We start from the raw sequence: 275,785 nt of genomic DNA on the forward strand, positions 1-275,785 counted from the left end.
AACTTACAACACATTGATGAGTCAAACAAGTTCTGTAGCTTTACAAAAGGAATATGCTACAACTTCTGTAAATATGAATAAATAAAATCTAAAAAAATAAAATGTGTGCTTCCTGTTTTACAGAGGTAGCTGTACAAAACAGACATCTGTTAAGATAAGTTCTTCCAATGCACAAAGTGCAATCTCTACTGTAACGTAAATTTACATACTACTAATATACTTACAACTGTAACGTTTTTTAAACTAGTATGATTTATGTTGGCAAATGAGACTGATTTGCGGGCTTCATCACGGGGTTTGCAGCTTTTCGACGATGTTCACGTCGTGTAATTATGTCACTTCATAATGTTCCCATGACAACAGGGGAAAATGGCTGCTCTTGTGTGAAGTAAACGCAGCATTTTTCAACTTTCTGCTAAGATATATGTGACTTTGCTTGCTTGATTATGAAATCATGCAAGCCCCGCATATTTTGTGTGGAAATCAGCAATTTATGCGGCGAAAGTGCGGCATATTTGAAAAAAATGCAGCCCCCACATAAATATGCGGACTTTGCCTGATTATGCATTGAATTATGCGATCTTATAATCGTGTTTTTCTGGAGGGACTGATAAACCATTAACATAACTTCCTTGTGGGGGCTAACAAGTCGCCTTCCACTTGTTCAACGTGCTTAAATATTTGTCATATTACAGAAAAGCGCCCATTTGTCCTTGTTAAGCTAACCACTTGTTAATGAGAGTTAAGAATAATCTGACAGCTGTCTGTGTCAGCTGTTTACCTTGCCACAAATCTTAAACTCTTTCAGATATTGAGTTTATTGCGACTTTGCTGTTGTAAACATTGCTGTTCCTACTAACAGTCAAAGTCACAGTATTCATTTCTTGGTTTTGTCACATTTTTAGATATGTAGCATGTATTTCTAGTTTGCACTTGCCCTCCAATAAATAGCCTTATAATAAACCAGTGTTTTATTGCTTTTTAAGAACCACAGCTGAATTGCATGTCTTCCGAACCTCAGTATTATGATAATGTGAATAAACTCATGTTGACAATAATTTGTTGACACAAATGAAATGGCAGTTACATATCAGTCACAGCTACACGGGATACACAGCTGGGAGTTTAGCTTTCTATAAGTACTTTGTTTATTAATTTTACATTAATCAATCTACATATTGTGCTATTAAGGGCTGAATATTTTTTTCCGAGCACACATACTGCCCTTTTCTGACTTTGAGCCCCTGCCCCTCTATAATCATGTGCACGTCCCTGGTTCTAAATGTACCTTAATGTATTTTTTTCATGTTCTTAATACTTTTAACAACATAAGAAAGGGCAAATATGGGGATGCTGCAAGGGGGGTGGGAGGTGGGTGGGGGGGTATTATGTTTAAAAAATTGTACGGATGTTGCTATAATCGCTGTGCTTCAATAAAAAGTGAATGAAAAAAAAAAAGAAGAAGAAAGGGCAAATATGCTTGCTTTATGAAAATGTGTATTCAACACTTCAAATCATGCACTTCAAATAAAAGGCTCTCTGCGTCTGCCATGTGTTTGGCTTGCAAATGATATCTGAGACTCGACGTACTTCAATGGTACTCAATTCATGTCGACAGTACGTACAGATAACTTTTGTCCTATCGACCAAACCAATTGGTAGTGTTTTGAAAGTAGATTTGCCGCTCGTAAGTCCTTTCTCCATTTCTTTTCACTTTCGCTTTTCAGTCCACCGTGTTTTTCCCGAACGCTAACCCTGCTTCTTCTTCTTCTGACTCCCTTTCTTATTCTTCTGCCATCCTCTGGATCAAGACTACAGATGCCATCGACAGCCATAAATCAAACAATGCGCATTTCTTTTTTTTAAAAATACAGAGCGTTAATGGCACGTTACAAAAAATTAATGGCGTTAAGAGGATGTTGCGTTAACGAGTTATTAACGCGTTAACTTTGACAGCCCTACTTATAATGCAAATATAAATTGTTGTTTGCTAAATTCGTGCATATGTTTTTGAAATTCACAAAGTTATATATGTAACTATTTATATTTAAATGCAGGCGATGCCTCAGCTCCTTCCAGCTGCACTGCCTGCTCCACATTCAGCAGTCTCCTCATTGTTTTGACTCACAACCAGGGTTCGGAATTTCATCATTTTAGGGGCAAGGCCATTTGGCCTTAAGTTTTCTTGTTTTTTTTACGGGCACCAAGGCCATTGAGTAAAATTCAGATGATTTACCTTTCAGATTGATACCATAACATCCTTATTTATAATAAGACATGGATTATGTTATGTTATGTATTTAATGCCAATATCAAGTTAATGTTACATTAGAAAACAGTTTTTTGAAGTAGGGTTAGGTGATTTTGGTGACACTACACTGAATATTAGCGTTATTGAATATTTCTCCCAATAGAAATTCCCCAAAATTATGGCAAAGAACATTTTTTCAAAACAAACAGGTGTAGAATAACCAGCAGGAGACCATTGATGTTTGCAGTCTACCTTACTACGGTAGGAAAGAGGCATCGTTTGTGTTTTAACAATGTTTCACTTATAAGTTATTGATCCGGGAATTTCGAATCTGTGAATATATTTTCAACTTTACCGAACTAAACCTACCACATAAGTCAGTTAACGTTACGTATCATGTCAAAACCGGCTGAGTTCGCTTGCGCACCTGTGCTGTAAGTGTCGTTCGTCTGTGTTGATATGCTGCTGCTGTTTGAGAGGCTTTCACGTGAGATCATCGATGTGAGGATGAGACTCCACCTTCGCGAACTGCGAACTCACTGAAGTTACTGTGAGTGGCTACTGTGCAAGGCAAGCCCACTATGTTGACCGGGACAGGGGCACAAAGGCCACTGTGGCCGTACAATGTTTTTTTTTCATGGGGCATCAAGGCCAAAGTGCGGGGCAACGGCACGTGGCTGCCGTGAAATTCCCACGCTGCATGTTACATTAGAAAACTTCTTTTTTTTTTTAAGTAGGGTTCGGGTTAGGTGATTTTTTGTGACATTACACTGAATATTAGGGAAGGTATTGAATATTTCTCCCAATAGAAATTCCCCCAAATTATGGCAAAGCACATTGCTGTGTGGTGTGATTTTGGTGTCGCAACACTGAATAATAGTGAAGTTATTGAATTTTTTTTGTAGTAACTCTTTTCGGTGTTGCACTTTGTAGACGGTCCCTGCGCCCTCTTCTCACAGACGGCTGACCATAGAGACCAGTGTTAATGTCCAGCCCGCTCGTTTTGATGAAAATACAGTTGTAGCTCGTTGTCTACCTTACTACAGTAGTTAAGAGTCGTCGTTTGTGTTTTAACAATGTTTCGCTTATGAGTGATTGATTCGGGAAGTTCGAATCTGTTTCCAAATACCGAACTAAATCCTACCACATAAGTCATAATACCTATCATATCAAAACTGGTTGAGCTCGCGTGCACACCTGTGCTGTAAGTGTCGTTCTTCCATTTTGAGATGCTGCTGCTGTTGGAGAGGCTTTCACGTGAGATCATCGTGATGATGAGACTCCACCTGCGCGAACCGCAAACTCACTGAAGTTACTGTGAGTGAATACTGTGCACTGGGTGGCTGTAATTCAAGGCAAGCCCAGTACGCTGACCGGGCCAGGGGCACAAAGGCCACTGTGGCCTACGATGATTATTTTTCACAGAGCATCAAGGCCAAAGTGCGGCCACCGTTGCCACCGTGAAGTTCCCACCCTGCTCACAACTAGAGATGCACCGATCGATCGGCAACCGATCGCAATCGGCCGATAATGCCCCTATCGGTTTTGATCGGAGTTCTCAAAATAGATCACATCAGGCCGATCAGATGACGTTTAAGTATAAAGGCAGTGCATTAACTGCATGCAGGGAGGGAATTTCATGGCCGCCGTTGCCCCGCACTTTGGCCTTGATGCCCCGTGAAAAAAAAACTCATCATACGGCCACAGTGGCCTCTGTGCCCCTAGCCCGGTCAGCGTAGCGGGCTTGCCTTTAATTACAGCCACCTGAGTGCACAGTAGTCTCTCACAGTAACTTCAGTGAGTTCGCGGTTCGTGCAGGTGGAGTCTCATCATCACGATCTCACGTGAAAGCCTCTCACACAGCAGCAGCGTCTCAAAACAAAAGAACGAAACTTACAGCACAGGTGCGAAAGCGAGCGCAGCCGGTTTTGACATGATACGTAACTGACGTATGTGGTAGGATTTAGTCCGGTAAAGTTGGAAATATATTCACAGATTCGAACTTCCCGGATCAATAACTCATAAGAGAAACCTTGTTAAAACACCACTGACGGCTCTTTCCTACCGTAGTAAGGAAGACAACGAGCTACAACCGTATGTTAATCAAAACGAGCGTCTGGACATTAACTCTGGTCTGTATGATCAGCCGTCTGTGAGACGAGGGCGCAGGGACCGTCTACAAAGTGCAACACCGAAAAGAGAAACTACAAAAAATTCAATAACTTCACTATTATTCAGAGTGTAGTGTCACCAAAATCACTCCACACATCAGTGTTCTCCTGCTGGTTATTCTACAATTTTTTTTGTTTGGAAAAAATGTGCTTTGCCATAATTTTGGGGAATTTCTACTGGGAGAAATATTCAATAACACTAATATTCAGTGTGGTGTCACAAAAATCACCTCACCCTAACCCTACTTAACAAAAACTACTTTCTAATGTAACTTTAACTTGATTTTGGTATTAGAAAATGTGTTAATACACAATCCATGTCTTATTATGAATTAGGATGTTATGGTATCAGTCTGAAAGGTAAATCAACACATTTTACTCAGTGGCCTTTGTGCCCTGTCATGTGGCCTTGGTGCCCCTGAAAAAAAAACTGAAGGCCAAATGGACTTGCCCCTAAAATGACAAAATTCCCACCCTGACTGCATGCATTCCCACTAGTAATCTACAGTTACTCTATGTAAGCTGAGTCCAAGTTGTCTCTAAGAGAGTCTCTAGAGTGTGAAATATTGCACATTGCCTCAGCCTGCAATAAAACGGTGGTCAATTCATGATACTTTCTCATCTCCTAATTTTTATACTTAATAATACAATGTCAATGTTGTGTAAGAAGAATCATTAATTAAATATATGAAAGTTATACAAGACAACAATATAGAAGAATTTATGGATTTGACGCTGTGATCGGTGATCGGCAATATCGGGATCGGCAGATACTGCTTTTGGTGATCGGTGATCGGCCCCAAAATCCTGATTGGTGCATCTCTACTCACAACACAAAAAAACGATTACACTACACACTAAGCACACTACACACTAAACATAACACACCAAACGTTGCATAACACACTAACTATACACTGCTATATGTCACAAATGCTATATGTCACAAATCTCTCAACTCTCAAAACTCGCTATCTCTATCGCAGTCACAGCTGCTGTCACTCATTCGCCACCATCCCTCTCACAACTTCCCCCTGTTCCTCAGCAACCAAATCACGTGTTTTGTCATACAAGTTTGTGATTGGTTGGTGTGGTGCCTTTTTCCACCAATAGGAACGTGTTTTTTGGCTTCCAAACACTTCCTGCTTGCTGACACTTTTGTGAAAAAAGTCTGTTTTTATCGTTTCTTCCTGCACCAGACACAAAGCAAACATGACAGTAATGTTCGCGAAAAAGCATGGTGGACATTATTTATCGTAAATCCTGTTTCGGACGTGCTGGCGTGTCCGGCGACTCAGGAGGTGGGCGTGGGGGTGGGCTAGCAGCTAGCTACACACGAATATCCACAGATTCTGATTCCAGTTTGTTGTCCTCGCGTATCCGGATCTCCTCAGATCGGAACAGACTCAGTCCGGACTTGTTCAGTCTCAATAATAATAATAATAATAATAATAATAATAATAATAATAATAATACATGTTATTTGAAGGCGCCTTTCAAAGCACTCAAGGACACCGCACATAACAACAAAAGACAGCACAAGTACAGGACAATTTAGTGCAAATAATAGATAAGTAAGAGGATGCAATTACATGGTGCAGTCTCGGCACAGAATTCAGACTCTGCAGTCCTCACCAAACAGGAAGTCGGCCGGGCCGGGTTAGGCAGGGCTGAGCTTCCGGGGTGAGAATAGTGCAATAGAGTGGAATAGAAAGTGGGAAGAGTGTGTACAGGTTTCAGACTCTGCAGTCCTCACCATACAAGAAGTCAACCGGGCCGGGTTAGGCAGGGTTGAGCTTCCAGGGTGAGAATAGTGCCATAGAGTGGAATGGAGAATAGGCAGGAGTGTGATTATATGATTAGGCTGATACAGAGTAAGCTATGCGGAATAAGTGTGTTTTCAGGCGAGATTTCAAAAGTGGAGACAGTGTCAGAAGTGCGAATGTCTAGTGGGAGAGAGTTCCAGAGGCTGGGGGCGGATCGGCTGAAAATCCTGGTCCAGGTCGTGCCGCTGCAGGTATAAATCTGCTTGTTTCTTAAGGTGTGTCGTGGGGGTGGGCTCTGCAGCGTTTGGCTCTGGCGCGCACATGGCTATGGTGTGCAGTGCTTGGCTCTGGTGCGCACGTGGCTATGGTGGCTATGGTTGACAATGCTAGCGGATTTTGTAAAGCATTTATTGAATAATTTATTAACGGTATCATTTTAGTCCAAACAAATCTGACGTTGCACACCCTTAAACCACGCAGCAGCCATGTTGAAAATCTCAGGTCAGTCTGATCCTGATCTGCAGAGATATTTGAGGAACACACAGACAGACAGACGAGATTTCTTGCTTTTATAGAGAGATGTTGTTCTGTCATCACAGAGGGAATGGAATTTGGGAAAACATGAAGGGCAAAACTCCCTTTTGCATAATTCTAAAAGACGTTAACTGGTATAGAAAATATCCATGTCAATTGAAAGAATGCAAATATATTATCAGTGTACTGATGGCAGAGTGGGGAGGGCAGACAAAGAGGCCAGGTCAGAGGAAAGAGCCTCCATCTTTAGCTAAGCTGGGACCTAAGTTATCATAGTGTAGTGCTGCAGCACTTATTAAGAATCTTCAGGTTTCACTGCCCAGTAGTAGAATCTGAAACAAGGAAGTGTTACACCTACGTGTGAGCTTGGCTTCTGTAGAAACCAATGATGTCATAGTGACCTTCCTATTCCATAGAAAGGCTTGCATTAAACTGGTATATCTCAGTTGAAAAATATGCAAAGCAAAAGGAAGAAATTAACATTAAAATAATATAAACATTTTAGAAAGTATGTTCATGTTAATGAATACATTCATGCAACAAAAACAAGGTGTTTGAATGAGCCATGATAAATGCTAATCTTGATGGCACTTTTGTTTGAGTAATAAACGACTCTGACTCTTAACTAAAATAAAGCTATATCCCTTCAGATTTAATTTGCTAAATCTGTGATCAATCTCTTATCACTTATTATTGAAACAAACCTGTGATCTAATTAGAGCACATTTGAGATTTGAAAGAATCTCAGGGGGAAATTACTGTTTTGTTTTCTCAGTTTGCTGTACCCTGGTTAAAACAAATGTTGATTTTTCTTTTTTACTCCTACTGTGTAATATGTATTTTACAACTTTCTTATCATACTCAGGTCCAACTTTGGTGTATGCAGCATTTGGAGAATAATGAACCACTTGAGGGCGACTGTTGAATAGCCAAGAATGGACTGACAAAGGACCAGGGGGATTGAAGTGAAGCAAATCATCATGGCAGTTATCAAACCTGAAAATGTTGAAGACTTCTATGATATTGGAGAAGATCTGGGAAGGTATGGATATGGCTGACTGGGTTTAAGATCCACCAGGATCATTAAGTGTTAACCACCTTGCAGTCAAGTATTTGGACATTTGTAGACTTTGTTGTCATCTGTTCTCCAGCACCTTGGATGTGAAATTTTACAATGACTGTGACTGTAAAGTGCTGATTTTGAGATTTAATTTGAGGGCATTCCCATCTCCTAACAAGCCTGTAAGATGTATCATAAAAAATGGATAACTGTGCATGGTTAATACACTTCATTTGGAAAAAAATGGTTGCAAAAGCAGCCCTCACTTTAAAAGTATTTTGAAGCCAGCAAAGTTGCCGACAGAGAGGTTGATTAGACATATAAAGTCCCTGGATGTTAACTGGGGTGCTTCCCTAGAAAAGTCTATCACCATCTCCTTTGTCTTACTGCTGCTGATGTGAAGTCCTTGAGGACCCAGTTAGTCGCCTTAGATGTACACATTCTCTCTGCTTATTTAATAGTTTATGTGAGGTGAAATAGTGCCTGCATTGTTTTGTTTTTTGTGCACACTACTTGGTTCCAAACGTGTATTCTGGAAATCTTACTGTTGCCAGAGGAACTCGTACATTTTTCTAGTGACTGTAACATGAAATTTAGTAGTATGATTGTACAAATCCTTTTCATTGTCTTCTGCACTGTCAAAACATTGATAGACTGTATGAGAGATGTATCAAAAGGCATGATTTCTTCATCTTCACTAATGTGGATAGGAATACAGCTAAACAGGACTAAAGCTGAAATTGAGAACATATCCAAGAGGCGAGAGCACAGAGGCAAACAATGGTGTCAATATTCAAATATATGCATGGACAGAACTGTGTGCGATTTTGTTGGTGGTGGCTTACCAAACAATCTTTAAAAAACATTTTTAAATGTGAGAAGATGTTAAAGGAGCCTGCCGTTCTTGGACTGTGCAGTACACGTTAAGGAAGACAGAGGCCTCAACATTGAGGTGAACAGAAAACCTACACGCATAGGTCAATGCTTGCTGTTCAACTGTCATCACTCAATGGAGCACAGACTGGGGGTCATTAGAACCCTAAACCATCGGGCTGAGACTGTGCCTAAAAAGACAGAGGGGAAGGAGAAGGAACAGAAGCAAATCAGGGAAGCAAACCTGTGGCTACCCAAACTGGACCTTCGTCAAAACCTATAAAACATCCAGAGCAGACAGAGAGGAGGAGACAGGAAAACGTAACAACATCGTCATTGCCTATGTCGCTGGAACATCTGAGATGCTCAGGAGGATCTTTATTAAATATCATCCCACTTCACTTCAAACCTACCAACACACTGAGGCAGCTGTGATGTTGCATATTGCAACAGACTGAATACCCCTCATCCCACAATGGTGGCTGGCTGGCTGCTAAAAATGTGAAAAGGCCCACTTGAGAAGTCAGTGTTTGGTTTGTCCATCTTGGGCCACTGTAGAAAAATAGCAGACTGTTGAAAAGGTCCTGCTCCTTTGCAGATATAAGGGGTACATTCTAACAAAAACACATAGATTTTTATTTGGAGGTGATTATACACTAACCTAAACCTAAATGCCTCACACTGGACTTATAAGACTTGTGTAGTGTTGTTTTGCAGAGTTTCTGCAGTTTTGCCTCGTGTAAAAAAAATTTAAGACATTTTACTAGGGCTGTCAAACGATTAATCCATAGTTAACTCGTGATTAATCGCAAATTAATCGCAATTTTTTTGGCACATTTCTTTCTGTTCTAAATGTACCTTAATGTATTTTTTTCATGTTCTTAATACTTTTAACAACATAAGAAAGGGCAAATATGCTTGCTTTATGAAAATGTGTATTCAACACTTCAAATCATGCACTTCAAATAAAAGGCTCAAAAAATATCCCCTTAACAAACAAAACAAAACATGGTGATGTCTGCTTTTGGCGAGGGGGGGGGCGGCGGGCTCTCTGCATCTGCCATGTGTTTGGCTTGCAAATGATATCTGAGACTCAACGTACTTCAATGGTACTCATTTCATGTCGACAGTACGTGCAGATAACTTTTGTCCTATTGACCGAACCATCTGGCAGTGTTTTGAAAGTAAATTTGCCGTTCATAAGTCCTTTCTCCATTTCCTTTCACTTTCGCTTTTAAGTCCACCGTGTTTTTCCCGAACGCCAACCCTGCTTCTTCTTCTTCTGACTCCCTTTCTTATTCTTCGGCCATCCTCTGGATCAAGACTACAGATTAGTGATGGGAACAGCAGTTCTTTTTACTGTACTGAATCTCTAGAATCTATTCATTGAAATGATTTGTTCAAAAGATTCGTTCACCGAATCTTTCAGTGCTCTCCAACTCCCTGAAATGATAAGCAGCCAAACGATCCGTCATTCAGTTCATGATTCAGCCCTGAGGTTCACGTTCACTTACTGAGGGACGGTGCGTTCACGGACTATAGTACACAATCATTTGTGGGAGACGCAGCGCTGCTTTGAGTGGTATACATGCACTAAAATTATTACACGGTGAAAGTGTCCTCTGTGCACAGTAAAATCACTTAACATGATGCTACACGGATGTTAGCAACACAGCGCTAATTTAAGCAGTACGGTTACTGAACGTGAATCAACTCCTCTGCCCTGAGTGAGTGAGTGACACAGCGCCACTTTCAGCACAGTATGTGAACGAGAATCACACCCTAAGCGACAGTTCTCTGTGTGCAGTAGGTTCGTGAATCATGAACGAATCACAGCGCGAACGTGAATCACGTCCTCACAGTTCTCTGTGTGCCGGCGAGTCGCGGCAGTTCCACTCCCGCCCGGCATGCTCGCGGCTGAGCTCAACTGAACTGAGAAAGGAACAAATCAGTTCATGAAGTGATTCCGTTCAGTTCGTTCACTCAAAAGATTTGTTCGTTCGAACGACACGTTCGCGACCAACACGTTCGCGACTGACACAACACTACTACAGATGCCATCGACGGCCATAAATCAAACAATGCGCGTTCCCTTTTTTTGAAATACCAAGCAGTAATCGCACGGTAAAAAAAATTAATGGCGTTAGGAGGATGTTGCGTTAACGAGTTATTAACGCGTTAACTTTGACAGCCCTACATTTTACCAATCTCCAAAATAATACATTCATGCTATATTGAAAGCTTGGTGTTCACTGAGATTTACATTTTTGCTCCTTTCAGGGGGCATTTTGGTCAGGTTAGACAGGTGTGTGAGCGGGCCACTGGGACTGTTTGGGCAGCCAAGTTCCTGAAGATTCGTAAGACGGCGTGCAGTCGTCTGGGCCTGGACCGGAGCAGTGTGGAGCGGGAGGTAGAGGTCCTACAGGCTCTCCAACATCCCAACATTGTGATTCTCAAAGATGTTTTTGAGAGCCGAGCTGAGGTGGTGCTTATTCTGGAGCTGTGAGTTTACAAAATACTGTGTGTGTGTGTGTGTGTGTTTGTGTGTTTTCAAGGACTGCTCTTGTGTGCATCAGTGTTTGTCATTTTTCACAGCAGTGGTCAGTGCTAGTGTTGGAAGCCAAAAGAATCAGATCTTTCTCACAACAGACATTTTTAATTGTTATTGCAGGAAAAGAGAGTTATGTTATGAGTGTTACTCATAGCGTAATATGATAGCTTTGTCACATTTAGTTGTCATGAAATCTTGGGGTTGGCACACATTCTTAAAGATTAAACTGCACTTCCCTCCATTACAAGCCCTTTAATGTACCACAGTGTAGAGTCAGTAAGTCTTGCCAGTGGATTTGGCCACCATTCAAAGAGACACTTGTTCCTCATAGAAACTGTTCAGAAATGATGGGATGTGGAGAGAGGCTGAAACTTATTTTTTCACTTTTTAAAAAAGTAAAATGGTATTGTAAAATCTTGTAAATGCTGAATGACCTGCATTAATATAGAGCTTTTCTAGTGCTTTACAATACAAGTCATCATTCTTGCAGGAGAAATAACCATTCGTACTCAGTCACACACTAATGGAAGAGACACTGGGATAAATTTAGGGTTCAGTGTCACTTTGAAATGTAGACAGCAGGAGGCCGGGATTTAATCTGCAATCTTCACTACCTCCAGAGTCAACCACTTGAAGCTGGAGAAGATAACAAGAAAAGAGTAGTAGAACAATTGGAAATATGTATGTAATGACAAATACACAAAATCAATGTATCTGGCTGAGTTTACAGAGGAGCAGAGTGTGCAAACCTAGCAGCAATGCTGTCAGTCCAGTTAAGATACTGTGTAAATATTTATTGTGTACCGCCTTATTTGAGTAAAATATGTATAATGAGAAATTAACGAGAATGGAGGTGATCAGTGAACTGAGATGGGCGATGCTGTCAGTCTGTGTAGTGATGAGGGCAGCTCTGTCAGAGTGATTAACTAACGTCACACTGTACAATGAACTCTAGTCTCTGTTCAGAGTGTGGCAGTGCAGAGCCATAGCAAACTTGTAGAGGTGATGATGGATTCCTTATAGCAGTCTCAAACTTTACCAGCAGTGCTTGCTTCAGCATACAATCATTGGTGGAGAGTTTGTACAGCAGCGGAGACAGACCCCTGAGAAGCCCTGGTACAGATCTATTTGCCATGTGTGAATAGATAGAGTATGTGTAATTAGTTTGTGTAAATATGTTTGCACATTTGAATGAGAAGCAGTGACATTCAGTGATGTCCAGGTTGGTATGTTTGGCAGGTGTGTGAGTGAGGAGTGAGGTGTGCTGTAAGAGCGGCAGAGGTTGGAATTTAGAAGGAGGGAAAAAAAGTGACCTAGATTTCTCTTCTCTCATAACAGTCAGGAAATGGGCTACATAATGTGGATTGATTGAGTCTTAAAATTGATACTACTGTAAAATCCATGCTTACATGCACAGTATTTCCAACAGAATCAGAGCAGTCCAGCTGGGGTGCCATAGAGCGTGCACACTTGAGACTTCCGCCGACCAAACCAGCTAACTCCCAGTTTAGTGCCGAGCTAACTTGGATGGGAATAAAATGTGATCAAGCAGCTCTTCTAGAATATTTTTGGACTGATTTGCCCAAATTTGGTCATTAAAACAAGTCATTTGGCGGGGGTTGTGAGGCTTTTACTACTGTTTTACAGATGCGTCTTTCACAATGTTAGTCCCCAGTGTATCACATGACGATGTAATTACACGGCTTGGCCTCCACAAAAACTTCAAGGTTTGAACGAAGGTTTGACAAAAAAGCCTAGATTGCATTTTGGCGAGAGTTTTGCTTTAAAATATCCAAAGTACAAAATGGCTCCTTTTTAAAATGTTTAAATTATGGAGCCCCAAAGAGCTCGAAACATTTTTCTCAAAATCTATGCACACGTTATTACTGTGTACAGCGAGTTAGGACAGTTACTATCCAGTACTGGGTGATCACTCTGAATGAAATGAGCACTAACATAGTGGTTTGCTATTTCATCTAGAGCAAATGTTTGTACTGACAGAACCGGCAGGTAAAGGCTGAAAGTTTCACAGCTGTGGAGGTCTTGCCGAGTCAGATACATTTCTCACACTGCTGTGTGCTTATCACAGATTACCAATGAATAACTGAAACATTTTACTGTTGTATTATCCTGTAAGATATTTGCTACCTTGGACAAACAAGCAACACTTCACTGTAACACACACTTCTGTTTGACGTTTCAGTGTTAGTGGAGGGGAGTTGTTTGACTTCATTGCTGAGAAGGAGAACCTGCTGGAGAGTGAGGCCATTGAGTTCATGAAGCAGATCCTGGAAGGACTGGGATTCATGCACAGCAAGAACATCGCCCACTTTGACCTCAAGGTACCAGAAAACTGACGTGAATGAAAATATACTCTATACTTCCATCATAACATCATTGTTCTCTCTATTCAGCCAGAAAACATCATGCTGTCAGATAAAGTGTCACCACACCCCAATATCAAACTCATCGACTTTGGTCTGGCCCATCATTTTCATCAGGGGGTGGAGTACAAGAGCACAAGTGGCACCCCGCAATACATTGGTGAGGAGCATGGTGCTTTTGTTTGGGATATTTGTTTTTAGATATCTTTATGTGAGACTTCTTCTATAGTATATGAAATCATTCACAGTGCTTGAAGTGGGCCAGTACTCAGCAGTACACAGTACCGGCACTTTTACATTTTAGTTTTTGGTGTACAGTGACTTTTTATTCTGCACAGGAACTTTTATTTAGCTCCCTGTACTCTTTTCTGCTCTTCATATCAAGTTCTCTGGTTGATTCATATCGCCCCTAAACAGCACACACTTAGTGACATTTACTTCCCCCTCTTGTCTGCCTGCTTTTTTTTTGTTGATGCTTGAAGAAAAATAAATGAATAAAAACATTTGAGTATGAGCAAAAGTAGCAAAGAGACATACTCCCCACAATAGTGCACCCAGACCAAGTTGGATTAATCAGGAGCCAAACATCCAATTTCTAAAAGACTTCTTCCATAGAAAGGTGGTTAACTGGGGTGTGGTTGTTTGACTGACTGTGTTGATTTGTGTCCTTTTTGATTTTTGTCTGTTCTCAGCCCCTGAGGTGATCAACAGTGAACCTCTGAGCACAGCAGCTGATATGTGGTGAGCATTCTGTATGAGACAGAGTAAAAATCTGTGCGTTCGTGACATGTTCAGGCCTGTTCTGTGCCCAACTCACTGCACAAGATCAGAGGTGTCAGGACTCTTCTCTGCTTACATACTTAAACTGTAAATGAATAGCACAGTGTACAGTATGATACTAAGGGATTAAGGCAATGTCCAAACTGTATTTGTAAAACTTTTGTCATACACAAGTGAAAAGGTTTAAACCACACCACCTGACTGCCTGTGCCTTGTGTTTCTTTCTCCTCCAGGAGCATCGGCGTTATAACATACATATTGTAAGTTGTAAGTGTTGGATGGCATTGTGCTTTTGTTGTGTTTCACATGTAATACTCATCAGACTTTTATAGAAATATCTGCTATCTGACACTGCTTGATACTATGTGAATCCCAGCAGTGTGCACTCACTGGTTTATATATCTGTTGACATTGTCTGATACATGGCTGTCAGCTTTAAAATAATCTTCTCCTTTGATTTCTATGAAGAGAGCTCTTATCCTAGGTGTTACCAGTTAAAGTTTCCTATGTATGGATGGCTTGAGATGTGGACATGCTCTTGTCACTTTCACTGTCTACTCTGCCCTCAGATTGAGTGGTTTGTCACCATTCCAAGGAAATACTGATGAAGAGACTCTGAGGAACGTCATTGCCATGAGCTATGAGTTTGATTCACGGTATTTCAGCATGACCAGCTCCATGGCCAAAGACTTCATTGAGAAACTCTTGGTGAAAGATCCCACGTACGTAGTAATGTTACATAATTTGTAGTGGATAATTTAACATAAGCTTTATTTTCCTATTAGCTCATTGGGAATTCTGGAATTACAAATAGCAAAGTTATCCACTGGTATCCATGGCTGTGACAGTGATGGTGCCTGTCTGTGCTTGCAAAATGCAATAAGACTCAATGTGTCTGAAGTGAAGAAAACAATGCTGCTATTGTACTGCTGTTGTATACCTTGTATGTTGTAACCTGAGGCTTGATTGAATGATTTGATTGAGCCTATTTGGGCATTCAAGGCACGAAACAAAAACAACAATCATGATGGTCACATAATGTATAGTTCCACCAATTCAAAACGGGAACATTCAGAAAGTTACTTAACATGTGGAATAGTGTGTACTCCAGGGTGGGAAATTCACGGCGGCCATGGTCGCGTTGCCCCGCACTTTGGCCTTGATGCCCCGTGAGAAAAAAAAAATCATTGTACGGCCACAGTGGCCTTTGTGCCCCTGGCCCGGTCAGCGTAGTGTGCTTGCTTTGAATTATAGCCACCTGAATGCACAGTGGCTACTCACAGTAACTTCAATGAGTTCGCGGTTCGTGCAGGTGGAGTCTCATCATCACGATGATCTCACTTGAAAGCCTATCAAACAGCAGCAGCATCTCGAAACGGAAGAACGACACTTACTGCACAGCAAGCGAGCTCAGCTGGTTTCGATATGATACGTAACTGACTATGTGGTAGGATTTAGTTTGATAAAGTTGGAAATATATTCACAGATTCGAACTTCCCGGATCAATAACTCATGAGCGAAACATTGTTAAAACACAAACACCCACACTTTACCTGGTTAGAGGGTTCAACACCCACACTTTTTCTGCCGTTTTTCCGCAGTTTTGCACAGACGCCTCACTACAGCCGCTCAGTTTCTCTGGCCAATCAGTAGCCGTTTTTAAACAGCCTCTCCGCATTATCTCCGGAGCGGTGGTTCGGCAATTCTCCACCGATGGTGATTCACACAGAGCGAAGCATCTCCGCCTTCACGTGTGTAATTCACACAGAAAGCCGGCGCTGCGGCTCCTAAAGAGGTGTGACGGTACACGTCATGTTGATGACGTTGGTGTTTCCCCAGGTGTTCCCCTGTTAATCCAAACCCGCGGACAGTTTATAATCATATGGATGCTGTTATAATGTGTAGTGATTGAGATCCTGACCCACGAAACATCCTGGAAAGTGACAGAGTTAAGTTTTTCGCGCTAAATTACATAATTAAAGATAATCACCATCAGTAAACAGGACGCTGTCTGACTCTGTCACTCGCGGGGACGGAGGCTGTTTTCTGGGGTAAAGTTCGGTGAAGTCTCGGTCCGGAGAGCTGACGGTCGCGGTGATTTATTTTCATCACAAACACTCGGTGAGTTAAAGTTTTTTGCCGGTGACAGACGCTGTTTTTTTTAGCAGAAATGTGACGAAGAGTCGGTAGGACAGACAGGAGGACAGACGCTCCTCCACATACAGCTGTGGTAGCTATTTGTTTTCCTCATATAAGTTGCCAAAGACGGTTACAGTTACTACGTTACTTTTGTTCGGTCTTGTAACGTTGCTTTGTGGGACATTTCTCTGTATTTAGTTGAGTGAAGGACCTGTGCAGTTATCAGACTGCACGACCGACACGCCCCCGCTCCGCGCCTCCGGCTTATCCGTTCACACTGGGACGGCTCACCAATAATGCGGCTCTGATACTACCTCCAGAGGCGGATCAGCGCCGGAGCGAAATTTCCCCCCTCTCCGCATCTAAAACTTTCACACAGAGGCGGGTGCGGAGAATTGGCGCAGAATCCCCGCATGCAAACAGCAGTGTGAAAGAGGCTTGTGTCTGCGCTCGCTGCGGCTGCCTCCTCTCCCCTCCCTCTCCTGTTGCTGCTTCAAACATGACACCGGCTTTGGGTCTGACCGGTTGATGATTGGCTGTTCTGCCTAAAGTCCCGCCTCTCTTGCTGTGTTAGATTTATTGTTCAGCTCGTGCTGATGAGGCGGGAACTTGCTAAGTGTGTCTACATGTGTAATGAGAAATTAATTATCCACATAGACATATATACATAGACGCCTCACCTAGCGGGTTGGTCCGCGGCTGCGATACGTCGCCGGCATCTCAGCCCCATGAACTAATACAGGTCAATTGAGTGAGGTTTATTAAACTCCTTCTACAAAGTGCTATAAGTTAATGCTTCATTTACACATTCACACACGTGCCGATATATTCAGGAAACAGAGAGGAACCAAAAACAACGTCTGAAACATTCTCTGATGATTATAAAAGTACTGATAATCTATTAATAATAACAATCATGACAAAAAATTAACAAAGACTGCGGATCAAGATATTACGGAGCCCCTTAAGGGACATGGGGGAAAAAAAAAATTATTGGTGAAAAAAAAAAAAAGATGTCATTTTTGCGGGATCTCGCAAAACCTTAGCGAGATCTCGCAAAGACAATTCTCATCTTTAGCTGACAGGAACTCAAAATAATGACTATATTTCCAGCTAGAAAACACGCATCTCTCTCCTCCCTCCATTGTTGTTTGTGTTTGTGTCGCTGCGTGGTGTTACACGTGAGTTGTGCTCATGCTGAAAACGTGACTTGTGGCACACGTGACATCACTCCCCGAGTCAGGAAGAAAGCAGAACTATATATTTTTACTAAGGAAAATGACAAAAATAATGATAAGTAACTTTAATCTGATTACTGGTTTGTAAATGTTGACGCGTTAGATTATACTCGTTAATGAAAAAAGTGGTCAGATACCGGCATCACTGCGCAGATAGTCTTTTTTAACGGGTCCGGGGAAATTTCGAAAATTTTAAAAATTGGGTTGTTTAAAGATGCAATTTCAACATAGTTTGAGAAGGAAAGGAAGGCCAATCGTTATTGGCTTCATTGACTATCTGCATCAGGCCTGCAGGAGGCTTTGTAGGTATTAAGAGACAAATATCGTCATTTAACATCGTCAATAAACCCACAAACGTGATAAAAATCTGCAGCATTTAATGTTATAAACCCACAAATGTAATAATACAATGAATAATGGTCAGGGTCGTTGTTGTTTGTTTGTTTGCCTACTAATACTAATACTAATACTACTGACCGTGGGCGCAAAATCCAGCTGCTGACTCTCCGCTGTCACACAGCGGATCCCCTGTGACCAAAGTGTCAGCTGGACTTCAGAAGGGCCAGAATTCAAAACTACTAGAACGGCCGTAAGCGGTCATTTGGACCGCTAGATTTAAACTCTATAATCTGTCATGTAAATACCCAACTGAGTGATGAATGCATTCATGTGTCATGATATTTAAAAAAACAAAAAAACAAAAACGAAATAACCCCAAAATGAACATGTTCAGAAGTTTAATTATACATTTATCAATATTCACATCATCGCACATACTAAACTGTAATCATTGCATATTTACACAAGATTTTGATAGAGAAAACTCATAGAAAATTAACAACTAAAAGTAACTTACTTGACTATGAAACATTTTATTTTAACACTTAATATATAATAAAACATTAATAGTAAAATAATTATCGAAAAAGCTGGAAACGAGCTGATCTAAAACAAACAAAGAGCCGTTGTGATCACTGGTCACATCTCCGCACATTACCTCCGCTCTCGTACAGTTACCACACACGGGCTTGTGGCATTTCAAGTGTCCGGTGTTTGGTTCCGTTTGCAGCGGACCGGCACTGCCTCCGTGTCCGTGTCAGCGAAGATGACCAGTAGCGGTCTTCTATAACATCCTCGACCTGGCTGGGATCAATGCCCGCATCTTGTTCAAGGAGTGCTCAAAGTGATCGAAACGGCTCTTTTTTTTGTTTGTTTGTTGTAGATCAGCTCGTTTCCAGCTTTTTCGATTATCATTATTTCTTTTATTATATATTAAGTGTTAAAATAAAATGCTTCATAATCAAATAAGTTACTTTTAATTGTTTTTTCTTGTTCTGGGTTTTCTCTATTAAAACCTTGTGCAATAATTACAGTTTACTATGATATCGATAATTAAACTTGTTAAAATGTACACTTTGGTGTTATTTCGTTTTTAAAAAAAAATGTCATGACACAATGAATGCATTCATCACTCAGTTGGGTATTTATATGAGACATTATAGGGTTTAAATCCAGAGGTCCAAATGACCGCTTACGGCCGTTCCCTGCGCACTCGCCCGGCTGCCGGCTGCGCATAGAGATCGATGTTGTCCGTCGAGCTCGGAGGACGGATTATTTTAGTACAAAATTGGGTTTTGGTCCTTGTAGCTCATAGTCTATGCTATTATGGTGGGACAGAGGCATCATTTGTGTTTGAAAAACGTTTCACTTCAGATTTATTGATCCCGGAAGTTCGAATCTGTGAATATCTTTCGAACTTTACCGAACGACCAGCAAAGTGTTGCAGCTTTTGCGAGATCTCGCAAAACGTTTGCGAGATCCCGCAAAAATGACATCTTTTTTTTTTTTTTTTCACCCATCATTTTTTTTTTCCCCCATATCCCTTAAGGGGCTCCGTAAGATATGAAGCTGCAACTGGCATTGAGCTGCTTTCTTTTCTGTTAGCAGTTAAGTGATATACTCCATGACAGAACATTATAAATTATGATAACTAGTGCAGTGCCCGTAAGAAAAATGTATTCCTATAAAAAAGTGGGAGGTTAAGTAGCTTTTTCATGGATGGCCAAATGAGGCTGTGTTTGAAGGTGGGACGTCAGGGATATTTAGGTTTGTTGTGAAATCCAATATTCCAGGGTATAATTGGCCGTTTTTGACTATTTTTGATTTTGCCATTATATTTCACCTTAAAAACTATTTACTTGGTGTCATTATTTTCAGCACAACCTCACATGTGTGACTGTACAGTTATTTCTTTATTTTGACATACTGTATTAACACAATGGACCTAAAATCACAAAAAAACATAAAATCCGAGTAGAAAAAGTTAGATTTTTTTACTTTAAACCACAAATATGTTTAACAAACCATTTTTTATTACTTATAATGCAAATATAAATTGTTGTTTGCTAAATATGTGCATACATTTTAAAAAATTACAAAGTTATATGTAACTATTTACATTTAAATGCAGGCAATGCTCATTCAGCCGTCTCCTCATTGTTTTGACTCATTAAACAAAAAACCGACTCCACTACACACTAAATACACCACACCAAACACTACATAACACACTAACTAAACACTCCAAACACGCTAAATGTCACAAATCTCTCAACCCTCAATATCGCTGTCTATACACCGACCGTCCTTGCCTGTCATTCATCTGCCTACGTCCCTCCCACAACTTCCTGTTCCTCAACAACCAAACTTGCTGCTTGGACAGTTTCGTGACAAAAGCCCGTTTTTACCGTTTCTTCCTGCACCAGACACAAAGCAAACGTGATGGACATTATTTACCCTAAGTCCGGTTTTGGACGTACCGGTGCGTGTGTGGGCTAGCGGCTAGCAGCTAGCTACACACAAACATCCACAGATTCCGATTCCACTTTGTTGTCCGCGTGTCTCCGGATCTCCTCAGACCCGGACAGACTCGGTCCGGACTCTTTTAGTCTCATTAATACACAACAGTCAGTTTAGATGCACAGAACAGAACCGGACCGAACCGCCGGCAAAATCCCGGTCCAGCTCGCGCCACTGCAGGTATAAATCTGCTTGTTTCTTAAGGTGGGGGGGTCGCTGTGGGCTCTGGTGGACAATGCTCGCGAAATGTAAAGCATTTATGAAATAATTTATTAACGGTATCATTGCAGTCCAAACAAATGCGACATTGCACACCTTTGAACCACGCAGCAGCCATGTTGAAACTCTCAGGTCAGTCTGATCCTGATCCGCAGAGATATTTGAGGCATACACACACACACACACACACACACACACACACACACACACACACACACACACACACACAGACAGACAGACACAGACACAGACAGACAGACAGAGATTCCTTGCTTTTATAGAGATGTTTACAATGACTGCAGTTGCAGTAGGCTTCTATTATAAAAATGCACCATATATATAGTTTATCATGATTATTATGATCATGATTATGATTATTATTAGGGGGCCAAGCCCGAGGGGCCAAGGGAACGTGTATGCAAGCATACGCCATGACACTGGAAAGGGATGAGCCCAATTTGGCGAATTTTGGCCACCAGGGGGCGCAAAAACTATGGGAAGTTTATATCTCTTGAAACATGTAAACTGTTTGATATCTCGGTCAAACTACATGCTATTAACACCAAATTTCAGTTCCTTGGTTGCCATGACACTGGGAAAGGATGAGCCGAATTTGGCGAATTTTGGCCACTAGGGGGCGCTAAAAAGATGGGAACTTTATATCTCTTGAACGGCTACACTGATTATTACGAAATTTGATCGGTATGATGTAGGGCCAATCCTGAGGCCATATCTTGAAGGTGGTCATTACTGGTCAATGTGGGCATGGCTTAGTACAACAAATCCAAATCAGCACACATTCAGCCTTTTGCACTTCCAGTGCACTTCCCATTACAGCGAATACCACGGCTCAGACGTTGGCCTGTGGCTTCACTTTTGCCCAGAGCCCGTCATCGTTTGGGCAAACTTCTGTGGGCTCTGCGGTGCGCGGGGTCCGAGTCGCGCAGGGGGCCTTGGCCCCCGTTCATAACTGCTTGCAGTTCTAGTTGTAATGATTTTTATTTTTATTTTTCTCCGGCTAAAAGTGGTGCTGCAGGCTAAACCGTGCAAGGGAGGCCAGTGCAATTTTGAGGGTTGGTCCAGACTCCTGCGAATATCTCAGACACAAAAAACTACATATATCCGCCTGCAGGTGGCGCTATAACCTAGGTAAACACGTTCTTGCCTATAACTCCCAAACCGTATGTCGTACATTCAAAAACCTTGTATCCCCTTCAAAGCTGAATCACTTTGCGATTGGCCACGCCCACTTCCGGTTAGAAAGTTTTTTCGCAAAATCGCAAAAACTGGAAAACCTACTTTTTCGAACTTCTCCTTGGGATTTTGTCCGATCTGTGTGAAACTTGGCACGTACACCCTTCAGCTTGATCTGATCTAAAGTTATCAAAAGAATTTTGCTCGGTCAAAAAATGCGCAAATTATTCACGAACACATTTCTGTAGCTAGCTATAAAAATGTAAACTGTTTGATATCTCAGTCAAACTAAATTCTGTTAACACCAATTTTAAGATCCTTGGTTGCCATAACACTGGGAAGGGATGAGCCCAATTTAGAGAATTTTGGCCACTAGGGGGTGCTAAAAATATGGGAAGTTTATATCTCTTGAACGGCTGCACCAATTTTTACGAAATTTGGTCGGTATGATTTAGGGCCAATCCTGAGGCCATAACTTGAAGGTGGTCATGACTGCTCAATGTGGGCGTGGCTTATTACAAGATAAACAACAAACATTAATTTCAGCCAAACTATTATGCTGAGAGCTTTGAAATTTATATGGTACAGATAGAATAGGACACAGTTCTTCCATACCAAAAATTGCACATGTACTCCAGTAGGTGGTGCTATAATGGATGTAATCGCGTTTTTGCCTGTAACTTCCACATTTTAAATAACACATTCACAAACCTTATATCCATATGTTCCCTGAATAGAGCTGGGTTTTCTGACATAGGACTCGCCCACTTCTGCTGCACATTTTGTTTGCTAAATTGCCACATATGCAAAACCTACTTTTTCGAACTCCTCCTTGGGATTTTGTCCGATCTGCATGAAACTTGGCACGTACACTCTTCAGCTGGACTTGATCTAAGGTTATCAAAAGAATTTTGCTCGGTCAAAAAATGCGCAAATTATTAACAAACAAATTTCTGTAGCTAGCTATAAAAATGTAAACTGTTTGATATCTCCGTCAAACTACATGCGATTAACACCAAATTTGAGTTCCTTGGTTGCCATGACACTGGGAAGAGATGAGCCGAATTTGGCGAATTTTGGCCACTAGGGGGCGCTAAAAAGATGGGAAGTTTTTGTCTCTGGAACGGCTTCACCGATTTTTACGAAATTTGGTCGGTATGATGTAGGGCCAATCCTGAGGCCATATCTTGAAGGTGGTCATGACTGGTCAATGTAGGCGTGCCTTATTACAACAAATCCAAATCGGCACACATTCAGCCTTTTGCACTTCCGGTGCACTTCCCATTACAGCGAATACCACGGCTCAGACGTTGGCCTGTGTCCTCACTTTTGCCCCGAGCCGTCATCCTTTTGGGCCAACTTCCGTGGGCTCTGCGGTGCGTGGGGTCCGAGTTGCGCGGGGGGCTTGGCCCCCGTTCATAACTGCTTGCAGTTCTAGTTATTATTATTACTATTTTTCTGCATAGTCTTGAATTTGAATGGGAGCAGCTGTAACGCCACAATTTCTCATCAGGGATCAATAAAGTGTTTCTGATTCCGATTCATATATTATGCAGTCAGTTGTCCATATTTAAAGTTGAATTAAATGAACCAAGACAGATGTCACATTTACATGTCAGGGTGTGGTTATTATAGACACAGATTCAATATTTAAGTGTCATTTATCATCACAGTAACAGCGTTACATAACCGCCCCCCCAAAAAAAAACCCACCATCACATCCATCCCCCTCACTTTTGAAAAGCTTGTTACACCCCTGGTAGTAAGGTAGACAACGAGCTACAACCGTATTTTCATCAAAACGAGCGCACCTCTGGGCTGGACATTAACACTGGTCTCTATGGTCAGCCGTCTGTGAGCCGAGGGTGCAGGGACCGTCTACAGTGCACCACTGAAAATAGATACTACAAAAGATAATCAATAACTTCACTATTATTCAGTGTAGTGTCACCAAAATCACTCCACACATCAGTGGTCTCCTGCTGGTTATTATACAATTTCTTGTTTGGGAAAAATGTGCTTCGGCATAATTTGGGGGAATTTCTATTGGGAGAAATATTCAATACCTTCACTAATATTCAGTGTAGTGTCACCAAAATTACCTTACCCTAACCCTACTTCAAAAAAATTTTTTCTAATGTAACATGAACTTGATATTGTTATTATAAAATGTTTTAATACATAATCCATGTCTTATTAGAAAGGATGTTATGGTATCAATCTGAAAGGTAAATCATCAAATTTTACTCAGTGGCCTTTGTGCCCTGTCATGTGACCTTGGTGCCAGTGGCGTCCCTATGCTGTTTTATTCGGGGCTAAAGCCCGGATGTTTTTTAATTAGCCCCGAATATTAATTTTCCCAAAAAAAGAAAAAGTTTTGCACAAACGGCTCACTACAGTCACTCAGTTTCTCTGGCCCCTCTGTGTCTGCGCTCGCTGCAGCTGCCTCCTCTCCCCCTCCCTCTCCTGTTGCTGCTTCAAACATGACACCGGCTTTGGGACTGACCGGCTAATGATTGGCTGTTCTGCCTTAAGTCCCGCCTCTCTTGCTGTGTTAGATTTATTGTTCAGCTCGTGCTGATGAGGCGGGAACTACCGTAAAATACCAAATAATAGTCGGGGCGTTTATTTGTTTCAATCACTTAACAGACCAGGCGTTTATTTGGGACAGGTGTTTAATTCCCTCCTCACAAAAATCAGGGATGAAAATGTAACAAACTTCACCAGCTTCTCTGTGAATTCTCTGGCATCCCTCTGGACAATAGTTGTCTTCTGCAAGTGAAGTTGTTGGGGTGTAGGAAACGATTCAGCCAACCAGCACTCGCTGCAAACTCCTCATCTCTGCTGTCACTCACGGTGGCGCACATTTGTTTCTCCATCGCCCTGGTCATTTTGCGGGACACTCTCTCGTGGCGTGCCTGTTTGCTGATAACCCATCCCCGCATGTTTATCTCAGGCTCCTCGCTAGCCTTCTTCCTCCCTCCACCAGGCAGCCTGGCCCTCTTTGGGTCGACAGAGAAACGTCTAGCGTCTGCTTCTCCCGAGTTTTCCTCTGTATATTTTACGACAGAAAGTTTGAATTTCAAGTCGTTCTTTTTATTGTTTTGCTGCATCGGAGCCATGGTGATCATCAGTGTGTTATTGACTGACTGAAAGCAAGCATATGTGAAAAAGGCGAAGAGGAAAAACGTGCAGTGTCAGAGGTCACGTCTTCTTCCTTGACTTTTTAGAAAAATAAATAAATTAGACTTGACATTTATTTGGAACAGGTGTTATGCCGAGAAGTGCCTGCACGCCGGGATCTGCATGCTCGCAGCATGAGGGCCCCTCATGCTGCGAGCATGCAGATCCCGGCGTGCAGGCACTTCTCAGCATAACACCGGCGGTTATTAACCGAAATATACACCTGTACCCGGAGTTTAAAGGTGACCCTGAAGTTAACTGAAACCCGGCTATTATTTGGTAATTTACGGTAGCTAGGTTCATAGTTGGCACTGGCACATATCCACCTGGACATATAGACGCCTCACTGAGCGGGCTGTGTTCAGTATACAGGTCGACACCAAACCACAGGATGTGTTTGATAATGTTTTTATGAGTGTTTACAGCTGCTAATGTATGTAACGCTGTTACTGTGATGATGAATGACAGTTAAATATTGAATCTATCTATAATAACCAGATCCTGACATGTAGCCTAACTGTGATTTTGGATAATCTAAGTACTAATAATAACAATAATGACAAAAAATTAACAAAGACTGCAGATCAAGATAAGAAGCTGCAACTGGCAGTGAGCTGCTTTCTTTTCTTTCAGCAGTGAAGTGATATACTCCATGACAGAACATTATAAAATATGATAATGTATAAAATAACATTTAATGGTAAAAAAGTACAGTTGCAGTAGGCTTCTATTATAAATATGCAGCAAATATATAGTTTCTAATAATAATAATAATAATAATAATAATAATAATAATAATAATAATAATAATAATAATGATGATGATGATTATTGTTATTGTTATGTTTCTGCATATTCTTGACTTTGAATGGAAGCTGCTGTAAAGTATTTATGTTTCTGTTTTATATATTATGCAGTCAGTTGTCCATATTTTAAGTTAGATTAAATGAACCAAGACAGATGTCACATTTACATGTCAGGGTGTGGTTATTAGAGACACAGATTCAATATTTAAGTGTCATTTATCATCACAGTAACAGCGTTACATACCACCCCCCCCCCCCCCCGCCCGCCCCAAAATTGTTTTAAAAAAAACACCACCACCACATCCATCCCCCGCACTTTTGAAAAGCTTGCTACACCCCTGCCTGTAGGCTACGTGGAGAATGTCTCTATGTCTCAAAATTTTTCATTAACTGACCTGCTATGGGCTAAGCCCCGGATGTGTCAGAAACCTAGGAACGCCTCTGCTTGGTGCCCCTAAAAAAAACAAGAAAACTGAAGGCCAAATGGCCCTGCCTCTAAAATGATGAAATTCCAACCCTGGTGTACTCTGATATGAACTTTTGGCTGCCAATTTTTCCAAAACAAAATATCATCATTAAAGAGACAACTCAACATGTCACATTACTGAACCAAATCAGGACTCTTGAACATACTGATTCTGTAATTTGCCATACACAGGATAATGAAACTCAAAATGAAGTTGCTTTTTCTATTTTAGCCATTTTTGGTAATTTAATGTGACATGAGCACTTTGTCACATGAAAATGGCCACAGGAATCGTGCCATTATTAGTAGGGGTGGGAAAAAATTCAGATTCTTCGATGTATCGTGATTCTCTCTAGAATGATTATGTCTCGATGCAGATAAGTTAATAATTGGAATTTTAAAACTGAAATAAGTTCACCCGCTGCAGCCTTCAGTTCGCCTGCTGATTCTCTGCTTTGCATGCATGCGCACTGAACACACATGCGCGAGTTGTTTATGTTTGAGCAGCGACAAAATGGCTGCAATGGCTAGCACCAAGCCTATAAGACTGGCACCGACTTCTTTGAAAGCTACATTATGGCAGCATTTTGAGCTCCATTAAGTTGAGGGGAGAATTGACAAGACCTACACAGTTTGTAAGGTGTGTGGAACTCAACTTGAATATTTCGGCAACACAACTAATTTGAGAAACCATCTTGTGGTATCCACCCAGAATTGGGAGAGAAGCAGCGACCTGCTGCAGATGCCAGCCAGAGAACGATCAAGCAGGCAGTGGCACAGCTTCAACCCAAATCTCAGAGAGCAAAGCGGATTACCAAATCCATTGCAACTTTTATTGCATTGGATGTAAGACCATATTCAGTTGTGGAGAACGTAGGTTTTCGGACGGTGGTGTTCACTCTAGAGCCAAGATACAAAATATCATCTCGGCGTTACTTCACTGACACAGCCATAGACGCTCTACATTAAAACTAAAACAGAAGTTTTGGACACTTTGATGAAAGCGGGTAGGTAAGTAGCCATGTTTTAGTTTGAGAGCTGATACATAGTTACATAATGTGTTGAAATGCAAGCTGCATTGATTATTGCATTGAAAGTTTTTTTATGTTTATATAGGCTACAACAGTGGTTCCCAAAGTGGGGGGCAGGGGTCTAAAGGTCTAAATGATTGAGGCATGCTTCGACACTGCTAGCAAAACATGGACAAGTTTTTGACTGAGCTTCCACCTAAACGTCAAGCAGAGGATGAACCAGAGGATGAACCGTGGGTCTCAAAATACTAGCCTGTGACAGTTTGAAGCCAAACAAGTTAAGGCGCCACTAGACAATACACCCAGAGCACAAAGACAAGTCAGTTGACTTTTTCAGGAAAAAATCATAAACTGCCGTGCTCAACAGTGTAGCTTTACTAAAGCTGCATCCGTGCCCGCAAATGCCCAACTCACTTTGTGTACAGTTGCCTGCTGAGTGGCACAATGTAAAAAGCTGCACACAATAGCTGAAGAATTAATACTTCCCTGTGCTATGGACATGGTTTCAACTAAGCGTGATGACACAGCAGCCAGCAAGCTAAGGGCTATTCCTCTGTCCGACAATACCATCGCCAGGTGCATTTATGATATGTCAAAGGACATAGAGGAGCAGCTTAATGAAAAGTGCGCGACATCCGCTTTGCTCTGCAGATGGATGAAGCAACTGACAGTAACAAAGACTATTCACTGATAACGTACGTCACATTCATTGATGAAGATGATTTGAGGGAGGATTCGCTTTTCTGCAAAAAAAAGTTCTTGGCAGAGCCACTGCAGAAGAACTGTTTAAAATCAGTGACACTTACTTGAAAGAGGCCAATCTGAAATGGGAGGACGTGTGGGCATCTGCACAGACGGGGCTCAGGCTATGGCTGGGAAACGTGGAGGGCTGCAAGCGCTCATCAAGGGCGTCTCCACCAATGTGCAGTGGACGCACGGCATGACACACCGCGAGGCGCTGGCGTCTAAACAGCTGAGTTCTGAGCTAAACGATGTAATGGCTGACGTCATTGCCACAGTCAACTACATCAAAACACGACCTGTCAAATCGTGGATTCTTTCAGCACTATGCGAAGAAATGGGCTTCGACCATACAGCTGTTCTGTTTCACAGCGAGTCCCGATGGCTGTCACATGGAAAGGTGCTGTCCAGGGTCTCTGAACTGCATCTTTTTGGAGGAAGAGGGCAGTGATTTTGCCCACAAGTTTAACATTAGTGACATGCTTCTGAAGCTCAATGAAGTTAGATTACCCAGTAGAAAGATTACCCACTGCTAGGTAAAAGAGCCCTGACCATTGTTCTTCCTTTTGCCACATCCTACCTATGTTAGATAGGTTTTTTTGCAGTGGCCTCAATCAAGACAAAATACATATCAAAGCTGAACATTGAAAATGAACTCAGAGTGGCAGTCTCACAACTGCAACCCAGATTTGAGAAGAATTGCAGCATGAAGCAAGCCCACACCAGTCACTGAAAAGATGTGAGGGTTAAAGGTGTAATTTTTGCACAACAAATCTTTAGGTTTTTGTTTTTTCCTTTAAGGGAGTTGGTCATGTTTTAAAACACATTTTTTGCACAGACAGGCAATTTTTGAAAAATATTGTCAGCAATATTGAATACTGTTACACATTTTAAAAAAAACCTGTTACTCTTAAAATAATCACAATGTTAATGTGGTTTGTTATCTTATTATTTATTTGTTATTCCAAAAGAGGATGTAGCTTATTGCAGATTACTTTTATTTGTTTAAGAAAAGTTGCAGTTTATTTTAATTACAATGTATGAAATAAACTGCAATGGAGTTTGAACAAAAATTTTCTCAGCAACCAAAGGGGGACCCAGCAGAGAAAGTTTGGGAACCACTGGGCTACAATATACTTTTTTTCTCTCATGGATGAGCTCATTGTCTTTAACAGGAGGATTTTGTGTTCATAGAAAGTCATATCTCTTTGTGACAAAGAAAAGCCTTTTCTTTAAAGTCCGTGTAAAGCAGCAATAAATTTGTGTTATGAGTTTGTCACACCACAGAAACATGTGTCATTGACCACTGAGCCAAATTTGAAAGGTTAAAAAAATTGCTAAGTATACAAAATTACATCTCAAAATCATGGAAAAACAAGTACTTCTCTCTGCTGTGAAACGCTGGGGGCATGTCAGTTAGAGGCGCTGGAACCACGCCCACGCACGGGAGGGGAGCTGCCTGTACAAGGACGTAACCTACAGTAACAATGGAAGCTAGCAGCGTCATCGGACGGACCCAGCCTTACCTGTTTGAACCATCAGAGCTAGAAACTGACTCTAAGTCGGTCACTGATAGTGCTCAGCCTCGTTCCTCACAGTCAGGGACGTGCACATGATTATAGAGGGGCAGGGGCTCAAAGTCAGAAAAAGGCAGTATGTGCGCAAGCAAAGCGGGGGCCAATTTTTTTTCAGGCCTTCATAACACAATATGTAGATTAATTCATGTAAAATTAATAAACAAAGTACGTATAGAACGCTAACTACTTAGCTGTGTATCCTGAGTAGCTGTCAGTGATGCAACTGCCATGTCTTTTGTGTCAACAAATTATTGTCAACATGAGTTTATTCACATTATCATAATACTGAGGTTTGGAAGACATGCGATTCAGCTGCAATTCTTAAAAAGCAATAAAACATTGGTTTATTATTAGGCTATTTATTGGAGGGCAAGTGCAAACAAGAAATACAGGCTACTCATCTAAAAATGTGACAAAACCAAGAAATGACTACTGTGACTGTTAGTAGGAACAGCATGTTTACAACAGCAAAGTCATAATAAACTCAACATCTGGAAGAAGTTTAAGATCTGTGGCAAGATAAACAGCCGACACAGACAGCTGTCAGATTATTCTTAAAGGAGAACTTCGGTCGATTTAAACACGCAGCTTCATTGCTCAAGCTACCCTTGACTTGCCAGTGCCGAAAACGCGAACACTTTTGGTCCAAACATTACAGAGCTCCTTGAACGGAGAGTTAGCAGTGACAGCTAACAGCATGGGGTCAGAACTTTACACTGTGTTTTAAGCGTCTTATCATGCTCCACATCTCACACCAAAAGGTATGCAACATCAGCAGACACCTTACAACACAGCACTGTAGTGTGTATGACTCAAAATGAATAAAAAAGTAGTTAAAACAGTGTGTTTGTGCAAGCAGCCACATACCGTTTGTTGACATCCATGTCGTAGACCAAACCAGTAGAGCGTGCGCTTACTCCCTCACTGGCAGCGAAGGAAACTTGAATTTTGCAGACAGAAACATATTCCAGCATTTTCGTTTTTCTGTTCATAACGTTCACGTTCATGTTACAGCCTGCCATGAGCCATTAGCCTTACAATAGCCTGTTATGAGTCTATTCGCTCTGCACCGAGAGCTAGCTTGTCTGCTCATGCTAATGGTTCTTGCAGAGAGGAGAGCAGAGCTGAGAGTCAGTGATGATCGAAGCAGCGCTAGTTACTGAAAATGGTACGAGTTTGTGCAATGCCCAATTGTGGCAATAGAATGAAAAAATATAAGAATATAAGCTTCCACCGTTTGCCTCTCTATGACCCCGAAACATCACCGTTGTGGATGGTCGTCCTCGTCCTTCAAATAGACGTGCAAACTCCGTTTGAATTCTGTGCAGGTGACACACTGTGCGCTACCCTGGGACACAGTAGGCTGTATGATGTCCCACTCCTTACAGCATGGGCTTTCCTCTTCTGTACCCATTTGGACACAACATCCACAAGAGCACCACCAGGTCGCTGATGTCCTTGGCCGTGAAGCCGCCTCTGCCTGTTCCACTCTCTGCGCCTCTCTCTCCGCTCTCTCGGTCTCTAGTGCAAGTAACTCCTCATCTGTATACTCCGTACGAACAAATATGGACTACCGTCGAATTCAAAGGGTTCGTCATCGATGTCTTCCACTTCGACATCAGACAAGCTCTCCATCGTGACTACTTCGGAAACGGCTACGATCATCACGGACTCTCTGCACTGCTCTCTGCAAGAACCATTAGCATAAGCAAACAAGCTAGCTCTCTCTCGGTGCAGAGCGAATAGACTCATAACAGGCTATTGTAAGGCTAATGGCTCATGACAGGCTGTAACATGAACATGTACGTTATGAACAGAAAAACGAAAATGCTGGAATACGTTTCTGTCTTCAAAATTCAAGTTTCCGTCGCTGCCAGTGAGGGAGTAAGCGCACGCTCGACCGGTCGACTGGTTTGGTCTACGACATGGATGTCAACAAACAGTATGTGGCTGCTTGCACAAACACACTGTTTTAACCACTTTTTTATTCATTGTGAGTCATAAACGCTACAGTGCTGTGTTGTAAGGTGTCTGCTGATGTTGCATTCCTTTTGGTGTGAGATGTGGAGCATGTTAAGACGCTTAAAACACAGTGTAAAGTTCTGACCCCATGCTGTTAGCTGTCACTGCTAACTCTCCGTTCAAGGAGCGCTGTAATGGTTGGACCAAATGTGTTCGCGTTTTCGGTACTGGCTAGTCAAGGGTAGCTTGAGCAATGAAGCTGCATGTTTAAAACGACCGAAGTTCTCCTTTAACTCTCATTAACAAGCAGTTAGCTTAACAAGCACAAATGGGCGCTCTTCTGAAATATGACTTATATTTAAGCAGGTTGAGAAAGTGGAAGGTGACTTGTTAGCCCCCACAAGGAAGTTATGTCAATGAATTTATAACTTAAAGGTTCAAGTCGCTCCACTCAGTGTCACGTCTCATCTATGTGCGTTCTCTCTCTCGCTCTCTCTCTGCAGCGGACAGAGAAGTGGCTTTATAGGCTCAACAACACACTCACAACACCATATTACGTACGAAATGCGTACGGTATGCCGACATTTTTTTCACATCCACTTACACAACAGGAATTTATTTATTCATTAATAACACACACAGAAAGAGCACTTTATAATACAAGGCAAAAAGGGCAGGAGCTCAAGCACCCCTTGGGCCTTATGTGTGCATGTGCCTGCTCACAGTCCGTGTTTTACATTACACACAAACATAAAACCCCAGTCTACATATAATTCCTTGTCATAACTGTATTGGTGCACATAAAATGTTACCTGTAGATTATCACTGTGCTGTCAGATGGGCTCTGCTCAGGGAATGAGGCCAAATCATTTCATGATTAAATGCAATAACATTTGCAAACATTACATGGGCATGACAGGATGGACGATGTAAAATCACTTTCAGGATTTGCACCTTCAGCAAAATGCATTTAATTGCCCAAATGTACAATATTTATAACATACATAAGCACACACTCTCTGGCAGGCATGTAATGCCGGTGGTGGGGATTAGAGCACCTGTTGCCGGCGGGTCGGAGACGGTCGCAGGCGGGCACATAATGCCGGTGGCGGAGATGAGAGCACCCGCTGTCGTCAGGACAGAGAGGGTTGCAGGCGGGCACATAATGCTGGTGGCCATGATGGTGGCACCCGCTGTCGGCGGGATGGGAGGATGCAAGCCGGGCCCCACTGAGCAAGCGTCAACGGACTCTCCAGACTTTACCTGGTGTTAGTTGTTGTAACTATCAGGGGTAAAGTGGACACTGCAGAGATGGTTATTGGTGGTGATTTTAAACTCTCCACAGTAGCTCCTCTTGCCAAAATCGATCCACCGTTTCCTTACGTTGTCATCCGTAGGAAACTTAAATAAGCTAACGGCACCGTTACCCTAGATGTACGAGCGACATGGAGGAGACATGACTGTTTAGCTGACTGGTTGACTGGTTAGCTAGCTGCAAACTATTGTGAGAGATGCTATCCAAAAAAGCAAGATGGCGCCGTGCCAGTGGCAGCCTTTTGTAGCAGCTCCCGGCACTTTGTAGTTTTTATTAAGTCTTTATTGTGTTTTTAGCGTATTTTTTTATTTATTATTTGTACTCTGCGCTGTGGATACACACTGTCCACACATCAAGATGTTTCTCCAACGGTTTGGATATCTCTCTCTCTTTGGTTTTTTCGTGCTTTGGTCTCTCCTGGTGACTGGAAGCCGTGCCTGCTCTACAGCCGGCATTGTTTACAGTCGCGACCAGCTGATCGCCTTCAGACCGACAGTACCGAAGGAGCTAAGGAGGAGACGGCGAGGCTGCAGAGCGGGGGTTAAACGGAGAAGGAAGAGGAGCATCCCGGCAGTTATTACAGGAAACGTAAGGTCCCTGGCAAATGCGAACTGGAAGCGCTCGCCAGGGCGCAACAGGAGTAAAGAGAGTCCAGTATCATGTGTTTCACGGAAACGTGGCTACACGAGCAGATATCGGACTGCAACGCCACCATCCCCGGTTTCCACACGGTCCGAGCCGACAGAGACACCACTGCGAGCGGCAAGAAGAAAGGAGGAGGGCTCGCCGTGCTTGTTAACAACAGGTGGTGTCACCCTGGGCACATCTCTGTGAAAGACCGGTTCTGCAGCCCGGACATCGAGCTCATCGCCATCGGACTGCATCCATACTATCTGCCACGGGAGTTTACCAGTGTCATCGCCATAACGATTTACATTCCGCCATCTGGAAACGCCGACGCCGCGTGTGACGTCATCCACGCTGCGAGCACGACACTACAGACGAAACACCCCGGAGCCTTCGACATCATCACAGGTGACTTCAACCATGTCTCTCTCTCATCCACTCTCCCAACGTTTCACCAGTATGTCAAATGCACAACAAGGGACAATAAAACCATAGATCTGCTGTATGCAAGATGCATACAGCTCCACTGTCCTCCCTCCCCTGGGAAGGTCAGACCACAACCTCGTCCTGCTCTCCCCATCATACAAGCCTGTGGTTCAGCAGCTACCAGTGACAGTGAGAACTGTGAGGAAATGGTCTCCTGAGGCCATGTAGTCACTGCAGGGTGCCCTAAAAGCCACTGACAGGGATACACTTTGCAAACCACACGGCGAGGACATTGATGGCATAACTGATTGCGTCTCTGATTACATTGGGTTCTGCATAGACAACACCATCCCCACTAAAGAGGTCCTCTGTTACCCAAACAACAAACCCTGGGTTATCAGCGACCTGAAGGCCCTACTCAACGAGAAAAAGAGGGCCTTCAGGTCAGGGTACCGTGCAGAACTCAAGTGTGTTCAGAGAAAACTAAAACACAGCATCAGGGAGAGTAAGGACAACTACAGGAGAAAACTGGAATCCAAACTGGAAAACAATAACACCAGGGATGTATGGAGGGGGATGAGAGAGATCACCGGCTTCCAGAGGAAAGGTGGAGGAACAGCTGAGGATAACGAACAACGTACGAACGAGTTTAACCTGTTTTTCAACAGGTTCAACTCCAGCTCCCCCAGCAGCCCCCCTGCTGCTCCTCCGAGCAACCACCTCTGGACACTGTGAATGTCTCAGAGGTGGTGAGGGATGAAATTTCGCTCCAGCCCTCATTCGCTTCTATTGGAGGCGCAGTATTGGCAAACTGAACCAGTGTGAATGGATAAGTCGTGTCGATCTGACTACAAATTACAAAAAGCGAGCAAGAGAGTCAGACAGCATCCAGTTTACTGATGGCAATTATTTAATTATGTAATTTTAGAGTGAAAAAAAAAATATTTTTGTCACTTTCCAGGATGTTTGATGGGTTAGGATGTCAATCACAACATATGATTATAAACTGTCTGCGAGTACATGTTTAGATGGACAGAAGGACACCGGGGAAACACCTTGAAAACATACAGACATCATCATCATGACATGTACCGTCACACTTCTTTAGGGGCCGCAGGGCCGGCTTTCTGTGTGAATCACACAGCAGTTCGTCTTTGCGACGGAGATGCATTCCGCTGCGGCGATAATGCAGTGTCTCTGTGTGAAAAGGGCTACAGACAGTCCCATCTGTTCGACTCAGGCCCCTGCGGGGTCTTTGGCTCAAAGAGTCCATGATCCAGTTCCATAGGAGGGTGTGGCATGGACTTCTCAAGTTAGTGTAAAACCTGTTGACTGGTGTTTTCCCAGCAACAACAAAAGTACAGATTATGACTTGTTACTTGTTACTTGATTTTACTTGTTACTTGATCTCCTGATCTGATGTCTTACTTCTATTTTGATGTGTATTACAGTGACAGAATGACAGCTGAGGAGTGTCTACTACATCCATGGATTAAGGTTACTATAGTCTTCTACCATTTAAAGGAGAACTTCGGCCATTTTTAACCCATATCCCTGTTGATCGAGGTTACCGAGTGCTGTCTTTAGGAAAAATAACAAGAACATTTGGCACAATATTTACCGAGTATCAGAATGGCAGCTAAAGCGAACCTATGGGGGCAGACATAACCGAAAGTGAAACTTAAGGATGTCTGCCCCCATAGGTTCGCTTTAGCTGCCGTTTTGATATCTTGTCAATATTGTGCAAAAAAATTCACATTATTTTTCCTACTGACAGCACTCGGTAACCTCGATCAACAGGGATATGAGTTAAAAGCGGCCGAAGTTCTCCTTTAAGGCCCACAAACCTGCTTTATCTGTGTCCTGAATCATGCTGCTGAATGTGTATGAATGAATGAATCCTGTAGCTTATAATGAATATGAACACTGCTGTCTCTCTAGCCCATCACCCGTAAACAGGTGGCCAAAAGGAATCGATCCTCAATCAATATGAAGAACTTTAAGAAGTTCAACGCCAGAAGAAAATGGAAGGCAAGCCTGCATATGTATTTCAAAGCATTTTTTTTTTTTTAATTTTAGGTCATGGGGGAATTTTGTTAGAGAGCTGTATGTGAGACAGGAAATGAGGCAGAGGGGAGGGATGAGGAGCAACTCACAACAAAGGTCAGCGACCAGAGTCAAATGGCTTCAGAATTAGGAATTAGCTTCATCAGGTATAATGTATGGGTTGTTCACACTTTCCCCGGAGTGACAGTATTTACAGTGTGAGTTGCCCAACAAACCACTGTGCAAGCCACTAGTGCGAGGAAAAGTGAAGGCTTAGACAGGTTCTTGCCTGCAAATATAGCCAGCTGTGTTTGTTAGAATGCACAACCCAGCAGGAGTCTGCGGTGGTCAAGTCAATTTTATTTGTACACCCATTATCACAACTCACAAATTTTCCTCAATTACAACAAAGCAAAAACATAAGTTTAATAGACTCATTGAGACTGGGAGCAACCTGGTGGAAGGATAATGGTAATAGGTACAAGTCAGACGTAATCAGGGAATGAGCAACTGATAGTTGAGTTGAAAGGATGAGTTTGGATCTCAAGGCGGAGTGGAGACAGACTGTCTGATATATTATTCCCCCCCCCCCTTTTTTTTTTTAGATGTCCTATAACATGGTGTGGATGTGCAACCGGCTGGTCCGGTTGAAACTGCTGAGGGGCAGCTCAGATCAAGACATGTTACAGGTGAGATCATTTATGTCGCTCAACCTCAATATTCAATATAAAAGCAAAAGCTTTTCATAGTAAGAAATCTACTTGTAAAACAGACAGTTATTTATGTTTAACACTGATTTTTGTATATAAAAAGATATTTATTGGTGTTTTGTCCACCACATGCACTATATAGACACTTTTCATTAAATGCAGTGCAACACAAACACAAACTGCAGTCTCAGTAAGAAGCAGAGTCTTCATCTCTACATCTTAATCCATCTCACTATTTTTAGAGGAGGAGTTTTGAAGGAAGGTTATAGCACCATCCTCCTCTAGTCAACCAGCCATCATTTAAAGTAATGGATATAATGTTTAAATGTCACTTAAATTCATTTAACACTTCTTCACACATTTTCAACTCTTGTGTTTCTATTCATAATTTCAGCTAGAAATTCTATTCCAAATTTAAAAAATGTCCATCTTTCTTTAGTGTATTAAACTTTCAAATCCCATTAAAACTTTTCCAACTATTTAACCTTCCCAATACCGATTCAGATACCTGGACTTGCAGTGTCTGTTTAAAAGAAAAAAAAGACCAGTATTGTACATGTACGCATTGACAGCTGTATGTACTACTAACCCTTTCTCAAAGTGTTATGATTGCTATCATTGTTGTTTAGCCTGGCTCAGATAAAAGCTTGCAGAGAATTCTATACAATATTCTTTTATTAGCTATTTTGACAGTCGGTCGTAACTGTAAATGGACAAATAAGGAAATCTATGAATAAATAACAGTTCCTTGAAAAACTGTTAAACTGCAGCCACTTTTTAAATAGAACAGTTTAAAACGGTAGTGCAACAACAAATTCAATAAATTAGGAATAGATAATTCCCATAAAATTTACTCATAGAACTTGACTCACAACAATTGTGACTCAGCAAACGTCAGAGATCCTAATGTCAGTAGCAAAGTTGATTGCCTGCACATCTTTCAGCCTATATGAAATGTGTTCCCTCACTGTCTCATAACGTTTGGTGAGAGCAGTTTCGTTCTTTATAAAGCTGCTGGCAACACTGGCGGGGTTATCCATAGTAAAATACTGCCAAATAGCTGACATGTTGCTAGCTAGACCCAAATGTTTGCATCAGATTAGAATCCAACTGTAATCCTCTTCTACAGAGACAATGTGAAAGTGATGTAGAAGACGCCGAAAGCAAGCCTGCTTCTCTGCTGCGACGAAGACTCAGCAGCAGTTCATAGAGCTGACCAGAGGGAGGCAAAGGATTCCAGGATGTTCAGCAGAGCAGAGAAGTCCAGGCTAAAGAGGAAGTTCACTGACGGGTCAAATTGATGACTAACACATTATGTTACACACTGTCACTGAAATGTCTGTGAGCTGGTGTCCGATAAATGCAAACTGCCTCATCTGATGAGTATTTCTTTAAGAGGACTTGCAGAAGATTGACTTTCTTCAAAAGTTCATGTCATTTTCACTGTAGACACATGCTTGAAATGATGCTTGTTTTGCTGATGATACAGAAAAACTTTGGGTAGAACTCTGTCTTCTACAGAAAATGTATAATATGTATTATAAATATGTCCCCAAGTCTTCCATTACTTTAACATATAGAAATATGAGATCTATTCTTGTTTAAATGTTGTTGTGTAATGGTTAATACTAGTAAAACATTTTTTTTTCATTAACTATGATGACAAGATCTGGGATTTCTTGTCAGAGAGTTTAAGTTTAAGTCTGAACTTTTTCACAGCGGCCCTGATCCTCTTCTGTATAAATCATAGCAGGAAGTGGGTCAGGAAACTGTAATGGATGTTTACAGGAAACACAGTCCACTCGTGATTTGAACACAAAAGGAATCAAGAGACAGAAATTAAGGACAGGAGCAACTTAACACCTTTTGTGGTTGTAAGTGTCAGATGTGTTTCACCTCCAATCCGCATTACAGTTGGCTGTGATCAGAACTGACCTGTTACACCTATGACCACACCCAACAGTGATGTCACTGTGCCCTGACACAGTTAGAGATGCACTTCCTCATCATTTCAGCAAAGTAAGAAGCTTAGTCAGTGGAGGTCTGTAAAAGAGAAGTAAGTTCATAGTCCTGTTTGAGCATCCAGTCCAAAGTGCTTTTAATGTTTGGTAACAAAAGATCCTTCCTTTAGCTCCATTTAATAGCTTTAGTTTTCAACTACATTGCTCCTCATTAGTTGCTGTACAACTGTCCAGGCTTCTATAAATCTGAAAGAGTCTGGGACTTCTCATCCATGTTGAATTTTAAGATGAGCTTTATACCTTATCTCATTAGTTCAAATCCACTGATGTTCAAGACATCAGCAATCAGCTGTAAGATAAATGTGGGGTTTTGGGGTGCTATAACACAATAACACGGAGTGTTCTTTTATATTTCATACTGCTGAAGGATACAATAATGGACTGTATATAAGCATACATGTGTTGTAGATTACATGGCCAACTACACCTCTTACATTTTGTTATTGTCACTTTACTTGAACAATCCTAACGATGAGAATTTTGAGCATTTTTGAAATATTGCCAAAGCTAAAACTGTGTCTCTGGTCTTGGGCTTGTTTGTTGAAATTACCTGTATTTGTGTGTTTACAGTTTGATTTAATTTTCATACATCAGTTGATTTATTTGATACAGCACATTGTAGTAAGTCTAAGACAGTGCAACTGCAGTGACTGTGATCACTGTAAGAGGCCATTCTTGAGTGTAAATGTATTTAACACTTATATTTACATACATCAAATATTAAAGACCTGAACTGGTTAAAAGTGCTGGTTATAGTAAAGTATGTTTTTTAATTATATCGAAATGGCTTAAGAGAGATTTAGATAGTGGTTAAATAAATGAATTAATTATGTAATTTAGAGCAAAAAGTAACTTTGTCACTTTCCAGTATACATGGTTGGTCAGGAACTCAATCACAAAACTTCATACCTGCATCCATATGATTAAACAGTCAGCAGATACATGTTTCACCCCGAACAAAACATTCACCTCGTGAGATGGCATGTTGAAACCTGTGCTGACGACAAGGATACTAGTAAAGCTAGCTCTAGTAACAACGCATAAGACAAAGACACAGAGATTAAACACTTTTAGCCACAATTTAGCCATAACTCTTTGAGGTCTAAGGTAATCACAGCATCTATAGCCCGCTTTATTCCTAAAGACTTACGACCGGTTTGCTTTTGAACGTGCTGCTATCATTAGCTGTATTCTGACTGCTGGTAGTACTGCACAGTTTTAACTGTCATTGTCTACTGACATTATGTACTGAATTGAACCAAGCTGAACACTGTTTACAGTCTACTGACAGCTGCTGCACAGTGTACACTGTTAAGTTAACCCAACTTTTGAGTTTGTTATTAGTAGTAAACATTTTTCTGATTGTTAATCATAGGTGTGATTTTATACACTGATTATTATTCTGAAGCAGAGGATACAGACAATCAGGGACATCCAGTTCAGAGAGGTCAAATGCAGACAGATCTAGCCCAGAGAGACCCTGCTCATGGATATCCAGACGATGAGATAGTTGTTCCTCAGATCCAGGATGAGACAGTAGGTGTGTTTTTTATATACACTGAGGTATAAGCAGATTAAGCTAAAGATATACATGATAGTCAGACAAATATATAGGACTCCCTGGTCTTTTGTGAAATATATATTTAAAGGTAAGCAATCTATCAAAACCATATTGAATCAACTACTGAACCATTACATAACAAAAATAATCGTCTCTGAATTGTATTGTAGCCCATCTATCTAGATACGTATGGAATCGTCTTATAAGGGAGAGATGCACACCCCTACCAAATGGTTACCTAGTATTAGACTTTTTAAGTACAAAAATAACATAAATAGTTGACTATAAGTCTCAGGAAAATTTCCCTTAAAGGTCCTATATTATACTGTTTTTCATCAATTTCACACAGCTATCAGAGGTCCAACAACACTGTATTTGAAATGCATTGCCCCAAACCCATCCGTGATCCTGAATTTCAGCTGCCCAAAAGTCACTCAAGTGAGATCTACTGAGAGCAGGCTGTTTGTGTGCCTGCACCTTTAAATACTAATGAGCTCTGTCTGTCAACACCTGCCTTGCCTGTCACGCGCCCCTCTCAGGGAGAGGATGCCACTTATGTTGGGGTAGCATGCGCTAATTTTTCACTGTGCTCGCCGAAACAGCATCTCGGCGAGCCATAGCCTCGCCGAGATGCTGTCGTTAAAGCATACTTGTTTGACCCAGAATCTGACCCAGAAGGAGAGGCTCCTGAAGAAATACAGACTCTGTGGCTGCAGCAGGACGATTCAGAATGGCTAGTGTGTCTGAAAATGTTGCTTAGTTTGTTCGTATGTGTTATTACAGTTACTACCATGTAGCTAATGCTAGCTCCTGCTAACGGTAAAGGTAACTTATAATTCTTTGGCAACTGTTAATACTATTAAAACGTGGCGACACTTACCAGTGGCTTGGGTGCAGTTGCTCGGTCCCGTATGGTTGGGACTGATCCTTTTACGAGGGTCAGTGTCGAGGCAAAGCCAGCTTTGTACTGACCCTTCTTACTGAAGCAGTCCGACGTAAAGTGGTTAGCATACACTAATAAATTTACACGAACCGTAGCCAGCACATTGTCATTAAAAATTAAATGCAATCATTGTCTTTTCTGTTGTTCTGTAGCTGGGACAGAATATAGGCAGTTATGTTGATTTTTACAACCAACAACAGAGCAATTCGCGTGTCTAGCTCTGAGCGACGACATTGCGAAACACTGCTATCTTACCGCTGGGGACACCGAACTTCATCTTGGGGATGAACACCCCCCCCCTCTTGGATATCTCCAGGGAGAGGGGACAGTGTTTTCACACAGAGAAGGCAGGCCAGTAAAAACTAGTGTAGACTAATAGTTTATGTAGAACCTAAAAGGTACTTAATAAAATAAAAAATGGGCTAGAATTACTCTACCAGTCAAAAGTTTGGACAAACCTTCTCATTTAATGGTTTTCTTTATTTTCATGAATATTTACATTGTAGATTCTCACTGAAGGCATCAAAACTATGAATGGACACATATGGAATTATGTAGTAAAAAAAAAGTGTTAAAAAACTCTAAATATGTTATATATTATTATATTTCTATTTTAGATTCTTCAAAATAGCCACCCTTTTCTATGATTACTGCTTTGCACACTCTTGGCAGTCTCTCGATGGGCTTCATGAGGTAGTCACCTGAAATGGTTTTCCAATAGTCCTGAAGGAGTTCCCAGGTATGCTGAGCACTTGTTGGCCCTTTTGTCTTCACTCTGCGGTCCATCTCATCCTAAACCATCTCGATTGGGTTTAGGTCTGGTGACTGTGGAGACCAGGTCATCTGGCGAAGCACTGCATCACTCTCCTTCTTGGTCAAATAGCCCTTACACAACCTGGAGGTGTGTTTGGGGACATTGTCCTGTTGAAAAATAAATGATGGTCCAACTAAACGCAAACCAGATGGGATGGCATGTCGCTGTAGGATGCTGTGGTAGCCGTGCTGGTTCAGTGTGCCTTCAATTTTGAATTAATCCCCAACAGTGTCATCAGCAAAGCAGCCCCACACCATCACACCTCCTCCTCCATGCTTCACGATGGGAACCATGCATGTAGAGACCATCCGTTCACCTTTTCTGCGTCGTACAAAGACATGGCGGGTGGAACCAAAGATCTCAAATTTGGACTCATCAGACCAAAGCACAGATTTCCACTGGTCTAATGTCCATTCCTTGTGTTTCTTGGCCCAAACAAATCTCTTCTGCTTGTTGCTTTTCCTTAGAAGTGTTTTTTTTAGCACCTTCTTGACCATGAAGGCCTGATTCGCGCAGTCTCTCCTGAACAGTTGGTGCTGAGGTATCTGGAGGACAACACATTCTGACCTACTTAGGTTAGATTCAATCATGACTGATCTACTTAGTTTGAATTCAATCACGACCAATTGATTTTCATTGTGTGAATGAAGGTCCAGGTAGCTTCCAACTGTGAAGGGCCAAAGGTAAGAGACGATAAAGTGCTTAGCTAAGCTTGACCTGCATGCCAAATAGTGAGAGATGCCTAACACAGGTCAAACTCCTTTTTTTTAGTCCATTGGATAATTTGGCAAAGGAACCAATCAGAGGAAGTGGGTGTCCTTGAGAAGAGACTCTAAAAAAGGCCCTCACAGAAGGAACAAGAGGGTGGCACTTGGAATGATCTCCTGAGAGCAAAGGCTGATAGGAGTTCTGTTAGAGCAGAGGGCAAAGCGTTTTGGCATTGTTTCGTCCACAGATTTGATAATATCAGAAAGCGGCCGTTTCTGATCCGGACTCAAGGCTCTAGATTCTGTTTTAATAAAGATTGCTCTATCATTCCACCCAGCCTTGCCTCCGCAGAATTATTTTATCATCAAACTACACACCGACACCTTTGAGGAGGAAAGCCCAGAAACTACAGTGCAGAGATGTGTCTGCTACTAGAACTCTGTATGGCTTCATCTGGGCTCTAATCTGAGGTGCTGTTAACTTGCGACTTCTGAGGCTGGTGACTCAGATGAACTTATCCTCAGCAGCAGAGGTGACTCTTGGTCTTCCTATCCTGGGGCGGTCTTCATGTGAGCCAGTTTCTGACTGTCGTTTCTCTTGACTTAGAATTCGTATTATGGCAAGAACCAATCAGCTAACAGTTGTCAAATAGGGCTGTCAGCTGTGTACCAACCTGACTTCTGCACAACACAACTGATGGTCCCAACCCCATTAAGAAGGCAAGAAATTCCACAAATGAACCCTGACAAGGCACACCTGTGAAGTGAAAACCATTTCAGGTGACTACATCATTGAGAGAAGGGTGGCTTCTTTTAGAAATCTGAATTATGAAACATATTTAGAGTCATTTCACTTTTTTGTTTACTTCATAATTCCATATGTGTTCATTCATATATATATTTTTTTTTGAGGCATAGACACCTTTATTTGACAGTGGATAGACAGGAAAGGGGAGAAAGATAGGGGGGTGACATACAGTAAAGGTCCTCCAGCCAGATTCGAACCAGGGTCCACTGCATGCATGGCATGCGCTCTAACCACTCGACTACCTGCGCACCTCATTCCTAGTGTTGATCCCTTCAGTGACAATCTACAATGTAAATTGTCATGAAAATAAAGAAAAACCATTAAATGAGAAGGTGTGTCCAAACTTTGGAACCGACAGTAAACCTATATGTTCACTTGTAGTATAATTCATATTTTAATTTCTTCCCCCTTTTTCCTAATTTTCCTGTCTGACTGTCCTATCCCAATAAAGGTCAAAAGCCACCCAACAATAACCTAAAAAAACCTCAAAAACACAAACTATATAAACTAGTTGTGTACTCAAAGTTTACTACCTCTTGCACTTAAAGTATACTCAGAAGTATACTTTCATAAAATCAATTGTGGGCCAATTTATTTCCAGGAAGTATTGAAACAGTGCACTTGCAAGACTTTACACTGATATTAATGTACTTACTACATAAAGTAGACTTCATGTTTACTTGATTAAATTAAGTTGAAGTATACTCCTTTTTTGAAAGGTGTAATATCAGGGCCAGGATTCCCAATACAGAGATTAATATTTTTACTGTAAATTACTTACCATATGCATGTTGAAGACAGGACAGTGAGCAGTGCCATCAAAGTCTTTTTTAAACATATACTTATAAAACTGGGACATTTCTGGAGACAGGACATCAAAACTGGAGACTGTCCCTGGAAAACGGCAGTGGAATGTGGGCTGTATGTGAAACATCAATGAAGGAAGCTGGATTTAATTGTGAGTATGTTTGTGGAACAATTTTGTAGGAGCCATAACATTGTTTGCTTTGTAATTTATGTTATCAGGTGTCACTGTTTGTAATTGGCTACAATGTTATAAATAGGAACCAACCTTTTGCCTGGGCAAGTGTTTCCGCCCGGACAGGTAATTCGTTTTTGACCGCTCACGCTCACGCTGTGGCTGAAGAAGAGACAAGTTGCTGGATTAAAGTTTTTTGTTTGTGTACAAAGGAAAGGTTTACGTTGATCATTGACAGAACACTTATAAAGGACAATAAAAGGATAAAGTGTTCAAAAGATAAACTTTGTCAAAGCGCGAATCCATCAGAAGCTAGTTAATTATCGCGTCAATTAAATCATCCGTCATGAAGAATCTCAGTAGCTTTAAGCGTTGCCTTAGCTCCTACAAACGTATTTATTTTAGAAATGTCACAATTTCAAGATGAGTCTTGCATGCTGACTTAAGAGTAAAGTTAATAATTCTATTATAAGACTTTAAAATATACATTGATTTGGCATTTTAATAGGCCTATCACTGAACAAAAACTGAAAGATTCTTGACTGCACATCTTTGTTAGGTCCGACTGCGTTGGTCACCTGGACTTATTATAAGCCTCAAAGAAGCTTTTTTGCCAAAAAATGATGTATTTCCTATTGAGACTGTCTGATGGGGTGGGGAATTAGACATTGAAAGATCAGTGTTTCACTTTGCTCTCTTTTTTTTCTGTATTCTAGTGCACCTAAACTTGGACCAAGTAATGACGAAGACCTGAATGTATTGAGACAAGACCATGACCAAGGCAGGGTGAGGCCTGGACAAGACCACACCAATGTGAGTCCCACATTGAAGCTGTAACAGCTTTGTGATAAATTGTGAAACATGTAAATGTGCATAGGCACTTCTAAAACTGATCCACATTTACATAAAAACACCCACAGAAAACAGATGAAGACTCCAACTCCAGATTAAAACTAAATGTGTTGTGTGCTTACGTTCATTTAAGTGGAGCTACATTACTCTCCAGACTCTGCAGTTACATCTCTGGATCTCTGACCCAGTTGAGTTTTTGGGTTTATCTCTTCCTTGTATATGGAGTAACAGTTAGTCACAAATTTTGACACGACCAGTTGTGTGATGAAGTTAACACTGCATTAGCTACATCCCTCGAGATACAATATATGTATTGTGCATGCCTAGGTAGGTGTCAAATAGCTGGCAAGCAACTGAAACTTTGGAATGCTTTTGGAGTATGTGTGATGGGTGGCGGGGGGGGGGGGGAGAGAGAACCAATATCAGTAACAAAAACTTCTCAGAATCAAGTAACTTCAACCAGGAGGATTTACAACAGACACAGTAATGATGTTAATAAATATACAGACAGTGCACAGGCAACTTTGTGATACCTCCGACAGTTAAGTCTTGACAAGTCCTGAAATAAAATCCCAAGTTTCTGTTTTAAATGTTATATTATACTAAGTGTTTTATAGCGTTATCTAACTGAAACTAATGCAGTCTAATCAAAGCCCAGCAATAAATCTTTATGAAGCTTCATGAATTGTGAAATTGCTGCAGATTAAACGTGATTACATTATTGATAATTTTGGAGGCGGTATGTTTGGGCTGCTGTTTCCTCAACAACTGTGTTTAAATGGTAAATGGACATGCATTTCTAGAGTGGTTTTACAGTCTGCTGTCACATTCACCCATTCAAACAAACATTCATACACTGATTGCAGTGATTGCACTCCTCATCGGGAGCAGTTTGACATTCAGTGTCTTGCTGTTAGGACATTTCGACATGCAGTCAGGGGGGCTGGGGTGTTGAACCAGCAACCTTCTGACCACTGTACGACACACTTAGCCACAGCTACCCCCATTTTACCACATTTCTATTCATGAGGGTAGACAAAATACTAGAAACATAGTTATAACAATGATGGTACTGTGGTGATTGAAAACTATATACTGTACTTTCATTGAACACTAGCTGTTGCTGATAAAGATACCAACATGCTTTGCAGGTTTAGGATGGAAATTCTTTAAAATGATTTTGAGTTTTGATAGATAAATGATTTGGCCTGCTTACATGCATATTGAAATTAGTTCTTCAAACTATTAAGAACTGACTGGCAGATTATCACTACATTAACCAAAAATATTTTAACAAGCTCAAACTGTGCAAGACTGAGTACTGTAAACTGGTATTAAACTACAATTAAAACTGTCCACTATGGCTGTGCAAGATATTCATATAATATTGTTATTATGACAACAGTTTATATAGAGAGTATATGGTCTGAGATTTGGGTTATGGGTATATGGGGATATAACATCAGTGTTGTCTTTTCCTGGTTTTAAAGGCAGTATTGCAGTACAATTATGATTTTATGAACCTACCAGACTGACTTGTTCTGATACTTGTCTTTACCCGTTAAGACACGATATCCCCATTTCTGGTGATTATCAATCAGAAATCTCATCGTGTTTTTGTCAAAGTACCATGAGTCATCCCTACAATATTGTCCATCCATATTGAGGTATTTGATTTTAAGGAGATTTGAAAGCATAAAGATATATATTATGATCTGATACACCCTAAAAATATCAGGATATTATTTTAAGGCCTATTGCGCAGCGCTACTGCAAACTACATAAAACGAAAGTAAGTAAAATAAAAAGGGTAAATCAAACAGCCATAGACACAGATCCATTATCTCAGGCATTCCTCTCCACTCTTGTTTAAAACTGGATGAGAACAGAATTGATACAGAAGTACAATGAAGAGTCAATTCAGTCAAAAACATCCTACAATGAACAATGGCTATTAGATTCAGCAGATACATTGAGAAGGTGGTAAAAACAAAGTACAACAGACACACACAGATTTCAAAAGTTCAACAGTGAAGGAATGAGGAAAGAGAGGTGAGACAGTTGGGGGGAAGTTTGAGCCAAGAGACGATGTTCAGTAAAGAGAGGATGCTCTTGAAACCACAGGCTGACGGGATGGTGGAGCTTTTGGATGTTTAGCTGAAAACCCAAAAAAGCAAGAGACTGTGTTCAAGTGCATGTTATAATTAACAAGCCTAATTGTTGCAAGCAATATGACAAGTCGGTGGAAGGCCATTCAACAAGTTACTCCTGTGCTGAAAAGTTCTTCCATGCTCCATGTCACTGGATTTTTTAGTTTGAAAAAAAAAAATCAATGTCCCAACTTTAATACCAGAAGCTATTGTCACTGTTGTTTTAAAGGGGTACAATAATTCATTAAATATATGACTAAACAAACATGCTAGATACCAACTATTTAAATTGAGAAGAACATAGGATTTTTGGTTCCTCTTAAATATTAGAAACTACAGCAGGCAGATGCATCAGTGTACATTAAGATTGTTATTCATCCAAACAAAAAGGGTTTCACTGGAAGGCTCAATAAGCACACTTGTATCGTCACACATAGCAGTACTCACATAGAGGTCATGTCATTGAGGGCGTGGTCCAATTCCTCACTGATGGCTTTGTACTTGAGTTTCTGTGCATACAGCTCATCTGCATGTCCAGAACACAGACACAGGAAAGGTGTGTGATGAAAGAAAAGAGAACAGAGAGGCTGAAATTAGTGTTGTGGAAAATAGGGCATTTATGATAAGACAGAACAAAAAAATATAAAACCATATAGATGTATCACAATCCAGTAGAATACAAACTAAAACCCTATGAAAACTCAGGTTAAACATGGGAGAGACAATATTAGGTAGACCTGTCAATGCAGTGCAATTCTAAACAACCCCACTACAGATTGTTACAACTGTCTCTTATAATTCAAATGCCATTTTGATTTGTTGTCAATGTTGTTGTTGTTGTAGATGTAACTGAAACACATTTCTTGCTGCTTTTTGATGTAGCTTAGCTTTTGTCATGCGACTGCAAAATGTATTCAAGGTTACGTTTTATTTTATAGGTCTAGAACTATCATGGTGCCTGGTCAAAAAAAAAGTTGCCACCTGGATTTAACGAAGCAAATAGGTAAGAGCCTCCTATTGGATAGTTAGTGCATGGGCAATTATCTTTCAGCTGGCAACAAGTTATTTATGCCCAAATGATGCAATGAGTAGCTTCTCATTTCTTAAACAATCATGTCGAAAGACACATCCCGTGGTTGTGGAAAAGATGTTAGTCTGTTTGAGAAGGATCAAATCTTTGGCATGCATCAAGCAGAGAAAACATCTAAGGAGATTGCAGAAACTACTAAAATTGGGTTAAGAACTGTCCAACGCATTATTAAAAACTGGAAGTATAGTGGGAAACCATCATCTTCGAGGAAGAAATGTGGTCAGAAAAAATCATGATCATGATCAGCGATCACTTAAACGTTGAAATGGTGGAATGGTGAAATCAAAGGTAGAAAAACAACAGTAGAACTCAGGGCTATATTGAAAGTAAGAGCATTTCCACAAGCACAATGCGAAGGGAACTCAAGGGATTGGGACTGAATAGCTGTGTAGCCTTAAGAAAACTACTGATCAGTAAGGCTAATCAAGAAAAAAAAGGCTTCAATTTGCTAGGGAGCATAAAGATTGGACTCTGGAGCAATGGAAGAAGGTCATGTGGTCTGGTGAGTCCTGATTTACCCTGTTCCACAGTGATGGGCGCATCAGGGTAAGAAGAGAGGCAGATGAAGTGATGCACCCATCATGCCTAGTGCCTTCTGTACAAGCCTGTGATCTGGGTTGCTGCAGTTGGTCAGCTCTAGGTTCAGCAACATTATGTGCCCAAAGAATGAGGTCAGCTGACTACCTGAATATACTGAATGACCAGGTTATTCCATCAATGGATTTTTTCTTCCCTGATGGCATGGGCATATTCCAAGATGACAATGCCAGGATTCATCGGGCTCAAATTGTGAAAGAGTGGTTCAGGGAGCATGAGACATTATTTTCACACATTGATTGGCAACCACAGAGTCGAGACCTTAACCCCATTGAGAATCTTTGGGATGTGCTGGAGAAAGCTTTGCACAGTGGTCCAACTCTCCCATCATCAATACAAGATCTTGGTGAAAAATTGGCTAATGTGTGGAGGGGAGGGTCCTAAAGTTGTTCCGAGCACGGAAGGAGAAGGTTTCACTTTCAGCGAACAATGGCGAGACGAGCTGTTGACGCTTAGATATGTGTCCACTGCGGAGCGGATAGGTTTCACTGTAGTCTATGTGTTAACTTCCACCAGGTCAGCTGCGCTGCATATCTGCTCCGTCCCAGCTCTGGCAGTCTGAAGCACTCCAGAGCAGATACGCAGGTCTTCTATTTCTGGCAGATGCTGAAGCATGACACAGCAATTCAGCTGAATTTAGTGTTACGACCTAAAAATATGTGCACTTGAAAAAAAGAATAGATCAGACCTTTTACTGAGTAACATAATTAAATTTTTCTCATTTGTACATTATTTAGCAATTGTCTTTGGTCATGTACAAAATAATGTAATTTTGTTTTGAGCAACGTAATGCGTCATCAGCGTGCGTGCGGCTGTGACGTTTTTAGATCAGGGCCGAGACTGTGTCGTTGTACATGTGTGAGCTCCAGCGATAGTCTGGAAAAACAAACATAAAAAAAGTGCAGTGCCAGGGAGAATAAAGTTGCCAAACTGAAGACGGAGTCCTCTCTGCTTTAAGGGTGCAACATCAGCACAGAGCAGACAGGAAGCCACGCACGGAAACAACAATATAACATCCGGTTACTTTTCAAAAATAAAACATTCAGTGTTAAAGCCAGCAAAAAAATCTCAAAAAAGAGTCAAATACAAGCTCAGGGTTTCCCGCCAGGCTTAAATTTCCCACCGCCAGGCTAAGCATCGTTTATTTATTTAAATGGCAACATCTTATGATCAACACGTTAACACATGGCCGGTCTGAGGTCAGGTGTCTTTACATCACCTTATGCCCCACAAACCCATGCTACTGTCACTACACGCTAACTAGGCTACTTGTGAACATAACGGGATGTCACAAAGAAAAAGCCAAAAATCTTCCGAAGTCGGACGAACAAAGGCGGAGACGTTGAGCCCGTTGGTTCACCTGTTGACCAGGTGTGCAGCGGCGCACAGTGGCTTAGTCGATGAGGCAGCTAGCATGGATGTAGCATGGATGTTAGCTCGTCGTCCTGCAGTGGCAGAGCAGCCTTCTCCGTGTCGTGATGGGAAACATAGAACTAGCGGATTTAATCAAAATTAGTTTGTACAGCGGGTGACTGTACCTGCCAATTATGGTAAGTTTTATGTTGTTTTGCAATACGTGAAAATATTAACAATAATAAGTGCGCTAATTTCACAGTGGTTTTAGTGGTTCTTCTTCTTCTCCGGGGTCTTACAGCAGCCAAAGTTGCGTTGCTGCCATCTAACGGACTAGCACCTTAGTGCACTATATCCTGCTATAAAAGGGTGTCTTTTAAGAATTTCCCCTCCTGCTTGACACTACTTCTAAAGTACTTTTCAGAGATATTTCTTCCAAGAAAATTTCTTGCAATTATCCGAGTAGAACTTGTCTTTGGCAGTCATAGTTTCTACAAGAAATCAAAGCATGTTGCACTGTCTCAGGTTCCTGACATGAACACAAGCTTTTATTGAAGCTCCTTGCACTACTTATAGGCAAGATGTATTAAATGCTCATGTTGGGTCCACCATCACACCAGCATCAATAGCAAGCAGAAGCAAATGTAAACAATGCCACATTGTTTCATATGTAAATATATGTCACTGATTATAATGAAATATCTATTTTGAAATATCCAATAGTTAGCTTGCACTGTTTTCATGTTGTAGGCTTGTCAATCGCTGCAGCATTTGAGCCAGTGATTAATATGGAGCATGAAGCCATAATTGGTGGTTTTAAATGCCTTTACTGGCTACTAAAGCACGCAATTGCCCACCAATTAATTTTTAACTCTGATTTAATGCAGGGCAGTTTGGAACCACTCTAAATTCTACTACGTCATGAATCTGTTACCTATAAGGCACTACCATCAGTCAGTTGCTGGCCTGTGTCAGGCCCCTGTCTCAAAAAAAAAACATGCTTCACCGCTAGTGGGCCCCCATTCCAACCTACCACTGGGCTTAGCAAGTTTTCTGGGGGAAACCCTGCAAGCTCTTCTGCTAATCCTTCGGTTGGGAACACTTTATGTTGTTTTGTTTATAACACATACCTATAACTGCGGTCACAAGTGATTATATGATTACCGCTGGAACTCCTTGGTCTCGCGACGCCAGTTGTCAACAACCCCCCACCAGTTGCAGACTCAAAACACAATCGGTGTGGTTGCCGGATGGCGTACGGCAGAGCAAAACCGGGATCGGAGCCGTAACGCACCAGACACGTATCTGGTGGAATCTTTCTCCCTGATAAGCCTAGTAGTGTGCCAGAGTTAAATCCTAACTCAGTGAATGAGTCAGAGTCTGAAGACACAAGTGTGGTGAAAAAGGGCAGAAAAAACTGTTTTTGTGAAGAATGGCTGTGTGAATTTGGCTGGTTAAGGTATGTCAGAAAGATGAATTCCATTCCAACTGCAAATGTTGCAGTCAATATCTGCAACATGTGGGGAATACGAAATTTGCATGTATTGCTGGCACAGTTATAACATAACACATTGGTCTTGCCTTAGACAGTGCTAGTCTAAGGCATAAAATATGCTGTGACCTTTTATTGCCAACGAAGAACTACCCTTTACTCTTAGTAAATAAGTTAGTCTGGAGCCCTGTATAATATTAAGCATATTTGATTATATATTACCACAATAATGACCTCAAATGTTATATGAATGACCCTAATATTTTAAAATGCTAATAATATTCTGATGTTTTCCGATTGGCAGTTAATACATAGTTGGTAATTTCTTTAATTTATTTTCAGGAACCTTCCAACTAGTTTCTGTCTAACTTCTGCATGTCAGTGAATTAAATTAAATGCTTTAACCATTTACATTCTCACCAATTTCAACAGATCAGTCCAACAATGGAAATGTTTTCTTAAATATCAGTCTATTAGTAGCTGTTCACAATATTCACAAAACAATCACCTGTGATCCTATACAAAGAAAAACATATAATTATGAGAAAAGATGTTATGGATTAGGATTACTTTTTAATTCTGGTTTCTAAAGAAACTATTGGATTTATGCACATCTATCCCCGATGGACATCAGACATTCGCACCAAGAATGAATTTTAATTGATTGTTGCAGAGAGTTGGGTACGATGTCTGTGTGTTTGATTTGACTGAGCCTGTGGTGAATTGACACAGACCATGCACATCGCGTGTTTGTGCCTTCAATGAATAAGGATGAGTGACTTGCAAGTGTGAGCTAAAATGTATAATGCTGTATGCCTGATCTTTAATGTGGAATTCTGCTTAATATTGATCATGTCTTGATATTTAACATTTTCTGCCTGAGACATGTTTTTGTATTATGAGTCTTGTGATATGTTATGTTTAAAAAGGTAAATTATGCTATCTAATTAAATATGTACCATTCTGCATAAATGGCTAGAACAGAAATCTTAACTATACCTTAATGTGTATTTTTGACATTGTCTTTCCAATAGTATGAAAGAAGAAATGTTATAGAAGCATGATAAACCAAAATCCCAAGTTTGACCGGTGCATGATATAATGTTTTCACCTCTAGTATCTCTCACTTTAAGTGTATTGTATGGGGGCACTGTAATGGGAAAACCTGTAATCACTGTACCTTCCAAATCATCAATCGTCTTCTCAAGCTTGGCCACAGATCTCTCAGCAAATTCCGCTCGGGTCTCAGCCTGAGATGACAAAGCACAAGTCAATACCATGAGCCATCAGATTCTAATGAACAGAATGCACATCATACTAAAATGTGTTGGAGGTCATGTGGATTTAAATTAAGAAAACATAAATCGAGGCTTTTACATTATCTTCTGGTCATCTTTTCTTCATGCTCACCTCTTTCAGCTTGTCAGTGAGGATCTTGATCTCTTCCTCATACTTGTCCTCTTTTTGAGAGTACTGTGGTGAGAAACATTACTCAGATACAGGTCTATGTGAGACATTACAAGATGTGACTCCATATCAGCTTCCCAAACAAGAAGAAATTAAACACAATTGCATATCTGAAACATATGTAGATGTTGGGTAAGTATGAAAAACTAATCTACAGCAGTTTTTTAGAAAAATATTAAGCACCACAATATCAGTGCAGGCAGTGTGTAGGATTAGGGAAGTATTCAGGTTATGGTTTTTAAATAGCAAATATTGATGAACATGAAACTATCATCTCCTATGCCCTTCCACCATCGCAGGTTCCACACCCTTAAACCTTGCTTCACAAGTTTTCCCCTACTTTCTACTGACCAACTGAACATCAGCAGTGAACATAAATTGTGTGTTGCAGAAGTGAGCGATCTTTATTACTGTACTTGTTGCCCCTTTCCTTTCATCCACCCAGTGCCATCAAACTTCCCTCATTTTACCCATCATCTGACTGGGCAGTCATCTTCACACCCAGCCCTTTCTCAATTGCAACATTTTAAATAGAGAAGCCGGGTCAGTGGCCCTATGCCTCTATGTTTGATGCTGCAGTTACCCATTCAGTGACTTCTTAAAGCTCCCATCGAGTGCAGTACTAGAAGGAGCGAGTGTGAATCCAGGGGTGGTCTGTGGTTGGATGGGTAATGGCCTGGACTTCACCTCCAGAGACAGGGAATTATGCCCCAAGTGTGACCGCAAATCAAGATGATCTAAAAGTAAGCCTAACCCTAACAAATGTTAGGCTGAAGATACATAGGATATCAGAGCAGGTGTGTTTTGTGTGTGTGTGTGTGTGAGAGTATTCACCTACATCACTGGGACAGACAGATCCAATGTCTTGTATTCAAATAAAGAAAATATTTATGTAAGACATTTGCTGAATCAACAAGTATGCCCAAATAGATAAGAATGTGTTATAGACAGCGTTTCACAAAGTTTAAACAGTTCCTGTTTATTCAGTCTTAAAATTTCGTGTTTTGTAAGGGAGTCTGGTGACTTTCTCCACTTTATTTTCCCCCCAATGAAGTCGTCTACTAGTTAATGTTTACTAGATAAGTTTTTCTGTCAATATGTTAACTAATGTGGTGTAAATGTTGAAATCAGTTGAAACACTGTGTTCAAACTGCTGACACAGCTCAGACGGGATGCACTTCAAAAACGAAAACAAGACTGCTTTTACAGTGATGCCATGACAAACTGGCACTTTTTACAAGGAAGGAAAAATCTTAATGTAGTGCATTTAATGCGGAATTTACAAGAATGGACAAATGATTTAAAATTTCCTGTAGCCACATTACAAAGTTTGTCAAGTTTTTCCTCATTATGCAACTATTCTTAAACTCACGCGATTTGTAAGGGAGTCTTGTATACTGCCATTACTAGAGAATTCACTTGTTTACTTGGTCCATGTCCATGAATTTCATATGCAGATATCAGCCCACTGCTTCAAACAGTTTTAAACAGCTCATTCATTTAAATAAGAAAGGGTATGACATTGCACACCCCATATTTCTTTTAACCTTTTTATATCATTCACTTATATCACTTATTACATTGAAAAAATTCATTATTTGTGATTAAAATAATGGCCATTGGTTATGTATTAGTGACCCCTACAAGATTGTATTGCATTCATTGGAGCTCAGACTGTATCAGCTCCCATTGGCTTCCACGTAACTCGAATTGCATTGCATGCATTTCTATAGTGCCTTTCCAGTCTACTGACCACTCAAAGTGGTTATAACACTTGTCAGATTCACCCATTCATACTCACATACACTGATGGAAAAGACTGCCATGCAAGGTGCCAACTGCTCATCAGGAGCAATTTTGGGGTTCAGTATCTTCAGTGACCAATGTGGTGCCCTAGGCAAGATTTTAGCTGATGCCCCCTTGCAATTTCACAAACAGTTTTCATACACACACAGAAACTGAATGTATGTATTCAAGATTTTATTTATTTTAAGTCAGCAATGTCACACCAAATAAAAACTGAAGAGGAAACAAGTGTTAAATTGGTCCTCCGTGAACTAACCCTCTTCTTACTTTTTCAGTGGCCAGAGATGGCCAGTCAGCAAGATTTAATTGGTGTAGCCTTTAGTCCTGATGCTGTGTCACTCTGCTGTGCTGAGGTAGCGGGGACAGGAGCACTTGATGCTGTGTCACTGGGTGGTGGTGAAATATTTTAAAAGTGCACCTGAAGAGAGAAGATAAGTATATGTGACCACTGCATGTTACATTTTAACTTTATATTCATTGCAAAATTATTCAATCTAACCAGAGTGCAAAAAGCAGTAAAGTGTCATATATGTGTGTGTGTATATATATATATATATATATGTATATATGTATATATGTATATATATATATATATATATATATATATATATATATATATATATATATATATATATATATATGTATATATATATATATATTTATATATATATATATATGTATATATATATATATGTATATATACACACTATGGCCTATGAATAAAATGGGAAAGCTAAGGTATGGAGTGTTTTGACAAACATAAACTTATCAAGGGGATAGAAAAGTAATAGCATCTGACAACTGACATACAAGCAGGAAAACGCAGCCAACAGGTTAAAATAACACCTGAACAGGTCTAATGTTAACTTTCCCAACATCCTTTATTTAAGGTGGAGTAACATTAACTTATGTCTACTCAAGCTATTTATTGATTATCAAACAATTCTACTATTGTCCGGAGTAAGCTAGCAAGTTAACACTCTGCTCCGTAGGTAACTTTGATACATTAAACTATTAATTTCATTCACTTTATCACATTGATGTTACTGTACCTCTATCTTCTTCATGTTTTTCTTCCTTTTCTTTCCTTCTTTTCCTTTCCTGGGCGCCAGGTGGTTTCAGTCTTTTGGACCTTGTGATTCCGCTACAGTATCAATACATTTCTCTCTTGGTCTCACCTCTCGAACCCCTTTTTTTTCTCTCCCCCGTTTGTGGTGCCCCTTGTGGATGACAGCGCCCTTAGCATTTGCCTATACAGCCTATGTCTAGGGCCGCCTCTGAGTATCTTGTTCAAGGATACTTCGACATGCAGCTAGGGCGAGCCAGGATTTGAACAAGCGAAGATACCGATTACTAGACAACCCAACTTACCTCCTGAGCTGCAGCTGCCAATAAACTCAAATTATGATATTTTTCTAAACCTAACCAAGTAGCTCTTGCTTCTAAACACAACCTCAAGGGTAACAGTCAGCTTTATTTATAAGTTATTTATTAGTCTAACCAGACATTGCATATTACATATTGTTTACTACACCAGGAAACCCTTCATGTGCAAAATTGACGATGGTGGTCGGTGATGTCATAGGCTGAAGCTTAAGGTCACTGACCAAGCTGCTGTATTTGATAGGTTGGGAGTAAGAACGTGTTGTCACTGGAATTGTTCCATTCCCATTACCAATATTGGAAATGCCTCTGTCAGTTCATCAAGTCTACTGATGCTCTGTTGTTGCTCCTTCAATTCTGTTACCTAGGATTCTACCACCTGTACCTGAGAGTTGAGAGATTTGTTACATTTAGCGTGTTTGGAGTGTGTAGTTAGTGTGTTATGTAGTGTTTGGTGTAGTGTGTTTAGTGTGTAGTGGAGTCGGTTTTTCGTTTAATGAGTCAGAACAATGAGAAGATGCTGAATGTGGAGCAGGCAGTGCAGCTCTCAAGGAGCACAGGCAGACCTGAGCATTGCCTGCATTTAAATGTAAATAGTTACATATAACTTTGTAATTTTTTTAATTGTATGCACAAATTTAGCAAACAACAATTTATATTTGCATTATAAGTAAAAAAAAAAAAAAAATGGTTTGTTGTAAATATGTTTATTTGTGGTTTTCACAGTAAAAAAATCAAACTTTTTCTACTAGGATTTTATGGGTTTTTTTGTGATTTTAGGTCCATTGTGTTAATACAGTTTGTCAAAATAAAAAAAATAACTGTACAGTCACACATGTGAGGTTATGCTAAAAATAATGACACCAAGTAAATAGTTTTTAAGGTGAAATATAATGGCAAAATCAAAAATAGTCAAAAACAGCCAATTATACCCTGGAATATCGGATTTCACAACAAACCTAAATATCCCTGACGTCCCACCTTCAAACACAACCTCATTTGGCCATCCATGAAAAAGCTCCTTAACCTCCCACTGTTTTATAGGAATACATTTTTCTTACGGGCACTGCACTAGTATATTTTAAAAAGGGTTGTGTACACTTTATTAAGAATAAAATTAAATCATGTATGTTCAATTAAAAATAGAATTGTTGAAGTGTTGACTGTGTCAGTCAGTACTTTCAGATGCAGAAAAAGGAGAAGACTGACACTGGCAATGATGATGCTGAGTCAGATGACAACTAAAGCAGCTCCAGCTCCAACAGGAACCTCCCAGTTCATCCTACTTTTGCCACACTGAAAGGTCCCCAAGGTAGAGGTAGAATATTTACTAAAAATGCTATTAACTATCACCAGCAACATGTGAAATACTCTTTTGTATTACTTGCCTGCTGAAATGTAGCTGTCCCTTAATATATTTAAAAGGGTAAAGCTTCTGAACCCACCCCAGCCTGGCTGCCTTGTGGCCTTCAAAGCTTTGAATGTGATTTTAGTGACTTAATTGTCGATCTGCACCAGAATTCAGTTCTTCTGTCGGATATGTGCATTTTGGCCCTCAAACAGTTAATATTTTTAATATCAAATTAGAATTTGAAGCTAAATGCATACTCAAACTTGAAAAAGACATTTATTGCTTTAACTTATCTGTGCTAATTACAGGTTGAATGCTATGTTTCTGTCTTTTGAACGTGTGTTGGTTTTCTAAATGACTGTCAACAAGACTGTCACACTCTGGATCAGTCACTCTGTTGACGTCCCTCCTTCCTCTCTCTGTTCAGAAATCATAATAATATGTTACATGAGGTTACATGAAGTAACATTTGTCGTACTGTATTCGCAGTGACCCCTCCAAAAGGACATGTGGACCCACCCCAGTCTTTGTCAGGGCAAAATCAACTATTCTCATAGGCCTGAATGCCACTTCAGTCACAGTTAGTCATGTAGTCTTTATGACTGAAGCTCCTGCCATCTGTGCCCCAACAATAATCCCATCTGTCAAATTCACTTAGCATTTTTTTTATTTACTTTGGAGCACGACAGAACAATGAGGGAGTCTGTATTTAAACATGCTGTGCCATGCTCGTTTGAGTGCTGTAGTCTGGCCCTACCTTTTCAGCCTGTGCCTCCAGAGACTTGAGGTTATTGGTGACGTTCTTCAGTTCTTCCTCCAGCTCAGCACATTTACTTGTGTAGTATTATTGTCAAGATGAAGGGAAACAGGTAGAAGTAAGAACATAGGATGAGTCTGTAGAAAACTGTTAACAGTGACTGTTGTAAAAGAGACAGGAGTGGAGGCAGTATGTAGGGCCTGCACTTCAATAAAAGTAGTGTAAAACAGAAATATAGAAGCAAAACAGCAAAATGTACTGAAGTATTAAAAGTGGAAGTACTTATGCACAATGGCCACTGTCAACTGAATTATATGCTGCCCAACTTCAGTTGTCCTCTAGCATTACTATGATCTTCCAGAAAGGGTTTTTCTCTTTTGGTGCTGGCTGTTCCTGGCTAAACCCCTCATCAGTGCTGCATTACACAAGGGGACATCACTAGGCAGAGAGAGATCTATAGATCACAGGTATGTACGTTGAGCAAGGTTTAATGTTCTGTATTGTTTATGAATCGAAGCCCACAATCTGTAATTATATTAAGACTAGGTCCAGGTTTGGTTCTTCAGATCACTGATCTGGACTCTGGGGGTTCCCTGATACTCACGCCTCTGCCAGCTCTGCCCTCTCTTCTGTACGCTCCAGCTCTCCTTCTACAATCACCAGTTTACGAGCCACCTGGACAAATGCATTATTATGTATATGTATTATAAAGTTTCACAGGCATAATTGTAAAAACACAACCAACTCTTTATAGTCCACATTAAAAATTATTGTTTACCTTGAGGACAAGTCAGTTTGAGCACCTATTATTAGCTCCGAAGGTATGACTATATTATCATCAGTACTGGTGTAATGTAAAGATACACCACTGCAGCAGTCTGACAGTACAAAATCAGATGTTGATCTTGTTGCAGCATCATTTAAGCACCTCCGACACTCCTGACAGATTGCAGATTCCAGTAGCCAACAATAGACAACTCACCTCCTCGTACTTGCGGTCAGCTTCCTCTGCGATGTGTTTGGCCTCTTTCAGTTGGATCTCCTGAAGCTCCATCTTCTCTTCATCCTTCAGAGCCCTGTTCTCAATTACCTTCATACCTCTGCACATACAAACCATTACTTATTACATTTACATTTACAGTCAGGGTATTTAGCAAATACTTTTGTCCAAAGCGACTTCCAGTTATTCATTGATTATTACTAACTAAATAAGTATATTACAGACCAGACTCAGACTAACTGTTAAATGACGGAAAATATATATTTCTTATAATTATCAACTAACTTTCACAAACTCTTACAACACACTCCACATTCCAGGGAAAAGCTGGTTCTTTGTTATTACTTTGTAGCGATAATATTCTTTATGTATTTCCTTAGCCATCTAAGGCAGTGCACTTACGAATAGCTAACTAGCAGAAATTAGATAATTATCTGATACTATGAGATAATTATTAATGCCTGTCAGGAATTAGCAGTTAGTCAATATTTTTCTAATTTAAATTAAACATTGTAATTTTGGCATCTGTATTGATTCAGTTGCTTGACGAAATATTAGTTTCAGTCACATTTTAGTCATTTGATTTTTGAAACTAAGGACATCAGTGACATGATTTTATCATGCATGTTTCATGTCTTCGAAGCATTTTGAGGAAAAAGCTGTCACCATCTTTGTTGTATACAGTTACCATGGTCACATGTGGACACACACACACGCCACAAATAGACACTAGGATTTCCCACTCAGCGTCTACTTCCCTCTGCTGTGCAGTCGTACAAAAGACTGACTTGCCTCAGTAATCCATTGGCGTGGCTGAACCGATACTGATACCAATACCAATACCTGTCATTCCTTTTTTCGGTAAGTGTACCTTTTTTCTGTATATTACAGAAAAAAAGTGTAATGTCAGTTGAAATGTAATGTCAGTCGTAAATATTAAGTCACCAAATACGACCAATTCCGACCAGCTTCTAAGTAGGGAGTGTCAGATGCAGCCAGAAGCTGAGTTTTGACTAACACTTAATGTAAAAATGCTAAGATAACAACCAAGTAAAAAAGTCCCAGTTATCAACCACAGCAACTTCTCCTAGCTCATCAGTGGCTGCAGCCGTGCAACTGTCAAACATGGTACGCTCTTCAGCTTGACCAGCTGTTTTCTCGGGTGACACAAAGTCTTGTATTGTAAATATTGCAGTAAGATTTGCCCTGAATCACTGTGACATGCCGGGGTGACTCTATCTCTGTCTCTATTAAACGTTAGTATAAATATAACTCTCAGTTATTGGCATTTTGCACCAATTAATTAAACTGGAATGGGTATCTGTGGTATCAATGTTATTAGGTCAGTACCCTCAAAAGTAAAGTTTTACATAATATCATACCTAACCCTACCTACAGCCCTGGTTTTAAGTATGAGAACAGGACTTTGTGCTATTGCATTTTTCTGTCTCATTAGGTATCATCACTGAATATAGCAACAGACCTTACCAACCAAGTGTAAACTTGGCCATCGCAGGCTGTGATTGGGCCCCCAGGGCTAACACCACTGAGCATGTTCACAAGTGTAAATACTGTCACAGACTGTAAAACTTCCTCTAGTAACATAATTATTTACTACATAATCCACTTGCACCATCAATCAGAGCTGAGCGTGTCCAGTTTTCTTTCTAAGGGTTCAAAGTGACGTGGCTGACTTGATACTTTGTTGCACCTCACAAAAAGGATGTCTGAATGATCCTCTGATCCTCCTACTGGTACTAGAAGGTGAGGGTACTGGGTAAAATAGGGCCGAAAAATGTCTGCTGACTCAGAGGGGGACTTGCAGTCATTGCAACAGAAAGGAACCAACAGAGCTGCTCCTAGAAAAGCTTTAGATGTAGCTATTGTTATCTAGTTAGCCTGTTTTACAGTGGTGAGCTCAGTGAGCTCAGTGGTGAAGGTCCTGGGAGGCCCAATCACAGTCTGCCATGGCCATATATAGACTTTGTTGTTTAAAAGAAGGATGTTGCCTTATTCAGTGTTGCTGCCTGGACACAGCACAAGCAGTAATCTAAACCTGAGTTTTTGTTTGTTGACAAGTGATGTAACAAATCAATTTTGGCACAGTTCTAGTTATTAATTGTTACTTTTTACTTAATTTCATTCTTGAAAGAGGTCTGTTGATTAATACTTTTTGTCATAGCTTTCAGCAATGAAATTAACTTAGTTAGTTACTAGTCAACTAATTTGTTGCAAACTGATGGAACACCAAACAAAACTGCCAAGTCTAATCCTCCTGAGATGGGATGGACATATTTTTGGTCAGCATGTGTCTGCTTTTTCTTTAGGTTTTCAGCATACTGACAGCCTGATCAGGACAGGGGCTTCTTTAAGATCTCTTTTTTTACTGAGCTCCAATGCTTGTCAGCTGCAGTGATGTGCAGTGTACTCCAGGAAAGACATGCTTTGTCAGCAATAGACTTGAAACTTTCAAACAGGAAAACCCAGTAAAACTCTATTTTTCATCTTGCAAAACACTGAACCCCTAACTGCTCCTGGTGCCTCATAATGGGTTCTGTTTGGCATGTGTCTATGTGTCTTTATTTGGGGCCTTTGTTTGTAAAAGAAATAACAAAATAAAGAAATGCATTTTTTCTGAAAACGGATTGAGTCTTCTTCTTCTTCTTCTTCTTCTTCTTCTTCAATATCCTAATGGCTTTAAACTGGACCAGTGCCAAGGGGCTACCTCTTTCAATTATGGTGATGGAGTGGGCCTAAGGTACACACCACCTTTGTCTAATATGCACAAAGAAGGTTTACAATCATTACATCACAGCAAAAAGTCACCTCTCGCTCTCATCAGCAGCCTTCTCAGCCTCCTCCAGCTTCTGCAGAGCTGTTGCCAGTCTCTCCTGAGCTCGATCCAACTCCTCCTCCACCAGCTGGATACGTCTGTTCAGGGAAGCTACTTCTGCCTCAGCCTGGGCACAGATTAACATCATGCACAATACAATGTGAAAGAAAGTGTGTTTTCTTTGAGGATGAATAAAAATGTTCCTCACTTGTATGATTGAAACTGAATTTACCCTTACATCATGGTTCATCATCTGTGTCGGCCTGTTTTCACTATTATACTATAATAACAGTGTTATTATAGTATAATAGTGAACATTGTGTGCAGACATAACACAGCCTGCAGCCTTCAATATTTCAACAAGATATCTTAACTTTTACTAAAGTATGACTTTTGGGGATTAGGGTAAGGACATTTTAAGTGGATGTTTAAGACACTTAAAGTAGGACATTTAAAGATTTTAGGACATTTAAAGTGTTTGTTACAAGCGTGTCACCATGAGTTCTTATGGGTAAATCCGTTTTATTCACAAAGCCACTGGACCCACAGGGTACCGCTAGTATTTACACTTTATCTTTTTAAATGCCAAGCAATTGTCCTTGCTGACAGCTGAACTTTCTATTTGTAGACTCTAAAATGGATTTTTTTAGCATTGACTCTGGATCAGAGTGTTAGAGAATGAAAATTGAAAACAGTCAGCAGAATACAGGCTGGAATGTTTCCTGTATATATATATATGTATATATACTGTATATATATATATATATAGAGAGAGAGTAGAAGTTTAATGCATGTGCTGTAATCATTTCAGTGTCAAACATGTTTTTTTTGTGGCTGTAATCTGACAAAACATGTGAGACACAAAACTGTACTTATTTGCTACTTGTATAAGGTTGTCCCATAGCAGAGAGCCTAGAGATGGGCAGATAATGTGACCTGGGAGGAAGGGATAATGTACTAAAATGGACTTTGACCATTGTTAAGCTCACAGTCAAGGCTGAGCGGCTGACATCATGACCAAAATAGGGCTCTGAATCCCCACGACAGCTGTGAGGAGTTCATGCTGGGTATGATGAGAATGGAATGCAAGGGAGGAGCAGTGAGTCAGCCCGGCTTGGTTTACACTGGCAGCACCACAGCTTTTCTCAGAGCCTTAACTCATGGCCTCACATTGTGTGCTGGTGTGAGAAGGCACAGAATCATTAATATTTACAGGTTTATTTGTTCTTCTGCCTCCTCAGTTGGAAAAGGTGCACAATCAACTACTGTCCCTCCTTAGGGTACTCCAACATTTGCCTTGTATATCTTGGTCTTTGTTTTGGTACATAGGAGTATGTTTTTAATATCTGGACAAAAGGACAAACGCTTTGACTTTATCACAACATTTGCTAACTGTGTATGGGGAATTGTATTTCTTACATCAGCAGCCTTCTTATCAGCCACCTCGAGCTTCTCCTGAGCATCCTTCAGGGCCTCAGAGTATTTATCGAGCTCGTCCTCTGTCCCCTTCAGCTTCTTTTGCATTTGCAGAAGTTCGTCTTCATGCTAATGTGGGAGATCAACACAGAGATAGCAGGTCAGCAATATCACATTTAAAATGTATTTATCCGATCATTTGTTGACATGCTTAATACAGTAATTGGATTTCTCTGGAATATAGAAACATTTATGTATAGGCATGATCCCATTTTTTGAGTCAGTTCTTTTAACACTCACATGCACATATGTCTACTGAAGTTTGCTGTATTGCTATTATAATTCTTCCTGTTCATACAGACCATCAAGATATCACTTCCTGACTGTTTCCAATGGCAGAGATTGGTGACAAAAAATCACAGTCAAAAAACATTTCACTCTGAGTGAACTTTGCACCAAAATGACAGGCGGAACTTCAGACAAACTTTTGAATACATTTTTGTACTGTAAAGTTGTCATAAACAAATGGCTGGGAAAGTTCTGTTAGCTCATTGACATCCAACTTACTAGAAAATGTCAAATCAGCATTCAAAACTTTGCATTGAGAGTTAATACATAAGGAACTAAACCCCACCCCCACCCCAAAAGTAAACTGCTGTGCGGCAGCCATGTACCTTTGCCCAAAGGCAATGGCGTAACCCTTTTTAAGGGGTCTGTCATGAACAGGAAGCAGTCTTTATGAATTTATATGTATATATTTATCAAAAGTCATTCGATCAATCATGTCACTTTTAATGCAAAGTTGAAATTGTTTAAGATGTTTTTGTTATGACTACCTGACAATAACAAGACATCATAAACATGTCACAGCAGGCCTGATATAAAAGCTTGAAGAAACTATCTAGCTTTATGTGTTAACGTGCATGCTTTTTTTTTTTTTATTATTAAAATTGTGTCATGAATGTTTTTCTTCCCCTCAGCTACTGTGGTACAGGTTGGACTTGTCATTAAGATGTCTTTTAACATCATAAGGCCAGTTTAATGATAGAATTCAAGTACTTAGGGAGTTTTACTTGTTGGGAAATTAAACTAACCACTTACTGATGCTAACTGTGGCTGGCTGGCATTAGCTAGTTATTTAGTAGTAGCTAGTTAGCCTTTGAGCTAGCACTCCTATTAGTTGAATTAGCCCAAGGATGCCAGGAGCCAAGCCTAGCAAGAAAATCATCTTGGTACTGTTCCCTGTCATCAACTAGCCTCCATCATTGTCGGACACTGTGCTTAGTCCTGGTTTCATTTCCGGCCATGTGGGAGCTGGCAGATAGTGGCTCCCGCTACCTGATCCTCAACACCAGGTCCATGTAGATAATCCAGCAACTTGTCGCAGTTTAAGCGACCATTGTCTGCATGTATATAGTAAGTAAGTAAGTCATAAGTAAGTCATAGTGTGACTAGCACCTACAAAAACATTTTAGTTTGCCTGTGCATTCAATTTGCTTCCATGTATTCAAGACTTGACCTAGCCCTAGGGGTTGGAGTTGAGCAAGCTTCAAATTGTTCCCAGTCTAACTGGACCACATACAGTAGGGTTCTTTTGTATTGTGGTAAATCTCAGATCTCTGTGTCAACGTGTCTTACACCCGAGTGAATCTACTTAATACCTGGAAATAACAGGCAATCTGTCTTCAAAAACACATGAAAGCCTGATGCGAATGTACGCACAACACAAGCACAAAAATCTGCTTGCGAAGCTTAAAGGTCACATCAGGCCACCTCTTCCTCTTATCTCAATTTGCTGAAAGCTAGAGGGAATAGCAGTAGTAAACATTTATTCTTTACAAAAAGTAATTTAACAGTGACATCATGTCAAATGATGATGGTTCACTTTATAATTGGGGCACAAAAAGAGTGAGTATAAAGGTAAGATAATCATGAGGTCAAAGGGAAATACCTACTGACTAATGTTTAAGTATAATATCTGCTCAATTTGTTTTTTAATACATACTACATTGTCATGCTTCACACGCTACTTTTTGCCAATGATGTAGGAGTGTAGTTATTGCAAACAACGGATACATTTATTTTGTATGTGTCATAAGTATAACATTTCTACACCATGTCTCATATCATGTTCATAAGTAAGTGGAGAGCATGATGGTGGAGTTACAACTATGCAAGTGGGCTGCCAAGCCAGTGACTGACCTGAAATCTGTGTTTCAACATTTGCAAGTGTGAATCCACCAAATATGTTTAAGGGGACCTTGGGAAAATTGAAAAAATGTTTGTGACAACAGAGCCAGATAGTTTTGACAAGACCTCAGGACCATAACCAAGTGTTTTTAGTACCTAAACCTAACCAGACCAAAGCACAGTGTTGTCAGAACATAAATTAGAAAATAAAGAAATGTTAAGTTGCAACATAAAGAAATGTTACGTTTCAACATATTTGTGGTTTACAAAAATGTACATAGCCATTAATTATGTTGTATTGGCTCTGTATGTGTGCAGCCCTTGTCCAATGATAAATCATTGAATAATCTGGGGTTAGAGGCTGCTATCTAAACTCAACCAAACACAGTATCAGGTTTCAGGCTTCGGTTGGGTGTAGGTTTGGTTATTCTATTAGAATTTAAATATGATATGGATTTCTATATACATATTTGATATAAAATATCAAATGCAATTATTTTTTCTCCTGTAATGTTGCATAAGTAGCTATACAATGATCGAAAGCATCAGTCAGCCATTGGTCTTCAGTTAGTTGGATTCAGTTTTGTTGGTTGGGTTGAGTCTTCAAGATAAAAACCATCACCGGAAACACATCCATTCACCCTTTGCTAGATAATACCTCAAATTTATATCAAGCTGATGGATTTCTGACCACACAATGAATAAAAGATTGTTATATTGTTAGATTGTTATATGCTCACTTATAATATCCTCATGAGACAGGTAACTAAAAATTCTCCAATTGCAATCAATTTGCTCCCATGGTCATGATAAGAATTTCTGGATGTATCAGTTTGATGAAACTTGATGTGATTTGAATCTGTGTTTATCACCCACCTGTTTGCTACGATCTTCAGCTGCTTTCTTGTCTGCTTCAGCTTGTTCTGCCTGGTCCAGTGCATTCTCCTTGTCCAACTTCAGCATAAGCATCTTCTTTTTGATTGCCTCCATTTTGGCAGAGGTTTAATGGTCTTACACGGGCACACAAAATAAGTAGAGAGGAAGAGACAAAGGGGTGCAGGACAGATGACCTGAGAGCCTGGCAAACTGGTGGAGACACTAAACACTGACAAAGAGCCATTTATATGACAGAGGGGAGGCGCTCCCACCTCTAAGCCCCCCAATTTACCCACAGAACCACACCCTCCTCTATCCTCCACAGTCATGTATTAGACAACACTACAACACATGTGTTCGTAATACAATACATTACAAATTATCCAAATTTGAAGTTGTTGTTGTGACAAAGCTGTCACATTCTGTTGTCTCTAAATATGAACTGTCCACACACACACACACATATATATGTATGTGTATATATATGTATGTATATATGTATGTATATGTATATGTATATATATATATATATATATATATACATATATATACCTATCTGGCCTTTTCCTTGTGATGTTGGTCCTAAATTTAAAAAATGCATTAATGCTATTAGGAGACATGACAGAGAATAATGCTATTGTCTTTATCTGACTGCCACACTCTGTTCAAATTACAGACCAGGCATAGGTCAGATATTAGTCACAGGAACAAAAGTACCTGTCAGTTGTGGCCCTGTGATTGCCAGACTCAGCTGATGTGTTGTATTAAAATTGTTTCAGGTTTCCTTTGAGTCTTATAAGTGTCTCACTACACTGCTGTTTTCTTCTAAATGTATTTGATGAATAGGTATGCTGTAACAGGTCTCCATATATAATTTGTTTTTTATTATGGCCACTGTTCAGTTAAACAACAGCTGTTGCTGCTATTAAGCAGGCACAGTGCTGTTGCAGTCTCATATACATTTGACACCACTTAAGTTTACAGTGGAAGGCATGCAATATGGAGTTATGGCTCCATTACTATTATTATGTTACTGAGGGTTGGCAAGATTAATTTAATATTTTATCACATGTGTCCTATATTAAGTCACAATTAATATGATAAAGACAAAAAATCACTGCGAGGTCCATTTGGCAGCTGTTCTTTAGTCTTTTTATCACATTACCTGATCCTCATCAGAGGATGGGATTTGCCAAGTGAAGAAACTGACGGAATATTTAATTCTGGCTGAACTAAATCGTTAATGAAGTAACTGGGTTATAATAAAACAGGAAAACTCATCTAAAAAGAAGTTTGCATATTTAGAAATATTAGACATTTAGATGATTTTTTAATATTACTAGTAAAACAAGAAAACATGTTTTATTTTCTCAGGACTGTTGAGTTACATCAGTTAGTGTAACAGTGGTCAAAGTTGATGTTGGTAACATGTTAGGGGAAAAAGTTGACATTACCAGAACAATGAGATAAGAGACTGAGTGAAAATGAAGACACATATTACATAAAGTAATTTGATTGGTAGATAAAAATATGAACTATTAGTGATTTAAAACTAACAGTCTAGTATGTGTCCAATTTTGAAGGAAGTCTTTTTATTTTTTAGTGTTTTTCATGTTAGATCCACAGTTGGATGTTGGATGTCATGTTGTGTATTTTACAGCATGAGGTATTCTTCACTTTTCAGGAGTGACAAGTCAATGGACGGATTGAGATTTCTGTTCATTGACGATAAAGGCAAAAAGCTGTGTCTGTACAAATATGATTTATTTTATTACTAAAACCACTCATTGTCATGTATGTAATAGTATGGTCCTCTATATTTCATACTTAATTCATGTAGTGTATATGAACTGTACTGCTGATGAGGTGGGAGGCTATAAGAACAAACACAATTCAAACTGACACTGGGGATGAATGCCTGTCCTGTAACCCTATTCCATCACCTGGCCTGTAATGCCTATAACTGGATATCTCCTGGGGATAGATAGGGTACAGGGGCAACGGGGGGAATATGTCGGTTATTCCCCTCTCTAGGCCCCAGTTGGTTATTAATAAACATCTTTTGGCTGACATTGTCTAGAGGATTAGAATAAGAGACTGTGTCTGCAGCTGTGTACACTAATACACACGCACACGGGGACACAGAGATACAGGAATATAATTACTACTGAAGTGTGACTGTATGATACTCTGGATATATATATATATATATATATATATATATATATATATATATATATATATATATATATACATATATATATATATATATATATACATATATATATATATATATATATATATATATGTTGTGCAAACATAAATCACCAATGTGTCTGCTGTTGCAGAAGCTCAGTTGTTCTTTGGCTCAGGGGATGTGTACTGAATACAGCACATCATTATCATTGCCAACTTTATCCAACTAGCTCATGTTTGATTAACATTTGGAATGAAGTTCGGAGAATGGTTCACTTTCATAAAAAAAAAATCCTGAGCTGCCCTCTTACCTAATCATCCCCAGCCCCTAGTGGTGTTGGAGGTAACACATTACAGCAATGTATCACTTTTAGAAGTTTTTTATTATTAACGGAAAAAGAAAGTGTGAGTGAAATTATTACATGTCAAGAATGCACAACATATTAAATACCTAAGGAGAGCTCCATGTTAGAGACTTAGGTTTGATCGTGCAGTTTTGTAATCCATCCTTTAACTGTAGGGTAGTTTAGTGTAGTTAACAATGAGTTAACAACACTCAGGTTCATTAGCTGCAAACGGTACATTCATTTCACCATTTGCCACAAGAATCAGCATGTGCACAAAGCTGCGAACACTACATTAATGAACATAACAACATACTAGCTTTTGTTAGTAGGCTACTCACCGCTGTTAAGCTAGCATGTTAGCATTAGGACATTTTGACTGCACCTTCTCTTCCATTCTTGGGTAACTAGCTCACTAATATGGAGGACTAAACCTGACATAAGTATAAATAAATAAATAAATGCATAAATGCATATATAGATAAATGAATAAATAAATGCTGAAATAAATAAATAAATGTATAAATAAATAAATGCATAAATAAATGCATAAATAAATGCATAAATAAATGAATAAATAAATAAATGCTGAAATAAATGTATAAATAAATAAAAGTATAAATAAAAGAATAAATGCTTTTTATTCATTTCTACATTCCTGTTCACCTACATTAATTTATTTCTGTATTTCTGTTCACCTACATTTATTTATTTCTGTATTTCTGTGTCCATATGTTAATGAAGTAGGAGGTCCTAACCTCAGTCAAGAGCGTGATTGGTTACAGGAGTGTGCTCGATGAGGGTCTACTACTTCTGCCTTACTAGCGGCGCTGATTCCTGTACACTGTACACTGTACAGGAATGTTGCTGGCTACCAGCAAGCCCGCTCAGCTAACTGTTAGCTGCAGTTGTTGACATTTGTTCATGTAGCTCTGGTTTGGTAATGAATTTGACTGGCGTTCATTTTAACTTGCAAGGGTCCCAGGTGTGCTGGTGGTGTGGTTTGAGAATCCCGTCTGGAGAGAGAGGGGTCCTCAGCCATGTCTGCTAACCAGGAAAAACATTCTGCTCATCGCTCCAAGTCATGTATATGTGTATAAGTTTTGACGTGGCTTGAACACTTATATCCACACGGATATGCCGGGGCTGCGACCTGCAAACCACTGCTAGATGAGCGCTACAGAGCACAAATCGTCCAAAAGTGCATGTTGTCGGTCAAATATCTTTGTCGTGAATCTCTGCACTCTCAAACAACTCATGTGTGGAACAGTATTAAGCATTTGTTCACGACGAGCAGCTTGAGAGCGGCGTGGAGACTGCTGTTAGCTCTTATGTTAGCTGTTAGCAATTAGCTTTTAGCTGTTGGATGCTCACTGTAGCGCTGAGAGCGTAGCGTCTAGGTTAACTGTTGACACCTGTTACCATCGAGAGTGAGATACATGTCTGGGCTTTCCTATGAACCATTGTCGCTACTGGTGTTTGTATCACAGGTTGATCTGGACGTCTCACGATTTGCCACAGCTGACTGACCTCACGCTGAGCTCGGGCTGGATGTCAACGTACTCTGCAGGCTGTTTGACCAGCCGGCTGTATGACAGTGTACAGTTTTCACACTGACTTAGCTTGAGCTTAATAACGATGTATGCGGCTCGGAACGATGGCTTTAAGTAACTATTTGAACGCAGTGCGGAATGAAAAATACCTGATGGTAACCTGGACATGGACGCTGCGCTACGGCGAGCAGCTAACAGCTAACATAAGAGCTAACAGGGGTCTCCACGCCGCTCTCGAGCCGACTTGCAAACCACTGCTAGACAAGCGATACAGAGCACAAATCGTCCAAAAGTGCATGTTGTCGATCTCATATCTTTGTCGTGAATGTCTGTACTCTCAAATAACTCATGCGTGGAACAGGCTGAGGCATTTGTTCACGCCGAGAGGCTCGAGAGCGGCGTGGAGACCCCTGTTAGCTCTTATGTTAGCTGTTAGCTGCTCGCTGTAGTGCAGCGTCCAGGTTACCTTGTGACACCGGTTATGTTCAGAAACACATTTTGTTATACTGGGTGAAATGATCCTGCTATCCTGAGAGTAGTCATTACATTATGTATTCAGAAAAAGGAATGAAAATAATCGGACCTCTGTGGCAGCTGTAGGACTGAGAAAAATCTGACCAATCCGTGCCATCCGGCCCGGATAGCACGGATTGGTCAGATGCACGGATTGGTCAGATGCCTTCATGTCTCGTTCTGTCCCTTCCTCCTCCGCGCGTGTACACGTTACGTTTCACTGATGCCAGAAATATTCAGCACTTCTCTGCAGAAATAAGGAGTTGCAGGAGAAGACGTTCATTTGGTTACAATGGCAGAGAAAATGCAGCCAGCATTACTTGTAACAGCTCACCCCGCTAAAAAGGCAAGGAAAAGAAAACCTGAGGCAGAAAAGGCTGCAACGAAAAAGGCTCTGGATAAAGAAAGAAGTCGGACGGTGCCACTTTTAAATCTTGCTAGCTCTCTTTCTAGCTCTCCAGGATTGTAGACCCTAGCTTTAATTAAACACATACACTGAACAAATATATAAATGCAACACTTTGGTTTTTCCTCCCATGAGCTGAACTCAAAGATCTAAAACTTTTTCTATATACACAAAAGAACCATTTCTCTCAAATATTGTTCACAAATCTGTCTAAATCTGTGTTAGTGAGCACTTCTCCTTTACCGAGATAATCGATCCCACCTCACAGGTGTGGCATATCAAGATGATGATTAGACAGCATGAATATTGCACAAGTGTGCCTTAGGCTGGCCACAATAAAAGGCCACTCTGAAATGTGCAGTTTTGCTTTATTTGGGGGGTCTGGGGGGCAGGGGGGGCAGAAAACCAGTCAGTATCTGGTGTGACCACCATTTGCCTCACATCTCCGTTGCATAGAGTTGATCAGGTTGTTGATTGTGGCCTGTGGAATGTTGGTCCACTCCTCTCCAATGGCTGTGCGAAGTTGCTGGATATTGGCAGGAAATGAAACACGCTGTCGTATATGTATCGTATACATGTCGTATCCAGAGCATCCCATGCTGGCCATGCAAGAACTGGGATGTTTTCAGCTTCCAGGAATTGTGTACAGATCCTTGCAACATGGGGCTGTGCATTATCATGCTGCAACATGAGGTGATGGTTGTGGATTAATGTCACAACAATGGGCCTCAGGATCTCATCACGGTATCTCTGTGCATTCAAAATGCCATCAATAAAATGCACCTGTTTGTTGTCCATAACATACACCTGCCCATACCATAACCCCACCGCCACCATGGGCCACTCGATCCACAACTTTGACATTAGCAAACCGCTCACCGACACAACGCCACACGCGCTGTCTGCCATCCGCCCTGAACAGTGAATTCATCCGTGAAGAGAACACCTCTCCAACGTGCCAGATGCCATTGAATGTGAGCATTTGCCCACTCAAATCGGTTACAACGACGAACTGCAGTTAGGTCGAGACCCAGATGAGGATGACGAACATGCAGATGAACTTCCTTGACATGGTTTCTGATAGTTTGTGCAGAAATTCTTTGGTTATGCAAACCGATTGTTGCAGCAGCTGTCCGGGTGGCTGGTCTCAGACGATCTTGGAGGTGAACATGTTGGATGTGGAGGTCCTGGGCTGGGTGTGGTTACACATGGTCTGCGGTTGTGAGGCCAGTTGGATGTACTGCCAAATTGTCTGAAAAGCATTTGGAGATGGCTTATGGTAGAGCAATGAACATTCAATTCATGGGCAACAGCTCTGGTGGACATTCCTGCAGTCAGCATGCCAATAGCTGGGTTTCAGTCACGTGATTATGATGACGCAGGAAAGCGGCGCGATTTCAGATGGAGGGCAGGAATTAAACAATGGAGAATACGTCTATGGAGGAAACCGTTGCATAGAGTCTGTGTTGTATGGATTTAGATCACGTTTCAATACATAGGTACAAGGAGTTAGTAAACAGATATGTTGGACGTGACCCGTACCTCATGAAGATGAGTGCGTTTTCAGTAGAACTTAAAGATTTGTCGACAGTTGAGGCTGTTGACATTACCAACTATCTGGTCCTTCAGACATCTTACTACACCAGACACCAAATGAAGGCCTATAAAAGTCTGGAGGCATACAACTTTTTTGTCAGAGGGTGGGTCCACGACCTCGGTACCAAGCGGCTCCACGATGATCATCGTTTGGTCTTCGCCAGAGTGAGTGTTTGTTCTTATATTGTTTTATGTGTTAAGATACCAGCAGTAGCTATAATATCAACAAACATGCAACACATCTTAACGATGACGGGTTAGGGTAAGGGTCTTTGTTGGTCTTCCTTAAGCTTCATCCTCTGCCCTCGTTGAAGCCTCTGATCTGGGCTTAGTTTTTTGGCAACCGAGGTTGACGGTCAGAGCCCAGTCTACCGACTCAACGTCACCCAAAGCGCTAGGGCAGCCTAAAAAGTCCCAATGAAGTCACTATTAGACTACCGGGAACTGAATAATCATTACCAAGTAAATGAGCATTTAACGACAACCTAATGCTATATAAACACAGCCACAAAAACCAAGTTAGCTAGCTAACAGAACTTACCTCTGACGAAGTGGTCACTGCAGACACAGGCATTAGCAGACTCTGCTCCTCCACACTGCAGACATACATTTAAAATCCATTTTTTACGGAGTTGTTCTGTGAGCTTTTTACATTTCTCACCTTTATGAACGACAATCTTTGGTACTCTATAAAACCTGTTTCCCTTTTCTTGGTTAGAACGATTGGAGCAGCCATAAACTACACAAAACATAGGCATTTTTTCACATCATCAGCTACTTCATTTCCTGCCCTCATCTGAATTTCGCGCTCTCGCGAAGCAGCAATGTGACGTCATGTGAAACCAAGCAATTGCACGTTCCCTCAAAACTTGTGACATCAGTGGCATAGTGCTGAAGATTTTAGAGTAGCCTTTTCTTGTGGCCAGTTCTTGCATGGACAGCATACAGCAGTGCTGCTTGAAAGTTTGTGAACCCTCCAGATACGGACACTGTTTTTGTAAAAAAAAATGAAAAAAACCTTATTCAACATACATTCAAATCCCAATTTGTAAAGCACACATTTAAAATAATGGACACACAAGAAAGAGATATATCTAATGGTTTATTTCACAAAAACTGAACATTTAATATGTGCAAAAGTATGTGAACCCTTTTAGCTAGTAGCTTGTGGCTCCTCCTTTTGCAGCCAATAATTCAATCAAACGTCTTCCACTGGTCTCTCGCATCTGCTTATGGGGATTTTTGCCCACTCCTCCTTGCAGGACTCAGCCAGTTGAGAGAGGCTGGAGGGACATCTGGCATCTGTATCAACATCTTCAGGTCTCGCCACAACATTTCAATTGGATTAAGTTCTGGACTTTGACTGGGCCAATCCAGATTATGGATCCTCTTTCTCTGAAGCCACTCCTTTGTAGTTTTGCTGGAATGTAGCCGCCCTACATATGCCCGAGGCATAAGTGTACCAAGCAGCTGCTTGGTGCTGATTTTTTACATATTTAATAAATTACACAAGTGACATAAATGAATGAATGAATGAATAAATGAATAATTCAATTAATTTGTGTCAACAATTGTCGAGCACATTGTCTTGTCACATAATCCATTTTTGTCCCAGCTTCAGCTTAATAAAAAAAAGTATACACGTGGGCGTGCACACACACACACACACACACACACACTAGATTGATATTTCTTTTTCACATTCATTCATGTAAACATAACAACAAAAATATGACAATAATAATAATAACAATTATTATTATTATTATTATTATTATTATTATTATTATTATACTTATAATAATAAGAAGAATAAGCATAAAAATAATAATAATAATAATACATTGTGGTTCTACATTAAATGTTGTCTGTTGTAGGTCTATATTGCATACCTCTGTAGCTGGCATATTATGATGCTGTATTATTGGGGGCATGTGCACTGTGCCGCCCATTTTACACTTTGTTGTTGACTGTAGTGAAGGGGGTTGTAAAAACAGTACACACAGATAGTAGAATCGAGAATATGAAATACAAATGATGGCTGAGATAGCTGCCCGATGGCAGACTTATAGCAACAATCTACACCTGCTGAGTCAGTCTACCAGGCTGGCATGTCTAATTACAACATGCATTTTGGAAAGGCTTCAGTGTTTTTGGAGCTCAATTTATGGTAATATGGACTAAAGACCATGTTATCCTCTAGACTTTTACTGTTTTTTAAATGTCCCTTGTATCCTTACCTGAAAAGCCTGCTCCCCCAGATGATGGGAGGTGAATGGAGCCCCACTGCAGACCTTCATGTGCCGGACCTGCCGCTACAGCTTGGCCCTGGCCTTCTCACTAGTGTTGTGACGTTATACACACAGGCTGTGTCCCAATTCAGGGGCAGCATCCTTCGGAGTGCGTATTTGAAGTGCAATTACGTCACTAAGCCGCACGAAGCCTGTCCCAATTCAAAGTGTCCTCCAAATGCTCCCCACAAATGCCTCCTTCTTTCGCCTGCTCCTGGAGGACACACCGCTACTATCCTTCGCGGCTACAAATTGCCCAAGATTCATTTCTCGCCCAAAGAGATGAAATAAATAAAATAAATAATTGGCGACCTCAAGTGGCACAGATCTCGTATATAAGTATTGGGTCTATACTCGGTTTTTACTCATTTGAGCGTCAAACGCCAGATATGTTAAACTTAAAGGGACCTAAAAACCTCAAAATATCAGTTAACATACGTTGGTAATGCTCAACTTGATGCCTTTTACTTTCAACCATTAGATGTTCAGAGGTTGACTTATATCTTATATCGTATTGTGACTGTGGAGATGTTTTAAGACTTGTTTTACTTCATGTACATAAATTGACCAATATGAACAGATTCAGGCTGTGATCCGTGCAAAGTCTAGTTGGAATAAAGAGCTAAGTTTATGATTATCCTTATGATGATTATGTATATATATGTTTTGCTGTATTAGAACTCTTTTGTCTGTTGACGTAACACAAACATCTTTTACATTTCATTGTGTTCTAGGGAGCAAACAGAGAGCTTCATCACAGTCTGAAGTCAGAACCAACATTTGTTCACAGGGCGAAACATTCCGCCGGCTGGATGGAAGTAAGGCAATAATATATAATAATAAATAATAAATAGCCAATTTGTAAGTCCTGATGTCACTTTTTGTAAATCTTTGCATCCCTGTTTTAATGTGATCTTGTGTTTACCTTTTCTCTTGCTTCAAGGAGGAGGGAGGAAGGAGGACGTGAGGCTGCAGAGAGGATGGAGAGGCTCTTCTCTGCTCCAGAGGACAATCCTTACTTTATATCTGTTGTTATTTAGTTAATGTATGAGTTCTTTTTAAATTATTTGTTCATAATTGTTCATTTTATATAATTCATGAAATAAAATATTGTTGTATTGTTGCACGTTGTCTATTCCATTCAGTATTTACAGCTTAAGTACAATTTATAACAGCAAACGGCATCAAGTGCTACTTTTCAGGGACAAAAAGGGATTGAATGTTTTCTTTTATTATTAAGGTCTTAATATTTACAACTATTTACAAAATTACAGCATAAATAACTATTTACAAAAACAATTATTATTAAAAACAATAGTTACAGAAGATGTACAGCAACAGGCTGAGCAGGAGTCCCTACAGTGCTGCTGGGCTGGATGGTGTCAGTGGGACATCCTCTGGGTCGGTACTCAGGGTGTTTGGGGGTCCAGTCTCCTCTGTCCACCACATCGTCCATCAACTGGGTCTGCAGTTCTGACTCGATCGACGGCTGCCATGTCATTAAGAATGTTTTAAGAAAGAGGCAAGAATTATAATTTCATACTCTAATAATAATAATAATAATAATAATAATAATCATAATAAATTACAACAAACAAAACTATCTACCAAACACTTTAAATAGGAATAATGCCTTTAAAATGAAAATAAAACCATATGTGGCGATCAGCAGTTTAAATGTCAGCATTAATGTAACGTATCCCTGCCTTTGCTGGCGGCAAAGGATGGGTCCTTGAAGGATGCTGTTCCTGAATCGAGACACAGCTAGAGTGTATATCACTAGGCGCGTTCAAGTGCCTGCAGCAGCGAGATCTGCTGGCGAGTGCAGGGGCGGGGCTACAAACGCTGCTATGAAGTCGGACACACTCTCTTCCCGTAGACGTGACGTGACTTGGCTGAGCTTGCAGCGTTTGCCTTCTTCGTCTACGAAGAAGTGGAGGAAATTGAAATTCCATTAATGTTTGAGGAAAATAAACAACGACGGCGATCATTTTTCTTACCTGTTGCTATGGGAACTTTGCTAGCCTTTTTCTCATATTAGTCCCCTTCGGAAATTATTCAATCTTAGGTGTTCAAAATAGTAGTCAACCAAAAACATGTAGGCTGAGGAAATAGAGCAGTGGAACTACTGCCATGTTGCATGCAGACGACTGGGGATCAAGACCCGCGTCAACTGTGTCTTTTGCAGAGGGTGTATCTACCAGATTTTTATACACTCTAAAAAATGTTCAGTTGCCTCAACTTAAAAAAATGAGTGAACTAGTTGCATGAATTATTTTGAGTTTTAACTACTCTTCCAGTGGTGGTGTCAACACAAAAATCTGTTCAGTGTACTAATGCATATTTGTCTCCCCAATTAATAAGATGTTTTCCTAACTTGTAATACTATGTTTTCCTAACAAATACTGTCAAGTTTTAACAACTAATGTAAAGTTTCCCCAACAAATGCTATCAAGTTTTAACGACTAATGTAAAGTTTCCCCAAAAATACTATCAAGTCTTAACAACTAATGTTAAGTTTCCCCAACAAATACCATCAGGTTTAAACAGCTACAAGTAAGTTTTCCAAGCAAACATTGTACCAAATAATACTGCCAGTTTGTAAATGATGAGAATTTCTAATGTCATGTTCTAATAACATTTTATTCAGTATACTCACAACATGACCAAAGACCAATTCATTCCTGAAAGGCACTTGCTGTGTAAGGTCTTTCTTTTAGACCCCAGGCCATTAACTTATCCAACAATACCACAATTAAATTCATGGCACATTTAACATTGCCCCATAAAAAAGTATTGGGCTTAAGAACAGTCTGACCAACATCCAGTTTTCATGGCCATTGCCTCCAACTAACCGTTTCAACTGTATAGTCTGTTGTGGTTTATTTGTTTTGTCACCCAATTTGTATGGAAATGACACAAACTAAGTTCTACTGGTACGATACCTTCAGACAAATCGTGAAGGAGGTCAGGAGGAAAGCCTTTGATCGTTTCAAAATATTCGAGTCTATTAAGAACACAGCAGACACATAAAGTACAGTCCCTTTAATGCCGTTGTCCAACTTCTCTATATATAATCCCTGCTGCTCAAGAACCTGTAGATCTCTTATTAATGGATCTAGAATAGGCTCATAGCCATATGTGCGCAGATCACCACTGTTACACAAGACTGCTAGATATGACTAGGTTTCAAGTTAAAAACATCAAATGATTGAACCGTTCCACAATGCATCCAGCATGTGGATTTTAGAACATTTAACTGAGAGTCTGTCTGTGTGCAAGTCTGTGTGTGTGTGCGTGCGTGTGAGACTGTGTGAGTCTGTGAGAGTCTGTGTGTGAGTCTGTCTGTGTGCGAGACTGTCTGTGAGTCTGTCTGTGTGTGAGTCTTTGTCTCTGTTTCTTTTAAGTGCAGGATTGAGAAAGTATTCAACAGGTTCTACAACAGAATAATGTGTTTTGAAATATGAATTTCTTTTATAAGTAGTGCTGAGATGGCCATCCACTGTCAGCAAATGGAGGGGATTTAACTTTTTGTAAACGTCAGTTATCGCAGTGACCAGGCACGTGCACACATAAGGTCCAAGGGGTGCTTGAGCCCCTGCCCTTTTTGCCTCGTATTATAAAGTGCCCTTTTTGTGGTTTTTTTTAAATGAATAAATAAATTCCTGTTGTGCAAAGAGATGTCAAAAAAACAGCGGTATAAAAAAGCCACTGTTATCTACTGTACGCATTTCCTCGTAATATGGTGTATGATGGTGTCTTCTCTGTCCGCTGCGGCTCCACTCTCTCTACAAACTGTCGCTACTTTCAAATTAAAAGCCCCCCGCTAGGAACCCAGTTCTAAACACCAATGGGGTGCAATGTAAAGCTCTAATTTTGAAGAGAGAGAGAGAGAGAGAGAGAGAGAGAGAGAGAGAGAGAGAGAGAGAGAGACCTTTAAAACAATGTTTATTTACATAATATTGCAGAGACAAAATCTGTTTCTTTCTCATCTTTTTCAACTGGTAAACTGAACACACACAAAATAACCGGTTAAAAATTAAGGACCAGTGAGCCATCTTCCGTCAGTGAGCATAAAACCTGTCTGATCCCCCACAGAGCCTTGAAAGAGTCCAGATTACTGGTCAGAGTATAGAAAGCGTGCTCTATTTTTAGACGAGCCGCCACCAGACCCTTCAGACTCTGCACTACATCGGTCCAGCCCTGACCTAACATCTGGTTCTTCCTGGTCTTCCAGATAGCTAACTTTGCAGTTCCAAACAGGAAATTGATTAGAACCAAAGTTGATCTCTTACTTAACACATATTTAGGCCCAAAAACAAAGAAGGGGACAGAGAAATTCTCTCTCAAAGCTTCCACCCATTCCTCTAGTACCCTAAATAAGCCCACTAACCGAGGACAAGATACCATGAAGTGCTCAAGTGTCTCACTTTCTGCACAAAACGGACATCCCTCCCCAGTGCTTGGATCCAGGTGAGCTCTGTGTCTGTTTGTAGCTATTATTCCATGTATAATTCTCCATTGGAGTTCAGCCACCCGTTTCTCAACAGGGGGCTTATACAGGACCCTCCACCTGCCTTTAGGGGTAGAGTCTGAAGTAAAAACCTCATTCCATCTCGACTCTTTTATCTCAGCCAGAGAGCGAAGGTTCAACACCTTCACACAACTTTGATACAGCAGCTTCTTCCCACAAGAACTGAAATTGCCCAGCACTGGTGTTTTTAGAGAGAGAAGTCTTCCACTCTCCTCTCTCCACTCTCCAACAGCAGGACTAACAATCATGGAAGGGCAAATGTACTTTTCTTCACTCCACTGGTCAACCAGAGCTCAATTTTTTGCAAACGCCCTCAGAGGTACAGACAGGGACCTCCACACTTCCTCCACAATCCTCCTCAGCACTCTCGATGATCTGATGTTAGTTCTATCACCAAGTGTTTCCATGGAAGCTGTTGTCAGATGTCCCAGTTTAATAATGCCAGCCTCAACAAATTTAGTCCTGAAAGAACTGGAGGAAAGCATGGTGTTTACAATGAAATCATTATAAAACAGTGGCTCCTCAAATAGCCACATTCCTGGTCTGGGGTCAGATGTCCGTGTGACTCTCAGCGTCTTCCAGGCATCAAGCACTGAGGTGTAGAAGGGTGTAAGCCCAGTCAGGTCAGCTTCAGGTCTCAACAGAAACAGTTGTTTATCCAGCCCAAGTCGCCCAGCTTTCCTGAGAAGCAGCCGAGCAGTAGCCAACCATCTATGACTGCAGCCATACAGCAGCTTCTGTGCTGTCTGCAGTCTGAAGGCTGCAGTTCTGGACAGAATGTCTATGAGTCCTTGTCCTCCCTCTGCCACAGGGAGATATAAGGCCGATGCCTTCAACCAGTGCTGACCAGACCAAAAGAAATTCACAAGGAGCCGCTGCACCTCCTTCACAAGTCCTGGCGGTGGCACTGAAACAATGAGTTTGTGCCACAGAGATGAGGCAACAAGGTTGTTAACTATCAGAGTTCTTCCCCTGTAGGACAGGTGAGGTAGCAACCATTTCCATTTAGACATCTTGGCATCCACCTTATCCAGCACTCCCTCCCAGTTCTGCCTCTGAAAATCCTCAGTTCCTATGTATACTCCTAAGATTTTAGCTCCCCCTTTTCCCCACTTCAAATTCCCTGGAAGAACAGGAATGCTCTCCAAGCTCTACTTACCCATCAAACAAGCTCCACTTTTTCCCCAGTTAACCCTGGCTGAAGAAGCTTTTGCATATAAAGCCAGGTTTTCTGTCAATGCTTGGATGTCTCCCTGATCCTTTACAAACACATTTATATCATCCGCATATGCGGATACAACAATAGGAGGGCTTTGAGCCAGCTCCGGCAGTGAGAGACCCCTCAGCTTGCTCCTCAATCTGCGGAGAAGAGGTTCAATAGCAATACTATAAAGCTGCCCTGAGATGGGGCATCCTTGCCTGATCCCTCTCCTCACTGGCACAGGGCAGCTCAGCCCTCCTCCCACCTTTACCACACAACAAGCACCACTATACAGAAGCTTTATCCAGGACATAAAACCCTCCCCAACACCAAAAGCCTGCAGTGTAGAAAAAAGGAACATGATCAACACGATCAAAGGCCTTCTCTTGGTCAATGGATATGATGCCAACATTGATATCATATAACTCACTGATATCAAATACATCTCTCATCAGGAATAGATTATCCAACATAGATCTATCTGGAACACAGTAGGATTGTAGGAGACACTACTTTGATAAATATTTGATAATTAATCACTGGCAATTAATTAATTATTGGTAATCAACTATGCCTCACACGGGCACCACAAATTTATAGGACATGTAGGTAGGCTATGCGGGCCTCACGTGGACGGCACCATGGATATAAATGTAGGGGACTATCACTGCTTGATAATCAAGGTCATTAATCACTGGTGATTAATTTTACGCTCGTAGAAGGGGCACCACCTCCATTGTTTGATTTACTAGAATAGGCTGGAGGGAACTATTCTAAACATCTAACTGTACAAGTTTGACTTGGACAGCTAGAGTATCAATTTCAAATCAATTTATTCAATCTCAATATTCTGAAGCAGTGAATTCTTTGCACGTATCCATCGATTCTCCACATCAAAATTAAGTTCCAGACAAAAACAAATGATTATATATATTTATTGACTAAATAATTTGGGGTAACATAAATGAACGGACAATTTTAGGACAAACAACAGATAACAGAAAAGGTAAAGACTGTAATTAGAAATAAATAAATTACGTGACCGTTGGCAGATGGTAAAGTTAAAGGGTCGGGTTTTTATATATTAAATATAACAGGAGTAATCTTTTAATACTAACGGGACCCTAACCTCAACTTTCTTAAGTTTATAAGATAGAAGTCAGAACTTTAGACAGAAGTCAGAACCTTAGACAGAAGTCAGAACTTTAGACAGGAGTCAGAACTTTAGACACCACTCATCCTCACGTGTGTGGATCCCACTGTATGAAGACGTTCAGCCTGTTTTGTCTGGGCGTCAGGAGGCATTGAAGCTTGGTCTCTTTGAGAGTTCTGGGTTGGACCACGGCACAGCGCGTCGGTCCAGTAGCCAGAGGGAAGGCCGGTACTCTGTTGAGGGACTCTTGGTCCGAAGGCCCAGCGGGGTTTCCGCCTTGGGAGCGCTGGGGGCAGAGTTGATCTCGGCTGGAAACAAAGTTTCTTTTGTGGAGACTCCTTGCACGGCTTCTGAGGCAGACGATGGACTGCAACATTCTTCATCAGATGATCACAGTCTTGAAAAAGACTTTTCTTTGATGTTTCAAGGTGGTTCTCAATTTCTGATCCTTTCACTAATTCAACTTCTTCTGGATCAGGTGGTGATACTTTAAAGTTATATTAAAATCAAATCAAAAATCAAAAAGAAAAGAATTTGTTCTATTAAAGACTTGGATAAAAGTAGAGTACTTAAAGTAGTTCTATTCGCTTTCTTAGAGCTTGTTGCAAAAATAAAAGTAAAGATTACTTTAAAAATAAATGAAAAATAAAGAAGTTAAGAGAAGAAGAGAGAGAAGAGAAGAGAAGTCAGGAGGAGAAACAGGGGGGCAAGAGAGCCCGGAGGAGAAGACTCCAAGTCATGACCGAAGTCAGGACCCAAAAGGAGAGAGAGAGTGAGCCAAAGTCCTGACCGAAGTCAGGACCCGAAGGTGAGAGCAAAGCCTCAGCATGAGAGAAGACCAGAGAAGAGTAAGCGAAGTGAAGAGAGAAGAGCATCTTCTCTGTTTTTATGACCTTACAGCAGGCACACCGAGCAGGGGTGGGGCTGGCTGACAGTGCTCCTTCTGTGTTGGGAGTTGTGACCCACAACACTTTAATTCAAATAAACTATATTGCCTTAATGTTTCGAAATCGTGTTTTAACTTCCCAAAAACTTCACCATCTTAAAAGTCGAATTTTTGTCTTCGTTAAAAGATGTAACATGAATATGATCCAAGAATGGAAGAATTAAAAACATGATTAAGGCATAAAACAATGGTATACAACATAAACCATGAAGCATACAATACACAGTAGGACCAAGGACTTATACATATTCCTTGTAGTTCTATCTTAAGAAAACATCAGACATTTAACTGGTAAATAACACAAGCATTACACACAAAGAGGATCATGATATGCAAGTCTGTGCCCATCGCAAAGGTGGGGGCTGGTTTCTTTCAAACCCAAAATTCATCAAGTAATAAACTTCATTTGGGCTTGACAATAACATGGAAAATATCTACTGTATGACTTTCGAAATCTGATAAAATTAAGAAGATGAAATTGTAGTTAATAGTTATTCAGAACATATTGAAATGTGGATGAGTATAGGATTGGGATGCAGCAAAGATTGGAATGTCACAGACAGGGTCGTAAAATGCTTTGGCCTGTGAGGGGGGAGGACTGGGTCATCTTTACCCCAACCAACATCAACCCCCACTTCTTGTCATCTGATGTGGAGAGAGAGGACTCTATTGTAGTAAGTCGTTAAAATTGATAAGAAAACGTCTCCAATGATCTGTTTATAGCAAGAGAGCAACACATCGTCCTAATCTATAGGGAGAAGAGGCCTGGTGCTGGACATTGTTTGGCCTGAGGAATAAGGAGTTCATCTTCTTTGTGAGGGGGGAGAAGAAGCAAATATTCAGTCAAACAGGCTTTGTTTGTTAAATTAATCTTGTCTTGTGGTTGAGAGGTCAGAGGTCAGAGGACGGGGAAAGGGAGCAGAGCCTCGTGATGGAGACATAAGGGCTGGTGTTCCTACAGGATTGATCAGCACCAATCAACATTTCAATGAAGATTTTCAGTCTATTTGATAAAACCTTTGAGAGAATCTTATAATCCGTGCATAAAAGAGCTACCGGTCTCCAGTTTTTTAAAAGGGCCAAGTCTCCCTTCTTAGGCAGCAGAGAGAGAACTGCACGCCTACAGGAAGCTGGAAGTGTCCCTTTTTCAAAACTCTTTTTAAAAATGTCCAAAAGGTCATGTCCCAAAATACTCCAGAAATGTTTAAAAAAGTCTGATGGTAAGCCATCTATTCCGGGAGCCTTGCCTGACGCCATCTGAAACACAGCAGCATTCAGTTCATCCAATGTTATTTCCAAACTTAAAGTGTCCTGATCCTCTGGACTCAGCTTAGGAAGTCCTTGCAGAAGCTCCCCAGTAGCATCCACATCACAGCTCTCAGCCCTGAACAAGTCCATATAAAAATTCACTGCATGTTTCAAATCAAATCAAATCAAATCAATTTTATTTATATAGCCCAAAATCACAATCACATTGCCTCAGTGGGCTTTACAATCTGTACAGTGAACAACATCCTCTGTCCTTAGACCCTCGATTCGATTCGATACCCTTTTAACAGGGTAAAAAAAACAATGGAAGAAACCTCAGGAAGAGCCACAGAGGAGGGATCCCTCTTCCAGGATGGACAGACATGCAATAGATGTTGCGTGCACAGAAAAGAGCAACAATTCACAGTTTACAGGTACATCAACAGAAGATCTGATACAAGTTATGCAATGTTAGTGGAACCAGGAGACGACCGAGCAGGACGAGGCATCACCAAGTGGAGCCCGAGCCAGACGACCTCCTGTCCACCATGTTGACCTGGAAGAGGGCAGGCCACACAAGATAATTAGTAATAGACAGAGAGAGGCATCAAGATTTACAGAAATAAAGATATGAGGAGATAGTGAAGCAGAGGAGAGCAATGATCCAGCAGAGCCCGGGGTGTGACGATCCAGATCAGTCAGTATTTCAAGGCAGCAGGAGCCCTCATCTCCGCTGACTCTGTGGTCACCTTTCCGTCAGGGAGACGAAGACACACCATTTGTTTCCTTGCGCCAACTGAGTTCTCTAAATTAAAGAAGAAGGTGGTCGATGCATCCATGTCGTGGAGTTCAGTAAAACGGGCTCGAACTAGAGCTCCTTTAGCTCTCTCCTGCATGAAAGAGTTTAGTTCTTGTCGTTTAGAGAGTAAGACATTGTTATTGTGCCGATCAGTTTGTGAGACAGCAAGATTTTCCAGGTCTCTTATCTCTTCTTCTAGCCTTTGCACAGCTCTCTTAATGTTAGCTGTCGATGTATATTCCTGGCAAAACACCCGAATCTGAGCTTTTCCTACCTCCCACCACTGGGAAAGGGAAGTAAAATCATCTTTCCTTGATCTCCAGTACTCCCAAAATAATTTGAATTTTCCACAAAATAATTTATCATATAATAACTTAACATTAAAGTGCCAAAAGGATTTTGGTTTTCCAGTGGGAGATAAAAACAGCTCCATTACAATTAAATGATGGTCTGTAAAAACAACAGGGAGGATCTGACAATTAACTACTCGAGTAGTAAAAGAACCAGACACATAAAACCTGTCTAATCTAGCTGCACTGACTCTACCATCTGTTATTTTGACCCATGTGTACTGTCTGACCGAAGGATGTTTCATCCTCCACACATCAACTAAATCAGTTTTTTGTAAAACACAAGATAAGACAGCAGATGACTGAAAGTGGGGCTCCTCTCCAGTCCTATCTAAATTAAAATCAGTGCAGCAATTCCAGTCTCCACCCAATACAATACACTCCCCTTGATCAATGTCGCCTAACTTTTCTTTAATTATTTTAAAAAGCCCTTCCCGCTCAGAGCCTTGGTTAGGTGCATAAACATTGATTAACGCAAGGACAATACCATCTATCTTAACTTTCACCATGAGGACTCTGCCCTTCACTATCTCTGTGCTGGTTAAGATGTTAACTTTTAAAGTATGTGACAATAAAATTGCAACTCCTGCACTAAAATTTGTCCCATGGCTAAGGACATGTTACCCTCCCCACCATAAGCCCCAGTCGATTTCATTCATTACATAACTGTGTGTTTCTCGTAAAAAGACTGTCTAGTCTTTTCTGTTGGATGACTTCTGCTGCTAAAGCTCTCTTCTGTGCGTCTCTGCCCCCATTTATGCTTAAAGACGCCACCCTCAAACTCTGCATAAAAAAAGAGGAGAGATAGAACAATAAAGAGCCAGACAGAAACAGACAGTAGAAAAAAGACACCCAGTGTTGTATGATCATGTTACTTTAATTAAGTTTCATTTTCTTTCCCCCTTTAACTTTTAAAACTTTTCTTTAACCAGTAACATGTTTTCGGAGACGGTAACGTTTCCTGTCATCCAGTAAGTCCAAACCAACAACCCTCTGAAGGGTTGTCACCGATTTGATACATTTTCAAACATCAGGAAAATAATCTTTGACTTGAATGGATTTACCGAATGTGTCATCCAAAAAAACATTTATCTCTTCTAGAGAATACAGATCTACATTTTGTGAAACACTTTCAGTGACAGAAACACTATCTGATTCGGATTCACAATCCACATCAGCCTCATCATTTTCAGGGCATCCAGCAAACTCCATCATCTGCTCCTCTGCCTCCCTGTCCAGTCTGACCTGCAGCTCAGCATCCTTCACTGCAAACACCTGAACATCTTCAATCTGCCCTGTGTGGACCACAGGTTCAACCTCAGCCTCTCGTGCGTCATCTTTACACACCAAGCCAACAACACCGCTGACCCTGACGGAGCCACCAACACCAGCAGCCGGCCCGAACACGAAACCACCGACACCAGCAGCTGGCACGATCACTGAGGCACCGACAACATCAGCCAGCCCGATCACTGAGCCACCAACACCAACAGCCGCTTCTACAGAGCCACCGACACCAACAGCCGCTTCTACAGAGCCTCCGACACCATCAGCCGCCCCGCTCACGGAGTCACCGACACCAACAGCCGGTCCGACCATGGAGCCACCAGCAGCGGCGACCCCGGGCACAGAGTCGCCAGCCCCGCTCCTTACAGGTGAGGCAGCAGACTGCTGCCTCCCCGCTGTCAGCCACAGCGGACCCCGCTGCGAGCTGTCTGTGGGGACAAGCGATCCACTTGTGACCCACATCTCCACACTCGAAACACTTCATATTCCCAGAGCTTGCATACACCATGTAGGACCCCTCCTCATATTTAACACGGAAAGAGACATCCAGTGTTTGAGTCGGAGACTCCAGAAACATAAACACTTGCCTCCGCAGAGACTGAACATGTTTCAGCTTGGCGTCTTTGCAGCCCAGACTCACCGTCCGGAACCCGCTCGCCAACCTCCCGAAGCGCTTCAGCTCTTTCTCCAGTGCCTCGTTGGAGATAAACGGAGGGACTCCGGACACGGTGATGCGAGTGGAAGGCACCGCCAGCGAGGAAACTTGTATGAACTCATCGTTCACTTTTAGGCCACTCTCTATGAGCTGATGGACAAACCCCTGCTCCTTCAGGAACACCACCACAGCTTTATTCATTCACGAGGCACACGAGATGTTTCCGTACCCCACCTGTTCACCTACCGCCAACAAAACATGCTCCACCGTGGTGTTGGGCTGCGCTACCACCCTTACTCCATGCCTCAGAGACAGGGACGGCATCTCAGAGGACGCCATCCCTGCCAAGAAACACGGTTTACCGTCAGCCAAACAACCACCAGACACACACACACACACCAAACTACTCTAACAACAACCACAAACAACTATAATCATACAATAAACACAGGATGAAAAAGAAGAAAAATTTGAGAAACCATTCAAACTCACCGCACTCTCAACCACCAATCTCCCGGCATGCACTCTGAGAGAGAGAGAGAGTGTGTGAGTGAGTGAGTGAGTGAGAGAGAGAGAGAGAGAGAGATTTTGATTTTTCACCACACGTTTATTAAATCTGTGTGCATCATATCGGTTCACATCAAAAAAAAAATAAATAAAATCTGAAACAGATAGATCAGACCAGCTGATCTGAGAACAAAAGTTCATTCTCCTGTAATAATTAAAATCAATCACGATCCTCGCTTTTATCATTCTGCTCAGCAAGAGAACAATGTCAGAGTCCACACTGTTCTCCACCATCCTCTTCCTACTCACGTACACAGCCATCTTTGATTGACCCAGAATAAAGTTCATCATTTGGCATTTGTCCTTTTGAGTCTTTTTGTATCGGAAGCCAAGAATAAGGTTCTGAGAGAAAAAACCTCTCCTGCCTTCTTGAACAAGCAGTCCAACATGGAGAAGAGAGGAATGAGACGAGTACACTCTGAAAAACAGTGAAACACAGTTTCTACTGCCTCACAAAAAGGACAGGTGTTTGGGACAGCAGAGTTCAGGATAGATATAAAAGCATTTACAGCTAAAATCCCATGCAGAAGTCTCCACTGGAGGTCTACCACCCTCTTGGAGAGTGGAGGTTTGTAGAGACTCCTCCATTCAGGCCGGACCTCCTTGTCCAAGCCCAGGTGAGCTCTCCACGGTAGCTGGGACCGGTGCTGCAGCTTCTGTCTGTTCAGACACTTCACCATCAGCGCAGACAGTGACTTGCCCTTGGCCTCCTTCAGGCTCACCTCACACTGTTGTTCTGCACTGGGGCAAATGATGAGGGAGGGGAACGGGTCATCAGAACAGGGGGCATTTAGACCACGGCTGTACTCTCCCAGCAGGTGACGCTCCTTTCCCGTCAGACACGCTCTCCAGTGACTCAGCAGTTGACCAACGACCCTCTGCGATCTCCACCCCAGACCAGCTGCCAAACCTGCTGTCTCCTGTAGATCGGGCCCAGTTTATTCCAGCATGGCCCCAAGCATAATAATCCCTGCTGTTCTGAGGGCCTCTGCGACTGCTGCTCCTCCCCAGGAGGGGACGCTCAGGAGGCCTCCATGACCCAGTGGTTCCTGCAGCAGCCAAAACAGAGATTCGTGCCTAACCCTCTGTCTCCACAGCAGCTTCCACACGCTAAGAATTCCACGGTAGAACACAGGAAGGGAGAAAAGGTTTACAGTCTTAAAATCCATTAAAAACACAGACTCCTGTAATCCTAGACCTCCGACCCTCTGCAGGATCAGCTGAGCCAGAGATCTCCACACCAGGTCTTGTGGTCCGTATAGTAGTCTCTGAATAAACTGCAGCCGAAAAGCTGCGCACCTGCTGGCCATGTGCACCAGCCCCTGTCCTCCCTCTTCTTTAGGGAGAAACAGCACTGACTGTGGAAGCCAATGGAGTCTGTCCCAAAAAAAGTCCACTATAACAGCCTGGACCCGTAGGAGCAGATTAGCGGGGGGGGGGGTCCACAACTGCCAGCCTGTGCCAAAAAGAGGAGGACACCAGGTTATTAATAACAAGGGTTCTACCTCTAAAGGACATACAGGGCAACAGCCACCTCCACCTCTTCAGTCTGCCCTCAATGGACTCCAAAACTCCCACCCAGTTTTTCTTTAGCCACAGTTCATCCCCTAAAAACACCCCAAGGTACTTCAACCCCCCTTCCTTCCAACTCAACCTTCCAGGTAAAACCAGCCCATTCAGAGAATCCTTTGTGGTTGCAAAAGCTTCACTCTTGTTCCAGTTGACCTTGGATGAAGACAGTTTGTTAAAAAGCTCTACATTTCCCTCTAAAACCTTTATGTCCACCTGTGTATTTAAAACCACCATGATATCATCAGCATAGGCTGAAAGTTTTACAGCTGTAGGACACCCAGGAAAACACACACCTGACAGTTCCTTTCTTAGCTTATGCAGAAGGGGCTCAATGGCTAGAGAGTACAGCATGCCTGACAGTGAGCATCCTTGCCGCACTCCTCTTTGGACAGCAAAAGGCGCAGCCATACTGCCATTAATTTTCAGTATACTCGCAACGTCACAGTACAAAACCTGGATCCTAGCAATAAAACCTGGGTTGAACCCAAATGCAGCGAGTGTTTTCCACAGGTACTGGTGTTCAACCCGGTCAAAAGCCTTTTCCTGATCTATGGAAATAAGACCAGTCTTATGTTGTCCAAAACATGCACTGCATGAAAAGTGGGATTTTCGGCCCCTTAAACGCCCAGAAATCTCCCTAATTTTCGGCAGTTAACGACAATTTACAGGCTGTGAACGTGGCGTTTGTCTGTGCCGAAAATTGTCGGAAACGAACCATGACGTCAGCGGAGCTCCCGGAGGTGCGAACGCATCTAATTTGCATATGAATAGCAGCGAAACCACGCCTGGCCAGAGAATGTGTGGGCTGGCTTGAATATCCTCACTCAGTATTGGATGAAACCACTACTCATAAACAAGCATAATCGCTTGTGATTGGTCACCCTGGGTCATTATAAATGTAAACCCCGGTGGGAATATATATATATTATGTTTATATATTTATATGATTTATTCATTCATTTATATTTATGATATCATCAATGACATTAATGAATTTACTGAGGAAAGGAACAATTGCCAGGAAGGAGTTGTTTATTCAAAGAAAGAGTTTTATTAGCACAAACACACAGCATGTACAAAGCATAATCTGCCCACACAACAAACGGGAAGCTCACAAGAGGCCCAAAATCCTACAGCACCGAAGTGTCTGTTTTTGCAGATGTCTGTGGTGCGCTGCCCTGCACTTCGGAATCGCCTCTCATGTGACAGCAGTGTGGCACAGAGCTCAGTGAGCTCCCGGCTGCGAAAGGACGGAGGTCGCACAATTCATCCAGACACCAGCCATCTTGTGCCGTCTTCCTCCTCAGACATCAGGTCCATGGCGGCGCACTTCCAAAGGTCCACCTCATCCTCAGCTAGCACACTGTCTCGCTTCCAGCAGCTGTAAAAACAATCAATAAAGACGATCAGTACTGCGCGATGCACTGCGTATGGATACAACACATCTATTATTTAATAGAATAATAGTCACATTGACCAAAAACGGATCTAATCTAATAAATCTTACCCTCTTTGTCCTCGATCGACTCCGAGTTGAACTCCTCACAGCTTCTGCCTGCGATGCAAGATCTGGTTGTTTGTTGTCCTGCGTGGTTACACCCCGCCTTTCCGAAGCCCCGCTGTTCCGAACATAGACTTCAATTCATCGTAATGGCGGGGTTTCCCTTTTTTTCAAAGACCCCGCTATTCCGAAAAGTCTATTGGGGAAACCCCTCCATTCCGAAACCCCCCCACTCCGAACGGACTCAATCAGAAAGGAAACGGAGGCTGCACATTTATCCTTTTTTCCTTTGTGGGTTCAAACGGATCATGTAGCTGATTAACCGCAAAACAAGCCTACTTCATATTAATGACATAACGCTCATTATGCTTCAGCTGGACAAATGGCTATTTTGAATTGAAATTACTTTATCATGCTAAATATCCGATTGCTCCAATGCGTTATACCGATCGCCGTGCATATTCAGACACAGCCTGATATGGGTTCTGAGCAAAGGAATGTCTGTTTTCTCCCCCGGTCTGTTGTCAGCAGGAGCGGGGGCTGCAGGCTCGCGCCTGGGGGAAGTGGGCTCAAACCAGAGTTCAGCCGGGCTCGAGCCGAGCGGGGAGAGAAAAAATGTGTATTTCTTTTGCTCTGTGGGAGATCTCCCACAACAGAGTGGATGAGAAACCAAGGGGGACAGATCTGCCCAGCAAATATCAGAACGCAGAGTGCTGCCTACTTTGTCTGTGACCTGGTTCAGCACCCTGGACAGCTGCCTGCGTAACTGGATGTGGGAATTTGATGCATTTGAAGCCGCGACATTTGGTCAGAAACGTCATATATAATAACATTGTTTCGAGTCGTAAACAGTTCTGTAAGTGTAAGAAATAACAATCAATTAGGCTATTAGTGTTAGTCCTTCTTCATATAAAGTTGTGTTACAGTCGCACAGCTGGAGACCGCTAACAAAGTTAGAGACAAGAGAGACAATGTATGAAATCCCGCGAAATGATGTGCGGTCAATATGACCGCTTATGGCTGAAATAGGTAAAACAAATCATATTTTCTTTTCCTTTTGTGTAATTTATATAAAAACTATTCTCAATTAAAATACAGACACTTTTAGAAAAATGGTTAGAAGTCTGTAATGTTTGCATTTTGTTATTTATATCACAGATTGATAACTTAATTGTGTTAATGTTCAAAGTTATTATTATTATTATTATTATTATTATTATTATTATTATTATTATTATTATTATTATTATAATATTATTATTATTATTATATTATTATTATTATTATATTATTATTATTATTATTATTATTATTTACTGTGCTAGGTATTCTTTTCGTGGTTCTTGGAGCAATATTGTTGTTGTGGCATTCGTGCCAATAAAGCGAATTTGAAATGAATTGAATTAATAAACCTTTAGATTATTGCCTATAGACTGACAAGTGTTGTGTTTACAAATGAGCAATACATCCAGATTTCTTGAGATTTGTACTTTCAATGGGAATTTAAATTTAAATGTCAGGCGATGTTTTCTTCATGGAAATTATTTTTCGGGCAAGAGAGAGGGAGCGCGGACGGGGGATCCGTTGTGTGACAGCGGAGCGGAGGGTCAGCAGCTGGATTTTGCACACACGGTCAGTATTATTAGTAGGTGTTTGAGGTTTATTACGTTTGCGGACATTATTACATTCAATGTAATAATGTAACAGCCTTTGCGCCCTTGCCTTACAGCGCCTTCGCGTGCGCACAGTTTGCGTGTGTAGGCCCATGGTCATGATAATCCGTCTATGGCTATAAGAGATGGATACACAATCAATTTCATGTAATGTTTATTGAATGCTTTTTTGAATTGCTTTTTTTTCCAAAGACAACCTGAGCAGCAGTGCTCAATCCACTCATACATTGTTAACCTTCCACAAAGACAAGTTATGTTAAAACGAACAGTTTATTTCAGAATTGTGCGAGTGCGGCTGGAAGTGGGGATTCCAGCACCACGGATAGTGCGTGTAAAAAGATTAGACAAACGTTTAAATGTGTTTGCTGCAAGCGAAAATATACTATATAATAAATGAAGATAGTGACATAGGCCTATTAGCAATAAAAAGCAATGAGTTGTGTGAGTGCGGCCGGTGAGCGGACGGCAGTGTTTGATGTAGGAAGTAATATAAACTTGAAAATCAATTTCGGAACAGCGGTGTTTAATTTCGGAACGGCGGTGTTTTGAGGGGAGGGTCGGAACAGCGGTGTTTCGGAGTTGGGGTGTTTCGGAAGGGTGGTGTTTCGCAATGGAGGGGTGTCGGAATGTCACGGCGCCCCCGTCCTGCGTACTGTCTCGTAATGTCTTACAGGCAGCTGGAAAACAATCAAAAAGACTGGTATGAATAAAGAAACGTAAGTCACAGTAAAATTAAGCGAGGGAGAAAACAGTAACAGTTACTTACACACAATGGCGTCATTATCAGCATCGTGTAAATTTGGACTTCCAGACATAGCTCCGAGCTAACAGGAGGTCGCAGCCTTGTTATGAGGCGAGGTTAGTCTGTGAAAACAAAATGCTCGCAGCGATAAACCTCCGTGTCCCTCTGCGGCAGCGAAGCTCCGTCCGTCGGCGACATTCTTCGTGGCGACCCGGCAAAGCTTCTCCCGTCCGCGCAGGCCTCCTCTCGACAATGGCTGGGCCGCTATAGCCTAGCTCCTGCTAGCTAGCTTAGCCGAACTTGCTTCGTGTCCATTAAAACACAAACACTTCGACTGCGATGGAGAGTCCAACTCACACACTCACAGCACGTCATCCGACAACAGTTCACGGTCTGTTAGTGATAAAACAAGACACTGACGACACACACAGTCCACTGTCAGCGGCTCGACGCCATTAACTCTCTGCTCCTTCTTCCTCGTCACTCACGCTCCGGTCAACCCGGAAGTGTAAAAACTCTTACAGGTCATGAACTCTCACACGCAATAAGAATTACTTTTCAACTGCTTTTAAAACATTCAGAACCCATGAAATTATAGAAATACTTTTTTGTTTTACATTTTAATATCTTGGTTAACTCAAAATATTCCATGCAAATTTTAACTTCCTAACAACTGGCCTTTTATCTTTAACTTGTTCCCGAGAGAGAGAGAGAGAGAGAGAGAGAGAGAGAGAGAGAGAGAGAGAGAGAGAGAGAGAGAGAGAGAGAGAGAGAGAGAGAGAGAGAGAGAGAATAAATAATCTTGTTTACATAACATTGGCCATTGCTAATGACATACACAGTAATTAATCTAGCATACTTTCATTAAATAAATCCATTCAAGCTCAAATATAAGGTCTATAATTAGGCTATACTGAGCCTGATCTATTTATACCAGAGATTTTCTTAAAATGAAGTTAACACCTTTTAGAAAAAGGTCACCTGGGGTAAAACTCCCCCTGCAACCCTGATTTGCATAGCTCACAGCATTTTCATTTACATGTTAAAGCCTCCCCTAGAATCAGGGGGAGGGGGGTCATTGGGGGACAACTGCCAAGCAAGGCCCACGTCAATTTCCGACAATTTACGTCAGTTTTCAGTGTTGCCTGCAAATTGCCGCGTGCAGCCGCAAACCTGAAATTCCACGTCAATCTACAGTGCCGCATACTGATGAAAATCCCACTTTTCATGCAGTGATGCCGAATTACAGTGATGTTATCACTTATTAACCTGCCGGGCACACAGTAGGTCTGATCGACATGAACTACTTCAGCCATCGCTTCCCTAAGTCTCAAAGCCAGAGCCTTCGACAGGACCTTATAATCCACGCAGAGCAAAGAGACTGGCCTCCAGTTCTTCAGGTCCTGAAGGTCTCCTTTCTTTGGGAGCAGAGTAATCACAGCCCTCCTACAGCTCTGAGGTAGAAGTCCACTCCTGAAACTCTCTTGGAACACCTCCAACATGTCCTCACCCACCACTGGCCAAAAAGTCTTATAAAAGTCAACTGGGATCCCATCGATACCTGGAGCCTTGCCATTAGCCAGGCTCATGAGGGCCACACGCAGCTCATCCTGAGTTAGGTCAGCTGACAACAGGGAATCAGATGATTCCCCAACTTGAGGTAAGTCAGCCAGAAAGGCTGATTCCAGCTCTAGATCCTCCACTAACTCAGTTTTGAAAAGTTCTTTATAAAAATGTGTGGCGTGCCTTCGGATCTCAGTGGCTTCAGTGAGTGAGGATCCATTGTCCGAGCGCAGGCGGTGGATAACCTTCCTCTGGCCATTCTTGCTCTCCAGGCTGAAAAAGAACTTGGAAGGGGCGTCCATCATGGAGCAGGGTTCTCCCCAGACGGTGGAACAACAGCGCTGCGCCGCTATACGGCTAGGTCAGCGCCGCTATACTCAACAATGTTAGCTGCTTTATAGCGGGTGTTTGTGGGCTGCCGCGGTTGACGGTGACGAGCGTCCGTCTGTCCCCCGGTTGACGACGGCGACAAGCCGCCGGCTGACGGCGATGATCGATCGAGCGTGCCCCCCCGGACTGACAGTGACGAGCGTACGCCCCCCCCCCCCCCCCCGACGGTGCGCCGCTATACTAAAAATTTCTGGGGAGAACCCTGAAACGTGACCGAACCAAAGCTCCCTGTGCTGTGATGCCCAACAGGTTTGCTATAGCAGCCTTTTTACTTTTAAGGGTTTCAACATGCCCTTGATCTCCTGTGCAGCTCACTAAGTGCTGTACCTCAGTCTCCAGGTCCTGAAGGGATCTGGTAATTTGCTTGGTGACGTTGCGATTATACTGTTGACAAAATTGTTTTATGACAACTTTTCCATAGTCCCACCACTTCTGCACTGATGTGAACATGGATTTCTGCTCCCTATGTGAAAACCATAAAAACCTAAAAGCCTCTCTAAAAGAACGGTCTTTTAAAAGAGCTGTATTAAAATGCCATTAGGCACTGGATGTCTTCACATTCTGGATGAAAATGCTGCATTGTACCAGGGAGTGATCCGACACACCCACCGGGACGATATGACAGCTTTTAAAAACACTAAAATTATGTTTGAAACAATAAAACTTATCAAGTCTGGCCAGAGACATTGTGTTGTCTCTGCAGTGAGACCAGGTATACTGTCTATTCTTGCCATTAAAACCCCTCCACACATCCTTCAAGTCATGTGTTTCTATGAGACGCTTGAGCCGAGCAGACGAGGCAGGATGGAGTTCTAGGTGATTTCTGTCCAGTGCCGCATCAGCAGTGCAGTTAAAATCACCCCCCAGGAATAAATAGTCATCAAAAACACCACCAATAACATCACATAACAGATTTTAAAAAATCATTCTGTTCGTACTCAACACAGGAGCATATACACACAGGAAAACCTATTTCACATTTTCATAAAAAGCTTTGACCATGAGAACATGTCCAGCCATGACGTGGTGCAGCTCCACAGACTGAGGACTGAAAGCTTTGGAGAAAAGGATTCCCACTCCAGCACTGTTGGATTGTTTGTGACTGAGGAAAACCTGCCCTGTCCACTCCCCCCTCCAGTCCCCTTCATTTTTACTGTCACTGTGAGTCTCTTGGACAAACAGCACATCCAGCTTTTTCAGTTCACACAGTTTGAACAGGGAGGCCCTCTTTGCATCTGTGCGTGCACCATTAATATTAATGATTCCAATATTAATGTTCACGATGATAGAAAGACACACAGCAAAAACAGTGACATAGAATAATGTGTGCATCTTCATGAAATTAATCATCATTTTCAATCAAAGCAGCTCTGGCCTTAGTCACCAGCTTCTTGAGTCTGTAAATCTCCTGATCAGTGAATGCATCATCTTTTCTGAGTCGATTCACAGACCTGATAAAACCAGTTAGATCAGGGAAGAAATGTTCAATTTTCACCGCCCTGTGACCCTTAGTCTCTGCTAGGAACTTCCTGATCTTCTCCACAGAATATGAAATGACTCTTTCATCCTGAGAAGCAGTCAGCTCAGCCTCCTCTTCCTCATCAGAGAGGCTCTGCAGAGTCTTCCTGGTTTTACACCCCCCCTGTCCTTTATCAGCTGATTTCTTTCTTTTACTCTTGTTTATGCTAAGACACCGTTCATCAAACACATCTTCCATTAACACTTCATTCACCAAGTTATCATTGATATTGTTCACTGTGTTTCCTGTTTTCCCCCCCATCTATTTTCTTTTCCATTGAGCTGTTACCATGCCCATTCACAACCGTATCTGATCCCGAGGCATCCGGGTCCTCCGCCGGCCACCCCGCGCCCGAGGCACCCGGGTTCTCTGCCGGCCGCCCCGCGCCCGAGGCACCGGCGTCCTCCGCCGGCCGCCCCGCGCCCGAGGCACCGGCGTCCTCCGCCGGTCGCCCCGCGCCCGAGGCACCGGCGTCCTCCACCAGCTGCCCCTGGCTCCTGGCCTCGGGGCAAGCTCGAATGAGATGCCCCTCGGCCCCACAACCAAAACATTTCATTGTATCAGAAGAGACAAAGACAATTAGTTGAACCCATCAATCTTAAAATTAAGTGTCAGGTTGATGTGACTGTCAGCGTCTTTGGGGATCATATACACTTCTGTGACAGACTACGTGTTGCAATTTGGGAGATTTACATCCCAACAGCACCATTTTTATGGGGGACACCATTTGTCCATACCTGGACAGAGCTTTGCACAGATCATCATTTTTAATAAATGGCGGGGGGTTTGAAATGGTGAAATTTTTTGATGGATTCACTAGCGGATACACCGGAGTGAACGTGTCCCTGAGGACGATGCCAGTCTCGACCACCTGCTCCACTTTATGCACTTCATCCAAAAAAATCACCACAGCACTGTTCATACGAGACGCCGATTTGACGCTCTCAAACCCCACCACCTCTCCTACAGCATATCCGACCTCCTCTACTGAACAGCCGGCCTGCGGTAAAACTTTCACTGCGTGTCGGCGAGTGAGCTTCTCCAGCTCCTCCTGACTGCCGACAACGGGCATAATGCCCGATTGCCCTGAAACAACTGTAAAACCACTAGCTACTAAAAAATACAACAATCACATACACACAAAAAAAACAACACACAAACAAAGATAGAGATCACAGTCACTCACTCACCAGGCTCACTCCACACTCACGCATGCGCTGAGAGAGAGAGAGAGCGCTGCCTCATCGTGAACTCCACCACGCACATAGATGAGACATGACCATGGAGCATCTTGAACTAGAGTACTCAACAAAAATACGCAAATGAGCCTGGTCGGGCCTCGGGCTTCCTTTTTTATAAAACACATTTCTTGCAGGTTGTAAATTATATATTGTTCGTTCGTTTTCTTTTCTGCTTTTCCTTCACTCTTAAAACAGATGTGTTAATATTAATACAAGTTGTGTCAATTCTCAACACATTAATGTGTCTATATAAGGACTACACATTTTGTGTTATATTTAACACAATTACTGTGTTTGAAAAGCCAACACAAATCTTGTGTTAAAACTCTTCACACAGTAGTTGTGTTACTTTAACACAACTACTGTGTTAAGAGTTTTAACACAATATTTGTGTTGGCTTTTCAAACAGTAATTGTGTTAAATATAACACAAAATGTGTAGTCCTTATATAGACACATTAATGTGTTGAGAATTGACACAACTTGTATTAATATTAACACATCTGTTTTAAGAGTGAAGGAAAAGCGGAAAAGAAAACATTGAAACAACACATCAGCAGGGTAAAACTAACCTGTCTCATGACTGTCTAACCCCATCGAAAGCTGGTGGTTTCCAGCGCAGACACACGATTGCCCGTTTTTTGTTTGTTTTTTTCAGTCTGACCTTACAGTTAACACACAGCAACCATGGCTGTGTCAGTGTAACGTACAAACACCACGGGCAAACGGCTATAGTCCCAAATGTTGGTAGTTATTTGGTCATGTTATAAGAAAAATGTCCGTTAAAAATGCAATGTGGCTGACGGTATGAGCTTAGCCGCGCAACGGTCTCTCCCTTTCAAACCCAAACTCCGCGGTTCACCTGCTATAAAATGCCGGTGTTAATGTTAATGAATTGCTGTTGTGTTGACTTCAAACCTAGTTAGCTAACCTTATTTGTTCACCTTTCATGGCGATTTCACCGAAATAAGCGACTGGTTACTATACTGTCCTAGCTGAATTTTTTGTTGTGTAATTTCTTTAGGTAGACATAAATAAACAAGAAATAAACTTCAAAATCATAATGGAAGTTAGCTAACCATTGGTTAACGTTAGCCAGGCAGCTAGGCAGCCCTGCTGAATAAAAAGCGATGTTCATCATGAATTTTCTTAGAAATACAATTTAGTTGACGGATTATATACATGCCGAATTTACCCTAACGCTTTACAGTCTTGTGAGATACATTTATATAAACTAGAAATGGATACTTACTGAATGGTCAGGGAGCACACCGGTGATGCAGTGTCCATCCTGCTTTCCTTAGTCTTTGTCTCTATAGCGCGAACAGTGAACATGAAGAAAGGGCGCCCCCTCCCGCCACGTAAAATAACACACAAATTGTGTTAAATTGTCAAACACATGAAGTGTGTTAAGCTTTTTAAGCTTATTTACACATCTTGTGTTGAAATCCACACAAAATGTGTTATGCGTGTAACAACACATTTTTTGTGTCACTTTTTAACACATCCTTTCTAAGAGTGTTCAGGGTTGCGGGATGTTGCCGCTTTTTATCCCCCCGTGGGGGGGTTGCAGGGCTTAATCCAGTTTCACTTATGGGCGAAGGCCAGGGTACACCCTGAACGAGTTGCCAGCTCATTGCAGGACCCTTACTGATGGCAGTGGCTGCCCTACAGGGTGTCAACTGCACATCAGGAGCAATTCTGGGGTTCAGTATCTTGCTCAAGGATACTTCGGCATGTAGCTCAGTCCCACCCCAGGGGAGCAGGGGATTTGAACCAGCGACCTTCCGATCACTGGTCCACCAGCTCAACCCACTGAGCTACAGCCGCCCCGGAATTATATATTGTTTGTTGTGAATCATCGCTGTTCAAGTGTGTTGAAGAGTTTGCCTGCTTGCTTCATGGGGAGGGGCAGACGCAGACCTGACGCCGCTGCGTGACGTACTCAAGCCTATATAGTTGGGCGGCTTAGCTGAAAAATCATTCACTTTGTGGTAAAAGCATGAAATTTGGTACAGTTAAGGCCAAAGGCAGTCTGAAAAAAATTGGATATCGGGCCATCGTGAATTTTCAACATGGCGGCCGTGATGGCCATTTTAAAAATTGCCGCCACTGACTGTATTCAGAAAAATTTTCTTATTTGCATGGTATAAAATATGATGTTGATGATGTGGTTAGATACATTTATTTACCATACCTAGTTTAAGGAAATTTATACAATAAAATTTCAAGATGATTGCCACAATCACCATGAACATTGTAATTTTAATAACGTTTCGTATATTGCATATAATATGGTCGATCTCCATAAATATATTATACATTTTATCATGCAGAAATAAAATCTGCAATGTGTAATAATCCCAGAATCTTCCTTTGTTCTCACAATTTAAGATGGCCACCATTTACTTGCAGATATCACACACAAATGTAAGCAGTGCTAGTTAAAATCAGCTAAAAGGGAATTTTGTTTAATTTCAGTCTTTTTGCTGAAACTTGACAAATATCTAAGTCTCAAAAATAGTGACATGTTGATGTCACCTTCAAGTCCTTCAGTTCATTGGAAAGATCAGATATGACTTGACCATTGCAACATGCCTCAAGTTCATTTTTGTCATATGCTCGGCTCTAGGTAGGCCTACAACTAGATGACTTATTTTAAACCTTATTTTGTTACAACAATTAGCTCACAACTAGATAAATAAAACTTATTTCAGAAAAACCCTTATTTTTTCCCCCATTGACAGCCTGTTCCACATAATTAGTTAACGTGATAATGTCCTATATAGCACGTTTCAAATGGTGGATTGCTGTAATATAAGACTACTTGGTAGGAAGATGCCGCAGAACCATGTCTGCTTTATTTGGGCTTGAAATAGATAAATTAAACTTATTTTAGAAAAACACTTATTATTTTCCCATTAACACCCTGTTCCACATAAATAGTTAACGTGCTAACATGCTAATACCACGTTTCAAATGGTGGACTGCTATGCTCGGCAAGCCGCCCCTCGCTTATCTGTCCTCAATTTCTCCATGCACACATGATGAAGCTGGCACTTGCATTTTATGACATGGGGCCCATGCAGTACGAAATGGTCACAAGAAAATTATGATCTAAACTGTTGATACCGATGTTGTGGTTCTAGCTGTGGCAGCAGCTCAAGGTCTAAAGGCAGAGGAAGAGCTTTGGTTTGCATTTGGTACTGGAAAGAGTTCCATACCTAGCAGCCCATGAAATCTCAGCTGCACTTGGGCCTGAGAAGGCACGTGCTCTTCCAGTGTTTCATGCTTTGACTGGCTGTGACACAGTATCAAGCTTTGCTGGCCAGGGGAAAAAAACACTGCATGGGCTATGTGAGCTGTCTTTCCAGAGCTTACAAATGCCCTATTAGAATTGTCTTCTGCCCCACATGACATTCTACAGGAGGTAATGGCAATTATTGAAAGGTTTATAATCCTGTTGTCAGGGTTGGGTTAAAGGGAAGACTATGGAAAGTGGAAGGTGGACCCAAATGCAGTTACACGAGAGGCAAGGATATGGGGAAACAAAAAGCGAGCTTTATTTTAAAGCTGAAGACAAAAAACAGAAGCAGACAAAACGGGAGGCAAGAGGCAAAGTAGCAACCAAAAACAGCAAGGCAAAGTAGCAACTAAAAAGCAAGACAAAGTACAAAGAAAAAGGCAAAGTTCAAATCAAACATGGAAAGCTCAAAACCAAAACCTACCATAACGGGACTTGAAGGACATAGAGAAGAACATGGACGTAGACAGGGGCTGACAAGAACAATGACCAAACAAGGAGTGAAGGGAACACAGAGACTAAATACACAGACACTGATGACAAGACGAGGAACAGGTGAGGTGGACCAACAGGTGAGATAACGAAGGGGAGGAGCACATGAGAACATGAAGGGAACAAGGCAATAGACAGAGGGAGCCAGAGGGAACATAGAAAAATACACAGGAGAACGTAAAGGACACATGTTACTCTGTTACTGTGGAGGAGATTGCTGAGAGTCTTCCTTGATTGACCCCATGTTTGGACAGTTACTATTGTCAGTTAGGCCTATCTTGCATTGTGAACTACCAAATAGGCTAAATACTAAAGTTGCCACTTGAATTCCTAATAATAAAAATGTGTGATTTACCCCAATATCATTCATATCACAGGAATCCATGCAACTTTAAGGCAGTAATTATTTTCAAACCAGTCATGGTGGCCATCTTGAAAAATAACAGCCATCTTGAAATGTATTTATATCATTCATGTACAAACTCCAAAAAGGTAAATACATGTAGCAAATTTTATAATCAATAACATATTACACACACAAAAGAAAAATCACATGGAAATGGTAGTCAATGGTGGCCATTTTGAAAAATGGCTGCCACAGCCGCCATATCAAATTTTTTTTGGACTGTCTTTGGCTATAAGTGTACCAAATTTCAAGCTTTTATCACAAAGTGCATGATTCTTTGGAATTTTGCTGTTAAGCCGCTACTAATAGCACTAATAGTCTGGCTGGAGAAGATGGAATTGGCTATAAGTAAACTTGCCACAGGCGAATTCACCCTTGCTTTTCGAGGAGTGGGGAAATCGGTTGTTTGTGTTAAATCTTTTAATTTTTAAATAAAGTTTGATTTGAATTTCCGTCTGATGTCTGTCTGATCATTAAATAACAAGTGTATGAGGAAAACACAGTAGCGCCGAGATCCAAAAGTGGTTAAAGGTATGTTGATTGCTGCTCAGCAGTATATACCGATCCCCAGACAGGCATACAGATTCTCGGAGTGGTATATACGGATCCTCAGACTGGCATACAGATTCTCAGAGTGGTATATACCGATCCCCACACTGACATACAGATGCTCGGAGTGGTATATACCGATCCCCAAACAGGCATACAGATTCTCGGAGTGGTATATACCGATCCTCAGACTGGCATACAGATTCTCAGAGTGGTATATACCGATCCCCAAACTGACATACAGATGCTCGGAGTGGTATATACCGATCCCCAGACTGGCATACAGATTCTCGGAGTGGTATGCTGCTGTTATGCCGCTGTTATTCCACCGACACATGACGGTATGTGCCGCTTGAGATTGTTATGGCACTGAGAGACTGCTGGATGGGTACTGCTCCCTGATGAATATGCAAATATAATGCCACTGGGCTGGTGCATACAAAGAAATAGTGATCCAAATCTGCGTTCAAAAGACTCATCTATTTCTTCGTCAACATCACTACTATATGATACACTAAGATCATTTGAACATGGCTCAGTTGTCTCTTCAATTTCAGGTTGACCTACAGGTGACAGACCGACCCTTGTGGTTAACTCTCCTCTTAAGCTGTCAACACTACATAACTGGAGAACTCTGCTCCTGTGTGCCTTAAAAGTAGATAGAACATTTGACTTAAAAGAACAGTCTTGAAAAGGACATTTTACAGTTTCACAGTTCCTCAAATGAAGACCTAAATGAGAAAAAAAATCCTTGATATTGCAAGCTTCAGAAAAGTTGCAAAGCTCGCAACTGATATTAGCTGTTGACGATCCCGCTGTTTCTCTTCTGTGAAATTTCGTTAGATGAACTCTGGGGGCTGTCTGAGTTCGAAATGTGCATGCACATTCCTGGTAAATGCATGAGATGGGGCAGCTGCGTCCATAATGTCCATGTTTAATCTTATAATGTTTTAAGGTGCTTCTCTGACAACTTGTACTATATATACAGTACTTACATTTCCACAGCATAAAGAAATTGACCAGGATGCCGAGAAAATGAGTCTTGTCAGAAATGTTTTTTTTCCTACCTATGAATTTATTTAACTTTTCACTTGGTACAATCACAAAATTTGAAAACAGTTGACCATTACACATTAAAGATATAGTTTTGCCATATACTCCAGTGACATAGATTTGTCACAGCAAATTACATAATATGTCTACTTAAAGCAGTACCACTAAGCAGAAGAACCTCCCTAAAAACAACTGTATTATGCCTTAAAGCTTTCATCTGTGTCATTTTTAAAACTGCAACTCCATGCTTTGTAAACAAGTATTAAACATCAATGTGGAGCAAAACATAAAATTCTTTTAAAAAATGCAACAGCACAGAGGTTACAGTCTCATTGTGGCTGGCATGGTAGATTATATAATGTAGAGGACTCATTTTACATGGTCGGAAGAAAAGACCACAAATAACTGCATTTTAGCCATTTAACCTTGAATTAAAAGGTATGAGACTGTATCATAAAATACAATTTCCATGTGCCCACAAAAGAATTGGCTCATAGGTCTCCTTGGTTACTGTTGCTTTTACCCTGTCATGCTCCAAGCAAAAGAAATAGGAGTTTTCAGCAATATTAGTCGTACCCGTCTGCACAAAGCTCAATTTCTACTGACCACACGGACTGTTACACAATAGACTGCTCGGCGGGAAATCTTCACATCGACCTGTTGACACTGTAAGCTCGACTTTGAAACCTCTAGGGCAGACCCAAAAAAAAATCGACGCTTCGTTCGTTGCCATGGTAATCGATAATGAAGTCCGTGATCAATTTTTTTTTCCTTTTTGACACCGGATCTCATCGACAATTCTTACATTGAAAAGAGTAGGCTACTTGTTATCCTGGAAACCTGCCTGATAACATGCAGTGTTTGTTTGCCATACATTCTCTATGTCTGCCATGCACCCCCTCCCCTTCCCCGCAGACAAACGCGAGTCCGCACCGCTCACAGTAACATTAGCTTAACGTTAGCCGCTCATGTTAGCACAAATCTACATCGAAGCCACAGCAATGCTTACTGGATAAACAATTAAATAATGTTTAGAGGATATTGTTAAATCATATATGTGTCAGTTGCCACTCACTAGGAGCAAGCTGACGATGCCCCTGACTTACGGGTCAAATGTAATTGACACTAGCTTGATATTGAAGTTAACAAGACTCCTGACAATGAACAAGAAGTAATGTAACGCAATAAAGACAGTAATCTACTTTAGACTCTATTGCTGGCAGACAAAATCACAGTCCACACAAACTTGGATTAAATTATTCTCAAATAATTAACTCACCATCCTTGTGTCCGTAAATCCGTTAATCCGTGTGTCAGGTGTCCATGTCAGTGTCCATGTCTGTTCTGGCTAGAACGACCGCCAGGGGAGTTGTTAGGCGAGTTCAAGATCACGCAGTGCTGCGCAGCGCTGCGCAGCGCTGCATAAATCGTGATGCATGCTGGTTAAAATGTGTCCACGATGACCTGGATGGGAGTGGTTTCTGCTCCGCATCTGATGTCACATGACCTTAAATTATCGCGGGAGAGAGGCTGCTGCAGAGCATTCGCGCAGTTGCTCTCCAGGTACTGCGCGACCCCAGACCCACCTTCATGACGTCAGGACTTTGCCCTAATTGGCTCTCATCTACGCTGACGTATATGACGTGTGTTTCGATGAATTTCCATATCCATAAGGCCTCTGCCTCTTTTCTACTCAAATATCAAATACTTTCAGATAAGTAGCGGCCGCGTTGCCGCACCTATGGGATAGTCACCATGAATAAACCTATAAAATCCTTCGTGTAACGCAACAACTCTGAAAGATGTCGTCAATAAACTGCTCAGTTCTGTCAGCTTAGGGTAATGATGGAGAAGTGGTTAACTGCTGTGTCCAGTGTTATCTGTACTATCCACTCTTATTAATTAACCCTTTATGTTCCCGTCACATTAACAATACAGAGAATTATCCTGAGCTATTCTGCGTGTGATGAGATGGTGCAGCGGGACAAGGCATCTGACTCAGTCATTTGTTCTGATTATTGTATTTCATTCATTCAGTGAAATGTATTTCATTCATTGTGATGTTGCTATGAGAAAATGCATCATCTTATGTGTCTATAGTTATGCTTATTTGTTAAATGTAGTCAGCAAATTCCCCTCAGCTGTGATTTAATCATGATGCACCTAAGCACAGTTGTCATCATAATAATGAATAACTGTTGTAATTGTATTGTTATTGTGCAAGACTTACTATAATGTACCAGATAGACAAAGTTCAAATGTATTTAATGGTGACATTACAAGGAAAACAGAACATGATCATTTACAGTAAGACAACATTTAGGCTCTTCATCTACTCTTGATGAGCCACTGTGTGACCGTTTGAAGTGAAGCAATTACAAAGTATCCAAATTTGAAGTTGTTATTGTGAATAAGCTGTCACATTCTGTTGTCTCTAAATATGAACTGTACATATGTATGTATATATATATATATCTATATATCTATATATATATATATATATATATATATATATATATATATATATAAATATATATGAATATATAAATATATATAAATATATATAAATAAAAGTAATCAGATGAACACATCCTCTGCAAAAAGACAGATTTGACACGGGTCTTGATCCCCGGTCGTCTGCATGCAACACAGCAGCAGTTTCACTGCTCTATTCCCTCAGCCCAAATGCTTTGGTTGACTAATATTTTGAACATCTCAGATTGAATAATTTCTGAAGGAGATTAATATGAGAAAAAGGCCAGCAAAGTTCCCATAGCATCAGGTAAGAAAACTGATCACAGTCGTTGTTGATTGTAATCAAACATTAATGGAATTTCAATTTCCTCCACTTCTTCGCAGACGAAGAAGGCAAACACCGCAAGCTCAGCCAAGTCACGTCACGTCAACGGGAAGAGAGAGTGTCCGACTTCATAGCAGCGTTTGTATCCCCGCCCCTGCTGTCGCCAGCAGATCTCGCTGATGTGACCAGGCTAGGGCTGGGCGATATGGCCTCAAATCAATATCACGATATATTGAGCAACTCACCTCGATAACGATAAATGAACGACAAGTAACCCCCCCCCCCCCCCGCACCCAAAAAAAGGGGAAAAAAATCCTGTGTATTTACAGAAATGCCACTTTAAAGGACTGTAAAACTACATTGTAGTTAAGATTTATATTATTTATTTAGTAGTTAAGAACAATTGATAAGCACACGATTGAACAGCAACTGAACAGGTTTAAAAGTATAAAATATACAGTCCCTTATAAACAAATTCTAAGCTTCTCGCTTTTTTTTATTTCTTCGAATTGAATCATGTGGTTGTACTGCAGGTGGTGGAAGAGGTTGGATGTAAATAAATAAACATTTTGAGGGCTTCAGAATCATAATCTAAGACATGAGACAAAATAGTAGAGAAGTTGACTTTGCTGCTTAATAATATGTTGACCTCTTGAGCATTAGAGAACTTTTTTTTACCATTATTTTCTTTATTATTATATATTTTTGATAGACACAGAATCTGTTTCAGAAGTCAGTGGGTCACATGACATGGAAGCTATTGAGAGAAAAAAACAAGATTTCTGCATATTAATATTCATATAAAATAGAGGAAGCACTAGAGTACAATAAACATAACTGTCTCATTCGTCCAGTTTACTAATACAATCTGCTGCTGGAGTCACTGGGCCCCATGACATGGAAGATATTGAAAGAACTGCAATTATTTTGTATTAATATATTTATGCTAAGTAATTTGATGACAGTCCCTAAATCAGTTTCCAGCGATTCAGTGCCATGTTCTGGGAGGTGAGCTGACGGTCCTCCTGCTGCTCACACTGGGTGAACCTCAGTAAAGTCGCGGCTGGACCCGAGTAGAGCTTAGAATCAAGCCCGACCCGAGCCCGTGCGCGTTGTGTCCGAGCCCGGCCCGAGACCGATTTAAACCCGACAACAGTTTAATACGTGGGCTGTTATAACTGACGTTCTCGACTACAATTGCGAGTTGTTTAAACTACAGAAATCTTTATGAATAATGCAACAAGTGCCGCACTTAATGCACTCGACAAAGCCGACAAATGTTATTATCACGGCCCACGACTTGTTTAAAATGGGTCCACACCTCCGACTTTCCTCCAAACCTGCTCAAACTTCATTCTACTGTTTTTATTTTTTTCTTTACATCTTCATGCTCCATGTTGCACTTAAGCTACACAATCAGTGATGCAGGTAACGTGTTACTAGTTTTGTAATTTTCCTTAGTAAAAAATATATATTTTTGCTTTCTTCTTGCGTCTCGAGGAGTGACGTCACGTACGCGAGAAGTCACGTTTTCCAGCATGAGGACACTCACGTGTCAGACCACGCAGAGACACAAATGCAAACAACAATGGAGGGAGGAGAGAGATGCGCGCTTTCTAGCTGTAAATACAGTCATTATTTTGAGTTAATAAAAAACAAAACACAAATGTTTGATCAATGGACGGCCCGGCCGAAGACAGTGGCCTGTTGCAGCCTTTGAACGCAGCATCATTACACAAACTGTCCGCGACTCACAGCGAGAGTTGGTTCACTTGATTACTAACCTGGCATAGCTGGGGTCGCATCGGCGGGCGGAGTTTGCCATCAAATTAATGTAAAATAAGCACATCGGTATACGCCGGGGTAGATTAATCAAGTGGACCTAACATGTCCCCTGTCCCTAGTGGATGTTATGCCTATGACACCGAATATACCGACATGGCCAAAATGACGTTGGTTATCGTCGTAAATTTCGGTATAGGTAAATTTTCGGTTTATCGCCCAGGCCTAGACCAGGCAGCAGGAGGTCAACTTGAACGCGCCCAATATGATGCCAGGGTTCAACCTGCAGGGGCTTTGCACATACAGGTTCAACCTGCAGGGGCTGTCAATCATTTTCATACCACGTGACCTGTCAGAACTTGACAGAAGTTCTCAAAACTTGAAAATATTTGTGGAAGATCAAGTTCTGGCAACTAGCCATTACAATAGTCAGAACAAAATAATATTTCAAGTCCCATTAATATATATATATTTCTAGTTGACACAACATAAAATATTATGTATTGCTGACAAAAAATAAAAAAACTTTTTTACGGTGTATATATGTGTGTGTGTGTGTGTGTATGTATGGACAGTTCATATTTAACAGAATGTGACAGCTTTGTCACAAAACAACTTCAAATTTGGATATTTTGTAATTGCTTCACTTCAAAACGGTCACACAGTGGCGCATTAATGGTCCAACTGGTTTATCAAGAGTAGACGAATAGCCTAAATGTTGTCTTACTGTAAATGCTCATGTTCCGTTTTCCTTGTAATGTCACCATAAAATAAATTTGAACTTTGTCTATCAGGTACATTATAGTAAGTCTTGCCCAATAACAATACAATACAATTACAACAGTTATTAATTATTATGATGACAACTGTGCTTAGGTGCATGATTATATCACAGCTGAGGGGAATTTGCTGACTACATTTAACCAATATGCATAAAAACACATAAGATGATGCATTTTCTTACAGCAACATTATTCACAATGAACGAAATACATTTGATAGTACAGATAGCACTGGACACAGCAGTGAACCACTTCTCCATCATCACCACGAGTAGGGTGACAGAACTGAGCAATTTATTGACGACATCTTTCAGGGTTGTTGCGTTACATGAAGGATTTTATAAGTTTATTCATGTGGACTATCCCATAGGTGCGGCCACACGGCTGCTACTTATCTGAAAGTATGTGATACTTGAGTAGAAAAGAGGCACAGGCGGATATGGAAATTCATCGAAACACACGACATATGCGTCAGCGGAGATAAAAACTAATTAGGGCAAAGTCCTGACGTCATGAAGGTGGGTCTAGGCTCGCGCAGTACCTGGAGAGCGGAATAGAACGGCTGGAGATGACGATGATGGCGTCTCAGTGAGGTGACTGCACCTATAAGCTCTTCGACATGAGCCAAAACTAAACCATGCTCTGAACAGCACCTACAGATGAAAAGTTGCCTGAACTGTGAGTAGATACAGTGATAAGGAGACTAAAAGGTTTTTTTTTAATTATTTTTTTATTAGAGTTTCCTAACACTGATGAGCAACTGGCTTGCCCCGCGAAACTCGACCAAACTTTTCCCTTTGTCTCTAATGGACTCTCTCACATACAGTGAAAGTCATTAAATGCGACTTACGAGCTGCCCCCAAAAAGAAAAGAAAAGCAGTGGGCTCTCCTTTCTTCTGTCACCTTTACCCCTATCCTGGCTGCTGATTTGAAATGAGCATAAACCCCGCCATCGCGATGCATTCAGTGCTCTAGAAAACCAACTTGGAGTTTTGGATGGATTACTTAATCCTGAGAGCTCATCTACGATACCTGATGAAAACATTGTAGATCGACGGCCAGGAAAGAAATAAAAAAAATTGGCCAATGAATTAGAAGACGATGAACAAACTGTATTAAACGCTGCTTTAATGACAGTAATGGAGAGAATTGAAAAAATGCAGAAGAAGCCCTCAGAAAACTGCACTGTCTTGAAACCACTGTTAAAGATAACACACAAACAATTAAAAGCGTTACTGACACCCTGGAGTTCCTGGGGAAACAGGTGGAGGACGTGACTCTCCAAGTGAACTCCCTGCAGAGTCATGTTGAAACACTGGAGAAAGAAAACACGGTGCTCCGCGACAAATGGAATACCCTGGAAGCCTACCAAAGAAGATGGAACCTCCGAGTGGCCGGGATCCCCGAACGGACCGGAGAAGATGTCAAGAAAATCATCATCGACATCCTCGGCCAAGTTTCTCCTGACATCGCTCAAGAGCTGCACTTCTCTGTGGACATTGTTCACAGGCTTGGACCCCGCGCTGCGGACCGTCACTCCAGCCACCGCATCATTGTGCGGTTCCTTCTCGTACTCACCGGGACATGATCTGGAGAGATGCGAGAACCTCTAAGCTGCTCAAGGAGAGAAAGATCAAAATCCTCGAGGATTTGACCCAAGACATGAAAGACGCAAGGAACAAGCTGTGGCCGCTGGTGGAGCAAGCGAGGAAAGAGGGAAAGAAGGCCGGATTCAGAGGCTCCCATGCCCTCGTTGACAGTAAAAGGATCACTGTGAATGATATGAAAAATGACATTTAGTCCATAGACTGGTCACAGTTTGCATAGCTGCCACAAGAAGACTCCTTCCCCCTATTTTCTTTTTCCCCCATCCCTTTTTTTAATTTTTAAATCTTTTACTACTTGTGTACATAGTAGTGCATATAAATATTTAAAATGAATTTATGTTATCTAATATCTGAATTAAATCGTCGATTTCCGGGGCAATTTATTAACTTACTTCCTCCTTTAAATTTTCCTTAATTAAACCCCCACAGTTCAGGTGACCTGGCTTCCGGAGCAAGAATTATTTTTCTTCATGTGTAGAAACGAATGTCGTAGAAGCCTGGTGTTTATGTTTTGCACTCATCCTAAGAGAGGTGTGTGAGTGCCTTGTTTTTAACTTCAAGATGAGGGGGTTCATGAATTATTGCCTTATGTTTTTGATATCTGCTGACTGCAGGAGACTTAGAATTAAAGGCCCTAATTATGAAGAGAAACATTAAGGCTAATTTTGGTTTTCTGAATTATCTGCATACATTTCTGTTATGTCCTTATCAGTGATTTCACTTAATACCAGAGGCGTGCGAGATAACTTAAAACGTAAAGCCTTGTTTTTATTTATTAAACAACAAAAGTCTTATTTCTGTTTCTTACAAGAATCACTCTCAATCATAGATGATAATAAATTCTGGAAAAATCAGTGGGGAAATGACATATGGTTTTCGCATGGCTCAGAACGGCCAGCAGGAGTAACCTCCCTGAATAACAAATTTGAAGGAGCTATATTACACTCAGAGAGCGACCCAAATGGTAGATTTCTTATACTAATTATTAAATTTGATGATATTATAGTCCTTCTGGCCAATGTATATGGTTATAATACCAAAACTGGTAATGACTTCTTATTCGACACTCTGAAATCATGTTTTCTATCTTGGTTATCTAAATATCCAAATCTGCTGTTTGTTGTTGGTGGGGATTTCAATGTTATGGTTGATGACTCTGTAGATAGATGGCCTCCAAAAAATAGAACAAATTCTCCTTCTAATGTAATGTTATTTATGCAGAAATTCTAATTAGTAGCTATCTGGAGGTAAGGAAAAATAATCCAATTACTAAATCCTATACATGGGCAAGGATGGACTGGGACAAAAATTTGGCCCTGGACTTTTTGGTCCAGACTGGCCCACTACAATCCGCACGCAGATATTGTGCCACCTCCCCCCTGTTGATGTACATACAAACACACAAGCTCTTAATAACACCACTATACTAAACTATATCCCTTTATATTCTTAAACCTTGAATAAAATAAATGATAACTACAGAGTGTGTTGCTCACTTGCTCTTAATGACAGCAACCTTCTAATGGTGCCATTCTCGCAGTGGAAAACTTTCTGCCATTTGGGGTTCTTTGTAGTTTGTTGAGGATGATGATTTAAAGACAGCTGAAGGGTGTCTGGGTTGGGACCGGTGAAATAATCTATGGGCTGCTTGGGGTCTCTGGTGAGATCATCTCCACAGGATATGATGTACTGGGCCTGTCGCCTATCACAAACCTGGACATGAAAAGTGGAGGAATAGTGTGGAATAGGTTAAGTTTGAACAAGATTACATGCACATAATGAGTCTGCATGCAATCAGAACTTTGGCTAGTTGGCTTAAGTATGGAAAACAATAGTAAAATGATCTGAAAAATGGACAAACACTAATTTCATTTTAGAAAGACAGTACAGCTCAACATAATGTATAGACAATCAAGCATGACATAAGAGGAAATACTTGTAATTTGTGTACTGCATCATGAGTAATATGTATGCAGATGTTTTATTGTAGCAGTAGTTTATCAGTGTTTTTAACTGTATGATGTTAAACTGTTGAAAGGACAATAAACCATGAACACTGACTGAAAGAAATATGTAAAGCATACATATTTGTTAAGTTGTTAGCTCAATGTCCTTCATGACCAAATTGGAGTGTGGGCACGAAGAAAGGTGCATGTTGGCACTTTAAACACTTTAACTCTGGTGACCTGATTTGGGGGATGTCATTATAGGTAGAAAGGATCAAAAACTCTGAAAATGGCAGATCTACATGCTCAAAACACATCACATTGCAACATGTGAGTTGTAAGCTTGTAGATCTGCAATTTTGTGTGGCATCCTTTGATGAAAGTATGAAATAGGGCTAAAGTGGTTAATAAAAGCAACTAATCAATTAATCAGGAGAGTATATGAATATGGTTATTGTTTTCCAATACTTTAGATAGTTAGATTTAGTGTAACACACCACACCATCCAGAGTTTGCTATTTATTAAGTCAAGTAAAGTTCATAGACAGTTAAGCAACCGTTCTGAACCATTTATTTTAATGAATGTTTATCCACACCATTCTAGAAGGCACATACCTGCTTACCACGGTATCACTACCTCCTTCACATGGTGGAGAGACTTCCTCAACACTTATTTTTTCAGCCTCCTCCTGCACCATAAGGGCAGTGGTAATTGGAGCCTCACTCTCTTCAGACTCACGTGAAGGACCCACTGCTAAAGCTGTAGCATCGGTGCTGCTAGCCCCGGCCATGCCGGCCTCTGCAGCAAACATTGTTTTACTTTTAGCAGCCTGTGCTGCTAGAGCTTTTCTTTCTCCTCAATTTTTCCGCACTGCCTTTGCGTTTTTTACTTCCCTTCTCCATTTTTGTTTTTCATGTGCTGGTCTGTTGTTTTTTTCTCTCGCTCTCTCTCTCATCATCGACTCCTCATCATTAAAAGTGATTGGACGAGGGGGGGTCTAGAACATGCGTGGGTGGGACTCCTGGGCCTCTGTAGCCTCTCATAGGGCCATTGGGCCAGGTATTCTTAGACAGACAAGCCACTGGGCCAATCGTCACCTCTCTGCTGTGTCTGCAGCTGAGTACTGTGGGCTGAGCCGATTGTGGGACCCACAGTAATGTTGGGCAGCAGGAGTCCTTTGTATGTGACTTAGTTGGGCGTGTATGTTGCTCAGTCCACGTTGTTATCCTGCATGCCATGTAGCCATGTTGTGCTGATGTGCCCGTTCCTCTGTATTTCCAGGTGAGCATAAGTGATGAAAAGAGGTATAAACGTAGCAACACCAATGTACAGAAAGGGTGCAAGATTAATGGACCGTCTACGAGAATTACAGTGGAGTTTTGCAAGTTAACTGTGTGTTAAACAGTGCTTCACTGAGTACATCGCTAACGAGAAAAGCAGTAGAGTTACCACCTGTAGAATGCTAAAATATTGACTGTGTGAGTGTGCAGAATATAATTAGTGTGTATGTTTTGCATATCGTAGTAAAAGCGTTGAGTTCTGGTAATATTAGAGGAAATGTGAGCGTTAATAGCGTATGTTGCTCAGTCCACGTTGTTATCCTGCATGCCATGTAGCCATGTTGTGCTGATGTGCCCGTTCCTCTGTATTTCCAGCTTGAGAGAGAGACCAGTAAATGGATTCATTTTCAACTCATGCACGCCTGGGAGTTCCTCTGTGTGTCCAAGTGTGCTACACGATGCATGTCTCTCTCCCCGGGCCGGGAGAGTTACATTAGTTACCAAGGCAAGGCGAGGCATGGCCAAAAAAAAAAAAGTTAAATAAATAAATGAATAAAAATTAATTAAAAAAACTGCCATCCATTGGCCCATTAGTGACCGGCCCACCGGACGGTACTCCCGATGGCCAATCCACCCCTGTAACATGGGCAAACAAAATTGGCACCTATAGATCACTAATCGACTACTGGTTAATCTCAAGTAGTCTAGATGAAAATAATATTTATGTTAACATTTTGACCACTCCACTCATAGATCACAAAACTATAAATCTTCAAATTAATTTTAGACCTAATGCCAGCACTACCCACCGGAATTCATATTGGAAACTCAACAACTCAGTCTTAAAACATAAAGTTGTTATAGAAAAAAATCACTTTTTAATAAAATCTTACTGGCATAGGGCTTTAAATGATAAATATTTTCTTAATAACTGGGAACTATTGAAATTCAAGATAGCAAAATACCTAAGAGAGTACGGATCCTCTTTGGCCAAACTAAGAAAAGAGGAAGAAACAAAAGTAATTACCAAAATTGCTACTCTCACTCAGTGTATGCCTGAAGATCTGACAGAGGATGACAAACAAGAATTAACTGAACAGCAGCTCAAGCTAGATGAAATGTACAGAGTTAAAGCAGAAGGAGCTTATGTGAGATCCAGAAAACAATGGTTGGAGGAAGGGGAGCAAAACACAGCATACTTCTTTAGATTGGAAAAGTCACGCAGTAGAGCGAACTGCATTCAAAAACTCAATATTGATGGGACTGTCACAGATGATTCACAAAACATATCCAATCACTGTTTAATGTTCTACAAGAACCTGTATAAATCACACTATAATAAAAACGCTACAGATTACTTTTTTGGATATCTTTCTCAGTTAAAATGTATCAATAATGATCAGAGGGACATCTGTGACAAGCAAGTAACTCTGGAAGAAGTCAGTTCTGCCATTCAGCAACTTAAATTAAACAAGTCTCCTGGAACTGATGGCTTAACATCTGAATTTTATATAACATTTGCTGATAAACTTGCCCCCTTCCTCCATGGTGTATTCACCGAAAGCATCCATAACCAAACTGTTCCTCCTACCTTATAGCAAAGGCTTTTAACACTTATCCCTAAGCCTAATAAGGACCCACTCCATATAGATAATTGGAGACCAATCTGTCTCCTCAATAATGATTATAAAATCTTAGCTGGAATTTTTGCCAAAAGACTTAAAGCAGTTCTGGATTACATTATTGATGAAACGCAAACAGGATTTATGAAGGGCAGACATATATCCAACAACATAAGACTTGTCCTGGGTCTTATTGATTATGCTGACTACAGCCTTGATGACAGTTTTATTTTATTTCTGGATTTTCGCAAAGCATTCGATACCATTGAACACAAATTTATGTTTCAGGCATTACAGAAATTTGGTTTTGGTAAGTACTTTTGTTTAGCAATTGAAACTATGTACAAGAAAGCGAATTGCTCAATTAAAATGCAGAAAGATACTTCTCCACGCTTTGACTTAAGTTGTGGAATCAGGCAGGGTTGCCCTGTGTCGCCATATTTATTTTTGATATGTGCTCAGTTGCTCTCTGACTTCATCAAGCAGAGCCCCATCAAAGGGATATCTATAGCAGACAGGGAAATCGTCATCAGTCAACTAGCAGATGACACTTCCTTATTTTTAAAAAATGCCTCACAAATTTCTGTTACTATTAATCGAATTTAAAATTTTTTCTAGAGCATCCGGACTTCACCTGAATCTAAGTAAGTGCGAACTGCTACCACTCAAAAACTGTAATATTACATCTATTTCCAACATACCTGTAAAAGAGTCTGTCTCCTATTTGGGAATCATCATCAACAAAAACACAAGCAACAGATGCTCTCTGAACTTTACCCACATCATAGAAAAACACAGAAAAAATTTAACTCTTGGCTCCAGAGAGATCTGTCCCTTCAGGGCAGAATTCTTTTATCTAAAGCAGAGGGCTTATTCCAGCTTACATATACAGCAATATCTCTGGACGTAAATAAACAGACCACCTCAGCTATTGACAAAATTCTTAATAACTTTGTGTGGAAAAACAAAATCCATTATATCAAAAAATCTACTTTAATGAATTCTCATGAAAGATCATGATTCAAGGTTTGAATTTTCTTGATTTTTCCACTATCAATAACACATTCAAAATCAACTGGATCAGATAATTTATCAGAAACCCAATATCAATCTGGAACTTCATTTCCAACTATATATTTTCCAAAATCGGTGGCCTTAATTTTTTGTTACTCTGCACCTACAATATTGAAAAACTTCCCACAAAACTAGCCAGCTTTCATAAACAGATACTTCTCTCCTGGTCTTTTATTTATAAACATAACTTCAGCCCCCATAGATATTATTTGGAATAATAGGGACATACTATGCAAACACAAATCACTTTTCCTAGAGAACTGGTTGACCCATGGCATAATTCTAGTTAGTCAGCTTTTCAAATCTAACGGCACATTATTATCATACTCAGAATTTTTAAATAAATATACACTTCCTATTCCTCTGAAAGAATATGCAATAGTATTTGATGCAATACCCTCTGGTGTGATTATGTTATTGAAAAATGTTATGTTACCTGAGTTTGACCCCTTACCCTGGAGCCTGTACAGACAGAAGTTGGTCGAATCTGCCTCTCAGCAAAAAACAACAACAACCGTACTGTACGTGCATTATTTCAAAAAGAAAACGTCAGTACTCCCAATGTCGTGTCATACTGGAATAATATATTCACAAACCTGATCTGGAAAAACATATGGTCCCTCCCCTACAAATATTTTATTACAAATAAAATCAAAAAAGTATCCCTCAAACTCATCCATCGTATCTATCCCTCCAATCTATTTATGCAAAGATATAAAAAATACATTAGCGAACTCTGCTCCTTCTGTAAACAGGCTCCAGAAGATCTTCACCATCTCTTTTGGTCATGTCCTTACCTGCAGATTTTTTGGAAAAATGTAACTACTTTCATCCGTCAACACATTGACAAAAACTTTGGTTTGGACTATCAAAATGTATTGTTTGGTTTCTTTTCAGTCCCGTCATCCCAATTAGACCAATATTATATAATTAATTTAATATTATTTTTAGCCAAAGCTCATATCCATAACCGCAAATTCACTAATCACCATCTCAAAAAGGAAATCAAACAATACATCAACATAATTAGTCAGTCTGAAAATAAGAAAGCCATAAATACTCTAGTATTATTTTCTTTGTTTTCATGTTATTGAAATGACATTGAGTTTGCATAACCTGAAATGTATTTATTTTTGTCTTCTCCTGCACTCTATGATGTTGTGTAACTGCAATTCGCTGACATCACCCTATTTTCATTTGTAACACCCTCACTCCATATGTTTATATCATGTCTGTCAACTACAATAAAAAAAGAAAAAAAAGTACCTGGAGAGCGACTGCGCAACTGCTCTGCAGCCGCCTTGCTCCTGCAATAACTTAAGGCCATGTGTCATCAGATGCAGAGCAGTAAACCACTCCCATCCAGATCATGGTGGACACATTTTAACCAGCATGCATCACGATTTAGGCAGTGCTGCGCAGCTCTGTGTGAACTTGAACTCGCCTACTGTGTGCTCCTCCTTTGCTCCTCCCCTGAGTGGGACAGAGAAGTTACATGGGGAGGAGTGCAGCCCAGCTGCACGGTGCTTATTAGATATGCAAATGTAGCATGACGCCACCTGAGTTGTAAACGCTGCCTTTGCATAAAAACAAAGCAAAAAAAAAAAAAACAGAAACACGTAACTGCCCCTGCCTCGTAGAGCAGAGCAAAATAATAACTGTAAAGAATTTGCACTGATGCTAAGGTATAGGCTGCTATTCACCCAAGGACAGTTCAGGAGTCCTCCTCAGGGTTTAACTTTTTTTTTTTACAAAGCAGCAAAATGCACCCCAGGACAGTCCACTAGTATATGCAGATTTTATATTAGTAGTAATAATGGGCTGTATGTGAATATTTTCCTCTTATTTGTTCTAGTTTTATCTATTTTTCTAATAATATTCTTGTGTGAAATGTTTAATCTTATAATAAGTATTTATTACAGTAGTGTAAAATTGTGTGGAAATGTTTGCACTAAAAGCTGTTTTGCACGGAAATTCATTGTTGCCTGCTTTGTTTTTTTATGTTTATTTGTAAGTGTTAAGGTCACGGTGTTGCATGAATAACAAGTCATGGTAGCTTTACACACATACAATTTGTAAAAAGGGTAAATCCAAAATAGTGATGTCACTGTCAAAGCAGAGTGATATGGCGCAACCTTGTGGAATATTTACAATGAATCCAGATCAGACTTTAAAATCTAGTCCACACATGTCAAATGAGGTTATAATCAATATTTCAGAATAATTCAAACTCAGATATTGGTGGGATATCTAATTTTGTATTATTTTGTTCCAAATCTCACCCCATCATACCTCCCAGTGATTATTTCCAAGATAAAATGAGTTACCACCAGGCTGGCTTCTTAAAACTTAATAGATATAAAAATCAGTCGAATGAGCCAGTTTTTTGAACGGCTCTTTGAAAGGAACAGCTCACCAAGATCCGGCTCCCCTCCCCTCAAAGAGCCATAAATCCCATCTCTACTTCTCACTGTCCTTGAACCGGCTCTCGGCATCCCGCAGCCGCAGCAGCTCCTCCTGCAGCAGGCTGTGTTGTCGCTGCAAAAAAGCCAGCTCCCCAATAGTAGAATCTGTATTGGCCTCCCGATTTACAACATCTCGACAGAGAGGGCGCCATACTCCTCCTGCAGATGGTGTCATGGCGTCCTGTGGCTGCAGCAGCAACTCCAAGATGGAGTGTTGTTTGATGACGGCACCTTACAGGATATGATGGAAAAACTGATTTTAAAGATTTAATGCATATCTATGGTTCAGATTTGTGTTTTTATTGAGGAAACACTGTCCAACAGAAATAAGAGCATTTACAAATAATAAAATTGCAGCAAGGGAAACTTTAATACATAAATCTAAGAAGGGAGGGAAATCTATCAATGACCAGTTAGAACAGGAGAATGCAAGGATCTTATTGTATTATTTGGGGCGGCAATAGCTCAGCCAAGACTTGGCTTGGGGACTTGAGGGTCACCAGTTCAAGTCCGATCCAGACCAAAAAAAGAATGATGTGGACCGGCAGTTGGAGAATGCTGGTTCACATCCTGGACATTGCTGAGGTGCCCTTGAGCAAGGCACCGACCCCTAACACTGCTCGTTGGATGCCGTGGCATGTGTGGCAGCCCCTTCACTCATCTCCTCTACACTGCATGTGTGTGTTTGTGTGTGCACACCTGTGTGTAATGTGAGTGGAAAAAAGAATTTCCCAATTTGGGATTAAAATAGTATATAAGATTAAAAAGAAATAATAATAATAATAATAACAAATTGGAGGATCAGTCATCCACCTGCAGGTGGGATGAACTCTATAAGAGAACTTACTGTGCACTGGGCGCCAATAAAATTCACACTTCTAGCTGTTTCATACTTCCAAAATATCTCTAGCTGAGCTGGCTATATCTCCCCAAGGCATGACAATACACTTTTTACAATACTCAGTATTAATGTCTGGACATTTTCTCACATTTGAAGAAAAGTTGAACACTGAATGTACTGTTGTTTTATTGTGTTGGACACATTTTTTAAGCAGTCAAGGAATTTTCTATTTGAAATATTCTGGTGGCTTCTGTGAACAGAATATGTCCTTCTTTCCTTCTTGTATACGTATATAGAGTAAATTATATCTGCACTGTATCCTCACATATTTCTATACCACTCAAAGTCTGCATTGCATGAAGCATAATGTGGTGTGCTATACTGTATGCTGTTGTACATAATGTACAAGTGCATTAAACCTGGAGTGCATGGAGATAAACATTGAGATTCATCAGCCTCTGAAGGATCTCCTGTCAAACACAGGCAGCAATTTTATTGCTGATGTGACACACACACACACACACACACACACACACACACACACACACACACACACACACAGTGTATTGTGTTTTGACAGTGTTTTGATTGTGACCAGACAACTGTATGTTGTACTAGACCAGACTGTGTCTAGAGAATGGACTTCTAGAAGGCCCCTGGTTTGTCCAAGTGCTCTCTGGCAAAGTTGAAACGGGCAGCTTTGTTCTTTTTTGACAGCAGAGGCTTCCTTCTAGCAATGCTCCCATGAAGGTAATGGCTATTCAATTTTCATCTGATTGTAGATGCATGCACATTTGTCCTACATGCTACCAGGGAGATCTGCAACTTTCTAGAGGTGATGTGCGGGTTGGCCTTTACCTGAGTCATTATTTTTCTGGTGCTTCTGGGTTATGGGAGTCCACTTCTAGGCAGAGTTGCTGACATGTTGAAGGCCCCTCATTTGTAAAGCATTTGTCTGATGGATGGAGCTGGAATATTTTGGAGATGGTCTTATAGCCCTCCCCAGACTGATGGGCAGTTACTACCATCTTCCTCATGTCCTCTCCTTTCCTCTTAGTATTGTTGATCTGTATTGAACTACAGTGATTTGGTTGTCTCATTTCACTGGTCTGCTTAAATGATTAATTAAGCACCCGAATGTGTTTCACCTGAGTATGTGACCTGCTTGACTTTACCAATGCAGCTGGGGATTCACTTACTTCTGCACACACACTAATTCCATGTTTCAAGTAGTTTTTGGGCTACTTAAACAAGTCCCACTAAACAAGTACACACAATTTATAAACATAAATCTGACATTTCATATATAAAAGCTGGTGTTGATAAAATAACAAAATCGTGGTAAAACAACAGAAACATCAAGACTGCTCAAGGAGTTCACATTCTTTCAAGCAGCAATGTATGTCATGTTTTCATCATTTGAAAGCTTGACCCCAGGTCCATTTCTAGTTGTGCTTGTGTTTTTAACAAGCCCACTCATGTGTATTTTATAGTTTTAACCTAGCTGTGGTTTTGCAGAAATGTGCTTTGCCAACATTTATTCTGGTGATTGTATTGACTATAGAAGTCAGCAGACTATTCCTATTGTGCCTCCTTTCTCTGGAATAATCTCCCCATTGAGGCCTTTAAATCCACAACCCATTTACTGAGCAATATCCAATTTAAATTAAATCTTTGAATGGAACTTTTAAAGCCCTATGACAGCCAAAGGTGCTGTATTTTCCCCCTTTTCCTAGATAATTCGAATGATTGCTGTTAGGCTGTTAAGAGATTTTCTACAAATACAACAACCATCTAAAATAACTCCCAAACCCTAGCTTTAACAATACTTTATACCATGGTCTGGGGGAAAACTCGATTGTGATTGGCTGCAGGGTGTCCATTAATAACTGATATTTGGACACCTACCAAGTAGTTCCAGTCAAATTGTCTGTTAACCACTCTAAATCAATGTGCTAGCTGGCGTATCAAATCTGTATATTTTATTTCCAACACTGAGTGCAGTCCGTCAGTGCTTCAGTGTCTTATCCTCTGAACACCACAGGATGACGACTGTAACACACAAGCTGCAGAAAGTACACTTCCCCTCTAAATTTACTGATACTCGAATAATCTCACATCCCGTTCGTTGTTCAACTCTCTACTTCAGGCTGCGGCCACAGTAACATTACACACAGCCGATCATTTGTCCGTGAAAATCTTGATGTTGATTTGGGGACAATCACATGACTGGTTATCTAGCTAGTCTTGTTGTTAAACATACTGTCAAATTATATTTACTGTTTGTCAACCGTACGCAATGTTATTGACTTTGAATCTTGCTAGCATAGCGTTAGCTTTCTGACTCATCGCTGAGCGGACTAGAATATCTCCCATTGCCAAGTCGTATCTATGGTCCATCCTATTTACTGGAGGAGTGAACAACGTTTCCGTTGCGTAAGAACCTTACGGGAGGGTAATGATTGTTCCAGGTATTAGTCAAACCCTCAGGCGTTACCAGGGGAACATGTGAAAAACTTTATATTTTGATTGTAAAACGCATGAAAATATAAATAAATGGTGTTACTTTCTTTTCTTTGGCAAGTGACCACGGTATAAGCGGGATAATGCCCTTCGAGGTGTCTATAAAGAGGTATTAATGGACTTCACGGAGGCAACTGTTCTTAGGCCTCCGAGTTGTCCATAAATACTTGTTTATGGACACCTCATTGGGCATTATCCCTTACGTAATTCAGCTATTGTAATTCTGTCTGTATACATTATGGGATCAAGGTTTCCATTAACACAGAGTCAGTGTGATGAGTAATACCTGAGAATATCTGTATGTATTTTATAAATGAATTACTTTTACATAATGATATTAATGATATCGTCATCAGTCTTTCTCTACAACTAACAACTCTACAACTAAGTCCAAATAAGTTCTCTGAATTTTTACATCGACAAAATACAATGCACAATACATTTTGAATTACATTTTTTATTATTTGTCTGTAATAATACAATACACATTAATGACAAGTGTGTGCAAAAGTAAGAGTTTGAGGTTAGGCCTTTAACATACACAATCACTGACACATACAGTAACTGCTGAAGTTATGCTGAATAATAAGGCATACAACAATAACAAAAGTTCTAATCAGATTTGAGAGAAAATACATTCATATCAGAGAAGTATATAGTTGGAACATTCTTATATATGAGGGAGGATAAATGTGGAAAGTCCACAATCATTTTGCAGCCACAGAAATCTTTGCACAGCTCAAAGGGGTGTTTTCAGTACTTTTCAGTATTTACATTTTAAATCCACTGAAAAAGCTTCAGCCTGAGAATAATATCATATTGATCTGGCAGAAAAGTTTGCCACCACCGTCTTGACAAGTGAAAATAAGTATTACAGAGTATACAATCATATGTAGATAGATAGATAGATAGATAGATAGATAGATAGATAGATAGATAGATAGATAGATAGATAGATAGAACCTGACATATAAAAATGTTTTTAGGGATATAAAACACAATAAAGCTCAAAGCCTATTTCTATTGTGGTTGTTAGAAAAGGAAGAACGTAAGCTGACAGATCTTGAAGTCATTTAAGAATGATTAAAAACATGCAAAACAAATACAAATTTGAAGCCACTGCTGTTGCTTCAGAGATCACAACAGATAAGTAAATAGTTTTAGATTTAGACACTTATAAACAGACATTAAGAAGTTAAAGTTTGTGAAATGCTGCTGGACATTGGTGTGTCCATATATGAAACAGTGACAGCAGATGTTCTGCAGATGATTATCACTTGATAAAAACAAATCAGTCTTTGACATTGTCAGCATAAATATCACGTATCTTTTCATCAATAATTTGGAGAAATGCATTCCCTAAAGATGTTGCCAAACAGAAAGCATTTAAAATAATATCATTTTATGTTTCTTTTATGTAGATTTGACCTACATGCTTCAAGATAACTTAACTGCTGTATAATTGCATTACTCCTCTCAGCTGGTGGATTTTTTAATGTTTAGAGATTGTCACTGTAAGTCTATACTGTATGGCTGTGCTTACATATTAATCAATACCTGCACTACAGTGCACCAACAGGGTTTACGCATGGCCATAAGCTAAATCGGTCATAACTTGGCATTCTGAGTCATTCTGACAGTTACGGCAGGCAGACAGGAATTGCCAAATTTACAAGAGGGGATAAAGATTAGAGTTGGTCATAGACAGCGTTTCAGTTTCCCCTAACTCACCAACTCATAAAACTCAATATTTTGAAAGAAGTCTATTATTACATTGGATTGCTTAGCAGTCAGTGTTTGCTTGTGGTGGCTATCCAGGAGGTTAAGGGAGCTACGTCACTCTTTTAACTTATTTATACTGTACATACTTTGCACTTTACTACTTTTTGCACTTCTGGTTAGACGCTAACTGCATTTTGTTGTCTCTGTACAGTGCACAATGACAATAAATTTGCATGTAACTAAATCTAATTCAAAGGGATAGTTCGGGTTTTTTGAGGTGGGGTCATATAAAGTACATATCTATAGTCAATCTGTTTCCTACCGTAATCACCGATCAGCGCAGCCTCAGTTTGGAGAAGAAGAGAGAGAGAGAGCTTTGTACTGCAGTGAACGGGGTCCAGCGAAAAAGCGAAATTAACCACCTAAAACAAGGCTCACCTAAAAAAATTTACACCAGTTCAAGTGTACGTTTTATAGGTAAAATTCACACTGCTTTACATCGCCGTCAGACCGCGCTTTCTTTTGGCACTACATTTTCTCAACCGCAGAACCCCCGTATCCCTACGCATGAGCGCTAATGCGGAAGGATACGGAGAGTTAAGTTTCGTTTTTATCGAAAGTAAACCTCTTGTCCAGCAGCTGGGCCTCGCGTTGTATTCCGCCGCTCGCAGATCAGTTGTTGCCCAGTTACGCTAGTGCGTAGGGATACGGAGGTTCTGTGGTTGAGAAAATGTAGTGCCAAAAGAAAGCACGGTCTGACGGCGATGTAAAGCAGTGTGAATTTTACCTATACAACGTACACTTGAACTGTTATAGATTTTTTTAGGGGAGCCTTGTTTTAGGTGGTTAATTTCACTTTTTCTCTGGACCCCGTTCACTGCAGTACAAAGCTGAGCGTCTGGGCTGGAGCGGCTCTCTACTTCTCCAAACTGAGGCTGCGCTGATCGGTGATTACGGTAGGAAACAGATCGATAGATATGTACTTTATATGACCCCACTTCAAAAAACCCGAACTATCCCTTTAACACATGTCCTACAACACACCTGGCTGCTAGGCAACAGCCACAGTCATGTAGCATTCACTTGATCATGCATCGCTGAAACTGGGCGTAGCTAAGACCAGGCTTAAATTTGGTTGGTGCAACCGACTTAGAATCCATTCTACAGATTGGCCTTAACTAAGACCGATTTAGCAGTTAAAACCATTCTTAGTACACAGTGTTGGGGATTAATGGAATACATGTACCGGCGTTATGCATTCAGAATACAAATTATAAATAACTGTATTCCGTTACAGTTACAATTTAGATAGATGGTATTCATAATACAGTTACATTGCTGAAATCAATGGATTAAATGACGGTACTTCTCTGTTTCACTAGTTTATTTACTCTCTAAATAAGTTAAGGCAACTCGATGCATTTCCCAGAAGCCTCAACATGAAAACGAAAGAAACGAAAATGAGCTAGCACTATTTGCGTGATCAGTCACAATGGAGTCGGAAGAGGAGCAGGAGTTAGAGGTAGAGCTGGAGCCAGAGCCAGGGCAGGAATGTCTTTCTATCTTGGAAATTCAAACAGCATTTCACATTAAAGAAAGAGAAGGAAGAATGAAATATAACTGTGTAGTGCAACCCCTTCTTGCCAGCAACCAACCTCCTTTCAGCGTCCAAAGACTCCACCTCCAACCTGAAGAAGCATCTTTGAGTAATTTTTTTAATTAGCCAGGGGTAGTTGTCTGCTGTAGTTTTACTGGTCACCATGCTATTTTATAGTTGTCAGGTAGCTACCTGCTTAGTTGATGTGCGACTTTACATTCTCATGTGCTAATTTACTAGCCCCAGAGACGTTGAAAGACTGACTAGCCCTATTTGATATGCTAGCTAACGTTAGCTAAAATTAGTTGTGTTAGCTTAGACTGCATATGAGTATGCATAATGATTACTGTGAAGTGTAATGACACCATCAGCACCTCTTGGATGTTGTATTTAGCCTAAAGAGTAACCACATGTATAGGCCTACAATAGTCCTCTTTATTCTTCCAAGCATAAAACAATTTCAGTGTTATTAATTTGTGCTCTTTCTGTCTTTCTATAGCGGAAGCATTCTAGTGTCTTGCAAAGAGCAGGTGATTGTGGTGAATGAAGTGCCATGTCCACCACACCTCCTCTCTAACAAGCAACACTCAGCTCCTCAGCAATCACCCAAAGGAAAGTAAACTCCTTGGTTCTTGAGTTCATAATTGCAGATGTGCAGCCTATTTTATAAGTGGAGAATGCCCCATTCCGTAAGATTATCTAAGGAATTAGTGGGGGTAGGACACCAATGTGCAGAAAAACATTGATGCTGCGCATTGTAAGGGGATCTCAAAATATGAAGGAAGCACTGACTTAAACTCTTCAGGATGTTCCAACTGTGTGCACAACAGCAGATATATGGACAACCCACCATAGGAGTTTCACGGGAATCGCATGTCACTGGATTAAGGCAGGGACAGTAGATCGAAAGTCTGCTGCGTTGACAGGTCAAAAGATAAGGAGCTGCCACACCTCTGATGTCATTGATGCCAAATTAGACAGGTTCATGCACAGTTCCAGATCCAAGGTAAAGTCAGTGCCACAATCACTGACAATGGGTGCAATTTTGTTAAGGCATTCAATGAATGTAGGAGGGTGTGAAATGGATGATGAGATGGATAGCACAGATGATGTGCAGTTTGCCGATGTCTCTGCAGTTCTTCAGGAGGAGGAAGAGGAGCCACCTCACCATCAATGTGATGCAAATACTTGTCTTGTTGCCACGACTAATCATGACAAAGTTGCCTCACAGGGTGTTTCTCGAAAATTATACAGAAGTGCAGTGTAAAAATGTGCTGGAATCTGGAATAAGGCTTATCGCTCATCAGGTGCTGTTGATGCCATTGAGGAAATTGCCCAAATGAGATGTGGTACCTTCAGTGACTTGGTGGAGCTCAGAGTATCATGCAATCGAGAAGTTAATGAGTCTCACTGAGAGTCAGCTCAATGGACTCTGTGACCATCTGAAAGTGGCCAAATTGAATCCTCAAGAGACAATGTTTCTAAAAGAGTACACAGCCATTCTGAAACCTCTTGCCTACTCAACCTGCTCCAGGGAGAAAAGAAATGTTACTTTGGATACATAGTTCCCACCATTCTCAGCCTAAAAGCCAAGTCAGCTGAAAAGTTGAAACAAGTGCAGTCCTCAACCCACATCCTCTCAGCTGTTATCAAAGCCATTGACACTGGATTTGGGCAGGTGTTGGCCTCCCATGAGGCAAGGATGGCGGCTTCCACCATCCCAGAGTTTCAACTGTGGTGGCTTGCAGATTAAGAGAGGGAAGCCATGAAAAGAGCAATGGTCCAAGAGACTCGTCTTCTTCACACAGAGCCTTCTGAGGATGCCGGCACCACTGGAAATGCTGACGTTGAAGGTCATCCAGAAGATGTTCTTTAGCAGAGGAAGAGGTGCAGAGGTACACTATATTGCCAAAAGTATTCACTCACCCATCCAAATAATTGAAATCAGGTGCTCCAATCACTTCAATGGCCACAGGTGTATAAAAGCAAGCACCTATGCATGCAGACTGTTTCTACAAACATTTGTAAAAGAATGGGTTGTTCTCAGGAGCTCAGTGAATTCCAGTGTGGTACTGTGATAGGATGCCAACTGTGCAACAAGTCCAGTCATGAAATATCCTCGCTCCTAAATATTCCACAGTCAATTGTCAGTGGTATTATAATAAAGTGGAAGCGAACAACAGCAACTCAGCCACTAAGTGGTAGGACATGTAAAATGACGGAGCAGGGTCAGCGGACGCTGAGGCACATAGAGGTCACCAACTTTCTGTAGAGTCAATCGCTACAGACCTCCAAACTTTATGTGGCCTTCAGATTAGTTCAAGAACAGTGCGTAGGGAGCTTCATGGAATGGGTTTCCATGGCCAAGCAGCTGCATCCAAGCCATGTATCAGCAAAGCGTCGGATGCAGTAGTGTAAAGCACGCTGCCACTGAACTCTAGAGCAGTGGAGACATGTTCTCTGGAGTGATGAATCGTGCTTCTCCACCTGGCAATCTCATGGACAAGTCTGGGTTTGCCAGTTGCCTAAAGAACGGTACTTGTCTGACTGCATTTTGCCAAGTGTAAAGTTTGGTGGAGTGGGGATTATGGTGTGGGGTTGTTTTTCAGGAGCTGAGCTTGGCCCCTTAGTTCCAGTGAAAGGAACTCTGAATGCTTCAAGTCCATGCTCCTGACTTTTTGGGAACAGTTTGGGCATGGCCCCTTCCTGTTCCAAGATGACTGTGCACCAGTGCACAAAGCAAGTCCATACAGACATGGATAAGAGAGTTTGGTGTGGATGAACTTGACTGGCATGCACAGAGTCCTGACCTCAACCCGATAGAACACCTTTGGGATGAATTAGAGCAGAGACTGAGAGCCAGGCCTTCCTGTCCAACATCAGTGTGTGACCTCACAAATGCGCTTCTGGAAGAATGGTAAAAAATTCCTATAAACACACTCCTAAACCTTGTGGAAAGCCTTCCCAGAAGAGTTGAAGCTTCTATAGCTGCAAAGGTTGAACCGACGTCATATTATACCCTATGGATCAAGAATGGGATGTCACTTAAGTTCATATGCGAGTCAAGGCTGGCGAGTCAATACCTCTGGCAATTTGGTGTCTCCAAGATCCAGACAAGTCATTGGCTTTATTGAAGATCCATCCAATGATCAGAGCCCTCTTTTTAAAGTACAATACTACTCTGCCATCAAGTGCTCCTATCAAGCAACTCTTTTGCCAGGGAGGACTTATTTTCATTCCACACTGTAACAAAATGACAGATGTGCACTTTAAACAGGCTCTCCTGCTGCAATACAACCAGCTTTACTGGAGTGTTGACTTGTAGAGTGGGTCAGTCAGATATGTAGGTAGTTGGCTCAAAACACATTGGTCTTTGGGTTCACAGGCATTCACAGGCAATGCATACATTGACAACCTCATTATTCTTGCATAACCAACTGTTGTCTTTTTTCATCTGACATTCATATAAAAGCAACACCTTACATGCCAACTATAAATGTTTATTGTTTTTATTTTTTTCACCCTAGGTTATGTGCAACATTGACATTTTGGATAGGTTTTTACTGCTAGCCTTTGTTGTTGCATCACCAAGAAATAATGTTGGTTTTTCCATGTAACATTGTTTCATGTGGGTAAAATGATATTTGGTGGCGTAGTTTAATAATAATAATAATAATAATTTGCCAGGTTTTCTTTTGGTGCTCTTTATTTTATGATGATAAGTTGCAACACCTATGCACTTAGTCGCTCAGTGAAAAAGAATGTTAGATGTAACAGCAAATTCTGTACAGAAACAGAATATTTACATTTGTCCATTTTCCCACTTCTGACAGCTGAGTAAATAAAGAAACTGAAAAGGGAAAATTGGTCAATTCTTCTCCTTTTTTAACCAAGCAAAACATCTTTTGCATTAACATACCCTTATAGTCTTTGTTCCTCTAAAGCAAATTATATATATAAAAAATATATTGCTCTTTCATGGAGACTTGGGCCTAACACATTCAGCAGCAGAATAGGTCTGTTTAGTAAGCAGGATTTGATTGCTGCATTGCTACATTTATGAAATGCAATTCGATGTGGAAGTAATCCAAGTATTCAGAATACCTTACTCAGACTGAGTAATGTAACGGAATATGTTACAGATGACATTTTTGAGCATGTATTCTGTAACGGAATACGTTTTGAAAGTATCCTTCCCAACACTGTTATCTCATAGTAAGACCAGTTGGTGCAAACAACTCCTGAGTCCCAGTTAGCTCTGATAAATAAGAGTTTGGAGAAAAAAAAGTCAGAACTCAAATACATTTGTCACAGTAATCCTCTTCCATACACTGGGCACTTTTGGCAGTTATTTAAGTTCCTTATCTACAATTGTTACATTGTTTGTCTCATCTAATACCAACCTTTTCTCAACCCTAATCAAGTACTCCAACCGAACCTGAACCATGGCAGTGGCAGATAAGAAACAGATCTATGAACCATTGTGGTAACAGTCATTTTTAATGGTTTCGGAAGGTACTGACCTATTAGATGGTTTCAGCATTGCTGATGGAGGTGTCAGATTAGAAAATTGAAGACAATGAGAGATAACATTTCATTTGAGTTTATTTTGGACAACACACCTCTGATGGTGCCTGCTGTTATAGAGCAATGCACATTTTTCAATTGTGTATCACTGTCATTTTCATTGACTGTGTCTGGCTTAAAATATATTTTGACGTTAGTCATAAATGCATACATTTTTACTATTAAGTCTGCTTAATTATTGTTTATATTATTATATACAGTATTTCACAAAAGTGAGTACACCCCTCATATTCTTGTAAATATTTTATATATCTTTTCATGGGACAACACTGAAAAAATAACTCAACACACAGCTATTAATGTCTGAACCGCTGGCAACAAAAGTGAGTACACCCCTATGTGAAATCGTCCAAATTGGGCCCACCCCCGGTGTCAGGTGACTCGTTAGTGTTACAAGGTATGAATGGGGAGCAGGTGAGTTAAATTTGGCGTTATTGCTCTCACATTCTCTCATACTGATCACTGGAAGTTCAACATGGTACCTCATGGCAAAGAACTCTCTGAGGATCTGAAAAAAAGAATTGTTGCTCACATGAAGATGGCCTAGGCTATAAGAAGATATAGAAACTGAAACTGAGCTGCAGCACGGTGGACAGGTTCCACTCAGGGAATCGCCATGGTCGACCAACGAAGTTGAGTGCACATGCTCAGCGTCATATCCAGAGGTTGTCTCTGGAAAATAGACATATGAGTGCTGCCAGCATTGATGCAGAGGTTGAAGGGGTGGGAGGTCAGCCTGTGCTCAGACCATACGCATCAAATTGGTCTGCATGGCTGTCATCCCAGAAGGAAGCCTCTTCTAAAGATGATGCACAAAAAAGCCTGCAAACTGTTTGCTGAGGACAAGCAGACTTAGGGCATGGATTACTGTAACCATGTGATGAGACCAAAATAAACTTATTTGGATCAGATGGTGTCAAGCGTGTGTGGCGGCAACCACGTGAAAAGTACAAAGACAAGTGTGTCTTGCCTACAGTCAAGCATGGTGGTAAGAGTGTCATGGTCTGGGGCTGCATGAGTGCTGCGGGAGTGGGGAGCTACAGTTCATTGAGGGAACCATGAATGCCAACATATACCGTGACATGAACATGATCCCCTCCCTTCAGAAAATGGGCCGCAGGGCAGTATTCCATTCCAACATGATAATGACCCAAACACCTCCAAAACGACCACTGCCTTGCTAAAGAAGCTGAGGGTAAAGGTGATGGACTGGTCAAGCATGTCTCCAGACCTAAACCCTATTGAGCATCTGTGAGGCATCCTGAGACAGAAGGTGGAGGAGCGCAAGGTCTGTAACATCCACCAGCTCCGTGATGTTGTCATGGATGAGTGGAAGAGGATTCCAGTAGCAACCTCTGGTGAACTCCATGGCCAAGAGGGTAAGTCAGTGCTGGAAAATAATGATGTCCAGACAAAATATTGACACTTTGGGCACAATTTGGACATTTTAACTTAGGAGAGTATTCACTTTTGTTGCCAGCGGTTTAGATATTAATGGCTGTGTGTTGAGTTATTATGAGGCAAATTTACACTGTAAACAAAGTTTACAAACTGTAAACTTACTACTTTACATTGTATTAAAGTGTCATTTCTTCAGTGTTGTCTCATGAAAAGATATAACAAAGTATTTGCAGAAATGTGAGGGGTGTACTCACTTTTGTGAGATACTGTACATATTTCACGTTTATTATTTTTACAATCCAGAATATTAAAAAATGCAATTCCAAGTTAAATGTTCAGTGCTTCAGAAATAGTACCAACTGTACCTGTGCCCTTATGATTTTGACAGATCATTAGACTATCTGTGAATATCACCAAAGGCAGGGTAAAATCTGAGTTAAAGCTTGTGTTTAAATTGGACTAAGAAAAAAGAAAGATTCACAAGTGAGGCAAATGTGCAAACATGTCTTCTCCACTACCTGCTGCGTTATAGTTAGAGTTATTTTCTTTTTTTTACCCAGCATTGAAGAGTATTTTGGGTTGATAAGGAGCCCTTAAAATTGCATTTACAGATTTTTTGGCAACTTGGGGAAACTAGTGAACACAGCACTGACCCATCATCATGTTTTACATTGATAAGGATAACTTGTCAGATGACACACCAATGAAAGCATTATCATTTATTCGGAGTCACTTTGTGTCCACCTGATTAAAGTCAGTCCAAACATTTACTCTCTTGTAGCTCTTTTTTGCTGAGGGAAATATCTCCCTCTTCTCAGTGCTCCACTTTGTTCACCAGATATCAGACTAACTGTGTCTGTTGAGCCGGTAGTGTACAGTGGAATTTTGGATACATTAATATTATAAAAGTATTGATTATTTCTTATGATTTATTTGGCGTAAAATGATTTATGAGTGACTATTACAGTCATTTCAACCTGATCTTTCAGATAGTTATTATTAATCCATCTTTAATTTGCATGAACAGGCCTTAATGACTGTGACTCTGTGTGTGTGTCTGAGACAAATCCATACATCAGCTAGAGTTTTAATGACTTTGAGTACCTCTGAGTGCTTTATTCACATAAATCTGACATACTTTTTAGGTTGTCACCAAAGACAGATTAGCATTTCATATATAGTCCATGAGCCAGGGGTGTTGATCGGTATTATTGGGGGACAAATGCTATCATTGTTTTTTGGCAAGGTATACACCCCTAGTACTAGAAAAATCAAGATAGCAGTGCAGGGGTGGTAGCGAAATCACTTTTTTTAGCTCATGAAGTTACTAACCCCCTAAGGTAAATTCCGTTTTTGAAAGCTGGTGTATATTTGGTTTAGGCTCACGGTAGGTATATTGTCAATATTCTATAATATGGTGCTTGGTATTGTTGGAAAGGGGACCTTTTAGGCTTTCATTTAAGTCCATTACTGAATCTGTCTGACAAACACAGAGGTCACATGACTTATTTAAACCAGAAATAACACACATTTTCTCACGATTTCCGCCTAAACTGTATGCTTTCTTTTATCCCTTTGGCATGAAAGAACACCAGGGACACAACACTCAACAACTTTAATACTCACGGCACTCTGATGATTCAGAAAATGTACAATATACTCATACTATTTATTTGTGAGAGCCTTAAATTAGACTTGTGCAGCCAGCACAAGTCTTCAAAATAGGAATGGAGCCAATAGCATGGACAAATAGAATACCCTATTAGTCCAGGGCCAAATGGCCTATTTATTCATGTACAGTTGTAATAAAAAGTAAATGTATCAATAGTGTTGTCAACAAAACACTTGGAAGTGGTTTAACAAAATGTTTCTATCATGTATTTTGATACCCACCCACTTTCGGTTAGAATGTCATAAAGTAGCTAATGCACGGAATGTTGATGGATTTTGACAGTTTGACAAGGTTTTGTCAGTTGGTTCAGTTGACTGGCTATAACAACACTAACAACTATGCCATCTTCAATCAACTTCCAATAAGTTCCAGGGGTATTAAATGTAAGTACAAAATACTTTTTCTCTTGTGCTTGTGAATTAATGGGGAATAGACAGAGGGAGATTATACCTATAGCTATCTATCAGGCTATCTAGCTTGCAGGTTAAACAGTGTAACAGTAACTGCTACAGTGCAGGCTAGCTATCTACATCAGTTGGACATCTTCCAACATTTCCAAGAGGATGTAAGTGACATCAGGTCAAGCTTATGTTATGATGGGTTGGGTCTAAGTAATGTCATGTAACAAACCTTCTCTTTCTTTTTTTCAACACAAATGTTCATTAACCTGTAATGTTTACATTACTGCCCTTGTGATTTTCTTTTTAGTTAATGTGATGGTTGGATAATCCTGCGCAATAGAACTGAGTAGAGGAGATTTAGATCTGGATTCAGAATGGACAGCCCGTACAAAGAATCTGAAGTGTGTATCATACACCATGAAATATAAAAAGAAGATGATAAAATCTTTGGTCTCAAAGACTACGAATCCTGGAAAACATTGCTTGATGCAGCCAAAGTGAGAAACTATGCCCCTATTACAGATGTTGCTAAAGACCTTGGAGAAGAAGAAGTCCCAAGAATCCACTATCACAGAAAATGCCGGAGCCTCTTTACAATGAAAAGAGAATTAGAAACTCTGAAAAGGAAAGCCACAGAAAACATGACAGATGAAGCGGGAGAGAATAGCTTACCAAAAAGACCAAGTAGGAGATCTTCAGATGGAGTGAGAGTATATGATCCAATCTGCACTTTTTGTAATAAAGGGAAGTTTGTAAAGGGCTCCAAGTCAAGGGAAAAACTCACACAAGCTGTGGCATTAAATGCTGACCAAACACTAAGAGAATGTGCCACCCAAAAAAGAGATGTAGTTGCTGCAGGGGCCCACTATCATCGTTCATGCTATAAGGAGTACACAAGAATCAAGAAAAAGGAGCCCAAGAACCAAGATAACAATGCAGGAACAGATGGTGATGAAGAGTATAAAAGGATTGAAAGGGAAGCCTATAAAGACCTTTTTGTGTATATCAGAACTGATATCATACCCAACAAAACAGTTGTATAGGTCACTTCTTTGGTCACAAAGCTCACATTATTCATGCTATCTGGTGGAGTTACAAGCCTGCTGGATTCAACAAAGAAGAACATCCGAAGGACGCTTGAAAATGAGCTGGGAAATTCTGTCGATATATTTCCAGATGACAAAGCCAAATTGCTGATGGTTCCTCAAACTGTTTCTAGAAGGGATGTTGTCTTGGAAAATCAAAATCTGCTGAGGGAACTCAACATTTGGAGGGCCAAGTCAACCAATGTCAACAAGATCATAGATCAGACATCATCACATATCAGATCAATCATTAAACAGGAGATGACTGTGACCCTCTGGCCATTCCATCCATCTGATGTGAAAGATACTGGTTATATCACCTTACCAGATCAACTAGAATGGCTTCTCGTTGGACTGCTCACTGGAAATCCTGACACCAAAACTCAAACACAGAAGATCGCTGCTTTGGTTCAATCATTTAATCAGGACATAATATACGCTGTCACAGGTGGTCAACGTAAAACACCAAAGCACATTCTACGCATGTATGGTGTAAAAACACTGACGGGTAATACTGAGCTCATACAAACACTGAACATGCTGGGGCATGGGATGTCTTACTCCCAGCTTGAAAAGAACAACACTGCTCTGTGTCTCCAAAAACTAGCAACAGCCTCTAACCAAAGAGTTGTACTTCCAGCCTCCATCAAGCCTCATGTCTTCACCAATCTCGCATGGAATAATATTGATAGACTTGAGGAAACCCTCACTGGAAAGGGTACATCACACAGAGTTAATGACATAGTGGTACAGGCCAATGTCTATGGATCACATCTGTCAAGAATTGATCTTACACACATTGAGAAACTGAAGCAGAGATCAGTCACCATTGAAGACCAAGGCCTGGAAGTATATGTAACAGGTGAGCAAGTTTGAAAATTTGCATGAAGCTATAATCATGTATTTTCTATGTATCCAATTTAATTGTGATTTACATTCCACATAAAGCATTCATTCATTGACTTTCTAGAACACCTCCGTCACAACAGTGGAGAGCTCTCTGCATTCTGGATGTCATACATTGACATGGTAGAGGATGTAGTACTTGGCCTTCTGCGTGCGTGAGGGGGACTGGGAGTTGCACCTCCATGCTATAAGAACCTTGATCCCATGGTGTTTTGCCTACGATAAGATTAATTATGCCAGGTACATTTCTTATGCATTTCTGTATGTTTGTATATTCTGCATCAATTCAATGTGTAAAAACTGCTAGCCAAAATATTAATATCAATCTCTCTCTCATCTCTCAGGTACCTGTCCCCTTACTTTGCTCAGATGACCAACCTCCGAGAGAAGTCTCCTTCTGTGTATGAGGCCTTCAAGACAGGCCAGTTCTCAGTGCAGCCGTCAAATAACAACACATTTGGGAGGATTCCTGTAGACCAGGCTATTGAAGTCACAGTGAATAAAGACACCCAGACTCCTGGAGGCACATCACGGTTTAGCCTGAAAGCTGGAGCGGTAGGGCGTTACTACCTAACAGCTGAGCACCGCAGTGCATTCCTAGGACAGTTAAGGGAGATGGTACAAGGCAACAAATCACAGCTTTCTCATTCAGAGCTACAGTCACCAAGAATCCAGAAAGATGAGGAAGCATTTTCAGCAGTGGTTAGCCTCATACAAGTATGGATAAACCCATTTGATGGTATATTTCAATCAATCGTGTTGTTGTTTTTATAACACAGACCTATAACTGCGGTCGGGAGTGATCATGTGATTATCGCGGGAACTCCTCGGCCTCCCGACGCCAGCTGTCTACTGTACTGCGCCATGTCCGACTCAAACCCAACTGGTGAGGGTTACCGGACGGCGGACAGCGGAGCAAAACACCTGATCGAGCCTTAACGCAGCAGACACGTATCTAGTGGAAATTCGGGGTTAAGCACTAATGCTTCCTGCAGTTGAGTCGGATCGAGGTTGGCTCATGTTCTCGTCACAAACGAACCGTACCAGAGTTTGTTTGGAACCAGACCGAGACCACCTCTCCTACAAGGTCTCGGTACGGTTGTTTTGGTCCGCACCCAAGTGCGATTGATGTGTTGACACCTTCCCAAACGAACTGCACCAAGGGGGTAAACACTCTAGGGTTCGATTCAACTGAACTAAACAAGGCAGGTTTGAAAACGCCCTTATTTGCAGAGAAGCGAGACCTCATTAGCATCTCTACGGCAAAGACAGCTCCCAAAGACATTGCCTCCGACCTGATGAAGGCATATGAGTTTGGTGAGTAATGCTATGCAAACTTCAAGGATGAGAGACTAGACAAAGAAACACCAGCAAAGAAATTCAACGACCCAATGAAAACCAACAAGCTGAAAACCTGATATGTGTAAGAAGAGAGAAGTGAAATCAGGTGGGAGGGCAGTCATCTTGAAAGCAGACAGGTCTGTATGTGTTCGACACATACAATCAGGACTCAATCAAGAATAGTGAAAGATCTCTACGGGGTGAAGAGACTGGTCATGAGTTGCAGGATATCACAAGCACACAGATGGTGAGGCAGTGGAGGAGCTTTCTGACCAAAGTCAATAACAAAACTAGTCTCATTAGCTTCATAGTGAATGAATGGAGGAAGCCGGAATACAGAGAAAAGCTAAAGGAGAAGATTCTATATGCAACTGTGATTGACAAATGTTATAGAATAACATATCAAGACAGTGAGGAGGTGTCAACTCTTCAATGTCAACAAGAAGAAGCAGATGGATGACTACTTCTCCATGCCGCCCATGCCGCAAGAGAGGGATACCAGTCTATAGTTATCTGTTCAGAAGACACAGATGTCTTTATCATGTCTTTAGCATTCTGTGACAAGATTGTGGCCCCATTGTTCCTGAAGTGTGGCACAAGAAGGTTGCAGCCACTATTGGCATGGACACTTGTAGGGCTCTTATTGGGTTGCATGCCTACACAGGATGTGACACTGTAAGCGCTTTTGCAGGCAAAGGGAAGACAAGGGCACTTACACTCCTGATGAACAACAAAGAAACACAAGACACATTCTTGAAGTTGGGCCAGGAATGGGACCTCTCACCAGAACTGAGCAACAAACTGGAGGCATTTACATGTGTCCTCTATGCCCCAAAAGCATCAACCACCATGATCAACAAAGTCAGGCAGGGGTGCTGCCAAGGATTTTGGGCCCCATGAAAAGAAATATTACTGGGCCCCTGTATAGCCCTGTATATAAAATGTGTTATGCTGTTTACATAAAACTGTGCATTTTAATGATATTTTTGACTATAATTTCCTATATGTGTGAAAAGAACAACATGACAGTTACTTGGTAGGGGAAGCACTGAACACTCAGAATACAATGGAATTTAGATTAATTGTCTGCAAGTCTGCAACTTTAATGGTTAAAATATAAAATTCTCTTAAATTGAATAACCTGAAAAATACAAATGCATGTGATTTTCACAACCAGTACCCCGCTGCTCACTGTCTCCCTCTTGTAGCCCTGCATTTAGGTCTAATTTATCTCCAAAATTATTATTATAGCAATAACACACAATTTTTCTTTCAAACATGCACATCACCCCCCCCCCCCCCCCCCCCCCCCCCACTTAGACCAGCCACTGCACTCAATGTAAAAACTGTATGCTGTCTTTCATTATGTTTTTGTTGTGGTTTTTATGAAGTTTGTTATATGTTTATATTTTGTAAAAAAAAAAAAAATAAAAATAATAATAATTTATCTCCAAAACTGTACGTGGTGGAATTAGAGTTGGGGTGGAAAAAAATACATAAATGAGGCTCTATGGTCGTTGCCATAGAGCCAACAATATTGTTAACGTTTCTCTGATTGGATTGAGAGCAGTCACTTAGTCTGCAAGCACCAGAAGATTTCTCCTCTTTTCCTACTGCAAAGCAAGGGGTGAGAGTCCCAAACTACTGACCAAACATAGTATTTCAATGAGTTTATAGTTCAGTTTCAGTGATAGCTAAATTTCAACAAAACAAAATAAAGTTATAGGCTATATGCTTTTTAAACCATTTAAATCATGTGTTTTTATTTCAGAATGATCTTTATTCATTAATTTCAATTTATCTTTTTCCATAATAATAGATTAATTCAACACAGAGCTGCTCACCTCCTTCCTCAGTTGTGGGTAGGCCTACTGGGGCTGGTTCAGGGGTAGGTGGGGGTACTGTGGCTGGTTCAGGGGTAGGTGGGGGTACTGGGGCTGGTTCAGGGGTAGGTAGGCCTACTGGGGCTGGTTCAGGGGTAGGTGGGGGCACTGGGGCTGGTTCAGGGGTAGGTAGGCCTACTGGGGCTGGTTCAGGGGTAGGTGGGGGTAGTGTGGCTGGTTCAGGGGTAGGTGGGGGTACTGGGGCTGGTTCAGGGGTAGGTAGGCCTACTGGGGCTGGTTCAGGGGTAGGTGGGGGCACTGGGGCTGGTTCAGGGGTAGGTAGGCCTACTGGGGCTGGTTCAGGGGTAGGGGGCTCACGGGGCTCACAGGGCTCACAGACAGCTGCGGCTGCTGCTGCTGCACTTGACGTGTCTGTTCAAACATTCATCATTTTTGACAGGAGGGGTGGTCAACTGATTAAATATGGGCAGCCTGCTAAACGTGAACAGTGAAATCTAAAAATCCAGAGTTTTCTTCCAAAATATGAGCTAATATGGGGAGAAAAGTGAGCTAGCTTAAAAACCACAAGGTTAAGATAAACAACAGACTAATGTGTTCCAGAACTTTCCACCACATGAACCAAACCCACCTTGTTTTTGGAAAAACTGGGTGACATACTGACGCCCTTTTGCTTCTCTCTCCTGCCTAATCTTTTTGTCTTTCCTTTTTTGGCTACCCGACTTCTGGGGCATTTTGCCTTCTCTCCGTCTCCTTACTGACTGAATACACCACAGCGCAGCAGTTCAGTTGATTCGATGGGAGGACCGAACCATTTTACGTGGGTGGGGGGGGGCTTGAGAAATGTTTCCAAAATAAACTTAGTGTTATTATCAGTGCATTAAATGATGCATATTTATGATTATAAACTAACAAATTAGTGTCATATTATTTTTGTAATGTGAGTATTATAATTTTATTATTGTCAATGATAGGCCCCTAGAATCCTTCCCCTTATCCCCCCCTTTTCGGCGCCCCAGAAGTCAGGTACCACCTTTTCTGTGCAAAGACAGGTGAAATCGAGAGTCATCAACTCCCACCGTGCAAGGATAGCTTGAGGCAACACATACTGCGAGCTAACTATCAGGCTGGTATTTGGAGAAGATGTCTAGAAAAGTACCCACAAGTGCCAAGCCCTGTTGGCAGAGGTTGGAAGATGGAGACAAAGGAGGAAGGTCAACAGTTGGTGCTGCACTGGATAGAAGGCCAGCCAGCACATGAAGCTGTCCTGGATCTACTCGCCTGCAACTGCACAAAGAAATGTTCACTCCCACAATGTATGTGTCTTGCAAATGGCCTCAGGTGCACAGACATGTGTAAACTGACAGAGTGTGAAAACCAGGTGACCTGTGTAGAAAGTTCAGATGAAGACGTGCAAGACGTGTCTCCACCATCTTGAGCTGGCTGCACAAGTCTAATTCAAGGCTCTCACAAATAAATAGTATGCAGTGGTGGACAGTAACGGAGTAAATTTACTTGAGTACTGTACTTAAGTACATATCCAGAGGATTTGTACTTTACTTGAGTATTAGATTTCTTTGGTACTTATTACTCTTACTTGAATACATTTTCAAGTCAAATATTTTTACTTTTACTTGAGTTAATTTCTAGGAAGGCTGAAAAGTACTCGTTACTTTCAGGTCTGCTCTTTTTTTTTTTTCTAAAATACTATCGGACACAAGCTGTGTTTGTCAAAGAAGGAAACCTTTCACAGTGCACGCTCTCCACTGGGATCTACGTAAAAGTGGAAATATGTCATCCCTCCCCATAAAGATACCACCAAAGTAACCACGCTGTCGACTACGTTTGTCAAAACCGCGACAATGGCTGCATCAGGAGAACAAAGACAATCCGCTGAGTCTCAGTCTGAGTCTGATAATGATCCAGAGCAGGAACTTTCAGAAAATCCTTGGCCTTATCTGGACTCCATGTTTGAGTTTGACAGAGTAAAAAACGTGGACACAGACAAACATCTGCAACATCTGCTGTCCTCCTGTGATCCCATTCATTTTATTTGTTTTTGTAGGCTTTATATAACATTGTGGTTCTAAAAGCAAGCACATCAGTGCAGGTGGTTTCAAAGAGTTAATTCTCAGAAACAAGAGTTTAAAGGTCCTTAAATTCATTTAGAAAAAATTATAGTAATTCACTGATGTGAAAAATATGAAATTTACTCTTACTCTTACTCTTACTTTTACTTAAAGTAAATTTAAAAGCATGTACTTTTGGATACTTAAGTACCTTTAAAAGCAAGTACTTTTTTACTCTTACTCGAGTAACATGTCGACTGAGCTACTTTTACTTGTAACGGAGTAAATTTTGACCAGTAGTATTTGTACTCTTACTCAAGTACTGGGGTCGAGTACTCTGTCCATCTCTGATAGTATGGGTATATTATACATTTTCTGAATCATCAGAGTGTCTTGAGTATTTGTACTTAAAGCTAGGGTCTGTAATGTTGTTCAGAAACACATTTTGTTATACTGGGTAAAATGATCCTGCTATCCTGAGAGTAGTCAATACATTATGTATTCTGAAAAAGGCACGAAAATAATCGGACCTCTGTGGCAGCTGTAGGACTGAGAAAAATCTGACCAATCCGTGCCGTCCGGCCTGGACAGCACGGATTGATCAGATGCACGGACTGGTCAGATGCCTTCATGTCTCGTCCTCTGTCCCTCGCTCCTCCGCGCGCGCACGTTAAGTTTCACTGATGCCGGAAATATTCAGCACACTCCTCTGCAGAAAAAGGAGTTGCAGGAGAAGACGTTCATTTGGTTACAATGGCAGAGAAAATGCAGCTAGCATTACTTGTAACAGCTAACCCCGCAAAAAAGGCAAGGAAAAGAAAGCCTGAGGCAGAAAAGGCTGCAACGAAAAAGGTTTCGGATAAAGAAAGAAGTCGGACAGAGTCAACGTCGGTGTGGCGTTTGAGCGGTGGAGACAACTGGGGCATGTGAAGGGCTTGAAAAGTGATGCAGAGGTTGCTCTCTTTCTGTTGGACAGGTAATTATTTGTTTTGTTTCAGGGGGATTTGTTATTTTCATGAAATATGTGAGGTTTGCCAACTTGGCTACGTTTGTAGCTCGTATTAGCACAATGCTAACATTAGCTTCTTTGTGTGTTGTTTTTAGCCATGAGAATGGCTAATGAGTCGGCCCAATTTCCACTGGATAGGGGTCCGCTGCGTTGCGGCTCCGATCCGGTTTTGGTCCGCCGTCCAGTAATCCCCACCGGTTGCGGTTTGAGTCCGCAACGGCGCAGTGCGGTAGACAGCTGGCCTCACGATGTGTGCTAGTGTCAACACGGAGTGTTTTATTTTGAAAAGTAACCGGATGTAGTTTGTTATTTTAGCGCATGACTTCTTGTCTCCTCCGTGCTAAATTCAGCTGAATTGCTGCGTCTTGCTCCGGCATCTCCTTCTCCCTGCTGAGTCCCACTAAGAGATGCGCGTTCAAGTTTGTGGAGGAGTGGCTTTAGACGGAGCACTGACGGGATGGGGAGGGGGAGGGGGTGGAACTTAGAGGAGGTGCCACTTTCAAATCTTGCTAGCTCTCTTGCTAGCTCTCCAGGATTGTAGACCCTAGCTTTAAGTTGTTGAGTTCTGTGTCCCTGGTGTTCTTTCATGCCACAGGGATAAAAGAAAGCATACAGTTTAGGCGGAAATTGTGAGAAAATGTGCGTTATTTCTGGTTTAAAGAAGTCATGTGACCTCTGTCTTTGTCAGACAGATTAAGTCCTGGGCTTAAATGAAAGCCTAAAAGGTCCCCTTTCCAACGATACCAAGCACCATATTATAGAATATTGACAATATCCCTACCATGAGCATAAACCAAATGTACACCAGCTTTAAAAAACGGAATTTATCTTAGGGGCGATTTCGCTACCACCCCTGCACTGCTATCGTGATTTTTCTAGTACTTGGGGTGTATACCTTGCCAAAAATCACTATGAGACTTTGTCCCCCCAGATGATACCGATGGCCCAAATTTGGGGCCCTGGTTCATGGACTAATAGCTAGCAGGACTTATTGCAGGGCAGTTGTATTGGATTGCTTTACATTGTGCTTGTTATTTATCTTTCTGGCATTTCAGTATAGATTGCTGTCTTTGTGACGTTCCTGACAATGAAGAGAATTTTTTTTCTCTAGATTTGGCTTGTTTTTTAAGCAATGTCATTTTGAATTTAAAAAAAAAAAAAAAAAAAAAAGGAGTAGTGCTTTCTTTCAGACAGAGGTTGTTGGGTTTAGAGCTGCAAGAAGACACTGTCCAACACTGTCCAGTTCATAGTAACGGACTGGAGTCTTTCATACATAATTAAAAGACATCAACATATCAACATCAAAGGCGCAAATTGTATTCCAACATTTCAACTGGTTTTCATCCAGCTCTTTGTATTACCATTGTCACTTTTCAATAAATAACTGAAATACTAAATTACCTGATTTTATGGGGGAAATTGATTTGCAACTGCTTTACATAAAACATTAAACTATTTAAGATTATATGCTTATTTTGAAAAACAGTAGCTGTCAGACCTGATGCTCATTTTGGCAAATCTTAAGATTTACTAGAGTTACATACTAGCAATATCTATTTGTTTTCCACACCCTTTTGGTCAAGTGATGCAATTAAATGAAGGAAATCTAAACAATCCAGAAGCACAGCTAAAAAACTAAAACAAGTCACTGTCACAAGCAATCTACTCAAAAGCAAAGCAGCTAAATAAACACAAAAACTTGTAGATTAGACAGTCATGTGCATTATTTTGCTTTGTGGCATACTGGCCAGAAAGCACAACAATGTGTATTGTTGGCAGTCAAATAGTTTACAGTATAATCAATTATAGCTATGCGCTCATTAGTAATGTGACACATGCCAGGATTAGATCTCTTCTGGAATATCTTGAAGATCTGGAAAAGAGTGAACAAATTCAAATTCAGCCCTCTGTTCCCCTGATACTACAACAAGTCTTGACTCCATAATCTAGTCAATAACTCTGTGACATACTTTAACTGAAACTTTATATCCTGCTGCGATGTCATGTGGAGAGGGACTATTGCAAAGTGCTCAAACCTCACACATTTTAGCTTAGCTCTTGAAATTGTTGAGGTTTTCTCGCACTAATAACTAATTATATGTCAAGTAAGCATTGATATGTCCCAGCTAGGAAAGAAAGTGTAATTTTATGAAAATTAGCTTTTTAAGAAAACTGTTCAATAATGGTCAGCCCATATATATATTATATATGAAAGCCATATAAAATGCAGTGTTGTAAAAAGTACCCAAATGTCCTCCTTGAGTAAAAGTAAAGATATCATTTTAAAATTGTACTTATAGTATGTAAATATTAAAAGTGAAGTTAGTGTGAGTATACATCTGAAAGTAATAAATGCACTTTAGTATCAATAGTACAAGTAAAAGTAAACTATAAATACAGTATATCGACATTTATATATGTTGTATCGGCCCAGCCAATTATTCAATCCCATACTTAAAACTTTTGTAATTAGCAGAATCTGTATTTTACTTTTTTTGGCCTTTATATGGCTTTATTGACAGAACAGCTTGAGAGATGACAGGAAACAGGATGAGAGAGAGAAGGGGGGGTGATACGCAACAAAGGGCCCCAAGCCGGTACTCGAGCTCTGGGCCGCTGCAGTTAGGGCAAAGCCTCTGGTCATGGGACGCCCGCTCTACCAACTTTTTTTTTCTTTTATTTAACTGAGAATTTGCTGCTTTCTGATGCAACATGCTATCTGCAAAGTGACTACTTACTAAAGTTATCAAACAAATGTGAAACTTATACCTCCAAAATTAACGTAATAAGATTAAACAGTAGCAGAATATGGAAATACTCAAGCATAAGCTCCTCAAAATTGTACTTCAGCAGTGCACACATCCATTCAACCAGCGCTGGAACAACCACTACAGACATTCTGGAGTTCAGTATCTTTTTTAGGATTTCGGATTTTATTTGGATTCTACTCTGATAAGTGGATAAGCTGCTTTCAGTTGATTCCAGCTGACAGTGGGTGGGGTACACCCTGGATGAATTGCCAGTTCATGACTGTTGACACATAGGGACAAACAACCATTCACACTCATTACCTAACTAACGCTCAGACTCAGGAACTTCTTGCTGTGGGACAAAAGCAAGACAGATAAGCCTTACGCAGACCATAGCACCCAAAAGCACGACAAAGTCTTTCATTTTATTTCCATCTTGACTGAATCAGGAAATATAATGAGTTTAGACATTTACTTACGTCAACACTGAGTAAATTACACAAAATTATTACACGGCTCTTCTTAATACTGTAGAATGCTCCATTCACTTGAATGGGCCTTCCCAACGTTCGGCGGTCAATTATTTTCATATAATTGACAGCTGCTAAGCATATTTGACCATTGTCAAGCAAAGTGGCCTTTTTGCCTCTAATCACGTATTTCGTAGCACTCCGCGCTCTAAAATCTTTGCTCCGCAAGTAGTAGGTCACTTATCATCCCAGCAACTTCGGTGACTAAGCGACGTCAGCTAATCTGTAGTCTACTTCATAATGGAAAAAACGTACTCTAAAAAAGGCCACTAGTATGGATGAGTTTCACATTAACTTTAATATTTTTGGAGAATACGGTGATTTCAACTCTTGGCAAAAGGCTGAGTTGTCGTCACTGGTCAAGAAAAGAAAAAGAGAGGAAAGCAGCGAAGAGGGAGAAGCGAAACGGCGTCGGTTTGGCGAACTATATTTCTCTGCTGATAAACACTATGAACGGTAACAAATAAATTGTAAAAAGACACACTGTGTCCAGTTTTTTTTTCATGTTGGCAAGTAACCGTGTAATAAGCGGGATAATGTATAGACGGCGGTTATTATCGGGAAAATAAGTCCCTTCAGGATGAATCAGACCCCTCCGGTTCGTCCTGTCGGGACTTATTTTCCCGATAATGACCGCAGTTCTATACATTATCCCTTACGTAATTAACAGCTACATTTGAAATTTTGTTTGCCAAACCTGATTGTAGCCTCCGGTGTCGCTAGCAACAGGGGAATCACTACCTAAAAAACAAAGTGATGCATGAAACATTCACAATCATTTTGAGTGAAGTCTGTGATCTGACCTTTGGAGCTTTCAGATGCTGTCCCATCATCATCATCTGACGTCATGTCTACCTCCAAGTCACTGCTGTCCTGGACACCATCTGACTGGTGGACAGGTTCCTGGTTGGCCTGAGAGATGTCTCCAGTTGCTAGCTCCCTTCCTGATACCAGAGAGACACACTGAAACAGCAAGAGGTATGAGATTGTAGAAACCTGACACTGATACTATTCACGGTGTGTGTTCAAACAATTTATTCCTTAAAGAAACCATAAGTCAGACATGTTTTACTGACAAGTGTGGCAGGGAACATTACATTGCTAACAGGTCAGTAAAATAGACAATAGCACACCGTTAGAAATTAGATTTGAAATTTATTAAGATAAATTTCAAATCTAGTTCTGGGGTCTCATTTCTAAAACTATGCAGAGGATCCACACTAACTGTTTGCTTACATACAAATGAGGAGTACATACAGCAAAAATGTCCTTTTATAAATACCAAATCAACTTGGAAATGTATTACATGGATTAGCCCCTCATCCCGCTCTCTCAACACCCACATTCAATGATAAATGGTCAGTGCAATGTGCCTTGTGACTGTTATAATGAGTGGAGGATTAGTGGTCCTTTACAATGAACCATGGCCACAACTGAGTAGAAAATGAAGAGAACCATTTTTTCTAACAATAAAAACAAGGTGTTAGTGGATGAGGTGGAAATGATTTCATTCACGTAGCCCTCCATCAGTGCAAGTACACTGAAAATGCCCATCGTTGCCGCTTCTGGGGGTGGACAGGGGTAGACACTCTGTTTGGTCTGCGGCTATGCTGGCTCAGACAAAGCAAGCAATGCACTGTGTGTTCTGACACCTCTCTAGCTTCCAAAACATGAGAAGGAAGGCTTGCTATGAAAATTTGTTTGACCAATACCCCTGTTGTGTTAACAATCTAGAGACGTGCATCAAAAACAGTGAGATCCGATGAAAAATGTGTTAACATTCAGACTGCATTCCCACTTGGTTTTTAAAAGCTGTATTTCAGACGGTTGGTCCAAACATCTTAGCCATTTTTAACTGCTCTTTGTCTACTGGTACTTTCCCCTCGTATTTTAAACATGCCACTGTTTACCCTCTTTTAAAGAAACCATCTCTAGATCCCTCTTTTATGTAATTTTATTCCAATCTCAAAGCTGCCTTTTTTATCCAAGATTTTAGAATAAATAGTCTCCACTCAACTGATTTCTCTTATGAATGACATTCATATTTTTGAAAATTTCTAATCTGGTTTCCGCTCCCTTCATAGTACTGAGACTGCACTGGTCAAGGTCGCCAATGACTTACTGCTTGCTGCCGACTCAGGCCTCTATTCAATATTAATTCTCCTTGACCTCAGCTCAGCTTTTGACACAGTGGACCATAATATCTTAATCAGCCGTCTGAAAAATGATGTTGGTATCAGTGATGTGGCTCTGGATTGGTTCATCTCCTATCTGTCCAACAGGTCATTCTATGGGCATAGAATACTGCCATAAATCGCACGAGCGCAATAAAACATCCGTGCGCACAAATCAAACATCCGCATGCGCATTTTTTTTCCCCCGAGCACCTGCAAGCTATTTTTTATCCTGCATCTCCTGCAGAGTCCGCTTGCAATACTTTCCCCTGCTCGAGCGCGCGCAGATGCTCGCTCACGAAATTCTCCTCACCTCGCTCGGAAAACTTTCCCCCTGCTCGCGTGTGAGTGATTTTTTTTAGTAGGAGGTTTTTGTCAGTAAGGGGGCAGGCCTTGGGGGCATGCCAATCACCATTGTATCCCCAAATGTAATTGGTTGAGCGTATTCGCCAATCGGACAGCAGGGTACGGCAACACCACTAGGACAAACGGGACAGCCCTGAATGCCTGAATGACAAGTATTGTGATTTGGTGTCTTGACTTGAATGTTTGCAAAATGTCACACAGAGCAATTAACTTCAGTATGTTTGTCTGAGTGCTGTCTTTTCTTTCCTCCATCGTTGACATTAATCTGATTAAATGCTGATAATTTTTTGTAACTTGGACCCTGTTGCACACAGACATTTTTTATTTTGGTAAAACTGTTTTGTTTATATTCTCGATCTAGGCTACTTCTTTCTCCCTGAGAATTATAAACGTAATACAGGGTTCGTACGGGTGCTTGAAATCCGTGAAAGTGCTTGAATTTCAATGTTGTGTTTTCAAGGTCTGAAAAGTGCTTGGATTTTAGTTTAAGTGCTTGAAAGTGCTTGACATTATGTCTATGCTAATGTCATATACTCTATGTCTTTCACAAAATTGGGATCAGACTGGATAGTTTGCTTATAACAAGGAGAAATAAAATCAGTAAGAGAACCGTATGTGGAGGTGTTTCCTCCTGGGCTCCGCTGAGCCTCTCTGCTCCTCTCTGCGACCTGCCGGTCTGTGTGTGACCCCGCCCCTTTCGAAGAGAGACAGCAGGAGATGACAAAATGCCGGGAGGCTGTTGTTTTAACAAGCGTTGGCTTGAAAATGATAACTACAAACTATGGTTAAGATAAGGACCGAATCAAAGAGTGGCGTCATGCAAGGTCTGCAAAAAAGATTTGCAGATTTGTGCAATGGGAGAGTCTGCGCTCTCCAGTCACAAGAAATGTAAGTTAAGACTTTTTTAGTAACTTAGGCCAACACTGCACGTTAACACTTTATGTTAACCGCTAACGTTAGCTAAACCATAACACTAATAATTAACACACCATCAATCACGTTAAGTGACCTCGTTAAGTTAGCGCCTGATTGTCCGTGTGTCGTTACACATGCAGACTGGTAGCAATAGAGAAGGATGGCTGAGGAGAAGGTCGAATTTGATGCACCAGAGCTGAAAGTGCCAGAGTCAGAAACTGACTGTTCAGTTTGTCTCTGTAACGTCACACCAGGCACTAACATACGTAAGAGCTTTAAATGTGAAAAGGAAATGTTCACTTTTCTCCCATTTTCATGACTTACTTCTAATTAAGTAAGATTAGCCTACATTGTAAGGCCCTTTAGCTAATGTTTATGAAGTTTTTGTATGTTTTATCTAGATACAGACTGACGTGAAACAGATTGACGGTATGTCGCTGTTCTATTGGCTGATATATTATAGTCAGTAGCCCAGCAGCACTAACCTGTTGAGGCAATGATAGCTTACCTTGTTATTGCTAGCCTGGACGGGGATCTTGCTCACAGTTATTCTAAAAGACGGAGAATCCACTGTTGAAAGTGGCAGCATATCTTCGACAACATACTCTGCCACAGTCTCCTCACTTCTTGAGGTTCAAGCATTGCAGATGGGGAGAATGTTTTTGCTGCTTAGTTTTTTCTCCGCTCTCATCCTCAGTTTGCTTTCTTTTGGTTACTAGCTTAATGTTAGTGTGGCACCGCTCTAGATGTTTCGTTAAATTACTTGTGTTGTTTCGCGAGGTAGAGAGATCTTTTGGTTTTGCACACAAAGTGCACATAGCTATAATGTTCTTCACATCCTTGTCTCTGAGGAACTGAAAATAATGAGCGTATGTCCATCTTGCGAGTGTAGAGTCCATCTTGTCTGCTGCTGCAGTCATCTTCTCCTCAATCAGTAGTTCTCTAGCACTAACAGGAAGCTGTTGGCGAATTTGTATGAAAACAACACACCACTTAATTTTGGGTTTAAAATGCATTGTATCACGCGTTACTGGGATTTGTACCAAGTAAAATATTTTTTTTGTAATGCCTTACATTACTGTGTTACAGCAAAAAGTAATGCATTACAGTAATTGCATTACTTTTGAAACATACAAATTTATGTCAAAAAAGAAAATTACAGGGTGCTCTCAGGTCTCTCTTTGTCTCGGTGCGAGTGTGTCTGAAGAACGCCAAGTGGCTTCCATTTTTTGGGATAAAACTTTGTGTTCTCCTTTAATTTCTAAACTTTTTGCTATTATGAAAGATAATTTTAGAAGTTTACAGCATAACACAATGTACATAATTGTGATAAAAAGTGAAAAAAAAATAAAAATGAGTGTATATATTCCTGTAGATCATGTATTTTACCCCAGCGATATGGTGCTGGAAAATTTTGAAAATGACCCTTAAAAGTGCTTGAAAAGTGCTTGAATTTGACCTTGAAAAATGTGTACGAACCCTGGTAATATTAAAAAAAAAAAAAAAAAAAAAAAAAACTTCAATAGGCCTACATGCTTGAGCATGCATACAGGAAAAATCTAAGCTATTGCCTACATTAACACAATACAGAATACCCCCCCCCCCCCCACACACAATTTTTTTTAGCTGTTTATAGTTTCCTCATTTAACCTGTAACTTCAAGATAACATGAAGTAGTAGTAGTGATATGTACCCTCTGGTAGTTGTCATATATTTTAATATTATTTAATGTATATTTTAGTTTCATAACATTTATAAATAGGTTACTTTTCTATGTGGAAGCCCAACCAGCAAAGGTCACCTGCTATCTAGGGGGTAGGTGCCCAAGTCAAGGCAATGTGGTTGACCCATGCATTGAACCAAAATTATTCCATAATAACCGTTCTGACTTATGTCAAGGAGTAGCACTGCTGGAACAAGTAAATAATTACTGTGTTTGTTTGAAAGAATAGGGTGTGAAGAACTTAGAACTCCACCTGCCTGCTACTCTCTCAATGACACTTTCACTGCTCAATTACCTTTGTGTGTCAAAACAACAAAAACTTATTTTCCAACTTTAGCCACCAGTAGGGCTCTAGGCGATCCTTCTTGTTTGGTACGTGTCAGCTTCCTCTTAACTATGCATCATAGTTTGTAGTTCATACTCCCCATTTAAAAACCCTGATGACATCACTATGACGCACAATGACATCATCAGGACTATTATCAGACTTAAGACATACAACAGAAACACAAACAGAAGTCGTTATACATATACAAATAGTATTAAAAAAGACAGTGACACTTGAAGTTAGTAAAACAGTCAGCCGTTCTTCTCAATCTCTTTACTTGTTCATACAGTCGCTGCCAGCTTTCTTTCTGTAGCTGTTTGACAGTAGATATTATCAATCATGTACTGTCCATTCACACAGACAGCTGACATGTAGGATGTTCAAAGACTCTCACATGGGAAAAGCTCAAAAGATATTGTGAAGCCAACACAACTTTTGGTTAGAAATGCTAAATCAAATGACATCACCCAGTGATAATAATAACAACCGCATATTATTTTTGTCTGGTGAATATTCTGTGTACGTTTTTGTGTAGTCATTAAAAGGCAAGGCAATTTCATTTGTACAGCCCATTTTTACAAGCAGTTTGTCTCAAATGTATTAAAGTATCTGTATTGTCTGTCAATCAAAGTAAATGATACGGCAAGCTATGCTTTTCTTAGATATGAAATTAACGTTACCTCCTTGCAGTCGGCCATGGTTACTGATGGAACAGGCGGAACTCGAACAATTGTCAGGTGCATACCGCCACCTGCTGTACGACAGTCTCATCATTTTACATTATTTCTTATTCTACTCATCAATCTTGTGTCTCTTAAAAAGAGTGTCCATGGCCATCTTTGCCTAACTCGTCTTTTGTTCTGTAGACCTGTAGTAGGCTAATCGTTGCCCTATTTACTGCATGAACTGTATGTTTTTCCGCTGACTGGGCTAAACAACAGCTTATATGAAATCTCAGTGCCTGGTCCTGTTTTAATGCATGAACGGGTAGTTTATTTGCTGTCACATCTCCCATCCTCTTTAATGCTAAGAGAATTGCAATTTGGTCAGCAGCGTACACTCAAATACTGATCCCAGTCTGCGACGCTGTCTCCTACTGGACCAGGTCTGGATACAAGTTTGAATAAATAAAAGCCGGCCTCAATTAGAATCCGGGTCTGTTTCGAGGTTATTAATGTTTTCGATCCGAATCGCTGCTTGGCTGCATGTTCTTAAAGGTGCACTATGTAGTTTTGGGGAAGACATTTTTGATCAGAGGAGAAAAAAATCTTCTTTGAACTATTATTTTATGCCAGAAACAAAATTAAATAGAGAAACTTTTTTTGTTTTTATGACTGAATAAACAAACTGACCTTAAAGGACCTCACAATTTCAAAGTTTAACTTTTTTCATAGGGTATATGGTGGACCCTGCCACCTTCTCTTACTTCTAACCGTGTTCTGGAGACCTTATTTTCCTCGTAGAACAGCTTGTTTATTCACAAAACATTTCTGAGTTTGTATTATTACCTCATTAATATTGCAAAATTTAAAATGTTGAGTTAGATTTCTTCTCTAAAAACATACATAGTGCCCCTTCAATGAAATGCTGATTTATGTTTGGAAACATGTCGCTGTGTTTGCTGACAGCACTCGCTGCCTGTTCACACCTTTTTTTTTCCTTAACCCAGCACGTCTGGACAGAGTTGTTCGAGCCTGACCATTGAGAGCTCGGAATGACCCAAGGAAAGGTGCTCCAGATCTGTCTCTTTCTCTCTATAACTCTTTTAAACAGTAATAATGAGTTGATTATATTATATTTTTCCATCTGTGCTGAGCATAAGATTTGTTCAGAATTAAATAAAAGCCTCTCCCATATAGAGAAATAGCCTACTATATTGACACACATCTGCATCTGGACATAGGCTTATGTGATGCTCTCATATCGAGAGTTGCTGACGCCTATTATTAACTACAGACCTTCTATCTTTATTATTATTATTATTATTATGTTTATTATTTTATTTTTTTTAATATTACGTTTATAATTTTCAGGAAGAAAGAAGTAGCCTAGATTGAGAATATGAACAAAACAGTTTAACCAAAATAAAAAATGTCTGTGTGCAACAGGGTCCAAGTTACAAAAAAATGATCAGCATTTTATCAGATTAATGTCAATGATGGAGGAAAGAAAAGACAGCACTCAGACAAACATACTGAAGTTCATTGCTCTGTGTGACATTTTGCAAACATTCAAGTCAAAACACCAAATCACAATACTTGTTATTCAGGCATTCAGGGCTGTGTGGTTTGTCCTGTTTGTCCTAGTGGTGTTGCCGTACCCTGCTGTCCGATTGGCAAATACGCTCAACCAATTATATTCGGGGATACAATGGTGATTGGCATGCCCCCAAGGCCCGCCCCCTTACTGACAAAAACCCCCAACTAAAAAAAAAATCAGTCACGGGGGAGCAGGGGGAAAGTTTTCCGAGCGAGGAGAGGAGAGTTTTGCGAGCGGGCCGTCTGCGCGCGCACGAGCAGGGGAAAGTATTGCGAGCGGAGTCTGTGCACGCTCGAGCTGTTTTTCTCCTGGCAGGCCACAATATTGCTCCAGGGGCCAGAGATGCAGGATAAAAAATAGCTCGCGAGTGCTTGGAAAAGCACTCGGGGGGGGGGGGGGGGGGATGCGCATGCGGATGTTTGATTTGTGCGCGCGGATGTTTTTTATTTTATTTTATTTCGCGATTTATGGCAGTATTCTATGCCCATATCATTCTCTGTAAGGCTTGGAGAAGCCTCCTCTTCTTGTGCCCCTCTCTTCTGTGGGGTCCCTCAGGGGTCTATTTTGGGTCCCCTCCTATTCACTGTTTACATGCTACCCATGGGGCAAATCATGCGTAGACACAATATTGATTTCCACTGTTATGCAGATGATATGCAGTTGTATGTCCCACTACAGCCTGGTAAAAGTGATGTTTCTCGTATTTTCTCCTGCCTTGCTGAGATAAAAAATTGGATGTCCGAAAATGTTCTGCAGTTGAATGATTCCAAAGCAGACATTGTTATAATGAGTCCCTCTGGCCCCAGCACTAGTAACTATACCAATCTCTCCTAGTCTGGGCGCCTTATCTAACAATGTTCGAAAAGAGGCTCGCAATCTCGGTGTCATCTTTGACTCAGAATTATCTTTTGATACTCAGGTAACTAAAGTGGTGCAGTCATGCTTTGCCCAACTGAGACAGCTAACAAAGATCAGGGCCCGTATTCACAAAGACTTTTATCTTAACGTTAAGAGTACTCCTAAATCGGACTAAAATTTTTTATGTAGGAGTTGTTTCTTAAAAGTAATTCACAAAGCCGCTGAGATCTACTTTTAGTTATGAAAACAGTGAACTCCTAAACTAGAAGTAACTCTCTGTTGCTATGGATGACGTCATTTTATAAGGACGCACTTAGAAGCAGTGGCAACGGTGATTGGTTGTTGAGTGACAGGGCAGCCCATTGAAAAGTCATTTAGGCTACGCAGTGCATGAAGTGAAAATAAGGAAGTTGCCTACAAGCCCATGACAAAGCCTATGAAAAGATATTGGATGAAGAAATGTATTTATGAGGAGAATTAAGTGCCCCCCCCCCCCCAACAAAAACGCTTCGGACAAAAATGACAAATTAGAAGATTGCGATGAAAAACGTGAATTGCCAATAAAAGCGGCATTTGCTTAAAAAGCTGCGTCAAACCACTCTCTATTAAAATTCGGGAATTGTGTGTTGATCCAGGCCATTTCGCAACAATGTTCAGTATATTGTAACATGTGTCAAAGACAATTTGTGTATTGATGGAATGCAACTTTCTCAGATTGACACAAAAGCCCTATTCGCACGGGACTAGTATAACCTGGGGACCTCCAGTAATTTGTAATAATTGCAGCGGTCGTCTGTGATCTTAATCCCGAGCGAATCTTCCATGTCCGTAATTTGTAAAGTAAAAATTCCACCGCAAATGACCTATCGTATTTCACCAAACACAGAGGTCATTTGATAATATTAGTCCCGTGTGAATCGGCATCTCTGTGATTTTGGGTTGTTGTTTGTTTTTCTTAAGGTTTTTTGTGTTTTCCACACCTTTTGTCTGCCTTTTTCCCGGTCGAGAATTATGGAGGCTGCGTTGGGAATTATGAATGAAAGTTTTGACAGCATTTTGGTTGAAATTCAGGAGGCTCATCAGAAGAGCGAAATCTCGAAAGATGATTAGATGGATTACATGCATGGCAGCATGCGGTAAGGAAAATGTTTCCATCTTTCAACAGGCTCACCAGTTATTATGTTAATAATATCCATATCTTACTGTTGTGCTGCTCCAGTAAGGGCTCCGGTGCGATCGACCCATGGGATAATGTCAGTAAAACAGACTTCGCTTATCCTGTGCGAATGCGCCGCACGAAACAGACGTGGTAGGATAATTTCTAAATCACTTGAGGTCCCCAGGTAATACTAGTCCTGTGTGAAGAGTTGCATTTTCCCCGTAGCCAAATACTGGAGTGTTGCCAAACATTTTAACTCCGGCGTTATTGGATTGTTTCAGTTGATTAGGGACATTATGCGTCCCTCACCAACTCAACCACAACTTCAATCCCTTCATCCGACATCGTTTTAATAATTCCCTGTTATTTAGCGTCTCCAAAACATTCGGCTGTGACTAGGTCTTAGCAAGTTAGGAGTCCTCTGGACTACTTCTAAGGTCTCCCAGACTTAGGTACTACTTTTAGGCTTAAAATGTTTTGTGAATAACTCTTATTTTAAAAAATTAGGAGTCCTAAAGTTACGACTGACACGCCCATTATTTTTAGGAGTTGCTCCTAAATTTGCCTGTTAGGAGCTACTTTTAGCCTTAAGATTCTTTGTGAATACGGGCCCAGGTCATTCCTGTCCTCTGCTGACTTACAAAAGGTCATCCATGCTTTTATCTCCTCCAGACTGGCCTACTGTAATGCACTTTACTCTGGTATCAGCAAGCGAAACATCCAAAGACTGCAGCTGATACAAAATGCTGCTACTAGGTTTTTAACATGTACTAAGAGATGTGACCATATTACACCAATCCTTGCTGCTCTTCACTGGTTACCTGTGAGTTTTAGAATTGATTTTAAGATTTTACTGCTTGTTTTTAAAGCCTTGAATGGTCAGGCTCCTGCCTATATTTGTGATCTGCTGACTCCTTATGAGCCTGATCGCCGCCTGAGATCCTCCAGCAGGGCCCTCCTAATGGTTCCAAAATCTCGACTTGTCACTAAAGGTGACCGAGTACTTTGCTGTTCGTGCCCCTTGGCTATGGAACTCCCTGCCTAGAGATCTCAGGCAGGCTAACTCAGTATCCTCTTTTAAATCACTTCTTAAAACTCACTTTTATCGTATGGTTTTTTCTTAATTGTTGGTATCGTTGTAACTATGTAAATTATTTTATATGTTTTATCTTTGTTTGGATTTTTAACTCATTATGTTATCTGTTTTATTGTAAAGCACTTTGTAACTCGTTTTTGAAAAGTGCTATATAAATAAAGTTATTGTTATTATTATTAATTTGGAGGAGCACACAAAGCAGTAAGATGTTCAATTAAATATAGGCTGTAGAAGCTATGTGTCTGAGCCTACCAAATGACTTTACTGACAGACGAGTTGGTATTAGCCTACTATTTAATGCATGTTGATGTGTTTTACAAGTTTCCTTTTCAGTTTCTAATGAAATGTGTTCTGGAATACAGGAAGACTTTCCAAACTTTCCATTCAAAACTTGACCCCTGACTTGATGTTCAGAATCACCTGTTATCATAAGTCCAAGCAAGTACTACGGTGCTGAAGCTAGTGGGCTATGCTAGAAACAGATACACAGAGAGTTGGACAAAACAGGAGAGAGCCTGGAGAAAAGTCAGCGACAAAGCTGGACTCTGTATTGCCCAGAGACAGCCGGCACATGGGTCCTAAAATGGCAGCAACAATCCGCCGCATTGTCAACATCCGTTGCCGTTCACTTCCGTTTTGGGTAACTTCCGTTGTGGGTCACTTCTGTTGTGGGTCACTTCCATTGTGGCTTTTGTATTTGTGTTGTGACTTTTGTATTTGTGTTGTGGCTTTGTATTGTGTTGTGACTTTGTATTTGTGTTGTGGCTTTTGTATTTGTGTTGTGACTTTTGTATTTGTGTTGTGGCTTTTGTATTTGTGTTGTGACTTTTGCATTTGTGTTGTGGCTTTTGTATTTGTGTTGTGGCTTTTGTATTTGGCCTGACACCTCTGGGCCACCGTAGAAGGGGGTTGTAAAAACAGTACACACAGATAGCAGAATCGAGAATATGAAATACAAATGATGGCTGAGACAGTTGCCCAATGGCAGGCTTATAGCAACAATCTACACCTGCTGAGTCAGTCTACCAGGCTGGCATGTCTAATTACAACATGCATTTTGGAAAGGCTTTAGTGTCTTTGGAGCTTGATTTATGGTAATATGGACTTAAAGACCATGTTATCCTCTAGACTTTTACTATTTTTTAAATGTCCCTTGTATCCTTACCTGAAAAGCCTGCTCCCCCAGATGATGGGAGGTGAATGGAGCCCCACTGCAGACCTTCAAGTGCCGGACCTGCCGCTCCAGCTTGGCCCTGGCCTTCTCACTGTCCTTGAACCGGCTCTCGGCATCCCGCAGCCTCAGCAGCTCCTCCTGCAGCAGGCTGTGTTGTCGCTGCAAAAGAGCCAGCTCCCCAATGGTAGACCCTGTATTGGCCTCCCGATTTCCAACATTTTGCCATAGAGGGCGCCATACTCCTCCCGCAAATGATGTCATGGCGTCCTGTGGCTGCAGCAGCAGCTCCAAGATGGAGTCTTGTTTAATGACGGCACCCTACAGGATATGATGGAAAAACTGACTTTAAAGATATAATACATATCTATGGTTCAGATTGTTGTTTTTATTGAGGATACACTGTCCAACAGAAATGAGAGCATTTACAGAGAATACAAATGCAGCAAGGGAAACTAATAAATAAATCTAAGAAGGGTGGGAAATCTATCAATGACCAGTATGAACAGGAGAATGCACGGATCTTATTGGAGGATCAATCATCCACCCCTCCTACAGGTGGGATGAACTCCATAAGAGAACTTACTGTGCACTGGGTGCATTCACCAATAAAATTCACACTTCTAGCTGTTTCATACTTCCAAAATATCTCTGGCTGAGCTGGCTATATCTCCCCAAGGCATGACAATACACTTTTTACAATACTCAGTATTAATGTCTGGACATTTTCTCACATTTAAAGAAAAGTTGAACACTGAATGTACTGTTGTTTTATTGTGTTGGACACATATTTTTTAAGCAGTCAAGGAATTTTCCATTTAAAATATTCTGGTGGCTTCTGTGAACAGTGTCTGTGTCCTTCTTTCCATAATGTATACATATATACTGAAAAAGATATCTGCACTGTATCCTCACATATTTCTATACCACTCAAAGTCTGCATTGCATGTAGCATAATGTGGTGTGCTATACTGCACGCTGTTGTGCATGATGTACAAGTGCATTAAAGATGTACACTCACCTGGAGTGCATGGAGATAAACACTGAGATTCATCAGCCTCTGAAGGATCTCCTGTCAAACACAGGCAGCAGTCTTATTACTGATGTCAAACACACACACACACAATTCCATTCAATTCAAAGCTTTACGCCCTTTACTTACTGTGGTTGGTGGCTTGTCTGGACTCCTCATGCAATCCTTCAGAAAGTAAAAAACAAACAGAGAAGAGAATCATGATGATGGTGTTAAATTTGAACATAATACAATAGAATTATACAATAGAATTACTAATAGAATTAGATATTAATCATTAATCAGTACATACGTTGCAATTTACATTCCTAAAAGAAAATTATGTGGTAGTCTGTCCATGGGTCCCAGCTCGCCCAAAGAATGTCTTTTCATCCTTTATGTTTAAGTGTTTTAGGAGCTAGTGACCAAAGTGGCCCACAATAATTCTCCTTTCATCCTTTTTGAAGCAGTGCCACGATGCACTGACACAGGCCTAGATCAAGAGGGCAGGGGCCCCTGGGCACAATTCTGGGATGGCCCCCCGCATACAAACACGCACACACACCAGCGTTTCCCCTTTATGCATTCTGCGGCAGTGTCTTGCTGCTGTTTTGAAGAGTAAGCAGATTGTTTTAGTAAACTGGAGACAGTGGTTCTCCTAGAATTTTTTGTAGCAGCAGTGCTCTGAGTCGGTAACCTAGCAACACTAGGGGGGTCCGGGGGCATGCCCCCCTGTAAGAAAATTTAGAAAAATAACCCTTTAAATGGTGAGTACTGGTGAGATTTTTGAAAAAAAAATTCAGTTTCAGATTCAGAATCTAAGACATGAGACAAAATAGTGTAGAAGTTGACATTGCTGCTTGAAAAAATATTAACCTCTTGAGCATTAGAGAACATTTTTATCATTATTTTCTTATATTTTTAATGGAAACAGAATCTGTTTCAGAACTCAGTGGGCCAAATGACATGGAAGCTATTGAGAAAAAAATCATAATTTCTGCATATTAATATTCATATAAAATGAAAAAGCACTGTAGTACAGCAATTAGAGCTGTGTCTCATTTCTCCAGTTTACTAATAGAATCTGCTGCTGGTTTGGAGTCACTGGGTCACATGACATGGAAGATATATAAAAAAAAAAACTGCAATTATTTTGTATTAATATATTTATGCTAAGTAATTTTATGACGGTCCCTAAATCAGTTGTCAGGGATTCAGCGCTGCTCTGGGAGGTGAGCTGACCGTCCTCTTGCTGCTCACACTGGGCGAACCTCAGTGAAGTCTCGGCTGGACCCGAGTGAATATCCGCCGAATACCCAACCTAAAACTAACTTCTCCCCGATTCGATGAGTCGCCTGTTGCAGCCTTTGAATGGGATGACGGGTGGGTTGCCGACATCGCCACAGACCCCTGGCGCATTTTACGTGACGCAACGTGGTTGGGGCGCACTGAGGACAGTCCGCCCTGGTCGTAAGTCGCCCCAGGAGCGAGGGGACCCCGTCCCTCCCCCGCGAGGGAGAGAGAGGGCGCAGCGAGCACTTAAAGTCCATGGCCCCGGGAAGCGGCGAGGTCCGGGCTGGGGGTCGCTGTCACTCAACTTAAACGGTGACTTGCAGAAATTATACAAATAGCAATAGTGACAATAATAATCGGTTTTAAAACAACTTAGGGTGTAGTTCTTTCACTGTGTGCATCTTAAATTCGCCATTCGTCCCCCGTGATATTAAACCGACAAAAATCATGTCTTTTTTTTCTCCTTTTTTTTTCTCTGCGGAGGCGCTGGCTCGTTGGGCCCCAGGTGCACGTGGGCCCCTTGGTCTGTGCCCATAAAGCCCATTGGGTAATCCGGCCTTGACTGACAGCTTCATAATGAAGTGGAGAGTCAGGAGCAGACTTAATTTTAGCATGTGTAGCCTTTTGTGTCTGTGTGCACTTGTGTTTTGTGTCATTATCAAATGAACCATAGAAAACAAATGTATTTTATGATACATCCACTTGTAGCAAAAGCCAATCTTGTCTGACCTTTTATTGCCATCATTAAAGTATTATAACACTATCGACTCTCAGCCGCAGCTATTTCTTGTTCTGCTGAAATGGGAGGGTCAAAAGTTCTGTTGACAACCACAAAAAGAAAAGCAGCAGGCTAAGACTAATTCTTTGTCTTTGTGTCTGCAATTTTGATAGTTACAAACAAGGTGCCAAATCCAGCCAAATAGGTGCCAGTCTGGGAGGTCTCAGATTTTATTCCAGCAACATTCAGCTCAGTTTAAGCCCCAGCTATATGGAAGCGTATGCTGCCACATTAGAAAAGGGCAGTTGGATCTGTTTCATGTTATAATGTGAGACTTTCTACATTACAAGATAACTATTTATCTTGTTGTAACCTGATAACTTATTGTCATAATTTGTTGTTATAATAAAATGTTTAATTTTACAACAATCTTTTCACGTTACAATATGAAACATTTTATGTCATATATAGGTGATGTTAAACATGAAACACTTCACATTATGAAAAGATAAGTTAGGCTAATAATGCAGTAGCATATTGATATTCAGAGATGGACAGAGTACTCGACCCCAGTACTTGAGTAAGAGTACAAATACTACTGGTCAAAATTTACTCCGTTACAAGTAAAAGTAGCTCAGTCGACATGTTACTCGAGTAAGAGTAAAAAAGTGCTTGCTTTTAAAGGTACTTAAGTATCCAAAAGTACATGCTTTTAAATTTACTTTAAGTAAAAGTAAGAGTAGGAGTAAGAGTAAATTTCATATTTTTCACATCAGTGAATTACTATAATTTTTTCTAAATGAATTTAAGGACCTTTTAACTCTTGTTTCTGAGAATTAACTCTTTGAAACCACCTGCACTGATGTGCTTGCTTTTAGAACCACAATGTTATATAAAGCCTGCAGAAACACCTACAAAAACAAATAAAATGAATGGGATCACAGGAGGACAGCAGATGTTGCAGATGTTTGTCTGTGTCCACATTTTTTACTCTGTCAAACTCAAACATGGAATCCAGATAAGGCCAAGGATTTTCTGAAAGTTCCTGCTCCGGATCATTATCAGACTCAGACTGAGACTCAGCAGATTGTCTTTGTTCTCCTGATGCAGCCATTGTCGCGGTTTTGACAAACGTAGTCGACAGCGTGGTTACTTTGGTGGAATCTTTATGGGGAGGGATGACATATTTCCACTTTTACGTAGATCCCAGTAATAAAAAATATTTGACTTGAAAATGTATTCAAGTAAGAGTAATAAGTACCAAAGAAATCTAATACTCAAGTAAAGTACAAATCCTCTGGATATGTACTTAAGTACAGTACTCAAGTAAATTTACTCTTACTGATATTGTATTTCAGTGTTAGAAATTCCTGAACACTTGCACTTGCGCTTACCTGGTAAATTAACCTGCAGTACAATGGTACAGCACATTTCCTAAAAATTATGAACGATTCAAACTTCTAATCTGTAGACAAAAACTATGCAGGTAGCTCAACAAGTTGTCCTCTCAGACATGCAGACTGCCATCCCCAAATCAGGGAGCAAAGCAGCATTAGGCAGGTGGGGCATTATTGCAGGGGGTTGCTCAATGTTACAATTAAACATCTAACAACAGTGCAACAATGCCTCAAACTACCAGATCTGGTAATGGCTGCATTTGATGTTCACTCCACTCTACACAGCAATAACCTCTGCTTCAGGCTGTAAAAATAGTCACAATAGTGTCTCATTAATGAGAGAGCATTCATCCCTACCTGACTGTGTCACACCACAAAAACCCACTTCCACCCACTACACATCCATCTTGACCTTTACCTCACCTTTTCTGTGAAGAAATCATGGGCTCCATTGACCAACAGATCATGATCACCTGAGCAGAGACAAAAACACAGCAGTCACTACAGGTCCTAGAAAAACAAACCGTTTATCGTAATGAATGACTGTTTGTTTCATTAAAGCATACAAAGAAGGGGCATTAAATCTAATCTCGTCGTGTTGACAAAGTGAAGACTTCAGTGACTCACTGGTTTCTACCGCCTCCATGTGGTTGGGATGGCATGGAAGAGGGACGTCCACGCTGGAGCCCAGCAGGAGCTCACTCAACCTGTCCACTGTGTAAACACACACACACACACACACACACACACACACAAATGTATATCTCGCATTTTTTTTATCTTCCCATTTAATTTCTTTAATAAACTAAGACAAAACATGACAGTTTAAGCTTTAGGACAGAGGTCTTCAGCAGGGGGTCCTCGACGCCTAGGGGATCTGCGGAGGTACTGCAGGGGGGTCGTGAAAGTTATGGTTGATTGGACTTTTTTTTTTATATTCCCCCCGCAATTTTTTCCACAAATTGAAATATCTTTAAAGACACATTAACATGAATCCAACACACTGTAGTGAACAAATAAATGGAGGCAGAAGATGTCTTTCAGTCAGCAATGCACACATTCAGCGACACACAGGAGCTCTTTCAAGCTGGGCACCGGTTCATTCAACACCTGTCCCATCAACGAGGAGGAAACTGTAACGCCTGCCAATGTAATAATGCCCGCAAACGTAATAAACCACAAACGTAATAAAAATCTGCAGCATTTAATGTAATAAACCCATGTAATACATTTTCCACAAACGTAATAGCCGCTGCCTACTTCAAACGTAACCAGGGCTGGACTGGGACAAAAAATCGGCCCTGGCATTTTTGGCTTTGACCGGCCCCTAATAATTAGCGGAGCACAACTGAAAAAAACCCCATAACTTTTTGCCTGTAGGCTTATTAGAAATGTACAGTTTATTATTACTTTAGAAGTCTATCAAATAACCATTGTGGAAAGCACTATAGCTATAGCCCCGGATATTTTGGGAATAGCCCCGGATCTCTGTGCCTTGAAAAAAAAAAAATCAAATATATCAAATATAATTGCCTAATGGTGAAAGGTTTTTATGTGGTTGCATGTCGAACGGCCAGCAGCCACAAATGCAACATTGTCGCCAGCGCAAATTGCACATAAGCTGGCCTGGCTTTCCTCATGACATATGTGGGCAGAGTCAGAATAATTTGTTGCAAATTCAACATCAGTGTTATTCCCCCCTACTGTTTCGTACCATTGCAGCGTTTATAGCAGGAATCAGGCATGGACTGGCCATCTGGCGTACCGGGCAATGCCCGGTGGGCCGACGCACGTTTATGGGACAGGCTTTCATAATTTAATCCAAAAGTTTTATTATAAATCATTTTTATCGACCGCGATGGCCCATTGGTTGATTTTCTCTCAGACCTCGTTTTTTTCTTCTAAGTGCACAATTTAGAGGGGGCGGCCCATTGGTCCGTCTTCAATATAGACAGTGAAGTAAGCCAATCAGGATATAGTACGAAGGCGGCCCCACCCCTCCCTGCACTGTCTCCTGTAACTTCTGCTAGTTTCAAAATGTTGAGCGCGAGGACTGACAACATGGAGCAATTAAAGAGAAAGAAATTATGTGCAGAGAAGTTGCGTGCTAAGAGAAGAATCTCACTGTAGATGCTGCAAAATGTACTAAAATCACAGACATGTTCGCTGGAGGGGCTGCTGTAGCCTCCACGTCCTCTGAGACAGCAATGATCCAGTAACAGCAGGTTGAAGGTGAAGACAGCAGCAGCGGGCAGGAGAGGAGCAGCCAGAGATGATGCTGACTGACAGGGGCAGTGTAGTACAGCCGGTAAGCAGGTAGTAACGTTAATACAGGGACTGTGAGGTGATGGAGGGAACATTAGCTCTATTACATGAAGAGCTCTCAATGGGTCGGGCCGCCCGACAAACCCGACCGGACCCGCGGGCTCTGGCCGAGTTAACGTGGGGGGCAGACAATTCATGCGGGTGTGTAGTGCTGTGTCGGGTTCGGACTGTAATTTTCAGGCCCGTTGAGAACTCTAATTACATGATAATGATGAGCAATGGCGATTGATTAGTATCGATATTAATTGGTGTTGCATACTTCTCAAAATCTGGCAGCCACGGCACCTTATTCTGATAAAATAGCAAACGGTCAATGTTGAGAAGTGTCGGATGAGCATTAAGTGTCTATTTTAGGCTCCATCATAGCATTTTAGATATTTAGGTTAAAGGTGTGTTGAAAGGCTGCATAGTAATTTGAATGTGTAGCAACCCTCTAAGCTGTGGTTAAACATGTTTTAAAAAACAGATTTTAAACTGCTAAATGATTAGTAAAAGCTTTGCAATTTAAGCATTACTAAAGTAAGTGTAAAAAAAAGTATGAAAGTATTATTATCAAAAGGTTTGCCCACATTGAACAAGAGTAGGACTGTCAAATGCTTTTAAGACAAGTTGCTTTGCATGAGTTCATAAAGCAGCCCTGTTTTTAGCCTGATATAACAATTTTATAGCTTTTTAAAGGGAGCACCTTTTAACCTGAAAAACTAGAATTGAGCTGCTATATCAGGGAAATTCAGAAAATACATATTAGAGATGATTTCAATAAAAAGGATAAAATAATCAATTGAACTACACAGAGCAGACAAAAGTGATAGAGTTAACAATAGATGCTAAACTTCTGAGATCTAGGATGCCGATGATACATCATGCTTGAAATAGAATATACCTTTACTCAACTATGTGTTGAGTAAATGTACTTATTTGCTTTCCACAATGGTTATTTGATAGACTTCTAAAGTAATAATAAACTGTACATTTCTAATAAGCCTACAGGCAAAAAGTTATGGGGTTTTTTTCAGTTGTGCTCCGCTAATTATGAGGGGCCGGTCTAAGCCAAAAATGCCAGGGCCGATTTTTTGTCCCAGTCCAGCCCTGGTTACGTTTGTAGTAGGCAGCGGCTATAACGTTTGTGGAAAATGTATTACATTTGTGGGTTTATTAGCCTACATTAAATGCTGCAGATTTTTATTACGTTAGTGGTTTTATTAGCCTACGTTTGTGGGCATTATTACATTGGCGGTCGTTACAAGGACCCGCCCCCATCGCTGCGGCCGAGAGCCCATTCTTTTAGAGCTATACAGTGAGGTTACGGAAGTGAAAATGGCATTCATATTCTGCATAGAGATTTTGACTATTGGCCATAATGTCGTAACCATCCAAAGTAGACTCACCACGAGTTATGAGATTGTGAAACGATGGTATATGATCCTGTAGAAGCCACAAGTCCGTATGATATCAACCTTGTTTTAAGATAAACATGATTGGTGGAGCTCGCTGTTACCATGGAAATGTTTACCAAACCTGCGAATTTCATGTTCTCTAATTACATTATGCTAGCAGCTATTGTTTATGTTTGGATCGGAGAAAATTTAAAAAATGGATCGTTTTGTAACAACACTACAAAAAAAACCCACAAGCACAAAGGAGATAGGCCTACCCTCCACCTCAGAAACTGCAGGTGAAAATAAAAGTGACGATGTACCTGCTGTAGGCCCCGCAGCTTTAAAGGGTAAGCGTAAAAGAGAGAAGATCCGAAAATATACAGACAATTATCTTAAGTTTGGGTTTACCTTCAAGGAGACAGATGGCATTGAATTTCCAATGTGTGTCATTTGTAATACTCTGCTGTTAAACGAGTCTATGAAGCCATCAAAGCTGCAGCGTCATTTGGAGACAACCCACAGCCACTTAAAAGACAAACCCGTTGAATACTTCCAAAAACACATCTCAAATCCCTCCAAAGCCAACAGACATTGATAAAAAGGTCAGCCAAAATTGGTGAGCTAGCTTTGAAATGCTCTTATCAAGTTGCTCTTCGGATTGCCCAAAAGAAACAGCCATACACACTTGGAGAGGATTTAATATTGCCTTCAGCAACTGACATGTGTAAAACAATGAATGGGAATGATATTGACATTAATAAACTGAAAACTGTTCCATTATCGGACACAACCATTGCTCGCCGTATTGACGACATGGCTTCAGATGTGAGGGTGCAACTGATAGAGAAGCTGAGATTGGCAGATGCATTTGCATTACAGCTGGATGAATCAACTATGTGTCAAAGGACGCGCAGCTTCTGGCGTTTGTGTGCTTTGTGCATCAAAATGAAATGCAGGAGGAATTTTTGTTTTGTAAGCGCCTTCCTGAACGCACAACAAGTGCTGAAATCTGATTGAAGCTTTCTTCAAAGAAAATGACATTTCATGGGCAAAATGTGTTGCACTGTGCACCGATGGCGCAAGAGCCATGGCTGGATTAAAAAGTGGCCTAATCGCGCTTGTCAGGGATGTGGCTCCAGAGGTGATTTGGACACACTGCATGTTGCACAGAGAGTCACTTGTTGCCAAGGACATGAGCGCTGAACTGTCTGATGTCATGGACTCTGTCGTGAAAGTTGTGAATACAGTCAAGAAGAGTGCTTTGCAAACATGACTCTTCTCTAATCTCTGTGCTGCTGAAGGAGAAGAGCACACTGGGCTGCTGTACCATTCTGAGGTGCGCTGGCTTTCACACGGAACAGTGTTGGCACGTGTGTTAGAATTACGCACGTCTATTCGGGAGTTTTTACTTCTCCAAAAGCGCACAGAGCTGGCCGCACTTTTCAGCGACGATGTCTGGATCACCAAACTTGCATATCTTGCTGACATTTTCGCTGAGCTGAACAAACTTAACAGTTCTATGCAAGGTTGCAACACACATGCCTTTCAGCTGTATGACAGGATGGAAGGCTTCGTCAAAAAGATAAGAAAATGGAAGGAGTGTGTCAGGGAGGAAATATTTTCCATGTGTCCATCGGTGGATGAGCTGGGAGATTCTGCTGTGCTCTCGCCTTCCGTAACACACGCTATTCTTGCGCACTTGGAGGTGCTCCATGGTCAATTCAGGAACTACTTTTCTGAGGCCGACTCCTGGCGCAGGGACAAGACATGGATACAGTTTCCATTCAGAGACAACGCAGCAGACGGCGCACGCCTGACGGTGACAGAGGAGGATCAGCTCATTGAACTGTCCACTGACAGCACGTTCAGATACATCTATGAAACTGAACTACTCACTCAGTTCTGGATATCTTGCCAGAAAGACTTTCCACAACTGGCAGCAAAAGCTATGATGAGCCTGTTGCCCTTTGCTACAACATACCTTTGTGAAAGTGGATTTTCCTCACTTACCTACTTGAAAACAGGTCAAGACTGCAGCCTGAGGCTGATATGACTCTTTGCCTGACAACCTCCATACGTCCAAGGTTAGACAAGTTGTGTGCTACTCATCAGGGTCAGACATCTCACTAATGTGGGAGTATGTATGCCATCCATGGAAAGTCTTTCTGGCAAGATATCCAGAACTGGGTGAGGTTTGAGGATTCACTGCCCACATGTATGTTTAAAATTAAAACATTAATCTGTCAATTATGTTAATAGTTCAGTATTGTATGTTTATGCATGCCAGTGGCACTAACAAGCAGGACTAATTTTCGTCTCCACATTTATGTTTTAAAAATGTCCATTTGAATAGCTTTTATGCATGATTACATGCAAATGACAGATATTGTTGATCTTTGCAGGTATCAGTTTATTATGTTATGTTTATGAATGGCAGTGGCATGGCCACCCTGCTCACTGTACCTTGCACATGTTTAAAATAAAAACATGAATATATGAACCTGTGTATTATTTGAATATCTTAGTATTGAATGCACAATAACAAGGTACATTTATACATGGCACTATAGGACCAGTTTGATATAAATGACAATTTATACAATATGTATGTAAGTAGGGGGTCCCTGCTCCATCTCTCGATCAGTTTGGGGGTCCTTGACCCCTGCTTTAGCACACATGCCCTCCAAATGTGAATTACTCATACATGTAGACAGTGTTGCCCTGAATACATCTACACATCAAAACAAAGTCGGCCATTTTGAATTTGGCCGCCATTTTGAAATAATGCCGTACCTCACAATTTCACGCCCTCCTCCTACAGATTCACCACCACAGACTTCACAGTCAGTCAGTATCATCGTCTGACCTTGCAGATGAAACTTGACATTGGAAATGTGAATGTATATGAGTCAGACCTTCGTGTAAAAGCGCAATTATGATGAAAGAGGCACTTTTAAGATTTACCATAGTTTCGTTTTCGGGTCAAGCTCATTTTCTCAGTGCAAGGGGCACTTTTATGATAGCATCAAAATCGCTATTTTTAAAACACTAAGAAGGCTCCACACAACATGAAACATGAAGCTCGTAGTATCACCATTGTCTCTACACATGGACACGAGCATTGAGAACATTGTTTGTGTACACAGAGTTTACTAAAAAGAGAGTTTTTGGACAATTCATGTTAGCAGATGTTTCCTCCACTCGCCGCTGTCCTGCCACTGAGAAGTGTCGATCTCTGAATGTGACGTAACATGGAGGACAGTTAAGGGTGGACTGCTCCTAAAGCTTAGTTCCATATAAATGCAAGGATAATTCGTTGTTTTGTCATGAGCGAAAAACAATATTGACCTTGAAGTTGAAAAAGGTGCCTCATATAAGAAACAATATTAAAATAAAAAGCTGGAAAAGTCATGTGAGATATAGCTTGAATAGTTGTTGCCGGAAGACAGTAGCGCTCCACCTTAACTCTCCTCAAAGTAACGTTGCATTCTGAGATCGATACTTCTTGGCTGCCATGTCGACTGGGGAGCGGAACAAGCTACTGCTAAGGTGAGTTGTTAGAAAAACTTTCTTTTTCGCAAACTGTGTACACAAACAATGTTCTCAATGCTCGTGCTCATGTGTAGAGACCCTGGTGATACTACGAGCAAAGTTTCATGTTGTGTCGATTTAGTCTAAAAATAGCGATTTTGATGCTATCGTAAAAGTGCCCCATGCACAAAGAAAATGACCCAAAAACAAAACTACAGTAAATCTTAAAAGTGCCTCTTTCATCGTAATTTTGCTTTTACACCAAGGTTTGACTTATACATACACAAAGGTCTGTGTATCATCTGATCATTCAGTTATTCCATTTAATCTGGCAAATGAAAAACGGAACAAACGAGTCAATATTTCATTGTTCTGTTTTTCTGTATGTTTTCCCATTTTCAACCCAAAACAAAAGATATAATAAACAAGGAAACCAAAACGAAATCATAGATAGATAGATAGATAGATAGATAGATAGATAGATAGATATACTTTATTGATCCCAAGCTGGGAAATTACGTCATGAATCATGAATTAATTTACATTTTTCGTTATTATTATACCCTTTCTCACGGTACATTTCTGCTGCATGGCCATGCTCAGTGTATAGTCTGGTAAATCTGGTCGCTAATTACGTTTTCAAAAAGGCATTGGGGGGGAAAAAAAAAAATCTGGTCGCGTAATATACTGCGGTCAAGCCAGCCATGGTTCGCATTTGCCTGGTCAAATCAGCTGCACCTTTTTTTCCAGTGCGCAAATCTACTAACATTTACGGCAATCGTAATGAAGCCGCTCTGAAGAGCTGCAGGTAGTGAATGTGGGTCAGACTGCAGTCTCACAATCAGACCCATGAAACATACTTTACTTTTACAGTCATTATTCCTGATAATAAAATGCATTGATGTGCACACTATCCACTTTGCTTGCAAACAAATCTTTATTTTAGTTTAAGTTGGCAGCTGATAGTTACCCTCTGCTGTGGCATCGACAAGGAATTTCTCTGCGCGAGGAGCTTGGGGCGTGTCTGCCCTGAAAAAGTACCGAGTGATGGGAGGCTGCATACCCTCCTGACCACTTGTCACCTCGGCCAGCTCACAGAATAGAGTCACCCTCTCCTGTAGGAGCTCCAGCATCTCCCGGTCCTTCTGTTGGAGGTCACCTGTGGGTGGTTAGTGATTATTAATAAATCATGTATCTAATACAAATCATCTAAGACACATAGAAGATAATGTGCCCCAAGGTGCCATGCATGAAAAAAAAAACATTTTCTACACAGAGAAACCACAGACTGCACTGCCACACTTATACCCCGGTCACTAACTTATGAAAGGGAGGCTTTGTTTAACTTGTCATTTGTTAACGACCGGTAGGTGCAATACCTCACTGAAGTACCTGGTTTTAAAACTGGAAAAATAAATGCAGACATGTGGCATTGCCTACTAAGACAAATAAAAGATGGACGTGGAAGCAATAACCACAAATTTGAATGTGCAGCTAGAAAAACAGTTCATTTCAAGCAAAAATGGGGATGGAGGTCGTCACCTTACAGATATAACAACTTTCAAATCAACATATCTTTAAAATGACATGATTAACATCAGATGAACTGCTACTACCAGTTACTCTTGATTATCTTTGTATAGTTTTATACTTTATATACATTTGGGATTTGGGAGAATTTTTTAAGGTGATATTATGAATGAATATTCTTGATACATTGAAAATTAAAGAACAAATCAAGGTCACTCAGAAATACATGGAAATAAGTTAAAATGAGTGGGACTGTGTGCTCATTAGTGCCACATGTACGTTTTTTTATTTGAATGTGTGATCAGTGTTCGTCTCCTCACCTTTGAGTCTCCTCAGATGGGCCTTATATTCAGTCTCTATGAGGGGGAACTCCTCTCTCGATGGGCACCTGAACAAAAAAAGCACAGACCATACAGATCCTGTTATCAGTGATATGATGGACATGGATGTTGTTAAGGTTTGTTTTTGTACATTTTAAAATTGTATTTACTGATACAAGATACAGAGATACTGCACCAATGATACACAATCACAGATCATGTCATGTGCAAGAGTTAAAGGTGAACTGCAGTTCATTACAGCCTGGCCTTAACTTCTGTAGTTCTGTCACCAGTTTACCAACAGGAGGAGAGCTCAGAGATTACTTTTTGACATTTGGGATTAATAAGGGGATTTATTTTCACTCCTGTTTATCAACCTGACTGCAGCAGTGATCCATCGAGGTGACCTCCATTGTCGGGTGTTTATGATGAAGCTGGAGGGAAAATTTACTTTTCTTCATGTCGTGATAAGTAACTACAGGCTGCCATCGTCGCAGCAGATGACGTCATCAATAGGCGTGCATGTGTTAGGGTTAAGCTCTGATAGCTGTAGCAAAGCCGTGTCAGTTAATGAACGAGCTCATTCTCAGTAAGACGGTTCGGGTCCTTCTCCTTTCAACATTGACACATGACATGGTGTCAGAAGCTGCCGACTTCACGCTCGCAAAGGAAGGCATGGCGAAGCTCGGACATCCGGAATCTTTTGACTTCACTCGCCCAGTGCAATGGCCAATGTGGCGCCGGTGCTTCTACCGCTTTCAGGTGGCGTCGAAGTTGGACAGAGACAACGGATAAGTTCAAGTAAACATGCTTCTCTACGACATGGGGAGAGAAGCAGAGGCGATTTATGATTCCTTTTTGTACGATGACGGCGAGGAGGACGAAGACGACGGAGAGAAGAGAGGCAGACCAGAGTTTGACTACGACACGGTGGTAGCCAAATTCTGCGACCATTTTGTGCCCAAGAGGAATGTGATCCATGAAAGAGCATGTTTTCACAAGAGAGTGCAAAAGCCCGGTGAGTCAGTTGAGGCTTTTGTGAGGAGTTTGGATGGACTTAAGAGGAGCAAATCAGAGACAGAATTGTTATTGGCATATCTGACGAACGAAGTATCACAGAAGTTACAGCTCGAGCTGGAACTCTCCCTTGAAAGAGCCATCCAAATAGCGCGCCAGAGCGAACAAATAAAGAAGCAGAATGTGAGCCTGCGCTCGGAGTGTGCAGTGGACACCATGAGACAGGGGAGGCGGCAGTTTCATGGGAAAAGGAGCAGCAAGGATAGACAATGGCCGAAAAAGCAGGAACACAGAGAGTCAAAACATCATCCTACCTGTTCCCATTGTAACCGACAATATGGTAAAATGCATCCCTGCCCAGCCAAGAATAAAAAGTGCAGGAGGTGCAATAAAATTGGACATTTTGAGGCAGCTTGTCAGACGAGGATGCTGAAAGAGGTGGCTGCAGCACCACTGATACAGATGAGATGTTTTTCCTTGGAGAAGTTACTGAAACTGTGTCAGACATAATAGATCAACCTGATTCAGAAAATGAGTGGCTTGTGCACTTACCTGTCAATGGCAGCACAGTGAAATTTAAAATAGACACTGGGGCAGACATTACTGTGATGTCACAGGCTGCATTCACTAGCAAGGACCACACCTTCAACAAAATATGTTTAAACGATTTATTATGAAAGAAAAATAAAACAAAACGTTGGTTCTTCGAGTTCTTTGAATGCGTTGTGGGGAAGCTCTGTAGAGAACACGCACCTGGGCAGCGATGTACCCCCCTCATGGTCCTACGAAGGAGAGGATAGAAAAGAAGAAACAGGGAGAGAGAAATGGGGTGGGGGGGTGGGGCGCAGAATACAAGAGCGAAGAAGAGGAGAGGGTCAGGTGGTTTTTTATAGGAATATCGGAAGTTGGCGCTGTTGAGGTGTGGTCCTAGTCCTGAAACTTTGCCAGATAAGCTTCAATTCACTAGCAAGGACCACACCTTCAACAAGATGCGTTTAAACGATTTATTATGAAAGAAAAAGAAAACAAAACGTTGGTTCTTGGAGTTCTTTGAGTGCATTGTGGGGAAGCTCTGTAGAGAATCCGCCGCCGCACCCAGGCAGCGACGGACCCCCAAAAACCTCCAATCACTTGAGATGAGATTATGTGGATCCGAGAGCTTTGAGATCTAAACGGATGTAGCGGTGATACGTTTGGGAGAACCAGCGGCCCATGAGTTGTATGAAGTGTTCTGGGACGCCATTATAGGGGCTGAAGTGGCAGCTTCGATCCTGAAGGAGTATCTAGAGTAGTTAACAGGTAAAATACCAGACAACGAGAGCACGTGGCGAAAGTGATGGTGGAACCAGAATCAAGTAGCCACTAGTCCGGATTCGGAGATGAAGGGAGGATCCGTCATTGTTATGCTCTGAGATTTGCGGAATTGCAAGAAGTTAGCAAGGGTTTCAAAAGGATTCAGTGGTGATTTGAATTAATGTGTTAAATTCGGAGCATCCGAGGAAACCGAAAAAAGCAAGCAAGAACATGGCTTCCAGGGTTCTGGCAACTTGAGGATTGCCGTACCCGGATCAGATGGTGTGGAGGCAGATTTAACAGCAAGTCGGCAGTAAGAGGAAGACAGCGAGGGCTTTTAGCTTGCTCTTGATGTAGGAGTCTTTTAAAGGGAAGTTATTGAACTACCGGTTATTGGCTTGAAAAAGAAGCTGATACCGCTAAGGTAAGCTTTGATGGTGTGCGTTTTAATTGCCATGATGGAATGGCCGTAAGTAATGAAAAAAGTCAAGGTGATGAGATCGAACGATGGAAAGGTTATGTCATATTGGTTGTGAAGTAATGGAAGCTTTTCCAAGCTGTCCAGTAGGAAGAGAGGGTTGAAGGTGAAATGCTGTTGATGATGGAGCTCTGGAAGTCGCCTATCAGGGGTATTAGTGCAGAATTTACAAGTTGAATGTGAGTGCTGAATATGGAGGAACCGGCATTGGGAAGGTATCTGCGTGAGGTGTCAAGCTTCTGAACTTCTGGCATTCATTTGCGAGCTCCGGGGGCCATTCTGCTGCAAACCATCTTCCATTGTAGAAACCCCAAAACCGGCAGAAGGAGCAGCATCGATGTACAGATGGATGTCGTTCGGGTGAGTTGGTTGGTCGTTGTAAAAGAAGTGATTCCTTTCCAATTGGTGAGAAGGTTGAGTCACAGACGGATTTCGGCATGACTCGAGCTATCCAGGGAGATGGAAGTCACGAGTGATGGGTCGGAAGACGTGATGGATAGTAGGTGAGAGATAAAGGCTTGCTCTTGGGGATGATTTATAAGGCGAGTTGAGGTGGCCCAGAAGGGACAGAAGTTGACGTTTGGTGCAGCTCAGAGCACAGAGGAAATTGGAGATCAGAAGGCTGATTTGGTTGAGCTTTCCGACCGGGAGTGAAGCCTGAAATTTGTTTGTGTCAAGAGTGATTCAGAGAAACTCAAGGGATGTGGAGGGGCCCTCTGTTTTCACTGCGGACAATGTAGAGTTCTCAATGGGCATGAAAATTACGAACCGACCCGACACGCGGGTTTTTAACCCCGAACCCGACGCAGCCCGACTCACCAGCATGACTTGTCTGCCCGAACCGGGCCCGAATCGGGCCCGAACCCGACCCCCCGCGCGCCAGCATTGTTTTCCTCATAAACTTGTTAACGTAACTACGCAGCGGCATCAGGTCTGCGTCTGCGCCTCCCCATGAAGCAGGCAGCCAGACTTACTCTTCACCACACGTGAACAGCGATGATTCACAGAACAAACAATAGGCCTATATAACTTACAACCTGCAAGAAATGTGTTTTATGAAATGTGTTTTATAAAAAAGGAAGCCCGAGGCCCGACCCGACCCGGCTCATTTGCATATTTTTTCGGCCCGAACCCTGGCCCGAACTTGCGGGTCCGGTCGGGTTTGTCAGGCCGGGCCGACCCGTTGGGAACTCTAGGACAATGGAACCTCGAGGTCGGAGAAGACTGAAGTCAGGGTAATCAGGCCGGAAGCGGGTGGCAATGAGGGGGGGGGAAATGATGAGAAATCATCCAAGAGATGGAGGAGGAATGGAATCCCATGGTTGTTAGACAGGATCCAGCAGAGGGCTTCAGATAGGGTGTCGAAGAGTTTAGGCTGCTTTGCAACCAAAGGTCAGATAGTGGCACTGGAACAGCCGCAGCCGCCTCCGTGTACTGTACAAGGACGTAACCTACAGTAACAATGGAAGCTACTAGCGTCATCAGACGGACCCAGCCCGATCTGTTGGAGCCATTAGAGCCAGAAACCTACTCTGAGTCAGACACTGATAGTGCTCAGCCTCGTTCCTCACAGTCCATGGTTTACATTACACACAAACGTAAAACCCCAGTCTACATATAATTCCTTGTTATAGCTTGGTGTACATAAAATATTACATGTGGATTGTCATTGTGCTGTCAGATGCACTCCGCTCAGGGAATGAGGCCAAATCATGTCATGATTAAATGCAATAACATTTGCTAACATTACATGGGCATGACAGGATGCACGCTGTCGGCGGGACGGAGACGGTTGCAGGCGAGCACATAATGCTGGTGGCCATGATGGTGGCACCTGCTGTCGGTGGGACGGGAGGATGCAAGCCGGGGACGGAGAGGGTTGGTTCGGCCCCACTGACCAGTGTCAACAAACTCTTCAGATATCCAGACTTTACCTGGTGATAGTTGCTGTAACTATCGGGGGTAAAGTGGACACTGAAGAGATGGGTGTCGGTGGTGATTTTGAACTCTCCACAGTAGCTCCTCTTGACAAAATCGATCCACCATTTCCTTGCGTTGTCATCCTTAGGAAACTTAAATAAGCTAACAGCGCCGTTACCCTGCACACTGTGGCATCCAGGAAAGATGCGATGTGGAGGAGACATGACTGTTTAGCTGACCGGTTGATTGGTTAGCTAGTTGCAAACTATTCTAAGAGATGCTATCCAAGACTCGAGAGCGGGCAGAAAAACCACTGAAGCTAATGCGCTGAATGTATTTATACCGCTTCCGCGGCAGGGCCGGGTTTATGCAAATCATGGCCGTGTTACGTAATGTGGCCATGATTTCTGCCCCGCCCATTAAATCCTGAACACAGAAATTTTGAAACACAGCTTGTGAGCCTAGCTCCACAATTAAATTCTAAATGATTGAATGGCTTTTTGCATGTTTTAAGGAAATACATTTATGACCTATTTAATGTGTTGAATTTGCTTTACACAGACTTTAATTTTCTTAGCGAGCTGGCGGTCGTCTGACTCCGGCTCGGTTATGGACGACTGAAGATTTGTTTTGATTTCGAAAGAGATGGATGGTTGTGTGGAAAGTCCGGGGTGAAAGCCTTCTTCAAGTCCTTTATAAGAAACTAGCCTCATGCAGGGTGGGCGTGACCCCTGCTGCAGAAGGAGCAGACATGGAGGAAGTGTCACTGGGACATGGTGCATCCAGTACTCTTGAAGTTGTTGCAAATCGAACGACGTCCTTGGTGCATGACGGGCCTGCCTTTCTTATCTACGCCATTGGTTACAGGAAAGATAACAGAAGGGGCAGATGACACCTGTTTTGGAGGTATGGGTGCTGGTGGCGCCACCGACGACAGACGAGAGAAGGCTGAAGCTCTTGTTCGGTTTTGGTGCCGCTCAGTGTGGTTAGCTGTGGATAAATTGAAATTAGTGGTTGCCTGCTGAGGGGGAAGAACGGGTGCTGGCATCCCGGTGCCGACGACCCCAGCCGACATAGCTGCTGGGACTGATGGAGCTGGGAGATGGAAGATCTACAAGCCACAAGCATGGGACTGGTCATGAGAGTCGATGGCATGGACACTGTAATCTTAAGTGATGTGTTTGGAGATATTGGTCTGCTCAAGTGTGACCCTGTAAAAATTGAACTAAAAGCTGACTGTGAGCCCTACTCGCTGACCATGCCGTGTCGCATCCCATTCCCCCTCCTGCCTGAGGTTGAGGCTGAACTCAGACGCATGCTGGCCCTGGGCATAATTGAGGAGGTTACAGTGCCCTCGGACTGGTGTGCCCCGATGGTTCCAGTCGAAAAGAAGAATAAAAAGCAGGTGCGCATGTGTGTTGATCTAAAACGCTTGAACAAGGCAGTTAAGCGTGAGAGGTATATCCTGCCAACGTTGGAGGATATTGCTCCCAAGCTGGCTTGAGCTAAAGTGTTCTCTACCCTCGACACTTCCAGCGGATTTTGGCAGATCCCCTTGGATGCTGCCAGCCAAAAGCTGACAACCTTCATAACACCGATGGAGAGATTTTGCTTCCGACGGCTGCCATTCAGGATCACGTCCACTCCAGAAATCTTCCAAAGACAGATGTCAACACTGTTGAAAGATCATGATGGAGTCGTTGTGGTCATGGATGACATACTCGTTTATGGAGCAGCAAGGAAAGAGCACAACAGCCGTATTGATGCTGTGCTGAAGACCATAAAAGACAGTGGTTTAAAGTTGAACAATGCCAAGTGGCATTTTAGCAAAACAGAATTGTAGTAATTTGGCCACATCATAAGTGCAGAAGGCATGAGACCTGACAGTGACAAAGTTAAAGCCATCACACATATGCCAAGTCCATCCAATGTGACAGAGCTTAAACAGGTCCTGGGTCTTGTAAACTATGTGGGAAAGTTCCTGCTCGGCCTCTCCTCAGAGCTGCATCCCATCACCGCCCTGCTCAGGAAAGTGAGTGGGTATGGAGTAGGGCTGTCAATCCTCCCCTCAAATTATATTCGAATTTCTAATGCTTCTTATGTTAAATATTTGAATAATATTCGAATTTTTTCATCTTTTTTTTATTTTTTTATTATATCATTATATACACCGATACCAGCTTATTATTAGGCCATACCTCCCGCGTCCACTAGAGGGCACTTCAACCAAATCTGTTATGTAACATTTGCAACAAGTTTTACCAACACATGGCCAGAAATGTATAATAAATATATACTAGACAATTCCCCGCCGGGAAATCGCGAGAGTGGGCTGTGCGCTTTGCCCCTTGATGAAAAAGCAAACATGGCATCAGCAAAGTTTCCTCACCATGAAGCGGGAAAGGCCTTAAGGAACACACACATCAAGTTTTGTGGTCCTAGCTTCAGAAATGTGGTATTAGGAGCGAGTTAAAAAAGGCCGCAGTTTTGCAAATCCTCTTCCCGATTTACATTGGAGTGAATGGAGCAGTTGAGAGCTACTCTTGTCGGTTAGAGGCAGATCAATCCAAAACCATAAATCCTACCGATAAAGTAGACACATTGGGAGAAAGAAGACACGTGTGGCTAAAACTCTGGAAAATATCACTGTTTTTGAGCCTAATTTGTGGCCAGGATCATCACGGAAAGAGAAAATGTCTGAGCAAATTTTTGAAGTTCTCTCACTCTGTCAGTTGGCCCTCTCCACTCTGCTGCACGAACATTCCGCCATACTCATTGAAAACCCTGAATTTCTCCAAAATCACTCACCGCCATTCAAGGGTCACAGTTCAAAAACTACATATCGTAGGAATAAAGTTCAAATACAACAAAAATACTCAGGACTTGTGCCTACATTTTAAAGCTGGAATGGTGTTTCCACGTGAACGTATGCCCGAGCAGGAGATGTTTGAAAAAAGTCGCAGATTTGCGACTTTTTTGACCTCGTCCCATTCATTCCTTATGGGACATTTTGCGCAGTTTTTCGCGACGTACGTCGCGAAAAATTTATATTTCGTATAGCTGAATATTAGCAACCCGAGTCCGAATGAGCTGCACATTGAATGAGCGAAAAAATAATCATTAATGTAGTTTAAATGTTGGGAAATATACTGTGTGTGTGCGTTTGCATGTATGTGAGTGCAAGCTTAAGCATGGCTGTGTGTGTGTGTGTGTGTGTACATGTCTCTCTGTCTGTCTGTCTGTCTGTCTCATGTGTGTCTCCTGTCTGTCTGTCTGTCTGTCCGATGTGTGTCTCCTGTCTGTCTGACTGTCTGTCTGTCTGATGTATGTCTCCTGTCTGTATGTCTGTCACTCTCTCTCTTTGCCCAGCTGATTTCGGTTGCTAGGTGACAGTTGGCAGGGGCTGTAGCAACGGCCTGTGACGGACCCAGCCCGATCTGTTGGAGCCATTAGAGCCAGAAACCTACTCTGAGTCAGACACTGATAGTGCTCAGCCTCGTTCCTCACAGTCCATGGTTTACATTACACACAAACGTAAAACCCCAGTCTACATATAATTCCTTGTTATAGCTTGGTGTACATAAAATATTACATGTGGATTGTCATTGTGCTGTCAGATGCACTCCGCTCAGGGAATGAGGCCAAATCATGTCATGATTAAATGCAATAACATTTGCTAACATTACATGGGCATGACAGGATGCACGCTGTCGGCGGGACGGAGACGGTTGCAGGCGAGCACATAATGCTGGTGGCCATGATGGTGGCACCTGCTGTCGGTGGGACGGGAGGATGCAAGCCGGGGACGGAGAGGGTTGGTTCGGCCCCACTGACCAGTGTCAACAAACTCTTCAGATATCCAGACTTTACCTGGTGATAGTTGCTGTAACTATCGGGGGTAAAGTGGACACTGAAGAGATGGGTGTCGGTGGTGATTTTGAACTCTCCACAGTAGCTCCTCTTGACAAAATCGATCCACCATTTCCTTGCGTTGTCATCCTTAGGAAACTTAAATAAGCTAACAGCGCCGTTACCCTGCACACTGTGGCATCCAGGAAAGATGCGATGTGGAGGAGACATGACTGTTTAGCTGACCGGTTGATTGGTTAGCTAGTTGCAAACTATTCTAAGAGATGCTATCCAAGACTCGAGAGCGGGCAGAAAAACCACTGAAGCTAATGCGCTGAATGTATTTATACCGCTTCCGCGGCAGGGCCGGGTTTATGCAAATCATGGCCGTGTTACGTAATGTGGCCATGATTTCTGCCCCGCCCATTAAATCCTGAACACAGAAATTTTGAAACACAGCTTGTGAGCCTAGCTCCACAATTAAATTCTAAATGATTGAATGGCTTTTTGCATGTTTTAAGGAAATACATTTATGACCTATTTAATGTGTTGAATTTGCTTTACACAGACTTTAATTTTCTTAGCGAGCTGGCGGTCGTCTGACTCCGGCTCGGTTATGGACGACTGAAGATTTGTTTTGATTTCGAAAGAGATGGATGGTTGTGTGGAAAGTCCGGGGTGAAAGCCTTCTTCAAGTCCTTTATAAGAAACTAGCCTCATGCAGGGTGGGCGTGACCCCTGCTGCAGAAGGAGCAGACATGGAGGAAGTGTCACTGGGACATGGTGCATCCAGTACTCTTGAAGTTGTTGCAAATCGAACGACGTCCTTGGTGCATGACGGGCCTGCCTTTCTTATCTACGCCATTGGTTACAGGAAAGATAACAGAAGGGGCAGATGACACCTGTTTTGGAGGTATGGGTGCTGGTGGCGCCACCGACGACAGACGAGAGAAGGCTGAAGCTCTTGTTCGGTTTTGGTGCCGCTCAGTGTGGTTAGCTGTGGATAAATTGAAATTAGTGGTTGCCTGCTGAGGGGGAAGAACGGGTGCTGGCATCCCGGTGCCGACGACCCCAGCCGACATAGCTGCTGGGACTGATGGAGCTGGGAGATGGAAGATCTACAAGCCACAAGCATGGGACTGGTCATGAGAGTCGATGGCATGGACACTGTAATCTTAAGTGATGTGTTTGGAGATATTGGTCTGCTCAAGTGTGACCCTGTAAAAATTGAACTAAAAGCTGACTGTGAGCCCTACTCGCTGACCATGCCGTGTCGCATCCCATTCCCCCTCCTGCCTGAGGTTGAGGCTGAACTCAGACGCATGCTGGCCCTGGGCATAATTGAGGAGGTTACAGTGCCCTCGGACTGGTGTGCCCCGATGGTTCCAGTCGAAAAGAAGAATAAAAAGCAGGTGCGCATGTGTGTTGATCTAAAACGCTTGAACAAGGCAGTTAAGCGTGAGAGGTATATCCTGCCAACGTTGGAGGATATTGCTCCCAAGCTGGCTTGAGCTAAAGTGTTCTCTACCCTCGACACTTCCAGCGGATTTTGGCAGATCCCCTTGGATGCTGCCAGCCAAAAGCTGACAACCTTCATAACACCGATGGAGAGATTTTGCTTCCGACGGCTGCCATTCAGGATCACGTCCACTCCAGAAATCTTCCAAAGACAGATGTCAACACTGTTGAAAGATCATGATGGAGTCGTTGTGGTCATGGATGACATACTCGTTTATGGAGCAGCAAGGAAAGAGCACAACAGCCGTATTGATGCTGTGCTGAAGACCATAAAAGACAGTGGTTTAAAGTTGAACAATGCCAAGTGGCATTTTAGCAAAACAGAATTGTAGTAATTTGGCCACATCATAAGTGCAGAAGGCATGAGACCTGACAGTGACAAAGTTAAAGCCATCACACATATGCCAAGTCCATCCAATGTGACAGAGCTTAAACAGGTCCTGGGTCTTGTAAACTATGTGGGAAAGTTCCTGCTCGGCCTCTCCTCAGAGCTGCATCCCATCACCGCCCTGCTCAGGAAAGTGAGTGGGTATGGAGTAGGGCTGTCAATCCTCCCCTCAAATTATATTCGAATTTCTAATGCTTCTTATGTTAAATATTTGAATAATATTCGAATTTTTTCATCTTTTTTTTATTTTTTTATTATATCATTATATACACCGATACCAGCTTATTATTAGGCCATACCTCCCGCGTCCACTAGAGGGCACTTCAACCAAATCTGTTATGTAACATTTGCAACAAGTTTTACCAACACATGGCCAGAAATGTATAATAAATATATACTAGACAATTCCCCGCCGGGAAATCGCGAGAGTGGGCTGTGCGCTTTGCCCCGTGAAGAAAAAGCAAACATGGCATCAGCAAAGTTTCCTCACCATGAAGCGGGAAAGGCCTTAAGGAACACACACATCAAGTTTTGTGGTCCTAGTTTCAGAAATGTGGTAATAGGAGCGAGTTAAAAAGGCCGCAGTTTTGCAAATCCTCTTCCCGATTTACATTGGAGTGAATGGAGCAGTTGAGAGCTACTCTTGTCGGTTAGAGGCAGATCAATCCAAAACCATAAATCCTACCGATAAAGTAGACACATTGGGAGAAAGAAGACACATGTGGCTAAAACTCTGGAAAATATCACTGTTTTTGAGCCTAATTTGTGGCCAGGATCATCACGGAAAGAGAAAATGTCTGAGCAAATTTTTGAAGTTCTCTCACTCTGTCAGTTGGCCCTCTCCACTCTGCTGCACGAACATTCCGCCATACACAATCATTGAAAACCCAGAATTTTTCCAAAATCACTCACCGTCATTCAAGGATCACGGTTCAAAAACTACACATCATAGGAAAAAAGTTCAAATACAATTTAAATACTCAGTACTTGTGCCTACATTTTAAAGCTGAAATGGTGTTTCTACGTGAACGTATGCCAGAGCAGGAGATGTTTGAAAAACGTTGCAGATTTGCGACTTTTTTGGCCTCCCCCCATTCATTCCTTATGGGACACTTTATCGCAATTTTCGCGACTTATGTCGTGAAAAATTAACATTTCGTAAAGCTGAATAATAGCAACCCGAGTCCGATCGAGCCGCACATTGAATGAGCAAAAAAATAATCATTAAATGTAGTTTAAATGTTGGGAAATATACTGTGTGTGCGTTTGTGGGCATGTAAGTGCACGCTTAAGCATTGCTGTGTGTGTGTGTGTGTGTGTGTGTGTGTGTGTGTACATGTCTCTCTGTCTGTCTGTCTGTCTCATGTGTGTCTCCTGTCTGTCTGTCTGTCTGTCTGTCCGATGTGTGTCTCCTGTCTGTCTGTCTGTCTGTCTGATGTATGTCTCCTGTCTGTCTGTCTGTCTGTCACTCTCTCTCTTTACCCAGCTGATTTCGGTTGCTAGGTGACAGTTGGCAGGGGCCGTAGCAACGGCCTGTGACGGAGTCAGTTGGCCCTCTCCACTCTGCTGCACGAACATTCCCCCATACACAATCATTGAAAACCCAGAATTTCTCCAAAATCACTCACCATCGTTCAAGGATCACAGTTCAAAAACTACACATCATAGGAAAAAAGTTCAAATACAACAAAAATACTCAAGACCTGTGCCTACATTTTAAAGCTGGAATGGTGTTTCTAGCTGAATGTATGCCAGAGCAGGAGATGTTTGAAAAACATCGCAGACTTGCAAGTTTTTTGACCTCATCCCATTCATTCCTTATGGGAAGTGTCTCGCAGCTGTTCGCGTCTTACGACGCAAAAGATTAATATTCTAGAGAACTGAATTATAGCATACAGAGTCCGATCAAGCCGCACATTGAATGAGTGAAAAAATGATCGTTTGTCGTTTAAATGCTGGGAAATATACTGTGTGTGTGCGTCTGTGTGCATGTGAGAGCACGCTTAAGCAGCTCTGTGTGTGTGTGTCTACATGTCGCTCTGTCTGTCTGTCCGTCTGTCTGTCTGATGTGTGTCTCCTGTCTGTCTTTCTGTCTGTCTGATGTGTGTCTCCTGTGTGTCTGTCTGTCTGTCTGTCTGTCTGTCTGATGTGCGTCTCCTGTGTGTCTGTCTGTCTGTCTGTCTGATGTGTGTCTAGTGTCTGTCTGTCTGTCACTCTCTCTCTTGGCCCAGCTGTTTTTGGTTGCTAGGTGACCGTTGGCAAGGGCCGTAGCAACGGCCTGTGAGGGAGCTGATTTGAGAGCAATTTCTGCCTCACATCTAGGACGTCAAACTAGTGCTATTTGGTCAAAATCATACATGATATCGACAATTTTTTTTCACGATCGAGCCAGAAAGGCCTTAAAGAACACACTCATTAAGTTTTGTGGTCCTAGCTTCAGAAATGTGGAAATGGCAGCGAGTTAAAAAAGAGTGCAGTTTTGGAAATCCTTCTCCCGATTTACATTGGAGTAAATGGAGCATTTCAGAGCTACTCTTGTCGGTTAGCGGTCGATAATTCAAAAACCGTAAATCCTACCGATAAAGTGGACACATTGGGAGAAAGAAGACAAGTGTGGCTACAACTCTGGAAAGTATCACTGTTTTTGAGCCTAATTTGTGGCCAGGATCGTCACGGAAAGAGAAAATCTCTGAGCGAATTTTTGAATCTCGCTCACTCTGTCAGTTGGTCCTCTCCACTGTGCTGCACGAACATTCCGCCATACACACTCATTGAAAACCCTGAATTTCTCCAAAATCACTCACCGCCATTCAAGGGTCACAGTTCAAAAACTACACATCGTAGGAAAAAAGTTCAAATACAACAAAAAATACTCAGGACTTGTGCCTACATTTTAAAGCTGGAATGGTGTTTCCACGTGAACGTATGCCCGAGCAGGAGATGTTTGAAAAACATCGCAGATTTGCGAGTTTTTTGACCTCGTCCCATTCATTCCTTATGGGAAATTTATCGCAGTTTTCGCGACTAGCGTCGCGAAAAATTCATATTTTCCTGAGAAAAATAATAGCAGACCGAGTCCGCCCGAGCCGCACGTTTTGATATATTTTTTGTTTGTATGCGCTCAACGGTGCGGGGCGTGAAAACTGCCAAAATTCGGAAGGAGGATGAATAATAATAAGAAGAGGACACGAGCAATAACAATAGTGGGCTGTGCTCCGCACAGCCCACTATGGACACCTATAGCTCTGCTATAGAGGTGTCCATAGTGGGCTGGCGAGCACAGCCCACTAATAAGAAGAGGGTCGAGGAATCGAGGGTCCTACGAAAATACAGTGTGAATGCTGAAGACTGAAGCGAAATCTGCTGAACTTACTGCCAAAAATGCATAAAACCAATGGTCGGGATTTTGCAGAAAAAGCAGAATTTTCCAATAACTGGTGAGGCAGAAAGGCTTGAAAGCAATAGGTTTAATGGGCTAACAAAGTTGAACATTTTGATAGCTGAACAGTTTCTCTAGCTGAACATGAAGTTGTATGTTTGAAGGAGTTGAAAAGGCAGAAACATGAATATCTAAAAAGGCTAAAAAGCTGTAGAGTAACGGGGCTAAAAGAGCGAAAAAAGGTGAAAGAAGGCAAAAAAGGTGAAAAGTTAAAGGCTGACGGGGACCAAAAAAGTTTAAAAATGTGAAAAAGGATGAAAAGCTGTAGAGTAAGGGGAAGGGGAGAGGTTAAAAGGTAAAAACATATGAAAAGCTGTAAAGTAAGAGGGCTGGAAGAGTTTAAAAAGGTGAATAAAGGATGAAAAGCTGCAGAGTAAGAGGGCTGTAAGCGGTTTAAAAGGTGAAAAAATATGAACAGTTGTAGAGTAAGAGTGCTGGAAGAGGATTAAATGGTGATAACATATGAAAAGCTGTAGAGTAAGAGGGCTGGAAGAGGTTAAAAAGGTGAAAAAAGGATGAAAAGTTGAAAAAGTTTGAGGGTGAAAGAGCTAAAATAGGTGAGAAAAGGATGAAAAGGTAAAAAGATGTAGAGTAAGAGGGTTGGAAGAGGTTAAAAAGGTGAAAACATGAAAATCTGTAGATTAAGAGGGCTGGAAGAGGTCAAAAAGGCGAGAAAAGGATGAAAAGGTAAAAAAGTTTAAGGGTGAAAGAGCTCAAATAGGTGAGAAAAGGATGAAAGGTAAAAAGATGTAGAGTAAGAGGGGTTGGAAGAGGTTAAAAAGGTGAAAAGAATAAGAAAATCTGTAGAATAAGAGGGCTGGGAGAGGTTAAAAAGGTGAAAAGAATATGAAAATCTGTAGATTAAGAGGGCTGGAAGAGGTTAAAAAGGTGAAGAGAATATGAAAATCTGTAGAGTAAGAGGGCTCGAAGAGGTTAAAAAGGTGAAAAAGGGATGAAAATGTAAAAAAGTCAAAGGGCGAAAGAGCTTAAAAAGGTGTAAAAGGAATGAAACGATGAAAAGCTGTTGGGTAAGAGGGCTGGAGGACGTTAAAAAGGTGAAAAAAATGAAAAGCTGTAGAGTAGGGGGCAGGAAGATGTTAAAATGATGAAAGAAGGCTAAAAAGGTGAAAAGTTAAAGGCTGACGAGGACCGAAAAAGGTGAAAAAGGATGAAAAGCTGTAGAGTTAGAGGGCTGGAAGAGGTTAAAAAGGTGAAAACATATGAAAAGCTGTATAGTCAGAGGGCTGGAAGAGGTTAAAAGGGTGAAAACATGAAAAGCTGTAGAGCCCACTAAAAAGAGGGTCGAGGAATAACAATAGGAACAATAGGAATAACAATAAGAATAGGAATAGGAATAACAATAGGAATAACAATAGTGGATAACAATAGGAATAACAATGGACTATAACTATAACTATAACTATATAACTATGGACACCTATAGCTCTGCTATAGAGGTGTCCATAGTGGGCTGGCGAGCACATCCCACTAATAAATAGATAAGATATAACGCCAGAAATATTCAAGCAATGATGTTTAATGAAGAAGCTTTTGTTCATTCATTCAAATACACACATTGCTATCCTAAGTCTCAAAAAAACTCTTCATGGATAAAGACAAGCAGGCAATTTTATTACCGCTCCACTATTAACACATGGATTAAGTAAATAAATTAAATCATATCAAAACGAAAACAGAAGTGCTTATGGCTGCAGCATTTAAAACAGCAAAGTTTCAAACAACACTGGTTATCTTGTCTGTACTTTTACAGTAGTGCAATATTTTGTAAACTTTTGACCAACAAAGGCCCAAACACGGAACGAAAATAAAGGTGCTTATGGCAGCAGCATTTAAAGCGTTTCAAACAACACTGGTTGTTTCTGTACATTTACAGTAGTGCAACATTTTGTAAACTTTTAACCATGACACAGATCCAAACAAATGAACATCTATTTTGTCACAGTTGTCAACATAAACAGATTAGAGCAACATTTTATCCTAAATGTTCAAGTTGTTAGCCAGAAACACTAGACGATCAGTATTTTCTGGATTTAGTACAGAGCGTTTTTTATCCACTACAATCCCAGCTGTGGAGAAAACGGTTTCTGCTCTTACCGAGGTCCCAGGGATGCTCAAATAGCGGCGGGCCAGCAGAGCTTTGTGAGGAAATCTCACTTGTGCCGTTTTCCACCATGCCAGTGGGTCGCTGTAGGTGGGCAGATGGGTCTCTCTCTCGTACATGAGCGTCTCTTGTTGAATGACATCGCGTAGTGCTCTATCACAGGTTGTGTTTGTGCTTTGACTGTAAATGTCCCCAAACAGGTCCCCCATAGCACTGAGAGCTGTTTTGTCTTGGTACTGGCAGTCCGCAGCCTCGTTGCCCCCGTGTCCCTCTTTTTGCTCCGCTATCGCTATCAGCTCCTTCTTTACTTTCTCTCGCAGCTCCTGCTGTTGGTCACGTGTTAAGTGAACCAGCCGGTGGAAGCGTGGGTCAAGGTAGCTTGCGGAGTTAAGCAACATAATCTGGACTGCACATCTGGACTACTGCAATGGAGTCCTGTCCGGGCTCCCTTCCAAAACCCTGGATAGGCTCCAATATGTGCAGAACTCTGCTGCCAGGGTCCTCACCCGCACCAAGCCCTGGCAACACATCACCCCCACTCTCATCCGCCTTCACTGGCTCCCAGTTAAATCACGCATCACCTACAAAATTCTCCTCCTGACCTATAAATCTCTCCATTCCCTCGCCCCCCAATATCTGTCTGACCTCCTCCACCCCTACACCCAGTCCCGGACGCTGCGCTCATCAGGCACACACCAGCTCTCCATTCCTCACACCAAACTACAAACCTTTGGTGACAGAGCCTTCTGTGTGACAGCCCCCACTCTCTGGAACACTCTCCCAGCTGAAATCCGCAAACAGACTTCTCTGGAGACTTTCAAAAGAGACTTAAAAATCTTTTTAATAAGGCCTATCAGCTCTAGATCCAGCCAAATCAATCAACTTTTCTATTTTTATCTTTTATGTATTTTTTGTTTATCCATTTATTCTTTGTTTTGTTTGTTCCATTTTGTTAAGTGTCCTTGGGGACCCTGAAAGGCGCTATAAAAATTATAATTTTTATTATTATAAAGGCATCTTTGTCCTGCCCATAACACTTTGCTAAATCGTCTGAAATCTTTGTTTTCATTTCTCGGAATGCAGCTGGATCGTCAGTGGAGGTCTGTAGTTGTGATTGAAGAACAAACTTCAGGGTGAGAACAGCTGATGCGGTTGGGAATCGGGGTGTTCATAAAGCCTCAGTCGCCACTTTGAATGGCTTAAGCACCGCTCTCACCTGCTCCATGAGGGACCAGTCGCTAGTACTCAACTCCAGACGACACAGTTTCTTTTCCATGATAACAGCTGCAACCGCAGCTTGCTGCTCAGCTGCCCGACACACCATATCATACGTGCTATTCCACTGAGTTGCACAGTCGTTGATAAGCTGGGCAGATTTAATTCCAAGCAGCTTCTGTTTAGCTTCTAGGAGGTAGCTGCAGTAATTTAAGCTGTAGCTGTAGCATTTTAACATGTCAGAGGTAGCTGACATGTTAAAATGCAGTGCTGTGGCCTTAAGTCTGCTGAGCGGAGTTTCAATAGCTCGCACTGCCAGCCCCCTCCTCACAGCCAGGTTAATAGTGTGCGCCATGCAGGGGAGATCGGTGATTTGCAGGTGCCTCTCCACAGTGTTAATGTAGTTACCAGCGTTGTCTGTGGTGATGGCAAGAACTGACGCATGACTGACGTTGTACTCTCGGAGGATGTTATCTATGACCTCTGCAACATTCTCGGGAGTGTGGCTTTTTTAAAATTCTGTTGTTTGGAGAACGATACCTTTCATTTCCCAGTCCTCATTTATAAAATGTGCTGTGACCGTCACATATGAGTCCATGGCCACTGACGTCCATCCATCTGTGGTTAGGGCGATCGATTGTCCACTTATCATTTCACGGATGTTTTCATTAGTGGTATCATAAAGCTTCACAATTCTGTTGGTAATGGTCCCACGAGAGGGAATCGTGTACCGGGGCTCAATCTCGCGGATGAACTCCTTAAACCCGTCCCCCTGCAAGATGTTAACTGGCCTCATATCTTTGCAGATAAACTCAGTCACCTTTTTTGTTATTGCTTCTTGCCAGGCAGCTGGCAGACAACGAGATGAGGAGGGAGGCAAAAACGATGTTATTCTTGCCCGTTTTAACCGTGGCTCTTCCTCAGTCGCTAACCGTTCTGCGTACTCCGAGTAATGCATTGAATGGAGGTGTGCGCTCATGTTGCTCGTAGTCGAGTGGTACTTTAACGACTTACAGCATAACTTGCAAATGACGGTTTCTCTGGAAGTAATCTCCCCGTTTGTTGATGGAAATCCAAAATTTTTCCACACGACACTTTTTAAGTTTTCAGGAGTTATGCTTTCCAGCTCTGCGTCTGTTGGCACGCTACTCCCTGCCATCTTGTAAGCACAATGCCGAACGTCACAACGCACGACGTTGACTTTGATTTGCGTCGTTGCTAAGGCAGAAGTTCGAACGTCAGTTTCCACACTCGAATCTTCTCATTTTTTTAAAAATTCGAATTGTATTCGAATAGCGAAGTTCGTTTTGACAGCCCTAGTATGGAGTGATGCACAAGAAGGGGCGTTTGAGAAAGTAAAAGCTATGCTCGTGTCAGCCCCAGCACTTGCATATTATGAGGTCAACCGCAAGACCGTCATCAGTGCAGATGCAAGCAGCTACGGATTAAGAGCAGCATTATTGTATGGCTTATACGGATGTTGCCATGGCTTCTCCATGGCAACCCGGATGCGAGAGAACGCTGGCGTGAGTATCGCCGCTTCTCGATCTGTGACAAAACAGCTTTTTTCTGTTAAAAGAAGAAAAGTTGTCTTTGTAAGCTCTGAGGTTGTGCTACTACCTTTGAAGCCTGCACACCTGAAGAACTGGCTCTATGGACTCATCTTTCTCCATTGATCAGCTGTTAGCCCTGTTGATCCGCTGTTAGCCTCACCAATCAGCAGTTAGCATAGCAATGCTAACTTTTAAGCAGACGTACTCGATGCTCTGTGGGATGTATATCATTGCTCTGCTGGTCCTCCATCCGCCACAACCTCAGGGTTGTTCACCACCTGGCTCCGTTCTCGCTCTCCTCTGCTGCTGTGGTCTCCTCCGGCTCGCGGTGATGTTGGATGGTCGATACTCCGCCGTTGCTGGTGGGGTCTTCAGGTGTTCAGATCGGGAGCTCCTGGACTTCTGCTGTCACTTTGCCCCGGGCTCTGTCAGTGGGACTGGATCTCTGGGTCTCCTGTCGCCCCCGCTGTGTGCATGGGACCTCCAGACGCAAGTTCGCTTCTTGACGGAGGGCGCTGTTCCCTGCGGTGCTGGTGGCGGTGTTGACGGTGATGCGGCTGTTCCCTCCATGCTGACTAACAGGCCCTCCATTTATTCTTTGCTTTGTTTGTTTTCATATATGTTTATTCCACTTTGTCAAGTGTCCTTGGGTACCCTGAAAGGCGCTATATAAATTAAATCTATTATCATTATTATTATTATTATTATTATTATTATTATTATTATTATTATTATTATTATTGCAGGACCATGAGGGTGAGTTAAAACCAGTGGCATTCTGCTCCTGCACGCTGTCAGATGCAGAGAAGAGATACTCCCAAATTGAAAAGGAGTGTGGGCATGTGAATGTTTCGCCCGCTATGTGCATGCTATGCTTCTGTCTACAAATGGACCACAAACCACTGGTGCCCCTCATAAATATTATATGATTTGGACAAAGTCCCTCCAAGGTGCCAAAGACTCCTAATGCACCTAGAAGACTCCTAAAGATTCAATGTGGTGGCTGAGCAGGTCCCGGGGAAGCATCTTGTGGTAGCCGATGCTCTCTCCAGGAGCCCACTGACTGACGGTGGTGATGAACATACAGACCAGGAAGTACAAGCATATGTGGAGTCAGTGGTAGCAAATGCACCTGTCTCATCACAAAAACTCCGATCAGCCACACTGCAAGCTGAAGAGCTGCAAAAGTTTGTGCAGTTCATTAAGAACAGATGGCCACCAAGGACATCACTGCTTCCATCCCTGCATGGATATTATTCTGCCAGAGCTCACCTCTCTGAGACTGATGGACTAGTGTTGTATCAAGATAGGCTAGTCATCCCTGCTGCACTTAGATCAGAAGTGTTCAAACGGCTACATGAGGGACAACAAGGTCTAACAAGGTGCCAAGTTCGGGCCAGGACGTCAGTATGGTGGCCTCGTATCAGTGCAGAGATCACAAAGATGATGTCAACATGTAAGTTCTGCACTGAAAACAAACCCACTCAAAGACGTGAACCGCTTATCACCACACCTTTACCTGGGATGCCCTGGCAGCGCATTGCTGCTGATTTGTGTGCGCTAGAGAGACAGAATTATCTCATTGTGACTGATTATTACTCTAGAGACATTGAAATTGCCCACCTGTCTTCAACGTCCAGCCATCAGGTCATTACCAGGCTCAAAAGCATGTTTGCAAGATGGGGGATCCCGCTGGAACTGGTGAGCGACAATGCCACACAATTCACCTCAGGTGAGTTCCAAGACTTCTGCTAAAGCTACGGGTTTGTACACACAACCACCAGCCCTCATTACCCTCAGGCAAATGGTGCTGGAGAGCGAGCTGTGCAGACTGCTAAGCATATCTTAAAGCAGCCTCATCCATATCTTGCTCTGATGTGCTACAGAGCCACCACTAGTGTTGCTACGGGGGTGAGTCCAGCTTTACTCATGGCTGGAAGAGACATTGGGACCACACTTCCTATGCTGGAAGACAAGCTACAAGCTACTCCTCTGTACTCCTCAAATCCAGCAGAAGGATGCTTAGATGAAATCAGCTTACCAGTTCTTCCATGACCGCCGTCACTCTGCCCTGCCACTTCCTGAACTTCAATTTGGGCAGGCTGTCAGAGTGAAACTGGATGGAAAAAAGGGGTGGGAAATGTCCGCTAATGTCTTCAGCAAGTGCAATGAGCCCCGGTCTTACGTTGTGAAGACAGACAACGGTGCAGTGCTGCGACGCAATCGAAGACATCTGCAGGCAGTTCCGGAGCCTGCTGACCAACCTGAACCTCCGCTGCAGCTTCCCAGCAGCCCTCCTTCTGCAGCTAGACCCAGCCACAGAGACCCTGCTTATGTCCAGAGACTGAAAGATCCACCACCAGGTGACATCCAGAGGTCAGGAGGTCAGGATACCTCTCAGATATACAGACACTTGAACACTTAATGACACTTGCCTTCACACTGTCTCCTGTTTCCTAAGTAATTCTGTTGCGAGAAATGAAGGAAGGGGAAAAAAAGGACGTTACAAATGTTATGTTTTAGGTAAGATCTGAAAATAGTCAGGATGAATAAGAATTGCATAAGTGCCAGAAATCACAAAAAAGGTAATGCTGGTGTAACACATCGACCACCCAGAGACTGTTCTGAAAACTGTTCACACACACATTATAGGAACAGCAACTATCGGGGGCTGAATAATCCCCACGTTGCTGCGGACGGCGGGCAGTCTACCCCAAAGTCCTATATGCCGGGAGCCAGGACCACCCCTCAGGATGTTTTTTGCTACCTTTTTTCACTATTATTTCCTGTTATACCATACATTGGGCCATCACAAGTTGATAACCTCCACCCCCAACTCGGGGCCGTTTGGCCTCAGGGGCCAGAAAAACCCCTTTTTGGGAAAAGCGTCTGGCGAAATGATGTAATTGCATATATTAGGGTACTGCAACTGCATAAATGGTCGGACAAGTCTGAAATTTTGCATGGTGTATCCTGACACATAGGGGAAACTATCAGAATAATATTCTGGGGTTTACTGCTTTTCTTATTTCAAATATCATTCTCAGTTTATCCCAAAAGACAAAAAAAATGTGTGTCCACTTGACAAATTGTCATCAGAGGTGATCATGTTTAAGCATTTTATTTTACATATCACTGCCTAACATGGATATGATAAACTTCCCACATTTGTAGGCTTCAATTTAAGTCCATGATGACCTTTCTATCTTGAAGATTACACCTCCTATGACCAAAGTTCTCCAGTGTAGCCTAAATTGGAGAAACTGAACCTTCAGCATTACCCTTCCAAATGGGATTAAGCATGTTTTCTTGCCTATAAACAATATCTTAAACATGAGTTGAGACTTAAGTTATGAACTGTTATACTTTCTGAAGTTAATTACATGAAAAGTGAATAATGTTACACCCCCAGGTGGACCAGGGTATCAGGATGCAACATAAAACAACAGATTAAGCAAAGAAGGCTTCAGTCACACAAAAGCTCCTCTCCTCTGCTCTCAGTGTCGCACAGAAAGGCTGCAGATGATAATAGTGCTGCTTGATTATGGTAAAAATCATACTCACGATTATTTTGATTGATACTGTAATCACGATTATTAAAGATGATTATTCATTGATTTGAGAACAAGCACTTATTGAACTTTGAACTCTAGTATTTCTTTTAACACGATAAGTTTGACCTGAAAAACAAGAAAAATGCAACTAAATAAGAGAAATATATGTCAATAAAAATGAATTAAATGATATGTAAAAATAGAAAATAAACTATCGTGGTGCGGCTCGACCATAGGTCCGTTGTGGTGGCAAAATATAATGCTGTTGACACCTCTCTTGTAACTTTTCCGCGACATTCCTCATAAAGGGCAGGCAGCGCAATTCTGCTGATATGGTGACATGATGGTAACACATACCGCTTGTCCAATATGTTAATCAGTTTATTGAAACCCGGGTCACTAACGGTGCACATGTCTTTGGCAATCATGTATGTGATGGCATCCGGTATTTTTTTATGCCTGTGAGAGCTGGGTGGATATGCGGTTGCATTGTAAAGTGTGTCCTTAATTGAGGACTGTGTGGCGGTGGCAAGAGTCAAGGAGCTTTTCATTTTTGAGTTTTTTGTTCCTTCACTACTTGGTTATGTATTACTCTATGTGTAGACTTTAAATGGTTAAATAAATTGGTCGTGTTCTCTTGAGGTACAGACACGGTCGCGTGAACATATCTTGCACAATATCTTTGTTTGTTCCGAGTCAGACTCCTCGAAACCGAAGTGTTTCAACACCACAGAATTCGCTTTACCTTTCTTCCCGACCAAAGGCTGCATTTCTGCCATCTTCTACCATCTTCTTCTACACGTTTTTTCAAAACACGCACTAGCAATACGCAAAATGGCATGGCTGAAAGCGAATATTTCAGGCAGGGGCGAGGCGGAGTGCACAGGTGAAGATGGAAGGGTTCGCTGCATTAACCACACAAGGCACGGCGTGTGGCAGAATGTCGTTTTATTACGATTATCTTGTTTTCATGACTGAGGGGAGCCAAAATCGAAATCGAAATTGAAATTCAATTAATCACCCAGCCCTAGTTGATAATTAATATTACACAAAAACATTTTAAAAAAGTACACATAAGCTTATAATGATAGAGAGGGATTTTTTTAGTCTATACATTGTTTTTTTAGGAAAATCCTACTCTTGCCTTTAACGTAATGTTAGCTCTAATATGCAGCGACACGTGACAACTGCACGTCACGTCACGTCACGTTTCTTTCTTTCTCCACGAGTTCTGTTTCTCCCTCCACGTATGCCAGCTAGCTGAAATGATGTTGGAATAGTGCCGGGCAAGTATGCATTTAATATTTCATGGCTCTCAAAAGACCGATACAAACTTTGTAAATGTTGGCATAACTTGTGAGGCAGCCGTCACACGTTATGCTAAGGGAACAAAACACATCCAACATGAGAAGACTGCGAGAGATGGCCTACCAATCCAGACGTTTTTCAACCCGATCAAAACCATGGCAAGACCAGTAAGTGGACTGGGGTCTGTCTCCGACATGATTGCTACAGCTAAGCAAAGCACTTTAAATGTAAAACCAGCACTCATCGCTACCGCGACTTCGGCCACAGAGATACTTTGGGCACTAAAGGTGGCGGATTCGCATTAATCAAACAATTCCTGCAGCAATGTCGGGGCCGCCTATCTCAACATGTTCGGTGTTGCACCTTACTTACAATCTCTCCTCGTGAGAGAGATATCAAGACAAACTGGATATGTGATGCTATTTGATGAGTCATGGAACCATGAATTGCAAAGGAAACAGATGGACTTACATGTTTGCATTTGGTATTGTGGAGAGGTGTGGACGCGGTATGTTGGCTCTGAGTTTTTTTGGTCATGCAACTGCACGTGATGTTGCTGACAAAATGATTCTTGTTCTTGATGGGATTGGAGTGAAAAATCTTGTTCAACTGTCGATGTCAATTGGAAAATATTTGACATGCTACAGAAAGAAGTTCTCGGTGACGTGAACAAATCTCTGCACAATATTGGATCATGTGGATTACACTTTATGCATAATGCATTCTGGGACTGGTGCAAAGGACATTGAACATGCTCTGTCTGGTGTTACAAGAATTCAGAGAATTCCTTGATGTTGCATCTCCTGCTTTTGCGAATTTCGAACCCAAGCCTGACCATCTTGATGTGCTGCTCCACAAAACCATTGCACCTCAGTCTGGATGGAGAAGTCTTTGGGATGAGATCCAAATTCTCTTGGTCATGTCCCATGGACAAGCCAGTGTACATTGTACAAGTACATTGAAGAGAAATTTTAAGGAGTAGACCTGGGTGATGAGTTCAAACATACCATCCATCCATCCATCCATCGTCTGTAACCGCTTTATCCCTTTTATGGGGTCGTGGAGGGTTTGCTGGAGCCAATTCCAACTGTCTCTGGGCGAGAGCAGAGTACTCCCTGGACAAGTTGCCAGCTCATCGCAGGGCCCTCACTGATGGCAGAGGCCACCATGCAAGGTGCCAACTGCACATCAGGAGCAATTTGGGGTTCAGTATCTTGCTCAAGGACACTTCAACATGCAGCTCTGCTCAGCCCGGAGCTGGGATTTTAACCAACGACCTTCCGATCACTAGCCGGCCTGCTCTACTCGCTGAGCTACAGCCATCCCTTCAAACAAATTATGATGGTATATATTGTTGAAACCTTTTTTTGAGTTAACAATGTATTAAGAATACATTTATCTGATGTTTGAAAGAAATTTTAAGAAATATTATTATATAAGTCTGAGCTTAAGCCTACATGTTGCCACATTGTTTTTCAGACTTGCATTCAGAAATGAGTTCATAATCAAATGCATTAAGAATACACTGATAGTATGATAATTTCTGTTTTCCCTCATGCTTGAAAGCCAGTGCCAGATTGATGAAAGTGCTTGTAAAGCTTTTTTTTTTTTAATATAGAACAATGCATTGACTCAGTCTGTAGTTTGAAGTATTTAAAGTGAATATGAACATGACCAACTATTAGAGATTGAGAAAGGTTTATTGTTTAGTTTTCATATAATAATTAGCAGTTGGAATTGAGTAGTGAAATGTTGTCCATGAAAATGTGTGGGAACCCTGACTAAAGATACACATTATACAGCCAAATAGAGACACTAAAATACTGCTCAAACATAAACTAAAACACTTCTTTGGTTCTTAGACCTTTTTGCTGCCTATCTATGCTGTAGCTTCTTACCATTCTGTATTAGTGTAGAATATGTCCCAGAAGACTTATTCATGAAGATTTATTTATGAAGTCTCTTTTATTGCTTTCTCGATGTGGCAACAGTTGTCTGGGGTATGTGGTCTGGCTACACTGATACCATTTCTCTGATCCAGGATGTGTCCTCAATGTGTTCATGAAGTCAACCTATTAGGTGTGAGGATTCTAGTATACTTTGGCTGATCTGTGCAGAAGAAATGTGTGATGTCTATGTGCTGAGATTCATTAGCTGACAATAAAGTACAGATAGAACTGGATTTTAATCATCAGTTTCTTCCTCTTCTTCTTCCTCCTCCTCATCCATATTTCTATGGAGTTCATCTGCTAAGTCATCTTCATCTTTTTCCTCTTCTGCCAAAACATCAACAAGGGCTTTGGGGATGACGTCACCCTCAAACCGTAGTGGTTTTAGCTTGCAAGTCTCTGTCTTTATATGAAATCCATGGTCGAGAGGGGATGGGATCCCCGGGTAGTGCTTGTGAGCCCTCTTCCAGACACATACCTGGAAGTTGACACTTGTCATGTGCTGTAAGAGGAACCCTCTTTGCAGGGTGGGAAGGTGGAGTGATCAACAGAAATACCCTGTTGAAGCTCAAGGTTTGAGCCACACATTTTCTTGACTTTAATCTGTCTTGCCTCATCAACCTTCTTGATTCGATGACTAAAACCATAAAGGTGACAGGTGAACTCTTCAACACCACTGAGAATCTGCTCATCGAGCTCCTAAGAGTTCCCCACTTCAGCAAAGATCTGGGTAAACTTTCAGTTCTGATTCAGAATCTTCATCGGTCACACCTTCCGTTTTCCTTTGAATGCTGATGTGCAGTCAGCACTAGTGAATGCGTGCAAGGCCAGGAGAGCTGAAATGTGTTCCTCTGAGTAATCTTCAGCCAGCTGGTTGATGTTGATAAGTCTGTCTCCCATATCAAAGATGATGTTGACAGTTGATGACTTGGCATAATACATGAGGATTATGCTCTGACTCTGACTGTTGTGATGTAAGGCATTTTGGTTAAGATATACTGTATTGATGGTTGGCTTCTTGATAACTGCACACTTGAGTCATTGTTATTCATTGTGTTGCCTGGACTTTGTTCTTCAATAAATCTCTTATTTGGGTACCAGGTTTTGTGTGACTGAACCCTCCTTTGCTTAATCTGTTGTTTTATGTTGCATCCTGATACCCTGGTCCACCTGGGGGTGTAACATTATTCACTTTTCATGTAATTAACTTCTGAAAGTATAGCAGTACGTAACTCAAGTCTCAACTTGTGTTTAAGATATTGTTTATATGCAAGAAAGAACCTTGCCTTGTTTGGTGTCATTATTTTCAGCACAACCTCACATGTGTGACTGTACAATTAGGAAAGGAAAAGTTAGTTTTTTTTACTGTGAAAACCACAAATATGTTTAACGAACCATATTTATCACTTATAATGCAAATATAAATTGTTGTTTGCTAAATTTGTGCCCAAGTTTTTGAAATGTACAAAGTTATACGTAACTATTTACATTTAAATGCAGGCAATGCCTCAGGGCTCCCTGAGCTCCCTCGAGCTCAATGAAGAGCTGCACTGCCTGCTCCACATTCAGCAGTCTCCTCATTGTTTTGACTATTTAAACCAAAAAACGACTACACTACACACTAAACAGACTACACTAAACACTACACAACACACTAACTAGACACTCCAAACACGCTATATGTCACAAATCTCTCAACTCTCAAAACTCGCTGTCTCTATCGCTGTCTCTGTCACCAGCACTGCTGCCGTCAGTCATTCGCGGCGTTCCTTCCCACATCTTCCCCCTGTTCCTCAGCAACCAAATCACGTGGTTTGCCAGATAATTTTGTGATTGGCTGGTGTGGTGCCTTTAGGAATAGGAACGTGTTTTTTTGCTTGCAAACACTTCCTGCTTGCGGACACCGTCTCTTACTGCACCAAACACGCAGCAAACGTGACGGCAACATTAGTGAAAAAGCGTGGCGTACATAATATATCGTAAATCCGGTTTTACTTGGCCTATCAACAGGATTTAAAAACTGGTATATACCGTATTGACCCGAATATAGGACGACCCTTATTATAAGACGACCCCTCTTTTCAAGACTAATCAATCTTAGCTCAATCAGCTTTTCTCTTACTGTCTGCGTTTTTCAGACGGTCTTTTTGGACCCGCCATCTTCGGACGTTACACTCCGTAACTCCATATTTCTTGGCTGGCTAACTGTTGTTTGATGCCTCCGCTGCATTGATCACCATTATCTTAAAATTAGCATCATAGCTCCGTCTCAGATGTCTGTTAACGTGCCCCACTTTTGATCCACTTTGCTCTGTAAAATCACTGCGTCTCTCCATTTTTCATCTCCTGTCACTTCTTCTCCGCTGTGACTGACGGATATCCCCAGCCCCAGTGTCAGTGACGTCTCTACAATAAGCTGGCACCCTCTGCCGTTGCGGTCATGTAGCGACCCAGACAACTATCAGCATGTGTCAACAGTTAGACCCCGATTATAAGACTATAATACACTTTTTCACATAATTTTCATCGAAAAAAACCTTGTCCTATATTCGGGTCAGTACGGTAGTTTGAAGGCTGATCCAACACATAGAGTCAGAACCGAGACTCACAGAGGCTCTCTCGCTGCTATGTCATCTTAAATTGGTCACGTGATTTTAACGCGCTGGCGCATCAATCGACCCCAGAGGGTTAAAGCTGCAGCCACTCTGGAGGACACTTCCATCAGCATACAGGACTATGCTGAGTATGTGACTGGGTATATTAGCACTTGTGTTGACAACATTGTGCCCACCATACAAGTAAAGAACTTTTCCAACCAGAAGACCTGGATTAATAGTCAGGTACGTCACATGCTGTGTGCTCACTCTCTTGCATTTAGATCAGGCATGAGACAGAGTAGAAAGCTATGAAGTATAGACTAGAAAAAACCATCACAGCGGCCAAAAGGCAGCACTGCTGATTTCGGGTGGATGTGGCAGGCAGTGTTGGGAAAGTTCACTTTCTACATGAACTAGTTCAAAGTTCAGTTCACGCATTTTAAAATGAATTAGTTCAGTTCATAGTTCATAATTCAAAATTTTGAACTAAGTTCACGGTTCCAAAAATGAACTAGTTCATAGTTCTTTTTTTTTAAATATGTTGCTGCAAGCTATTATTTTTCTAAATGATTGCCACAGCCCATATAGAACCACAGACAGCTATTTATCAGTTTTAACACTGAAACTGCAGGTCTCCGACAATATTCTGCAAAATCAGGTTGTCTAGATGCGGCTGGGAGATGAAAACAGCAGAGCCGCTACTGTACACCGTTAATGTGATTTGGGTGGTAGAGGACCTGTTTTGGCTGCCGTGTCTTTTGATTTTTTATTTACTTGCACATACCTTGAAAGGCTGGCCTGGTGCTTTAGTTCAATGTGTCGTTTCAGGCTTGCTGTTGACGTTGTTGATGTACGGAGTTGCTTCTTGAAACCCGGTGGGCAAGGTTTACACAAAAGGGTCAGATTTTTCCCACCTGGGTCATCACTGACCTTCTCATTAAATTGTTTTAAGTAATCATACAAAGATGCTGTATTAATGGTGGCGGCAGAGTATGAGGTAGTGCTGCTGCCTTCATTTGTTTTTGCCTCCTTCTTCACATGTTGATGCCGTATGCGGCGGTGCGACTCTGTGGTGGCTGGTGTTGCCTGTGTTCTGTCCGTTCAGGACGAATTAATCTGTGTTCGTTTGGTAATGCCTCACCGCATGTTTGGTATGCAGCTGTTTCTGTCTGAAATAGTTAAGTTTCATTTTGATCGAAAGTAAAGCGAGTTGCACAAACCTCTCGTCCAGCATCCTTTTTAGACACAAAAGCCTGACTGGGTGTTTTTTCGCTACATATTAAGGCTGTTCACGGTGTGTTTTAGCCGGTTTTCGCCTGGAAGGCTCGATGGAAATCTGGCACTGTCTTGAATGAAGTTAAACTGTGAGAACGCGCCGTTCACAAACGCCAGAATGAACTCATTCACAATAACGTTCATCAGGCAGAAATACGTGCGTTCAGTTCACGTTCGCCCAAAATATGAACGAGTTCATGAACGATCATTCATTGAACGCGTTCAGGCACAACACTGGTGGCAGGGCCTACAAAACACATCACAGACTGCAGGACCACCACCAACACCATCATCTCCACAGACAGCCTGCTGGATGATGTCAAGTTTAGTTTAGTTTAGTGTATTTATTTTGCACAATTTACACAAGGATACACAAAGATTAACAAAGAATACAAATACCATACAGTGCAGGAAGAGGCAGAAAACCCAGTGGGCTTATTTGAAGCCACTACCTAAATAATGTTAAAATTTCACAGTATTAAGAGAAAACACAAAATTAACATACAAAAAAAAAATCATATAACTATATAAAAGTGATAACAAGCTCAACACCTTATACATCCGCTTTGAGACCTCCAGTCACACCACAGAGTGGAGGCACAGACACGCTGGAACCCCCCCCTCCGTCTCATCAGGCCAGGTACACAAAGTTCTGAGGAACATCAACTCCCGCAAGGCAGCTGGACCAGACAGCATCCCTGGGTGGGCTCTCTGAGCATGCGCCAACAAGCTGGCTGATGTTCTCACCTCCATCTTCAACCTTTCCCACAGCCATTGCATCATTCCCCCCTGCTTTAAGACCACAACCACCTTCCTAAGAAGAGCCCACCCACCTGCCTGAATGATTACAGACCAGTAGCACTAACTCCAATCATCATGAAGTGTTTTGAGAGAGTAGTGCTGACCCTCATTCAGAGCAGCATACCGGACACCCTTGACACCCTTGCGATACGCCTACTGGCCCAACAGGTCCACCACACAGCTGGTAAAGAGGACCCAACAGTGGCTGTATTTTCTGAGGAGGCTGAGGAAGTTTGGCATGTCGCCAGAGATCCTCAGCAACTTCTACAGCTGCATTGTTGAGACCATCTTGACCACCATATCACCATTTTATATGGCAACACTTCTGCTTTGGTCCACACAAGCCTGCAGAGAGTGATAAAGACTGCAGAGAAGATCACCAGAACTCCACTGCCCTCTCTGCAGAGCATCTAACACCACAGGGTCCACAGGAGAGCTGCCTCCATCCTCAAAGTCCCCACCCAACCCCATCTGAAGAACTCGTTCATTCGCACTGTCATTAGACTACTTAACAGCAGATAGGTGTTTACAATCACACACTCTACCTCATTACTGTCTCAAGTTTACATTTTAGACTTTGCACATGCACAATTGCACTCACAGATTTGCACTGTTTTATCATTATTATTGTTACTGCTTTTTCTTATTTATCACATTTTGTGCCTTGCAAAAGTGCTTTACTTTGTATATTTCAGTTTTATATGTTTGTTTTTATGTTGTTGGCATTCGGCAGAAAGCAAAGGAAGAGTTTCATTGTACAGAAACACATGTTTCAATTGTGCATGTGACAATTAACACTTGACTCTTGAATTAAATCTTTAATGAATATGAGGTATCTGGAGGACAACACATTCTGACCTACTTAGGTTAGATTCAATCATGACTGATCTACTTATTTTGGATTCAATCATGACTAATTGATTTTCATTGTGTGAGTGAAGGTCCAGGGGTTGGCTTCCAACTGTGAGGGGCCAAAGGTAACAGACAATAAAGTGCTTAGCTAAGTTTGACCTGCATGCCAAATGGTGGGAGATGCTTAAGACAGGTCAACTCCTCTTTTAGTCTATTGGATAATTTACCAAAGTGACCAATTAGAAGAAGTGGATGTGTACTGGAATAGGGACTCTAAAGGCCCGTGCAGGAAGAGAAGAAGGAGGGTGGCACTTGGTAGATCTCCTTAGATCAAAGGCTGATAGGAGTTCTGATAGAGCAGAGGGCAAAGCATTTTGGCATTGCTTTGTCCACAGATTTGATAATATCAGAAAGCGGCCGCTTCTGATCCGGACTCAAGGCTCTAGATTCTGTTTCAATAAAGATTGCTCTATCATTCCACCCAGCCTTGCCTCCGCAGAATTATTTTATCATCAAACTACACACCGACACCTTTGAGGAGGAAAGCCGAGAAACTACACTGTGTGTGATATGTTGGTGCATTTGCCCACTTGCTGACGGTGCGCTGGATATGACGTATCCAGATATTCTTGTCCTCTTTGGAGGCAGCATGGAACTCGTACATCTCAGGAGGGGAGGAGTCACTGATGAGGAACATGCCTCGCTCCTGATTGGCTATATCCCTCACTATAAGGTTCTGAAGGGATAGCACCGGAGGTTTGTCCTGTGCAACCAAACAGTAGAGAATTGGAGAAAAATAACACACAGAGAGAGAAAAACATGAACAGTTGTCTTTTCCCCCATCAGCATAACAAATAATGTGTTAGTAAAATCAATTTTAATGTACTCTTTCTTACCAGACATGGAAAGATGTACCTCTGGTCTTTTTCCTGCAGAAACACTAGGATGTCTGTCATCAGCAAGACCTGTATATCTATATAAACACATACATGCAACAGCACAACAAAGACACACTGTGACACACCAACCATCATCAAGTTTGTTTGTTTTTTCCATCATGCTAAAAAGTGAACTCATGTGAACCTGAAGCTATACCTTGCCATAGATTTCACTGTCATCTTGTGTTAATACTTCTTACAGCATAGTCTCAATTCAAAGCCAGGTGGTTAGTGTTGGCTCAGGTTATGTCTTGTCAAGAAGGAAACACATTGCTAACCAAAAAAGAACACTGTCATATTATGTGACGTAATAAAATGAGAGGCCTGAAAGATAGAATTTTTTCATGCTGCCAAAACTGACAGGTTCCAAGAGCTTTACAGCTGTTGTGGGTGTGGGAATGTGACATGATTGTTGTGTGTTCAATGCCTGAAGAGGGCTTCTAAGTCAAATGTACTTTATTTGTACTACAGCATATTCCCTGTAGTACACTACTTCTTTACATTACTGTATTCATTAACTAAAACCCTGTTTTTGACACTATTAATGTAGTCATAGGCATTCAATGTATTTATATTTGTTATGACTTTTCTACATAGTAGTTTTGATTGAGTCTTTAGTGCTTTTGATTCATGTTGCCTTCACACAACTTAGAGATTTCTGTTTAGCTGCATGTAATGTAAATCTGCATAAGCTTATCATTTAAGCTCATTAAAATTTGCCTCACTGTTTCATGTTCAATCTCCCACAGCTGTAGCTGATACTGTTACATAAAAAAAATGTTTTATATAATGTGTTGCTCATTGTGTGTTAGTGGCCATGTCAACCCAATTAAGTAACCCAAGTCAACAGCTTTAACAAGGCCAGTGTAACAGACTGGGTTTGGACCCAATTGCAAGAAACACCACGAAGAGTTAGTAAAGAGTTAGTAAAGAGTGGTGGTCATCTGCTCATCTCCTCGGAGTACCGAGTGGTAGGTGAGTCCACTGTCCACCATGAATTAAGGGGCGGTGGAGAGGGAACTGCAAGGACCAGGGGGCTCTCCCAGACCGGCTTGACTTTAGAAACATGGAACGTAGGATGACACTGCATAGACTGCGGGAGTTTGAGTCTCACCACCACCTGATTGATGATCCTTTCAATAGCAAATGGACCTATGAACCTCACTGCCAACTTCTTGGATTCCACCCATAGAAGAAGGTCATGGGTGGAAAGTCACAGCCTCTGTCCAACCTGGTACATGGGTGCCTGGGAACAGACAGCCACAGATGAAGGTCTGGACAGAGAGGCGGGAAAACTCTTTCTCCAGAGCCGGGAAGTGAGGAGGTTGTCACCCATTTGCACACTGGAACAGAGATAAGCCCGTGGCGGAGCTGGTCAGTATGTTGTGTGCATGTTCGACTCACAACAGATGCTGGGACCAGGACGAGGGGATTTTCGAGACCATGCAGTCAAACTTTGTCTCCATCTCCTGGTTCTTCCGTTCAGTCTGGCCATTGGATCCCCGATTGACAGGCGAGCCTGAAGGCAGGAGCCCACTGGATGACGTCAGACCTCACGGTTGGGGGAACGAACAAACGGTGAGGGGGGCAAGCACTAGGTCCTGGTTGCCCCTCGGTGCCCAATCTTATCTGCTCTTCGACCTCCTACGTCAAGACAGCAACTCCGCAGGGAATCTGAAGGATGGAGTTCCCTGTTGCTGATATAATTCCTTTCTGTGGGGGACAGGCATCGTGAGAAAAAGGTGCAAAGGTGGGGCCTCTGGTCGGTGGTCATCCTTTGTGATAGGACGTTGCAGGAGTCAGGAACGGGCCTAGAGCTGACCGCTGATACTTTCGCTCGGTCCATCTGTATGCTGCCCTGAGCCACGATGTACCCCAAGAAGGAGACAGACGGGGCATGAAACTCATACTTCTCGGCCTTGATGAAGAGTAAGTTCTCCAAGAGGCATTGGAGGACAGCTTGGATGTGGTGAGCATGCTCTGCAGGGGATTTTGAGAAGATTAAGATGTCGTCCAGGTAAACGAACATGTGACGATTCAGCATATCCTGCAAAACGTCATTGAGCAAGGATTGGAATACTGCATTTGTGAGACCAAAAGGCATCACCAGATACTCATAATGTCCTGAGGTCTATTGAAGACGGTTTTCCACTCGTCCCCCTCCCAGACCCAGACTAGGTGATAGGCATTGCAGAGGTCGATCTTTGTGAAGATAGTAGATCACTGCAATAGCTCAAAAGTGGAGGAGATGAGAGGACCACTGAAGCGGTTCTTAACAGTGATGTCATTGAGTCCCCTGTATTCAATGCAGGACCTCAGAGTCTTATCCTTCTCCTCCACACAGGGGAAGAGGAAGGGTGGATGATGCCAGCAGCCAAAGAGTCATGAATATAAGTCTCCATGGCCCCCCTTTCTGGAGCAGACAGGGAGTACAGGCGTCACTTGGGAGGAAATGTACTGGGCTGCAGATTGATGGCACAGCCATATGAGTGATGAGGAGGTAAGGCCAAAGCTCTAGCCCCGACAGGTGCAGAGGAGTGACAGCCTTCCGCGGCTAACCTGGTGGCAGGAAAAGCTCCACCCGAGGATGGCACCTATGGTCCAGTCCAGGTGAGTATAATGATGCTGCAGCCAAGGATAACCCAGGATCACAGGGATACGTGGAGACTGCAGGATGTGGAACTGGTTCTTCTAGCGATGACTGCATGTGGAGCATGTGGACCGGAGAAGTCTGATGATGGTCCTCAGAGGATGGCCGCCCAAGGCGTTCACTGTGATCAGATGGGAGACCAGACCAAAAATCTTGCGGAGCTCCTGAGAAAATGTCTGGAAGGAGGCGCAGGAGTCTGTCTCTCCCACTTGACGATTCCCCAGAGGCGAGCCCTCCTCATCAGGTGATGGATAGTAAAGGCCACCTTAGCATCCTCTGTGGCAAAGGTGTGAGGTTGCAGGTAAAACAGCAGGGTACAGTTAGCCAGAAATGGGCCACAGTTTTCAGGATCACCAGCATAGTGTTCAGGGATCCCAACATGGGGCTTAGGAGCGTATCCGGGCAAGGAGGGTGCTGGAGTCGGCGTTGCTGCGGGTACCGGAGCAGTTAGCTGGGTTGTTGTTAGCTGCTGCATCTGGACAGCTAATGTATCCAGCATCTGTGCTTGGTGGTAAGCTGCTGCTTCATGCAACTGAAAGTGCTTCGATCCTCTCGAAGTGGTTTGCAGTGGACAAGGTGTCTGCAAGAGTTGTATTTCCCCGAAACCAGCTGGCAGTCAGAAAACACAGGAGATATGCAGCTAGTAGGAGTTGAGCGATAAGATACTCCGGAGAAGACCGGGGAGGGAGTAAAAAGAACAATCTGGCAATGAGTGAGTGAACCAGAGGGACTTTATACTGGCTGGTTCCAAATGAGCTGCAGCTGACAGTCAGCGTGAGGTGAGTCAAGTAATGAGGTGGGTGTGACTGATTGTCAGGTAGGAGCAGAGGTGAGGTGAGTGGAAAAGTACTGGAAGTGCAGACTGTGATAGCCAGTGCACAAAATGTTTGCAGGGAGTTAGCCGTGACAATGTAAGCCTGTGACTGTAGTGTTCTTTCCAGTTGTTAATAGCGTTTGTGTACTATTGTACTCTGTGCTACATATTGATCAATTACTTAACACAAACTAATATTCCACAGTGTTGTGTACCTTTCGGCCGGGATCCTGGCGTTTTCCATACAAGGGTTCCCTCGTGCACAAGTCTGCGGCGGATCAACTCTCCGGGCTTGAAAAGTCCACCATCCCTCACTCTAGTCTCAGCCCGTGGGTCCAGCTTGGCCTGTATTTCCTGCAGCCTGTGCGTTTTCTCCAGGTCCTCCATCTGCCAACCAGGATAAAATCATCTTCCATTTGAAGTCCAAAATTGAGTATTAATGAACAAGAATTAACTCATTTGATTAAATTTAAGTTGAATAGATAACCTTACAGAATGTATTACCTTACACATAAAACTGAATAGAAATGTTCCCACATTTGAAGTTTAATATGCTGGAATGTATAAATCAGTGCTGATGATGATACTCCCTCTCCACACACTTAACTTCCCTTATGTTTTTATATATAAATTCCAATTCATTAATACATTACATGGGAGAAAAAAATATGAAGGCAATCCCCAGCTTGTCCCTTGGCCTTGGCCCAGGCAGTGTGTGACAGATCTCTGTGGAGTGGGTGGCAATAGGAAGGAAGGCTGGGCAACCTTATTCCCCTGGCTGCCAATCCCTGACAAACAGGCCTCCTCTTTTTGGTCTGGGAGCAGTTTAGGAAGAAATCAAGCCCACAAAGGGCCAGCTCCCTCTTTTGAAACTCAAAAGGTAACAATAACAGTACTTTTGATGCAGCAGGCCTGGATCAGGCGTGGCGTGATCCCTCTCTGCTGTCAGTGGTCCAGACAGACGTGCTGCCAGCACTGTCCCTGACTTTATTATTACATTTGGCAGTAGTAGTAGTTGCAGCAGCAGTAGTGCTGGTGGTATCATTATTGGTTGTGATAGTAGTATTAGCATTAGTGTTTATTTATCTATTTTTCCCCATAGTTTTCTTCCAGGAGTTTAGTTTAGTAGTTTACTTACAGTCTATAATCATGGAACACAAGCACACACACACAGGCAGACACACACACAAGCATCACCAACACCTAAATCAACACAACATCCGACAACAAAGACCACCCTTTGTGACTAAGCTTTTGTTAATAGTCCTGTATTAATTGTTTTGTCCTCTCGACACTGCACATAAAACTGTCATTAGTCAAAAAGTATTTTGGTACCTGTTGGTCTATTGAACTAAGAAGTTCTCTGATCATGGAGAGAGCCTGGGCCACAGATGAAGCTTCTTCTTCATCATCTGCAAGAGAAACAAACAAAAAGGACTGTTGTGGGGATATAGGAATATCTGGCAGCAGACAGAATATGATTGAGCGACCATTTTCCATTAGTTTTGTCAGTCATTAAACTGATAATAGACGAACACAAGATCTCCTTTGTGACTTCAGGTGACAGTTGCTTATATATAAACAGTCATGTAATTATTTTCATGTATCTGAGTGCAGCAGCACTAAGTGCACAAAGCTATGGTAAGGGGAGTAGAATATGTCAGTGTAGTGATTGATCATGCACCTTGCAGTCACAACAGAATAAACGTTATAAGACATTACATCTGTCATAGCTTTTTAACAAAACAGGGCCAACCACAGAAGAGCAGGATGAAAATTGCTGAAATAGCCAAAATCTAAATTATCCACAGATGGCTGCAAGTTTGTTGATATACTGAATGTCCCTTAAAGCTTTTGTGTACAGGCCATTTGTCTCCTGGTTTACCTTGTTGTACTCCATGTTGTAGACCTGTTAGTATATTGGATGTGAAAACTAGCTCTTATTTATTTTGCAGTGAAATCCTAAAGTTTGATGTAAAAAGAAGTTGACTGGGTGACTGGTAAATGGGGTCTCACCGCTGGTGTTGTCCAGAATGCGCTGGATAAGGACGGGATATTTGGAGATCCGCTGAGTCACCAACAAGATGCATTCCTGAACACCATGGCAGCGTAGCAATGGTCCTCGACTCACACGCTGGCCAGAGATAGAGACACAGATTGACAGAATTACTCTGGCTGTCATTTCTTGTCATTTTGTCACTGCACTCTTTTAACTTTGAGGATATGACAAAAGACCATTAAACTGGCAATGGATGACTTTTTGGCATTCACTCGATGGAGAGCACTCCAGTGTTGTGTCAAAGTCCGTTCCCCTGTTGATATGTGTTTCCTCTTTCCTCTTGAGACACTTCAAAACTAGCATTCTGTCTACTAGATCTGTGACAGAACAACAAAACACCACTGGTACCATCTACAGAGCATCAGTGACATCAGTGACTAATGTCTGCACAGAGCCGAAAGATATTAAAAGATGAAACCTACCCAGCCACAGTCTGTTCACCTTGCTGCCATCTGACAACAGATACAGAAGTTTCTGCTGCTGCACCACCAGACTACAGAGCAGCTTCATTGATAAGACTGAGAGACTCCTGAACTCACCATCAACTCTCCACCACCCATTTTGTTGTGTAAACATGTGTTGTAAAATATGGTGCCACTATCAGCTCTTCAGACACGTTGCTGACATGTGGATTAACAAAGGCCTCTTTTCCAGTCTTTACTGAACTGTGGGACATGCACAACTAGTTTGTTTATATCAGCTTGAATGGCATTCAACACATGCATCATATTAGACAAGTTCCTCAAGGTTACTGGACAGTCATTCCTAGGGCTGCCTCCAACAGCAGGCTTCCTGGAGCTCGAACATCATTTCAACAGGGTGCAAGTGGATGGCTCAGATATTAGGATTGGAGCATTCCAGTCCCAACTCATATAAATAACCTAAAACAGTGCCAGAAACAGTTTCAAGATCGAGAAAAACATGTAAGGACACAAATGAGAGGAGCAGAGGAGAAAAAATAACATATCTATTCTAAATGTAACTGAGTGTTGAGAAATTATCACCATGAGTCTGTGTTTTAAAAAATAAAACAACCCACAGAAAGCTTTCCACCCTGACAACCAAACAGCCAAAGGCAGCACCAGAGACACAGCTGGGGTTAATTGGTGCCTTGATTATTTGTTGGTTGGGTTACAGAATGTGTTATTACATGAATAAAGAAGATCATGCATGAGCTACCTTATCTCTCAACTGTATTGCAATGTACAATCTGTGTTTTGTGTGTCTCACCCGTATGAAACACTGGAACCTTTTGTCTCTGGCCAGCAGTTCCTTGTACAATTTGACAGCCTTCAAGTGGCGGCTACAGAACTCAGCGTAGGTCTTCCGCATGTCATCTGCACACTGACCTGAGAACTGGCAGAAGAACCAAAGCATAAATTGTTTGGAGTGGTGGGCATTGTATCTCTTTTCCAGACCTGAATGCAAATCTTTTATGAAAAAAAGAAATTAATTGCAAATAAAAACTGCAATATAACTAAGCTGCAATTAAGTATCTTGTAATGAATAAAAGTTAAACAGTTTCATTAAATATCTCTTGGTAAAAAAATGTTAGAAACTTTTCAACAGTGATGATTTCTTACTGAACATGTTGGACCATGTTGTGTATATTTACATGAGACAGCTATCACAGGTTAAACTCTGGTTGTCACTGATAAGTTTAAGTCTTTAAAATTTAAATTCACTTAAAGCAACTTTATGTAACTTTTTGACCTAATCTAACAGCTTCAGAGTCATGTTCGTGTTTTATTTTGAAAAGTAACCGCATGTTATATTGTTATTTTGAGGTCCTGGGCTAGTGTGGTTACACGAGGTCTGCAGTTCTGAGGCAGGTACTGCCAAGTAGTTGATGGTGGCAAAATGAACAATATATTCACAGGCAGCAGCTCTGGTTGACTTTCCTGCAGTCAGCATCCCAACTGCAGGCTCCTTCAAAACTTGCCACAATTTTTGCATTGTGTTTGTGTGATAAAACTGCACATTTTAGACCTTTATTGTGACCAGTCTAAGAGATTCTAACAAACTTGTGCTCCAATTTAGAAAAAAAAAAAATTCATTCTTTTTATTTTTATGTGTACAGAAAAACAGAACTTCAACTTGTGGAAATTGGAATGGGAAACAAAAGCATAAAAAAAAAATCCATCTTCATTCCAGTATAGTGCCAGTCTTAAAGAGCAGTCACCTGCTCTAGTAGTATGTCTCCCAGCTGGTGAATGGTGAAGTTGCGGCTGGATCCAGGATGCAGGCTGTTTTTCCGTCGAAGCAGGAGTTGTTCCAGGAAATGGGAATGTATTCTGATCAGCTGGTCCAGGCAGGGGAACATGGCATGCACAGTACTGGGTTCCAGCTGAAGCTCTTCTAGCATGCCCTGTCGGAACACCCTTTCCATGATATGCAGCGTTCGCATGTGGTGCAGCTCTGTCTGAATCAGCTCTGAGAGGGACAAACACACACACACACACATACACATACAAATCATACCACAGATTATAGCAGTCATACAGTAAATGCAATGAGAGGAATTGCACTTATGATATTGTTTTTAATTAAAATGTAATCATATCTGGTAAAGGGTATTCTCTTTGTGGGACTTTAATCTAGGTACTGTAAATTCTAACCGGCTCTCTAAAATAGTAGGTAAACTACTGCTCACCATAGATGACATCCTGCCTCTTGATGACGTTTTTGCGGTGTGCCTGCAAGTAACTGCTGTCCACTGCCATGCTCCATGAGTCAGCCTTAAAATCTTGGCCCTCGAACTCCATATCCTCCAATACTGAGGTGTAGTAGATGTCGCCTTAACAAGAGACGGTCATAGACGGCAAATTATTTTTCCATGTTCCATGAGTTCCATACACCTTGGTCTTTCTCTCATACTTTTGTTCAGATAGCTGGTTGTAGAAATAATCAAGGTCAGCACCTCAACCGCATTTAGTATAACAGAAATAAACTAAGCATAAATGTGTTTACCTTAGTCACTTCCCATTAACATGTCCATTTAACAATTTAATGACCAAACTAATTTATTAAATGTATATTACTGAATGAACTCATGTTAATGAAGAGGGGCTTGGACATGTATTTGATCCCTGGTCTTTTTGATAATAAGGGTTAGTGTGAGAGGCCACCCAGGGTTTTCTACCAAAACCAATATTAAATTCACTTTATGTTATGTTCTGTTTAGTACAGGTATGCAATTAACTATTGTGTGGCATGAACGTCTGCATTGGGAGCAGTTTTGGAATGGATGGTCGGGTTAAACAAGAATAGGACATAGAGAAGTAATGTCATGTACATAACGAAACTGCAGTGATGTACATGACTTAGCTACATTTGTAACTGAAGTTTCGGAAGTAACATCTTAAATCTAATCCAAACCATGATGCTTTGACCTAATGTGAGCACACGGCAAAGGACTGGTTCATCTGCTGCTAGTACACTGTAACAGTAATGTTGGTTTGGAACAATGATCTGTGTCAGTTTCGGAGTGACTTGAAATTGACCTATTCAGCCATTTTGTCATGAGGATGTGTTGCCTTTTAAACAATGGTTGTGCACTGGGAATGAAACAGAAGTGCTTACAGTCTTGGGTGAACATATTGGTAGAACGACATATGCACATTGCTTTCCATTCATGTTGAATGCAGATCTCACTACTAGTGTAACAACTTTTTCATGACACTAGAATATAGTGGATTGTTTTCAAACTGTGAATGTGTCCCGAGTCCATAGCCACTTTACTATGATCTACAATTTAAATGTTCTGATACCGTCATCAGTGAGAGATTCCACTGACATAGCCCTGGCCCTGAAGCTGAGGGAGTCTGTGGACTGAGATAGGATCCTGCGCAGCCCCAGGGGAGAGTCATCATTCAGGGTCCTATAACACAAACACAAACCAAGCAGGAATAAGATGATCAGCAAAGCCTGCTGTAATACAGCTCTACCTTTGCACGTGTAGCATGAATTACAAAGCAGAACAAAGCCAGAACATTTCAGATAACTAACCCCTTGACCTTTGTGAGATATTCAGTAATCAAGGTACGGTAGAGAACATATCAGGATGTGAAAGGAGGGGAGATTCCCCTTCCCCCTTAGGTTTCAAAGGCCAGAAAGTCACAGGTGGGGCAATTATCTTTGCCTGAGATGTTTACAGAAAGGTAGATGGGATGACATTTACTGTCCAATAAACCATCAAAGGGTCACTGTCATGACAAAGGCATGATCAACTCAAACATCAGGGGGTCATTGTTTTGGGAAGAAATGATTAACAACTGTTGTAAAAGTATGTAACCCCTATTCTGTTGTATTTAAGTCGGAAACATTTGGAAGAATGGAGAGAAAACTGTGGGTCTTTTCTCCATGTTGCATGTATTAAAGAGATCTGATTCATTACACCGAGTCTATAATTTATCCCGAGAATTAGCAACTCTCTACCTCAACAAGGAGAATTTCCCTTACACCTTTTGACCGTCTTCTAAGAGAAAGCTAAATTAGATCAGGTAAAGCACTTTAAAAAATAATGTTACTTCCAAATGTAAACATTACCAGCTTAACCTATAATCAGCAGTGTTTTCAGTCCTGTATGAATTGTAACAGGGTGTTAATTGGTTTAAAGATATGCAGGTCAAAACACAATTTTGCAAAAGGTCAGAAGGTGAACCAAGGAGCAAGGGATTAGCTAATGGAAAATTAGGAAACAGTAGAATGCAGCAGATCACATACCTCATTAGACAACATCAATGAGACTTGAAACGTGTGTGTATATAGTCTGTGTGCTCCATGATGTCTTTCTTAGTTCTTCCTGTGTGATTTTTGTTCGTCATGATTTTACTGGATTTTACTTTGCTTTCAGTTGTACTTTGGTTGTTTTTTGGTCTTCTATTTTTGGTGTTTGCACTTGTTTGTTTGTTGTTCAGCTTTTTGTTCCCTTTCTGCCTGCCTCCTGAGTGTTTTGCATTTGAGTCTTTCTTTGTTGGATGTCTGCATGTGCAGTGCAGATAATGCAGCTAACTGATAAAAACATTTTTTAACATCTTTTACTTCTGTCTCTTATTCAAACTCAGCTCAGACGGAATGCTGTTCAAGCTACTTGAACACTGATAGATGGAAACGTTTCAACAAGCCAGCATCTTAGTTGTGAATGCCTCCTGCTTGTGAAAGCAGGAGGCATTCACAACATATGTTGTTGGCTTTTTCGGAATTCTTTATTAGTGTGAATGCTATAGGCATTCACACTATTGTTCTTCTGGAATTTATCTTTATTATTCCTGATTCTGTATGTTTTTCGGCATGTTTCAACTCCTACAAATTTTGAGCTATTGAAACCATTCAACCATCAAAATGTTCAGCTTTTTAATACAGTATGTCAAAATAAATAAAATAACTGTACAGTCACACATGTGAGGTTGAGCTGAAAATAATGACATCAAGTAAAATAGTTTTTAAGGTGAAATATAATGGCAAAATCAAAAATAGTCAAAAACGACCAATTATACCCTGGAATATCGGATTTCACAACAAACTTAAATATCCCTGACGTCCCACGTTTAAACACAGCCTCATTTGGCCATCCATGAAAAAGCTACTTAACCTCCCACTTTTCTATAGGGATACATTTTTCCTACGGGCACTGCACTAGTAATTATAATAATAATAATAAAAAAAAATGTACTTTACATTACAGCAATCTCAAAGTGCTACAGAAAAAAAGAACACATAGGGCTACCACTATCATTTTTGACATAGGGCTAAAACTAAAATATAATAATGATACTATCTTTAATAAAATGTTTTGCACAGGACCACTTGGATTATTGATTATTTCTTTTAATTCACTTAGACCGTGTATTACAGTATTACCTGAAGTTAAAACATGACTCCAGGGCAAAAGCGGTTTTGCCGAACGGTAGATGATCTAAGCAGGCTAATGACTAGCTAGTCTATGGGGCATATAGCGGCTCCCTGCATTGGTAGAGATATGCCACATAGACTAGCTACTCGCCATGCTTGGATAGGCTACTATTCTGCAAAAACGCTTTTGCTCTCAGGTCAAGTTTCAGCTCAGGATAATATTGCAGTACACCCAAAGATGATGTAACTCCAAAAATGTCCATTAAGTTTTATGTACAGATTTCATGTTTTTACAACATACTCATGATCATAATCTGCATTCAAACTGAAATTCGTATTGTTGGTTGCCTTTGTGTAATTTCTCCTTTTTCTTGTTTTTCTAGGTCATCAGAGGGCGAGGCTAACCATCCTGTTCAGTGTCAGGCTAAGAGTGAGGAGAAATAGATTTGGTAGGTGACTAGTTAAAATGCACCACAATGTTCCACTGTAAATTGGTTGGATGTGAGCATGTGTCTGAGAATGTGTATGACTTTCCTGAGTACACAAAACTGCATAGTAATGCCACCAATTTTCACTACCCTGGCTAAAAATGGCTTAAAAAATATATGGTGAGAGGAAGATCCATCAAGTTTGGAATATAAGTCTATTAGGGCTTGATATGGGAAAAAGCACAGGTGAACACCTTGATAAATGCTGCCTGTAATACATAAGTCCTGGGGCGCCGAAAAGGGGGGAATGAGGGGAAGGATTCTAGGGGCCCATCATTGACAGGGGCCCAGAAAGGCCCCTAACAAAATTATAATACTGACAAACATAAAATGACACTAATTTGTTAGTTTATAATCATAAATATGCATCACTTAATGCACTGATAATAACACTAAGTTTATTTTGGAAACATTTCTCAAGGCCCCCCCCTTACGTAAAATGGTTCGGTCCTCCCATCAAATCAACTGAACTGCTGCGCGGTGTGGTGTATTCAGTCAGTAAGGAGACCGAGAGAAGGCAAAATGCCCCAGAAGTCGGGTAGCCAAAAAAGGAAAGACAAAAAGATTAGGCAGGAGAGAGAAGCAAAGGGGCGTCAGTATGTCACCCAGTTTTTTCCAAAAACAAGGTGGGTTTGGTTCATGTGGTGGAAAGTTCTTGAACACAAAAGTCTGTTGTTTATCTTAACCTTGTGGTTTTTAAGCTAGCTCACTTTCTCCCCATATTAGCTCATATTTTGGAAGAAAACTCTGGATTTTTAGATTTCACTGTTCACGTTTAGCAAGCTGCCCATATTTAATCAGTTGACCACCCCTCCTGTCAAAAATGATGCATGTTTGAACAGACACGTCAAGTGCAGCAGCAGCAGCCGCAGCTGTCTGTGAGCCCCGTGAGCCCCCTACCCCTGGACCAGCCCCAGTAGGCCTACCCACAACTGAGGAAGGAGGTGAGCAGCTCTGTGTTGAATTAATCTATTATTATGGAAAAAAAGATAAATTGAAATGAATGAATAAAGATCATTCTGAAATAAAAACACATAGTCTGTATTTATTTCAGAATGATTTAAATGGTTTAAAAAGCATAAAGCCTATAACTTTATTTTGTTTTGTTGAAATTTAGCTTTCACTGAAACTGAACTATAAACTCACTGAAATACTATGTTTGGTCAGTAGTTTGGGACTCTCACCCCTTGCTTTGCAGTAGGAAAAGAGGAGAAATTTCTGGTGCTTGCAGACTAAGTGACTGCTCTCAATACAATCAGAGAAACGTTAACAATATTAAATCGCAACGACCATAGAGCCTCATTTATGTATTTTTTTCCACCCCAACTCTAATTCCACCACGTACAGTTTTGGAGATAAATTATTATTATTACTATTTTTCATAGATTTTTTTTAACAAAATATAAACGTATATAACAAACTTAATAAAAACAACAACAAAAACATAATGTAAGACGGCATACAGTTTTTACATTGAGTGCAGTGGCTGGTCTAAGAGTGTGTGTGGGGGGTGATGTGCATGTTTGAAAGAGAAATTGTGTGGTATTGCTATAATAGTAATTTGGGAGATAAATTAGACCTAAATGCAGGGCTACAAGAGGGAGACAGTGAGCAGTGGGGTAATGGTTGTGAAAATCACATTTTCTTTTGTTATTTTTGATCAAATCACTGACAGTAAAACAGAATGGTGGGAGGAAACCTGAATCTGGTGATGGTGATGCTATTTCAAATGGTATTACAGGAAATTCTATATAATTCATGTATGTCATGCATTTGTATTTTTCAGGTAATTTAATTTAAGAGAATTTTATATTTTAACCATTAAAGTTGCAGACTTGCAGACAATAAATCTAAATTCCATTGTATTTTGAGGGTTCAGTGCTTCCCCTACCAAGTAACTGTCATGTTGTTCTTTTCACACATATAGGAAATTATAGTCAAAAATATCATTAAAATGCATAGTTTTATGTAAACAGCATAACAAATTTTCGCCGACCTTACGGCCGGCTGTACAGGACCCCAGTAATATCTCTATTCATGGAGCCCAAAATCCCTGGCAGCGCCCCTGCATTTGTCTATTTAAAACTGAAACTATCTATGCTCATTAACAGGTGCTTCCTGGGCATCAATCCTGAAAGAGGCTCAAAGACCGAGAAGCGGACAACAATTAACCCTCGTGTGAGCACCCTTTTGAGGAAACTAATTGACTTTGAGTGGGCATCATCATCATCATTTTTTTTGCAGCAGTTGTCAGGCTCAGTTTTGAGTAGTTCTTTTTGTACTTTTTTAAGACAACTTTGCACTACAAGATTTTTGCACAAAGCTGTTGTGAATGGACTCATTATAATGTTTTAGACTGAGAGGAGCACCATGACATCCCTTTATTGCTCTCACCCTTCCTCTCTTACCTTGCCATGTAGGCCTCATTCCCATCCTCTTACTGTTATTGTGACACAGGTAGTTGAATTGCAAGTTTCTGCACAATTTCTCTGCATTTTAAGATGGCTTGGAAAGTTTATGACTAGGAAGTTGAATTTCTTGGCATTTGCTGTATGTTGAAAAATATTTATTTGTTAATAAATATGCCATTGGGCTAACATTGAATTTACCTCAGAGTTGTTTGTTTGGGGGGGGGGGGGGGGGGGGGGGGGGGTAAATTCCCCAGTAAATGGAAGCTTCATCTGCATTACTTTCACAGTAAATTACTGCCCAATTTTAGCATGACTTCCACAGTATACATTGTAAATTCACAGTAAATTACTGTCAACTTGTGCATTACTTTCACAGTACACACTGTAAAAGTACAGGGCCTTGTTTTAATGATATACAGCAAAAGGTTGTAATTCCCCAGTAACAGGCACGTGCAAACATAAGGCCCAAAGGGTGCTTGAGCCCCTGCCCTTTTTGCCTCGTATTATATAGTGCCTTTTTTTGTGTGTTTTTTAATGAATACATACAATCCTGTTGCGCAAAGGGATGTAAAAAAAACGGCGGTATAAAAATGCCACGGTTATCTACCGTACGTATTTCCTCGTAATATGGTGTTGGGAGTGTGCTGACTGAGCCTAAGGCCGCTTCTCTGTCCGCTGCGGCTCCGCTCTGTCTCTCTCTACGAAGGGTCGCTACTTTCAAATTAAAAGCCCCCGCTAAGAACCCAGTTCTAAACACCAATGGGGTGCAATGTAAAGCTCTTATTTTGAAGACAAAGAGGGAGAGAGAGAAGCCGCTGCCTCATCAGAACTCCACCTGGCACGTAGATGAGAGGTGACACTGGAGCGACTTGAACCTTTGTGAGTTATCCATTAACATAACTTCTTTGTGGGGGCTAACAAGTCGCCTTCCACTTATTCAACGTGCTTAAATATGAGTCATATTTCAGAAGAGTGTCCATTTGTGCTTGTTAAGCTAACTGCTTGTGAATGAGAGTTAATAATCTAATCTGACAGCTATCTGTGTCGCTGTTTATCTTGCCACAAATCTTAAACTTCTTCCAGATATTGAGTTCACTGTGACTTTGCTGTTGTAAACATTGTTGTTTTACTAACATCCACAGCAGCAGTCACAGTAGTCATTTCTTGGTTTTGTCACAACTCTAGATGTGTAGCCTGCAGGCCAGGTTTTAGACTGCCTTGATTGGGGGGGCAGTAAGAAATGTTGATGGTTCACCAGCTGCAACTGTTTGGAGTGCCATAGGGATGACGTTTTTTTGTATGCCTACCAGTCTATGATGCAAACCCAGACGTAAGCGTCACAGATTCGCCGTGGTTCCATCGGCAATGCTCTAACAGGAAGTCTTTTTCTTGATTGACGAAGAAAACAAATTCTGTGGCCAACAAATTATTGATGTCAGTCTACTAACATATTTTCTATTAAAATTTGAAGCTACAATGTAATTGGCATTTTACATTTTAAGCCCACCTCCACCTCCCCAATATAGGACAACTTTATCAATGCCCAATTATAATTAGTTATCTAATATTAAATGGGATCTAAACCTAAATATTGCGCAAGTGGCAGATATAACTTTTGACGCACGGAAAGAACACACACTTTTGAGCCCCAGTGATGCTATATACAACTGCACCAAAACGTGGACATATCAATGCACAACCCCAATGCATAAAAAAAACTAAATCATCAGAGCCAGCCGTTCCACAATAAAAATGTCTTGCCATCATTTGTTATCCATGTTTACCTCTCCTAGATGAAGCTGCACTTGATTTTAAAAACAAATCAGTTGGTTTGCAGCATTTTTCACCGTCAGCCTACAGTGCTCTCAGATTTCTCTCTCTCTCTTTTCTCCGCTCACCCCTTGTGTCGCTTGATGTCTCGATAATTTTTTTTGCTAGCTTAATCTCAGACAGCTTCCAATTTTCAATCTCCAACTTCCAAAACCATGCAGACACGGTTCACTCGATTCAGTCTTGAAATTCCCAGAAGGCATTGCTTCATTTTTTACTTTTGCAAACAAATAATCAAATAAAAAAATGGAGGTAGATTTGTATTATTTCAAACCATGCATGTTTTTGAACATCTGAATAAGAAATTCGCTACAAAAGAATGCAGACTGATGTAAAAGTTTGTGACTGTAGGGTAACCATACCTATGATATAGAGACTTATATGTGGTATATAAATAGTGATCAGATTGTTATTATAGTAAATGTGAAGGAATTGGAGAAACTGAATTGTCATTTAGCCTTTGAATAATGCTTGACAAGGATCAGAGTGATTAGTCAGCTGGCCCATAAGGGCTTGTGGTTCCTCTGACTTTTGCACATGTTTAAGATTGTCAGTCTGTCACACACATTTTGCCTCACCACCAAATTTACCAAATTCATCGTGGTAGATATGAAGGGAGGTTGGGAAATTTGGTGGTGGGGCAAAATGTAAGTTTCTTTCTAATCTGTGACAAAGCAATTTTGTAAACAGCGCTATAAAAATAAATAAATAAATCTTGTCTGATTGGTTGATGCTATATTATTGTGCACCACTTTCTCGCGCTTTGGAAAGTCATGTGTGCCTGCCTGGGTTCCCTGTTTCTCCCTGCCAGATGCCAGCAGCCTCAGATTAGCCGCTGTCAGAGGCTCTGGCCCCAGGAAGTAACGTTAAACAGTGGCCGGCGGCGCTAACCTGAATTTACAGGTTATGGAGTCCCCTCTCACTAACGTGTGTTGTTTAATCCTGTCGCGGGGGTGGGTGAGGCTCGTGGGCCAATAGGACTAACAGCGGGGCTGGCAAGGGTTGAAAGTTGAAACCCGCTTCACAATCGGTACATAGCCTGCCCGTGTGACGCTTCCCATGCCGCGGAGTGGGACAGAGACAAACTCGACAGCAGCCACCGATGGGACTAGGCTACTACTAGCAGTTGCTAGCCGACATGCTAACAACTGACAAGCCTGGAGTGCCTGTAGTATCTAATGTGATGCTAACTGAGAGAAGCTGCTACTGACTGTATGCACGGTACAAGAGAGAGAAAGACACCGGCTTTGTTGGCAGAAGAGCCGTGGACTGTGATTACTCTGAGCAGCATTTATGGGAATATGTTACAATATTATATATTTGAATATATTTTTTTTCGGAATGAAGCGATGTCGGTTTGGTGGGGCAGCCGAAGCATTTGGGGGGGCATTCCCCCGTGCCTATGCCTAGAACCGGGCCCGGAAGCCTGTATTTCTCATTTGCAGTTGCTCTCCAATAAATAGCCTAATAATTTACCAGTGTTTAGATAGATAGATAGATAGAATTACTTTAATGATCCCAGACTGGGAAACTATTTTGTTACAGCAGTAGTGGGTCAGCAAATAAAACACTTCGTACATAACATAAATAGAATCCAATATATACATAGTGTATATATACAGTGCACAGTGTGCTATAAACAATAAACAGTAATAATATATACAACAAAACAAAATATGCAAAATATACTATAACAATAATAATATATACAACAAAACAGTAGAGAGACCAGAGTTCTCTGTCAGGCAGAGGTGAGAGAGTTGTTGTATAAAGTGATGGATTGTGGCAGGAAAGATTTCCTGTATCTGTTGTTACGACAGCGAAGCTGAAGCAGCCTTCCGGAGAAGGTGCTCCGCTGTCTGACCAGTGTGAGTTGGAGAGGGTGGAGAGGATTATCCATGATGGATAACAGTTTTTTCAGTGTCCTCCTCTCCACCACAGCCCCCAGAGTGTCCTGTTTGCAGCCAATCACAGAGCCAGCCTTCCTGATCAGTTTGTTGAGTCTGTTGGTGTCGCTGGCTCCGATGCTGCTCCCCCAACAAACCACAGCAAAGAAAAATACACTGGTCACCACAGACTGATAAAAGATCTCCAACATCTTGCTGCACACGTTGAAGGATCTCAGCTTCCTCAGGAAGTAAAGTCTGCTCATCCCCTTCTTGTACACACCTTCAGTGTTAGATCTCCAGTCCAGTCTGTGGTTGATGGTAACACCCAGGTACTTGTAATCCTCCACTGCCTCCACATCCCTTCCCAGAATGCACAGAGGTTGGAAAGCCGTCTTCCTCTTCTTCCTGAAATCTATCACCATCTCTCTGGTCTTGCTGATGTTCAGCCGCAGGTGATTCTGTCCAGTCCACTCCACAAAGTTGTCTACCAGTGCCCTGTACTCCTCCTCCTGTCCCTCACTTATACACCCAACAACAGCCGAGTCGTCAGAAAACTTTTGCAGGTGACACGACCCGGTGTTGTACTGAAAGTCAGTGGTGTATAAGGTGAACAGGAAAGTAGACAGTACAGTCCCCTGTGGAGCTCCTGTATCACTAACCACCGCATCAGACAGAACACTGCCCATACGGACAAACTGTGGCCTGCCTGTCAGGTAGTCAGTAATCCAGGAGATCATTGTGTCGTCTACACCCATCACCCGCAGCTTCTCCCCCAGTAGCAGTGGCTGAATGGTGTTAAAAGCACTAGAGAAATCAAAGAATGTGATTCTCACAGTGCCTCCTCCACCATCCAGGTGCGAATGGGCTCGTTGCAGCAGGTAGATGACAGCGTCATCAACTCCCAAGTGGGGCTGGTAAGCAAATTGCAGAGGGTCTAGCAGGGCTCTCACCTGCGGCCTCAGGTTGGCCAAAACCAGTCTCTCCAGCACCTTCATGACGTAAGATGTGAGGGCCACTGGTCGATAGTCATTGAGGTCTGATGGTGTCGACTTCTTTGGAACAGGAACCAGGCAGGAAGTCTTCCAAAGCACCGGTATTCTCTCCTGACCCAGGCTCAGGTTGTAGAGGTGTTGTAGGACAGGAGACAGCTGGCTGGCACATGTCTTCAGGATCCTGGGGCTGATACCGTCAGGGCCTGCAGCCTTCTGCTGGTGGAGTCTCTCCAGCTGTCTCCTAACCTGGCCTGCAGTCACAGTCATGCGGGGGAGGCTGCCGGTGTCTTCAGTGGAGGACAAGGAGGTGGAGGAGGAGGTGAAGGTGGAGGAGGAGGAGGAGGTGGAGGAGGAAGAGGTGGAGGAGGAGGAGAGGTGCTGCACAGGAGTGCTCACAGCAGGGGAGTGAGGGGGGAGGGGAGGAAGCATTTGGGGCAGTGACATATTGTATATACATATATATTATGGGAAGTATCTTGCTGCTGTTCGCGTCTTACGACGCGAAAACATTAATATTCTAGAAAACTGAATAATAGCATACAGACTCCGATCTAGCCGCACATTGAATGTGTGAAAAAATGATTGTTTAATGTAGTTTAAATGTTGGGAAATATACTGTGTGTGTGCGTCTGTGTGCATGTGAGTGCACGCTTAAGCATGGCTGTGTGTGTGTACATTTCTCTCTGTCTGTCTGTCTGTCTGTCTGTCTGTCTGATGTGTGTCTCCTGTCTGTCTGTCTGTCTGTCTGTCTGATTTGTGCCTACGGTCTGTCTGTCTGTCACTCTCTCTCTTGGTCCAGCTGATTTTGGTTGCTAGGTGACAGTTGGCAAGCGCCCGTAGCAACGGACTGTGAGGGAGCTCATTGAGAGCAATTTCTGCCTCACATCTAGGACGTCAAACTAGTGCAATTTGGTCAAAATCATACATGATATCGGCAATTTTTTTTAACGATCGAGCCAGAAAGGCCTTAAAGAACACACTCATTAAGTTTTGTGGTCCTAGCTTCAGAAATGTGGAAATGGCAGCAAGTTAAAAAAGGGTACAGCTTTGAAAATCCTCCTCCCGATTTACATTGGAGTGCATGGGACAGTTGGGACCTACTCTTGTTGGTTAGCGGTCGATAATTCAAAAACCGTAAATCCTACCGATAAAGTGGACACATTGGGAGGAAGAAGACAAGTGTGGCTACAACTCTGGAAAGTATTACTGTTTTTGAGCCTACTTTGTGGCCAGGATCGTCACGGAAAGAGAACATTTCGGAGCGAATTTTTGAGTCTCGCTCACTCTGTCAGTTGGCCCCCTCCACTCTGCTGCACGAACATTCCGCCATACACAATCATTGAAAACCCTGAATTTTTCCAAAATCACTCACCGTCATCCAAGGATCACAGTCCAAAAACTACACATCATAGGAAAAAAGTTCAAATACAACAAAAATACTCAAGACTTGTGCCTACATTTTAAAGCTGGAATGGTGTTTCTAGCTGAACGTATGCCAGAGCAGGAGATGTTTGAAAAACGTCGCAGATTTGCGACTTTTTTGACCTGGTCCCATTCATTCCTTATGGGAAATTTGTCGCAGTCCACTATGGACACCTATAGCTCTGCTATAGAGGTGTCCATAGTGGGCTGGCGAGCACAGCCCACTAATAAACTCATGTTGACAATAATTTGTTGACACAAAAGAAATGGCAGTTGCATATCACTCACAGCTACACGGGATACACAGCTAAGTAGTTAGCCTTCTATTAATACTTTGTTTACTAATTTTAAGTGAACCTATATATTGTGTTATTAAGGCCTGAAAAATTTTTACTGCGCTTTTCTGACTTTGAGTCCCTGCCCCTCTAAAATCATGTGCACGTCCCTGCACAGTAATGTACTATAATATCACAGAAATTGCTTTGTCATTGAAGCTGTAAAGTTACAGTATACAGTTGTGCCTTTACAACAATGCATTGCAATATCACAGATGTGAAATTACAGTAAAATGCTGTGAGTATATTTCACAGTATATTGCTGTAATCCTTACTGTGAAAGTAATGCAAAACTTATCCAAACATTTATTGTGAATTCACAGTGAAAGATTTTGCAGTGTGTCACTGTTTCTAAAACAGGGTGTTTTTCTTGGCTATATTAAAAAACGGCAAAAATTTAGAGTATACCCACTTCAGGGACCACTACACCACTGTTGACAGCTGTCCAAACAACAGCACTGCACTATAGTTCTATACACTATACAAAAACACCTACAGTAAACTAAATCAAATCAGTTTTATTCATATAACCCAAAATCACAATCACATTGCCTCTGTGGGCTTTACAATCTGTACAGTGCACGACATCCTCTGTCCTTAGACTCTCAATTCAAGTGAGGAAAAACTTAACCATAAGGCTTAAGTGAAATGTGCCTCATTGTAATACATGCTGAATGATGAAGGTATGACTCACCCTGAAATGTTGTTGGTGGAGACACTCTTAGACAGGGACAGGCTGGAGCGACCACGGCGGGATCCCAGCAGGGTCTGGCGGAAGCTGTCAGAAGGGTAGATGGCTGAACTCGGACGCTCACGCAATCCTGGAGCTATATTATAAAAAATTGGTGCAGGTAGAGGAGGGAAAGAGATGTAGGAGGGAAAAGAAGAATGTTACAACCAGAACAGCATGTTTAGGAGGAAGAGGAAACAACAGGAGTAGGAGGGAGAAGAGGAGTTTGATAATGAAGAAGTGAACAACATTTTTAGCAGGAGAAGAATAACAAGTAGAGAGGGAGGAAGAAATGAAAAATATGAATCAAAAAAGGAAAACTATTTGAAAGGGAAGAAGGAGAATATATTCAACCATTGCAGATCTTACTTTTTGTGCGCAGCGTGACATTCTGCAAGGCTGAGTTATTCCGCATCAGGGCCGTCTTCTGCTGCTGTGTTAACAAAAGTTTCAAGTCAGCATACAGTACTGAGGTGTTTGAGCGGTCACATTTAACATTCATCATGTTTTGTGTCTTTTCTTTTCTTTTATAGTATTTTACTTTTGGGTTTTCAGATTCAGTACACACACTGCACTACACACATGACAATACACAATGCATCAGACAGTTTATCTTTGGCCATAATAGAATGGTCTTTACAAAGCTAATGTTGTAAAAAATAGAGAAACAAGCAGAAAATAATTTAGTCATGTGAGTGGTTATTATGACTTTATATTACACTTAATCAGCTGATCCCTTATAAGGCATAAGTGCATCTAACCTATAAATATAAGTCCCTATACAATGTCTCCATTAACACAAGTAGTGTTTTTTCTGGCAGCAGATAATGGAGAGGTAAATAGTGCATGAACTGCAAAAATTACAATATATGAATGTAAACATACCTACACTGAACTGTTTTTCTAAAAACTGGTAAGTGATAGCAGTAGTATTCTGTTTTACTCAATAGACAACTAATAGTAATTAATAAAACTTATATTTTTAACATCAACTTCTTCAGAAAGTTTAAGCAGGTTGAATTCTGGTACCAAAATCTGGTCAACATGTACAGAAGGGCGACAGAAAGCATCCTGACTGGAAACATCACAAACTGGCATGGTTCATCATGGCCCAGGACAGGAAGGCTCTACAGTGGGTGAGAACACCACTGGCACCATCTACAGAGCATCAGTGATATCAGTGAACTGAAATGTCTTTACAGAGCCCACAGATACTAAAAGGCATCACCCACCCTGCCACAGTCTGTTCATCCTGCTGCCATCTGACAAAACATACAGAAGTATCTGCTGTCATAGGGGAAACCAGGGACAGTTGTAACAGGGGACACCTTGAATTCCTCAATAAGAAACAACCTAGAGTGATGACACTCACTGTGCTCATGCTCAGTTAGTTTCCCTCCATTCTTGTTAAAAAAGGTGCCACATTTGAAAGGTCCAGATGGCGTTATCTACAAAAGGTTGTTTTTGAGGTAAAACATTACTTTTCGTTTTGATGGTCTTTTTTGGATGCTGTTATAAGATCAAATGTCTATGAATTCAAACAAGTATTATTAGAATCACTGTTTTGTAAGCTAAAAATAGAAATGGCTGACAAGTGTCAAACTAGCAGTCAAGCTTGCTCACATGAGATGAAAACATGGTTGGTGACATTGGGACGGTTGTAACACCCCGTTTCATTTATATTTTAAAAACTAGCCAAGGTTAGGGATAGAGTTGCAGATATTGGTATTAAAGGGAAGCTATGCCAAATGTTGCATGGCTGGTTTTTCCGCTGTGGCTGCAGGTTTTCATTCCAACCAAGCAATAATACACCTGACTTAACTTATTCAATCAACTGAATTGTCTTTACACAGTTGATTTATTGGATCAGGTGTGTTCTTGCTTGGTTGGAATGAAAACCTGCAGCCACAGTGGCCCTTTACTGGATCAGTTTGACACCACTGCGCTAGGGGGAAGCGAGAAGGCCACCATTCACCCCAGACAAAGTCTTATAACCATTCCAATGTCTCCGAAGCTGTTAAGTTAAGGTAAATTAAGCTAAAAACTGAATATCTTTCCTTTAATGTGCAAATTAAAAGTAAAATGTGCACTTTTTTTAGGTGTTACCCATTAAATCATTTTCTTGCATTATAATTTGATGGCTTCACCACTTTTTTGTCATGTAGTATGAAAAGAGGTAATCATTACTTAAAAACATGAAATTAATAGTCACAGTAACATGACTGATAAATAATATTTTCCATTTTGACTATATGATTGATTCATTATGTATATTTTAGACATGTTACAACTGTCCCTGACATGTGTTACAACCTTTCCTGTGCACTGGGACGGTTGCAACAGTAGAGAGACTGTATTAAAATCAATTTTGCAATTATCATACATTATTTCAGCAGTTGACAGATTGAAGTTTATAACATAACAAAGTGGTTATTCCAGTGTAAATGTTTTTTTGATGTATTGCTAAAATTGCAAAAAAAAGTGTTACAACTGTCCCTGGTCTCCCCTACCACCAGATGACAGAGCAGCATTCATTCATCATTTTGTCTTTTGTAGCATGATGGGATTACAACTCACCTATTAATTCAATTCAACCTTAAACTTGATCAAGGTTCGTGATTAATCGTGATATGTCAGAACTGTGGTCAAAAGTGAGCCATGCACTTACAAACAAACCAGTAAAAGGGCCTCCTTACTCAGCAGGCATGTCCTAGATGAAATATCTTATGTGAAGTGAGTAGGGTCATGTCTTTTTTAGAGAATAAATATATTTATTCTAAAAGTTTTGTGTGACTTCTTGATAACGTTTTTTTTCTCTTATGATTTCTACTTGTAATTTCCTTCTAATATACTGTTTGTGTGTTGTAACATCATGGCAGACTATGGGATAAATGTACCTTCTGCATGAATAATCAAGAGCATCTGTCATGATCCTGGTTTTTATTGTTTTATTTATGGTTTTATTTTGAAACCATACCCTTGTGTGTCTCTTCTTGCTTTTCAGTTTCTCCTGTGTGTTTTTCCCTCTCTGTGTTTTTCCCTTCGTTACCTTACCTGTTTCCTGATCCCCTTGTCAGTGTCCCTGTGTATTGTTACCCCTGTCCAGGAGGCACTCGACCAGCTCTCCGTTTAAAGGGTTAGATCCCTTAACCCACAAGAGATTGCTTAAAAACTGGGAATTGAAATAGGGTTTCTTAAGCTGGTGGTGAGGAGACTCGCCTAGATTCTAACTGCCTGAATCCGAACATCTACCCTGCATCCTCTGGTTTGGCACCTGACATGAATAGCCCTCAGATATGGCCATCAGCCACGCCCGTTATGGCAGCTCTCCTCTAAATGATCTGTGCACTTGGTATGGTGCTAGGTTGGATTTTAAGGGCTTTTGGTAAACCCTAAGGGACTGTTTCAATTTGGTAGGCTAGAGTAACCTTTAAGAACCTTTAAGATATTATGCCCACTTAACCCCTAACTTTTACTTCCATCAAAGAGACATAAAATCAATGTCCACAACTTTAACTTTAACTATATCATGTAGGTTTTATTGCATAGACTTTAGCAAGAGCAAGACATACAGCGCAATACTTATTTCAATTACTATCATTCATTATCAAAAATACTTACTATTGATAAATCACAATAACAAATTAATCTAAAAGGGCTGAGGCCTGGTTAGAAATACTTAAATTTAGGTGAGATGGAGGGGGTCAGGTCTTTCCATGGCTTGCCTTTCCCTTCCTGCAGTCCTTGAGGTAACTCACCACTCCGGCCAAGGTCTCGTAACTTCCTCAAAGTCCAAACTTCACGCCAGCAGAGTGAATAAAAGTACTCCAATACCCAAACTGTAATCCACAGCATGTTGGCAAAAATGGTTAATCCGTTGTGCTCTTAATTCCTTGGTCTGTTTCTGCTGAAGATTTCTTGAAGTCCTTTCTGTGATGTTTAGGCTGCTCACATTCTCCGTCTCAGGTGTTTCTTCAAGGCTTGTGGGAGTGGAAGGACGAACTTTAGTCCGTGCTTTTCGGTTGATATACTCTCTTGCCTCGGACAGTGCCTGCTACCAGCCCATGCCTCATCCTGTACCCCAGACAAATCCCCAGTTGACCCATTCTTGGGAACCCGCCCTGTGTACAAGGTGCCTCCCTCAAGAAAGTGATGTTTACAGCCACATCCTGGCTTGCTGAGGTCCGGCTCCCTGTTCTGCTGTTCCTTGCCACTGCCCAGGGCTCCATCTTCACTGCTGTTCAGTGCCCCAGAGTTGTGTCTGCCCAACACCTCAGAACCATGCCTGCCCAGAGCCCCAGCTCCAGTGTCAGCCCCAGCTCCAGTGTCAACCCTCCATAGGGTTTCCATCGCCATCTTGCCTGTGGCTTCGTTTTATGTCCTTATCATTTCCTCAGCATCTCTCCGTTCACTGGCTAATAACCCCTTGATGATGGTTATTGATTTCATAACGCTTCTCTCTTGCTTCGGACAGTGGCTCGGTTTTATGTCCTTATTAGGACATTTTCTCAGCCACCTCTCCGTTCAATGACTAATACTGCCGTACTAAGGCAAAAGGTCGTAACTTAGATTTTGGGCGAAAATGAGTTATTGTTATTTTTAGGACAACAAACATAAGTTTTATCATGCAGACAAACATCAAGTTTAAATGTTTGTTTTATGTCATTATTTCCTCAGCATCTCTCCGTTCACTGGCTAATAACCCCTTGATGATGGTTATTGATTTCATAACGCTTCTCTCTTGCTTCGGACAGTGGCTCGGTTTTATGTTCTTATTAGGACATTTTCTCAGCTAACGATTTCATAACGCCTCGTTACGAAATAATCGTCTTGTTCTCGAGACCGTTCTTTAACACTTTGTCATGACCTCAGCTCAACAGTATATAGTCTTTGTTCTCCCTCATGTGTTTGTCAGTTCGTTTCATGATGTCCTCCGCGTTGTTCCCGGTAACTCCGTCTGTCTGTCTTATCCCATGTTACCCCGTCTTGGTCTGTTGTTCCTCCGGTGTGTCCTCGTTTGGTATGGTGATTTTTGATTTGAACTTTTTTTGCACTTTGTTTGTGCCTTTTAGTTGTTACTTTCTCTTTTGTCTTGTGTGTGTGTGTGTGTGTGTGTGTGTTTGTGTGTGTGTGTGTGTGTGTGTGTTTGTTTGGCTGTTGATTTAAATGGCAGGAGGGATGTAGAGGCAAGGTTTAAGTTTAAGTTTAAGTTTATTTATTTTGCAGGGACAATGCACATTAATCAACATCACTGTAAATGTGCCAATGTTAGCCAGAAGGCTCATTTTTAACTGTTGTCCCTTGGCCAGAAGTTAAGTTAGCCATTAAAAACAACAACAGTAAAACATGCAGGTAAAATATGAACAGGAAAGAATAAAACAAGAGCAGCTGAACAAGTAAAAAGCTTGGACAAATATGGCAGTGTCATGCAAAGTAGGACATAAACAAGCGGAAAGTTGAAAAAAAAAGGAACAAAAACAAAACAAAAATCCCCCACAATGTTAGACAGACAATCAGCGCAGACAGATAAAACATGACAATATAGATCACAATACAAAATACAGGAAGGAATCTGGCACCATCATGCAAAATAAGACATATACAAAGCAGAAAAGTCATACAAAACAATGATAGGCCGATAGTCAACACAGACAGTTAAAACATGATAACATGAATCACGTTATGGAAGACTGGGATAAAACCAGAAGGAACACAATCTGACAGACAGACAGAAGGCAAGCAGATGAGGGCAGACAAGGTAAGCACGCAGTGGCTAGTATGATGGCAGATCTGATTGCTTTTTAACCAAATTTTAAGATTATATGCAAAGGTGTCACGCCACCAGTCAGGCAACCCCACGGCCCGTCCGACGTGTGCCTCATTCTGACTGGACCCAGGAAACAGCCGAGCGCAGCCCGGACGTAGAAGAGCAGCAAGGCCTGGCCGAAAATCCCCACCTCCGAGACAAGTATTATTAATAAAATGTAAGACCGGAATTTTACCTCGGAAGTTGTGCTGCCACCGCCATTAAAAAAGTGTGTGTGAGTAGAGCAGCAGGCTGAATGTACTTTTCCCAGGAAGCTGTTTTTTAGGCCCCTTTTTAGGCTTCAAAGTGGAGAAGCTCGAAAGGGCTTTTGTGGAAGAAATAAACGGCATTAGCTGCCAGCACCCAAGCCATGTCTCAGCCCTGGCCCAGCTACCAGCCAAGCCTACACTTCAGCCCTGCTACCAGCCCATGCCTCATCCTGTACCCCAGACAAATCCCCAGTGGACCCATTCTTGGGAACCCGCCCAGCGTACAAGGTGCCTCACTCAAGAGAGCGATGTTTACAGCCACATCCTAAATGTTTGACTCTACTCCAACTTATTGGATGCGTGTAACAGTGCAATTTAGGGCAGCCATTTTTTTTGTTTGATGATCAGAGAGTTGAGAGATGTTTTTCTCACGACTTTCAGACTACCCGAAATTACAGTTTAAAGGAACCTTTCAAAAACCATGTCATGACTGTAAATCTTGGAAACATTTAGAAACAAAAGTTATTCAACCCCTCTCAACACATAAGAGAGAATAATACTAGTAATAACATCGTTAATGATTTGAGTTGTGCCTTACCCTCTGTTTCATTTTGCCGCAGTTTGGCAAAGTGTCTCGACAGCGGTTGTGGATTGTGACATTGCATGCTGGAAAAAATAAAGACAGGAAAAACAAAAAAGCAAATATAAAAGAACACAAAGATGTTATGTCTTTCTCTCTATTCATTCACACACAGTATATTTGATGATTGTTTTAAAAGCTCTTTCATATTGCATGTGTGTACACTCATGTGTAGAGAGTTGTTCTGGTCAGTAGATACCTTCATACACCTACTAAAGTAAGAACTTGTGTTTTGGTTTTTGCTTCTCTACCAACCTGTCCTGCAGTTGCAGAGGGGCAGTATCTGTATATTGTATACTTGTATACTTACTAGGGCAGCTGAGTGCCTCCTTGGCAGTAATGCTCTTGTTGCATGCTGAACAAAGTGTGGTTCCTGACACAGTCAGTGAGGTGAAGAGGTGACCATTGCTGTAACGTGCCTCCCTCTCCCTTGCAGCCTTCTCTCGCTCCCTCATGCGCTCTCTCTCTTTATTCTGCAAAAGAAACAGACAAAATGTGCAAAATACTTTTCAGTATTTGTGACTGTTACAAAGCACATCAGATGATTGAATTTAGAAAAAGAATGTTAAATTTACGCATTACATCTGCACACTGACCTCTGTCAGTCTTAGTCATGCTGGTGTCTAAAGACTGAAAAAAGAGCCAGCTTTCATGACAACATTAGTCCTAGGTGTGTCAAACTACCTCTGGGGTTAGAGCAAATTACAGCACCATCCACAGCTGAAATATCACGATCACTGAGAACTGGATCAGAGTTGACATTTCCAGGAGGCATGTAAAGCATATTAAGGGATACAGAATTGTTAAGGTTGCAGGTGGGAATATAGGTACACGGACAGAATTGAAAAGTCGGAGAAAAAAGATAAAAAGATAACCTAATTTCCCTTCGGGAATTAATAAAGTTATCATAGCAGCAGATACATTCAAGTAAAATTACACATTACTTTCAAATAAATAAATATGGTTAAACAGCTAGGTAAGGTTCATGAACTAGTCAACTGTCTTTTCTTCCCTTTACTCCTCCTGGATACAAAGACCCAAAGTGGCCATGGATTGTGCATGACCAGAATCTTCCGCAAAACATAGCACAAATATATTGCTAAAGCTAAGCAAGCTAGTTGCAAAAGGTAGAGAAGGTCCAGTCTACTTTCCCAGTAATATGCTAGCTGCATTCTGCAGCTTACCCATGCCCAGAGCCATTGATGAAGTATAATCAAGAGTAAAAACATTCAGTATATGATGTTTATTTTATGCAAATGGTTTCATTCAATATGAATTCACATACCTGGAAGTTGAAGGTCAATGTCACATATTTGTGTAGGTGACCAAAATAACTGCCTGGTAAAGGTTTACAGTGAGTTTGACATTATTTTCTTTTTCAAAAGTTTTCAGCTTTCATTTGTATAATTTCTATTCTATTTGGAATATTAAAACATTTTCTGAAAATTGTTTAGCTTAATACTAAAATATAACTAAATTATATATTTATAATATTCTAACACAATATAGGCACTTTATAGCATTTGAAGAGGCATCTTTACATACTGTGACCTATCTGTGTGTAGCAATTTGCAAAGACATAGAAAAAATAAGCAGCATCGCAGAGAGCCCCTAAAAGAATCTGAAGGAACATGTACAAAAAAGAGGAGGGGAGGGAGTTCAAAATGTTATATAGACAGTTTGGATGCCAGAGACCATTCTTTGTGGCAGAGCCAAAGACAAGAGATCCCAACAACTCATGTTTTCTTGATCATGAAAATGTTGAAAATGAAAATGACTCCTGGCAGAAAAGCTGTTCCATAATGGATTCCTGGAAAGCATACTGCTGCTATTCTCAGTCAAAGGAGAAATTTTCCAAATACAAATGTCAACAGAAACTATTGCACCAATGGAGAAAAGAAAAAATGAAAGAATATGCAACAGCTTACACCAACTTTGTTTTTTAAAAAAAAGGTGTAAACCGGGTCTTGGGGGAAATGGTTACAATCAATCAATCAATCCATCAAAGTTTTATTGTCATTTAGCTGTATCTGTTACAAAAGTAGTGCAGCAAAAATGAGATTGCGTTCAATAACACGACCACAATAAACACACACAACAGAGTGGTGAAGTCCCGCCCCTTCCAGTGGACCCCATTGGACCTCTGGGATTGTAAAATATACATGGGATTGAATGGACAGAAAATAATTATTTTCTGGTCCCAGTCGTTATATGCCTTGGATTACACAAATGTTGTTTGTGGGTTTAAATTATATTTGTTCACATCAAGAGTTTGACAGTTTATTGTGCAGTTTTTCAGTTAAAGGCTATAGAGAAAAAACGATGAGAAAGACTACATGTCGCGTATGTGACGTCACGTCATCAACCTTTCTCTCCGCTGTCAAGTGTCAAGTGGCGAAGTCAAGGTCCCTGTATTTCAAGATGCTGGTGTGTTTTGTACCAGTCCTCATTCGAACAGGAACGGCTGTTCTTTCTTTCGGATCCCTTCAGATGTGAAGAATCGCTGGCTCAAATTGGTCAGGTAAGAGATTTGTATATGCGAATTTAGCAAAGATAACTTAGCTGCTACTCAGCTAGCAGCTAACAATTGGCGTAAGCTAACACTAATTTTAACATTAAGTTTAGCCTTAATTTTCATAGTTTCAGTACATCTATATCCTTATTATTTTACACAGTTGGAAAATAAGAGTGAACCTTCTGGAATAGTGTGAATTTGTGCATGGTATGATGGTGCAGATGTTTTATGCATGATTGCTCCTACAGTGTGACATGTTATTAGCGCAAGAAAAAAATGTCCCGCTTAAATGGTCTTCATTGAAAACCCTCAAGCCATTGCTCCTGGTGACAATCAGATATCCACATTTCACATCTTTATGACCAATCAGTGCAGAAAACCACACAATTTTAAAGGTTGCACATACTTTGAAAGTCATCCGTTTCATCTGACTGTGTAAGAGTAATTTGGCTTCAGAGAAGTGATGAATTTAGTGAGCGACATGTAAGAATAACATTTATTTCCTTTTTAATTAATGTTGTAAAAAAAATTTAAAAAATAAATCAAAATCAGACAGATCAGGGAGAGTCGAAAGGGATCAGCAGCCAGCCTTGCATGAAATTCTTCTGGATTGTTTGTTGCCTAGCATTAATTAACAAAGGGGATTTACTCTTTCCTTCATCAGACTTTAAAGAAATCATGTTCTGCTTTGTCACCTTTCTCTCTTTTTGCAGGAACAGCTAAAGCCCCCAACCAGGACTGACGGACGAAGGAATTTTCAGGTCAAGTGTTTTATTAATTCTACTGCATCACAGTTAGCAGTGTCAGCATACACAGCAGTATCTACAACTTACCAGTGACCAAATTAAGCACTTAACAACCACAAACATGTCCACAAGTCTCACAGTCACTCAAATTGTGCACAACGCACCACCCCATGTCAACCATATTACACACAATATGAGGGATATGGAATGGTGCCTTGTGCAAATGTTGTGTGACTTTTTATTACAGCATTATTAATGCAATTAATTATTTAAACACCAATCACACCTCACATAAACGTTTACACACCAAAAATGTAACAGTGTAGCTTTTTAAGTGAGTTTAAGTGAGTGTTAAGTTTGTTTTCTATATTCTTCTCTCCTCAGCACCATCAAATCCTGTTCCTGTGTGTCCTGCTTGCAAGTCAGCGGATTGTATTTGTATATCATTTCAATTACATTCAGTTGGCTGTAGTTATAACCTTGAGCTGTGTTTCTTTAAATCAAAAACAATGTTTGTGTTTAAAAACAATCAGTCACAGCCTTTAACAGAATACAAGCTTACTTTATTCCCAGTGTGAGAGATGACAGTCATTTACCTGTATTAGTGTTTATAACTTACATTTTATTCAAATCCTCAAGTTCAATATTCATGTCAGATAAATTGTATGGGCTATGAGTGTGATTTTATATTTTATCACCACACACACTCAATTGTAAAAATCAATGGCTAAACTATGATATCAAGCCTAATTGCATAGATATAATTACAGTGTAGGACAAAAGACTGGCAAACAAAGTGTCTTGTGCATGTCGCACATGATCCATCTTATGAGATGTTTGCTGACATTGCTGACGTCTCCAGAAGAGTGAGAAAACAATAACTCCTCAGAGCCATCTTCAGGCACACCGCTTGAATGGACCATGTTGAAGCTCACGGTGAGGGTCATGTCTTAACCGTCCTGGTACGAGTCTAAAGGGAAAAGGAATACACATACTCAAGAGTATACAATAGGTCTAACACCACTCACTACTAGCAATGATAACACACTGACCATGACGAGGGCGTTTGATGCATACTCGTATCGGGAGCTTCATTTAGCTACTAGAGCCACGGCAGTTAGCTGGCTAGCAAAATATGTGAGATGATTTAGACATGGTTTGTATATATTTGGACTTGCGTGTTCTGCTGGGTATAACAGTAAACAGACGCTAAAGGAATGGCTAACTTTGCGTTTGGTGCATACAATATTATCGAGAGCTTAAGTTAGCCACAACACTACTTGCAATTAGCTAGCTAGTTAGCTAGTGAAGTCCTAACACTCACCAAAACCTTGTAAGGCTGCTCCCTGTGACCATCTCCCCATCGGCATGGCTGCAGCTCTCTGCATGCCCGACTTATGATGATGTTCGCCTCTTTCTAGGCTCTTATCCTCCCCTTGGAAAAAAGTGGCGAAGTAGTGCAGAGAGATTGCCAGAGAGCGGGTGGTGACGTACACTATTCGCGCCGAGAGCAGCGAAGGGCTGTAGTTCACAAAGTCGCCTTACACAAAACCTTGATAAACATTATCAAGCTTCTTCGCACTAAATTGTAGTCATCTTTGCGTGGAAAATTATTTTTAAAAACCACAAACAACATATGTGAAATTCATGGCACAATTTAAACAAGACCAGAAAATATTTTTTATCTCTCCATGGATTGTCATTCATAATAATTCGCGTCTGAGGTCCCATGTACCGGAAACTGAAGGGCGTGACTTTGCCACTTTATATATAAATATAATAATTTAAAGCTAAAACTATGATGAAGGCTCATGAAGTGCAGCAGTGGGCATGCTCCAGATCAGCAGTTCAGCAATCCAACAGCTTGAGGAAGAAAGCTGTTGATTAGTCTGTTTCATGAGCGTAATTTATGGTATGGACGGTATGGACCATACCACTTTTGGAATAACGCAGAATTGTCCCCACCACTTTTTCACAAATCGCGTTTACATAAAATAGCCTACTGTACCCTAGGCTGTAGCCTTTCCCCACCGCTTCACAAACAGTCTCCCAAAGAGTATTTTGATAGCCTATCCCCTCGCAGGGGAAATGGTGCTTTTGGTAGTGATTGTTGCTTTTCCTCTTTGGTCCCGCCTATGTGTCGTGGACGTTTGTTTGTTTGCCAAAGCGCAATAATTTGAAAGGAAATACGGAACGGAACGCATGAGTTGAGATCTAAGGATTTTCTCGACCTAGAACTAATCTATTTTAGCGGAAACACAACTGTAACGTAGGCTAGATGGAGATGCTATATGCCACACTGAAATGTGTTCGTTATTTCTGGTCACTTTCTCAACTTGCAATATTATGTTATTTCAGCAGGCAGAAACAGATGGATTAGCTACTAGCATCATGGATGCTGGGACAAAAGATATAAGGTCTTATTTCTTGAATGTAAGTAGGCAATCTAGACAGTTATTTGTTATATTCGAAATTTGCATTGCATTAGCCTATGAATTCCAGATGATTTCAGTTTGTTTTGCTGTACACAGACGTCGGGCAAGAAGAGAAAGAGGGAAAGTAGCAGCACTATAGATCAGACAGGGAGAGAGCAAAGTAGTAGCACTGAACAGGTAAGCTAGCCAACACAGCGCTGTAATTTGTCTTATTACACTGTAGATTCATCTTCCATCAATAATATCTTTTAAATTCACAAAGATGAAGACTAAAAATGTAACCTACAAATTGCGTAGGCCTGTATTGTGATATTAAGTGCTTTTCATACTTCAGGCATCAGATAGCGATGAGAGAGCGAAACATAATGAGAGAGAGGGAGAAAAAGGTGACCAGGTAAGGACTTCAACTGTGAGTTGTAATGTTATAGGCTAATTTGGCACTGATTACATAGTGGCTGTCCATACTACAGGCTGCATCAGACAGAGTTGTTGAACCACCTGAGATTGAGCACCTTAGCGTAGGACAGGAGAGAGGAGAAAGAGATGACGAGGTAAGGATTTCAACTACAGTGGCAAGAATAAGTAAGTTAACCCCATGCTCAAGTTGACTAAAAGAGGAATTTAAAAAATCACGTTTTGGAAATTGATATTAATGTTTTAATTAAACAAATGAGGAAAAATCCAACCTTTTAGGCCACACATTTTCTTTGTGAGTGAATAATGTATCGTAAATAAAATGTTCTTCATTAAATACAAGAAGATATGTGAACCCTTATGTCAATGAATGGGTTAAATTCCCATAGAGGAAGTCAGATTTATATTTTTAAAGGCCATTTATTTCATGTATCCAAGATAATATGCATCCTGATAAAGTCGCCTAGGCCTTTGTAATTGAAATAGCCACATATCATGACATACCCTTTGCCATACCTATAGAGATTGGCATGGTGTTATTCCAGCTTGTCAAATTGCTAGTTAGCTTGCTAGTTAGCCTAATGATTTCTCAATGGAAATCAAACCAGCTAATGGAATAACTGAAATAACACCATGCCAATCTCTGGGTATGGTGAAGGGTATGTCATGATGTGGGGCTATTTTAATCCCAAAGGCCTAGGTGACCTTATCAGGATGCATAGTATCCTGGATCCATGAAATAAATGGCCTTTGAAAATAAAAATCTACCTTCCTCTATGGGATTTTAACCCATTCATTAACATAGAGGTTCACATACTTATTCTTTCTGTATTTTAATCAGTGGTGTAGTCTATTTTATTGTAGTGGGTATACTGTGATGATTCTCTCCCAGCCTCGGACACACACGTCCCAGACTGACACCCCATATGCACCACCACACTCACTAACACATACAGAAGCAGCGCTCCTCTACTTCCTGTATCTGCTTGGGTGCAGACGCTTTTCTGCTTGCTCTCGCTTCTGCTTGCTTTCTTTTCCACTGTTATTCTTTTTCTTCACTGAGAGATTACAGGCAGCGACTCCTGGATATTTACAAACCACTGGGACAACAATTAACTGACTACTGCTGCTGCCTTATTTCACTTTTTTTTTCTTCCGAACTCAGTACTTTCAGAACGAGGCCTACGAAGTAGCACAAGCCTATTAGCAGCTAAAGCCTATTAGCAGCTAAAGCTAACTAGCATCAAAATGCCTATCGTTAACCTGAACCTTCAGAACATCCTTCAGAAAATTGCTGAGCTGGAAACCAAGATCCACCAGATAGAAGTAAATGTGGAAGTGAATGGACTATCTGGGAACGAAACTACTCTCCCATGGAATCAAAACAGCAGACGAGAGCCTGCTAACACATGGCTAATTAGCCCCGACAATGACTCGACAAAACAGGAGTTCTGGGGACTGGATAAAGAGCCCAGGAACATTCTTCCCTGCTGGAATACTCTTGGAGCAAAGCCTAAAGATAAATCATTTTTGGGAGAGCGAGTAACAGGCAGAGCCCAGCGTCCTGAGATCTGTGATGCAACTGGTTGGCCTGCACTTTCCTCTGAAAAGAGTGCCTCCTCAACGCCCGTACCAAAGAGGAAACAACCGTGAACAACAGTGAAAACAAAAAGTAACAGCAAACCTACCCAAATAACAAAAATACAACTGGAGAACAGATTTGCTCCACTTTATCAAGACCATGCAAGCTCTCCGTCAATGAACAAGGAGAGATATGAGACCAAATCCAAAAGTAAAAGACCACAGAAAGAGCTAATGACTGGACCACAAACACTGATTGTGGGTGATGTTGCTGTGAAGGAGGTAAACAGCTTTTGCAGCAAGAAGAACACCAAAGTACTCTGTTTTACCAATGATATGGTCTCTGACATCTCAGAAAAAATTCTGGACATTGTTGCTGAACATCCAACAGCGAAATCTCTCATCTTAAACACAGGGGCCTGTGATGTTGTGAAACAATAATCTGAGGTATTGAAACAAGACTTCACTGATCTGTTGAACAAAGTCAGATCTCTCGATACTGTGGTGTTTGTCAGTGGCCCTCTACCAACTGTCCGTAGAGGTGATGAGAGATTCAGCAGGTTGTTGATGTTGAACAGATGGCTCAAAGCTACATGTGCCGCTCACCGGTGAACTTTATTGACAATTTTAACATTTTCTGGGAACACAGACAACTCTTTAAGGCAGATGGATTCTGCCTTAACAAGCGAGGAGTAAGGTTGTTAACCTCCAACATATTCTACTCAGTGCACCACACACCAGTTCCTCCCTTCAAGGACAGCAGGCAAGACAAACCAATACAACTGATAAGACAGCCTGTGGAAGGAGAAATACTTGTATTGTCTATGGTTTATTTGATAGGGACAGATACAGATCATGTGGGTTGTACAACAATCCAACAGAAAGGATCATAGCATTTATAGCCTTAGCTAATTTCCAATGCCCGTCCCTAGAGGGGCCTGAGATAAGCTTCGAACAGGCAAGTCAGCTGTGCCAGGAGGAGGAGTCCTTGCTGCCATCTTCGCCCCCCAAGGAGGAGTCTCCCCCAGTCGCAACAAGAGGGAACATCCACTCTCCACCAACCCCAACCAACTCTCTGCCCTCTCCAGCCAGCCTCAGCCTCTCCCCCTCTTCCCCCCTCCTCGATTTCATGGATGAGATGAAAAAGCTGGTCAATGTTGGACTCAGACTCACACCCCGCCCAAATCTGCCACGCTTGAAACCACCATCGCCAAAATGTCATCGTGCCCCTCCACCCCCTCTGAATAATCTTCGGCCTCTACAGTCTGAAAACAGCGAAGCACATCCTGTCCATGCTGACAGTACAATTAACGCTTACTGATATGTGCCGGGTCCGGGCTACGAAGTTGATATCACTACTGTTTTCCCCCGAGAAAAGCCAGGGCCCCTTGGAGTTCAGCCAGCCTCCTCAATTCCTGTGCTTACAGGTAATAGAAAAATTGTGAATTTGTTGAGAAACAGGAAATGCGGGACTAAATGTGCCAATCCATTCAATTTAGCTCCCATTCCTCGTCAGCCACTAACTGTTGCAAAAAATTGCACAGTTGGTTTTGATACTGTAACTGTAGCTCTATTAAACATCAGATCTCTGGCAGGAAAATCTTTTTTAATACATGATTTTATCATCAAACACAATCTTACTTTTATGTGTTTAACTGAAACTTGGTTAGACCAGGATAACAGTGCAGCTGTTCACATTGAATCAAGTCCTCCAAATTTCTCTTTCATAAGTAAAACTAGAATGCATAAAAAAGGAGGAGGTGTTAGTATTCTGTTTAATGAGTTACTCAAATGCAAGCAGATGTTTTATGGAAGTTTTACTTCTTTGAATATGTTGCTCTTCAGGTAAACTCATCTTCTCGAGCTATATTTCTAAACATCTACAGGCCACCTAAATACTGTACGTATTTCTTTGATGACCTTGTTGAGTTACTGTCTCTTATCTGCACTGACTTTGATTGTGTGTTAATTGTTGGTGACTTTAACATCCATTTCAACAAGCCTGAGGACAGATGGACTAAAGAACTGTGCTGTGTCCTTGATAACTTTGGACTCACCCAGCATGTGACACAGCCCACACACAACAGGGGCCACATCCTGGACTTAGTTATCTCAAAGGGTCTGAACATTTCTAAGGTTCTGGTATCTGATATCGCTCTCTCTGACTATTACTGTTTTCTATGAGAGTGATATATCTGTGTACACAAATGTTCAAACTAAGGTTGTCTCAAAGCGATACATCACTGAAAACACTGGTGACATATTCATTGATGCTTTCTCTTCCACACCACCCCTCTCTAGGTTCTCTGTTAATGACCTTGTACTTCATTTCAATTCCAAAATTACAAGTGTCATGAATGCCATTGCACCCACTAAAGTGAAGGTGGTCTCTGGTAAGAAAAAATCTCCTTGGAGAAACCCCACGCTAGTCAAGATGGAAAAAAGGGAATGTCGAAAAGCTGAGCGCAGGTGGCGAAAAACAAATCTCCAGGTTCATTTTGACATTTATAAACAGAGACTTTACATTTTTAAATTAGAATTAAAAAAGTCAAGGCAGTCCTTCTTCTCAGACATTATCACCAAGAACAAAAATAATGCTTGTGCCTTGTTTGCTACTGTCGACAGGCTAACAAACCCTCCTGTGCCAGTAGCCTCTGAACATCTGTCTACCAGGGCCTGTAATGAATTTGCATCATTCTTCACTGCCAAAATTCAGAACATTAGACAAGCGGTCAGTGCCACTCTACCAGGTACTGGAGGTGTGTTGTCGTTTTGTCCACCTAAACCCAACTCCTATACCCTGACACAATTTGATCAAATCAATGACAAAAACCTGCAAGACATTATACAGCATTTGAAGTCTTCCTCCTGCAGCCTGGATATTTTACCAGCAGGGTTCTTCAAAAAAGTTTCAGACTGCATGATTCCAGATCTGCTACAGATTGTTAACACGTCTCTTCTCTCAGGTGTCTTCCCCCAAGCCATTAAGACTGCAGTCATTAAACCACTCCTGAAGAAGAGAACTCTAGACACATCAGTAATGAATAACTATAGGCCCATTTCAAACCTCCCAATTTTAAGTAAAATAACTGAAAAAGCTGTCTTTCAACAGCTGAACAATTACTTAATAATAAATGGCTGTTTTGATGTTTTCCAATCAGGATTTCGACCACATCACAGCACTGAGACGGCTCTTGTTAAGGTCCTCAACGACATTCATTCAAACACAGACAGCGGAAAAATCTCAGCCTTAGTATTACTGGATCTCAGTGCTGCGTTTGACACAGTCGACCATAATATACTACTGGACTGACTGGAAAAACTGGGTTGGACTCTCTGGTACAACACTAAAGTGGTTTAAATCTTATCTAAATGAGAGAGATTACTTTGTGTCTATTGATGATTTCACATCTGAACGGATGAAAATGACAAGCGGAGTACCCCAGGGCTCCATTCTGGGGCCTCTACTATTCAACATTTACATGCTCCCTCTAGCTCAGATAATGGAAAACAATGAAATTTGCTACCATAGTTATGCAGATGACACACACATTTATATAACCATATCACCAGGGGACTATAATCCCATACATACCTTGAGTAGATGCATTGAACAAATCAATGATTGGATGTGTCAGAGTTTTCTTCAGTTAAACAAAGATAAGACTGAAATAATTGTTTTTGGATCCAAGGAAGAACGACTTAAAGTCTCTGCTCGGCTTCAGTCTGTAATGTTGAAAACTACAGACCAAGCCAGAAACCTTGGTGTAATTATGGACTCAGACATGAATTTCAGCAGCCATATTAAGACAGCTACAAAATCAGCCTACTATCACCTTAAGAATATATCCAGGATAAGCTTATGTCTCGGCAGGATTTGGAGAAACTTGTTCACGCATTTATCTTCAGCAGACTCGACTACTGTAATGTGTCTTTACAGGACTCCCTAAAAACTCCACCAGACAGTTGCAGCTGATTCAAAACGCTGCTGCTCGAGTCCTAACAAGAACCAAAAAAGTAGATCACATCACTCTAGCTCTTAGATCTTTACACTGGCTTCCTGTCTTTCAAAGAATAGATTTCAAAGTCCTGTTGTTGGTTTATGAAGCATTGAATGGTTTCAGGCCAAAATACATTTTTGATCTGCTGCCGCGTTATGAACCATCCAGACCTCTGAGATCGTCAGGTACCGGTCTGCTTTCAGTCCCCAGAGTCAGAAGTAAACATGGAGAAGCAGCTTTCAGTTACTATGCGCCACATATTTGGAACAAACTGGAAAAATTGCAGGTCTGCTCCAACACTCACCTCTTTTAAATCAAGACTTAAAACGTTTCTTTTTGCCACTGCTTTTAACTGAAGCAATTCAAGTCTTTGAACTGCATTATGACTCTGACTCTACAGTCTTGTTTCTTTTAAAGCTTTTCTATTTTAGCCTACTTGTTTTGATGTTTGTTTCGTAATGTTTTTACTGGTCTTAAAATGCTATTTTTAATTTTTTTTAATGCAATTTTTAATGTCTTTTAAATGAAATTTTTATGTCTTTGAATGTAATTTGTGTGTGCCTGTAAAGCACTTCGAGTTGCCTTGTGTCTGAATTGTGCTATACAAATAAACTTGCCTTGCCTTGCCTTACATGCATCCACACATAATTGAAAGCATTCTGAAAGACTGGGTATGGATTATCAACAATTTACTATAAGCAACACAATTTATCAAAAGTAACAATATACTATAAGCAACACAATTTATCATAAGTAACAATATATTATAAGCAACATTCAATCATCAGTATCAGCATCCCTAGAAATAACGCACAATAATATACTGCAGTATACGCCTCCAACAAGAGACCGCCATCAAAAAGCCACAAATAATGCTCAGAACAGCACCAAACATCAGCAACAGTACAAATAGGGTCTCAGCACAGTCAGTTTTCTGAGGTTGCTAAAACTACGTGAGCTAGCCGTCTGCTAACTTGATCTCACTCGGTGTCACCTGTGTTAGACCATGAATTAAACTTACACTGGAATATCTCTTTAAGTTTTGCAATTTTGTGTCTTGTTGTATGTTATCAGATGCAAAAAAACAACAACATGATATCGGCATCGGCCATTGACATACCCATATCTTTAAGATGACCATAAATTAACTATACTGTCATTTGCATATAGTAATTGACTTTATGAATTTCAATTGTTTATATCAGGGCTTTGCATGTTGGCTGATATTTACCTAACTTTCTGTCACTCCAGTGTAACCAAGGATGCCTGTTTTTAAATTCCCTAGCTTGACTCTCAGTCCACAAGGCTGGCCAGTTCTCACGTAAAAGAAACAAGGAGATATACAGTGGGATGGGAGCATTGCATTCTGTTGACTAACGTTAGTGGACACACACACACACACACACACACCAGGGATGGAAATTAACTTTTCCACCTGCCACTGTGGCTGGTAAATTCTAAAATCTACCAGCCACTCAACATTTTTACCAGCCACTTTTATATTAAAGCGTTGATGTGTACAGTACTATGCCTAGAAACATATTTTTCTTGTACATGGCATGGACATAGTACTTCCCAATCAGTAGCCTACTTGTTAGAGTTGATTATTCAGTAATTATGTGATACCAATGAAAGATTACAGGGTTGAAACTATTCAAGAGTCATCTACTAAGCCGTAAAAAAACAGGAAATGAAGTCTGAATAGACAAAGTGGTTCAAAATGAAGGTTAGATGGTTAGAAATCTATATCAATATTTCCCTGCAATTTACAGGAATTTCCAAATTTCAGATTATTTCATATGTTCAACTGCGCTGGACCCACACAAAGGAAGTGGAAGTTGCATCATTAGGTGATTAGGAGGTTAGTAACATATAACAATATCTACTTGCAACCATAGAATTTACTGTACTTAATTATTCCCTATGTTCAACCGTTACGATGTAACACCACATTTTAATTTACTTCCGTTCTTGTAAACTCCGACAAAAGAGTAGCCAGCTCAGCTGACTGGAGTGCGGAGTAATAATTAGTATTAGTAGTACAGTGAAGAGTTCAAGTGAGGGCTTGCTAGCAGTAGAATGGCCAAGATGGTCTTTATGTGCAATATTTTAATTTAGAATAGTTTTTATATAGGTTACACAAAAGACAAAGACAATATGATATGTTTTACCTATTCGGCCATAAGCGGTCATATTGACCTCACATAATTTTGCGGGGTTTCATGCATTGTTTGTGCTTCTTTGCGAATTAACTTGTAAGTTAATTATTACATAGTTGTATTATATCGCCTGGTTGGCACCATGGGCAAACAAAAACGGGAGTCCTCCTCCGTGAAACAGCGAGCGGAGCTGTTCGGTACTGAAATGATGCGACTCTGACTGTGTAGCAGGGAAAGCCGAGGAAGAATGTCTGCATCCTGAGCACCGTGCACACAGGTTTGGGCACCTTTAGTGGGGCGAAGACAAAACCAGAGTCTGTGATGTACTACAACACCGAGTACGGCGAGGACGTCCCGGACCAGATGGCGAGGGCGTACTCTGTCAAAGGTGGTACGGAAGATGTCCGGTGGCGGTCTTCTATGACACCCTTGACCTGGCTGGGATAAATGCCCGCATCTTATTCAAGGACCACCAGCAGCAGGAGAGCCCGGAGGAAAGTCCCGTAGCAGCTGGCAGAGGAGCTGAGGGCAGAATACATGGAGGGGAAAGCGGCCGCGGCAGTCGGCTCAAGGTGGACAGCAGCGGAAGCAACCGCGGAAGCAGCGCAGCAGCCGACACAGACACGGAGCCACGCCGGTCCGAAAGAGCTGCAAACTGAACCAAACGTCGGACACTTGAAATGCCACAAGCCCGTGTGTTGTAACTGTGCGAGGAGAGCGGGGGTAATCTGTAGACTTTGACCAGTGATCGGAATGAACCCGCCACAGAAGCGGCATCGGCAGCAGCGCCGGCGGCAGCCTCAGGTCCAGGTTTCCGAAAACACTCAAACAGTGTAGTTCGCTTTCTCTTCATCTCCTTTGGTGGTATATAGGCTACAATACTATTGAAAATGTATAATCTTGCAACGCTGAGAGCTACCGTCCAGCCGGGGAAATGACCATCAAGCTGTGTTCGTTGCTAGGTGACGTCAGGTATAGGTAAGGGCCTAAACCACCACAAACCACAAAGAGGGCTGGGGGGGGGGAGAAAAAGAGCGGTAGAGCGCACACAGTGGATTTATGAATGGAGGGGAAAAGAGGAGACGCATTCCCCTGCAAAATGTATTTTATTGCAGTTATTTACCCGGTATTTGCAAAACAAAATCACTGAAGTTCAAGTTCTGTCACAAAACTATATTGTTACGGATCATTGCACATTTTTAAGTGGGTATACGGAAATCCTGGAGCTTTCTTAGTGGGTATACGGCGTATACCTGCGTATCACGTAGACTACACCACTGATTTTAATGAAGAACATTTATTTATAGAATAGAATAGAATAGAATTACTTTAATGATCCCAGACTGGGAAATTATTTTGTTACAGCAGTAGTGGGTCAGCAAATAAAACACTTAAAACACATAAATAGAATCCAATATATACATAGTGTATATATACAGTGCACAGTGTGCTATAAACAATAATAATATATACAACAAAACAAAATATGCAAAATATACTATAACAATAATAATATATACAACAAAACAGTAGAGAGACCAGAGTTCTCTGTCAGGCAGAGGTGAGAGAGTTATTATATAAAGTGATGGATTGTGGCAGGAAAGATTTCCTGTATCTGTTGCTTCGACAGCGAAGCTGAAGCAGTCTTCCGGAGAAGGTGCTCCGCTGTCTGACCAGTGTGAGTTGGAGAGGGTGGAGAGGATTATCCATGATGGATAACAGTTTTTTCAGTGTCCTCCTCTCCACCACAGCCTCCAGAGTGTCCTGTTTGCAGCCAATCACAGAGCCAGCTTTCCTGATCAGTTTGTTGAGTCTGTTGGTGTCGCTGGCTCCAATGCTGCTTCCCCAACAAACAACAGCAAAGAAAAGTACACTGGCCACCACAGACTGATAAAAGATCTCCAACATCTTGCTGCACACGTTGAAGGATCTCAGCTTCCTCAGGAAGTAAAGTCTGCTCATCCCCTTCTTGTAAACAGCTTCAGTGTTAGATCTCCAGTCCAGTCGGTGGTTGATGGTAACACCCAGGTACTTGTAATCCTCCACCGCCTCCACATCCTTTCCCAGAATGCACAGAGGTTGGAAAGCCGTCATCCTCTTCTTCCTGAAATCTATCACCATCTCTCTGGTCTTGCTGATGTTCAGCCGCAGGTGATTCTGTCCAGTCCACTCCACAAAGTTGTCTACCAGTGCTCTGTACTCCTCCTCCTGTCCCTCACTTATACACCCAACAACAGCCGAGTCGTCAGAATACTTTTGCAGGTGACACGACCCGGTGTTGTACTGAAAGTCAGTGGTGTATAAGGTGAACAGGAAAGGAGACAGTACAGTCCCCTGTGGAGCTCCTGTATCACTAACCACCGCATCAGACAGAACACTGCCCATACGGACAAACTGTGGCCTGCCTGTCAGGTAGTCAGTAATCCAGGAGATCATTGTGTCGTCTACACCCATCACCCGCAGCTTCTCCCCCAGTAGCAGTGGCTGAATGGTGTTAAAAGCACTAGAGAAATCAAAGAATGTGATTCTCACAGTGCCTCCTCCACCATCCAGGTGCGAATGGGCTCGTTGCAGCAGGAAGATGACAGCGTCATCAACTCCCAAGTGGGGCTGGTAAGCAAATTGCAGAGGGTCTAGCAGGGCTCTCACCTGCGGCCTCAGGTTGGCCAAAACAAGTCTCTCCAGCACCTTCATGACGTAAGATGTGAGGGCCACTGGTCGATAGTCATTGAGGTCTGATGGTGTCGACTTCTTTGGAACAGGAACCAGGCAGGAAGTCTTTCAAAGCACCGGTATTCTCTCCTGACCCAGGCTCAGGTTGTAGAGGTGTTGTAGGATAGGAGACAGCTGGCTGGCACATGTCTTCAGGATCCTGGGGCTGATACCGTCAGGACCTGCAGCCTTCTGCTGGTGGAGTCTCTCCAGCTGTCTCCTAACCTGGCCTGCAGTCACAGTCATGCGGGGGAGGCTGCTGGTGTCTTCAGTGGAGGGCGAGGAGGTGGAGGAGGAGGTGGAGGAGAAGGAGGTAGAGGAGGAGGAGGTGGGGGAGGAAGAGGTGGAGGAGGAAGAAGAGGTGGAGGAGGAGGAGAGGTGCTGCACAGGAGAGCTCACAGCAGGGGAGTGAGGGGGAGAGGAGGAAGCATTTGGGGCAGTGAGGGTGTGTGGGGGTCTGGAGGTGTCAGGGAGACGACAGAATGCTGTGAGCTGAACCTATTGAAGAATCTGTTCAGCTCGTTTGCCCTCTCCAGGCTGCCCGATGACTGTCTGCCGCTCACCTTACACCCAGTGATCTGCTTCATACCAGTCCACACATCCCTCACATTGTTCTGCTGGAGTTTGGCCTCCAGCTTCCTCCTGTAGGCATCTTTACAGGCCCTCAGCATATCCCTGAGTTCATGCTGCACTCTCCTCAGTTCTTCCCTGTCTCCAGACCTGAACGCCCTCTTCTTCTTGTTAAGAAGGGCTTTCAGGTCATTGGTGATCCACGGCTTATTATTTACGATGCATTATTAATGCATTATTAATTAATTAATTGGATCCACTGACCAAATGGCAAATTTATGTCCCCACCACTTTACAAACCAAACCTACACCCTTGGTCTGTTTGTTAGGCCTTTTTGACTCTGGAACAGTTTTCATGATGGGAGCAGATAAAATAATGTCTGGAGAGGGTGGGAGGTGTCCCTGACTATGGGTTCAGTGCCCAGCCCCTGTAGCGACTTAGGAAGAGTTCTAGGACAGAAAGGAGGGAAACTCTGATGGCTCTCCACTGTGCGGCCACTGATGCTGAGAGGGGAGCGTACTCGGGCTGTGACCTCCGTAAATCAAAAAATATTCCTTTGTTTTGTCCACATTGAGTACCAGATTATTTTCTCTGCACTAACCCTCAAGGTGTTTAACTTCTTCTCTGTACATAGATCCCTCATTTTATGAATGACTTCCATCACTGTGGTGTCATCCACAAACTTGATGATCTGGTTCCCCTTGTGTCTGGATGCACAGTTGTGTGTTAGCAGCATTTTCAATAATGGACTGAGTGCACACCCCTGAGGAGATCCAGTGCTCAGCATGATGGGGTTGGAGGTGTTATTTCCGGCACGGACAGACTGAGGTCTCTCCGTCGGAAATTCTCGGATTCAGAGTCAGGTGGCAGTGTTTAGGCATAGCAGGAGGAGTTTCTCCATTAGTCTCTGGGGGATGGTGGTATTAAATGCTGAGCTCAAATCAGAACAGGATTCTTGCGTAGGTGTCCAGGGGTCCGTTTCACAAAGCAGGTTCAACAAACTCTGAGTCTAACCCTGAACTCTGTGATTTGAGTTAGTTTGATCAACTCGGAGTAGTTTCACCTGGAGTTAAGCACGTGCACCACAAGTATAAAAAGACAGCATCAATGGAGCCCCGATTCGACGAGTCACCATGGCAACGGGGAAGAGGAGGCTACGTTTTTCACCCCACTGGAATTGGAAATATTAATGCGCTCATGCGGTGAGTTTTAGCACGTTTTTAGAAGGAAGTGTAACACCGCTGCAGCAGCAAAAGAGAGGGAGACGGCGTGGGAGAACATTGGTGCTCGGGTCAGTGTGTAAGATTAAATATAGTCCTTTGCAATCACAATAATATTACAGGGGGAAACTGCTTGAGTGGTAGCCTATTAATTTATTTCATTTAGGTGCAATCCCGCGGGGGAGAAGCGCACTTGGCAGCAGTTTAAGATGAAACATAAAAACATTGTTCAAACAGGTAAGACCTCGGCATAATCTCGTGGGGGTACCTCATTTTGATCATGTTTTACATTGTAAAGTAAATATTAAGTGGCTGTTTGACTGTACAGTTGTTTTATCCCCAACATAAATAATGCTGTTTTCATACACATAAATGTCTTCTCATATATATCATGTTCTGTTAAATAATTAAGCCTATTTAAACTAACATGGACTTCTACTCAGCCAACAGAAAGAAAGCAGATGCCCGTAAAACGGGTGGTGGCCCAGCACCGCCACCTCTAACGGAGGCAGAGGAGCTGAAAATGATAAAGTTGGGTAGTAGCCGTTTCAGGGCGAGGCACACTTTTCTGACCGCTCTGCATACAGTTGCCTTGCTCAAGTGCTCTGCATCTCCGACGTATAAAAAACTCCCATTTGCAAAAAAACGCAGCGCAACACACAATATCTGCTGGGATGTGTGAGCATGACTTCAGTTGGTAATGTTGGAAATGTAAGGACGGATTAGGTTGTGTATGTAAATGATGGACTGTGATGTGAAACGGTACTGCTCAAAAAGATAGGCTAATTGTCTGGAAATGCAAGAACATCTATGCACGGTCTGATAATCATCTCCCGACGAATATTTAATTCTCTGCGCAGTAATGCTGCACCTTCATCCACAGGATCATTATCAAAGGGACATGCCATGGTAGTGAAAATAGTCGCTACCTAATATAACTTCTAATGTAGGCCTACTGACTGATTTTTGCAATGTTTTTTTTTTTTAAAACAGACGGCAGAACTATACTACGCCAAAACTCGCCTGCTGACTGAATGAATGAGGAGATCAAATACCGTGTGTGGCTGACAGAGGGTGGAGACAGAGAGAAACTCGAGGTTTGTTGAGAAAAACCTGGTCCCGACCAGGTTAGGTTCATAGAGTATGTTACCATGGTAACTGACCGAGAGCTTAAATTACCTCTCTCTGTGGAACAGGCTAGAGTTACCCCTCTGTCTCTGGTTTGAGTTACCTCCCTTTGTGAAACGGAAAACTCAGAGTTTCCCTCAATTCAGGGTTAACAGTCTCAGAGTTTTCACTAAACCTGCTTTGTGAAACGGACCCCAGATGGGTGAGGACTGAGTGCTAAGTTGTTGATGTTGCAACCTCTGTGGAGAAGTTAGGACGATAGGCAAACTGGTGTGGGTCATGTGATGAAGGGAGCCTGGCTGTGATGTGTGGTTTGACAAGCCGCTCAAACACTTCACACTTAACAATTGGCGTCAGTGCGACAGGGCAGTAGTCATTCAGACAGGATACAACTGATTTCTTTGCTACTGGTATTATAGTGGACGTTTAGAAGCATCTAGGGATGGTGGCCTGACTGGGGGAGATGTTGAAGATGTCAATCAGGACTTCTGTTAGCTCACCAGCACCACCTCTGAGCACACGTCCCAGGATGTTATCCAGACCTCCCACTTTCCATGGGTTGACCCTGGTTATCATACCTTACATGGGTTAGGGTCCTGCGTATGTCTGCTGCATTGATGGTGAGGGCTGGCCCGATAGATAGTGGAGAAGGAACAGTCCTCCCTCTGGTTGTCGGATTTGGTGCTTCAAAGTGTGCAAAGAGTCAGGTGGCAGTGTTTAGGCATAGCAGGAGGAGTTTCTCCATTAGTCTCTGGGGGATGGTGGTATTAAATGCTGAGCTCAAATCAGAACAGGATTCTTGCGTAGGTGTCCAGGGGTCCGTTTCACAAAGCAGGTTCAACAAACTCTGAGTCTAACCCTGAACTCTGTGATTTGAGTTAGTTTGATCAACTCGGAGTAGTTTCACCTGGAGTTAAGCACGTGCACCACAAGTATAAAAAGACAGCATCAATGGAGCCCCGATTCGACGAGTCACCATGGCAACGGGGAAGAGGAGGCTACGTTTTTCACCCCACTGGAATTGGAAATATTAATGCGCTCATGCGGTGAGTTTGAGCACGTTTTTAGAAGGAAGTGTAACACCGCTGCAGCAGCAAAAGAGAGGGAGACGGCGTGGGAGAACATTGGTGCTCGGGTCAGTGTGTAAGATTAAATATAGTCCTTTGCAATCACAATAATATTACAGGGGGAAACTGCTTGAGTGGTAGCCTATTAATTTATTTCATTTAGGTGCAATCCCGCGGGGGAGAAGCGCACTTGGCAGCAGTTTAAGATGAAACATAAAAACATTGTTCAAACAGGTAAGACCTCGGCATAATCTCGTGGGGGTACCTCATTTTGATCATGTTTTACATTGTAAAGTAAATATTAAGTGGCTGTTTGACTGTACAGTTGTTTTATCCCCAACATAAATAATGCTGTTTTCATACACATAAATGTCTTCTCATATATATCATGTTCTGTTAAATAATTAAGCCTATTTAAACTAACATGGACTTCTACTCAGCCAACAGAAAGAAAGCAGATGCCCGTAAAACGGGTGGTGGCCCAGCACCGCCACCTCTAACGGAGGCAGAGGAGCTGAAAATGATAAAGTTGGGTAGTAGCCGTTTCAGGGCGAGGCACACTTTTCTGACCGCTCTGCATACAGTTGCCTTGCTCAAGTGCTCTGCATCTCCGACGTATAAAAAACTCCCATTTGCAAAAAAACGCAGCGCAACACACAATATCTGCTGGGATGTGTGAGCATGACTTCAGTTGGTAATGTTGGAAATGTAAGGACGGATTAGGTTGTGTATGTAAATGATGGACTGTGATGTGAAACGGTACTGCTCAAAAAGATAGGCTAATTGTCTGGAAATGCAAGAACATCTATGCACGGTCTGATAATCATCTCCCGACGAATATTTAATTCTCTGCGCAGTAATGCTGCACCTTCATCCACAGGATCATTATCAAAGGGACATGCCATGGTAGTGAAAATAGTCGCTACCTAATATAACTTCTAATGTAGGCCTACTGACTGATTTTTGCAATGTTTTTTTTTTTTAAAACAGACGGCAGAACTATACTACGCCAAAACTCGCCTGCTGACTGAATGAATGAGGAGATCAAATACCGTGTGTGGCTGACAGAGGGTGGAGACAGAGAGAAACTCGAGGTTTGTTGAGAAAAACCTGGTCCCGACCAGGTTAGGTTCATAGAGTATGTTACCATGGTAACTGACCGAGAGCTTAAATTACCTCTCTCTGTGGAACAGGCTAGAGTTACCCCTCTGTCTCTGGTTTGAGTTACCTCCCTTTGTGAAACGGAAAACTCAGAGTTTCCCTCAATTCAGGGTTAACAGTCTCAGAGTTTTCACTAAACCTGCTTTGTGAAACGGACCCCAGATGGGTGAGGACTGAGTGCTAAGTTGTTGATGTTGCAACCTCTGTGGAGAAGTTAGGACGATAGGCAAACTGGTGTGGGTCATGTGATGAAGGGAGCCTGGCTGTGATGTGTGGTTTGACAAGCCGCTCAAACACTTCACACTTAACAATTGGCGTCAGTGCGACAGGGCAGTAGTCATTCAGACAGGATACAACTGATTTCTTTGCTACTGGTATTATAGTGGACGTTTAGAAGCATCTAGGGATGGTGGCCTGACTGGGGGAGATGTTGAAGATGTCAATCAGGACTTCTGTTAGCTCACCAGCACCACCTCTGAGCACACGTCCCAGGATGTTATCCAGACCTCCCACTTTCCATGGGTTGACCCTGGTTATCATACCTTACATGGGTTAGGGTCCTGCGTATGTCTGCTGCATTGATGGTGAGGGCTGGCCCGATAGATAGCGGAGAAGGAACAGTCCTCCCTCTGGTTGTCGGATTTGGTGCTTCAAAGTGTGCAAAGAAGTTGTTGAGCCTGTCTGGAAGAAAGGCATCATCGTCCTTGACCCCCTTCCTGGGCTTGAAATCCATCAGCTCTTAGGCTGTTTTCTGTGTCACAGAGGTGTCCTTGGATTTTTACTGCATAGGTGCTTTTCACAGCCTCGATTCCTTTTGAGAGCGCAGACCTGGCTGAGCGGAGAGCAGACATATTTCTCGCCCTGAAGGCTGCATCTCGGGCTGTCAGCAGTGTGGACACCTCTGTTGTCATCCAGGGTTTTTGGTTGCCACGTGCAGTGAAAGTCTTAATTACAGTGACATCCTCTGTGCACTTTGCAATATAGCTGGTTACCACCTCAGCATAATCTTCAATGTCTATCTGATCTCCCTGGGAGGCTGTTGTCTTAAAAACCTCCCAGTCAGAGTCGATGAAACAGTCCTGAAGTGCTGATTCTGCGCCCTCAGGCCAGGTCCTGATTTGTTTTTTCACATGCCTGCTGCGCTTCAGTAGTGCTTTGAAAGCAGGCACCAGCATAACAGATAGATGATCCGAGCGGCCGTGGTGGGGGTGGGGTGTTGCCTTGTATCTGGGGAGTCTGCATTCATCAGGTCCAGCATGTTGTCTTCTCTGGTTTTAAAGACCACAATTTCCTTGAACCCTGGGGAAAAAGCTGAGCAGACACAAAAGCTGTCCGGGTGTTTAGTCAGGAGCTCACTGCTACTATTATCATGTAGCCCTCCAAGTGCCTCATTAGCATTAGCTTTAGCATTTGCGCTTGGAGCTATGTACATAATACATGTACTATGGAGGCCAGCTGAGAACAGTGTTTAGTGGACTCGACCTTTACCGAAGGAAGCTGCTTCTTTGTCCGCCTGGAAAGCCGTCATCCCCTCCAGCTGTATGGCCGCATCTGGGACATTGTCCTGGAGCCGTTTTCCTTGAAAGCAAATGCACAGCATTCTTTCCACTGGATTTATTTCTCAGCTCATCCAGCTTGTTGTCAGGTGAGTGGACATGCAGAGTAGTGATGGTACTGCTGGTCTGGAGGGGTTAGCCTTTAGCCTAGCATGGATCCCGGCTCTCTCCCCCCTCTTTTGTTTATGTTTGTACCACCTCCGCCTTCTCCTCCAACGGTTGGTTGGCTCCAGTAAGATCCCCAGCTGGCGTAATATGTCCAAATCACAGTCAAGCATCACAGTTTTCGCAGCCTGCATTGCCCTGATTTTGAGTAAAGTCTTAAGGCTGTAAATTTCACAAATTAAACATCTGGGATAGGTAGGACACCCAAAAATGTGTTGATCCCTAGAGGGGTTGCTGCGTCCATGCGCGTCGCCATCACCATGGATATATACACAGGGTTCTCCCCAGACGGTGGAACAGCAGCTATACCGCTAGGTCAGCGCACCACCCCCCACCCCTCACCCCCGGTAGCGCAGCTACACTTAAAAATTTCTGGGGAGAACCCTGATACAGTATCTGAGCCAGATTACATTACTGTTCACACTATATAAATCTAATTCTGGTCACATAACTGTTCACACTGTATATATCTGACTCTGAACACATCAATGTTAACACTACATATAACTGATTATGATCACATCACTGTTCATACCGTATATACAGTATCTGAGCCAGATCAATTACTGTTCACACTAGATTTATCTAATTCTGATCACATCACTGTTGAAGAAGAAAATACTTATTTGGAGTAACGTCTAGGAAGAGCCCTTTGACCTCCAGGGGTCGAACTGCTGCTGCGACTCACACTCAACTACAAGGTGAGTAAGGCTCAATTATGGAGGCAAACCTGTGCCATCGGCTTTTAAATTCGAATTTTTAGCACCATTTTTTTTTTTTGCATCAAAATCAGACTTTGTAATCTAAAAGTCATCGCATTTCTAGCACAGATTTTTTTTTGGCCTCTGGATTTTTTTTTCAATGTTTAAAAAAATTCAGTACAATAAAATTAAATGTCTCAAAAAATTCAGCGTTAAAAAATTCAATGTGTATGGAAGCCCTAAACGGCCATGCATTCATATATTTTATTTCCTCCGTTTTCCCGTCATAACAAGTAAATTTACTCAGTTTTCCCAAGATAACGGGATAATTTTCTCGAGATCTCGTGATAACGAAACTTTGTTTTCCCGAGATAACGAGTTAATTTCCTCCGTTTTCCTGAGATAACGGGATAATACGATATACGATATAATCAATTTGAGATCTCCAGAAAACAAAACGATAGTGTAGTATATTAAATCATTGCAGGAAACATCAATCAGTGTAGAAATGTCAGAGGAGCAGGAGCATATTGATCACTGCGTCACATTCAATCAAGGCCTGACACAGGCTGACATAGCATTATGCCTTGCTATTATAGATAATATTCACATTAATGTGCGTAATCTAAGAAGACGGTTAGCAAGGCTTCAACTATATCAGTGGCGCAATCTAAGTGGGCCTGATGTTGTTTTAGCATCCCCGCTGAATGATGGTCAGACTCTCTAACTGATGGTCCAAAGTGTTTATTACAGGTACCTTGCAGTGTTTCCTCTACATGGCGGCCCGCCACTCCTAAATCCTAGTCGCCGCTCCTTCAAATGTCTTTTTTTTTTTTTTTTTTTTTAATTGTCGCAAATACACCACCGCCGCATCATATCTCCACCTTCACAGCAGAGTCCTGCACTGGGTCGGGTGTCGCGAGTGCTGAGGTAAACTAGATAACTATCTTGCTCAGTATCTACTCTTTGGAGTAGATTCCCCCCTGCCCTCCCCCAAGAACTTACCGGTGCCATCGACGTTAATTACTCGTGAGAGCGCAGCCTTGAAAGTGACATCACGTCAAGCACCCAGGCACCAGGTCGGAGAGTCAGAGGAGTGTCATCTTGAAAATAGGGCAACGACTCACCGGAGCAAAGGTAGACTTATTAGCTTAAGAAAACTTATAATAGATTTTATAAGTTCAGTAGACATTCGCAAAATATTGATGGCCAGCTAAGGTTACATAACATATCGGTAGCTTAATTAATTGGGCCCGGTGCCAACTCAACTCAGTGTCGCTAACGTGAGTAAACTAATGGATAGCATTAAGCGAATATATACACGCCATGATGTAACTGCTGACTGCATTTTCAGATAAGCTTGTTCAAATATTTCTCAAAACCCAGAAAAATTCATTGTTCTGAGCCTGGGTGCAATCTTTGCCACTGATTCTACAGCCCCATCTTGAAATGATTATTTATTGTTTTATTTTTTTTATTAGGGCCCGAGCAGGGAACCTGCAAGGACCCTATTGTTTTTCTAATTAGGGCCCGAGCAGGTAGACCTGCGAGGTCCCTATTGTTATTGGAAGGACAGAAATTTTCTTCTCCAAGTTTGAATGCAGTTTTGGATGCCTGAACATACCCAAAAAACTCACCAAATTTGGAATATATGTTACATCTGGCGAAAATTGCGATCCTGCATTGTCATTGGGCGTGGTCATGACCTGCGGGCTCTGTAGCGCCCCCTAATGTTCATCCCCGCCTCCCACAAGTGCGTAGAAGAACGAAGTTCAATACGCAGATTCCTCATGAGCAGACGCACAAAAAAGTCTGGGGGGACCATACTGTCACTCCAACAGGAAGTCAGCTATTTAGATGTGTGGCGGCGTTTTTGTCCAATTCATGCCTACTTTGAAAATTATCTTGTCCTAGAGCTTAAACACAACAGTCTTCAAATTAACTCAGTAATTTTCTTCATGCCTTGAAGAACAAAAGTTATTGAAATCATTCAGCTGCGCCAAACTTTAGTGGGCGGTGCGGTGGAAACCATTTTTTCCTCACGCCATCAAGCATCGAGGCTTTATAACTTAAACATACAATTTCCTATCCACACCAAACTGCTCGTAACTGTAGAGGCTGTCTCCCCGAAAAAATTTCAGCATCAATACTTAGTCTGGCATTTTGCTTTTGGCCGCCATGTTGAAATATTGCCAATCTTCGTACTTAAATTATCTCCTCCTACAGATGTAACACCACCGACTTCAAAGTCACTCTGTAGCATCCTCTGACCTTGAAGATGAAAAGTTAGTAAAATCTTTATCCTACGTCATACCTGCTGGCCACAGGGGAGCGGGCAATTCGAATCCTTCGCCGTGAAGCATCGTGTCCTCATAATTTCTTCTACAATGTCTTATCTCGGTCAAATCTCTCAGGAATGCAGAGGGAGTCGCCCTGATGAGATCTGTGTAGTCATGGGGTGTGGCCGTGACGCGTGTGCTCTGTAGCGCCCCCTATTGTGATGCCCCGCCTCCTACTTGTAACACAGAAGGACGAAAATTGGTACGCATATTCATCATGACCAGACGCAAGGAAAACCCATTTGGATGCATACTCTCAGTCCAACAGGAAGTCAGTTATTTTGAAATTTGGCCGCATTTTTGACAAATTCATGCCTAATTTGAAAATTATCTTGTCCTAGAGCTTAAACACCACAATATTCAAATTAACTCAGTAATTTTCTTAATGCCTTGAAGAACAAAAGTTATTAAAATCGTTCAGCTGTGCCAAGGTTTAGTGGGCGGTGCGGTGGAAACCATTTTGTCCTCACGCCGTCAAGCATCGAGGCTTCATAACTTCAACATACAATTTCCTATCCACACCAAACTGCTTGTAACTGTAAAGGCTGTCTCCCCGAACGAATTTCAGCATCAATACTTAGTCTGCCATTTTGCTTTTGGCCGCCATGTTGAATTATGCCAATCTTTGTACGTAAATTATCTCCTCCTACAGATGGAACACCACCGACTTCAAAGTCACTCAGTAGCATCCTCTGACCTTGAAAATGAAAAGTTATTAAAATCTTTATCCTAAGTCATACCTGCTGGCAGTTGTGGAGCCTGCCATAACAATCCTTCGTCATGAAGCATCAAGTGCTGATATCTCCTTCATACTAAGTCCTAGCTCGGCCAAATCTAGAGGGAATCTAGAGGGAGTGGCCCTGAATAGATCTGTGCATCAATACTGTGTCATATCCATAGCGCCACCCACTGGAAACATGAAGCAAGTTTTATTTCAGGCAATTTGGGCGTCCTACATGCATGTACATAAATGAAATGTGGCACGCATGTGTGTCATGACAAGACGCACAAATGACTCATTTACACCCACACTCTCAGTCAAACAGGAAGTGGTCAATTTTGCTTAGAAGCACATGAATTGATGGTGTAGGTGATGCAAGTCGCCACTAATAGGTGAGAAAAGGATGTAAGGTAAAAAGATGTAGAGTAAGAGTGCTTGAAGAGGTTAAACAGGTGAAAAAAGAATGAAAAGGTGAAAAGGTTTAAGGGTGTAAGAGCTCAAATAGGTGAGAAAAGGATGAACAGGTAAAAAGATGTAGAGTAGCAGGGTTGGAAGAGGTTAAAAATGTAAAAAGAATATGACAATCTGTAGATTAAGAGGGCTGGAAGAGGTCAAAAAGGTGAGAAAAGGATGAAAAGATAAAAAAGTTTAAGGGTAAAAGAGCTCAAATAGGTGAGAAAAGGATGTAAGGTAAAAAGATGTAGAGTAAGAGGGCTTGAAGAGGTTAAACAGGTGAAAAAAGAATGAAAAAGTGAAAAGGTTTAAGGGTGTAAGAGCTCAAATAGGTGAGAAAAGGATGAACAGGTAAAAAGATGTAGAGTCGGCACTGTTGTCTTTCAAGGCACATGTATCATATTCATCAGATTTTATTGAAACTTTAAAAGGTGGCAGCATGCACTTCTTGGGATAAAAACTAGTAAACAAAGCAGAACTTAGATCAAAAGCTTGACACTGATAGACAGCCATAAATACATTTTTTGAAAGAAGGCAAATTAAGCATTATTCTACACATATTTATGTGCAGTGATGACAAACATAGTCAGATGTACATGGCATTTGCAGGTAGTTTTGTCTGAATTGCACATTACAACAGGGCATAGTTGAAGGGTAATGGGTTGAGCCACATAATGGATAAGTCAGTGGTAGTAAGCCACAGCACACAATTTTCAAATAAGCCAATTTGCTAAGAATGCCATTTGCGTGTTGTGTCTGCCCTGTCAAGGTGGCACACAACAATTTGTGTGTAGTTGTGATTCTGCCCAACTCTTCCGCGATGAACGAAGTGGATTCCACTGCGATATGAAACAACTGAGTGGGTTCTTTGGTTAAACACCGCTACTGCAGGACGCTCGTGAAACCTGGTCACTTGACCGCTGTCCCTTTTCAAAAGGAAGAATCACCTCTGGCTGCACTCCACTACCTATCTTAATCTGTGGCATTCCACTTCCATCCTCCCCTATGATGCGCTGCCTTCCTGCCTTCACGGTGACAACAGAAGGCAGTGTCTTATCTGCGCCGGTAGTCGAGTGGTTGGCGTGCATGCCACATATGCAGTGGACCCAGGTTCGAATTTAGGGCGGAGGAAGTTTACTGCAAGCCACAACCCCCCCCTCTCTGTCCCACTTCCAATCTATTCCCTGCCAAAACACAGGTGTCCATGCCTGAATTCCAGACAAAGGCAAAGAGAAGGCTGTAACCCTTCACACAACGTAACGGTGCAGAATCGATTGTCAAAACGTACCTGATTACTAAATGTTTTAGAAATCATTCACCTGCAGTCCCTTTGGATTTCTGTGGATTGCAGGAAGTTGTTCTGACTTCACCTTAAAGCGCTTGATACTGGCAGGGGCAACCCACCGCTTTACAAACACACGTTGGGAGAAGAGGCTGATATTCACCCCCCGCGTGCACGGTCCCAAACGCAGGCGGTTGCCGCCTCCGTGAACAACGATCGAGCAACGGGGCTTAAGCCGCGGCGCGTTTGGACGGCAGCACGCCCCGACGTGCGCGCGGACTGCGAGGGCCCGTTCATCACTGCTTGCAGTTTTAATGATTATTAGGGCCCGAGCAGGGAACCTGCGAGGTCCCTATTGTAATCGTAATGATTATTAGGGCCCGAGCAGGGAACCTGCAAGGACCCTATTGTAATTGTAATGATTATTATTCTTTTTTTTTCCTTCGTCCAAAATGATTGCATTTTTCACTGCCTGAACATACCCAAAAACTCACCAAACTTGGAATATAAGTCACACCTGGCGAAAAATGTTATAATCTATTGTCGTCCTGAATTTCCATCACTAGGTGGCACTGTTATTAAGGAATGCGCGTTTTGGCTAATAACTCCCATATACTTTGTCGCACATTCAAAAACCATATATCCACGCTTTCAGTGGATTCTGCTGAATCTCCTGGTATAGGCCACGCCCATTTCCGCCTACCGTTTTTTTTCGCTACGTCGCAAAATGTCAAAAACCTACTTTTTCGAACTCCTCCCAGGGAATTTCACCGATTTGCACTAAACTTGGCATATAGCTTCTGTGGACCCTCCTGGCAAAAAATTATCAAAAAAATGTTTGATAGGCCACACAATACTCAAGTTATTAAATAATAACTTCCTGCAGATTTGGTTACAAACAGGAACTGTTTCATATCTCCACATTGATGTGGTCTAATGACATGAAACTCAGGATACTACTTTGCCATGAACCCCTGAGAATATCTGCAAAATTTTAGGCGATGACCACAAGGTGGCACTCTTTAAATTGATGTATTTTATATCTCCACAATGGTGCATCGGAATAAGACGAAACTTGGTACATTCATTGTCAGTGCCCTCCTGAGGACATCTGACAAAGGGTTTACCGTTCCACCAGTAGTTGGCGCTCTGGCGTCACTTTAATTGCATAATTGGCCCTGTGCCCACACCATAACACTTATGGAAATGAAATTCATAGAGGTGCTATAGAATGGCCCCTGTGACTCACTCAGCGAAAATGACCACCAGGTGGCGCTATTTTCAATTTAAAGGCGTTTTTGGCTCATAACTCCCACTTAATATGTTCCACATTATTAATCCTCATATATATGTATTCCGTGAATTTAGCTGAATTGTTTGATGTAGGCCACGCCCACTTTTGCAGTAATTTTCCATTCGCAAATTTGCAAACAAAGGAAAACCTACTTTTTCGAACTTCTCCTAGACGATTTGACCAATTTGCACCAAACTTTGCATGTAGCATCTGTAGACCCTCCTGACAAAAAGTTATCAAAAGAATTTTGATAGTCCATAAACTGCCCGAAATATAAAATGACAAATTCCTGCATATTGTGTTGAAAACAGACAATCTTGCATATCTTTTCAAAATACTGTCTGATTATCACATAAATACTCTTCATTGTGTGGTATGGCATGATGAGGCTTTGTGTAAAATTTGGTGCAAATCGGCCAATAGATGGCGCTCTGGTCGCAGTCTAATCAGTGTCAATGGGATGTTCAAGTCCTCTTCAAAACTCATAAGCGTTTTTGGCTCCAACAGCACCCTCTGCTGGTGCAAAGAGTCAGGACATGCTCAGTCACAGAAATTGTAAGAAAGCTCTACAGGTAAAGGTCCAACAGCGCCCTCTACTGGTGCAAAGAGTCAGGACATGCTCAGTCACACTAAAATGCAGAAGACCAGTCAGTGAGCAGACCGTGTGGAGCCGCATGGACTTTCTGTGTGTTTCCCTAATGATGTGTGCATTCTTGAGGAAATGTAAGTGGTTTCTGCTTGTAGTTATGGATAATTTGATCACTATTGCAGTTTACACATAGCCTGTGTCTCAGTAGTAGTTAGCTGCACTTTGCTTGCACTGCAGCTACATTTGGATTGTGAGGACTTAATGATGAATATTTCGTTTTTAATGCCGATTTTTCAACTCATTCTGTTTCTTGGGATTGTGACCATGCTCATTACAGTTTAAAGCTCGAAATATGTACTGTGGTTAACAGTCAGTATATAAAGCTATCATGCTGTTTAGCCGTCTATAGGTTCGAACACTGTACTCGTGAAACCCCCCCCTTGAGCTGCAATTTTATCCTCTTCTTCAGATTTCATCATGCAGCAGGTGACATCTCACATCCCATCAGTCAATCAGTTCTTCTCTGACCTGGCATCGACTTAGTCTTTGTCCGGGCAATCATGCAGTAGTTCACACAGTTTTTCTGACTTCAGCGTACATCATTTCAGACCGTACATCAACGACTTCCTCAGCGGAAGGTGTTGCTCGAGCATGCCCCGACGGCAGCAAGCCCCGACAGCAGCATGCATCGACGGCAGCAAGCCCCGACCGCAGCAAGCCCCGACAGCAGCATGCATCGACGGCAGCAAGCCCCGACCGCAGCAAGCCCCGACAGCAGCATGCATCGACGGCAGCAAACCCCGACAGCAGCACGCCCAACGCGCGCGCGGACTGCGAGGGCCCGTTCATCACTGCTTGCAGTTTTAATTAGGGCCCGAGCAGGGAACCTGCGAGGTCCCTATTGTAATCGTTATTAGGGCCCAAGCAGGTCATCGACCTGTGAGGTCCCTATTGTAATTGGAAGAATTATTAGGGCCCGAGCAGGTAGACCTGCGAGGTCCCTATTGTTATTGGAAGGACAGAAATTTTCTTCTCCAAGTTTGAATGCAGTTTTGTATGCCTGAACATACCCAAAAACTCACCAAATTTGGAATATATGTTACATCTGGCGAAAATTGCGATCCTGCATTGTCATTGGGCTTGGTCGTGACCTGCGGGCTCTGTAGCGCCCCCTAATGTTCATCCCCGCCTCCCACAAGTGCGTAGAAGAACGAAATTCAATACGCAGATTCCTCATGAGCAGACGCACAAAAAAGTCTGGGGGGACCATACTGTCACTCCAACAGGAAGTCAGCTATTTAGATGTGTGGCGGCGTTTTTGTCCAATTCATGCCTACTTTGAAGATTATCTTGTCCTAGAGCTTAAACACAACAGTCTTCAAATTAACTCAGTAATTTTCTTCATGCCTTGAAGAACAAAAGTTATTGAAATCATTCAGCTGCGCCAAACTTTAGTGGGTGGTGCGGTGGAAACCATTTTTTCCTCACGCCATCAAGCATCGAGGCTTTATAACTTAAACATGCAATTTCCTATCCACACCACACTGCTTGTAACTGTAGAGGCTGTCTCCCCGAACAAATCTCAGCATCAATACTTAGTCTGGCATTTTGCTTTTGGCCGCCATGTTGAAATATTGCCAATCTTCGTACTTAAATTATCTCCTCCTACAGATGTAACACCACCGACTTCAAAGTCACTCAGTAGCATCCTCTGACCTTGAAGATGAAAAGTTATTAAAATCTTTATCCTACGTCATACCTGCTGGCCACAGTGGAGCGGGCAATTCGAATCCTTCGCGGTGAAGCATCGTGTCCTCATAATTTCTTCATACAATGTCTTATCTCGGTCAAATCTCTCAGGAATGCAGAGGGAGTCGCCCTGATGAGATCTGTGTAGTCATGGGGCGTGGCCGTGACGCGTGGGCTCTGTAGCGCCCCCTATTGTGATGCCCCGCCTCCTACTTGTAACACAGAAGGACGAAAATTGGTACACATATTCATCATGACCAGACGCAAGGAAAACCCATTTGGATGCATACTCTCAGTCCAACAGGAAGTCAGTTTTTTTTAAATTTGGCCGCATTTTCGACAAATTCATGCCTAATTTGAAAATTATCTTGTCCTAGAGCTTAAACACCACAATCTTCAAATTAACTCAGTAATTTTCTTAATGCCTTGAAGAACAAAAGTTATTAAAATCGTTGAGCTGTGCCAAGGTTTAGTGGGCGGTGCGGTGGAAACCATTTTGTCCTCACGCCGTCAAGCATCGAGGCTTCATAACTTCAACATACAATTTCCTATCCACACCAAACTGCTTGTAACTGTAGAGGCTGTCTCCCCGAACGAATTTCAGCATCAATACTTAGTCTGCCATTTTGCTTTTGGCCGCCATGTTGAATTATGCCAATCTTTGTACGTAAATTATCTCCTCCTACAGATGTAACACCACTGACTTCAAAGTCACTCAGTAGCATCCTCTGACCTTGAAGATGAAAAGTTATGGAAATCTTTACTCCAAGTCATACCTGCTGGCAGTTGCGGAGCCCGCCATAACAATCCTTCGTCATGAAGCATCAAGTCCTGATATCTCCTTCATAGTATTTCCTAGCTTGGCCAAATCTAGAGGGAATCTAGAGGGAGTTGCCCTAAATAGATCTGTGCATCAATGCTGTGTCATATCCATAGCGCCACCCACTGGAAACATGAAGCAAGTTTTATTTCAGGCAATTTTGGCATCCTACATGCATGTACATGAATGAAATGTGGCACGCATGTGTGTTATGACATGACGCACAAATGATTCATTTACACCCACACTCTCAGTCCAACAGGAAGTGGTCAATTTTGCTTAGAAGCACATGAATTGATGGTGTAGGTGATGTAAGTCGCCACTAGATGGCACTGTTGTCTTTCAAGGCACATGTATCATATTCATCAGATTTTATTGAAACTTCAAAAGGTGGCAGCACGCACTTCTTGGAATAATAACTGGCAAACAAAGCAGAGCTTAGATGAAAAGCTTGACACTGATAGACAGCATAAATACATTTTTGAAAGAAGGCAAGTGAAGCATTATTCTACACTCATTTATGTGCAGTGATGACAAACATAGGCTGTGTCCAAATTCAGGGGTAGCATCCTTCAAGGACTCATCCTTCGGTGCCAGCAAAGGCAGGGTCCTTCAGAGAGACCTGCAGGCCGCGTCAGCCTGTTGTGAAATCGGACGGTCTACCCTTCGCAGCATTTCCTGGTCGCGTCACCAGATGTTTCCGCCCCTACCCGCACCTCACTATTTCTGGTGAGGTAAGGTCCGCGAAAGTGACAAGAAGAGTAAAGTTTGACTGTCAGATCTGTTTGAGCTTCTGTAATTCCTGATTTCCTTTTTAATCCTTCTGCTTGTGGAGGAAGAGGAGAAGCGGCTCTGGTTTATCTCCGGCTGAGAGGACCGTGGAGAGGTAAATCTGTTATTGAACCCACAGTAATGTTATCAATATTATCATTATTAGCTAGCTAACAGTTTGGGGTCATTAACATACCGATACATTAGGTTAATGCTGACATATAAACTGCTGATCACCACATATGATTTTATCATGATTTTAAAGGCATTGTTTTTGAAATGTTTGGTAGATAGTTTCGTTTGCTGTAATTTATTATGATTATTATTATGATAATTAGAGTATGAAATTATAATTCTTGCCTCTTTCTTAAAACATTCTTAATAACATGGCAGCCGTCGATCGAGTCAGAACTGCAGACCCAGTTGACGGACGATGTGGTGGACAGAGGAGACTGGACCCCCAAACACCCTGAGTACCGACCCAGATGATGTCCCACTGACACCATCCAGCCCAGCAGCACTGCAGGGACTCCTGCTCAGCCTGTTACTGTCCATCATCTATAACTGTTTTATAGTATAGTTATTTATGCTGTAATTTTGTAAATAGTTGTACATGTTAAGACCTTAATAATAATAACAAAATAAAACATTCAATCCCTTGTTGTCCCTGAAAAGTAGCACTTGATGCCGTTTGCTGTTATAAATTATACTTAAGTTGTAAATACTGAAATACTCTGTTTGCTCCCTAAAACACAGTGAAATGTGAAACAGACAAAAGAGTTCTAATACAGCAAAATAATATAATCATCATAAGGATAATAACCATAAACGTAGCTCTTTATTCCAATGTTTAACTAGACTTTTCACGGATCACAGCATGATCTAAATCTGTTAATCTTGGTCCTTTTAAGTATGAGAAGTAAAACAAGTCTATAACATCTCCACAGTCACACTACGATATAAGATATGAGTCAACCTCTGAACATGTAATGGTTGAAAGTAAAAGGCATTAAGCTGAGCATTACCAACGTATTTTAACTGATATTTTGAGTTTTAAAGGTCCCTTGAAGTTTAACATATCTGACGTTTGACGCTCAAATGATTAAAAACTGAGTATAGACCCAATTTACATTTGAATGAGAGATCTGCGCCACTTGAGGTTGCCATCATTTATTTATTCATTCTCTTTAGGCGCGCAGTGAATCTTGGGCAATTTGTAGCCGCGAAGGATAGTAGCTGTGTGTCCTCCAGGAACAGGCAAAAGAAGGAGGCATTTGGAGCATTTGGAGCACACTTTGAATTTGGACAGGCTTTGCGCGGCTTAGTGACGTAATTGCACTTCAAATACGCACTCGGAAGGATGGTGCCCCTGAATTTGGACAAAGCCATAGTCAGATGTACATGGCATTTGCAGGTAGTTTTGTCTGAACTGCACGTTACAACATGGCATAATTGCAAGGTAATGTTTAGAGCCACATAATGGCAGCACGCCCCGACATGTGCGCGGACTGCGAGGGCCCGTTCATCACTGCTCGCAGTTTTAATTAGGGCCCGAGCAGGTCATCGACCTGTGAGGTCCCTATTGAAATTGGAAAAATTATTCTTTTTATTATTCTTCTCTAAGTTTGAATGCAATTTTGGATGCCTGAACATATCCAAAAACTCACCAAATTTGGAATAGTCGTCACATCTGGCGAAAATTGCGATCCTGCATTGTCAATGGGCGTGGTCGTGACCTGCGGGCTCTGTAGCGCCCCCTAATGTTCAACCCCGCCTACCACAAGTGCGTAGAAGAACGAAATTTAATACGCAGATTCCTCATGACCTGACGCACAAACAACCTATTTGGACCACTAGTGTCAGTCCAACAGGAAGTCAGTCATTTAGATGTGTGGCGGCATTTTTGTCCAATTTATAACTTCAATTTCCTATCCACACCAAACTTCCATTAAGTGTAGAGGCTGTCTCCCCGAACAAATCTCAGCATCAATACTAAGTCTGCCATTTTGCTTTTGGCCGCCATGTTGAAATATCGCCAATCTTCGTACTTAAATTATCTCCTCCTACAGATGTAACACCACCGACTTCAAAGTCACTCAGTAGCATCCTCTGACCTTGAAGATGAAAAGTTATGGAAATCTTTATCCTACGTCATACCTGCTGGCCACAGTGGAGCGGTCAATTCGAATCCTTCGCCGTAAAGTATCGTTTCCTCATAACTTCTTCATATAATGTCTTATCTCGGCCAAATCTCTCAGGAATGCAGAGGGAGTCGCCCTGATGAGATATGTGTGGTCATGAGGCGTGGCCGTGACGCGTGGGCTCTGTAGCGCCACCTATTGTGATGCCCCGCCTCCTACATGTAACATAGAAGGACGAAAATTTGTACGCATATTCCTCATGACTGGACGCACAAAAAACCCATTTGGACCCCTGGTGTCAGTCCAACAGGAAGTCAGCCATGTAGATGTGTGGCGCCGTTTTTGTCCAAATCATGCCTACTTTGACAACGAACTTGTCCTAGAGCTTAAACACCACTGTCTTTAAATTAACTCAGTCATTTTCTTCATGCCTTGAAGAACAAAAGTTATTAAAATCTTTCAGCTGCGACATACTTTAGTGGGCGGGGCGGTGGAAACCATTTTTTGCCCTCGCGGTCAAACATCAAGGCTTTATAACTTCAACATACAATTTCCTATCCACACCAAACTGCTAGTAACTGTAGAGGCTGTCTCCCCGAACAAATCTCAGTATCAATACTTAGTCTGCCATTTTGCTGTGGCCGCCATTTTGAATTATGCCAGTCTTTGTACTTAAATTATCTCCTCCTACAGATGTAACACCACCGACTTCAAAGTCACTCAGTAGCATCCTCTGACCTTGAAGATGAAAAGTTATGGAAATCTTTACTCCAGGTCATACCTGCTGGCAGTTGCGGAGCTCGCCATAACAATCCTTCGTCATGAAGCATCAAGTCCCGATATCTCCTTCCTAGCGCGGCCAAATCTAGAGGGAATCTAGAGGGAGTCGCCCTGAATAGATCTGTGCATCCATGCTGTGTCATATCCATAGCGCCACCCACTGGAAACATGAAGTAAGTTTTATCTCAGGCAAATCTGGTGTCCTACATGCATGTACATGAATGAAATTTGGCACGCATGTGTGTCATGACAAGACGCACAAATGACTCATTTACACCCACACTCTCAGTCCAACAGGAAGTGGTCTATATTGCTTAGAAGCACATGAATTGATGGTGTATGTTTATTGTTGTACGTGATACAAGTCGCCACCAGATGGCACTGTTGTCTTTCAAGGCACATGTATCCTATCTAGATAACCTCTGAATGATTCCATTCAATTCCAGCAAGTCAGCCGCATATTCATCAGATTTTATTGAAACTTCAAAAGGTGGCAGCACGCACTTCTTGGAATAATAACTGGCAAACAAAGCAGAACTTAGATCAAAAGCTTGACACTGATAGACAGCCATAAATACATTTTTGAAAGAAGGCAAGTGAAGCATTATTCTACACTCATTTATGTGCAGTGATGACAAACATAGTCAGATGTACACGGCATTTGCAGGTAGTTTTGTCATAAAGTTTTGCACATAACAATATGGCATAACAGGAGGGTCATGTTTAGAGCCACATAATTGATAAGTCAGCGGTAGTAAGCCACAGCACACAATTTTTAAATAGGCCAGTTTGAAAAGAATGCCATTTGCGTGTTGGGTCTGCCCTGTCAATGTGGCACACAACAAGATGTGTGTAGTTGTGATTTTGCCCAACTTTTTCGCGATGAACGAAGTGGCTTCCCCTGCGATTTGAAACAACTGAGTGAGCTCTTTGGTTAAACACAGCTACTGCAGGACCACTGGCCCCCCCAGTGCTCCCACCAATTTCCCTGACTGGCTAAGGTGCTGGCTCAATAGGGAACTGTAATTTAAATCTCCATCTGCAGGGGTGCTTACGTGCTGAAAGGTGTGCTGTCTGACGGGAAGTCAGCGCAAGAAGCAGAAGAAGAAACAACAAGATTTTTGTATTTGTCTGAAATGTTTGTGTGTTTCTCAAACTTGAGGTAAATGTGTTGGATGCATATTGTCTTTAATGAAAAAGAGTCCAGGGGAATGCAATACGCAGCCACTGACTGGAGCTGAATCTGAGTTGCCACAAGAAGGACCATTTTGGTGTGCCACCCTAAGATTTTCACTGGCCCCATCTGGCTCCCCCCCAATGAAACTGTTCTGGGGCGCCACTGTGCAGGACGCTGGTCAAACCTGGTCACCTGACCGCTGTCCCTTTACAAAAGGGAGAATCACATCTGGCTGCACTCCACTACCTATCTAAATCTGTGGCATTCCACTTCCATCCTCCCCTATGATGCGCTGCCTTCCTGCCTTCACGGTGAGAACAGACAGCAGTGTCTTAGCTGCGCCGGCGGTCGAGTGGTTGGAGTGCGTGGCACATACGCAGTGGACCCTGGTTCGAATTTAGGGCGGAGGAGGTTTACTGCAAGCCACAACCCCCCCCTCTCTGTCCCACTTCCAATCTATTCTCTGCAAAAACACAGGTGTCAATGCCTGAATTCCAGACAAAGGCAAAGAGAAGGCCGTAACACTTAACCACAACGTAACGGTGCAGAATTGATTGTCAAAACGTACCCGATTATTAAATGTTTTAGAAATCATTCGCCTGTAGTCCCTTTGGATTTCTGTGGATTGCAGGAAGTCGTTCTGACTTCACCTGAAAGCGCTTAATACTGGCAGGGGCAACCCACCGTGTGACAAACACACGTTGGGAGAAGAGGCTGATATTTACCCCCTGCGTGCACCGTCCCAAACGCAGGCGGTTGCTGCCTCCGTGAACAACGACCGAGCACCGGGGCTTAAGCCGCGGCACGTTTAGACAGCAGCACGCCGCGACACTCGCGCGGACTGCGAGGGCCCGTTCATCACTGCTTGCAGTTTTAATGATTATTATTAGGGCCCGAGCAGGGAACCTGCGAGGTCCCTATTGTAATCGTAATGATTATTCTTATTTTTTTTTTCCTTAGCACAAAATGATCGCATATTTCACTGCCTGAACATACCCCAAAACTCACCAAACTTGGAATATAAGTCACACCTGGCGAAAAATTTTATAATCTATTGTCGTCCTGAATTTCTACCACTAGGTGGCGCTGTTATTAGGGAAAGCACGTTTTGGCTAATAACTCCCATATACTTAGTCGCACACTCAAAAACCTTACATCGACGCGTTCAGTGAATTGGGCTGAATCTCGTGGTATAGGCCACGCCCATTTCCGCCTACCGTTTTTTTCGCTACGTCGCAAAATGTCGAAAACCTACTTTTTCGAACTCCTCCCAGGCGATTTCACCGATTTGCACGAAACTTAGCACACAGCATCTCTGGACCCTCCTGACAAAAAGTAATTAAAGGATTCTAATTAAAATAAATAATTTTGAAGTTATTAAATAACAAAATCCTGCAGATTTGGCTCAAAACAGGAAGTGTTGGATATTTCCACAGTAGTCTTATCAAATGACATGAAACTCAGGATACTACTTCCCCATGAGCCCCTGAGGCCCTGTGCAAAATTTTAGGTGATGACCACAAGGTGGCACTCTTTAAATTGATGTATTTTATATCTCCACAACGGTGCATCGGAATAAGACGAAACTTGGTACATATTTGTCAGAATGGCCCCTGTGACTCACTCACCGAAAATGACCAGCAGGTGGCGCTATTTTCAATGCAAAAGCGTTTTTGGCTCATAACTCCCACTTAATATGTTGCATATTATAAAACCTCATCCCTACGTGTTCCCTGCATTCAGCTGAATTGTTTGGTGTAGGCCACGCCCACTTTTGCAGTAACTTTCCGTTTGCAAAATCGCGACAAAAGAAAAACGTACTTTTTCGAACTCCTCCTAGAGAATTTGACCAATTTGCACCAAACTTTGCATGTAGCATCTGTAGACCCTCCTGACAAAAAGTTATCAAAAGAATTTTGATAGGCCTTAAAACGCCTGAAATATAACATGACAAATTCCTGCATATTGTGTTGAAAACAGACAATCTTGCATATCTTTACAAAATACTGTCTGATTATCACATGAATACTCTTCATTGTGTGGTATGGCATGATGAGGCTTTGTGTAAAATTTGGTGCATATCGGCCAATAGATGGCGCTCTGGTCGCAGTCTAATCAGTGTCAATGGGATCTTCAAGTCCTCTTCAAAACTCATTGACCTTCATCCTTTTCTTGTCCCTCATAGACACTCCATTGCAACTTTAAGAGAGTCAGAAGACCTCAAACTATTGGGCATGTAATCAGTTTTTGAAAATCTTTTACGGTTTTCAAATCATCACAGTTTTAGTTTTAAGGATTTTTAGGCCGTCTTCTGATTTTATAATGGGTGTGTATTGGGTGAGCTAGAGTGCGTGACATCATAGCTACACTGCCCTACTAAGGCAAAAGACCTTAACTCTCCAGAGTGTGAAACTGAGAAAAATATCTTTAAAGTTATCTTAATGTCCTGACAGTTGGGTTATAGGTATAATATTGTAATTTTCACAGTTTGTAGTGTATACCTGTATTAATCTATCTACACATTTTTTTTTTACTCAAATTTGACCTTTGACCCTTTTTCGGAAGTTACTGTATTCTGCCTTTGCACTGCCCATAAAATTACAATTGGTTATACCAAGGCAAAAGACCTTAACTTCTATTTTATAGCACAATGTTATGATAACAGTGACAACTTTCACTTAAAATGTAAGCAATATTGACCCTATTGAACTCACTATGATAAAATGGCTTTATATGTATTAACATCATATGAAAATGATAGATTAATAAGTTTTTTTCTATATTTCATACTCATAGTACCACACAGGCAGTCGCATGATTTTCTGCACACTCTCTCTGACAGACGTCAGCATTAACAATGAGAGTGTTTTGATGTTTTAATGCATATAAAACATGTACATCTGTTTGGATATGAGGCACTAATATAGACTCATTGTTTATGTGGATAACCAGCAGCCTAGAACAGCAAAGATATTTCATAATCATCCCATTGTAGCATCTTAATGTTGAAAGCCAGTCTGCTGAAAACATAGTAGGAATTAATATTTCTTGGGATTTTACTTGCAGTATTTGCATTATTATCATAAATACAGGAATAAACTTTGATGACGCGTGTAGGTCTTTTTAAAAATTATGAATAAACACTGTATTGATATATTTTCCTGTCTTTACAACGTGTCACCTGTGACATCAACGAGTCACATGGTGGATTCGTCCAATGATCAATTTTATTTTCTTTCTTGGCAAATCAAGACGTGACATCTTTGCGACCAGCTTTAATTTCTCCATCAACCCACAGCTACAACAAACTGTAGGATTGCATAGATAGAATTGACAGCCTGTTGCTGACAACCTGGGAGTTTTGACTAGCCAGCAGCAAGTTTAAAAAACTCGTGGTGGATTTAATGGATTTGCTTTTTCGTCGGATGTTTGACATGGATTTTAACCAGGGTTCAGCAAAAGGTAGGCTGTAAATTACTACATTCCTGCTGCTGGTGTGTGTGTGTGTGTGTGTGCGTGTGCGTGTGCATGCGTGTGTGGAAGGTGTGTCGTTTCAGCTCCAACCAACTCACGCAGTTTTCAGTCAGTGGACCGTCATTGGCAGGCGAGAGCTAGCCTATGAGAAGCACATTTTATTTCAGTTGTACGTGTAGCCTTGTATTACGGGTTGTGAATGAAGATATCCTACAAGCAATGCTCTAAAGCACCGCTTGTTACTGGATAAGTTGTTGATTATGGCTTGCAAAGTGTTTGTGTCTATTTTGTGAAGCAGGTTAGCCTACTAGTTTGCATCGCTAGCTTAAGGCTACCGCTAGCTATTACTGGACCGTAACTTCATTCATGTGTTCAGGAGCAGCGTGAAACTAAGGCAGAAAGCGGTATCTGAAGTTACGATCTTCTGCCACAGTTTCTCCTTGGCTTTTTGAAGTTACGGCAAAAACATAATCTTATTTCCCCCCCAAAACTACTGAATTGAAACTTGATGTTTGTCTACATGATAAAACTTATGTTTATTGTCCCAAAAATTACAATAACTAATTTTCGCCCAAAATCGAAGTTACGACCTTTTGCCTTAGTGCGGCAGTACAGTGGAGAGCAGATGGAAGAACTGGAGAAAAAGTTCTCTTCAGCTTGATTTGGATCCCACGACTTTTACTTCACATAGACAATGTATACAGGGAAATGTAGGAAATCTCGTTGGCTTTCAGCTGATAGTCTTATTTCAGATGTAGGACTTACACTTTTGGCTGTTTGTGGTTTGTGACACTGCTGCAGGGTGACAAATTCAAACAGTACAAAAGTCAGTTCCCTGAAACAGTACTGAACACCACCATGGAGGCTTACCCACTGCTTAACAAGAACAAGCTGAAAACTGAACTGTCTCACATCTACAGCAATGATGAGTTCAAAAACCGTAGTGGAGCTGTGGCTCTGTACCAGCTGGTCACAGAAAAGGAAAAGGAAACCTTTTCAGAGACTGTGGCTCTGCTAAACATCCTCATCACAACTTCTATGACTATAGCTGGATCTGAGCGGTGCTTCTCAACACTGAAGAGAATCAAGACCTTCCTCAGGAAGATAATATCTTCTTCATGCAGTTGCCATGCTCTGTATGGAGAAGAAACTTATCAAAGACATCCACAACTTAAACCACAAAGTCACTGAGAAATTTGCATCTTTCAAGAAGAAAAGTGCTAAATGTATGTATAAAAAGTACAACTGAAAACACCTGAACAGTTTCTTCACAGGTTTTAATATGTTACTACAAATTGTCAACATTGTTCTGCTTATAAGGCAGCGGCGCAAAACAACCACCTTTTCTCCTGTATTCTTTTCAGTTTCATGAAACCTTAAGAACCATATAACATTGGAAGTTTAATGTGCAGTGCTGTTGTTTTCATCTGACCACTACATGTCAATACAATGTTTGTAACAGTATTCATTTTACTTGATCTGTAAGCTTTAAAAAAGATAATATTATAATGATAAATGTTGGAGATTTGTTTTGACATTTTATGTGATATATAGATATATCATAATACATATCTTTATAGTAATAATGGAGTTTGGGAGGCGTTTTCCCATTTCTTCTTTGTGTGGACATTTCCTATTTGCCTCTGCTAGTGCTCCAGCATATGTGCAGCCACAGAAACTGTA

The 275,785-nt window shown here is 41.7% G+C and overlaps 3 protein-coding genes and 1 long non-coding RNA gene across 10 annotated transcripts in view; 2 read left to right on the forward strand and 2 right to left on the reverse strand.

Annotated features, from left to right (window-relative positions):
• Positions 1 to 39,676, forward strand: part of LOC115578948 (death-associated protein kinase 2) — a 69,094-nt gene extending 29,418 nt beyond the window's left edge. For all 3 annotated transcript variants that reach the window (XM_030412319.1, XM_030412320.1, XM_030412321.1), the window contains exons 2-12: positions 7,588 to 7,764; positions 10,936 to 11,157; positions 13,410 to 13,548; positions 13,621 to 13,750; positions 14,283 to 14,331; positions 14,604 to 14,630; positions 14,940 to 15,092; positions 35,605 to 35,650; positions 36,095 to 36,184; positions 36,805 to 36,888; positions 38,039 to 39,676. In XM_030412319.1, the coding sequence (XP_030268179.1) occupies positions 7,703 to 7,764; positions 10,936 to 11,157; positions 13,410 to 13,548; positions 13,621 to 13,750; positions 14,283 to 14,331; positions 14,604 to 14,630; positions 14,940 to 15,092; positions 35,605 to 35,650; positions 36,095 to 36,184; positions 36,805 to 36,888; positions 38,039 to 38,119 (1,083 nt within the window). In that variant the 5' untranslated portion in view covers positions 7,588 to 7,702 and the 3' untranslated portion in view covers positions 38,120 to 39,676. The remainder of the gene's footprint in view (positions 1 to 7,587; positions 7,765 to 10,935; positions 11,158 to 13,409; positions 13,549 to 13,620; positions 13,751 to 14,282; positions 14,332 to 14,603; positions 14,631 to 14,939; positions 15,093 to 35,604; positions 35,651 to 36,094; positions 36,185 to 36,804; positions 36,889 to 38,038) is intronic.
• A 7,754-nt stretch (positions 39,677 to 47,430) lies between these two features.
• tpm3 (tropomyosin 3) lies at positions 47,431 to 67,582 on the reverse strand. Its single transcript, XM_030412881.1, has 10 exons — positions 67,356 to 67,582; positions 64,293 to 64,418; positions 62,867 to 63,000; positions 60,023 to 60,140; positions 59,645 to 59,715; positions 59,041 to 59,116; positions 53,687 to 53,749; positions 53,457 to 53,526; positions 48,192 to 48,270; positions 47,431 to 47,751 (listed from the first exon to the last, which is right to left on the reverse strand). The coding sequence occupies exons 1-10, from the start codon at positions 67,467 to 67,469 to the stop codon at positions 47,748 to 47,750; spliced, it is 855 nt and encodes a 284-aa protein (XP_030268741.1). The 5' UTR covers positions 67,470 to 67,582; the 3' UTR covers positions 47,431 to 47,747.
• Positions 67,583 to 84,658: 17,076 nt separating this feature from the next.
• On the reverse strand, positions 84,659 to 233,115 carry arhgef2a (Rho guanine nucleotide exchange factor (GEF) 2a). 5 transcript variants are annotated; one of them, XR_003983483.1, is made up of 24 exons: positions 233,065 to 233,115; positions 232,691 to 232,853; positions 232,339 to 232,406; positions 226,095 to 226,158; positions 225,690 to 225,822; positions 213,546 to 213,655; positions 212,429 to 212,572; positions 211,958 to 212,208; positions 211,006 to 211,131; positions 209,733 to 209,850; positions 209,052 to 209,128; positions 207,932 to 208,103; positions 204,211 to 204,287; positions 203,905 to 204,077; positions 172,187 to 172,254; positions 171,307 to 171,495; positions 163,729 to 163,815; positions 163,525 to 163,574; positions 159,844 to 159,879; positions 159,703 to 159,753; positions 158,676 to 159,002; positions 147,436 to 147,595; positions 113,466 to 113,682; positions 111,474 to 112,133 (listed from the first exon to the last, which is right to left on the reverse strand). XR_003983483.1 is itself a non-coding variant. In XM_030411617.1 (23 exons), the coding sequence occupies exons 2-23, from the start codon at positions 232,833 to 232,835 to the stop codon at positions 85,414 to 85,416; spliced, it is 2,685 nt and encodes an 894-aa protein (XP_030267477.1). In that variant the 5' UTR covers positions 232,836 to 232,853; positions 233,065 to 233,110; the 3' UTR covers positions 84,659 to 85,413. The 5 variants fall into 5 exon arrangements, 4 of the variants coding, with proteins under 4 accessions (XP_030267477.1, XP_030267479.1, XP_030267476.1 ...); XM_030411617.1 differs by lacking the exons at positions 111,474 to 112,133; positions 113,466 to 113,682 and adding an exon at positions 84,659 to 85,472 and having other exon boundaries at positions 233,065 to 233,110; XM_030411619.1 differs by having other exon boundaries at positions 111,474 to 113,682.
• On the forward strand, positions 143,283 to 159,526 carry LOC115578584 (uncharacterized). The gene is made up of 3 exons (XR_003983484.1): positions 143,283 to 143,319; positions 147,444 to 147,610; positions 158,697 to 159,526. It is a non-coding gene; the product is annotated as an uncharacterized LOC115578584 (long non-coding RNA).
• Positions 233,116 to 275,785: the final 42,670 nt, after the last annotated feature.

This window comes from Sparus aurata, chromosome 3 (genome assembly GCF_900880675.1).
Source record: "Sparus aurata chromosome 3, fSpaAur1.1, whole genome shotgun sequence".
Classification (NCBI taxonomy): Eukaryota; Metazoa; Chordata; class Actinopteri; order Spariformes; family Sparidae; genus Sparus; species Sparus aurata.

Excerpts from the sequence above, each read along its gene's own strand:
- tpm3 (XM_030412881.1), bottom strand. The coding sequence starts at position 67,469 with ATGGAGGCAATCAAAAAGAAGATGCTTATGCTGAAGTTGGACAAGGAG. Across the intron at positions 64,419-67,355 it reads CTGAAGATCGTAGCAAACAG|CATGAAGACGAACTTCTGCA; the intron begins GTGGGTGATAAA and ends CTCCCACATTAG. Across the intron at positions 53,750-59,040 it reads TGGAGGCACAGGCTGAAAAG|TACTCTCAAAAAGAGGACAA; the intron begins GTAGGGCCAGAC and ends TTCTCACCACAG.
- arhgef2a (XM_030411616.1), bottom strand. The coding sequence starts at position 232,835 with ATGAGGGAGCGAGAGAAGGCTGCAAGGGAGAGGGAGGCACGTTACAGC. Across the intron at positions 171,496-172,186 it reads CCATCTGAGGAGACTCAAAG|GTGACCTCCAACAGAAGGAC; the intron begins GTGAGGAGACGA and ends AACCACCCACAG. Across the intron at positions 159,754-159,843 it reads CAGACAAGCCACCAACCACA|GAGATCCTTCAGAGGCTGAT; the intron begins GTAAGTAAAGGG and ends TGTGTTTGACAG.